The sequence below is a fragment of the Lontra canadensis genome, unplaced genomic scaffold, assembly GCF_010015895.1.
Source record: "Lontra canadensis isolate GAN:19392208 unplaced genomic scaffold, GSC_riverotter_1.0 scaffold58, whole genome shotgun sequence".
NCBI classification, from domain to species: domain Eukaryota; kingdom Metazoa; phylum Chordata; class Mammalia; order Carnivora; family Mustelidae; genus Lontra; species Lontra canadensis.
Genome location: NW_022631052.1, coordinates 8,174,146 through 8,458,627, shown reverse-complemented (window position 1 = coordinate 8,458,627; position 284,482 = coordinate 8,174,146). Strand labels below are relative to the sequence as shown.

The following is a 284,482-nucleotide window of genomic DNA, read 5'->3' as shown; positions in this document are numbered from 1 at the left end:
TCTGCCAACTTTATTAAATATGAGGTTAGCTAACGAAAAGTTTCTTCCCCCACACCCTGCACATTGATTGTGTTCCAACAGTACTCCTTCAGTAAAAGGTCAAATGAGTCTTGCTTTTGCCAAGAATGGGGTGTGGTTATTTGTTTTTCTGCAGCCAAATGCACCGCCGTTCGATCTAGCTCGCTGTTTCCAACCTGTGTAGTTCACAGTTGAATTCAAGTCTGTTACTTTCAAGATAGAATAATTAAGACTTGAGCTAAATAAACTTATAAAGCCTATTTTGCAACTCCTCTGTAAATTAAGATGTTTTTAAAATTGGGAATTTTTTAAACATTTGTGAGTTACTAAAGGCCTAAATACCAAGTTGGGAGATTCCTTCCACTTGTCTGTTCATAGAATTCTTTCTCATCAGGTATGTGACTTCCTGAAGCGCCGCCTGAAAGGAATAAGGAATAACTTGGTTACTGGGGGCCCCTAGAGTAGCCCGTATCAAAATGCTCTTATTCCTTGGTGTGTTTTTCGTGAAAGTTAAAGGATGATTTGGTTACAAGAATGTAGTACTGTTTTTCATCCTTTCCAGTTAATTGGAACTAATATTGTTCCTCATTAGATTTCTATCTCTGTGAATATTAATCTTAGGTACCAGCCACAGTTAAAGGATTTATTACAGGAAATTGCTCTTAGTGTATGACTGGCCTTGTTTTACACCAGAGGAGAAACTAGAATTTCCTGTTTGAACGTAAGGTGATTCTTTTGCTATAGACCAATCTGACTTTCGTTGGCTGCGTGGGCATGCTGGACCCTCCAAGAATTGAAGTGGCCTCTTCTGTGAAGCTGTGCCGGCAAGCAGGCATCCGGGTCATCATGATCACGGGGGACAACAAGGGCACTGCAGTGGCCATCTGTCGGCGCATTGGCATCTTCGGGCAGGACGAGGATGTGACTTCAAAGGCTTTTACGGGTCGGGAGTTTGATGAGCTCAATCCTTCAGCCCAGAGAGATGCCTGTTTGAATGCTCGCTGTTTTGCTCGAGTTGAACCTTCCCACAAGTCAAAAATTGTAGAATTTCTTCAGTCTTTTGATGAGATTACAGCTATGGTGAGTACCTTTGGACTCACACTACGCAGACACAGCAGATTGTAATTTTGACATAAGTTTTTAGTAACAGGTCCCAGATTTAGAATGGATTTTTGTCACGATCAGGCTGTTTCTGTAGAGTTCTGTTGACCTGTAGTTGGCATGCTGTATGTTACCTGAGGGAAGATTCTGGAGTAGTTTAGGTAGTAGAAGTATGCCTTCTGAATCAGTTGTGGGGAAGTATTTGGTGACATCTAGTCTTTATCTTGGTTAAAGTGTACATATTTCTTTGTGTTTTAAGATTTTATTGATTTGAGGGGCACTTGGGTGGCTCAGCGGGTTAAGCCTCTGCCTTCAGCTCGGGTCATGATCTCAGGGTCCTGGGATCGAGCCCCACATCAGGCTCTCTGCTCAGTGGGGAGTCTGCTTTCTTCTCTCTCTCTCTGCCTGCCTCTCTGCCTGCTTGTGATCTCTCTGTCAAATAAATAAATAAAAATCTTTATTAAAAAAAAAAGATTTTATTGATTTCAGAGTGAGTGAGAATGAACCAGAGGGAGAGGGAGAAGCCCACTCCCCACTGAGCAGGGAGCCTGATGCAGGACTCGATCCCAGAACCCTGGGATCATGACCCAAACAGAAGGCAGACATTTAACAACTGAGCCACCCAAGCACCTCAAAAGGATACATGTTTCTATTTCAGGTTTTCTAAAAAGTGATTCAGGGTATAACTCTTTGCTGTTCCATAACCCTACTTGAGGTTAGATGTACTGGTCAGGCATTAAGAACTGCCCATGTGCGAGGCATTTGCAGTATTCTTACCTACTGTGACTCTGCACCCAGACACATTCACCTTGTGTAATGTTTGCTTTCTGTTGATATCTGTAAAACTTGAAGAAAAGAATGTGTTCCTTGAAAGCAGATATTACAGGTATACTACCTTTCCCCTTCCTTCCTCTCCTCCTCTCCTGTGTTCAGGAAAAGTTTAAAAAACACCCAGGGGATGATGGCTGTGTATCTGCAGACAGCATTCAGTCCTTCTGCACGATCGTGCCCTTTGTAAACGGCATGTTACGGTTTCCCTCTTTCTGCATTCTGCACCTGTTCTACTTGAGATTTCTCTGTGTGGATACAAGTGCTGCGTCTTAACTGCCATGTGGGCGGTTTCGGGTTTGGTTTGCTTAAAAAATAATATCATGAATTTTGAAGTCCTTTTTGTTCCACTTCCCTCTGAAGTCTCTTCGGCTCATGTGGCAATTTTACGTTTCCCAGATGAAGTGTGTTTTGTGATGCCACCTTGTAAAAATGAGAATTCTTTGTCTGTGCCCAGAGGGCCACGGCTCCCGTCGTTGCCCGCGCTTCAGGATGGCCGAGCCTTTGTCGGGCATGTGTGTGACGTGGTGGCAGGTGTGCATAAACCAGCGGTCACATTCCCTTTCAGACTGGGGACGGCGTGAATGATGCTCCCGCCCTGAAGAAATCTGAGATCGGCATTGCCATGGGCTCTGGCACGGCAGTGGCTAAAACGGCCTCAGAGATGGTGCTGGCCGACGACAACTTCTCCACCATCGTGGCTGCGGTGGAGGAGGGGCGCGCCATCTACAACAACATGAAGCAGTTCATCCGCTATCTCATCTCCTCGAATGTGGGGGAAGTGGTCTGGTGGGTCCCCGTGAGAGATCACTTGTAGTCCCTTGAGGTCGGGGCGTGGGATGACCAGTTTTCCAGATCTGTTGTTCGTAGGGCAGCAGCTTTGTGAGTCGGGGGGGTGGGGGGAGGGCCGGGCAGGAGGAGGAAGGTGGAGGTTCTTCCAGCCCAGGGGAGGGCTGTCCTATGGCTGCCCTTGTTTGTAAAGGATGCCCTTGAACATAGAAATGAGTTTTACTGGGTGAAGTAACGTAAAATTTTTGGCCTTCTAACCTTGTGCTTGAACTCGAAATAAGGTATAACCAATGTTCTGTGGTGGCCCAAAAGTAATTTCAAGCAGTCATTTTTAACTGTCCATTGATTTTATGGAGGGGAAGAGGGCGCTCATGCTGTGTCAGTCGTGGCCAAAATAATTTGGGGTCTTTCTCTTTCTTCGGGTGGAAACAGTATCTTCCTGACAGCAGCCCTTGGCTTTCCTGAGGCTTTAATTCCTGTCCAGCTGCTCTGGGTCAATCTGGTGACAGACGGCCTGCCTGCCACTGCCCTGGGGTTCAACCCTCCCGACCTGGACATCATGAACAAACCACCCCGGAACCCGAAGGAACCCCTGATCAGTGGATGGCTCTTTTTCCGTTACCTGGCCATTGGCTGTGAGTATAGTTTTTATATCGTTGACTTTTAAACCACATGTTTATGAGGCAAGATTTTTGTAAATTCATTCCTTAAAAGCACATTTCTTTCTATCTGTATTAGGGTAACCAAAAAATGGAGTTTAATAAACTGTATACCCAGTTTACAGGAGAGTTAATCCCTTGTTTTATTTATCCCTGTCATTCCTTGGGCCTTTGTGAATGAGCTTTTCAGATTTATCCTAAGGGCAGAAGGATGCAGGGGTTTGTCAGGGTCAGGCTTTCCATCCCCAAGCTGGGAACTCAGCCCCACTCCCCATGAGCAGAGGAGGGAGCTGTGCTTTCATCCGCAGCGCCTGGGAAACACACAGGAGCCCCGGCCACAGTCCGGTTCCTCATACTTTCTATCTGTGGCCCTCCCGCTTCTGCCTGGCTACCGGTTCTTGTCCTCAATTTAAGAGCTTAAGAAAGTGAGGCCAGAGAGTTAAAATAACTGCCCTGGGGTTCAATACGAAGGTGGTTTTTTGTTTGTTTTTTTTTTAGTATGTTCACATGATTTAAAATTCCAGAAGCACACTGTGGCATAAAGTGGGAAGGTTCTCAGCCAGTCAGTTCTCCTTCAATATTGAATTTCTCTTGTGCCCTCCAGAAATACTCTAGCAAACTGATCTATCCTGTGCATATATTTTCTTAAGTGTTGGTGTGCTGTACACACATGTGTGCTGAAGCCTGTGTTTCTCCCTGTTTTTGGGGAATTGCCATGTCAGTACGCGTGTGGCTGCCTTGTCCCTGTCCACCAGCTGTCTCCTGTTTCCTTGTAACTGCCAGGTTGGAGGGAATGTGCACTTTTATCTTCTGGTAGATGCTGCCACACTGGGACCATCTTCATGGTGTCCCTGTGTTCACTACCCCATTGCTTTGTAATAAACTTGCTCAATTCAGAACCACTTGGTTGGGGGTGTCCGGGGGGAGGTGGGGAGGTGATCCCAGAATCTGCCTTGGGTTTGGCCATGTTGCTTGCATTCTGCACTAACTGCTCTGGTGGTATTTCCACGTTAACGGTTCTGCCAGGTCTTTGATGGAGCAAATAAGTGGGTGACTGGGAGCATCAGTTTTCCTCCGAGTCCTGGGTGGTTGTTACCTGGCGCTCCAGCACAGTGAGGCGCTACGGAGGCACGTACCTGCCGCCGTAAACGTCAGCCGCCGGTTTGAGAGGGTCTTGGCTAGCGTAAGGTCCAGCCAACTCCACTAGGTCCTCTTCCTCACAAACTCGGGAAGAGTTGCTTAGTTTTTCATACTGCACACACCCCTCTCCTTGCAGAAACCCTCTGTCTGGGTGCTTTGGCTGATGGGAGTGAGCAGTTGCTAATGGCTGCACAGGCTCTCCTGTACCATCGTCGTACCCTGTGTCCCCTCTGCTGGGCACTGGCCCACGAGGCAGGACCTGCAGTGAGAGCGGGGGCTGCACATGCCGCGTGTGTCTCTTCCCAGGTTACGTTGGCGCAGCTACCGTGGGTGCCGCCGCGTGGTGGTTCATTGCTGCCGACGGAGGGCCAAGGGTGTCCTTCTACCAGCTGGTATGTGTCTGCCTTTTCTCCTCTCCCTTAGATGCAAAGCGTTAAAAGGCTGTCCTTGAGCATTTTGTGGTTTGGGTGCCTACCAAGCAACCTTAACATTCAGATAATTAGCAGGGGCATCTAAGATGATCCTGAAGGACCCAAGGCTTCTCTGGGAGATGGGGTGAGAAGTTGAGTGGGTCTGTGTCCTGGGCTTCCTGTGGAACGGGGACAAGGACCTTGGAAATGTACTTGATTGATGACAAACTTGACTGGGATTTGTTGCAGAGCCACTTCCTACAGTGTAAAGATGACAACCCAGACTTTGAAGGAGTGGATTGTGCAATCTTTGAGTCCCCATACCCGATGACAATGGCGCTGTCTGTTCTAGTAACCATAGAGATGTGTAACGCCCTCAACAGGTCAGTGAAACCTCGACAGGCTGGGGCAAGAGCTCCACCAGCCAGTGCACTGGGGAACTGGGTGTCGTGGTTGCTGGAGGATTTGCAGGAAAGCTCCTCCCTCCGAGAAAGAACAGGCAGCACCGGTTTGAAAAACTTGAGTCGTCATCACCTCCGGGAAGTAGTGGGAGTGCTTAACCACATGCTCCTTCTGAGACAGCGGGGGCCAAAAATAGGGCCTTTGGTGCCCCTGTATGCCAGTGCCCACAGGCACTCTTGCCCTGGAGCAGCGAGACAAATGGCATCCTCCAGTTATAAGCCAGTGACAAAAATGGAAATTTTGAAACGGTGTCAGTGTCAGGGGCAATTGAGAGCAGCTTTGAGTCCATTGAAATGGAGTCCGCTGTGCCCAAACCTAGATTTAAAATTGGAAGTTTGTCCTACATCTGAACATTCTTCCTTTAATTTTGCCACAGTAGAAACGTCACTAAGTAGAATTAGGTCAGTGGGCAATGCCGTGTTCACCACTGCCTTATTGAAGCATGGTTCGGGACGGTCTTGGTCACTCATTGATAGGGCCTTGGCCTTGTAGGCGGGCAAATTTCACGTACGTCTCGTTGTTGTGCAGCTTGTCCGAAAACCAGTCCCTGCTGAGGATGCCCCCCTGGGAGAACATCTGGCTCGTGGGCTCCATCTGCCTGTCCATGTCGCTCCACTTCCTCATCCTCTACGTGGAACCTTTGCCAGTAAGCGCTGGTGGGACCAGGGCCGAGGCTGGGGCCTCGCTGCCTGTCCTGCGAGGTGTGGGTGCTTGACAGAGCTTTTTTGTGTTTCAGCTTATTTTCCAGATCACACCGCTGAATCTGACCCAGTGGCTGATGGTGCTGAAAATCTCCTTGCCTGTGATTCTGATGGACGAGACACTCAAGTTTGTGGCCCGCAACTACCTGGAACCTGGTAAAGAGTGTGTGCAGCCTGCCACCACGTCCTGCTCGCTCTCGGCATGCACCGACGGGATTTCCTGGCCGTTTGTGCTGCTCATAATGCCCCTGGTGATCTGGGTCTATAGCACAGACACTAACTTTAGTGATATGTTCTGGTCTTGACTGACAGTTTTACATAAAGAAGATGTTTAACTTAATCAATTAATTTTTTTATTGTTTAAAGCAACTGTCTATTTCTGCTGAATTTTCACATGAACATATTGGCTGGTGAAGGAGATTTCATACTCTAGATTTTGTTTTGCTTTTCTGACTCCAGTGGGGCAAGATTTTCCTTTTTTATACACATAATTAAAGTGTCCATTGACATGTACAGAGAACTAACACTATTTTATGCAAATATTTTTTTGTAGATGAAAAAGCATGTACAGTGTTCTGTTTAATACTCATCCTTGTATAAAACAAACAGTTGAGCCAGCGGACATTGTCAGCAAGTTAATTGGCAGCAGATTTTAGGAAATGAATGTGTGTGGGTTTTGTTTTGTTGTTTTTTTTTTTTTTTCTAAAACTAAATAGCATGTATTGTGTCTTTTGCATGATCATCTGGATTTAATCTGAGATCACAGTCTAATTTTTATTCATAAGCCAATTTTTCTGCACTGAGCAGAGTACTGCTACCTCAGTCAGTATTTTTTGGTTTGCCACTTCCCTCACTCCCCCGGCCCCCGTTCACTCCCACCCCCGCTCCTGGCCCCGCTCGGCTGCTTCTCCCGTAGGTTCCGATGGTTCTGTTTACATCAGTCTTAACAAGAGGTATGCCTGTTCTCGCTTGTGCAGAAAACATTGTTCCAGATTCAATCGACTGGGTTCGTGTCCCCCCACGTAGTTTTTAAGGTTATTTATTTAAATGTCTAATGTATTTTATTGTAACAGACATTGTTTTGCCAACATTGCCTATTTCAGTGGCACTTCACAATCTAGTTTAAAAAGGAAAATAAAACATTTTAAATGGACAGAAAAATAACTGTCTTGTTTTTAAGTGGCTTAGCTTGAACTATAACAAATTGTGTCCAATTTTCTCTTAAGTTCTTAGCTCAGAACTTGAGTTTTATTGTGCCCGAGGGGAAGGAGGATGGTGTTCTGCTGCATAGGTAGCTGTAGGAATGAACACATAGGCACCTGTTGTCACCCATGATACTTTTTTGCAAGTTGCTGCTGGCCTGTTTTAGCCTGGTGTAGAGAACATAAGGGGGAGTGTGTGTGTATGTGTGTATGTGTTTTTGTAAAAATCTGTAAATAGCACATGACCAAATGAACATATTGTATAGAACTATTTTTATTTGAATGTGGCACTAACCAACACCATGGTTACTATGATATGTTGCGCATGTTTGATATCAGTCTTACCAACCGTGTGTAAGTCATTAACTGTCCTAACTATGGTGTTTTCCTCCAATGCCTTCCAACATCCATCAACTAACGTGAGTATTCCCTGGAGCCCTGATGCTTTAGCCTAAAGGTGACTGCCACGGAGTGAGCTAGCTGTGACACTTAACGTCATGTACCGCTGTGCTCTGTGACTGTCCCCGAGAGCAGCAAGAGTATGGTGCGGGGTACCTGGGCGCACGCGGGGCGGGCTAGCAGACCTGAGGTGTGGCGGCTGTGGACTCTGTGCACGGCCTTGGGACGGCGACTCGGCCAGATGCTGAGGAGGGCCTGGTGGGAGAGAGACTCGTCAGGAGGGCTTGGCTGTGCCGGCACCCAGCCAGCCTAGTCGTGAGCCAGGGTGAAGGCGGCCTAGGCAGCAGCTCCTTCCCTGAGCCCCGGCCTGTTCTTAGGAAAGTACTGGGGCCAGCCCCGAGATGCGATATAAAGGCTCAGTGTTTGGGGGAAAGTTAATGGACATTAAGCAAGGTGCTGCCAGCTTCCCAGGTCTGAGTATAAGGGGATGGCGGTCCCGGCCTGGCTCACTGAGGTCTCTGAGGAAGGGTGGTTGGTTTGTTTGGCAGAGAACATAGAGGGGGAAGGAGGGTGGGTTTTGCCGATTTTGGCATAAAAATTGGTTGAGTGATCAAATGGAAGGAGCGCACCTTGGCTGCAAGCCAAGACAGGATAGGATGTCTGAGCTTGCTGGTGTGCTGGTCCGGGGAAGCCAGACTTACCAGACAGCTTTCCCTGATCCGGTTCCTTGATAGAGTGGCATTTGCAGAAGAAGTGGAATGTGTTTGCTGCCGTCAGAGACACACGCAGCCCCAGGTGGCCTTAGGCCGGCTCTGGCCTTGGGGTGTCTCAGCTTCAGGCCTGTCCAGCCCATGGAGGTGGTTCAGGCACCCACTTCGCTCAGCCCAGGCTGCTGGGGGTGTCCCCTTTCAGCTGTTGCTTCAGGCTCTGCTGCTGAGAAACGCGCCCGTGGGAGCCCCTCCTCAGCCACAGAGCTGTCGCGGGCACATCCCTGGCCTCGGGCCTCCCGCAGCGCGGGACAGGTGCCCAGACCTGGCTCACCCAGCCCTGGCAGGAAAGCACAGGCGGGCTCTGCTTTTGCCGCCATCAGGGCTAGTCAGGGTAATGTCGTTCTCGAACTCCCCAAAACTTGCCGTGTTCTCCTCCACAGAAAGGTAGGCCAGGTAGGCCTCGCACGGCTTCTTCGACAGGGCTTGGCCGGCAGGGTGGCGACCTCACGTGCCCAGCCGGGATCCCGCTCCGGCAGCTCGTTCTTGGTCTGCACGGAGCAGGGGCACAGGCCGCAGGGTGAGCTGCACAAGCGCCCACACAGGCAGGGCCGGCGCCGGCCTCCCGCACGGGCGGCTGCCACCGCGTCCGCCCGCAGACCGCGCCTCCGCCCCTGAATGTCCTTGCGGTGGCGGACCTCAGGGGTAGGCGACTACAGGCGTTAGCGCGAGGTCTGTACGGCGCCTGCCCGCGGCCGGAGCAGCGCGCAGTGCCCTGAGCTAAGGCCGCCACGTTGTCCGTTGCCTTTTTAACGTAACCACCAGTTTCGTCAAAAACCACCGCACAGCTAGCCGGGACGGTAATCCCCATCCTTCCTCAGAGAGGGGGTAAGGACCGCAGCTCCCCGTCTAGAGCCGCGCAGGACTAGCCCCCTGGGAGGAAGGGTAGGGAACGGGCGGAGCCAGAGGCTTCGCACTCCGCCACGCCACTCGCCCCTGCCGCACCTTCCTTACCATCTGCACTGCTAACCGAGAACCTCCCCTCCCCTCGCCCCTCCCTTCCGCTGCATCTGAAGCGATTCCATGTCTGCCTGGTGGGGTTCTTCTGTGAGCCGGGGCGGCCTCTGCTCTTTAGCTGGAAGACGGGGGTCCGTGTTGCCAAGCCAGTGCTTCCAGCTGCTACCCTACGTAGGCAGCGCCTCAGGGATAGTTAATCAGAAATGCTGGTCTTGAAATCTTAAAAGGTCCAACTGAATATTCCTTCTCGCTATTCCTTGTCACTATTAATCTTAAATAGTTATTCTAACATTTCTTTCCCATATATCATAAAGCTGATTTCCTCTCTCTTTCCTTTTCAGCAATACTGGAGTAACCGCTTCCTAAACCATTTTGCAGAACTATAAGGGTGTTCGGTTGCGTGCATGTGCGTTTTTAGCAACACATCTACCAGCCCTCTGCATGATTGATGTTGGGGGAAAAAGAAAAGTAGAAAAAGTCCCCAACTCATTGTGTGTTATGTGGAGGAAACGTATTACCAACGGGGTTTAGCTTTTAAATCAAAATAGTAATTACAAATGTACAATTTAGCTTAATGAATCAGAAAGCCTCTCCAGAGAACTTTGGTTTCTTTGCTGCAAGAAGAATGAGGTTCTGAAACCTTATCTGAGAACTTAGAAGCCATCAGCCAAGTCTCCATGTTTCTCTGTGCAAAATGTCATAGTTTATATAAATGTACAATACTCAGTTGTAATGCATGCCTTCAGTTCTAAGTAGCCAGATTTCCCTGTGGTGTCATTTAAACCTGCTACTTTTTAATTGGCCCTGTACAGTTTGCTTATTTATAAATCTATTGAAAACACTACAGGTGTTGAAAGGTTAGAATGTAGGCCTCTAGTTCATAACTTGTTACTTTTTTTTGAGTGTGCAAACAGCTCTTTTGCACTGTATTAAATGTAACTTATTTAATGAAATCAGAAACCGTAGACAGATGTTGGTGCAATACGACTCTTGTGATGCATTTATCTTAATAAAATGCTAACCGTCAATTTATCACAAAGCATGTTTGACTTAGACTGTAAATAGAGATCAGCTGTTTCTGTGCTGGTAAACAAGCATTGCACAGACATGGTTTCGGGTAAATAAATCTATTCTATGATAAGTTCACAGTGTGGTGCTGACTGTTCTCCGGCGGGGGGGTGGGGGGGGAGGGGAGGGGCACTGAGGGCCTCCAGCCCCGCACCCCAAAGGGTTTTTACCTTCCGGTGGGGGAAGGTCTTAGACTTGACTTTCCGGGGAGGAGATCTGCTCGTGTGTCACAAACTCAGGTGTGGGGCAAACTGCATGTCTTGTCACTGGGTTTCCAGAGAGAGAGGTTTTTAAAAGTTGTCAGCAGCTTGGAGATGGTGCCAGTGGAGAGAGGCTTCTCATGCTGTTCAGATGGAAAAGGTAAAATCCCGCACCCCTGCTGCGAGCGGGTAAGCTGCAGCGGCTGCAGCAGCGGACTCGTCCGCTTGAGGCTTATTTCGTGCCGCTCTAGCAGGCAATGGGTTTGAGCTGGGGCGTTTCTCTATTTTCTAAATAACCTAAAATGATTCTTTTATCATTTAAAAAAAATAGGCAGCGAGGCAAGGATAAACCTAACAAAAAGCACAAATCCTAGCAACTACAGAGAAGGAAGAAATATTTGATAAAAGTTTGATGAACTAACATCCATTCTTGACGTAAGGAAAAATTCAGTTTCCATAATTCCCATTTCATAACCTACTGAAAATGGAACGAGCAGTCCTGACGCAGCCAGAATCCCACTCCCCCTTGTGCCCGCTACTCGACACTCCGCCCGTCTCTGCGTGGGACGATGCCTGCAAGAGAACAGAAAGCCCCAAGAGTCTTACTACGTCCGTGGTAAGATCCTGTTCTTAGGTAAGTTTAATAATTCAGAGGGAGTTGACATCGTGGTGATATGTAATTCATATATTAATGATAAATGAAGATACCAGCAGACATTTTAGTCACATATGAGAAAAGCTGGTGTGTGAGAGAGTGTGAGGAAGCCAGTAGTTCAGCTCAGTAGATCGGAGCTGGGGCATTTGCTTAGTTGTTGGTCATCTTGAAAAAACAGCTGAATCCCCCTTCTGCCCAGTCAATTGTAAATGAATCAAAAAATTTGAAAAATGAAACAAGGCCGCCAAAAGGAAAATGGCTAAATGACCCAGGCAAAAGAAAACATGAATGGCTTATAAATAAGATGTACAGCCCCACCGGCCAAGTCCCAGTGAGACGGCGTTGGTGCCCATCAGCTGACGAATGGGCCCTGTGCCACCAAGGAGGAGGGGAACCGCCCTCTCCGCTACACTGCGCACAAGCACGGACCTCCCCACCCCGCCCGGCGGGCCCGCTCCTGCCATCTTAGAGAAGCCCTCACCGGTGCTGGAGGAGTCCCGCCGGCACGTTTATCAAAGCATCGGAAAAACCGAAGAGACCAACAGCAGGGAAACAAGTACGTGGCCTCTGAGACAGGTTTAGGTGACTCACCAGCGATGAAAATGAGGGAACCGGAACTGCAGAGATCAGCAGAAATCTCCGTGCACCGTGGAAACCGAGTGTGGTGCACACAAAGTTCCAAAAGCTGCAAAAAAACCCAAAACACTTAAGTGTTACATATGTGGGTGTTCATTATGCCTGTTTGCATGTCTGGGGTTTTTTTTAAGAAAACCATAGGGGCGCCTGGGTGGCTCAGTCGTTAAGCCTCTGCCTTCGGCTCAGGTCATGATGCCAGGGTCTTGGGATCGAGCTCCGCATCGGGCTCCTGCTCCCTGGGAAGCCTGCTTCTCCCTCTTCCACTCCCACTGCTTATGTTCCCTCTCACTGTGTTTCTCTCTGCGATAAATAAAAAAATCTTAAAAAAAAAAAACCACAAAAGTACTAGGAGAGAACATGGAAGATGACCAGCTTTTCTAAACAGGACACCAAATCCCAGGAGAAAAGGGGATAAATTGATTATGTAAAAAGGTTAAAATTTGGAGTGCCTGGGTGGCTCAGTGGGTTAAGCGTCTGCCTTCGGCTCAGGTCACGATCCCAGAGTCCTGGGATCAAGCCCCGCGTCAGGCTCTCTGCTGAGCAGGGAGCCTGTTTCCCTTCCTCTTTCTCTGCCTGCCTCTCTGCCTGCTTGTGAGCTCTGTCAAATAAATAAAATCTTTAAAAAAAAAAAAAAGGTTAAAATTTGGAACAATACTTCCTGAGTTAGGAAAATAGATCTGCTGCGCCTGTGACAAAGTGAATTCCCTTCACGTGATCGGCAGAAGTCAGAGGCTGACGGATGCTGAGCTCTGCCTCGAGGCTGGCGTCAGGAAACCGTATTCGTGCTGAGGGGCAGCACAGCAACTGGCCCAGCCTTTGGAGAGCAACTTGACGCATCATGGAGGTTTTTAAACATCCACACCCTTTGGTCAAGCACTTGAGTGAAATCCTCCCACATGTTCACAAAAGCAACAACATCCTGCTGTAGGGTTATGTAGTAAAAAATCGGAAATAGTCCAGATGCCCATCAAGAGGCAAGGCAAGGTGTTGAATAAACTAAGAACATTGACGCCAGGGAACATTACGCAGCCTTCAAAACACAAGGTAGATCTGTGCGAACCAGCAAGGAATGACAGCCTGCTCCCTGGGAAGCCTGCTTCCCAGGTGATGTCTGCCAATGAAATAATTCAAGTGCAGAACAGCTTACATACTATTCTATCGTTCATTTTTGAAAGATTTTATTTTTTTTTATTTGACAGAGATCACAGGTATGCAGAGAGGTAGGCAGAGAGAGCGGGGGAAGCAGGATCCCCGCTGAGCAGAGAGCCCAATGCGGGGCTCGTTCCCAGGACCCTGAGAGCATGACCTGAGCTGAAGGCAGAGGCTTAACCCACTGAGCCACCCAGGCACCCCACTAACGTTCATTTTTTAAAAACAGGAGGAAGTTAACAGTTTCCAGGAATGATGGTTACTGAGAGGAACTGATAATACTGTGATAGAGATGGCGGATGTTGGAAGCCAGTGTTCTCACTGTGGGAGTGGAGTGGGACGTTAGATAAGGGAAGAAGGCTAGAATGATTCACATGGTAATTAATTACAGTTGGAGATACAATTAGTATTTAATGTTGCTACACGTGATTTTATGTAGACATATTTCTTAGGGCGCCTGGGTGGCTCAGTTAGTTAAGCGTTGGCCTTCCGCTCAGGTCATGATCTCAGGGTCCTGGGATCAAGACCTACATCGGGCTCCTTGCTCAGCGCAGTGTAGGGGGAGGGGACATGCTTCTACCTCTCCCTCTGCCACTCCCCCTGCTTGTGCTATCTCACTGTCTCTCTGTCAAATACATAAAATCTTTTTTAAAAATGAAATACTTCTAGTTAGGTGTATGTGTCCATGCACTTCCTTGCGCCATCAACTGAGAGGGCCAAGCAACGAGGAGGACACTGCAGTAGAAACGAGCACATACTTTAGTTCCAGGTTTCTCATGCCGTTCTCCAGTGAAAGGAATCAAATCTCCTTAGAGACATGGCAGATTCTAGGGCCAAGCCAGGAAAGGTGCGACACGTGCCTGGAGAACACTGCCGTGTCCGGAAGCGCAGCAGCACTAAAACGAACAAAAAGCAATGATCAAAGATGGGGTATACCGGAGGGACAGAGGAGCCAACTGAAAAGGCTTTGGATAGCCGAAACTAGAACAATCTCAGCAACAAAATCATGGCGGACTGGATTATAATCCAAAGTGTGGAAAAAATATCCATGAGTCTATCCTGACATAAACAGGAGAAACTAGAAATCTCCCATGCAGAAAAAATCCAGGTAATTTCTGGAGGTAACCCGGCCCCCAGGGAGCATGAGCGGCGCCCGGTGGCCTCCCCGGGAGCGCGTCAGTGTGGCTGGGAAGTTACCCACCGCGGAGACCCCCGCAGACACTACCTCAGCCCAGTGACCTCATCTTGAGAGCACGTGCCCTTGACAGGAAGTGATGAGAGCGGCATTTTACCTGTGGTCTTCCTCCCCAAAACACGTCATCTCAGTCTAATCAAAGAGAAAACATCTGACGAATCCCGAAGACAAACCTGCCAAATACTCTGCCGGGACTCCTTAAAGCCGCCGAGGTCATCAAGAACAAGGAAAATCTGAGAAACTCTCACAGCCAAGAGGAGCCTCAGGACACATGAGAACGGAACGTAAAATGGGATCCTGGGAGAGAGAGAGGCAAAAACTAAAGCCTGAACGAACTATGAACTGTAGCCAATAATAACATATAAATACCAGTTAATAATAATACATAAGCGTGACGAATGTACCAAATCATTGTGAAATGCTGAAGTTACGGGAAGCTGGGCCCAGGGTATACAGGACCCTTCCACGCCATGTGCTTATTTTTCCATAGGTCTATAAATATTCTAAAATTAAAAGTTTATTTTAAAATGCTGGGATAAATATATATTTTTTAATCTGTATAGAAGTATCAAAGAACTACAAGATAGTACAGAATTTCCAGGCCCAAATCTAAGCAGCAGCAAGGAGAGATCATCAGAGTCTCCAAGGTCACTTTTCCCCTCTCCAAATACGCTCAGCTGCGAAAACAGGAGAGTGGGGGTTTGGGGAGTTCACAGGCTGAAAAAGCAAAGTCAAATCCAGGGCCCACCAAAAGTCTCATAGGACATTCAGCTGTGACCCCAAAAGACTAACAGCTCAGGATAAAGGCAAACCAGAAACAAAGCTGCCCTCCTTCCCCAAAACTCGAAGGTCTGTAAGGCTATAGGCCATGGTGCAGAGCAGAACCAGGAAAATACACACCCACCCTGGAGGGAGTGTAAACACCGGCTCTCCAGGTGCGCAGCCCAAACTGCAGCCTAGGGGTGGCCTCTGAAGCCTCAAGGCATGAATTTAAAGTCACAGGCAGTACGCCTAAGGCCCAGGCAGAAATAAATGTCAATCCTCCCTAGAGGAAAGCACCTTCATTTTATGTCTTAGGAGATCTACACAACTATTTTGCAAAGCAGCCTACAGTAAAAGCGAACTAAGTATGCAAGAAAACAAGGCACTATGAGTGAAAGGCAGCAGTAATAAACATGACAGGTCTATCTAAACTTCACATATTAGAAGCATTAGATAGGGGCGCCTGGGTGGCTCAGTGGGTTAAGCCTCTGCCTTCGGCTCAGGTCATGGTCTCAGGGTCCTGGGATCGAGCCCCACATCGGGCTCTCTGCTTGGTGGGGAGCCTGCTTCCCGCCCCCCCCATCTCTCTGCCTGCCTGTCTGCCTACTTGTGATCTCTCTCTCTCTCTCTCTCTCTGTGTCAATAAATAAATAAATAAATAAGTAAAATTTAAAAGAAGCATTAGATATAGGGGACCTGGGTGGCTCAGTTGGTTAAGCGACTGCCTTTGGCTCAGGTCATGATCCTGGAGTCCCCAGATTGAGTCCCACATCGGGCTCCCTGCTCAGCAGGGAGTCTGCTTCTCCCACTGACCTCTCTCCTCTCATGCTCTCTCTCATCCTTTCTCACAAATAAATAAAATCTTAAAAAAAAAAAAAAGCATTAGATCAAAAACACCCCTGGCTTACTTTGTTTAAAGAAAAATAAACGGGGCGCCGGTGTGGCTCAGTCAGTTGAGCCTGTGCCTGCAACTCAGGTCATGATCTCCAGGTCCTGGGATGGAGCCCCAGGTCAGGCTTCCTGTTCAGCAGGGTGTCTGCTTCTCTCTCTCTCTCTCTCTCCCTCCCTCTGCCCGTCCCCACCATTCATTCTCTCTCTTAAATAAATAAAATCTTACAAAATAAAGAATAAACCTACCTGAAAATCTGCAGGAGACAGGGATTTTTTAATATTTTATTTATTTGACAGAGATCACAAGTAGGCAGAGAGGCAAGCAGAGAGATGGGGGGGCGGGAAGCAGGCTCCCCACCAAGCAGAGAGCCCGATGTGGGGCTCGATCCCAGGACCCTGAGACCATGACCTGAGCCGAAGGCAGAGGCTTAACCCACTGAGCCACCCAGGCGCCCGAAGATGAGGCAGGAAATTATAAGAAGTGAACATACAGAGTAGATAGGAAAGTCAAATAGAATTGTAGAGATGAAAAGCACAATCACCAAAATTAAAAACTGGGTGGATTGATGTGGCATCAGAGTGGACACAGCGAAGTAACAAATGAAGTAGAAGACAGCTAAGAAGTTAACTAGAATGCACCAGAGAAAGAAAAAAAAAAGCTGAAAATACAGAAGAAAGATTAAAGTACCCGGGAGACGAACTGAGAAAGGTGGCAAAGTCAAACGTACATTTCATCGTGGCTTCAGACGACAAGAGTATGAGGAGGTTATTATTTGAAGAGATAATGACCAGGAATTTCCTACAAGTGATAGAAGACAGTAATCCAAGACACAAAAATCTCAACAAATCCCAAACAGGGTAAGTGAAAAGAAATCCAGCTGTAGACGTGGTAGAGTGAACTGCAGAAAACCAAAGACAAAGAGAAAATCTTAAAAGCAGTGGGGCGGGCAGGGAGCCCTTCATTCCCTTTACCTTTCCAGGAGCGACCCCGCTGGCTTCAGAGGATCAATGGAGGCCGGAAAACTGGCACGACAGCTTCACAGGCTGAAAATTACTGGCAACCTGGAATTCTAAACCTGGAAAAGAACATACAGTATTTAAAGGAGCAAAGTAAAATAAAAGTATTTTCAGACAAACAAGAACGGAGAGTTCTTCACCAACAGACCCACACTCAGGGACATTCCAGATGGCACAGAGGGAATTGCTCTAAGTGGCCTGGGGCCTCTGTCATCCAGGAGCACAGTAAAGACCCCAGCCAGCTACACACACAGATACACGCATGCGGCTACTCCTCAGGGAAGCAGAAGACGGGCAACACTAACGAAGCAACAGAAGGAAACAATGAAAGAACAAATGGAGAGGGTAATAGAAGCTGACAGGCAGCCCCAAATACAATTAAGAGTAACACTCCGAGGGCGCCTGGGCGGCTTGGTCGTTAAGTGGCTGCTTTCAGCTCAGGTCACGATCTCAGGGTCCTGGGAATCAGGCCAGTGTTGGGCTCCTAACTTGGCTGGGAGCCTGCTTCTCCGTCTGCCCCTCCACCTGCTTGTGCTTCCCCAACCCCCATTGCTCTGTCAAGTAAACAAATAAAATCCAAAAAAAGAAAGAAAAAGAAAATTAAGAATTTGCTTTTTATTTTTTTAAAAGATTTTATTTATTCCTTTGACAGAGACACAGCAAGAGAGGGAACACAAGCAGGGGGAGTGGGAGAGGGAGAAGCAGGCTTCCTGCTAAGCAGGGAGCCCGATGTGGGGCTCAATCCCAGGACCCTGGGATCATGACCTAGCCGAAGGCAGATGCTTAACCACTGAGCCACCCAGATGCCCCAAGAATTTGCTTTTTATTTTTATTTTTTTAAAAAAGATTTTATTTGACAGAGATCACAAGTAGGCAGAGAGGCAGGCAGAAGGAGAGGGGGAAGCAAACTCCCTGCTGAGCAGAGAGCCCGATGTGGGACTCGATCTTAGGACCCTGGGATCATGACCTGAGCCGAAGGCAGAGGCTTAACCCACTGAGCCACCCAGGCGCCCCAAGAATTTGCTTTTTAAATAAAGTCTGCTGATGAACTCCTGCAGTTGCAAGAAGTGGGGTGGTATGCACACATAGACTTGGGCAACTAGATTCGTTCTAGAAAACTACACAAAAAACTCTTAACTACTGTCATTTCTACAGGAGGGAACTGAGAGAAGAAAGGCAGACTGAGGAAATTTAACCATATGCCCTTTTGAAAATTATGAATCTAGGGCACCTGGGTGGCTTAGTGGGTTAAAGCCTCTGCCTTCAGCTCAGGTCATGATCTCAGGGTCCTGGGATCGAGCCCTGCATCGGGCTCTCTGCTCAGCGGGAAGCCTGCTTCCTCCTCTCTCCCTGCCTGCCTCTCTGCCTATTTGTGATCTCTGTCTATCAAATAAAATCTTTAAAAAGAAATTATGAATCTAACTTAAAAAATATATCTGACCCTGATACTAACAATTTTATGGAGCGACAGAGAGCTAAACATACCCGAAGCACTGTTAAGAATAACAGCAGGGGGTCTTGCTTTTCCTAGTACTGACAATTTTTATAAAGTGGTCGTAATTAAGACAGCACAGTGTAGGTGCTAGGACAGAAAACAGACTGACAATACGGAAGGGAGTGCAGACAGATGTGCTTATCTGGGAACACCTGACTTTGGACAAAGCTGGCTCCAGAAGTCGGTGAGAGAAGCAGTTTTGCAATAATTGGTGGTTATACAGGTTTAAACCTAAATGAAAAACAAATCAATAAACTTACCTGCCTGAGTGGCTCAGTTCATTAAGCGTCTGCCTTCTGCTCTGGTCATGATCCTGGGGTCGTGGGGTGGAGCCCCAAGTCCGGCTCCCTGCTCAGCAGGGAACCTGCTTCTCCCTCTGCCTGCTGCTCCCCCTGCTTGTGCTCTCTGACAAATAAATAAATAAAAATCTTAAAAAAAAAAAAGATCCCTATCTTATACCACACAAATGGGAGAACAGATTTTTGCCCCAAGATACATAATTCCTAAGAAAATACAACTACATGGGGCGCCTGGGTGGCTCAGTGGGTTAAGCCGCTGCCTTCGGCTCAGGTCATGATCTCAGGGTCCTGGGATCGAGTCCCGCATCGGGCTCTCTGCTCAGCGGGGAGCCTGCTTCCCTCTCTCTCTCTCTCTCTCTCTCTCTCTGCCTGCCTCTCTGTCTACTTGTGTCTCTCTCTGTCAAATATATAAATAAAATCTTTAAAAAAAAATAAAAAGAAAGGAAGAAAATACAACTACAGGGTGCCTGGGTGGCTCAGTTGGTTAAGCACCTGACTCTTCGTTTCAGTTCAGGTCATGATCTCAGGGTGTTGAGATCAAGCCCCGCCTCGGGTTCCACGATCACCGTGGAGTCTGCATGAGATTCCCTCTCTCCCTCCCCCTCTCCTCCTCTCCCCACTCATTCTCTCTCTCTAAAATAAATAAATAAATCTTAAAAAAAAAAAAGAAAATACAACTATTTTCTATAAATACTATTTTCTATTTCTATACAACTAAAGAAAAAGATTTATAATTTACATTAAAATTAAGACCTGTGTTAATCAAAAGATACTATAAAGAGAATGAAAAGGCAAACCATAAACTGGAAAATTTTTGCCACTCCTGTTCTGAATTATATCTAGAATATATAAAGAACTTCTGTGAATTAAAAAGAGAAAAATAAACGACCCAATAGAAAAGTGGGGGGGGTGGATTTTATAGAAGAGGAAACACAAATAGTTCCTAACCATATGAAATGGTGTTCAATCTTGTCATAAAACAGAAAAACGTAAACTAAAATCATTGTATCATCATCTCACACCTACTCTGTTGCAAATAATTAAGGATTGATAACATCAAATGATAGCGAGGAAGTGGGACAAAGGTCGGAATTTTTCTTTCTTTAAGATTTTATTTATTTGAGACAGAAGGTGAGCACAAGTGGGTAGGAGGATCAGAAGAGGGAGAAGCAGACTCCCCACTGACCAGGGAGCCCTATGTGAGAACACGGAGATCATGACCTGAGCCAAAGGTAGACACTTAACCAACTGAGCCACCCAGGTGCCCCAAAGGACTGCAGCTGTACCTGTAAACGTATACAACTTCTTTGGAAAACAGTTTGATAGTAACTGGTAAAACTGAACATGTCTATACCCTGTACCCACCAATTCCGCCTCTGGATATATAACCCTACAGAAATGTGTGCTTATGAGATACATACAAGGGACACCTGGGTGGCTCAGTCATTAAGCATCTGCCTTCATCTCAGACTGTGATCCCAGGGTCCTGGGATTGAGCCCCGCATCGGGCTCCCTGCTCAGCAGGAAGCCTGTTTCTCCCTCTCCCACTTCCCCTGCTTATGTTCCCTCTCCTGCTGTGTCTCTGTCAAATACACAAATAAAATCTTTAAAAAAAAAACAACAACAAGACACATACGAAAGTGTATATAGCAGCACTGTTTGAAACAAGGATCAGAAACTGAAATGTCCATCAGTGGAAGAATTAGTAAGGTGTGGGTGTTACAACCAAACATTATACATTAGATTATTATATATTATTACATAGCAATGGAATTATACCATATAGCAATGAAAAATGAATGAGGCATTCTACAAAATTCCTGACCAGTCCTCCTCAAAATCGCCAAGGTCATCAAAAACAAGTCAGAGAAACTTTCACAGCCAAGAGGAGGCTTAGGAGAAATGATAACTACATGTGTTGTACTAACCCGGATGAGATCCTGAAACAGAAAACGGGCACCAGGTAAAAACTAAGAAAATGTAAGTAAACTATGGACTTTATTAACAATAATGCATTGGGGGATGGGGAGGGGGCTTCGGTGGCTCAGTCAGTTAAGCATCCAACTCCTGGTTTTGAGTCAGGTCATGATCTCAGGGTTGTGAGGTTAAGCCCCGTGTGGGGCTCTAAAGTCAGCAAGGAGTCTGCTTGGGGTCCTCTCTTTCCCTTTCCCTCTACCTACCACTCCCACTCGTGCTCTCTCTCAAATAAATAAAATCGGAAAAATGTCTATTAATTAAAACATGAATGAGTTACAGCGTTAACATGGATCAGTTGAAAAAATAGCATTAAGCAAAAGATACCATGGAAAAACAGACCTGACTCCACTTACATTAAGTTCAGGAACAAGCAAATAAATGTGTTGTTTAGGATAAGATATGGTAAAACTCAAATAAATGTGTTGTTTAGGATATGGTAAAACTACAGCTGAGTAATGGTATTATTGCACAGGTAAGGAAAATTAGCTCACCACTTGCCCAAGGTTCATACGACCTTCCAGGGTCAGAATATAAAGGAAGTGTAAAAACAAAATTGAGGGGGCGCCTGGGTGGTTCAGTAGGTTAGGCCTCTGCCTTCGGCTCGGGTTGTGATCCTGGGGTCCTAGGATCGAGTCCCGCATGGGGCTCTCTGCTCGGCGGGGAGCCTGCTCCCCCCCCACTTGTGATCTCTGTCAGATAAAAAAATCTTCAAAAGAAAAAAAATTGAGAATAGTTGTTGCCTCTGGCAAGGGGAGTGGGTGGAGGGTGAAAGGAGGGAGGGAGGGAAAGGTCTGTGGTCAGGTCTAAGCAGGGGCGGGGTGCGGAGGAGGGGGACCTCCGGGATTGTGAAGCATTCCATTTCTTGTCCTGAGTGGAGTGTGCACATGTGTTCGATCTGCGGTTCTTTAAACACTACATGTTTTCATATACTTCTGTATGTATGCTATACTACACAAAGTTATGTTATTAAAAAAGAAAAAAATACTTGTCTGGCCCCTGGCAGGCTGTAGGCCCTGATGCACTGGCAGAAGTATTTTCTACAGGACGCTGCTCTCCTGGATCTCCTTAGGGGTCTCCACCGGGCCCTGACCTCCAAGGTAGCCCCCACGGGGTTCCCCTAAGTTGAGGGAAGCGGTCTTCTGGTCAGTGCATGCCTGGCTTGAGTATATGCTCACCTTTCCAGATGGGGCTGTACACAGGGGTCATCTCTGTCCCTTCCTGTCCTATACTACCAGGCTCAGCAAAGCAACAGCATGGGAGTGGGAAGCAGCCTGGGCCTGCGGGATGCTAGGGGTGAACTGGTTTCAGCCAGTCCAAGATAAGGCTTCTGTCTGGGCACCACCCAGGCTGGAGGGTACAGGCCTCTCTCAGGACAGACGGCTGCTTGCTGCCACTTCCACTCAATTCCTGGACAAAAATCCCCAGGGGCCCAGGAGACCGATAAGAGAGATGGGCCAGTGGGCCGAGTAGGCTGAGGTCGTAGTTGGGAGATGATCTCTGGGCCACAGAGCATGTAAAACTAAATCTGTCACTGAGAGGGGCTCCGGGCAAATCTCTTGATTCAGCACCAAAAGGGGTCCAGCCGCCTGTAAGTCACTGATCCCCAGGTTAGCCCTGGGAGGCTGATCTACTCCCACATGCTCCACGCAAGCCTTGAGCACTGACATCCCTGCCACAAAGCCCCTTCACATCCAACAACAGGGAGACAGAACCAGACTCTCTTGAGTTCTCTTCCAAAGGAACATGGAGGTACAGGGAGCCTGAGAGTTACCCATGACCACACAGCCAGTGACAGGCCATGGACCTGAGGCTTCCACCTAGTGATGGAGAGGCCCTCCGTTTGAGAGGCTCAGCCCTCCTACTGGGGAGAGTGGGATTCCTTCAGTGGGACATTGAAACAACATAGGTACTCAGAACACAAGTAGCCAGCAAACCCCACACACCATAAACCTCATCAAGCAATCTTCCACAGCCCTAGATAGAGCAAACAAGATCTGATCTCAGTCTAGAAAACATTCCCCAAACCAGATCCAGGAAGGGTTGTCCTATGGGGGAAGGGGCCCCAAATCCCAAAGGCCCAAGAAAGCAAAGGCAGATGCCTTGGCAGACATCACCAGAGTCTACCACAAGCTCTCAGCTCCACTGAGGGAAGCAAGTGGGAGTTTCAGAGACTAGGGAGTTCCTGGTTCACCCCTAACCTGAAGCCAGTAAATGGACTGACTCTGGGTAGACTGGGACACCAGAAGAGGCCTCATCAACAGGAGAAAGGGAGGCTGCAGGGCCAGTCTTGGCTTACAGATTCACTGAACAGAGAAAGGACCAGCCAACCAGAACCCTTACACATTCCAAAAACGATTACACACTATCACTCTGAGCCTCCTCCTGGGAATTTGCCCAAAGAAGGAAAAAGCTGTGAGCACAAAGGAGGTCACCAGAGGGTTGTTTATAGACAGACAGTGGAAGATTTAAGTGACAAACGAGAGCTGAGAGCTGCATCGTGATGATGTTGTCCTGGACAGTCTGGCCGGCAAGGTTTAAATGCAGCAGAGCTTAGGACCTTCCTTGGTCCACATTCTCTTTATGGCTCAGGGGTAAATGTTAAGATGTGATAACATAAGCAAAGGGCTTGTGGCCTGGCCCAGATGATCGCTCAAATAGCAGCTCAAGCAAATAAAAATGATGGAATGTTTATCACATTTAGAACGGGTAAGAAAAAAACAACACTTGACCACTGGTTATCAGTGAGAATACAGGAAACAAGCTATTGGAGGGCGATCTGACAGCATCCATCAAAGCCTTAAATGGACATAGTCTGAGACCCAGAAACTACACTACAAAGAACTTGACCTGTGTGTCTTCAGATTATGCCAAAATATGCTCACGACAGTGCAGACTGTAATAATTATATACAAAATTGGAAACAAGTGTCCACCAACAGCACAAGGATTATAGTAACTGTTCCATCCACAGAATGGAATTCTGTGGAACTGTCAAACAAGGAAGAGTAGGCAACCTCAGGCAGGAATTTCTCCGAGTGACAGCATGACTGCTTTACTGTAACTTTCATACACAGATCATTAAGTAAAAGTTCAAAACTATTTTTCTAAAGTTAGAACCAGAACACTTATTTTGAAGAGAGACACTGGGTTTCAGTAGTTTGGGAAGTTAGTAGATTTTTAATCTTATACCTTTCTTTGAATTTTTAACATTGTGTGTACATTTATGTCACACATATATAATTACAAATACATGTGTTAATGGGGCTGTCCGGATGACAGAATTACAGGCCATTTCTTTATTGGTTTTTAGTTCTATACATATATATATGGAAGTGTATATAGTTTGTATATATATGTAATACAAATATGTGTATGGACATATATGTGTGTGTGTGTGTGTGTATACATATATATATAAATCTCTCTACATGTGTAGATATAAAAAAAATTTATCATCTTAGCCATTTTTCAGTTCGGTGGCATTAAACACATCCCTGTTGTTCAACCATCACCACCATCCATCTCCAGAACATTCTAAATGGAAACCTTTCCCTGTTAAACACTTAATTCCCTATCTCTGCTCCCTGCCCCCCACCCCCACCCAACATTCCACTTTCTCTCTCTGGATTTTGGCTTCTCCAGGGATCATGTAAGTGGAAGCAGACAGTATCTCTCCTTTTGTGACTGGCTGTTACTTAGCCTGTCCTCAAGGTTCATCCATGTTGTGCCGTGTGACACGACTTCCTTTTTAAGGCTGGATCGTATTCCATTGTGTGTACACACACACTGCATTTTTTGCTTTTCCATTCACCCAACAATTTAACACTTGGGTTATTTCCACCTTTTCACTCTTGTGAATAATGTTGCTGTGAACAAGGGTGTGCAAGTGTCTGGTGAAGATCTTGCTTCAGTTCTCCTAGCTACGTACCCAGAAGCAGAATTGCTGGACTGTGTGGTAATTGTTTGAACTTTGAAAGAACTGCCAGACTGTCTTCCTCACAACTGCTCTATCATTTTACTTTCCCACCAACAATACATGAGGGTACTCTTATTTTCCAACTGTTTTAATGGCTGCTAAGGAGACCAATTTGTTGGCTTCTGGCTTGTTCCTGGTAATACTGTGTGATTTGTGAAATAAGTGACATGTTCTATGATGTCAACACCTGGCATCTTCCAGTAATCTGGAAAAAACCCACACCCTGTCCCTGTCCAGAGGTGCAGCCTGAGCAGCTCAGAAGCATCTAGACAAGAGCAACCTGCCATTTTGTGTCCCAAGAAGGGAAGTGGTGGCTGGGGCACCCCTGTCCCCATTGCCCCGGGATAGAGAGGCTCCCCATCCACTTCCCCAGGACAGAGAGAAGTAGAAAACCTTAGTGAGGCACTTACCTCAATGGGCCTTCCCAGTGCCAGGGATTCCTGGCTGGCCTGGCCAAGGCCATGGTCCTCGGAGGCCACGGTGAGGTGCTTGTCGAGTCAGGCCTCATTGCCTATAGCCAACGGAGAATGCAGTCACCACACAGTAGGCAGTGCCTGTGGACTCAGGGCTGGCCAAGCAGTTCTGGGCATGGCCTCCAAGGACCTGGTCAGACAGTTGTATAGTGAGGCCCCCAACAGGCCTTCTGAGGTTAAGCCCAATTTCTGGGACCCTCAAATCCCCTCCCTCAGGTCTCTCAATATTTGGACCACAAAATGCCTGCATCAGAATAGGCAATCAAGGTGGGAGTGATTGAAGATGCAGATTCCTGGGCTTGAGCCCTGGATTCAGATTCAGGTTTGATCCTGTGCCTGGTGAGCCGCATCATCTAATTGAGAATGACAGATTTCGGCAAAAGCTGGTCGCATTCTCTGCGGAAGAACTCATTGCAGGAGCATGGCTCCCAAACTAAGGCTAGGAGAGCTCCTGACATCAAACCTGTAGGGGCCATTTCTGCCAGATCCCTGGCACATGGCAAGGGTTCGGAGTGTGAATGCCCAAGACGGAGGCAGGAGCACCATTCCTTAGGACCCTGCCTCCCAGCTTAGCTGAGGGATCTCCAGGAGAAAAAAGACAAAAAGGCTTCAGAGTGGTACCACCAATGCACAATTCCTAAGGGTCTGGCATTTCCCCTGTAATGGTAACGGAATACACAATGGGCACCACACTAAACTCCTTGCGGGCTGATTCTGTCCTCAGCCCAGAAGCTATGAGAGCTCAGGCCATGGAAGCAAACTGCCTGGCCCCTGACCCACAGCTCTGACAGTGGGAGAGCAGGGACTTCTAAAAGAACCTAACCGATTCCAAACTGGGGTTATGAACAAGCTGGAAGCAGCTGGGGAAAAAGGACAGGGTCAGTTAAAACTTCCCCTTCCTTACTGGTGTGTGAACCTCCAGACACAGAGGGTACCCGTGGTGATCAGGCACTTGGGAGCCCATCCCTTATCAAGATCCTTCATCTCCTGGAAGGCGGCTCAATGGGACAGCCAGAGAGCTGGGCTCCCTGCCCTCATGACTTCTTTTTGTGAGACCAAGTGATAGCAATGCCAGGCGAGATCTTCAGCACCCTTTAAGTCACACTCCTCCCATTCTTTGATGTGGACCAAGAATGTCTTCAATCCCACATCAGGTGTGCAGAAAATGCAGCTCCAGTTGCCTCTTCCAGTCCGGTTTTGACCCTAGCCTGGTCAGAATAGAAATGCTGGAGCTGCACGTCGAGGGGTCAGAGGGATCCAGTCCAGGGTATTGCTGGGATGCGGGGCAGGGGAAGACCCAGGGGCTAGCGGCAGAGGTGAGGGCCAGCCCAGGAAAGGGGAGGAACATGCTGGTGCTGACATAAGGTAATACACAGGGCTTGGGCTCCAGGGCACATCCTGACCCCATGGGAATCTTAGGGGTAACAGTAACAAGTCTGGCATGTGGCAACACATAGGCTGGGTGTGTGTGGGCTTCATCCCCAAGCCAGGGAAACGGCAAAGAAGTTTCACCTTTCTTCCCAACGCACTGACTGGTAACAGCTGCTAAGAGGAAGCCGAAGGCCATGAAGCTACATCCAGAGCAAGCACCGAGGCTGATGAGCAGTGTCTCCTCCCCGAAGCAAGCTCACCTGGAACGCCCCCAGCTGCTAGCTGGGATCTTTAAAAACTGCTTGATCAAATGGTGCTGCCCAGGCTTTGAGTCTCATACTGAAAGATACTCGAACAGTAACATTTTTGCCCATTTGAAGTTGTAGTTATCATGTTCTGAGCTCCTAAACTACTGTACACTTCCACTGTTTTTACACTGTAGCACAGAACTTTCCATTTATATCAAAATCACATTTTGTACCACCTTTGACTAATTTTGTTTTAGTGAGCATTTGGGGCTAACTGTACCGTTCTCCCCACCTTCACCTCCAAGTTAAGGGTACAGTGAAAAGCGTGGCATCTTAAGAAAAGGGTAGGTGAACTCTCCCAGCACCAAGCCCAGGGAATGTGTCCCCTGTTGATCCTGTGACCGAATGCCATAAGACCTGTTCAGTGCCCTTGACAGAACTGGGCAGAACCAGCCACAATCAGGCCAAAGACTCTGCCCCAGGAGAATTTAACCAATCAAAAATGCAAATGGGTGAACCAGCTCAGTGTTACCCAAAGTTCCCAATTTTCCTGGCTCCCAACACTCTGGGAAGAAAGGGAGTGTATTTATGGCAAATAATTCTGAGGCTGAATCAAAGCATTGTGAATCAGAGAACCCCACCCCCCAAAAAAAGAAAAATAAGAATCTATAAAGGGCTTCCATTCTGATCAACCCAACACCATTACTGTACAAAAAACAGTTTTATTAGTTAATTACCCCAGGTGTGCCTCTGTTCATGCTCTAGGTCACACCCCTTTCTCAGATCCGGCCCAGGCTCATAGGCAAGTTACCAGATTAGCAAATAGGAAAATTGTTCTGCAAAATAGCAACTGTCAGCTTAAGGCATTACTAACATTGCAGAAGGAAGCAAGGTTACTAGGGAAGTTTGGACAGCTCAGGATGATTTCCGGAACAGGAAACCCTCTCCGAAAGGGCCAGCCCATGCTGCTGTCTGACATGGGAAAGGACACTCTTGCTCTGGGTGATAGGTCACTCCTTTAAACTCACCCACAATGTCACAGACAAAACTGTCTATTCCTCAAGCTTTCAGATTTAGAAATTAGTTATATAAAAAGCACTCTGTCCCAGAAGCCCTGGCACATCTGCAGGCCTCCCAGAGAGCTCACTCGATCCTCCCTGACTGGAGCAGGGGAGGATAGAGATATATGGAAGGCCGGTCAGGCTCAGTTTTTAAAAATGAATTCACTACTAGAAATATGGAGCAAGGGGTAGAAACCCCTGCTGCAATTACATGCGGAATCATTGTCCTCCCAGAGAACGGGCTCCTCCGGGCTCCTTCAGTCCACGGAAGTGCTCAGAGCAGGGCAGGCCAGTGTGGCCACAGAGCTGCCGCCTGCCTCACTGCATGCCGAACCACTGCTCCTGGTCAGCCCACTGGGCCGCCTCACTGTCGCTGCCCTCCAGGTCCCCTTCTTCCCCACTCCCTTCCATGTCGTCCACATCCTCCTCCTGAGTGGCATCCGTGGGACTCTCCTCCTTCTCCATCTTCTGCATCCCCTCTAGAGACTTCTGGTCATTGGGGTCCAAACTAGGGGACAACAAAACAAAGGAGAGGCCTGAATCTCTGCCTTGCTTCTTGCGGGCTGATGCGTCATCTCCCTGGCACGGCAGTGAAATGACCACCCAGTCACAGAGAAACTGCTAACGCCTGGCCTCTCCAAACAACTCTGGTTCCACAGGCGAGATCGAGGGAGTCCACCACTAGAAGTGAAAAAAGGTGTCTTGTCCTAATTTTTAGAAATCTCGGTTTGACTTTTCTCCACGTATTTCTTATAAATTTTCACACTTCTTACCCCAGCATTCTGCTAGAGGAAGATACTAGATAACACAAACGAAAAAGCAGCAAACAACCATTAACAGAAAAATTCAAATGTAATTTCTTAACAGTATCAGATTTTTAAGCTACAAAGTTACAAAAAAATACTTATTTTTCTGTGAGTGAAGTTGTTTCATGTTCTTATGATGTAATTAACCACATCAGCATTTTAGTAGTCAACCAAAATTGTCATGCTTACCATGGAACACATCTGTCAGCTCCTGGGTTAGACCCCAGGACCCAAAGCTACCTCTACTCGGGCACGTGAGTTTAGCAGCTAAGAATCACTACACTTGCCAAAATTCCCAAAGTTCAGAGTCTCCAGAACATTTATTTACTTGGTTTCTAAGCAATTCTTCCTCTAGCCTTTGTGATTATCACCAAGGCCAGGAGGTGTCCAATCGCTAGCAAATTCCACCTCTACTTATATAACTACAGATTGATTTGTAACCTCTTCTCTGAAACCCTTCATACAACTCTCACCCACACCCAGGGCTCTCCACCCTTGGGACTCCCACCTTGCCTTCGAGAGACTACTATGAAAGCACTTAACACGTGACATTGATCAGTCTACATGCCTGCCACTCAGAGTTCCCAGAATCGCAGCATACCCAGTGGTTACTGAGATGCCAGGTGCTCAAGTGCTGAACAAATAAATGGATGTGATCAGACTCGATTAAAGACAGGCCTTCACCATAATCTTACAGACACACAGACACCCCTCAAAAAAATCACTTCTATATTAAACAGTAAGAATACCACTATTTATTTAGTATTTACTATGTACCAGGCACAGCACTAAGAGCTTTACATGGAATAATAATTTAATCCTCATTTAATCACTTAATACCTAATAAGGTAGATATAGACAAATTTGTTAATAACTTGCCCAAGATAACAGGTGAAGGTAATATTCAAACTTCAGAGCTTAAGTTCGTTACTACAGTAAGTAGAAACATGGGGAAGTACTTACAATACTTTGATTTGAAAAAGCAGAATATAAAATATATACTACATATACCCTATAAAAATATGTTTATGTGTGGGCAAAGCCAGGAAGATGATCTATACAAATGAAAACAGATGATATAGTGGTATGGGCTGGTTATGAGTGAAACAGTTCTTTAATGTTGCTTATAATATGCTTTATGAATTTTTTTTTTTTTTTTAGAAGTTATGTACTCACAAATAACTCTTCTACCATTACTGTTAATACTCCGTTTTCAACCATGGGCACAAAAGCGTTTCCAGAACTCCTATCACATAGTTCCCTGCCTCCTCTTCCCCTCATTGACCTTCCCCCCCATGGGAGGCTAAGTGCCTACCTTAGTGCTATACTATATTGGTCCATTGCCTCCTGATACTCATTGACAGCTACAAGGAAATCTCCTAGGATCCGATGCAGGACACAGTCACTCTGATTAGCTAGTGCGTTCCTCAGCAAAGCAATTCCATCTTCATATTTCTGTTCTCTGCCTGAAAAGAAAAAGATCCTCATTTTCCTACTTAACACAACATTCTGAAAATACACTCCCATCTCAAGTCATATAAACAAAAGCACAACAATGATCTAAATCCAATAATCTCTTTGTAGATGTCCTTAAGAGAATAGTGGTATGGCAAGAAATAAGAACAAGTTTATATGACTTCCTATTCCATTAAGAAATGTGGAGCCTGAGATCTGATTTTTTAAATTATACTCTTAAACTAAGTTCAAATAAAAAGCCAAAATGCATTTTATTTACCAAACTAGCCCAAACCCAGGATTTCATCATAAATCAGGACTAAAAAGGAAAGTCATAAGCAAATCCAGATGGGTCGGAAATTGTTCGAGCTGGCTAAAACCAGTTCTATTCAGCCCAAACTAGTTCAGGACAACCAAAACCAGATCAAAGTGAGCTGAACAGGTACCAACCAAGTATAGCTGGTTTGAGCCACTCAAAAAGTGAGTCACTGCCAATCCAAGCCAGTCTAAACCATCTACATTTGGTTGTGCTAAATATAAACCAATTCACATGGGGTCAAACTTGCTACAAAAGGCACACACCTGTCTGGTCATCTGTAACCAGCTGGGACCAGGAAATCCAAATGAAACCAGGCTTTATACATATAACAACAGAAGGGAAGTAAATAAGATACACTTACTAAGTAGTTCTGCTTTTTTCACCACAGCCTTAATGTAATCCGGCCTTTGGGTCAGGGCTTTATCTAATAAAGTTTTGGCTTTCTCCTGCGTCACTGGGTCTTCAAGACAAACAGTGGCTAAAAGGGTAAGGGTCTGTGCATTTGCTCCCAGAGTTTTGTAAACGTTGTTAGCCATTACCATCGCTTCGCGAATGCTGTTGGAAGCCAAGTAACATTCAATGAGACCTGAAAAAATTAAAAAGAAGTTTAACCACACTACCATTCTAAGCAATGCTTCCACGCTGACAGTCTTCCAAATTGCAAAGCTTCAGACAAAGGGGAGGCCAGGGGAAAACTGATGACATTAGAGAGTATGGAGATGGAGTAAGAAGTGCTCCTCCTCAGAGCACTTCAGGGACGTAGAAAAAGGCTGCATGCACTGCAAAGGCACCTTTAGTTAGCAAAGGAAACAAACACGCATACGTAAAATAAAGGAGGCAGGCAGCCCAGCTGAATGTTAGAGGAATATACATGACCTTAATCATTACTTGAAACAGAGATGATGCTGACAACAAAGCACATGGCTCCACTGCCTCTTAATGAGCTATTAATTTCTGGCTGTATTCAGTCACCTCTAGTCCTAGGCTTACGTGGGAGAAATGACAGTTGCAAGTGAGTGTCCAATTCTACAAAACTACTATTTTAGTGTAATTTCTACTAAAGGACCTAGGGAGCAACCTAAGAAGAAAGAACAGGTTTTCATTTGAAACATAAAAGTTATCTCAAAAGACTTTGCTGAGGGTTTCCCTAACCTAGATGGAAAACGCTTATCAGATGGACCAAATACACCGAGACTGGCAGCTTCTGCCTCTTACCGACCCACAACAAGATGCCCAACGGGGACACTTCAAGCAGAGACAACTCTCAACTCTTCTTGCCAAGAACTTGAGAACAGAGGAAGTACTTTTTGACACAAAGCTCTCATCAAGACAGAAAAACAGCTTAAACCCAAACCCACGCCCCCCCAGCGGATTCTGTCTGCGCACTCCTCCGCCCTAGCAGCATTCATGACATCTGTGCACATCTGCCGCACACTACGGTTGCTGAACCAGACATTACCTAACTCTTCGGGCCAATGTGCTGGATTCCGAATATGGTTGTTTAGGGGCACCTGGGTGGCTCAGTGAGTTAAGCCTCTGCTTTCAGCTCAGGTCATGATCTCAGAGCCTTGGGATCGAGCCCTGCATTAGGCTCCTTGCTCATTAGGGGGCAGGCCTCCTCCTCTACTGCCTGCCTCTCTGCCTACTTGTGACTGCTCTCTGTCAAATAAAGAAATAATTTAAAACAACAACAACAACAACAAAAGAATATGGTTGTTTGCAACTACTGAGCAGTTTTATTTCCCTGCTAACGGCCCTCTTGGAGCTTCAGAAGGAAATGGAAGGAATGTTCTTCACTACTCCGATGCCTCCACCAATAAAGGAAGCTTGGCTAGAGGCTGCAAGAAATACCAGAGAGCGTAATCTGGAGAACCTGGAGAAGGTCCTCTGCTCCCAATGACTCTAACCATCACTCTTTCCAAGCATCATGGAGTTCGTTATTTAACTGTACTCCTGGGCTCTTGTGAAACAGGCATGCAGTAGAAAGGAATTCGCATGATAAAAGCAGCTGAAAGACTAAGAAGTTAGTTTTAGGATCAAAAATTTAATCTGGAACCAAAAACATGGTTTGCTGGGGATACTTTAAGAACAAATCCACAATACACATAGTTCTCTATCTAAGCAGATTTCGTTCTTTACCCAACTTTCAAATTTCCTTAAATCTGAACTCCTCTTCCTGTTAAGAGCAAGTCACTTAGACTCCTGGGTTTATTTTTAAATTCTTACAAAAATATGCTTTGGAGGAACTGCATCTTATAAGATCTATTTTAACATCTGTGACTGAGTCACCAAATGTTGCTGAAGCTGGCATAGCTCCTCTGAACTCCTAGGGTCAGTTCACATGAACTTAAAATAGTACGTAACAAAACAAAGTTTGACCGTGATCGTGCCCACTCAGGAGGTCACAATGAACTGACTAGTTCCCACAACCAACACTGTCATATGGATATGAAGTTACCCTTTGAGTAATATTTCTGGCCGAGGTAAAACAACTATTAAAAAAGAATAAAGACATAACCAAGTGATCTAGCACAGTGCCAGCACAGACTCACATTAAAGAGTGGGCCATATTTAAGAAATAAAAATAGGATCAAAAAACCCTAACTACTTCACCAAAAACCAGGAAAAGAGAATGAGAAAAAAAAAAAAAATTCTGAAGGTCCAGTCAAAGTCCTAAATGATTTTTAAAATGCGTAATGCAAACTTGTCCACACATTGGTATTACCTGGGGTCTTCAAAAAAATATCAGTGCCCATCTCCCAACTGCAATATTCTGATTTAGGTAGTACTGGAGTGATGTAGCATGAGGATTTTTATTTTTATTTTATTTTTAATTTTTTTATTTAGAGATCACAAGGAGGCAGAGAGGCAGACAGAGAGAGAGGGGGGAAGCAGGCTCCCCGCTGAGCAGAGAGCCCGATGCGGGGCTCCATCCCAGGACCCTGGGATCATGACCCGAGCCGAAGACAGAGGCTTTAACCCACTGAGCCACCCAGGCGCCCCAGCATGAGGATTTTTAAAATGTACCCTCAGATGGGGCGCCTGGGTAGCTCAGTCGTTAAGCATCTGTCTTTGGCTCAGGTCATGATCCCAGTGTCCTGGGATGGAGCCCCCTGCTCAGTGGGGAGCCTGCATCTACCTCTCCCACTGCCCCTGCTTGTGCTCCCTCTCTCACTCTCTGTGTCAAATAAAAAATAAAATCTTAAAAAAAAAAAAATCTTGATTTTGGCTCAGGTCATAATCTCAGGGTTGTGAGATCAAGCCCCCTTGCTGGGTGTGGAGCATGCTTAAGATTCTCTCTCTCTCTCTCTCTGCCCCTTCCCCTCAGAACTAGTGAATCCATGTGCGCTCTCTCTCAAAAAAACAAAAAATTAAAATCTTCCACCTGAGCGTTAATGCTACACACCTACAGATTCACACCACTCATCTTTTTCATCTTACCTTCGTAACAATCTAAGCGACAAGGTGCAAGCCGTATAGCCTCCCGAAAGTGGATTATGGCTTCTTGGACTCTGCCCATGTTTCTAAGGGCTGCTCCCTTAAGCAGCAAAGCTTGAACACTATTACTGTTCAGCTGAATGGCCTTGGCCCCTAAATAGAGGGCCCGAGAGTAGCGTTTGCTATAAAAGCTGTGACACCTGGAGGAAAAAAAAAAAAAAAAGGCAACATTACCTGAGAGAAAATGGTAAAGAAACTTCATTCAAAACCAAACAGAAGGTCCTCTACATGACCCTTATTACAAAGCACACTTACAGCTTTAACCTGAGATATTAGCAGGCGGGGGAGACAAAACCAAGAAAACCTAAATATTTATTCTGGAGGGGAAATACTGATACGGAAGGGAAAAATTATGGGAAAGAACCTGATATCTGGATATGTTATCAAGTGAGAGATAGTCAAAGAATCTGTAAAGCCATGGTAAATAACAAAGCAGCAGCTTCTGGCCTGTTCGCTGATGGCTTCCAGTGCTGAGCATGATACACACTATTCCACCAGTGGACACCTAACCCATGAAAGTCTGTGAAAAGACTCAGTGAAGTAACTAATGTGTCCCAAGTCGATGTGATCTGAATTCTGATTATCTCTTAAACCTGTGTTTTCAACCTATATGCTATTTGGGAGGAACCACAATTTCCCAAAGAATGTACTGAAAACTGGAGAGAAGAGAGAACGCATAAACATACCCAGAGACCACCCAGGGCTCTGCATGCTGATCAGAAATATTGAAAAGGCGGCAGCCAAGGTTCTCCACGTCCTCTAGCCGCCCTTCTCTTGCCAGGAGGTAGCCATATACATCCATTCCTGGAAAGGAAGAGTCTTTTTTTTTTTAAAAAGCAGGTGTCCTTTATTAAAAGAGCAACAGCATTTATCAGAGCCCCCCCCTCAAGCCCCAGCTCCAGCACGTTCTGAGCCCTTTCCACCAGGATGAGCTCTTCCTACCAGCATTCCCACTTTCCTACAATACGACTATTAGAGGGGCGCCTGAGTGGTTCAGTCAGTTGTGAGTCTGACTCTCGGATTTCGGCTCGCGTCATGGTCTCAGGATGGTGAGATCAAGCCCCACATGAGGCTCTGCGCTCAGCAGGAAGTCTGCTTGAGATTCTCCCTCACCCTCTGCCCCCCACTATGGCTTGTAGGCTCTCTCTCCCTCTCTAAAATACACAGATAAATCTTAAATTTAAAAAAAATGACTTTTTAAACAAGGGGGAGCAGGGGGAGCAGCGGGAGGAAGGATAAGCAGGCTCCCTACTGAGCAAGGAGCCTGATGCAGTACTTGATCCGAGGACGCTGGGATCGTGACCTGAGCCAAAGACAGACGCTTAACCGACTGAGCCACCCAGGTGACCCGAGGGGAAAAAAAAAAAAAAAGAATTAAAAAGACAAAACATATCTAAGAAGTTTAAAAAGCAGAGGAGAAGGATCCACAACTCACAATTTGAAAGCCAATATTTTTGGGAACTGTTTGTCCCTACAGCCTATGACATGATATACAGTTATCCTAACTCATAACCAGAAAGGGCCCAAAAAGGCATCATGTAATTTCTTTTCAAGAAACCTAGATACAGTCCAGGGTGCACACTTAATATGCTGGTTAGTCTCAGAAAAAGTAGCCTATTTCAGAAAAAATAATCTAGTTCTTTTTGGAGTCCAGATGATTTAAGATTACCCCACTCCCTCCTTATTCTTACTCCTGCTCAATAAAAAGGGTCCCATGCTTGCTGTCACCCATCTCTCACCACCATCCCCCTTCATTCCTTGTTATCCCTTCAGACTCTGAGGAAAATGTCTCTCTTGCCAGGATTACTGCAATACTCCCTCTGCTGGGCCTCAAACTTGGGCCTGAGCTTTCAACTCCAAGCTGCCAACTACTGCCAGACTAGTATGTTTAACACACCATTTTCATCATGGGCACAGACAACTCAGAGAAGAGAAATAAGCACTAGGCAGGAGGGTCTCAAAACCTCGGGCAAACAATTTCGTATTTCTGGATCTGTTCTCTCATCTCCCTGCTCTGTAGTTCTCATGGCTTAAGAGTCTCCAGGACTAACAACTGTCACAAGGCCATATTTTTCTGATGGCCTCTTTTGGGACTTCATAAGCAGATTCCAGCCTACCTATCAGACCTTATTTCCCACTACCTGTCACTCACTGCCCGGCACTGGACACTCATCCCTTTGAAGTCCCTATGGCTCACCCCCTTAGCTACAATCTTTGAGATCAATGATTAATTAATGATTAATTACTTCCTTTAGTCACCTCATTACTTTATTATTGCCTGTTCACTTACTCTCTTTTAAGTATACTAAGGACACAGTAAAGCTAAATGCCCTAAAAGGATATTATGGTTTTGGGGATGCCATCCAAAATCTCAGGCACATCATAAATTTATAAATCATAAAGAAGGGCTATTACCCCTCCTAAAAGAAAAAGAGCCAAATAATGATCTGCCTGGAAATGACGCTTGAGTTCAAGCAAAAACAACTGCTCAAAATGGAAGTACTCAAGTGTTAGAGACATGTAGCAGACCTAAAAAAAGGTAAAAGGCTACTAAAAGTTTCACAAAATATTTCTATGAAAAATGGTATCAGAATATTATTCTACATTGTCTGCCCTTTTTTTTGCTGACCTTCCCCTCTGCAGCCACTTCCACCATGCCTCAAAAATTACTTACCTTTTATCAAATAAGGATCCAACATCTGTGCCTGTTCAAACTTGAGGACAGAGTTTTTATTGTCTCCAGCTCTGAAGTACAGATCTGCTAAGCTTCCCAGCAGGTCCACGTTATCACGCAATAAGGACTTTTTCTCTAGTGAACTTCAAAATATTAAACATTGACCCCTAAGATTTATTATGCATCCTCTTAGTTTCTGAATCTGGGTGACAGGCATATAAGCACTATTTTCTTTTGTATATATAGGACATTTTTCATAATAAAAAGCTTTTCAAACAAACGGTATACACTAGATTTTCTTATTCTGAGCTTGATTTAAAGAAAGTTATATACAGTAAGAAAGCCAATATATAGAATGAAGCAGAAATCTCTCTCATTACCTAGAAAGAACCTTCTAGCTGCAAGTTTTCAGAGGACAATATGGTCCTAAATGTAATGTCATTCAAAAGTGACTTTGCATAACACAAAACACAAAGTCCAAGGATTAGGACTTTACCTGACTAGAAAGAAAATCCCAGTCGTAAAGAGGCAACCCAAGTCAGATGCTGCAATCTACGCTTCTGGGACATCCAAAAAGATGTTCTTCCAGGTTCCAGCATGACAACTAAGGCAGCCGGCTGTGCGAGGGTTACCACTTTTGCAAATACAGAGCCGAACTAGGTCAAAGTTTACATTTAACAGGTCCTCAGAACAGATTATTACCCTTAGGACCACTAAGTACATTAAGAGACTAAACCAAGCCAGAGGACAACAGGTTGCAACACCAAGAAATAAGCATCTCATATTTCTATTTTGCTAATTTCTATTTTACACCAGATCTCCATAAAGGAAAGGGCCTCAAGAACACTGAATTAACTTTGTGGCTCTCACCAGATGGTATTGATTGCTCTCGAGTTGTCACCAGTGTGCACAAAAGCATATGCTTTGATCCACACAGAGAGCCAATCCAAGTTAGGCACAGTCTGGATCACATTCATTGTCATCGATGCCACCTCTGCGCCTTTTACAGAAAGGGAAAGCAAACCTAATCCAACAAAAAAACGAGAAATAAGTAAAGCTTAGCATCCCTCTTCCACAATGCAAGAAGCATTAGGCTACTCTTTCCGTTGGCTACAAGGTAACACTTTTCCCTATTCTAAGCAAGATACAGATGACAAAACCACCATAATTTAACATTTCTTGATTTGTGAAAAACACATGACAACAGTAGTCTACTGAATTACTCTCTGGAAGTTACGCATGGAAAAAAAAATTTTTTTTTTAATTTACCTTTTTCGTAATCTCTACACCCAACATGGGGCTTCAACTCATGCCCCAAGATTAAGAGTCACAAGCTCTTCCAACTGAGCCAGCCAGGTGCCCTTGACATGTACAGATTCTAAGGTACAGCTAAGAGTGAGAACTACCATCTCAGAGAGTAAACAATCCATAGAAATAGACTGAGAATGATCTGTACCGAGTATGGCATCGAGGGCTAATGGGCACTGCCTCAGCACTTCCTTATAGCTGGTGACTGAAGGGCGCTCCTGACCAGCCTTCTTGTAGAGGTTTGCCAGCATCATGTTTATCTGTAATAAACAAAAACAAAAGACAGTAAGATAAGCGTATATTGCAGAGAAAATATCTCACCATCAATTAAGTCCTGATTTTTTATTACCAGCTACTATTCTACTTTTTACTGGAAAATCTACCCACAGCCCTGTGGAAATAAACAAAGACCAATCCCATTCTTCAAACCAGAGGAAATCACTACCTTTGCTTTTCCTATGTCCTCCCATTTCTAAGAGGAAAGTCAAATTCCTCTCACTTACCCAACCAAAAGGTCCTGTACTATCTGGACCAAAGATGCTGCCTCTGGAGATGGGAGTAATATTCATTTGAGAAATGTTACACAATTCTAATTACCTTGATTCTTTCGATCTTAAGACAGAAGATGAATTACCCTAGAAGTGCTCAAGTTTACATAATTTAAATGCAATTAATATCAACACATAAGAAAATGAGGAATTCCTAAAGTAGTTTGTTAAGAAAAGTCAGATGAATTTTCCCCAAAAAGAAAATGACAGATACAGAATTAAATACTTGGCTTCTCTCTGACAATTATTCTAGCAGCTAGACTCTAGCCTTTCTAACACTGAAAGCACAGACCCACAGGTACTGATTCATCAAAGTGATGCTACAAAAATCAAACTCTAACTGACCTCTGGAGGTACAATGATCCAGAGATTAGCTACATCATTTAAACCCAGTAAATGCATTTTTAGTGCAATTCAAATTTGTTACTCAGTAGAGCTCTTCTAAAATAACCCTTTCTGAAAACACAAGGAAAATCTAAGAAAACCTAAAAGTTTCAAAGAACGTAGAAGTTACAGGGAAAGTAAATGATCTTCTTAATAGTACAGAGTGAGGAAAAAAAAGAACATTCCAATTTAAAATTAATAGATCTTAAACATAGCAGTGTTTGCCAGATCATTAGCCTAAGGAAGCAATCAACATGAGGACACACAAAAAAAGCTAACCCCCAATCTCTTCGGTTATTTGTAGCCTGGTACGCCAGATTTTTACTCAAAAGAGTGGCTCTGAAGATGAAGAACATCTGCTCTAATTATGACTTACAGTATATAAAACAATCTAGTATGGCATTAATCCATACTGATGATTCAAATAATGAAATAAATGAAATACTAGAAATAAAACTTTATTTGGCCTCAGCTTTTCCATTTCAGGCTATGTTGAAAATGCAAAAGAAAATACTTAAAGGAAAACTCCAGTATTAGTGTCAATACTTGAAAAGAATAAAAGGTTAAATTTAAGATCCTTTCATAACTGCTTGTTATTAACTATGACCAAGAGACCATCTGTCTCAACAAATATTAAAATTCCCTTTAGACTACCTGTCACTTCAAAATGAGTGTTAAATACTACCTATGAGAAAGTCAATTCTTTTTAAAACAGACCCTTACTTGGGAACATCACGAAGCCACATTCCACCAGTTATAAACACAAGCAGTCATCTTTTTCTTAAAAATAAGTGAGAAATGGTATGTTGACATGTTTACTCTTAAAAGTTGGAAGATTTACCAAGATATAATAATCTCACACTGGAATTTTCCTTTAAAATGTGAAGAAATGTGTGGTGGTGTTTACCATACATTAACAGACGTTCATTTAGACGTATTTTGACTCACTTCCTTGTCCTTTACACAGACTGAGAAGCCAGTTAACTCCCTAACGGACAAGAAAGAAAAACTGTAAATATTATAGGTTTATGTTTGAGGCACACATCTTTGTTTGTTCCTGGCTACAACAGCTCTACAGAATGAAGGATATGTACTCCTCACAAATGTGGATTCTGCTAGTTCCTCTTATAAAACACAGCTTTAAACACCAAAGTGCTGGATACCACAAACTGAATTTATTTGCCATTACTCATTTTCAAAAAATGTCCCCACCCTCAAGTCATTGAGGAAACTGTGGTATATTTCCAATAAGATAAGGAAAAGGCATCATTCAAGTTTATAATCAAAACGGCATCTTCCAAAAGGAAGACACTCTACACATACACAAAAAAATAATACTTGGGGTAAAATCTTTCATAGTGTATCAAAAAACAACTTAGTATATAGCATCCAAGTTCATTATGAAACAGGTTGGTCTATAATATGCTTCCAAATGTCCATATTAGCATAAAATAAACTAGGAAATAGCTTAGTTTTTAAAATACTCAAAATAGTAAATAAATTCTCAATATAAGGAGATGCTTAAACACATTCTCGTCAAGTTTGACTGGTCACTTTAAAACTCAGCAACACTTAGGTGAAAAAACACGAATACACCACTGCTTGGGCTCCTTTTAAGGGCAGGAGGAGGTACAGAGACATCTTACATATAAAATTCACTGTTAAGCACAAGTTGCACCGAATGGGTCTTTAATGAAGTGAGGAAGGCAGGCAACATGAGAGCATATGTTAGAGTATTAACTACTGATGTGAATTCAATACTAAGAGCAAGGATTCTCACTGTTTGTCTCAAAACACTGTTTGGACTCAAAACAAACTGTAATCAAAGATACCCAATATGATACTCCTTACAGAATAGTATTTTAAAAAGTACTCTTTCACATATGAACTTATTTATTTTTCCAAAGGTCAGCAGAGACAAGTATTATTAACCTCATTTTATAAATTAAAAAAAAGTAAAAGTTCAGATTGGTAACTTGCCCAAGTTCCCACTACACAGTTCACAGCTTGTATGGCCTAAACTCAGACAAGATACCAGATCTCTTGATTTCAGCAGAAGGTGTTCTATTGATTGTAATATGTTGCCAAATCAAACACAAATATATATCCCACTTCACATAAGTACATAAAGATTTTGTAATCTTGGATTTTAAAACAAAAGGATTGATAAGCTCATTCACATTATCAATTATCATTATCATGCTGTACGTGCATCTGCATATACCTACAGCATGCAAAAGATGAGGTTTTAAAAAAAAAAGAGCCATTGCCACCTGGAAGCATTTGCAAATTATTATTTCCTCTGGTAAGAAATACCGAAGAATGAAGAACACTTGTAGTTTCTCCAGCTATCATTTTCATCAGCTGAATTTTTAGGGTTTCATACGAAAGTAATTCTTCTACCTCTCTGAACCTCATCCACTCCATTAACAGGGGAACAAAGTGAGTCAAGAGTAAAATGTTCAGATGGACTCCCTAGGCATGGAGAAAACATGGAGGAAGTGGGCTGGAAGGACCGGGCAGGAGAATATTATGTAACAAATTGTTAATTCAACTTACTTTGGGAGTCCTTTGTCTTGAGGGGATTCCATCAAGTATAGCAATGGCATCTTTATCTTGTTTTAGCATTGTATAACATTCAGCCATTTTGTATTTCACTTCAATTTCAGATGGAAGACACTAAGAGGCAATGAAAACATCTCTTCAAAATACTACTTCAACAGTATGGCAGTTCTTTAAAATGTTATACATAGAGTTACCATATGACCCAGGAATTCTGCTCCTGCACATATAGCGAAGAGAACTGAAAACCTATGTCTGCACAAAAACCTACACACAAATGTTGGGGCACCTGGGTGGCTCCGTCAGTTAAGCCTCTTACTCTTGATTTCAGCTCAGGTCTTGATCTCAGGGTCATGAGTTCAAGCCCTACATTGGGTTCCATGCATAGCATGGAGACTACTTAAAAAAAAAAAAAAAAAACCTGCACACAAGTGTCCATACCAACATTATAATAACAGACAAAAAGGGGGAAGTAATGTCAATCAACTAAAGAATACCTAAAATATGGGATATCCATACAATGCTGTCTTTTTTTTAAAGATTTATTTATTTGAGATCAAGAGTGAGCACGAATTGGGGGGGGGCAGAGAGAAAGGGAGAAGCAGACTCCCCACTGAGTAGGGAGTCCAACTAAAGGCCTGATCCCTGGACCCTGAGATCACAACCTGAGCCAAAGGCAGATGCTTAGCTGACTAAGCCACCCAGGCATCCCCATACAAATGGAGTATTACCTGGCAATAAAAAGGAAAGAACAAAGAACTGAGTCATGCTATAACATGGATCAAATTTGAAAACATTATACTAAAGTAAAAGAAACCAGACACAAAAGGTCACATATTTATGATTCCATTCATACAAAATGACCAGAACATACAAATCCATAGAGACAGAGGGGCTAGTGATTCCCAGAGGCAAGTTACAGAGGAGGTAACAGGCATGGGAATTTTCCAGGGGGATAAAAATGTTCTGGAATTGTTAATTTTATGACACTGTGTCTTAATTTTTAAAAAAATTCCTTAAAGATTAATTATAGAGAACTGATAATTACTAGAGGGGAGGGAGGGGAGGGAATGGGTTAAATAGGCAATGAGCCTTAAGTCGTGATAAGAACAGGGTGATGTATGCAAGTGTTGAATTACTTACTGTATACCTGAAACTAATATGATACTGTAAAAGGTAACTAACTGGAATTAAAACAAACTCTTAAAAAAAAAATTTAAAAATGTGAGGTCAAAAAAATTCCTTAAAGATTAAATATATTTAATTAACATAAAGGGTTTAGCATGGTGCTTGGCATACTGAAAACTCTAAAGTTAGCTACTTCTATGAATGACCCTATGTGGATAATATACATGACATCCATTCAGTGCCAGAAAACAGAAAATCCTGGGGGGACCTCATTGGCTCAGTCAGTGGAGAATGCAACTCTTCATCTCGAGGTTGTGAGTTTGAGCCCCACATTGGGCATACAGATTACTTTGAAAACATAAAATAGGGGCGCCTAGGTGGCTCAGTCAGCTAAGAGTCTGACTCTTGATCTCGGCTCAGGTCATGACCTCAGGGTCCTGGGAGAGAGTCCAGCACCAGGCTTGCTGCTCAGTGGGAAATCTGCTTGTCTCCCTCTGACTCTCTCTCTCTCAAACAACTAAATTTTAAAAATAAAATAAACAATGGGGCACCTGGGTGGCTCAGTGGGTTAAAGCCTCCGCCTTCCGCTCAGGTCATGATCCCAGCGTCCTGGGATGAAGCCCCGCATCGGGCTCTCTGCTCTGCGGAGAGCCTGCTTCCTCCTCTCTCTGCCTGCCTCCCTGCCTGCTTGTGATCTCTCTCTCTGTCAAATAAATAAAATCTTAAAAAATAAAAATAAAATAAAAATAAATAAACAAAAATAAAATAAATAAAACAGAAAATCCTTGCAATCAACTCTTTAACAATAAAAAACAAAGGTTTACATAAAGAGACAACAAGATGAAAATCTAGAGGCTTTAAAAATAGAGCAACTCGGGGTGCCTGGGTGGCTCAGTGGGTTAAAGCCTCTGCCTTCGGCTCGGGTCGTGATCCCACGGTCCCGGGATTAAGCCCCGCATCAGGCTCTCTGCTCTGCGGGGAGCCTGCTTCCTCCTCTCTCTCTGCCTACTTGTGATCTCTGTCTGTCAAATAAATAAATAAAATCTTTAAAAACAACAACAACAACAAACAAATTGCAAGGTTAAAGTTTCCCTCTCCCTAAATCTTTCCACAGTGAAATTGCTTTCCTTCAAACACACAAAATCTTTCATGTGTATTACCCGTGTGTGTGTGTGTGTGTGTGTGTGTGTGTGTGTGAATTAGGCTTATACCAGGATATATTTATATATCTATGAACTATCCCCTTTAAACAGAAAGTACTGAAACATTTCTTCAAACCTCATTTCCTTACCAATATATGTAGTTCTTTCCAAACCAGCATGTGCACCTTTATCTCATTTTTCATTTAAGTAATAGTTCCATCACATTCCATCTTATGGCTATGCTCTAACTAGACCCCACTGATGAAAACTTTGCTTCTAGTTTCTTATCATTACAAACTGCTGCAAAAAGCAGCATTGGTTATCTCATATACCTTATAAACCTCCCATGAGTCTATTAAGATTAATTACTAGCAACAGGATAATCCTGTCAAATCGGAGAACTCTGTATAATTACAATTTTCCCCTTCATTTACTTAATTATCAAGTTACTGAAACTGTAGAATTCTTAGAATACTTCCCATAAACTTCCCTAAGGACTCACAATCCTAAAAACTGAGTTACATTTTAAAAGTTGTACTGGGGCGCCTGGGTGGCTCAGTCGTTAAGCATTTGCCTCCTGCTCAGGTCATGATCCTAGGGTCCTGTCCTGAGATCAAGCCCTGCATCGGGCTCCCTGCTCAGCGGGAGTGTGCTTCTCCCTCTCCCACTCCCCCTGCTTGTGCTCCCTCTCTGTCTCTCTCTGTCAAATAAATAAATAAAATCTTAAAAATAAAGTTGTACTTTAAATTTTAAAAAGTTTAGATTCTGAAAATTGTTTGTATAAAAGGAACAATGCAGAACTTCAGTGAACCCATATAATTGTTTAACTCCATTTTTAGATTCATCCAGAGTGAATTTCGCATTCTTTCATCTAAGTGATTTTTCATCTTTGTTTCTCCAGCCAGCTCCCCTTTAAAATTACTTATTTTTCTATCTTCTACATCTAATCAGCAGTCTTGTAAATTTTCAGTCTCTCTCATTCTCGAAGGAAAAAAAAATCAGACTTCCAGCTCCATTTACCTGACTTTGTGGAGTAGATGCAGAATTACCAGTTGAAGGTCTCACTTTTGAAGTTTTACTCAGGGCTTTCTTCTGCTGTAACGCCATGGTGTACTTACTCACAGCATTCCGATATTCCTTATCATGAAAGAGAGAATCTGCATGATACACCAAAAGCTGGTACTTCTGAGATGGGGAGAATAACTCACTAGAAAACAAAGAAAATATACCCCCTACATGGGTTATTATGAAATGTTAGAAAGACACCCTCCTTAGTATCTACCCACATAAGTCTAGCATAAACCCTTATGTAATGACAGTTTACAAAAGTCACTGTACCTTAAGTGCTAGTCCCTAAAATGAGAGGCATGAGGGTTGTACTCTATGCTAATGTGGTCAACACATCTAGGCAACTGCTTTAAATTAGTTTTAATACACTTTTCTCCTTTATTTACTGTAAAAGCAAGGATACCTCTAAATCAAATTCAATAATATGCAGATATACAAAGAGAAATATTATTTATCTCCTCCCCTTTAGCCCAAACCCTCTTTACTTTTTTTAAAAAGAGAGAATGCGTGTGTCCTCAGGCGTGTGCGAGCGTACACAAGTGGAGTGGGAAGAAAGAGAGGAAGAGAATCTTAAGCAGGTTCCATGCTTAGTGTGAAGCCTGGTGCAGGGCTCAAACCATGAAGTCATGACCTTGCCGAAACCCAGAGTCGGACACTTAACCAACTGAGCCACCCAAGTGCCCCCATCAAAGTCTTCTTAACTTAATAGTTTGATATATATCCATGTTACCTTATATTGGCACCAATTTTTAGCATAATATAGACAAAGGAGGAAATCACAATGGTTTAACTAATACTACCAAAGAAGGGTTGAAGAACCTGGAAAAGTAAAACCTCACTGTGTTGAAACATTTCTTTTTTTTTTTTTTTTTTTTTTTTTTTTTTTTTAAAGATTTTATTTATTTATTTGACAGAGAGAGATCACAAGTAGACAGAGAGGCAGAGAGAGAGAGAGGGAAGCAGACTCCCTGCCGAGCAGAGAGCCTGATGCGGGACTCGATCCCAGGAAACCGAGATCATGACCTGAGCCGAAGGCAGCGGCTTAACCCACTGAGCCACCCAGGCGCCCTGTTGAAACATTTCTTGGAAAGTGCTGAACAAAAACAGATTTCAAAGGAACTGACAATTTTTTAAATACTGAAAATGGGAATATAAAAAAGAATGAAAACAGAATAGGATACCCCAGGCACCTGGGTGGCTCAGTGGGTTAAGGCCTCTGCCTTTGGCTCAGGTCATGATCCCAGAGTCCTGGGATGAAGCCCCACATCGGGCTCTCTGCTCGGCAGTGAGCCTGCTTCCTCCTCTCTCTCTGCCTGTCTCTCTGCCTATTTGTGATCTCTGTCTATCAAATAAATAAACTCTTAAAAAAAAATAGGATAAGCCAATGGGATAGAATAGGATAGAAAGAGGATTAGCCTTATTTGATTAAAGTTTTTTTAAATTTCATATACAAAAGTAAACTTTATTTAAAAAAAATTTTTTTTAAAGACTTCTTACTTATTTTTTGAGATAGAGAGCACAGAGGCAGAATGAGAGGGAGAAGTAGACTCCCTGCCAAGGAGGGAACCCAAGATGGGCCCCGATCCCAGGATCCTGGGATCACTCTTGACCCAATCCGAAGGCAGATGCCCAACCAAGCAACTGAGCCACCCAGGAGCCCCAAAACTAAACTTTATTAACACTAAAAGAATTTTAATCTCCTTCAGTCTCAGGGGTTTAAGGACAGTGTAAAACAATGTTTCAAAACTTTTTCATTAATGTTGAACACTGCTCATAACCACTATTAACTGCCTCCAAGCTGGCCACCATTATTAATAGTTAACATATATATTTTTAATCTCCAATTCCAGCCCCCTCCCTCAATGAGGAATTTACACGTTTTTCTTTGACAGGTGAAAGCTATAGCCACTTAAAATGAAGTAACAGTCACAGTCAAATATGTAAACAGTTAATTGTCAACAAATGAAGGATACTCAAGAATAGATACCAGAGATTACTGATTTCCAGGGACTGGAGGAAGTGGGATTAGGGGTGCTTACTAACAGATACGGGGTTTCTTTTGAAGATAATGAAAATGTTTGGAATAGATATGGTGATAGTTGTACAACTCTGTGAATATACTCAAAACCACAGAAATGTATTCTTTGAAAGAATGAATCTAATAGTATGTCAATTTTATATTAATTTTTTTAATCTTTAAAAAAAAAGATAACTTGGCTAAACATATGATATAAAATTATGAAGGAAATTCAAGGACTAAAGGTATAGTCCAGATACTTAAGATCTCTTCCACCTCTGATTCTACATATTTACTGAGAAATAAGATTTGACAGAAAATATTACTACACTCAAAGAAAGCATTGAGATATTTATATACTATAACACATGTCTACTTATGCACCTATAAATGATCTTTGGAATAATACAGTTTGTCCTGTATACAGGAGAAACTGTTACTGGTTGTTGCCTCTCGAGAATGGAAATGGTGGGGTGTGGTTCAAGACTCATGGACAGAGAGACATTTATATGCATATCTGTTCTATACTGTTTGAATTTTTCTTACTGTGTATCGTGCTAATTCAATAAGAACATCTAATAATACACGGTAAAGGTCAGAATTTAAACTGACCTCCCTAGAGCTAGGAAAATGCCAAGTTTAACCTAATAGAAAGAAATATGGGCTAAGCCGAGTCAGAGGATTAAACTGCTATTATCCTGGAACATTTTCAAGAACCAAGAGTAATGACTAACTGGTACACAAATTCCCAATGATGGAGTGTGCCTTGACCAATTACTCAAAACCAACTGAAAGGCTCCAGAATAAACAGAGAAGGCTGAAAGAGACCAGGGCTCCTTACTGTCAACACCAGAATGGTGGTGAAATGATGGGTCTCACATAGTGAGGTCCAGAAGTACACGAGTGGAAATAAGAGAGCAGCAGCAGCTGCGTTACAGGCACTTAAGGGGCTTCTCCTTTCTGACCTAGACAGCTTCTAGAGCATGCCAAATCCAAATGGATCCACCCTGAGTAGAAAATTCAATTATGCCACTTAGAAGTAGCAGACTGTGGTGGGTCAGTCTAAAGTTTTCAAAATCAGAAGGACCAAAGCCCAGACATCATGGCTCCTCCACTTACTAAATGTGTAAATTTGGACAGCTTTACCTCCCTAAAGTTGTACATACTTCCTCAGCACGTTCAATAAACCTATGAGTGCTCACTGCAAAAAGGCACTGTGCTGGCCGCCTTAGGCGGTAAAGAGGCATGCAGAATACAGATCTCAAAGTTCTCCACCGCCTAGGTGGCTAAATTGGCTGGGCATCAGACTCTGGATTTCTGCCCTGATCATGATCTCTGGGCTGTGACATCAGCCGATTTGGACACTGGGCTCAGTGCAGCCTGCCTGTCCCTCTCCCTTTGCTCTTTCCCCCGAACTCACTCACTCTCCCACTCTCTCTCTCAAATTAATAAAAATAAAATCTTGGGCGCCTGGGTGGCTCAGTGGGTTAAAGCCTCTGCCTTCGGCTCAGATCATGATCCCAGAGTCCTGGGATCGACCCCCACGTCAGGCTCTCTGCTCAGCAGGGAGCCTGCTTCTTCCCTCTCTCTGCCTGCCTCTCTGCCTGCTTGTGATCTCTGTCAAATAAATAAATAAAATCTTAAAAAAAAATAAAATCTTTAAAAGTTATCACAAGAAAAAAAGTTTAACCATGTGGTGATGGATGTTAACTAGACTTACTGTGATCATTTCAAAATATATTGATACAAGTAACACTCCTGCACACCTGAAAGAGTGATGCAGAATACAGAACAGGGCAAAGGGATGCAATAGCGAGGGTAACAGGGCAATTCTGAGTTACAGAAGCTGTTCCCTAGGAGGGGATCTCTGAGCTGAATCGTGACGGAGGATACAGATCGTTGACAAGGAGGGCTCCAAGACAAACAGCAAACGCAAAGCCCTGAGTTAAGAACGAGACTGGTGGGTTCAAGTAACAGAAGGAACTGCTTGCAAGGCCGAAGTACAGTGAGCCGAGGGCATGAAATGAGGTCAGGGAGAAAAATGTTTGGCCTCCGAGGCCACGGGCAGGAACTTTTAAGTACAATGGAGAAATGTAAGCAAGGGAGCAACGGGCACTCAGGGCTGCAAACAGCCCTGTGCTGCATCCGTCATCAGAGTTAATAAACGGCGGTTCTGAAAACAAGAAAGGGGCCCTGCGTGTCCTTAAAAGGGCGCCACTCCCGCCCATCAAAGGAGTCTCCCGCTTTCAGGGGTTTTGGAGGCCAGAACGTGGACCCTTCTGACACTCAAGGGGAAAAGTCCATCTCAGATGGGGGCGAAGGTACAAGACTGGGTGGGCCTTTTGGGAGCTGCGGCGAGCGAGAAAACGTTCTTCGGGAAAGAGACGGGAAGAGAGGAGTCGGTCCAGAGGAATGACAGTCGCGGTGCCCGGCGACAGGTGCCTCAGGAAACCCTCCGCTCACAACTTTCGGGAAACCCTAGCCAAGCTCGCCCTCATGGCCTCCGCCTTTCATTTCTCGAAGCCGCCGCTCGCCACCTCCCCCTCAGGGAGCTCATCTCAACTTATGGCACAGCACAGAGTAACTCAACTTGCGTTCCTATATCGGCTCCGCCCGACGATGCCGTCTCTGACCCCGAAGCCTCAGCTGAGGCCCGCGGTCGCTCCTTCCCGCCAGTTCCCAGGCCCCCTCACACCCCGCTCCCAAACCGGCGCCGCTTTTCTCCTCAGCCCCAGGCCGCTCCCCGCCTCAACTCACGGGTTATTATTACTCATTGTAAGTAACAAGCTGCTGAGGAGCCGCACGTTAGAGTGCAGTCCCGCGGCCGCCATGTCTCGCACGTGGTCTATCACATTCATCCTGCCCGGCAAGGCCGCGGGCAGCGGCTGCAGCGGCGCGAAAAGCCGGTAGAAGCTCCTTAGGGAAGACTCCAAAATGGCGGCCTCGCCGGGGTCCATGAGGTCCACAAGCGGCACCGCCCCCAGGAAAACAGGCAACTACTGAAGTGCCTGAGGGGAAAAAAATTTAAAAAAACCTCCGTTCCTTCCCCAGGTACCCTATGAAGTGGAGTGATTTTGTTGTGAGGTTTTGTTTTATTTTGTTTTGTTTTAGCTAATGTGATGTCTCTCTAAGCTGTAAACTTTATTGAGGGCTTTCAGTGGGGTGTGGCAAAAGGCACTTCAGTATGAATACATGCTCAATTGAAATAAGATGACTCAGAGAGAAATTTCTGTCTCAAAAATTAATAAAAACGTATGGTCACTTACCATAAATAATTCAATATAGTTGCAGATATTTCCAATTGCTGGAGTTAAATATTTTTAATCAGGCGCTAGGGACAGTCCTAACTGCTTTTACAGTCGGGCTTGCGCACTAGGCTGAAGGCACCACGCCCCCTTCTCTCAGGTGTTCTGTGTTCTGCAAGAATCAGGCTTCACCGTATGCACAGAATCCTTGAGTGCAAAAGGGCATATTTTTACCCTTTAAAATGACTCACGAGCTCAGAGTGAATAAAGGCTAGGTTGCGTCTTAGGCATCCTAATATCTGTGTAGTAGTAACTTACTGTTTTAATTTGCAATTCCTTAATGATGTATGAGGTTGAGCTTCCTATTTGCTATCTATAGATTATATTTGGTGAGATATCTACTCAGGTCTTTAGCCCATTTTTAAAATTTGGGTTGTTAATGGTTTTTTTTTCTATTTAAAAAAAGTTTTATTTAGGTAATCTTTATATCCCACGTGGGGCTCAAACTCACAACCCCAAGATCAAAAAGTTGCATGCTCTTCTAAGTCAGCCAGGTGTCCCTGGGTTGTTCGTTTTCTTACCGTTGAGTCGGGTTTTGTTGTTGTTGTTGTTGTTGTTTTGTTTTTTTCAAGATTTTTTTTTATTTGACAGATCACAAGTAGGCAGAAGCAGGCAGGGAGAGAGGGGGAAGCAGGCTCCCTGTTGAGCAGAGAGCCTGATGTGGTGCTGGATCCCAGGACCCTGACCAGAAGGCAGAGGCTTTAACCCACTGAGTCACCCAGGCGCCCCTCTTATTGTTGAGTTTCAAGGGTTCTTTGCATATCTTCGATAGTAGTTCTTTATCAGATATATGTTTTATAAATATTTGCTCCCAGTCTGTGATTTGTCTTTTCATTCTCTTGACCATCACCTCTGTTAAGACAAAGTACTTTCAGTAATAATCCTGAAATGAAATAATTAGTAATAACCAGAACAGAAACAGAAAATATTATCTTATTAAACTTTTAAACTTCATCTAAATATGGTGCTAGTTTGTGGTCCATTGAAAAAAAAATAAAGATGCCAGTAAATTTTTTAATTAAAAATAAAACCAGTATTACAGTACAAAGGGTAAGAGATGAACACTTTTTAAATTACAAAAAATGTATTTTAAGAACTTTTATCCTACATATTGGATTGGTAAAGAAATGAATGATACAGTTTCTACAAGTTTGTCAATGACTCAAAACTGATCATCTTGGGTGCCTGGGTGGCTCAGTGGGTTAAGCCTCTGCCTTCAACTCAGGTCATGGTCTCAGGGTCCTGGGATCGAGTTCCACATCAGGCTCTCTGCTGGGCGGGGAACCTGCTTCCTCCTCTCTCTCTCTGTGCCTGCCTCTCTGCCTACTTGTGATCTCTGTCAAATAAATAAATAAATTCTTAAAAAAAAACCTGATCATCTTTGCATATTTGTGTTCCATAAGCAGTATAAACAGATTTGTCAATTGCTACAGCACAGCTGTGAAAAGACATGGAGGAAATATAAATTCATACTATTAGGTGGAAGAAGTCTATCTGAAAAGGCTCCATACTGTGATTCCAACTACATGACATTCTGGAAAAGATGAAACTGAGGACAATGAAAAGATCATTGGTTGCCAGAATTTGGGAGGGTGGGAGGAATAGGTGTAGCAGAGGAGATTTTTTAAGGCAGTGAAACTTCTGTATGATACTGTAGTGGCCCATATATCATTACACATTTATCAAAACCCAGAATGTACAACAGTCAGGGAAACCTAACAATAAGCTATGGACTTTGGGTGATAGCGATGTGTCAGTGTAGTTATGTCAGTTGTAACAACGTACCACGGTTGTGTGCGATGTTGACAGTGTGGAGGCTGTGCATGTGTGGGATAGAGGGGAAATGAGAACTCTCTGTATATCCCACTCAATTTTGCTTGGAAACTAAAATTGCTCTAAAAATGAAGTTTAGGGGTGCGTGGGTGGCTCAGTGGGTTAAAGTCTCTGCTTTCTGCTCAGGTCATGATCTTAGGGTCCTGGGATTGAGCCCCACATCAGGCTCTCTGCTCAGCGGGAAGCCTTCTTCCCCCCAACCCTCTCTGCCTGTCTCTCTGCCTACTTGTGATCTCTGTCTGTCAAATAAATAAATAAAATCTTTTTTCAAAAATCTCTAAAAAAAAATAAATAAAGTTTACCCCCCAAAAGAAGAAAGAAATGGAGAGGATGTAAAAATGGACCTGTTCTTGGTGTCAGACATGCTAGATACATCATCATGGTATCTAACACACTTAGAGTAATGGCTAGCACACAGTAAAACCTATACAAATGCCTGCTGTTATACTGTTTAATACATTTGAAATATTTTTAAATTAAAACCACAGCGAGGGGGGCACCTGGGTGGCTCAGTAGGTTAAGCCTCTGCCTTCGACTCAGGTCGTGGTCCCGGGGTCCTGGGATCGAGCCCCGCATCGGGCTCTCTGCTCAGCAGGGAGCCTGCTTCCCTTCCTCGCTCTCTGCCTTCCTCTCTCTCTGCCTGCCTCTCGGCCTACTTGTGATCTCTGTCAAATAAATAAATAAAAATTAAAAAAAAAAACCACACACAGCTAGGTACGCTTGGGTGGCTCAGTCGTTAAGCGTCTGCCTTCAGTTGTTAAGCGTCTGCCTTCAGTTCAGGTCATGATCTCCAGGTCCTGGGTTGGAGCCTCTCACTGGGCTCCTTGCTCAGCAGGGAGTCTGCTTCTCCCTTTGCACCTCACTCTGCTCGTGCTCGCTCTCTCTCTCTCTCACTCTCTCTCTCAAATAAATAAATAAGACAGGTCATGCTCCTGGGGTCCTGGGATCAAGTCCCACATCAGGCTCCCTGCTCAGTGGGGAGTCTGCTTTTCCCTCTCCCTCTGCCTGTCACTCCCCCTGCTTGTGGTTTCTTTCTGTCAAATAAATAAAATCTTTAAAAACAAAACAAAACAAAACAAAACGGGATGCCTGGGTGGCTCAGTCGGTTGGGCCGCTGCCTTCAGCTCAGGTCATGATCCCGGGGTCCTGGGCTCAAGTCCCGCATTGTGCTCCTTGTCCAGCAGAGAGCCTGCCTCTCTCTCTGCCTCTGCCTGCCACTCTGCCTGCATGTGACAAATAAATAAATAAATAAATAAATAAATCTTTAAAAACCAAAACAAAACAAAAGATAACTGGCTTCAGCACACAGTTAACCCTGGGGCATCCTGGCATTAGGTGGTGAGAGAGAAGAGGAAAAACCAGCGAAAGAGACTGAGAAGGAACAGCCAATGAGGTGGAAAGAAAAGTAAACAGTGATATTCTGGAATCCAAATAAAGGCAATGGTTCCAAGAAGGTGAGAATAATCAATTGCGTATTCATAAAGTGCTAGTGAGAGGTTAAGGAAGATGATGAGAAATGGCCATCAGGTTAACAGCATGAAGGTCACTGAGGACCTTGACAGCATTTCAGTAGAGGAGTGGTCAAGAGGGGATGGGAGGAGATAAAGATGAAGACGGTAGAAATAGAGCTTTCCTTTGCTGCAGAGCAGTGGTTCTCAAGTGGGGAGGATTTTGCCTCTGGGGTACAATTTGCTAATGTCTGCAGACCTTTTTTTTGAGGGGAGGGGTACAACTGGCATCTGGGGGTAGAACCAGGATTGTTGCTAAACATCCTGAAATGCACAGGACAGACCCCCACGATAATGTGGAGCAGAAATTTAAATATCAAGTCTAAAATGTCGAAGTTGAGGTTGAGAAGACCTGGTTGTAAAGGGAAGGAGGAAATAGGTGGTAGCGGGTGGGAAAAGTAGAATAAAGAGAGGGTTTTAAGAAAGGAGAACTAACCTGTTTATGTATTGACAGGAATGAGTCAGCACATATCCCTGGCTAAATGGAAGGAGAAAAGTTGATAATTTCTTAAAGAAAGAGTACTAAAATACACCTGTGTAGCTGGCAAACTCACAGAAAGAGTGCACAAAACAAAATATTTATAGAGAGAAAGAAGTAAAGGAGAATCCTCTTTAGAAGTTGTTTTTTTTTTTTTACAATCCTTTTTTTTTTTTTAAGATTTTATTTATTTATTTGACAGAGGGAGAGCAGAGCACAAGTAGGAGGAGCAGCAGGCAGAGAGAGAGGGAGAAGCAGGCTCCTGGCCGAGCCAGAAGCAAGATGTGGGGCTCGATCCCAGGACCCCCGGATCACGACCCAAGTGGAAGGCAGATGTTTAACAGCCACCCATGCACACCTACAATCCTTTTTAAAATGAGCCCAAAGTAAGATAGATTCATGGTCAAGTTCCATTAACCTAATAAAAGTCAGAATATACTGGGGTACCTGGGTGGTGCAGTCAGTTGAGCTCCCAACTCTTGGCTTCGGCTTGGTGATCTTGGGGTTGTGGGACTGGCCCCACATCAGGCTCCACTCTCAGTGAGGAGTCTGCTTGGGATCCTCTCTCCCTCTCGCCCTCCTCATCCCCCGCACTTATGTGGATGCTTTTTTTTTTTCTCTCTCTCTCCCAACTAACTAAATCTTTGAAAAAAGAGTCAGATCACACTGATTTTAATATTATTAAAGAACACATATAATGTTAAACTTACTTGGGACACTCAAGAGATCCAAGGGGACCAGGCCTCCTCTTTCTTATGGAATCATCTTCTAAAATGATAATTTTGGAACTGGAGGGAACTTTAGAAGTCATCTCATTTTTTAAAAATATTTTATTTATTTATTTGACAGAGAGCGATGACAAGTAGGCAGAGAGGCAGGCAGAGAGAGAGGGGGAAGCAGGCTCCCCGCCAAGCAGAGAGCCCAATGTGGGGGTCGATCCCAGAACGCTGAGATCATGATCTGGGCCGAAGGCAGAGGCTTAACCCACTGAGCCACCCAGGTGCCCCTAGTCATCTCACTTTTAATCTCCATTTTTTTGGTGAGGAAACTGAGGCTCCGGGATGCTAGTTGATGTGAACAGTTACACAGCTGACACAGCTTACTTTGAGGTAAGCCATTTAGATGCTGAAAGATGTGGATACCATGAAGAAGGGGAGTGTTGAATCAGATACATTAGAGGGACAATTTATAAATGTTAATGTTCTGCTCCACTTAATTTCATTTCTAAATGTTCAGCCATCCAAGAATGAAAATCTTTCCCAGCTGCATTAGACATTTTTCTTAGATCTGTCTTTTGTACAAGGAGAAAAACACAACACTTGTAAATTGCTCTAAGGGAAACATTACTTAACATCCCTTAAGTGTCTCCTGGCAGTGACAGCCTTCCTTTCAAGTGGAAAAGTAACTTCAGGTCAAAGAATCTGGAGGGAATACATAGCGCACTCTTTCCAAATGATTTTCCTCCTTTTCAGTAAAAGTGCCTGGCAAGGGAATATTCTGGGGTTCTAAGGTATCCACCTTATTTATGAAATGGTCAGAAAAGTAAGGCTGGGGGTGCCTGGGTGGCTCAGTGGGTTAAAGCCTCTGCCTTCGGCTCAGGTCATGATCCCAGGGTCCTGGAATCGAGCCCCGCATCGGGCTCTCTGCTTCGTAGGGAGCCTGCTTCCTCTTCTCCCTCTGCCTGCCTCTCTGCCTACTTGTGATCTCTGTCTGTCAAATAAATAAATAAAATCTTAAAAAAAAAAAGAAAAGTAAGTCTGGAACAACGAACTCATTCAAACACAAATGCAAAATCAAGAGAGCTTGCCCCAGTCAGTGTTCAACTGCCATAAAATAAAGTTTCTTGTCGATTTCAATATTATTGACAACCCCCTCCAAGAACTTCCATTCTCTGACTCCCAAGCTTTATTGATCAACCTTCCATTCTCAGCAACTGTAGACTGATTCCCTGCTGATTCCTTCCATCTTCCTGATTCAAAACTGCTGATTTGTCTTGGAGATCAGGTTCTACTTGCCAATTCCACTAGATGATTTCACTTCTATTTCTGATCTCTCACGTGTATTTGTACTTGCTGCTGGATTTCACCCAGGCCATCAGCTGCCCTCTCAAATTCAGTGGGCTTGGAATTAAACTCATCTCCCACTTCTCTTCCAAAGGACTCCAAGCCCAAGTCCTCAGGACAATCCCAGTTTATGTCCCCCGTCCCAAAAGAATTAACCATAGCAGGCTCTTTTACCACCCAAGTTTGGATGATAAGTTATATAGTCACTCAACCTATTTTCATGAAAGGCACTACTATTTTTCAAGTCAACTAGACTCAAAACCTCAACATAACCTTTAGCTGTTTAAATCCAGTGCAGTAGAATCCTCTTTTAGAATGCCCTTCAAGGGGCACCTGGGTGGCTCAGTGGGTTAAGTCTCTGCCTTTGGCTCAGGTCATATTTCAGGGTCCTGAGATCGGGCCCTGCCTTGGGCTCTCTGCTCGGCAGGGAGCCTGCTCCCCCCCGCCTCTCTGCCTGCCTCTCTGCTTAACTTGTGATCTCTCTCTCCAACAAATAAATAAATAAAATCTTCAAAAAAATAAAAACAACGTCCTTCAAATCTCTCCTTATTCTTGCATTCCCAACTAAAACCTTACATCGGGACCATTAATAAAGCTTCTTACTCCCTGATACCTCTCTCTCCCATCTTCTTACCCTCAATTCATGTAGTATAATGTAATTAACTCAATCTTATACAAATCCTGATTTCATCCTCTCACCACTCTGCTTAAAAATTTAAATGTACGTTATTTACCGTGTGAGAAGCAGTCAGTTTTGGCCCTCAGAAAGCTTCATTCATTCAATATATATTTGAGTGCCTACTGTATGCACCTCACCTCTGTAGGCAATGGAGCACAGTGATGATAGGCATGGCCCATGACCATGTAAAAAAGCTTCAATAGCAATATAAGACAACCAGATAATGGCTTAAAGAGAAGTCTTAAGAGGACATGTGATGAAATGGCAAATGAGTGATTTTTTTTTTAAAGCAACCTAGGAACATCTGGTTGGCTCAGTAGGTTAAGTGGTTGCCTTTGGCACAGGTCATGATCCCAGGGTTCTGGGATCGAGTCCCGTATCGGGCTCCTTGCTCAGCAGGGAGCCTGCTTCTTTCTCTGCCTCTGCCTGCCACTCTGCCTGCTTGTACTCTCTCTCTCTCTGACAAATAAATAAATAAATGAAATCTTTTAAAAAATTAATGTAACATGCTAAAAACCACTGACTTGTATATTTCAAGTGGGTGATTTATATAAAATTTAAATAATATGTTAGTAAAACTATTTTTTTAAAGATTTTATTTATTTATTTGTCAGAGAGAGAGAGAGAGAGAGAGAGCGAGCATAGGCAGACAGAGTGGCAGGCAGAGGCAGAGGGAGAAGCAGGCTCCCCACAGAACAAGGATCCCGATGTGGGACTCGATCCCAGGACGCTGGGATCATGACCTGAGCCAAAGGCAGCTGTTTAACCAACTGAGCCACCCAGGTGTCCCAGTAAAACTATTTTTAAAAAAAGCATTTGGGGCATCTGGGTGGCTCAGTGGGTTGGGTCTCTGCCTTTGGCTCAGGTCATGATCTCAGGGTCCTGGGATCGGGCCCTGACTTGGTCTCTCTGCTTGGCAGGGAGCCTGCCTCCTCCTCTCTCTTTGCCTGCCTCTCTGCTTACTTGTGATCTCTCTCTCCATCAAATAAATACATAAAATCTTAAAAAAAAATAAAAAAACACTTGAAGTTTTTTGATGGTGCAGTCAGTTAAGCATCCAACTCTTTTTGTTTCCACTCTGGTCGTGATCTCAGGGTTGTGAGATCGAGCCCTGCTCCGGGCTTTGGGCTCTGGACTCAGCGCAGAGTCAGCCTGGGACCCTCTCTCCCTCTCCCTTTGCCCCCCCGACCCTGTGCACGTGTGCACATGTGTGCATGCCCGTGTGTGTTCTTTCATAAATTAATTAATTAATTAATCTCTTTTTTAAAAGCCCTTGAGAAGGAATGAGAGTTGAAAACTAAATCAACCTTCTCTCTCAAAAAAGAAAAAAAGACAGAAAGAAAGAAAGAAAAAAAAGCACCTGAGAGTCAAGTGCAGAAACTGTGGAATGATTTGGAAAGGAAACAAGAGCAGGAAAAGTGATGGTTGGTCACACAAATGGTTCTCATGGTGGTAGATTAAAGCAAAATGTGCCCTGGCATGAAGAATCTGTCCTGTTGTCTTCCTAAGAGAATAAAGTTTAAAGGCCTACGCTTGATCCTGGCTCTCAAAAATGTGAAAGATACCTCCTGCTAAGACAGCTGCTTCCCTACCATATTCTTCGCCCTAAGGTTTCCTTCACGGCAGGCTTGGTCATGCCACGTAGCTGGCTCGGGATACGCTTTTCTCATCAGGCCTGCCCAATCTGGCTTACTTGTTCTGAGATCAGGTAAATGCCATCTACATGAAATCTTCTCTAGCGTACCTTAGCTATAACAGCCGGTCCTTTCTCTCAGCTTCTATAGTGCTAGGCAGTCCAGCCAATCTCCCTGTTTCTTGGTTCTATCTTGTTATACACATTTCTCATCAGATGGTTAAGGTCTTGGAGAGCAGAGTTCATATTTACTTTTCTTTCTTTTTTTTTTTTAAAGATTTTATTTATTTATTTGACAGAGAGAGATCACAAGTAGATGGAGAGGCAGGCAGAGAGAGAGAGAGAGAGAGAGAGAAAGAGAGAGAGAGGGAAGCAGGCTCCCTGCTGAGCAGAGAGCCCGATGCGGGACTCGATCCCAGGACCCTGAGATCATGACCTGAGCCGAAGGCAGCAGCTTAACCCACTGAGCCACCCAGGCGCCCATATTTACTTTTCTTGTACCTACTTCCAGTAGCTGGCCCAGCGGAACGAATACAGCAATCTCCCGATCTTGTTGCCGGAATGCATTACTAAAAGTTGCAGTGTAACAAAGAAACTACCTTATAATGACCAAGAGGGACAGACCTCGGTTCAAAAAGACTCAGGTTAACTTGCCAACATTGCCAACTTCCAGGTGTGTGAGTTTGGTCGAGTTATCTAATTTCTTTTTTTTTTTAATAATCTTTTTTTTTTTAAGATTTTATTTATTTATTTGACAGACAGAGATCACAAGTAGGCAGAGAGGCAAGCAGAGAGAGAGGGGGTGGAAGCAGGCTCCCTGCTGAGCAGAGAGCCCGATGTGGGTGGGGCTCGATCCCAGGACCCTGGGATCATAACCTGAGCTGAAGGCAGAGGCTTTAACCCACTGAGCCACCCAGGCACCCCTCTTTTTTTTTTCTTTTTAAATTTTATTTATTTATTTTGACAGAGAGAGATCACAAGTAGGCAGAGAGGCAAGCAGAGAGAGAGGGGGAAGCAGGCTCCCTGTGAGCAGAGAGCCCGATGTGGGGCCCAATCCTGGTACCCTGAGATCATGACCTGAGCCGAAGGCAGAGAGGCTTAACCCACTGAGCCACCCAGGTGCCCCAAGTTATCTAATTTCTGTATGCTTCATCTTCTTCCCCTGGGAAAGGGGGGAGTAGTTATAACTGCCCCCAACAGTTCTTGTAAGGGTTAAACGGGATTTTAAAATGTAAAGTGTTTAGCACACTGCCAGATTACCTGCAATCTGGAGCTGCCATGTAAAAAGCAAAGAGGAAAATCACGACTCATGATTTATCTCAAGATCAACATGGAACAGATGTAGCCCTAAAATTATGCTCTCCTAATGGAATGATCTTCCAAATTTCTATAAACAAAATGAAGGGAGAAACAAACCAAATGGCTTTCGGTATAACAGTATCACATCCCTTTCTGGACACAGCTCTGAACTCATTAAGGTCTTCAGGACTGATAATTTTGGAGAAAAAGAAAATGCAAAATAAAATAATTCTCAAAAAAAGATTATTCTCATAAATCTTCAAGTATTTTCATGTAATCTTTCTACACATCTGATAGTAATTAGTAGCATATTAAAATGATAAATGTAAACAGGATGCTGAAGAAAAGACAAGGTGAGGGGCGCCTGGGTGGCTCAGTGGGTTAAACCTCTGCCTTCGGCTCAGGTCATGATCTCAGGGTCCTGGGATCGAGCCCCGAATCGGGCTCTCTGCTCAGCGGGGAGCCTGCTTCCCCCTCTCTGCCTACTTGTGATCTCTCTCTCTCTCTCTGTCAAATAAATAAATAAAATCTTAAAAAAAAAAAAGACAAGGTGACTGTTGTCCTTAGCCTGTTTTGGCTAATGTTAATTTTTTCTAATATTTCATTTTTTATCAATTTTTAATTGATAAAAGTAGTTTTCCCCTCGCCCTTATGAAGGTAACACATATGTGACTGAATTACAGTACGTATGACTTGAAAGGGATAGGTCTTTGTAATTTTGCTTCCGTCCCAAGATAATTACTGTTAATGGTTTGGTGTATGTGCTCCCATAGTTTTTCCCAGAGTACATACAATTAAATCAATAAAGATGGCATCACACTATAATACTGTCCTCTTTTTTTTTTTTTTGACTCAATGAAGTATATAAAGATATCTTCCCATGACAGGATAGTTAGAATCTTTTATTATTTTTAATGGCTGCATATTTCATTTTATGGAGGTACAACAATTCGTCCCATTCTCTATGAAAAGATGACTCCAGGTGTGTGCGTGTGCGTGTGCGTGTGCGCATTCAACAAAGCTTAAACTTGATTGCTGGATCACAAAGGATGAACATTTAAAACTCTGACACATAGGGGCGCCTGGGTGGCTCAGTGGGTTAAAGCCTCTGCTTTCGGCTCAGGTCATGATCCCAGGGTCCTGGGATCGAGCCCCACATCGGGCTCTCTGCTCAGCAGGGAGCCTGCTTCTCCGTCTCTCTCTGCCTGCCTCTCTGCCTACTTGTGTTCTCTGTCTGTCAAATAAATAAATAAAAATCTTAAAAAAAAAAAAAAAAAAAAAAAACAACTCTGACACAATTTTAAAAAGAAAAAAAATATATAATTATTACAAAACCGCCTTCCCTAAAGAGCCACGCATACCTTGTAACAATCTTCTGTTAATGCTGGCATTACATTTTGATGAAAGCTCTATTTTAAAACTCACTATGCTACCCTTCATGTATAATTTATTCTGGATTCTTTGGAGACTATTTTCTCAGGTGCATTTAAAAAAAAAAAACAAAACAAAACTCCTACTATCATATAGCACCAATGGAAAGGTTTTAGAAGCCAGGTTTTAGCTCGTATTGTCTGCGATTGCCCCGCTGACACTAATGGAACAGGCATCATGGTGAGTGGCTGCTATCACAAAGGTTCCACAATTAAAAAAAAAAAACAAAAAAAAAAAACAAACCCAAACCAAACAAAAACTCTTCTGTTATAAGTAAATTTTGATATGAATAATCTTGATATTGAATCACCATGGCTTTCTTTCTTTCTGACATGTGTCTGAGTTTGTAACAGAAGTTCAAACCCAAATGCCGAATCTGATTTTAATTTAATTTAATTTAATTTAAGATTTTATTCACTTATTTGAGAGAGTGAGTGAGAGAGAGAACACGAGGAGGGACAGAGGGAGAGGGTGAAGCAGACTCCAGGGTTGAGCTAGGGAGCCCAACGAGGGGCTCGATCCTGAGGCAAAGGCAGACACTTAACCACTGAACTTTGCACGTACCCTTGGAATCTGATTTTAGATAACAATTTGAATTATAAAACAAAAACACAACCCAGTAAAAACACTCTTTTGGCTTTCATGTATCTGTGGAGTTTGTTTTTACATACCCATACTCCTGGGTATGTGAAATTCATACTTGGTACATAATTCAGATCTTCAGCAAACAAGATGGCTCAAGTACATTTAACTCATAAATTATAATTACATAATGACCCATAAAACCAAAATGGAAATACAGCTGACCCTTGAACAACATGGGGGTTAGGGGCACTGGCTCCCCCCAACCCCAAGTCTAAAATCTGTTTATAACTTTGACTCCCAAAAAACTTAACTACTAATAGCCTACTGTGGACTGGAAGCCTTACCACTACCACAAACTGTCAATTAAGATATATTTTGTGTATGCATTTTAAACTATATTCTTTTAATAAAGTAAGCTAGGGAAAATAAAATGTTTTAAAGAAAATCATAAGGAAGGGGCCCCTGGGTGGCTCAGTGGATTAAGCCTCTGCCTTCAGCTCAGGTCATGATCCCAGAGTCCTGGGATCGAGCCCCACATCGGGCTCTCTGCTCAGCAGGGAGCCTGCTTCCCCCTCTCTCTCTGCTGCCTCTCTGTCTACTTGTGATCTCTGTCTGTCAAATAAATAAATAAAATCTTTAAAAAAAAAAGAAAATCATAAGGAAGAGAAAATGACATTTACCGTATTGTATTTGTAAAAAATCTGCATATAGGGGCGCCTGGGTGGCTCGGTTGGTTAAACGTCTGCCTTCAGCTCAGGTCATGAGCCCAAGGTCCTGGGATTGAGCCCTGCATTGGGCTCCCTGCTCAGTGGAGAGCCTGCTTCTCCCTCTCTCTCTGCCTTTCGTTCTTCCTGCTTGTGCTCTCACTCTATCAAATAAATAACATTTAAAAAATATTTTTAAAATATCTGCTTGTAAGTGGACCCAAGCAGTTCAAACCCATGTTGTTTCAGGGTCAACTCTATCAAGTAACACCATCAAGTTCCAGTTTTAATACAATCTGAAACTTAGTTCTGCTTCTATATAACCTTCTTTGTCTTCAGCAGCACAACACAAATAATCAGGTAGCAACATGCTCTGCTAAACTTTTTCTTCTTTCCAGACTCCCTTGTAGCTAGACGGAAAGGATACACAGTGCAAGTTGCTGGACAGGATTTCTGAGGGTATATAAGGTGGCACTCAGCTGGTATGCCCGTCAGTCCCCATGCTCTCCCACTTCCTCCTGCCCAGGCCAGAGGTGCAGGAGCATCTAGAGATGCTCGACTGTGGCATGTAAAGAAGGGTAGAGCAAGGAAATTAGAGGAGCCTGCATCTTCAATGCCATCTTTTAATGGCTACCCCATTCAGGGACTGCTTCCAGAAACAAAATAAAAGATAAGATCCCCAAGGCACTGCAAACTGGGGTTTCTGTATTTGGGGCCAAATATAACCCCAATGTAGATACAGAAACAAATGCCTCAAAGTAAGAGACAAACACATATAGGTTTGATAGAGATGGCAGTACAGTAACTTTATATCTAAAGGACTCAAGGAACTTTCTGAATTACCTAATTCGTAACTTCAACATACCAGGAAATACATGGTCCCGTAAGTATTTGGAACAACTCACATAATAGCTGCTTTTGTCAGCCAAATAATGAAAACCTCTTAAATGCTAAGAACTGGCCAAATATAAAAGTGAATGTCACATAAGGACAGACAATAGAGCCTAGAAAGTTTATGGTCACCTGGTTTTTGACAAGGGAGCCAATTCAATTCAAAAGAGAAAGGAGAGTCTTTTCAACAAATGGTACTACAGAAGATGGATAGCTGTGTGTCCAAAAGAATAGAGATGGACCTCTACCTCACATCATCTATAAAAGTTAACTCAAAATGGATCAAAAACCTAAATGTAAGAGCTAAAGGTAGAAAACACTTAGGTGTCCCTTGATGTTTTGGATACATGATGGTTTTTTAGACAGAACTCCAAAAGCACAAATGACCAAAGAAGAAATAGACAAATGATAGTTCACCAAAATTAAAAACCTCTTTGCTGGGGGACCTGGGTGGCTCAGTCAGTTGAGCATCTGCCTTCAGCTCTGATCATGATTTGGGGTCCTGGGATTTGCCCCGAGTCCGGTTCCCTGCTCAGCATGGAGTCTGCTTCTCCATTTCCCTTTCACTGCCCCTCCCCTCCCCTGTGCTCTCTCTCTCAAATAAAGAAATAAGGTCCTTAAAAACAAAACATTGGGGCACCTGAGTGGCTCAGTTGGGGAAGCGTCTGGCTTTGGCTGAGGTCATGATCCCTGGGTCCAAGGATTGAGTCCTGGGTCAGGCTCCCTGCTCAGCAGAGATGGCTTGTCCCTGTCCCTCTGCCCTGCTCGTGCTCTCTCTCAAATAAAATCTTTAAGACAAAACAAAACAAAAACCTCTGTGCTTCAGAGGACATAAGAAAATGAAAAAACCCTACAGAAATGGGGGAAAATTTCTGCAAATCATATATCCGATAAGGGCCTAGTATCCAGAATACATATAAAGAACTGCTACAACTCGACAAAAGATAAATAATTCAAGTAAAAAAAGGGCAAATTTGTATAAACATTTTCCCAAGGAAGATACATAAATGGCCAATAGCCACATGAAAAGATGCTCAACAACCTTAGGAAAGTACAAATTGAAACCACAATGAGATAATTGCTTTGTGACAACTCAGATAGCTATAAAGTAACAACTGTTGGTGAGGACATGGAGAAAGAACCCTTATTACTTGCTGTTAGAAATGTAAAATGGTGAAGCCACTGTGGAAAAAGTTTGCCAGTTCTTCATAAAGTTATATGGGCGCCTGGGAAGCTTAGGTGGTTAAGCATCTGCTTTTGGCTCTGGTCATGATCTCAGGGTCCTGGGACTGAGGGCCGCATCAGGGTCCCTGCTCAACCGGGAGCCAGCTTCTCCCTCTTCCTCTGCCCCTCTCCGTGGTTGTCCTCTCTCTAACAAATTTTTGGAAAAAAAAAAAAAGTTAAACACAATGTTACCATATGATTCAATGATTCCACTGGTAGTTATAGAACCAAGAGAAATGGAAACATATGTCCACACAAAAATTACAGGGATGTCCTGCATGTTATTCATAACAGTCCAAATTTGGAAACCATCCAGATGTCCATAAACTGATGAAAGGATAAACAAAATGGGATATGTAATTATATATATTATATAATATACATAATATTCTATTGCCTATCCAGTGTGTATACTGGAATATTATTCAGCAACAAAAAGGAATGAAGTATTGATACATGCTGAAACATAGATGAATCTTGAAGACATTATGCTAAGTAAAAAAAGCCAGATATGGAAGGACAAATGTTGGATTCCACTTGTATGAGGCGCCATAATAGGCAAATTCAGAGGTTGAAAGTAGAGGTTACCAGGAGTTGGGGGTTACAGTCACCAGTGGTTTAATGTTTAGTGTTTCTGTTTGGGGTACTGAGAAAGTTTTAGAAATGTATAGTGGTGTAGGTTGCACAGCACTGTAAATGTAATTAATGCCAGTGAACTACACACTTAAAAATGGTTAAAATGGGGGCGCCTGGGTGGCTCAGTGGGTTAAAGCCTCTGCCTTCAGCTCAGGTCATGATCCCAGAGTCCTGGGATAGAGACCTGTATCTGGCTCTCTGCTCAGCAGGAAGCCTGCTTCCTCCTCTCTCTCTGCCTTCTTCTCTGCCTACTTGTGATCTCCGTCTGTCAAATAGATAAAATCTTTAAAGAAAATGGTTTAAATGGTAATGTTATGTATGTTTTACCACAATAAAGAAAAAGAAAAAAGGAAAGGAATGGAGAACTATTAGTGTAGTAACATGGATGAACCTTGAAAACATCATTCTAAGTGAAAGAAATGAGACACAAAGACCACATGTTATATGACCCTATTGTGTGAAATGTCCAGAAGAGGCAAATCCATAGAGACAGAAAGTAGATCAGTGGTCGCTGGGGGTTGAAGGAGTGGGGGGTGGCGGTAGTCAGGGGAAGAGGTAAAGAATGGGGGAGGGGTGACTGCCATTGAATTGTACGTATATACGTATGTATATATGTATTGAAGTAGGCTCCACACCCAGCATGGATCCCAATGTGGGGCTTGAACTCATGATGCTGAGATCAAGACTTGAGCTGAGATCAAGAGTCAGACACTTAACTGACTGAGCCACAAAGGCACCTCTGAATTTACACTTTAAAAGGGTGAATAGTATCTCAAAAAAATTTTAAGTGAATGTCAAAGATGAGCAATAAAGTTTTTTGACATGGAATGTTAGAAATTTCTTTATTCTTACTTAATTTTTATTAAGCACCAGCTTAATACTACAGAAAGTTCAAATCACCCTTCAACAACCCATTCTTCCCTCCCCCACCCAAATTCTTGATAAAGAGCTCTTCGAGTGAAGAAACTTCTCTTCACTTTGCTGTCTTCTCTCTTCTGTATAAAATTTTATCAAATAAAGGCAAAGAACTGTGTACATCTTGCTGTAAAATGCTGCTAACGACTGTGGAAAGTGTCTGCCCAGGCTCTTTTCACTGTCCAGGTCCTGAAAGACTCTTGTTCATGAACTGTCTCTTCACAAAGCAAGTCCACCACTAACAGAAGGGGATAAAACAGAATGAACAGTGGTGGTCAAATCACAGTGCAAGTTCAAGGTAAGGTCAGAATAGAAATCTATGTAATAACAACATTTAATCTTGGCCTGTCATCCCTTATGTTATAAACTTCTTGAAAACACATGTAAAAACACATGTCTTTCTGACTCACAAGTCAGTCAAAATTATGATGACAAAAAAATGTTAATATGTTCAAGATATCTCACACAAAAATTCTGCCCTATGGGTTTACAATGCCTTAACATAAGAACATACAACCAAAAATGTTTATTATATGCGATTCATTACGCAGTGTGACTCACTGAATCCCTACCATGTACTAAGCACATACTCGGAGTTAACAATGCAATGCAGAAACTCAAAGTATTCTGGCCATGGAAAGCCTCAGTTTGTTTAATAGTAGCTACATGATAAAAGGTTATTTATCAACTAAATAGATAAAAACGAGGGTCTTACCTTGCTAGGTTTATCATTCTGAGGGTCAAAAACTTTCTCACAAAGTCTCAGTCCAGTCTCTTGTCTCAACTGCTGTAAGTAGGCCCTCATCACCTCTACAATAAGGAGGGGCCAGAACAATAAAGAACATCCTGAGAATGCCTCCCTCCTGGGCTGGTCACTGGTCTGCACAATGACGCTGGCAATACACTTCTACACATTCAAACAGGATTAAGAAATAGAAATGACAGTCCCAATGGTTTTATTACTATTTTGGTTCAAAAGATTCTCTATGGGTTACACTTGTTGCCAAGAATCTTTTGTGAGAGTGACTCATAAAATCATATCCGTGCTAAGGAGTCCGCGCTCGACAATCAAGACAAGGATTGATTGATTGGGTGGGGGGCGGCTAAAAAGTCAAATGAAGGAAATCTTGTGCCATAGAGAGGGAGGTAGAAACCCTGTTCTTACCATCTTCCTGTTTGTTTGCCGGTTTGGCATAAATCGCATTAAGTGGAAAACCAGGCTCTCCAGGAATGGGAAAATTAGTGATTCCCAGCGTATACATTTCCTTTTCACCTTGGCTTTTGGAATTGCACTAAAAAAAAAATTATACACATATACATACTTTAGAGAGAAAAAGATAATAACGTCCAATTTGTAATTTTTTCAGTCTAAGTAGATATATCTGGGATTACTACTGTATTTGGGTGCCCTTCTGAAATCCAGGGAAGCCTGTAGACTCCTCAGAATAATGTTTTGTTTATTTATTTATTATTTATTTATTTAAAAGATTTTATTCATTTATTTGTCAGAGAGAGAGCAAGCACAAGCAGGGGGAGCAGCCGGCAGAGGGAGAAAGAAGCAGGGTCCCTGATGGGTAAAGAGCCTGATGCAGGACTTGATCCCAGGACTCTGGGATCATGACCTGAGCCAAAGGCAGATATTTAACTGACTGAGCCACCCAGATGTCCCCAGAATAATGTTTTAAATGAATGAAAAGAAACAAAATTACAAAAGAAATCAATTATAGTCAAACACAATAATTACAATATTAAAAAGCCAAATTTATGACACACTCATACATGCGCTTCTTTATTAATGCACTAAATGACAAGATCTAGGCCATGGGCCTAATAACTAATATCTGAAATGAGTGAAAATGAAATTTCAAAATATCCTCAACTCTAAATGTAATATGAAAATGCTATAGGGGCAGGGAGCCTACTTCTCCCTCTCCCACTCCCCCTACTTGTGCTTGCTCTCTCTCTGTCAAATAAAAAAATTAAATTAAATTAAAAAAAAAAAGGAAAATGCAGTGACTTCTACTGGAGAAAAAGTGACAGGTATAGCTGATTCTACTGTAGGTTGTTGCCTACATTAATAATTAAATGCTAAATCTCAGTTATAAGTTTAGTGAAAAGAAAGATGTACTTTTTTCTACTCAAGCTCATGAACCCTTGAATTATATCCTAGGCTCAGAGTTCTTAAATTGGGGTTGAGAAAGATATCTTTCTTGGGAAGATACATGCAAAGCCTTAAAACACCAGCCCCTTATGTTCTAATTAGTCAACTAAACTACAAGTTTAGAACCCACATTCAATTTTCCTCTTATGTCCATGCTCTAAGGGGGAGAAGTATGATCTACTTGCCCTTAAACTCTCAATGAGGCCAGATAGCTAGGAGGGTGAACATGTATTAGTACTGTGTTTTTCTGGTAGACAATCATCCAAGTTTACTTACCTTTTGGAGTTTCTTTAGACACTCGGAAATGTAGAGAGTTATATATATCAAGGTTCTATCAGCTTCATTCTGCAGGGAATGGAGAGGAACAAAAGTTAAAAAAGAGTCCTGATCAAAACGTTACCTATCACATGCAAGAAATGAATTTGGGCTTTGTCTTTTGAGGATCAACCGAAAACTGTGCAAGTGTAGTTTCTATAGCGTCAACAGCTCCCATTCACCAAAGGCAGTCTTTCCAAGTCACCTTTCTGTCTGCTCTGGGGGAGGGAGCCACTTCCTGCAAACTGCAGGAGCTGTGGAGCTGCCCTGCCTCTGGGTCGCAGGGAGCTGTGCCGGCAGCCCCTCCCTCAGGGAGGAAGGAGAGTTTAACACTGCCTGGAAAGCCTGAGGTGCACCATATGGCTGGCTAATTTTTAAAACCCTTTCACTTCGGGATCTCTGTCGAGAATAAAAGCATTCCTGACTCTAGAGGAGGAAGCAGATACTTCCTGTGTATCTTGTTCCTGAAGAGCTCCAAGAGCCCACATCTGGATCTAACCAAAATGAAAGTGTGAAGACTAGGTGTTGAGCAAAAGCGGCACATACTTCGGGTCAGATTTTACAGTTAAAAAAGAACACAAACTACACCTGCCCCTATTTTTAAGAGCATACGACATTCAGGAGATAATGATATGTGGCAGAATTACATTTATTTACACCTACTACAAACATCACACTTAGACCAAGCAATAAATACAAAAAAAACACTGTGAATATCATAGGATGTTTAGACTACAACTTGTAGCCTGGAAGCCTACAAAAAAGATTTCACACCCTGTTTGATTCCAAAAGGTCTAAGTTTGGCAAGCAGAGGTTGAAGTTTCATATTCTAGAATATTATCAAGAAAAGTTGTTGACATTCCTGTAACTTGCTCATAGGAAGAACTCAGAAAAGTTCTTTTTTTTCCATTTCCCCCTCTCCTTTTCTGCCACCCTGCTTCTAAACTTCCTTTTGACCTCATTCCTTGAAAGAAGAGCAGAAAGGAAGAAAGGGTAGTTGAGGGAAGGGTCAGGATCACTGAACTTTTCTTTATTTCTCCATCTCAGGTCCAGGACACAAAAGTATATAAAAATAACAGCTACAATGAGGAATTTTTTAGTTCTGGACTGCCACACAGTAGGTGCTTCGTTAATGTTGAATGAATAAAAACATCTAGATCATGGGTTGGCAAACTTCCTCTAGGGAAGAACAGACATTAAATATTTTAGGTTTTGTGGACACAATAGTCTTTGTCACAACTATTCAATCCAGCTGCTGTGGCGTGAAAGCAGCCGTAGATAATATATTAAAAAATGAATGTGGCTGTGTTCCAATAAAACTTTATTTAGAAAAAGAGACGGTGGGCCAGATTTGGCTCGCAGGTTATAGTTTGCTGACCCATGGTATAGACTGTGGAAGAAAAATGAGAAACTAATACTGATACAGAGTCTAATATTAAGTGCTATTCTGGGTGTGTGTGTGTGTGTGTGTGTGTGTGTGTGTTTCCCCCTATTCTGGGTTTTTAAGGTCATACAAACTCATTTAATTTTATTTACTCCTCGGAACAACCCTGATTGCCAGGGAGGTTATTATCCCCATCAGAAAACTAAATTAAATATTAAAAGCTCTGTATTTTACCTTAATCTCATAGTTTTTGAAGAAGACATTGGCCTTGAAGTAATAGATGGCTTCATCCACAATATCTGTATCTTTTGCTAAACAGGACGTAAGGGGAGGAAGGCAGAGAACATTAGCTAAGCGTAAAAATAACACTTGACAAAGCTGTAGAGAAAAAACCCCAGCTCAATGTTCAAAAGTCTTGGAGTTGAGTGAAATAAAACAAAGCCATTGAAACATAAGGTCTTTAGAAACAATTTCTAGAAAAATAAGCCCATAGTTTATTCTGGTAGCTTTACTGTTTTTATAAAAAGTATACTCATTAGAAACAAATTAATCAGTACAGAAAAATATTTTATTGTCACCCTAAATCTCACTACCTAGAAATAACTACTATTAACATTTGGTGAACATCATTCCAGACATCTCTCAATGCATTTATAAAAATAGAGTGAGACAGACTAACTCTGATAAACTGTTGTTTAAAAAGAAGTATTCAATGTAATTTTATATGAATTAACATACTGCAGTTTCAGGGGAAATAAAAGTCTCAATTGTCATTTAGGAACACACGGGGTTCACACATACGTCTTTCTTTTTATGAAAACTGTGACTTAAAATATACTTGTACAAGCTGTTCTAGGTGGCTAGAGACTGAGAAAAGCCAGAAATACTGTTGCGACAGAGACAGATCTCATTATACAATTTCTTGGGCAGTTTTTTGTTTTCCTTTTCTTATTTTAAAAAGGTCAAAATCCCAGGGTCTTGATATCCGGCAGGCGGTTGCAGCAATGCAGAGACAGGTTATATTTATTTATTTTTTTCCCCTCCAGAGAGTTATTTATATTTCTAGTCCATGACTGCTAACCCTCTCATACAGCAGAAACACAAAGTAATCCGGGAGGTTTAGTATTCTGATTCAGCTGTCTTTAACCCTGCTCGTTCCCCTGCTAAAGAATTTCAACAGAATTCTAACTCTAGACTCCTGTTCTTGCAATTTTCTTATCTGAAAAAGGACACTTCCTCAGAGGACTCAGTGTGTACAAAACCAGCTAGTTCTAAACGTAACCATGTGAGGGTGGGGGGTAGGCTACAAGATTTGGAACCTAGAAGGGTGTTTGGCACACAAAGGTGTTAAGAAGGTGTCTGATGAATGTAAATAAATGAATTTAATTAATGTTAACAGTTATTCAGCTCACAGGACAGGCTTGTACTCCTTCATGATTGCAGTTCTGTTCTACTCCCACGCCCTAGGGATTCATTCCGTCTACAGAAACCATTAAAATCTGGTTTCCTGGGGTCCTGTTCTCCCTCAAGGGCCCATGAATTGTTGCAGAGGTGGTAATTAGATCTACCCCATCCTTGGTCAGTTGCACCTTCTGATATGCTACATGGTATTCTGTACAGATCTAAAAGAGTTCTTCTCAAGGAATCCGGACCAATATTGATTTTTTATTCTTTCTTTGCACTATAATTCTTTTTGATTATTATTTTTCTTTTTGGTCTTTTTTTTCCCATCTGTTCCTTTTCCTTCACTTTGGAATCAAGTAAGAACCGTGGTGACGCACCAGATTTATTTAGTTTACTGAGCTTTCGACTGATGTTGAGAAAAAAATTAAAAAGGGGTCACATCAAATAGTCTGGCAGAGGAATGAAGATGGGGTCAATACAAAATTGGCAATGAAAACCATGGTCCTGAAAACCTTGAATGGAACTCAGTGCAGATGCTTTCTGGGTGCAGGGAAACCATGTCTAATATAATACAAATTACACTGTTGGCAGAACATTTAAGAATGTGTCAGAAGAGTCTAAAAAGAACGGGGCTTTCTAAAGCATAAGAAATGGTTCGAGAAAAGAGAAAGTACCAAAAAAGAAAGCAAAGATATAAAATTTTAAAAAGCAAGAGAAAGAATGTGTAATGTTATATAGGACACTTAAGATTTAAGATCGAGGTACTGTGAAAATAAAGATCCTGAAAAATGAATAAAGGAAGTAGGTATAGATGGGGGAAGGTGTTAAAAAAATTTTTTTTCCCTCCAGCTTTATGACAGAATAAGGATGGGGACACGGGGTTCTACGGAAGTAGCAGCATTAAGCACTTTGTAAGAACTGAGAGTGATGATAGAACAGTGTTGAGAATTAAGCACATTTCCTCTTCCCTCTCAACAAAATACCCAGGAGATCTCAGGAGCAATAATATACTTTCTTGCTAGATACAACATATACTCATGCTCTTGAAAAGTCTAGAATGTGTATCTATCAAGCAAACAGAAAATACAAGAGCAGTCGGAGACAGAGGACTGAGCTAAGAATTTGCCTGATTTGATAATGTCAGAGAGTTGTTGGATGTTTCCTACGAAAATCTGAAAATAATGGAAAGAAGTTTCAACTTACTCTCTCTAGGGGCGGGTCCTTTGAACTGACTTCTGATAGGCAACAGTGCCATGTTTCCAATGAGTTTGGTGTCCGGATCCATGAGAGATGAGTGGTAAGCCTGTAGTGGCGAGCCAGGTAAGAATATGGAGACAAAGAGAACAAATGTCAGGGGGGCAGACAAGTAACATTTCTCCAAAGGAAATATGAGGAACCCACCCAAGATTAACTAGGAGAAGAGGAAAAAAGGATGATAGCAGCGATATGCTGGAGCTGGCTCTTACTGGCTCATGAAAAATGGTAAATTTTGAGTAATTTTTAAATTTTTATTTATTTTTAAAGATTTTATTTATTTGAGAGAGAGCAAGAGTGAGAGATTACAAGCAGGGGGGAGCAGCAGTGGGAGAGGGAGAAGTAGGTTCCTTACCAAGCAGGAAGCCCAATGTGGGGCTCAAGCCCAGGACCCTGAGATCATGACTGGAGCCGAAGGCAGACGCCTAACTGACTGAGCCACCCAGGCACCTCTAGAACAATTTTTTTTAAAAGATTTTATTTATTTGAGTGTGAGAGCATGAGAGGGAAGAGGGCAAGAGGGAAAAGCAGACTCCCTGCTGAAGAGGAAGCCCAAAGCGGGACTCAATCCCAGGACTCGAGGATCATGACCAGACGCTGAAGGGAATCACTTAGCCAACTGAGCCACCCAGGTGCCCTTGAGCAATTTTTAGAATATTTTTATTTATTTAAGTAACCTCTACACCCCACGCGGGGCTCAAACTCAATAGCCCTGAGATCAAGAGTTGCATGTTCTTCCACCTGAGCCTGGCAGATGCCCCAAATTTTGAGGAATTTTGACAAATTTTGAGGCAAGCCGGTTGCTAAATGCAACCATTACTAAAAATTAAATTATATAAACTTGCAACTAAGTAGATTATATTAAAAACATGGTAATAAATACCCAAAACCCATTATCTCCTATTTTAAAAAATTATTTCCTATCATTTATGATCTTAAGGTTACTTATCACTTTTGTATCTTTGTGCCAAAAATACTATGTAGGGGTGTGCTACTGTGCATCTTCCAATTTCATGTTCAGTGACATCACATTGGTAACTGGTGGGAGTTATTTATGCTACAAAAATAAGCAGACACCATATTCATCAGGGGTATACCGCCCCCCCTAGCTATTGTTACGCCAGAACCCAAGCACTAGATTTTCAGTTTTGCCACTTCCTGGCTGTGTTTGACCAAGACATCACTTTTCTTCTCTTAGCCTGTTTCCAATTTTATAAAATGAAGAGATATCTATTGCTCTCAGTGGGTAGGTGTGAGTTAAAGGGGCAGGGGAAATCACATTTATGAGAGCAATTTATATGCGGATTCCTAGTTCTGCTTTTTATAAGATGTCTGGCTTTTAGTAACACATGAAGTATATCTGTGCTTCTTTCATATATTCATATACATATATATATTCACATACTCATTCACCCACCAAACAATTAACAAGCACCTTCTCTGAGCAAGGCATGGTGATAGAATGGTATGCAAGACCAGTATGATCACTGCCCTTGAAGAACCTTCAAGCTAATGGAAGAGGCAGGTATTAAACAAGAAATGAGGAATGAGTCCAGGACTTTTTTAAAGTCTAGCTTAAAATCTGGCTTTACTTACCATGAGTTACTGAAACCTTGGGTAAGTTACTATACTTCCCTGAGCCTCAACTTCCTCCTCTGCAAAATGGGAACAATAAGTATCTACTTCACAGGGTCACTGTGAGGATTAAATGGGATAATTCACAGGCAGTGTGTATACAGCTCAGGGCCTGTCTGGCAGACAGCAGGAACTGAACGATACCGACAGGATTCATCAAGTAAGTATCTCTACCTAGGGCTTGTTCCTTTTGGTCACAGGAATGCTTCATCTAAAGCAGCCTCCGCCCACCCCTTCGCCAGCTGTCTTGTTATTCATCTATTTCCTCCATCGCATTTGCCACTATCTGAAACTATCTTCTGGGAGCCTGGGTGGTTCAGACTCTTGATTTCAGCTCAGGTCATGATCCCAGGGTCCTGGGATGGCGGGAGTCCGGCATCAGGCTCCTTGCTCAGCGGGGAGCCTCCTTCTCTCTCCGCCTCTGCCTGCCACTCTGCCTGCTTGTGCTCTCTCTGACAAATAAATAAATAAATCTTAAAAAACAAACAAACAAACCTCTTTCTTTATTTACATTTACATGTTTGTCTCCCCGTTAGAAGGTAAGCTCCTTGAGTATAGGGATGTGTTGGCCTTATTCATTGCTGTAACAGTACTTGGCATGCAGCAGGCGCTCAGTAATGTTTTTTGTGTGTGAGTAATCACGTTATTGAACCTCTTTTCCTCATCTGCAAAATGGAGACCATGATGGCGATAACGACAGCCACCAGACTGGCTGTCAGAAATGAAGGACAACCAGACCCCTACCAATTTTACTCCTACCCTGAGGCACACGAAAACAGAAACACTTGGAAACCAGGAGCGAACCCTGCGTCTGCTGACGGCCCTACACCCGGCAGCTAAGGGTGGCCACCACTGCCGGGGCGACAGAGGAGGAGTCCGGGAAGTGGGGTATGACAGTGAAAAGCAGCGGGAGGGGCCCGCCCCCTAGGGCTGAAGAGGAAGTGGGTCTGCCGGAGGGAGAAAAAGAAGTCGGACCCTAGACTTGAGAAATGAAAATAAAAAGCACAGCCCTACGCTTCTCGGCTTTACTGAATCTTTGGGGATCCTGCCGGAGTCGGGGAGTACATAAAGAGCGAGAGAAGGGGTCGGCACTGGAGCGAAGGGGGCGAGAGGGGCCAAGACAGCCTCCTCTGCACATTCAGGGTCTCTGGCCCACTCTGCCGCGGCCCCGTCCCCCCTGCCCGACACCCCCCCTCCCCCGCCGACTCAATCCTACAGCGACCGGCCCCCTTTTCTCGATTCTTCCCCACTCAAGCCCCGCTTTTTCTTTGCCCTCTTCGGCCCGCTTCTCTCAGCTCATGCACGATTTCTCGCCGCTCTCCCCCCAAGCTCTCGCCATCTTCCCACACCGCGAACTGTTTCCCCTACCGGCATCTTGACGGCGCCCCGGTTTCAAGCTAGACGAGGAGGATGGGGTTCGAGCTCTGCGCTTCCGGTCCGGCGGCCCGGGCGGGGTAAGCGGAAGTTAGCCGGAAGGGGAGGGTGAAGGGAGGACGCTGCACTTCCGGTCTTGCTGTCCCGCCGCAGGCTGCTGCGGCTGTGCGCGGTCGAAGGGACACTAGAGGGCGCCCGAGCATAGGGGCTGGTGAGTGCTGCGCATGCGTAAAGTGTGCGCGAAGTGGTGCTAGATCTTGGGTTCCAGAAGCCTTGGGTTTTTTCTGAGTTCATCTTTTCAGTGAAGCATTCCCTGGATCACAATATTTTAAATTCAACCCATTCCACTCCCCTGTGTCATCCTTATGTCCCTCTTTTTTCCTTATGATTCTTTTATTATTTAGCTTACTTTTGCTATTTGTTTCCCCATTCATGTGAATGTCAAAAAGGCTGGGTTTTTGTCTGGTACACTATTGCATCCCCTGCACCTGTAATAGTGACGTACATAGTAAGCGTCAATAAGTATTTGATAAGTGAATAAATGAACCCAACTGGTTTGTTCTGCATTTAACAATGCATAAAGAGGCGTGCTCTAGAAGGGATTTATGTATTACTCTGTACTCCAATTTTTCTTGTGTAAAAACTGTGAAAGTGGACTCTGGGTTTGAATCCCAGCTCCAACATTTCCTAGCAGTGTAATTCTGGGCAACTTAATTAACCTCTCTGTGCCTCTATTTCCCGAAAATGGAGATACTACTTACCTCATAGATTCCTGAGGATAAAATGAACTACATGTAAAATGCTTAAAACTCACAAGCCTGGAACATCCTAAAAGTGCAGTTTTTTACCTATTGCTAGAAAGCACTTCATGTGTTAGTTTGCAAACTGGCCCCTGTACAGAGGGTAAGGACAGACTGAAGAGGTAGACCAATCTGATGTACAGGTGGTGGTTTTAGTAAGTGAGGGAACTTACTTGTGAGGCTTATTGTTAAAGGATTTTGTGTCCCCTTAGTGCCTGCAGTTCTTGGTCACGCTACTTCAAAGAATGAAGAGGTAGACCAGATGAAGAGTGGTGGGCAGCAAAGCAAAGTTTATTGAGCAAGAGAGTACAAAGCTCCTGGAGAGGGAGGGGGATGCAAGTGGGTTACCCTCAGAGTTTCTAAGTTTAGGGGTTTTTACGAGCTCTTTTGCATCTGCCTATTAGTTGATGTCTACGTGTTGATGGTCTTTTCATTTTTTGCTGACATTTGGGAGCTTATGTCTTACTTGCCCCTTGCCTATGGTATTGACAAATGCTTTTGTGGTTAATTGTCTTATTTTAGGATGCTTTGCATAAGTCATTTCTGCAAAGGCTGCAAAGCAGAATGTCAGTGCGGTCCTGCCTAAGCTGCAAACAGGATGTCAGTGCTGTTTTATTTTAGCTGTCCTGACTGCATCATATTTTCTTGTTAGGGACCCCAGCCCTGACTACCTAACTGGCCAGCTAACTCCTTAACATTATCTCTGGAGAAACAAGAGTAGACCCCTTCACCCACCTACTGCCAGAATGTTGTAAGTCTGTACAGAGGCCTTAACTGGGTTCAGTCATGTCCAATGGTCTCAACACCTTATTCCCTCCAGTCTTTGTCTGTAGAACATCTCTCACAGTGAAGGGTAGGAGGGGTGAAGAATCTCCCATTGTTTGGGCCCAGTTCAAAGGTCAACCAGTGGTCACATCCTCTTGATTATCTTCTTCAACATCACCTTAAGAGCCAAGTTCATTCAGGTTTCTGGGCAAATAGTACCATTCAGGAACCTTCTTTGACAATGAGCTCAAAGAAGTCCCTTAGTCACTATCCATTTCATTACTGTTTTCATTTCTACCCACATTCCTTATCAAGGTTTCCTTGATTATGGTCTCAAGGGCCCCTCATGTCAGCTCCAAAAGAGTAAGGCCTTGTCTGCCCTGAGTGTTCCCATTTTATCCCCAGTGCCTGGCACCCACCAGTAAATTTTTCCACAGAATCACATTAGGCTCTCTGCCAAGACAATGAAATCCTTGAGGACCGAATGGACATACTTGTCTTTGAAACCTGTGTCCAGAGGGGAAGGAAATTCAATCTGGCCCTTCACTTCTTGCCCAGAGGCACACACTAGATTCTCCAAAGCCTGAACCATGAAGAATAGCTCAAGGAGCAGTGAGGGCAAATGAAGTTGCCTTTTCTTTCTTCCATAAAAATAAAATTTCTAAGAATTAGCAACACCAGTACTCGGCCATAGGGAGAAGCCCCAAGCGGGACAGCACATTCTCAAGATGCCCACTCATGTTCTCTCTTGACTGCCCCCATGACAATAGCTCGTACCAATGGACCATGATGCAAACACCTAACTTTTGCCCTTAGCCTAAGCTCCCACAATACAAGTTACCACTAATAGCTATGACTCCTCACACTTGGCACCATGTTTAATTAAAATGCGATCAGTGACACTATAGGTGTACTCCTGCTATCTAGTCCAAGAATGATTAAAAATTTAACCTCAGTTGTGGGTTTTTTAAGGGCTTAATTTGTATTAGCTGGACCATCCAGGGCCAAATGGCCAATGAAGCCGGTCCCATTATTAAATGGAAGAGATTATGTAAAATGTTTCTTAGCATAAGGTCTGGCAGAACTCAGTAAGTTAGATTCTACTTTGCTTTAGCAGGGCCTGGCCATGGCATGCTAGAGAAATATCTGTTGACTTTCCATGCTTTCACACCCAACGCTACTGAACTTATAAACACTGAAAACAAAACACTTCAACCAATGCGCACATTTAAAAGAAAAAAATGTCTTTTGCATTTTTTGTGTGCATCTGTTATTATTCCAGGAAAGTATAAATTTTTAAATGCTCAGAGACTACAAACTGTATTTTTAAAGAAATCATGAACTATGTTTTGAAACTAGGGCAAATTTATTCATTCAAAAACTTGCCCAGGTTGAGTGTTTCAAATTCTGACTGGAAAACAAAAGTATAGTAAAAGGTTAGTGCTACCTTTCTATTTCTTTTATTTATATACATATATATATTTTAAAACATTTACTTTTCATTTTTTAATTACATAAACTATACATTTTCAATGTAGGAAAACTAAGACCTACAGATAAGCAATGGTTTTAACTATATCCTTCCAGATTTTTCCCTTGGGACACAGATGTGTGTATTTTGTTATAGTAATTCCTGCCTCTCCAAAAAAACCTTCAAAAACAATAAAAATCAAATAGTAAAAGTAAAGGTAGACTGGGTCCTAACTGTATCACAAATGCTCATTTATATTATATACAAATCTATGTGCATTCATGTCAATTTCAACATTTAAGATCTAAATTGATGCTGTTAAAATAATACTAAAAGATTCCACTTGAAACACCAGCCATTTCAGAATAACTAGAATTTGATTCAGGCATGCTGCTGAGAAAGAGCCAAGTATTACTTTTTTCATTGACGTAAGTAGCCTTCTGGTATTGCATCCTCTGAAGAGAAGAATGTCTTGCTGATTCAGTCGCAGGTGCTTTACTTATATAGTTACTCATAAATTTTTCACTCATTCTGGTGTCCTTGAAAATATTCATCAAACATAGAAGAAGAGTCATCTTCATGTTCCTGACACAAAGGAAACGCAAAACAGAAAATATTCATTTCCCCTAAGTTAAACCGAGTATTTGCTGACCTATTTTTCAGGTAATGCTCCCCCAGGAGAGAATGCCCAGCTGCAATGTAGGTGTCTCTTAACAGTGGCAAAAGGCATGATTGATAAAATTTTTCCAGCTTCGTGGTAAATTAAAGCACTTATATCTCGTTGGAAGCATTTTTACTTGAGTTTACACTTGCTCTCGGCTAATGTGCTTGAGATAGTCGTGTATGACAGCCACCATCAGGCTTCGCGCAGACAAATGTGAGGGCGGCCCAAGTTCAACGGGCCTTCATCTACTCTGTGCACATACCCCCAAACCTTGAGCACAAAGAAACTGGGTAACAGTGCCTCAATAACAGGTAGAGTAAAACTGATACTACTTGTTGAGGACAGATGTCAATTTCAGACACCCCCTCAAAATGCCCAGGTTACTACTGCTGCTAAGACAAAATCTGAGGAATTGCTGGGATTACGCAGGAGGCCACTGAGTGCTGGTAAACACGGTTACCAAAAGTCAATGATTAAAAATTACCTTTGGTTCTTTGAATTCTAAGTCTTCTCCATACTGAATGGCAAAATCAATATGCTGTAACACAATGTTCATGCTTTCTTCGTCCGACTGATCGTAAGGCAAAAATCGAACCATGCTGTAGTCATCAATCTGCACGTTGGGAATTTCATAAAGGATCATTCTGAAGCTGTACAAAATACTTAATTTTCAACTTACATTTTAGTTTATAACCAGTTGTACTTCTGATTAAAAACATTTGTGTGTGGAAGGAGGAGGGAGGCGGGAGAGAGAACAAAAGCAAGTCATCATTGATTTTCCTGACCTCTAACCTCCCAGTACACTCATTAACTTATTACTTAACTAGACACCTACTCTTTCATAGATATTTATCTGAATTCAACAACCATCGGAAGTTTCAAAAGGGTACAGACAGTTCTGAACTCCCCAAATGGTCTGGAATAATAGACATGTCAGTTAACTTATCAGCTACCAATAATAACCGCTTCTAAATTAAACTACTGACCCGCCAGTCCATAGCCTGCCCCCACCTTCCTCCCCTCTGCAAGGAAATAGGATTGGACTGTGCTTTCCATAATGGTGGCCACTGCCTGGCTATGGGTAAACAGCTGACCAGGCCATTGAAAAAAACTTGAAAAACTTACCAGTCCACATATAGCTTTAGTCAATTTTTTGAATTTTTTGCTTCGTAAGCCACTTGCGGAATCATCTAATAAAGAATACATGTCTGGGTCTAGAAACCTTCGAAAGTGAGAAAGAAGACTGATGAATAAAAGGAAGAATAAATCAGGAAACTAGATTTGTAGACTAATAGATAATAGATAATCACATCTCTGCAATTAAGATTTGATGATAATGGAAGACGTGAACTCACTTTTCAATTTCCTTTTTAGCTTTCTTGCTCAGCAGATCCATTTTTGTCATGATGTTAACTTGTGGAATTTCTAGAGAGATCATAGCACTCAGTGCTGCCAAAATGCCAGAAATAAACTGAAGGAGGGAACAGAAAAGGGAAGAGGAACTGTTGCGAAGAAAATTCGCTGGTCTCCACATAAAAGAGAGGCTTTTGCTCCTCACAGAAACAAAACTGGCCTAAGTAAAAGAAATGCTCATCCTAAAGAAAAGACAGTCTACTAATCAGATGGTTGACCCTTGGCTTCCAAAGGTAGTTATTGAATAAGGAGGGAAGAGGTAGATTTAATTTACAGTAATCATGGGGCACCAGACTGGCTTGGTTGGCAGAGCAAATGACTCTTGATCTCTGGGTTGTAAGTTCGAGCCCCATGTTAGATATAGAGATTACTAAAAAATAAAATCTTTTAAGCAGGGGTAGGGGGGTAGGGGGAATGCCTGGGTGGTTTAGTCATTTAAGTGCCCAACTCTTGATTTCAACTCAGGTCATGATCTCAGGGTTGTGGGATGGAACCCCACATCGGGCTCTGTGCTGGGAATGGGGCTGGTTTAAGATTCTTTCTCTCCTTTTCCCTCTGCTTCTCCCTTCATTCTAAAATAAAAAATTTTACAGTGATCACAGATCTCAATTTAGATGGTATCTTAACCTCTTTTCCACTGAATATTCCTTAAGGGAGATTAATGGGAAATAGAGTTCATAAACTAGACAAAAGGCTCTCAGAGAATTAAAAATACTTATAAAATATGCATCTGCCTCATTTTTCTTGGTAAGTAGTTCCCCCAAATCTATATGATATCATAACATCATTTTTGAGTTAAAAATGTGTCATTATAATAATTGAATAATAAAGGATACGAAATTATTCTGGAATATAGTTTCTGAAATGTCCAGAGTGCTGCAATCACAGAGTCCTTAAAGGAGACCGTCACCAACTTGTACCCACAACTAAAAAAATCAATAAGACTGATCTTCAAACCTTGAATGACTCCACCATGAACTGAGAATCAACGAGAAAAACTCCGCAGACTCGGAACTCCCACTGCTCCAGCTGCTGGACCAGCTGTTTCATCACAGGCAGGTGTGTATACAACTCAATCTGACCTACATGAAGAACATGACAAGACTAATACAAACAGGAAATAGGTAGTCATCAAACTACACGAAAAGAATTTTCCTTTAAGATGGTTAAAAAGGGGAACCAAAAGCGAATGCTACAAAGGTGTTGTGTTTTTTGGGAAAATTCATCAAGCTGTATGCTTAGGATGTATGTGCTTTTCTATGGGTTCAACTAAAATCAAGGGAAAATATTCTCTCTCTCTCTAAAACAAAGGGGGGGCACCGGGTGGTTCAGTCGGTTAAGTGTCCGACTCTTCATTTTGGCTGAGGTCATGATCTCAGGATTGTGAGATCGAGACCCATGTCGGGCTCCAGTGGAGCCTGCTGAAGATTCTCTCTCTCTCTCCCTCTACCTCCCCTAACCCTTGTATTTTCTCTAAAAATAAAAAAAATAAAAAATAAGGTGAAGTGAAATACTAAGTGAGGGAAAATAAAGTGAGAGCCACAAATGATCACAGCTAGGTCAGCCTCAAGTCTAAAACCCACAAGCTGGCTTAAGATGTTGTGTGTGCGAGGGGGCCTGGGTGTCTCAGTGGGTTAAAGCCTCTGCCTTCGGCTCAGGTCATGATCCCAGGGTCCTAGGATCAAGCCCTGCATCGGGCTCTCTGCTTGGTAGGGAGCCTACTTCTCCCCTCTCTCTCTCTGCCTGCCTCTCTGCCTACTTGTGATCTCTGTCAAATAAATAAAATCTTAAAAAAAAAAAAAAAAGTTTTGTGTGTGATTATCTGTCCCCTGCAAACCTCACCGCATGACATTTCCCTGGGTTTCCAGCACTCGGGCCACACTGGCCTTTTTGGGGCCCTAAACCCGCCTTACTCCTTCCTGCGTCAAGGTTTCTGGCACGCCGTGCCTCTGCCTGGACCACGGACTCCTTCACCTTCACCCCACAGCCCAGCTTACAGGCCACGTGATCAGAAGCCTCCTAACCTTGTTGCTATGTGATGCTCTTCCTACTCCTGGGGAGCCCCTGTCACAAATTAATATTAAGTGATAATCTGGGTGATTTTGTTCATTCTGTCTAGCACTCCCACTTGACCGTGAGCTCCGCAAGGGCAAAGACCATGGCTGCTGGGTCTCTGTGGTATTCCCAGCATACAAACTGAGCACTCAGTAAACTCAGTGGAATGAGTGAGAGCCAGTAAATAAGAGCTTTGCATCTCACTGCAGTGTAGTTAAGAGCTACGAAGGCTCAGTCCACTTTCTCTCACTCGGGACAGAATTAGCACAACTTCAAGGAACATGGCACATTCAAATTGCTGACTTACCTGGACAGTCAAAAAGAATATAGTCATCCTCTACGTGGCCAAGACAGCTCTCGAGCCAGTCAAAATTATTGGCAAAGTACTCCATGCAAAATACCAATCCTCCATTGGGACCAAACCGCAGAGAGTCATCCTCCATGACGTCATCCACCTCAATCAGTTCCCGGATATCTGCAAAAGATAGACAGGGCCCAGAATATAAGATTATCCATTCAACCCCAGGGTATATGATTTGTCCCTCATTTTTTAAATAAAGTGAGGTGTGAAGAGGTTAAGTAGCTTCCCTGAGGTCGTGTTAAGAAACAGCAATTGGGGGGCGCCTGTGGCTCAGTGGGTTAAAGCCTCTGCCTTCAGCTCAGGTCATGATCTCAGAGTCCTGGGATCAATCCCCGCGTCGGGCTCTCTGCTTGGTGGGGAGCCTGCTTCCCTTCCTCTCCCTCTGCCTGCCTGTGATCTCTGTCAAATAAACAAATAAATCTTTAAAACAAACAAACAAACAAACAAACAAAAAACAGCAATTGGGGGAATGCCTAGGTATTACCCTTGTTAGTGATAGTTAATAATTATATAAAAACTCACATGTGTAAAACTATTCCTGTATATGATTATTCACTGTAGTAGTGTTTGTTGGAACCAGTTAAATTACTGTACAGCCAGACAATGGAATCCTATGTAACCATTAAAAGGAGAGGCTCTTGGGGCACCTGGGTGGCTCAGTGGGTTAAAGCCTCTGCCTTCGGCTCAGGTCATGATCTCAGGGTCCTGGGATCAAGCCCCACATCGGGCTCTCTGCTCAGTGGAGAGCCTGCTTCCTCCTCTCTCTCTCTCTCTCTGCCTGCCTCTCTGCCTACATGTGATCTCTGTCTGTCAAATAAATAAATAAAATCTTAAAAAAAAAAAAAGGAGAGGCTCTTTTTTTTTTATTTTTTAAAGATTTTATTTATTTATTTGACAGACAGAGATCACAAGTAGGCAGAGAGGCAGGCAGAGAGATAGAGGAGGAAGCAGGCTCCCCGCCGAGCAGACAGCCTGTATGGGGCTCAATCGAGGACCCTGAGATCATGACCTGAGCCAAAGGCAGAGGCTTTAACCCACAGAGCCACCCAGGCGCCCCAAGAAGCTATTTAAATATGGATGTGATAGGGGTGTCTGGGTGGCTCAGTGGGTTAAGCCTGTACCTTCAGCTCAGGTCACGATCCCAGGGTCCAGGGATCGAGCCCCGCATCGGGCTCCCTGCTCAGCAGGGAGCCTGCTTCCCCCCGGTCTCTCTCTGCCTGTCTCTTTGTCTACTTGTGATCTCTCTCTGTCAAACAAATAAATAAAAATCTTTTTTAAAAAAGCCATCACTTGTGTTAACAACAGCAGCAACAACAAAATATATATATAATAAATATATATAATAATATATTATTATATATATATTATATATATCAGATATATAATAATACATATATCTGATTTTATATTCTTAGATTCTCTACGGAAAGACACCCTAGAAACTGGCAACACTGGGTGCCTGCAGGGAGGGGAGCCAGTTACTGGGACATAGACCTGGGAGGGAGACATTTTACTGTATACTTACTCTTCTGTACCTTTTGCATTTTAAACCACATCAATATACACTACCTATTCTAAAATGATTAAAACCAAACCAACCAAGAAAACCAATTGCTGTTTTTTGGTTTGTTTTTTTTTTAGGATTTTATTTGTCAGAGAGAGAGTACAAGCAGGGGGAACAAAAGACCGAGAGACAGAGAGAGAAGCAGACTCCCTGCTGCGCAAGGAGCCAGATGTGGGACTCAATCCCAGGACCCTGGAATCATGACCTAAGCTAAAGGCAGACGCTTAACCCACTGAGTCACCTAGGCATTCCCCCAACTGCTGTTTCTTAACATGACCTCAGGGAAGCTACTTAACCTCTTCACACCTCACTTTATTTATAAAATGAGGGACAAATCATATATCCTGGGGTTGAAGGATGAAGGCTCTATGAGATAACGTAGCTTAATCACCTACAGCAGGGGCTTAAAGATTCAGGTATATGCATAGTTCTCTTCTACTACTAATTTTGGAAATCTGTATTTACAACGTTCTCCCATAGGTTTTTAATGTTTGTGCACAAACCTACAATATCTGTTCACAGAGAACTGCCTCACTCATAGCCACGTTTAGGTGGCTAATACCTTCTTATGCACTTCCTCTCCCTATCTGAGGGGTAAATCTCTGACTCAAGTGGGGACGATGAAACTGGATTTTCTAAAAGGATGACTCAAGGACACAAGTCAGTCATTAAGACATCTGGACCAGAAAGTGATGGCAACCTGAGGTTCCTGGCACCTTGCTGGGGCCCCGGAAGCTGAGAAGGCTGGTCTGTAAGAGGGAGAAAAAGGCAGAGACGGTGAAAGCCAGCTTCAGTTTGTTAGTTGTTTTTTTTTTTATTTTCGTTTATAAAAAAAGATTTTATTTATTTATTTGACAGAGAGAGACACAGCAAGAGAGGGAACACAAGTGGGAGGAGTGGGAGAGGGAGAAGCAGACTTCCCGCTGAGCAGGGAGACTGACATGGGGCTTGATCCCAGGAGCCTGGAATCACGACCGGAGCAGAAGGCAGACACTAAACAATTGAGCCACCAGGTGCCCCAGTTTGTTAGTTTTTGTTTTGGGTTCTAGTTTCTCATTAAGCCTTGCTCTTGGGTTTTGGGAGATCCTTCTTTTTTTTAAAGATTTTATTTATTTATTTAACAGAGAGAGGGAACATAGCAGGGGGAGCAGGACACAAGGCGGGGGCGGGGAATGGGAGAGGGAGAAGCAGACTTCCCACGGAGCAGGGAGCCTGATGGGGGGCTCAATCTCAGGACCCTGGGATCATGACCTGAGCCCAAGGCAGATACTAAATGATTGAGCCACCCGCCCCCCCCTCCCAATTCCTTCTAAAAAAAAAAATCCTCCTTGGGGCGCCTGTGTGGCTCAGTCACTATGCACCTGCCTTCAGCTCAGGTCATGATCCCAGGGTCCTGGGATGGAGTACCACGTTGGGCTTCCTGCTCGGTGGGAAGTGTGCTTCTCCCTCTCCCTCTCCCCTAGCTTGTGTTCCCTCTCTTGCTGTGACTCTCTCTGTCAATTAATAAATAAATTAAATCTTCAATAAATAAATAAAAATCAGTCAATCAATCAATGAATATCCTCACTTTACATAAGCTGGCTTCAGTGCTTTTTGTTGGGTGCGACCAAATGATCCCAAAGAAAAGCAAAGCTTTTTTTTTTTTTTTTTTGAGGGGCAGAGGGTAAGGGAGAGAGAGAATTTTAAGCAGACACTATGCTTGGTGTGGAGCCCAACACAGGGCTCAATTTCCCGGCCCTGAGATCATGACCTGACCCAAAATCAAGAGTTGGATGCTTAACTGACTGAGCCACCCAGGTGCCCCAGCAATCCCTTTCCCTACAGAAGAGGACTCTTTCATACCCCCTCCTCTTCTTTTAGCCGCTGCCTCCCCAACCTCATGTGCACCCACCTCCAGCCACTCTTATGTCCTGATGGCACACGTGTCATTAAGAGAAATCAGAAGCCAACAAAAGTGCATTTACCGTGTTCTCACCAGTATTACAGTATCACACAGTATCTTCCACCCTGCCTTCCCTTTAGTTACAAAAGAAGCATCCCACTCCTGGGGCACCTGGTGGCTCAGTCCGTGGTGCGTGCGACTCTTGATCTCAGAGCTTTGAGTTCAAGCCCCGTGCTGGGTATAGAGATTACTTAAAAATAAAACTTTGAAGAAAAAAAAACAAAAACCACCCTACTCCTAGTGAAGGGAAAACTCCCCACTTGTTTGGGATCTCCCTCCCCTTTCTCACTCTTGAAGTTATTCCCACTCTCTGGCATTTTCAGTTTCTCTTTTTCTACCGGTTCTTTCTGTTCACAAATCAAGCCCGTTCCGGTTAGCATCTCCAATGTTAAAAGGCAACCTCCTTTGACCCTCCTACCCCCTCCAGTTCTCCCTCCACTTCTCTGCTCCTTTCACACCGAAACTTCCCCATCTCCTCCGCGGATGTTGCCATCACTCTTCAAACCACTCCACGGAAACTGCTAGGCAAAGTCGCCTCCATCTCCATGCCCCCACATCTAACAGCCACTTCTCCATCCTCATCTTCCACAACTTCACAGCCATGCCCGACATAACCAAGCACATAAGCCATTTCTTCAGTCTCTCCTCCTGGCTTCTGCAATGCTACATTTTCCTGGCTTTCCTCCGACCTTACTGACTCCACCACCCCCTCCAGACCTCTGATGATTAGATAACTTCAAGCTTGGTTTTGGGTTCTCTTCTCTCAGCACATTTCCTCCTAAAATGATCTCACCCAGTCCTCAAGCGTTATGTCCTGCTTATATGCTGCTGACTCGCAAATTTATACCTCCAAGCCAGATCTTGTCCCAGACTACTGTATCCAAATGGTTCCTTGACATCACCTTTTAGATATCTATCAGATGTCTCAAGCCTAGTCAGTGAAAAGAGAATGGCCCAACCCTGAACAGACTTCTCTTCCTTCCTGATAAATGCTATCACACACTCTCTTTAGCAATTAAAGTCAGATATCTAGTATGACAGTCACAGTCTAGTAAGAGCCACCCTTGGTGTTTCCTCCCTTTCTTACACCCTTCTGGTTCAGTCTCCCACAAAATGCTGCTAATTCTACTTGCAAAGTAGACACTGAATCCATCTGCTTCTATCTCCACCATGACCACACTAATCCAAGCCTCTCGGACGTGTGCAATAGCCAGCCTGCTCGTCCCTGCTTCTACTCTCGACGCCCTAGAGTCCATTTTTCATTGGAGAGCCAGTTAGCTTTATTTTTTTTAAGTAGTTCTTTTTTTATTTTTTTTAATATTTTACTTATTTATTAATGTCAGGTAGGGAGAGTGACAGGCAGAGGGAGAGGGAGAAGCAGGCAAGGAGACCGATCTGGGACTTGATCCCAGGACACTGGGATCATGACCTGAGCCAAAGGCAGATACCTAACCGACTGAGCCACCTAGGTGCCCTGAGAGCCGGTTATCTTTAAAATAATCAGATATCAATCTTCTCCCTGGTTTCAACCCTTCAATGGCATTCTCCTGTTCAATGCTACAGATTGAATGTCTGTGTTCCCTCAAAATTTTGATGTTTAGAACCGAATACCCAAGGTGATACTAATAGGAGGTGGGGCTTTAGGGAGGCAACTGGGTCATGAGGATGGTGCCTCATGAATGGGATTAGTGCTCTAATAAAAGAGGCCCCATAGAGATCCCTTGCCCCCCTCCATCACGTGATGACACAGTGGGGAGTTGGCAGTCTGCCACCTAGAAGAGGACCTTCACCAGAACCTGACTATGTTGGTGCCCTGGTCTTGGGCATCCAACCTCCAGAACCATGAGAAATACATTTCTGTTGTTTATAAGCTGCCCCATCTGTGGTATTTTATTAAGGCAGTTCAAACAGACTAAAAAACAGGACAGAACCCAAAATTCTCCTGTCCTACTAGCACCTACCTGCTTCTTTCCTTCACTCCTGATGCTCCAGCTCATTGACATGTTTGCTTTTTCCAAAACATACCAAACCCCTTCCTATCTCAAGGCCATTTATTGACCTGATGTCCCCTCATCTTGGAAGGCCTCTCCCCAGCTTGGCGAGGACCTTACTATCTTCGGGTCTGGGCCCAAATCTCTCTTCTTAAGATTTCTTCTCAACTATCCTTCCTAAAGCAACCTCCCCAATTACTCCTTCTCATCGGCCAATTTGCAGTCCTTACCACAATCTGTAATGTTTATCCCTTTGCTCATCTCCCTGCTAAAAAAAGTCCATGAAAGCTAGGATAATGACTGCCTTGTTCTCTGCTAGAACCCTGGTGTCTGGCAAAAAGTAGGTGTTCAAAAGACATCTGAATGAATAAATTAAAAGAATTTTATTTGAGGGGCGCCTGAGTGGCTCAGTCAGCTAATTGTCCAACTCTTGAATTTTGGCTCAGGACATGATCTCACAATTGTGAGATCAAGCCCCAAGTTGGGCTCTGCACTGGGCGTGGACCCTGCTTAAGATTCTCTCGCTCTCTCTCCCTCTGCCCCTCTAAAAAAATTAAGTAAATAAAATTCTTTTTTTTAGGGACGCCTGGGTGGCTCAGTTGGTTGAGCGGCTGCCTTCGGCTCAGGTCATGATCCCAGCATCCTGGGATCGAGTCCCACATTGGGCTCCTTGCTCGGCAAGGAGCCTGCTTCTCCCTCTGCCTCTGCCTGCCACTCTGTCTGCCTGTGCTCACTTGCTTTCTCTCTCTCTCTCTGACAAATAAATAAATAAAAAAATCTTTAAAAAAAATTCTTTTTTTAAAAATTTTTTTTATTTTTTTAAAGATTTTTATTTATTTATTTGACAGAGAGATCACAAGTAGACAGTCAGAGACAGACAGAGAGGGGGGAAGCAGGCTCCCCCACAGAGCAGAGAGCCCAATGTGGGGCTCGATCCCAGGACCCTGAGATCATGACCTGAGCCGAAGGCAGAGGCTTTAACCCACTGAGCCACCTAGGTGTCCTTCTTTTTTTTTTTTTTTTTTTAGAGAGAAAGAGCCAGGAGGTGCCCCTAAAAGAATTTTTAAAAACTTGAAAGAGTTAAGCTGCTCACTTATACTACAATTTGCAGTAAACCCGATTCACCACAGCAGGATTAAGCATGGAAGGGGACAGAAGGGAAGTGTGATGAGGGAGGAGGGAGGAGTCTACTCACTTAATTCCTAATCTAAAGACCAAGAAAGGATACTGTCACACATGTCATCATGAGTGGATGTCACCAAATGACATTCTGCCTCATATTGTTCACCATGGAATAGGGCAACAGACTATAATAATTAAGTTTTCAGCTTTTGTGCCAAGCAGCCAGCACTCATGGCCTCTCCAACCCCTTCTCCTGAAGGAGTGGGGAGGCTCTGCTCAGGACTCACCAGCCATCACGGAGTAGTTGAAGTGTTCTGCTGCAGGATCTAGGTTCACAACTTGCACGGACCGATTGAGGGCTTCACAGTGCTGGACCATGGTGGCACAGTAGGTGCTCTGTAACGTCACAAGGCACGAGGGGGTCAAAGCGACAGGCAGTGTAGTGCTACCCCCTGCATCCCCAAAGGGACAGCCTATATCCCTTGGTCAGTGTCCACAAAGGCCAAGACTATGCCTTCACTGACCAAGAAGCTGACTGAAAACAGGAAAGGTACCAGGCTGGGAGTCAGGATACCTAACTGGGCTGCAGATTCCGACGTGGCTGGGACTCATGGGTAACTTTAGCCAAAGTGCTTCTCTACTTTGCCCCTCAGTTACCTCTTCTTTCTTTTTTTTTAAAAAGATTTTATTTTTAAGTAATCTCTACACCCAATGTGGGGCTCACACTTAACCCCAAGATCAAGGATCAGACATGGGATCCACCAAATGAACGAGCCAGGCACTGCACACCCCCCCTCCGCCCCTGCACTTTTCTTGTCTCTAACTGGGATGGCCTCCACGACCACTAAGGTTCCTTGCTGCTCTGACATGCAACACATGGAATTTAAAGGGAAGACTTCTGATCATACCATGCAGCACCTAACACACAATGTCTCCACCAAGATGATTACAGTCCATACAAAGCTTTAAGTAGGATAGTCAGGGATGTTTCAGCGGGTGCAGAGAGAGGGGGGTATGTTTAAGCCAAGAGATGTGAATGTGCTTGCCAAGCAAGGGGAAGTATTTCCAAATGAGACACTGAGGTCAATAAATAGTCTAGAGGTGGGCTATCAGTTTGCAACTTTTGGTTTAACGAATTCCTTATCCCTCATTTAGTCCTTAACATACTATGTTAAAATTTCTAGGCTACTTGTCTGTCTTTCCCACTTTCTGTTTAAAGGCAGGGCTGTCTTTTACTCAGTTTTATAAGCCTAGGACTAGCATGGTACCTGGTACATAATAAATGCTTGATAATTATTTCTAATTCACTTAATATGTTTGGATATAAACTCTACAAGAGCAGAGATTTGTGTGCGTGTGCATGTGTTTTGTTCACTATACGATCCCTAGGGTCCAGAACAGTGACTAGCACAGAGAACACGTCAGTGGTACTTCTAAAAGTAGGCATCTAAGATCTGTAGGAAAGTACTTGCCTAACACAATCAGTCTGAAAATTCATCTGGAATATAGAAAATAACTTCTATCATGGAAGTGACCTTTTTGACATACTATTCTCTCTGCCGAAGAGGAGGCCCTCTCCATGCAATCACATTACGTTTTATTTATTTATTTTTAAGATTTTATTTATTTGACAGAGATCACAAGTAGGCAGAGAGGCAGGCAGAGAGAGAAGAAGGGAAGCAGGCTCCCCACTGAGTAGAGAGCCCGATGCAGGGCTCGATCCCAGGACCCTGGGATCATGACCCGAGCTGAAGGCAGAGGCTTTAACCCACCGAGCCACCCAGGCGCCCCTCACACTATGTTTTAATTGGCAAGGCATCTATCAATCTTCCCAAGTAGACTACAGACTTTGGGTAGGCAAGGGCTACATTACAGTCACATGTGGATCTCCTACACTCAGAATAGGTCAAGCCTTAGAACAATGTGTTCAACACTGAAGCCAGGGGCGTCTGCGTGGCTCAGTGGGTTAAAGCCTCTGCCTTCGGCTCAGGTCATGATCCCAGGGTCCTGGGATCAAGCCCCTCATGGGGCTGTCTGCTCAGCAGAGAGCCTGCTTCCTCCTCCTCTCTCTCTCCGCCTACTTGTGATACCCCTCTCTCTGTCAAATGAATAAAAAAAAAAAAAAAAAGACTGAAGCCAAACAACACCTCCACAGACTCCAGTGCTTCTCACACTCCTGTTATTTGACTAACACCTTCACCCATTTCTATATTTGAATGTCTCTCATATTACTCCACTCATACTTGTTCACAAGAAAAAAATTACACCTCTATTGTAAATAGAATAACCAGTTATAACGTGAAGGTAACCATAAAATCCCTTAAAGCTCTTTCTGTTCAGGCTAAATAAAAATGTCTAAAGCTCTAAAATCTTATCTCTGAAGAGACTTGATTAAAGAAGTATTAAAGGTATACAAGCATCAAACTGACAATTTCACTTCAATGAAAACTGAAAGAGGATTGAAAAGGGAGTAACTTTCTCAATATACGATTCAATGTTCATTAATGTTAGGTCCATGTACCTCCTAAAATCGTATCTATATATCAGAAGTCCATGTGTCAAGCTCTGAGAAACAGTGATTTAATGAGACCTCACTTGAACTTTCTATGAGGGGGACAGGGACGGATTCTGGAATTACACAAAACTGGATGCAAATTCCAGCCATCACTTAGTAGCTCTGGGATCTGGGCAAAGAACTTAACCTTTCTGTGTCTCATTTTCTGTAAAATTCCCATCCGTAAAAATGAAAATAACAGGAGTTCTCTCACAGCGTTGTTGTGAAAATGAATCAGGAGTTTAAAAAGCAGTATCTGGGGCATAAGTAGAATATAAACGTTAGCACCACGGTTAGTTACTCCACTTTCAATACCACAACGACGAGCACTGAAGCTCAGACTGCAGAAGCCAAGAGCCCAAGGGTCCCCAGAGCACGCATCGGTCCCTCGGTCTGGACCAGAACGTCCCTGCTTGATCCCAGGATCCCCTCCCTGCCTCCCACGAGCTCTCCGACTTTTCTCTTCTCCGACCAAATCCTCACCTTCCCGCTGCCGGCCGGGCCCATGACCAGCTGCGCATACCGAGGCATGTCTGCGGTCCCGGTGGCCGGTGCCGCCCGCGGCACAACAGAAGCTGACCGCCCCGCTCCCTTCAGCCTTCGCGCGGCGCTCACTGAGTTCCGGGAACCCCACGTGCGAACCAATCGCAATCCAAAGTCTTTTTGTGCCTTCTGTTCTAGCAAGTCCCTGACTACGGAGCGTCCCGCAGGTCAAATCTCGTGTGAAACGCCTTCTCAGGAAACTTCAGCGCGGGGGCGGAGGGCGAGCGGGGAGGTAGGCAGGGAAGGAGGTGTGCGCGTGCGCAGAAGTAGCTGGCGGAAATTGGCAGTTGGGATGCTAGAGACGCCTGGTTGCCTTGGTGATAACGGATAACGGCTAACATTCTGCATCCCTGCGCTGGGGACTTCGGTCCTTGATTTGCATCCTGGTCTTTGACCTTTATGGTGACACTCAAGATTTGCAAATTTGTAGAGGGTCTGGAATACTGAGAGTCTGGAAGTCACCTCCTGTTTTAGAGGGCATGTACTAATCCCTTCCACAAACCGTGCAAGCGCGCAATCAACTAAAGAACTCCTGCCCCTCCCCCAACTTATTCCAGCGTCGTGCATCTGCCCTCCCCGCTCTCCCGAAGCTATTCGGGCAGTGTCCGAAGTACATCGGAGGGGGCTAGAATACGGCGTCCGCCTCTTCACCCCCAATATCGCCCGGCCTGACGCACGCGTGCTGACTGGGGAGGGGAGAGGGGAAAGCTGCTTCCGCACACCGCTCGAGGTCCGGGCACCGGGGAGGAGATGCCCGGCCAGGGTCCGGTGTCCGACTGGACAGAATGCAGCTCTTCCGCAGAGCCTCCCGCAGTGGCCGGGACCGAGGGTGGCGGCGGCGGGTGAGGCTGAGGGGCCCTGAAGGGTTAGGGAGGACGATGACCGGCTCCGGGTCGTGATCCCCTGTGGAGGAGGGGGTGGGAGCTGGCTGCTCCAAAGGACTCGTCCCCGGTGGACTGAAGTGAGAGGAGGGGACAACCTTTGTTGTGCTCGGGGTAGGACAGATGGAAGCCGACTCACTGTTTAGGGGAAGGGCTTGTGAGGTAGGATTGAGTGTTGGTGCAATGACTAAACGCGGTGACTGCGACAATTGCTTGGGTTCATTTTTCTGCCTCGAGGGGGCGCTGCGAAACCTGCTGGAAAACATGCAATCTCCCACAGGATCTCTATAAAAAAGAGGGGGTTGAGGGCCCAGCAGAAACAGGTTCAACCCAGGGTTTCCAAGTCAATAAATCAGTTCCGTGTGTGCGACATTAGCCACCTTTAGGTCCAGGGAATTCATAATGCTGATGTGACAGATAATTATGAATATTAGAGGCACCTTGATTTGACATTTTCTTCCCCCTGAAGTTTTTCTTCATAAACCCATTTTATTTTGAGCAGGTTTTTTTATATTATTTCCTGGATGCTGATGACAACTAGTCTTCAGGACCTCATAGCTTCCATCAGTTATTCCCTAAGAGTGAAAGCTGCAGGGTGTTTCTCCAAAAGCTCACAGTCATGGCTCCTGCTGCACCCATGACCACTTTATATATATATAGTGGATCGAAGGCTTTCTTAAAAACACTTATTTATTTGGGAGAGAGAGTGTGGAGGCCGCGGGAGGGGTAGGGGTAGAGGAGAGAGAGAATCCTTAAGCGGACTCCCCACTGAGTGAGGACCCCGAGATCATAATCATGACCTGAGCCCCGATCAAGAGTCAGCCGCTTAACTAACTGAGCCACCCAGGGGCCCCTGGAAGGCTGTTAAAGATGGGGTCTTGGCTTTCTTTTCTGTTCATTATTGTGTTTGACTAAGTGCTGGATCCTCATATATCAGGAGATCAATGAACACTTGGTCACTGAATAAATTGAAAGAAGCAGGAAGGATGTGTGTTTTGTCTTAATTTGAAAGAAGAAAAAAGAACTTGTACAAAAATAGAAACATTCCAGACCAATTTATCAATTCCAGTATACCTTAATTACATACAGTAAAGAACAAGATAGTCTTTTCCATATCCAAGTTACTTTATTAAAAATAAAAAGAGCCAGGAAATACCACAGATAACACAGAAGCCCAAATTCTTTATTGAGCTCAATGCAGGAATTAGATTAAAAGGCCTTAAAAGTAAGACCAAATCTGGCTTAAGGTAAATCCTTTCTAGTATAGTAAAAACCTCAGATAACCCACTTTGAAAAAGCCTGGGGCCATTAGGATATAACCAGGGTTACAGGAGAAAATTTGCAAGACATTCCATCTGATAGAAACATGAAAAGTAAAAAGCATATGCAATACTGTCTTTTTTCATTTGAAATACTTTCTTTAATGCTTATAAAGCTGTCAATTATTACATATTATTTAAATCCTTTTTTCCTTCCAACAGATCAGCTGGACATTCTTATTATCAGAATTCCAAAGGTATTGGTAAGTAGAACATATAAAGCAGATAATATCTACCAAAAAACATGGTTCACAGATGCTAATTTTGCTATCACTACAAACATAATGGAGTTTTAAAAATAGACTTTATTAGCATCCTGGTGACCTTAGTCATTAAGATTTTCAAAGAACAATCCAGCAGGTTCTTTCTCTCTTGTTAAGACATTTCACATCAAGCATTTTAAAAAGAGTGCTTCAAAATAGCAATGAATCTGAAAAGAACTGTGTTATAACTGATGTTTGAAAAGCATAGAGTATGGCCTGGGGTTTATAAATTGAAGGAAAAAATTCTAACTTGAACAACTTCAAAGAATATAAAATATTTCTCAACGCTGCTATTTTCCTCTCACTTAAAGGATAAAGCTGATGGAATTAAGAGTAAGACAAACCCCCAAAGGCAGATCACTATTTTTTTTCTTTTGAGGGGGGAGCAATTTCTTTTCTTTTTATTTTTTTTAAAGATTTTATTTATTTATTTGACAGACAGAGATCACAAGTAGGCAGAGAGGCAGGGCGGGGGGTGGGGGAAGCAGGCTTCCTGCTGAGCAGAGAGCCCAATGTGGGGCTCCATCCCAGGGACCCTGAGATCATGACCCAAGCCAAAAGCAGAGGCTTAACCCACTGAGTCACCCAGGTGCCCCAAGGGGGGAGCAATTTCAATTCAATGATCTATAAACCTAGATTCATTCTCTTCCTTGGAAAATGTATAGTCCTTACAGAACCTGAGAAAAACACACAGACACATATCTATGTGTATATACATACCTAAAAATGCATATATATGTATAAATACTGTGGTTTTTAAATGCAATTGTTGGACCATATGGTGATCATTGTTTAATTTTTTGAGGAGCCACCACACTGTTTCCACAGTAGCTGCACCATTTTACATTCTTACCAGCAATGCACACAGTCTGAGTTTCTCCACATGCTAGCTTACACTTGTTTTCATTTTTTTTAAATGATAGTTATCCTTATGAGTATGAAATGGGACTTCATCGTTGTTTTATTTATATTTCCCTAATGAGTTGCGATAGTGAGCATCTTTTCATGTGCTTATTGGCCATTTGTACTTTCTCCCTTGGAGACATCCAAAGTCTATTCAAGTCCTTTGCCCATTTTTCAGTTGGTTGTTTCTCTTTAACTATTTTTTTTAATTTGTTTTTAAATATTTAATTTATTTATTTGACAGAAATCACAAGTAGGCAGAGAGGCAGACAGAGAGAGAGGAGGAAGCAGGCTCCCTGCTGAACAGAGAGTCCGATGTAGGGCTCGATCCCAGAACCCTGGGATCATGCCCCGAGCCGAAGGCAGACGCTTTAATCCACTGAGCCACCCAGGCGCCCCATTAACTATTATTTTTTTAAAAGACTTATTTATTTGAGAGGGGGAGGGGCAGAGGGAAAGAGAATCTCAAGGAGGCCCCCTGCTGCTGCTGGGATGTGGGGCTCACTCTCAAGACCCTGAGATCATGACCTGATCCTAAATCAAGAGTCAGCCGCTTACCTGACTGAACCACCCAGGAGCCCTTAATACTTTTAAATGTTTCATGTTCTGTAAAGAAATGCTATCAAGGTTTTGAGAAGTTGAATTTCAGTCCAGGCTACAATAACGCATCTCAGAAATATTGATTAGCAGGGACACAAAGATAAATTCTTAGATAATTAGTCCACATTTATGACTTGAAAAGGGATTTTTTAAAAAATTTAACTTTTATTATTATAGACTCCAAATTATATCTTAAAGGTTGTAATAACATAATTTCCAGATGATTTTCCATCTGTTGGCAAACGAGTGAGTTAGTCTTCAGTAAAGCACATGTAACCCTTACTTATCTGAATTAACTCTCCCAATTTGTCAAAATCTGGAAGAAATAAATAAAGTTTAATATGTAAAACTGTAGTGACCTTTGTTGTCAGTACTGAAACAAAACCGTGATTATTTAATTTGACTTCCTAAATGCAAGCTTTTTACTTAAAAATCTGTTCTGCCAGCTTTATTTGTACTAGCATAAAACTGGAAACAATCCAGATGTCCATCAACAGGTGGATAGATGATCAAATTGTGATATATTGGAATATAACCCAACAATAAAAAGAAATGAACTATCGTTACATATCACACACTGATTGATTTCAGTATAATTATGTTGAGTGAAAGAAGCCAGACAAACAGAATATATACTGTATGTTTCCACTTATATCAAACTCAAGAAAATGCAAACTGATTTACAGTGATACTAACTATAGTGGTAGAAAGCCGTCTGGAGGGAGGCGAGTATGTGAGAAGAAGGGGAGTGTTATAGTTATTTACTAGTTAAATTTTTCCAGATACTGTTTTTCCCCAAAGTGCTACTGAAGTTTATACCCTAAATTAAGTTCCTGGTTGCAATATCTGAAACGGAAAACTAGTTTCATTCTTCGAGATATGCCTCAACTTTTATTTTTATTAAATGACTGTTCTTTCAATCTACCCACATCAGTATTAAAAACATTGAAATAACTGAAACTGTGTAAAAATAAGTTTTAGTAAAATTCTGCAAAGCCCTTTTAACACTGTCTCATTAAAGATATAAAATTTGTGGGGCGCCTGGGTGGCTCAGTGGGTTAAAGCCTCTGCCTTCGGCTCAGGTCATGGTCCCAGGGTCCTGGGATCGAGCCCCACATCGGGCTCTCTGCTCAGCAGGGATCCTGCCTCCTCCTCTCTCTCTCTGCCTACCTCTCTGCCCACTTGTGATCTCTATCTGTCAAATAAATAAATAAAAAATCTTTAAAAAAAAAGATATAAAATTTGTGTTATTCTATCTTGACTTTAATACTATATGCTCAAGTCGAATGATAAAATATTGCTGTAAATCTTTACAGTGCAACTTCTGCATGTATATTTCTATTTAATGTGGTCTGACATACAGTCAGCTAACAAAAATAAGCTGCCGTCAACAGTTTGCATCTCAGCTGAGCTCAAAATAATGTAGTCTCTATATAATGATATATATGTAGTAAATGTTCATAAATATCTTTAGAGTTTTGTATGCTCTAAAACCAAATGGCCATATCAAACAGTCTCTTCAAATTTAACAGAATGACTCCTACTCCTACTCCAGGATAATCACAGACCCGTGTAAATATATAGATATTAATAATCAGTTTATTGAGCTGATGTTTGTTCATGCAATTCACATATGTCCTTGCCTACAGACAGAATCAAAGATGGACACAAAGTGAACACACACATAGCCAAGCTGCAAGAGTTGTGGAAAACTCCTCAAATTCAAGCAATACACATCCCTAAATCAATGACAGATGCGTCCTTTCTAAAGGTATGCTAACTAAATACCAATATTTTGTTGAAGTACCAAATTCTTTGTATTCAGATATGAACTTATTATTGAAGATGAGCTACTTAGAGGGTAAGGCACTTCAGAAGATAAGGTATACTCAGCTTACATCCAGGAGTCCATAACTATCTGCTGAGTAAACTCATGAAATGAATACAAGGATTTTTATCATTATAGATTCTTTTTTTTTTAAAGATTTTATTTATTTATTTGACAGAGAAAGAGATCACAAGTAGGCAGAGAGGCAGGCAGAGAGAGAGGGGGAAGCGGGCACCCCGCCGAGCAGAAGTCCGATGCGGGGCTCGATCCCAGGACCCTGGGATCATGACCTGAGCCGAAGGCAGAGGCTTTAACCCACCTAGTCGCACCCAGGTGCCCCTAGATTCTTTATCCTAAGAGTTCTTTGAGGGCTTTATGATAAGGAAAGTTACATTCCAGAGATGGAAACCCAGACTCATTTTCATTCAGATTCCACTGAAGGTCTGCAAAATTAGAAGCAAGCAAATAAAGAAAATGGCTGTCAGCATTTTAAGATGGTCGAACCTCTATTACCCATTATTAAAGGTCATAACTACCAGAAGTATCGTTGTGAGCGCAGTGCAAATGAAGATTACAATAGATCTGTGCAAATTGGTCAATTTATCCGACCAACATTTTGACTTTTCCCTGGATTTACCTATTCAGTTCAGTAAATCCTGTGTATACACACATACATATACATTTTTTAAAAAGATTTTATTTATTTACTTGACAGACAGAGATCACAAGTAGGCAGAGAGGCATGCAGAGAGAGAGAGGAGGAAGCAGGCTCCCCGCGGAGCAGAGAGCCCCATGCAGGGCTCGATTCCAGGACCCTGGGACCATGACCCGAGCCGAAGGCAGAGGCTTTAACCTCTGAGCCACCCAGGCGCCCCCATACATATACATTTTAAGTGAGTGTTACCTTCTAAAATCAGCAAGTGAAAATCTTAGTTAAAATTACTTTTACCAAAGACCCATAGACTATCCCTCAGTATGTTCAACACAGATAGTTATTCTTCTGGTGCTAGAAAAGACTGTTTCTTTAGTTAAGACCAAATAGAGTAGTTGAGTCGCTTTCAGATGCCACAGGATACCTCAAAAATTGTATTTGAGGTAGATGCCTACACTCACTGAGGCACACAGGAACTAAGACTCACGGACAGAGCAGCATATCCCTGCTCTCCTTACTCTTCTAGGGCAGTGGTTCTCACCCCTCAGACACATCTGAATCACTTGAGTGGAAACGGCAGGCGGACCCACGTGTGCTGTCTAAATGGCCATTTCTTTCTCTTTTCGGCCAGATTAGCATAGTTGAATTTGAATAAGCAAAATGTACGTTTGGTGCGGCTCTCCTGAACATCCACCCTTTCAGATGAGGAATTTTGCCAACCTCTTGTTCTACAGTGCCTATAAATCTTGTCTTTTAGCATCCAGACCTCACCACAGGCCAGAAGCGTTATCTGTGTAGCATTGCTAAGATCTATAACGCCAACTATCTGCGGACGTTAATGAAGAGGCAGTACATGCACGTGATCCAGCACAGCTCACAAAAGCCAGGCAGGTGCACCTTGTTCGTTTCTCACTAGTTCTCACAAGAAACTAGAGGGTCTTCTAACAGAGGTGATCTGTATGACAGGTATCCTCACTCATCACAGGAGCCGCCTCGGTTCTCGTTACTCACAGAAGCAGCATTACCCCTGCACCACATGGCGACACCAACTGGAGAGAGTGGACTCAGGGCCCCTTGACATGGCTGCTGCACCCGCACCGGAAATGATCCTACAGCATTCCCTTTGGCGACCAGTGAGAAACAAAGAAGGGTCTGTTTCTTGTTGTTTAAAAAGAGGAAAATACACCCCAATTTTATTGGAACGGTAGCTAAATGAGATTAAAGCTTGTTTCCTAGTAGGTCCATTTGGCTAAATTCAGAAGAGGTTAGACGAAAAGCACAAAAGGATCTTATAGTCTCTTTACTTATCTCACTGGGATATGCCACTCTTTTTAGAACACATTTTGTGGAATTGTAAAAATTTCTTGATCAGCTAGAGATAGGCAAGACTGGCCTTTTCAGTAATTCCCACTTAAATTCAAAATAGTACAAACACTTCCAGAAGGAGCATATGGTTGCTTCTGCACAGGAGAAAACTATAAACAAAAAAGGAAATAAGAAAAAAAGAGAAGAAGAAGACTGATTATTCAACCTGCACTAAAATAGTTAGCTTTGTGTTTCAGGGTTAATTACTCCTAGGAGACTGAAAGAGTCTTTTTGGTGATGCTGGCAGCTTAATAAAAAGAATTTGTATGGTCCTCCACATGCATTAGACAGCTGTTGATTTTGCTGATTCCAATTAAGATGCTTCTCTTTCTTATAGTTTAAAAACTGGATATGCATCTAAAACAAGATGTAAGTCACTGAAGATTTTTAGAAAACCAGGCAGACTGTTCATGCAATCAGGTAAATGTGGAATTTTAAAAATATGCATTTTGAAAGATCTTATGCTTAAAAAATATTAAACCCATTAATTTCTATTACAGAAGACATTAAAATTTAGAATGTGATTTGCTTATAATTCTCCAAGTGAGTATGAAATACAGTTTCTGCTTTCATTTAAAAGAACATACTCACCTCAGGGGAGTAAGATTCAAGGTACTTCTAAACAAAGGTATTTACAATATCAAGGTCAGAGACTTTAACAGAATGAATTTGTTAGAACCCAGAGCCATAAACATGACTTTTTCAAGCCATAGCACTTTTATGAGATAGTGCCATTTTTGGATGGGACAAAGCATTTTGTATGGCATCATAGAGGGCTGTATCACCTATATAAATTTTATTTAATATTCAACACACCAGTGGAAGCAAGCCAACCAAGTGGTATCACAATTTTGCAGAGCAACTCAGATAAGTCCAGAGTTGGTAAGAATCAGCATAAAGGAACCTAAAAGTTCATCAGCATTTAAAAAAAAAATTTATTTATTTATTTGACAGAGATCACAAGTAGGCAAAGAGGCAGGTAGGCATAGAGAGAGAAGGGGAAGCAGGCTCCCTGCTGAGCAGAGAGCCCGATGCAGGGCTCAATCCCAGGACCCTGAGATGATGACCTGAGCCAAAGGCAGAGGCTTAACCTACTGAGCCACCCAGGTGCCCAAGGATCCTTCAGGTTCAGAAGACCACAAAATGAAAAGGGCCAAAGGGGAAGAAAGAATGTTCAGAAGGATTCCTCAGAATTGATAAAGTGGGAAGGATGAAGTGGAAGTTAAATAATGTTGTAGTTGTTCCTACAGTGAGTAGGAAGAAAATACAAAGTAGGGAAGTTAGGCCTTCAGAACCCCTATCCCAATGCTGTGTGACAGTCCAAGAAATGAGGGTTATGGCAGGGGAAAAAGTAAGTCTAGGTCCCAAAATAATAGCTGGAGGAAGCCCAGGTAGGGGGAAAGTCCCTATAATCCCTGAGAGAGAAAGGAGTAGGAACTTAATGCTTACAGAGAGAATGCTGAAGCTATGACTTTCCTGTAACCCAAAGATTTTGACAAGTGAAGACAAAATAGGACTTAGTGACAGAAAATGTGCTATACAATAACTTTGCTGAATACAGTACTTACTGGGAAAGTAAGGGATTTGGGGGGAGGAAGTGGTTAAGTTTTGAAAATTGCAGGCCATTTGTTTTTGTGAAAGGGTTACTACTAAGGTCATTTTGAAGGTTGTTCTTATATACAAATCTCCATTTTCAGGAAATACACCTGTATTTCCAAAACAGACATTATAAACTTATTTTTCTTACAGTTTCTACAAATGATTCTGAATCATACATGAATGAAGAAAAAAAGGAAGAAGATTTACTAAATAAATGTATGCAATCGATGTCAATTGAAGAACAAGGAGAACACCTGATGTGAACTTGACAGTCTTGTGAATTGATGAGGTGCCAAGGTGGCGGGGGGAGGGTTGTGAATTGTGTCCTCTTTCTACATTTAGGATAGTATTGTTACTCACCGTGAAGTCATTAAGTAATTTTAGTTTGTTCAGAAATGTTTACAACAGTGTAATTAACTGGTTGATGTAGTTCCATGTACTAATGATATTTGTGTAACAAAAGTTATGTGTAATATATGCTTGTATTTCTAGCTAGATACAATTAAAAATTTTCTTGTCACTTAAAATTGTATTTTTCTTTAAATCTGTCCAATAAATTGCTAAATTCTTTTTCTCCATATAGTAAGTCCTAGAACAAAAACATGAGAATCCCCTATAAGTATTTTCTTTTTTTTTAAATATTTGATTTATTTGACAGACAGAAATCACAAGCAGGCAGACAGGCAGGCAGAAAGAGAGAGAGGGGGAAGCAGTCTCCCCGCTGAGCAGAGCGCCTGATGAGGGGTTCGATCCCAGGACCCTGGGATCATGACCCACACCAAAGGCAGAAGGCAGAAGGTTAACCCACTAAGCCACCCAGGGGCCCCAAGTATTTTCTTGATCTGGCTAAGGAAAGCTCTCAAATAGTCTGATACAAAATAGCACTTGATATTTACTGCTTGAATATAACTTAAAAATGGGAAGTATCAACTTGCCCTATTTTATGAAAATTGCCAAACGCTTGGACTCTCAAACCAGAGTAAGTTGGAAGTAATTGTACCAAGAAGACTCTTTACATTATATATTCACTCTACTGTGCTTCCTTTCTAAACACTGGTTTAAAAATATGTGTGTGTGTGCGTGTGTGTGTATACATACACAATTAAAACTTGAAATAAAGAATAGGGCAATTTAAAGCAGCAGTTTGAGGAATTATTGCTAATATGTCAATAAGTATATTTTTTAGAAAATCAAATCTGAGCCCAAAATATGACCTCTAGAGCATTGTAAGAAATGAGAGAGCCCCAAAAGTCAACCCATCTACCTCATCACTTTAATGCTTAGGCGCAGTTTCATATGGTCTCTCATTTTCATGATTTTTAAAAATTAAAACACAGCTTATCAAGGAAGTATAAATGAAAGGTAACTGTTTATTACTGGAGAGAAAAACGTATACAAGAAAATCTAGATTCATTTTCCTCATGCACTACTTTTGTAATAAAGTTCCAGATAATCAACTTTGAAGATATTTACAAGGATAAATTTTTCTTAACGCATGACCATTTACTGTATGATGGACATTTTTTCATAGAAATCAAATATGGAAACCGAATATATTCTTATAGTTTACAAGAAGCTTAGAACATTGTATTAACAGAAGATGATATATTTTACTGCAAAATATTATAAAAGTGATACAATTTTGTGGCTCATATGTTTAATTACTTGATTTGAACAGGGGAATGAAAAAAAAAAACCCAGCAAGACAGGTCTGGCTTTTTAAGATTTTTTGTATTCAATTCGTTCTACTTTCACATCATCTCCAATTAGCTGATACACATAAGTGACAACTGTAGAAGCCTGGATGTCCATCAACACAAATGAAGGAATAATGTTTCTGGAAAAAAATATAAATAATGTCAGTGTTTTGTACTAAAAAGCACCAGCACTGAAAATTTCAATTTATAACAATTTGGATTCAAGGAGAATTCTAGTTGTTATATATTGAAAATAACCCCCAAAGAAGATTGCCCAAAAGGCTGTAATTATTGAAATAGTTGCATTCCTCCTTCATGAAATGTCACACATGCAATTATTAACTTTACAAAATTCCCGAATTACTACTCACGTTTCCAAGGCATTATATGCTCCAGTGGCAGAACCTGGGTTAATGTAGAATTTATTCTCATGCTCAAATGCTTCAAATTTGTGTGTGTGTCCCGAGATAAGAATGTCCACATCAAACTGCCTCTGCAACAGGGCTAAGCTGGCCATATCTCCCCAAGGAATAACTTGATGCCCATGGATCAAACCAATTTTGAACTGCCCAACAGTCACAACTTTCTGTTCTGGATAATTCAGATTCTAGAATAAGAAACAGACATTATATACATATATACGTATATGTATATACATATATGTTTTAAGAGATACTGATGTTTAAAAACAACTGATTTAGTACTTAACCTGGTTAAGTATTTCATCCCATGTGGATATTTTGATACAGTGCTCCACAACCAACACATTTACTAAATATATGATTACTCCTCAGTCTCTAAGGCTACAACTAGGCTCAAAACATACCTTATTTCAGGGAAACTGGAATTTATCACACAATCCGTGCCTCGTGTTTATCTTTTTTTTTAAAAACAGAATCTGGGTTCTTTAGGGACAGCTGTAGAGAATAATTATTCCCCTAAAGTTGTTAGTTTCCTCTAAGAATCCTAGGTATATGACCTATAAGCTAGGTGTGTTCAAATTATATCCCAGACTTTAATTATTATATAGATGGCTTCAAATAATAATGACACATAACACTCATACAGCACTTAGTATGAAGCAGGCACTAAAGGTTTTATAAATATCAACTTATTTAATACTGACAATCCTAAGAAGTAGGTTCTATTATGACTCCCACTTTATGGATGAGGAAACTGAGGCAAAGAAAGGTTAAAGTAACTTGCCCAAGGTCACACATTAGTAAGTGGTTAAGCTAAATCAGAAGCAAAAAATGTTAATTCTTGCTACCCAACTTGTCTTTAGCATAATATAAACAGAACCCCAAATATGTTTTTAACAAACCAAACCTATATTCTGTTTATTGACAAGAAATCTGCCCTTCCCTTCTCATCTCCCTGTCTTTCGCCCCCAGGTGAAAGGTTATCTGAATTCTTTTTTAAAATCCACTAAAAAAAAAAAGAAAAGAAAAAGACACTATGCTTATTCAGTTTTGTATTAAGGAACACCAATAAACAGCACCAATGAAGTTAAATGATTTGTGAAAAAGCTTATATTCCCAGAAATGCAAAAAAATTCTTCACACATCAGATTTATCATGTTGAATAATATGTTAGTATGGGCTGAGGGTCTTAAAAATCATCTACTCCAATCATATTTACATAAGAGGAAACTGAGGCCAGAAAGATGTAATTTGCCTAAAATCTCATTATTAACTAATGAACAAAGCTGCAATCTCAGAACTTCTAACTGTTCTTTAAAGTCAGGTTTAGGGGCGCCTGGGTGGCTCAGTGGGTTAAAGCCTCTGCCTTCTGCTCAGGTCATGATCCTGAGGTCCTGGGATCGAGCCCCCCATTGGGCTCTCTGCTCAGCGGGGAGCCTGCTTCCCCCCTCTCTCTCTGCCTGCCTCTCTGCCTACTTGTGATCTCTGTCAAATAAATAAATAAAATCTTTAAAAAAAAAATAAAGTCAGGTTTATTGTGGTATAATTCACATATACTAAAATTACTCTTTTTAGTGTATAATTTAAGGGGTTTTGACAAATGCATACAATTATATAAGCTCTGCCACAACCAAGACCCACAACAGTTTTATCACCTTCTCAAACTTCCTCATGCCCTTTCGTAATTAACCCTGGAGTTAGAGACCCACAGCAGGGTTTTCAGCATAGTGGTGATGTGATCTTACTTCACCTAAAAAGGATCACACTGGTTGCTACTTGGAGAACTAACTATGAAGGGAGGAAGGGTAGAATGAGGAAGCTGGAACACAGGAAAGTGATATGGTGGCTTGGAACAGGGTAGTAAAGGCAGTGGTGAAAAGTCTGTAATAAAAACTTTATAAACTAAGTGATAGTACTATAAAAAAGTGACAAAATCACTTTTAGTCCATATCAATCAGTTTAGAACAAGTATGGTAATATGTTTAGTCTAACACGGTGATTTTTAAAGAGTAAGGAAAAAGTAGTGTAAGTAAATTTGTATTGGGGAAGTTAACAATAAAAAGACCATGACAGGTGAGAAACTCAGGTGTAAAGGATAAAGCTTATACATGTAAGTATCAAAAGAAATATTTGTGAATGGAAAGAGAAATACATCACCTCATCGAAGTCTCCTCTCACAATATGAACATCACCGGCCAGCGTCTTGAGATAGTCATAACTCTCTTTAGTGCAAAGGTTTCCAGTACAGAGAATGTGCTGAATCTTTCCTGGCACCAGCAGTTTTTTGAATTTGGCCGGCAAACTGTTGCACCGGTGTGGGATGTGCAGGTCTCCTAATACCAACACCAACTTTAAAGTGTCAAGGTGAGACAAGGGTAATGTCAAACATGACGTCAAAACAAGATGTTCTCCTTAACTTTAACTCCCCTTGTAAATTAAACTAAGCAGACATTCCAGAACCCAAAAGAGTAGAAGTTATCTGTATAGTTATGACCATTTAAACAAAGACACGTATGGTAACATACTGTGTTCTAATCAGCCTTATTCTGGTCATAAACAGTGTGCATACACAATATAGGTCATCATTCTACTTACCAAGAATAAAATCAGGCTTTCTTAAGCAATTCATTTAGAGAACTATAAATGACACTGAATTTTAAAAATTGCAAAATGAAAAATATACTGTGGGGTCCTATGGAATTTGGCATTTTTGAATGATATGGTAATTCTATTTCTGTAGCTATAATGTCAAACATAATGTACTGATTCCAGTGTTCCAGGAACATTAATGAAGAGAATTGTTAAAAATGTAGTGACAGAGAAAAAACTCAATTCTGTAATTTATGTTTACTAGACTGAAACTATTTAGAGGAAAAGCAGCCAAAAGTTACAATATTTGTCACTAAAAACTATTAGCTGTATAGTACAAAGGAATAAAAACAGCCTATGTGGGGTGCCTGGGTGGCTCAGTGGGTTAAGCCTCTGCCTTCGGCTCAGGTCATGGTCTCAGGGTTCCGCGATCGAGCCCCGCATCGGGCTCTCTGCTCAGTAGGGAGCCTGCTTCCCTTCCTCTCTCTCTCTGCCTGCCTCTGTGCCTACTTGTGATCTCTGTCTGTCAAATAAAAAAATAAAATCTTAAAAAAAAAAAAAACAGCCTATGTTTCAAAGAGTTTCAATAGGACAAACATATGCTTTTGAATTATGATCTCTGTTCTCTCTTCTAATTAGAAATCCTCCCTGTCATATTTTTACTGCCTAGGTTAAACGGCCTATGTATCCTCAGTTTGGTTCCCAAATTTATAATAACATTTTAAGTCTTTCGTGTGCATTAGAGCATTAGAGAGAGAGAGAAAGAAATCAGCTAAATAAGTGATGAATTTAGCAGGAGGTGGTTTAGTGTTGCAATACAGTCTCAGATGACAAAAATAAATTTTGTACTTAAGTATAACAGAATAAAAAACTTCAATCCTGTAAAATCTTAATTTTACAATTTCAAAAGTTGACATATTAACATCACTTAATTCAGTCATTTAATGGAATATTGTCAAAGGTCATTTTAAATATTTGTCATCCAAAGGACAATAATCAATTTCTTCCTGTTGATTAGTACAGACACCTTCATTCTGTAACAGGATGTTTTCCCATAAAGACATCCCATCCATAAATGTACATGCCCTTTAACTCCTTTTAAAGAAGGCATGACTATTCCTTAATATCATCCAAGAAAACATTAAATATCTAAAGTAGAATAAAAACAAAATAGTTTTGCCACCATAGACTTTGTGAACTGAAATTAATCAAAAACAAAATGTGTGAAACTATAATTATTACTAAAACAAACTTGACTCATCTTGCAACAAATATCAACATTATTACAAAGGAAAGAAACTGTTATCAGGACACAGAGTAACTGAAGTAACGCAAGATTACAAAATTAGCATACTTTAAAAAGAAATTGTTAAATAAGTTTCTTCTTTTTAAAGAGCAGTTTCAGCTAGTATTTGTTCAGTGACTTAATTATTTCAATCCAGGGGCACCTGGGTGGCTCAGACCTTAAGCACCTGCCTTTCTGCCTTTGGTTCAGGTCATGATGCCAGGGTCCTGGGATGGAGTCCCACATCGGGCTCCCTGCTCCACAAGCAGCCTGCTTCTTCCTCTCCTACTCCCCCTGCTTGTGTTCCCTCTCTCGCTGTGTCTCTTTCTGTCAAATAAATAAGATCTTAAAAAAGAAAAATGGTTTCAATCCAGATCTTCGCGGATAAGACATCTTACTGTAAAACTAAAAACAACTACGAAGTTTCAACTCTCATGGGTAATCAATGCAAAAGTACCTGGAGAGAGAACAGTCTTCATCTTTAGAGGGGGATCCCTTCGGATATGGACTGAAGTACATAGTTAATGTGGGAAGCTGGCATTTGAGAAAAAGGTAAAAAAAATACATTTCTATAGTTTAAAAAAAAAAAAAAGAACTCAAACTCATAAAGGGCGTATGTCTACCGCAGGATGAAAATCTTTGGAACTGATAATGAATGAGCTGTTCAATCTGAATGTGCTCAAAAAGATATTAGTATGACATGATACTTCATAATGATCAATGACCTCAATTCTATCATGTATTCTGGATTATGCCCAAGTGTACCCAGATTATTAGCAGTTTAAAGATATAACTATAGGAATGACCAAACAAAAATTATTTCAAACTAGTAAAGATTCTTACTAAGACTCTTGTTTCATGTAGGTGACTAAATTATAGTGTCACATAACCAATGTCATACTCTGAGGAATTTCCTTGCCCAAACTCCACACTTTGGACAGTTCAGGTTAGACAAAGTTTATAGTCTTTTGAGACAGCAAAAGATCCTGAACTGGCAGTCTTATTAAATTCAAATAAGAACCAACCCAATCAAAGCATAGGAAGTTGGCTACTTCCTATCGGAGAGATTGTAAAAGGGTGAAAATCCCAGTAATCAGCCACCCGACCACCGTTGTTAGTATGAGCTAAGAGAAGAAACTTACTCTGTGCCCAGCCTTAGTGGAATGAAGAAGTTGATTGCAGACAGGGAATGAAAAAAAAGGGTGAAACATGACCAATGTTAAAAGAAAGCAACGAAAAGAAACAAACCAAAAACAGAGCAACAAAAAACTCGTATCAAATGAATACGCAAACAATTGTTAATGATTTCTGGGTGTTATGAGAGAGAATGTTAAAAATTGGCTTTGCTCAAAACATCACCAAAAGAACCATTTGCTGTATTTTTAAACATGACACACACATACACACACTGTAAAAAAAGAAAAAGGGAAACTGCCTTGTCAATTTTTTCTGCTTCTCATCTTATTCTCTATATTGCCTTCCTCCCCTTTCGTTTCCTGTTGTCTAGAATTTTATAAGACAATTTGGAAAATTCATCAGTAACAATGTAAATGAAAGCTAACATTTTGTGGATTCTTAAAGACTAATTATTTCTCAAGTATACTCATTTTAATTCTCTTATGCTCAAAATTCTAGCAGGTGGAAAATTTATGCCACAGCTAGATCCTTGTTTTGTATAGATCTAACACAGCATTTTGAATAAATTATCAGATGGTGAAGTCACCAACTAAAGATGATAAAAGAGCAGAAACATTCCTCCAGCCAAAATTGGACCCTCTCCACACCTGAATTTGCTGCCCATTGACACTGGACATTACTAAGTGTTGAACATTTCTAGTCTACTTTGCCAAGCGAAAGGTTTTTAATCATAAAAGAATCAGCTAATGCTAAATTTTGCCCAATTCTATCTCAGGTGACAAGTTATGTTCCAGTGTAACTACCCTAAAAAAGTGTTCATCTTTCAAAAAAACTTTAGAAACATGAGTATGGAATCATGTCATCTTCTCAAAACTGTCTCAAAATTCCTGTAAACCAGATCACTCTGAACTGGAGTCTGTTTAGAAGCAAAAATCAAAAACGGGATTAACGCCTTTCACGCATACAAAGACACCAAAGAAGCATGTACCATAAATCTTTGGCTGTCACATCTATAAGTCACCTTAAAGTATATGCTTGTCATAGAACCGTGATAATCTTAAAAATACCATGGATGCTTATCAGAAAGAGAAGTCCCTTTAGAGTTACCCTCAGCAACACAAATAGCAAAAATACTGATAATCGGAGCTCTCTTTGAACACGTTCTTAACTTTTTAGGGGGTGAAAGGCACCTCTGAAAATCTGATGACAGTTATGGGCCCTCTTCAGTAGCAGCTCCTGAGTTTTTAGGTAGGACGGTCTTAGGGGCAGAAACCTACTGGAGGCCAGCGCGTGGGGGGCCAGCCCTGAAGCTGGCTGGGCAATCTGATGAACGACTGAGGTAAAACTCCCCAAAGTACCCCCTTGGCGCCAGCACTGGCTCTTTACCTGAAAAAACATACATATTCACAAAATTTTCTAATTTCGGGGAGCTCATAAACCCTTTAGAAAACAACAGTTCCAGCCATTCTAAGGGCCAAATCCAGTCCCCTGGGGACTCACTACCACATTTCAATGGCAGCTGCACTTTATTTCAAGGGCGAAAGGGATAGTTTGTACCCCTTTTCCCCAGATGGCAAATTAAAACGGATAGGGGATTATGCTCGTTACTTCCCGTTTTGCATCCCAGAAGCCAGCTTCCAACACATGCGGTGGCAACCAGCATACCCCAAGCAGCCGGAGGTGCCTTTTGAGGGAAAGGAGTAGGGAAACGTCTGGAAACGGAGGGGATGCTTTGCCTCTCTCTCGGGGACGCTGGAGGCCCAGGCCTAGAGGCCTTTTCCGGATCGGGCGTGCGGGTCTCGTGACTGGACGAGCCGCTGAGACGGGCCCTTTCCCAACCACGGACGTCCTCTGGCCCCCGGGTCGGGGATGCGAGGTCAGAGCCGGCCGCACCCAGAGGCGGCTGCTCCTTATCCTCTCCTGCCCTCCCCCTGGGCCTTCTCCAGGCCTGGCCCTGGGCTGCGCGCCACCAACTCCGAAATGGCCCACGCCCTCGCCTAGAGACTCCCAGTTGCTCCCAACGACGCTAGCACCGCGGCCAAGAGCTAGGCCTCGGTCGCCGCATCTGCCGTCCTCACCATCCTGTCACTGGGCTCCGCTCAGTTACCAGCACCGCCACCGCCTTCTTCCTCGGGCTCCTCGGCGACCCGCCCACTTCGCTCTCAACCAATGACAGATGAAGTCGGCGGAAGCCGGCCTACGGAGGCCCGCAGAGGCCCTTCCCCGCCGTAAAACGTAGCTGCTCCTTGGGAGATGGTGGCGGGGGAGGGGGGAAGTAAGATCTCGAAGCTTCGAAAAGAGCGGGCGACATCCGGGCATCTGGGGGCCGTCGAGCAGAGGCGTGCCTTGAAGCGCGGCTTGTTAGGGCCCGCGGCCATGCTGAAGTGCGGGATGAGCGGCAGTCAGGTGAAAGGTGGAGCGACTTTTCTTGCCTTCCTATGTAGAAAAGGGAAAGAAAAAAAAAGGGCGATTGAGAGAGAGAGAGAGAGAGACTAAGGTTCATGGTGGCGATTTCCCTTTTGCCCGTTATGCGTAGGGGTTGGCGACACAAGGCGTGACCATGAACCGCCGCCACCCACCCAGGATCCTAGTAGCTTCCGAGGGGAGGAAGAGGGCCTGTCTGCTTTGATTAATGCATAGTATTTATTGTCTTCAGTGTCCGTGAAATGAACCTGCACCATTGGAACAGAGATTTGGAATGCGGGCCTCAAACTCAGAATGATAAGGACTGCGTGAGGAGGAGTTGGGGGGTGGGGAAAGGATGTTTGAACAGTTCAAGTATTTTAGTCCCATGAGGAAAGCATCAACCCGGTTATTATTCCGGATTCTACCATTTTTCGATATAGGACCTGGGACAATTCACTGAATCACTGTGGGGCTCCGTTTCCTCGTCTGTAAAAATGAGGATAAGGACAGAATTTTCGTCATAAATTCTGTGTAGGGATGAAACAGAGGCATGTAAAGAGCTCAGTAATAGATGGGACGGCGCAGGAACTGTTCTATGTTATCAATGGCACTCACACATCAGTTACTCCAGAAAGTCTCTGTTTAAGAGAAGACCAGTTTCCTACAGATTGTAACGTGGAAGTGACCGTAGAAGGGCGTCTTGTGTCGTGGTTAGCTTCCTCTGGGTTGAGGCCATCCGTGGAACGGTAGTAATGAACAGAAAAGGGAAGCACAAGCTCCCGGCTGTTACAGGTTCTCAGTGTTCTAGAACTTCTCTAGCAGGGTATAGCTCAGTTCTCAATAAACAAATATTTGTATGATTGTTTTGCTTTTCCTCCTGGACAGGGCTCAAGGCACTGGGAGGGCAGGATCCATTCCTGTCCTGTTCATTGCTCTGCCCGCATGGCGGTTGTTGTACTCGGAACATAGTAGGGGCTCAAAAACTATTCATTGGACGAGTGAAAGGTCTGCATCAGGCAGCTCCAGGAAAAAGTGTCGAATAGGAAGTGGTAAAAAGGGAGAAATGCCTCTAACCTCCCCCCTCCCCCCGGTCTCCCTTCATTCTACCTCAATTTCGGGCTGGCATCCCCAATTCACACGCTTCTGATTCTTAAGCATTATAATTTGATTTTATGTTCTGGAATTTTTTCTTTTTTCTACTGTTCTGTGGATTGATGTGGCCATCCATTTTATCTATTTGGGAGACAGAGAGGCAGGGTTCATGCTGAGCATAGAGCCCAACATGGGGCTTGCATAGTATCCTCTATCTGCCACATTTTGTACTTATTCATAATTGTTAAGAATATTAAAACTGTCATATCAGATTAGATAGATATGTCACCCAACCTAGCCTCTCTTCCTTACACGGCATCTGAGTGTGTTTGGTGGGAAGATCTGGCATCTTGCAGGCTAACCTCAAATATCAGAGATGCATCTTGAATGCCTCTAATTTCTCTAATTTCTCTGTGTTGACCTTGCCACCCGTGAAGTTATTAAATTCCTTCAAATCCCTCCATGCTCTGTTTTCACACTTCTTTTTTGGGAGGGGAGAGGAGGCAGGTAATATATGTATTTAAACCAAGTCTAAAAATACGTTAGTATGGAAATTGGCTTGCCACAGTAGCTCCATGCAAATATACAGAAAGGAAGAGTGTGCAATTTATCATTTTGCACACACTGTAAATTTATTGAGCTCTTACTATATGTCTCACATTTTGTCAAGAGTATTATTATGCATTTAAAACAATTTTTAGCATTGGTCTATAAAACACTGCTCTTTGTGCATTAAAACTTGAGTCCTGTGAATGCTGAAGTAGTCCTATGATTTGTATTTATTGTTTGAAGAAAGAATGTAAGCAGTACCTTTCTTTTTCTCCGTAGTATTTGGAAAAGCAATCCAAGCTCTATCACGAATCAGTGACGAGCTGTGGCTAGACCCATCTGAAAAAGGTGTAAGTAAGATATACCATATATTAAGGCAAAAGAAGATGTTTAAAGATCCCAGTCCAGACTGAATGTTAATTTGGAAACCCAGAAATTGTAATTATTCCTTTCACTGTTCATCTTTATTTTACATATCGGAATACATATTATAAAAATCATGCAGAGAAACACACGAGATTTAAATCAGATCTTGCAAACTGATGGTCAAGAGGCTAGATATGTTTTGTGGGATTGCACTCATTTTTAAAATTTTTTTTTAAGATTTTATTTATTTGTTTGACAGACTGAGATCACAAGTAGGCAGAGAAGCAAGCAGAGAGAGGAGGAAGCAGGCTCCCTGCTGGGCAGAGGAGCCTGATTTGGGGCTCGATCCCAGGACTCTGGGATCATGACCTGAACCATAGGCAGAGGCTTAACCTGCTGAGCCACCCAGGAGCCCCATGCACTCATTTTTTTTTTTTTTAAAGATTTTATTTATTTATTTAACAGAGAGAGAGAGAGAAACAGTGAGAGAGGGAACAAAGCAAGGGGAGTGGGAGAGGGAGAAGCAGGTTTCCCGTTGAACAGGGAGCCCGATGCGGGACTTGATCCCAGGACCCTGAGATCATTACCTGAGCCGAAGGCAGACGCTTAATGACTGAGCCACCCAGGAGCCCCAAATGAAAAAATTTCCTAAGCTTAAAAATTGGGAAGGTCCACATAAAGATCTGAGTTTCTTTCTTCTCTTAAAAACTTAGAAGATCTGACAGTTTGAGGCCAGCATTCCCAGGTGGCAGTAGTTGGCTGGCACTGACTGATGGTTTCTCACTTTAGATGAGGCAAGGGATTGTCATTTTGCTGCCATCTTCTTACGCCCTTTTAAATTGCCTTCTGCCAACTTATATTGCATTAAAGTTAAAGGCATTTACAACTTTACAATTTCAACATGCAAGATTTTAGAGTTAATACTTACATGTTTTCAATATAGATGTGTATCCATGTATGGATATGTATGCGAATTCAATATACAATGATGACACAACCCATTTAATATTTATAATAATTCATATGTATAAGGTAGTCCATATAATGCAGTTACCATCCCACAGCCTTATTTGAACACATTTAATTGCAATCTTAAACAAAATAGAATTTTTAAAATTAATCATTTAAAGAAAGTTTTTTCCTTAATACCTCTTATTTTTCAGCTTGCTCTAAGATCTGTGAATTCTTGTCGGTCAGCATACGGATGTGTCCTCTTCTCTCCTCTGTTTTTTCAACATTATCAATGGTCAACCTCAGTGAAAGTAAATGAGAATGATTCGACAACATCAAATTTAAATTGCAAATTGGGAATGAAGGTAAATCTAAGTGGCCCTGGTTTTCTCTGGTATTGTAGAAATTTTTTATTACACAGGACATAACATCTATTCTGCATTTAATACATGGTTTAAAAGGCATGCAGGACCCCCCCAATGTTTATAGCCGCTATGTCCACAATAGCCCAACTACGGAAAGAGCCCAGATGTCCATTGACAGATGAATTGGTAAAGAAGATGTGGTATATATGTACAATGGAATATTGGAATATTGTTCAGCCATCAAAAAATTAAATCTGGGCTACCTTGGTGGCTCAGTGGGTTAAGCCTCTGCCTTTGGCTCAGGTCATGATCTCAGGGTCCTGGGATCGAGCCCCGCATTGGGCTCTCTGCTCAGCAGGAAGCCTGCTTCCCCCTGTATCTCTGCCTACTCGTGATCTTTCTCTCTGTCAAAGAAATAAATAAAATCTTTAAAAAAAAAAATGAAATCTTGGGGCGCCTGGGTGGCTCAGTGGGTTAAGCCTCTGCCTTCGGCCCAGGTCATGATCTCAGGGTCCTGGGATCGAGCCCCGCATCGGGTTCTCTGCTCAGCAGGGAGCCTGCTTCCCCCCTCTCTCTCTGCCTGCCTCCCTGCCTACTTGTGATCTCTCTCTCTCTCAAATAAATAAATAAAATTAAAAAAAAAAAAAAAGAAATCTTACCATTTGCAATGACATGGATGGGACCAGAGGGTATTATGCTAAGTGAAATAAGTCAACCACAGAAAGACAATTATATGATTTCGCTCATATGTAGAATTTAAGAAATGAAACGGGATCAAAGGGGAAAGAATGAAAAAATAAAATAAGATGAAATCAGGGAGACAAACCATGGGGTGCCTGGGTGGCTCAGTGGGTTAAAGCCTCTGCCTTCAGCTCAGGTCATGATCTCGAGATCGAGCCCCACACTGGGCTCTCTGCTCAGTAGAGAGACTGCTTCCCCCTCTCTCTCTGCCTGCCTCTCTGCCTACTTGTGGTCTCTCTCTGTCAAATAAATAAATAAAATCTTTGAAAAAAAAAAAAGAAGTCCGGGAGACAAACCATAAAGGACACACTCTCTCTCTCTCTCTCTTTTCTTTTAAAGATTTTATTTATTTGAGAGAGAGAGCACGAGCATGAGCAGGGTGAGGGTCAGAGGGAGAAGCAGACTCCTTGCTGAGCAGGGAGCCCAATGCAGGGCTCCACCCCAGGACCCTGGGATCATGACCTGAGGCAAAGGCAGATGCTTAACTGATGGAGCCATCCAGGCGCCCCAGGAGACTCTTAACTATAGGAAACAAACTGAGGGTTGCTGGAGGGGAGGTGGCTGAGAGTTTGTGGTAACTGGGTGATGGGCATTAAGGAGGGCACATGATATAATGAGCACTGGGTGTTACATGTAACTAACTGATGACTCATTAAACTCTACCTCTGGAATTCATATTATACTATGTTAATTAATTGAATTTATTTAAAAATATTTTTGAAAGATTCTATTTATTTATATGACAGACAGAGATCACAAGTAGGCAGAGAGGCAGGCAGAGAGAGGGGGAAGCAGGCTCCCTGCTGAGCAGAGAGCCCAATGAGGGACTCCATCCCAGGACCCTAAGACCATGACCTGAGCCAAAGGCAGAGGCTTTAACCCACTGACCCACCCAAGCGCCCCATAGGCTATTTTATTTTTAAGGTTGACATTACATAGTCACATAGTTCAAAACAGAAATAAAAATTTAAAAATATTTTTTAAAAAAGCATGTAGGCCAAACCTATTCACTTACGAATATACATACTCTTCTTTTGTTAGTTAAACTAACCAAAACTGTATTAAGTGTGTGCTGTTCTATGTTGTATTTGTGTTACAGTCAATTCTGCCCATCTTTAGATGTCTGAATTCCCTCGAAAGAAATGTAGAGAATTGCAGAATTTTCACCAGATCCGATCAGTGCAAAGTTGTCATTCAGTTCTTTTGCAGACATGGTAGGTGTCATTAAAGCTAGTTTAAAGCACTGTGTGTTTTTTGTTAGTATTTTTTATGTTTAGAGTATTCAAACTGCAAATTAAGATTTCTCACTGCATTCCTGCTTAGAATCTGGTTTTGTGGTAGAGCCGTTGTAAGTACTTGAAAAGTATTATCTTACGTCTTCATAGAAGTATTACGAAGTAATTGGTAATAATTTTTTCCTTTTCCGACTTGTCAGTGACACAAGCTTTGCCTGCATACAAACCACTTTTTTTTTTAATGTCTACTTTAATTCAAACAATAGGTGTTTCTAAAATTATCTGGCTGCTTGACGATATTCTGTGAGAGTGCCTTGGTAACAGTGTTCTTTGGTAAGAACAGAAAGGAATAATGGCAGCCTGTATTGGAAGTCAGATAGTCAGATAGTCCTGGATCTGGGAGGCAGATAGTCCCATATCTGGGACCGAAAGAAGTGTGTTAACACCCCCAGGGTCACAGAACTAGTAAGTCGCCAAGCCTGGCTTTGAGTCGAGCCCCACTAATAGGAGCCAAAACCTTTATATATTCTCTCTGTCACACCAAACTGTAAAACACATTTCCTGCCTCATAGCCTTGCCGGGTAGATATTCAAATGTTTTACTCACAAGACATTTACATGCTTGAGTATCTCTAGCATGATGGTTAAGAGCATGAATTCTGGAGGGCCCAAGGTCTGGGGCAGAATCCTGCCCTGTCCTTTACTTGCTGCTACTTTGGGCAGATTATTTAACCTCTGAGTGCCTCATTTGCTCCAGATGTAAAATGGGGATCATGTTAGTCCCAGGATTCTTGGGTTTTTGTAAGGATTCAGTGAGTTACAGGAAGTTAGAGTTCTACAGTGTTTAAAAAAATGCCTGGCACATTCTCTAAGTGTTAGCTCTAGTTACAACTTTTATAACTGCTGCGATTTTATTTGAAGTTAGCAAGTAGAATTAAATGCTTTAAAAAAGCCCATTCCTGGGGCGCCTGGGTGGCTCAGTGGTTTAGGCCTCTGCCTTGGGCTCAGGTCATGATCTCAGGGTCCTGGGATCACGTCCCGCATCGGGCTCTCTGCTCAGCAGGGAGCCTGCTTCCCTTCCTCTCTCTCTGCCTGCCTGTCTGCCTACTTGTGATCTCTGCCTGTCAAATAAATAAATAAAATCTTAAAAAAAAAAAAAAAGCCCATTCCTGGAGCACCTTGCTGGCTCAGTCGTTAAACATCTGCCTTTGGCTCAGGTCATGGTCCCAGGGTCCTGGGATCGAGCCCTGCGTTGGGCTCTCTGCTCAGTGAGAAGTTTGCTTCTCTCTCTCCCATTCCCCCTGCTTGTGTTCCTTCTCTCACTATGTCTCTCTCTGTCAAATAAATAAAATCTTAAAAAAAAAAAGCTCATGCTTGTGATATTATAAGTCCAAATCTTTTTTTGTAGTGGAACCGTCTTCTGGAAGGTTATGATAGTGTCACAATTATCTTATATCTGTTACTTTGCCTGACATTTATCTTAATATTTTAAGCTCAAATTCTATTATATTCTTCAATTTTTTTCCCTGCAAAATATCAATGATTTAACATGATTTCCCCCCTTCTTTGAATTTTAGTTCATGTAATAGCAGAATCACGTAAAGAGCATAATTAAAAGCTCAGCAGGCCTTGACATCACAGACTTGGGTGTCGATTCCTCTATATTTCTTTCTTTTCTTTTTTTAAGATTTTATTTATTTGGGGTGCCTGGGTGGCTCAGTCATTCAGCATCTGCCTTTGGCTCAGGTCATGATCCCAGGGTCCTGGGATAGAGCCCCCCATTGGGCTCCCTGTTTGGTAGGAAGCCTGCTTCTCCCTCTACCATTCCCTTGCTTGTGTTCCCTCTCTCACTATCTCTCTCTCTGTAAAAACAAAAACAAACAAACAAAAAAACAACAAAACCCTTAAAAAAATAAAGATTTTATTTATTTATTTGATAGAGAGAATACAAACAAGGGAGCAGCAAGGGGAGGGAGAAGCAAGCTCCTGAGCAACAAGGAGCCCGATGTGGGGCTTGATCCCAGGAACCTGGGATCATGACCTGAGCTGAAGATAGTTGCTTAACCGACTGAGCCCCCCAGGCGCCCCTCTTCTATATTTCTTATTTGTTTGTGAAACTACATAAGCTTTGTCAAAGCAAATTGAACAAACTTTTTAGGATCTCAGAAAGTAAGAGAGTTTTATTCGAGCCCAAGTTAGGACAACTGCTGAGGAAACACACTTTTCACAGGGAAGAAAGTGCTCCAGAGGATGAACAGTTTCTACAGGCTTATGTACATTTTTACATCTTGTAAAAGCTGAAAAGATGACAGATGAGCATGTAGGCAGGCATCACAAGTTTCATCGTAAAGGAGTGCGGGGAGCAGGAGCATTGATTGAGATGCCGCAGGGACAAGATGGTTTTCCTTGAGGTTACTCACTCACAAAGCAGATGGACTTTGCACATGTGGCGGGCAATACAGCAGGCTTTTGGTTCGAACAAACTTTACATACAGTCATGCGAACTTAGGAAGAAATCTAAGATGGCCTCCCTCATGTATCAGGCCTTTAGAGAATTTTTCTCTCATCATTTCTCTGAACTCACATTTTCTTTTCTGGAAATAGGGATAATCTTACCCGCCCTCACCTTCCGGGGTTGTTGTGAATGCGAAGCAGGATTGTCAGTTCAGAGCAGAGCGTGGTGTCTGGTTCGGAGAGAGGACTACGTCGTCGGTGATTGCTGCTGTTACAGTGACCCTCATCACTTATTTCCAGTTAGATTTTAAACAGCCCATTTTTCAGTTTCTGAAGAGTCTCTCAAGTGCCTTGATTATGTCTAATGTCTGAGATACATATTTGTGATTGGTTGATTTTTAATAGCTTTTGCAGGCAAGCTGTAGGAGTTAGGATGCTTTGAGTTGCAAGTAACAGAAAAAAAAACACACACACAGAAAACCCAACTCAAACTGACTTTAATAATTAGGAGGAATATCGGCTCGTGTAATGAAAAGTTCGAAATTAGGTCATAGACATGGTTTGACCCAGGCTGCCGCAGCTGCTACTGCTTTTCCTCCTTCCTCTCTCTCTCTCTCTCCCCCTCCCTTCCTCCCTCCCTCCCTTCCTCCCTTCCAATATTTTATTTATTTACTTGAGAGAGAGAGAGAGAGATCACAAGCAGGCAGAGAGGCAGGCAGAGAAAGAGAGAGAAGCTGACTCCCCACTGAGCAGAGAGCCCGACGCAGGGCTCGATCCCATGACCCTGGGGTCATGACCTGAGCTGAAGGCAGAGGCTTAACCGACTGAGTCATCCAGCTGCCTCTTTCCTTTTCTTGTAAAAATTCACTCAGTTCTACTTTCCTCCATGTGATTTACCCTGAGGCCAGCTTGTGTTATAAACTTTCAATGCTAAGGCTTTCTGCAGCAGCAGCCAGTGGGAGTGAGAGCCTTACCTCATGTATCCAGTGAACAAAAGCGCTTGGCTTTGCCCTAACTGCACCAACTTACATTAATCCTAGTGGACAGGGCATTCCCATCTCTAATTAAATCTGGTCCAGATTTAATTGCAGGGGGATAAGATTACCCCAATTTGATTTGCACCAATGAGGGCCTATCAGGGATGCTGGAAATAGAGTTAGTCCCCCCCAAAACTCAGGGTTGCTACGAAATGGGGAAGGGTCAGTTCAGGAGGGAAGGGGACCAGAGGACATGGATGCTGGTATGTAATTGGTGTGGTTATAGTTTCCAAAACTGTATGCACACGGCAGATTATGCTTGTGATTTTGTATCTATAACCTGGTGGGGAAACACGGTTCAAATTTAGTTGAGAAAAATCATCTGGGTAGAGAGAGCTCATAAGCTGCTACAAATACATGTTTGGGATTTGGGAAGGAATTAAGGACAGTGATGTAAATTTGGCGCTCTTTACTGATAGAAAACAATTGAAAAAACACGAGCTACTAAAAAAGACTAACGTCTCTAAATCTGACCACGAAAAGTTCCCAGAACAGTGATTTCTTGAATTATTTAGCATCTGTGAATAGGAGACAACGATTGGTATCATCAAGAACCAAGATGCACCTGAAATATTTATTTTACTAATAATTCCACCAATTCTCCATACTTTTTTGCACTGGCCCTAGAGTTGGTACAGATGAGTTCCTGAGCTCCTGAAGAACACTCTCGGATATAACGCCACATGCTAACGTGTCCCATGTCCTGTCCTGGCTCAAGGGGACAGCACCCCCACAGAGGGGCGGCGCTTCTTTAAGAGGAGGAGAGCCCTGGGCTACTGAGTGAAAATAAAACTTTGATTTATATGCTTGTGTTAATGAAGTGATGTCAAGAAGGCTGGCCTCCCACTTCAGTGTTTCAAGTTTTTGTTAAAGGGTCTTCTACAGATGGGCTAATGACTTTAAACTCGCTTAACAGTGAACTTAGAGGGATCGGGTCCTATTTGAATAACTTACAAGATTTTTGAAGGATCACTCACCTCCACAATTCTAAACCCTACAAATGTCACATCTCCAAAATAATGGTTGTTCCTTAGCCGTACCCCTTCAGGTTTGCAAGAGTTCTCTGGACCCATTGAGGGAAGTTCCAAATTGAGCTCATGAAATGGCAAGTTGAATTCTCTCCTAGCATCAGGAGTCCCATGGCCGGGAGCAGATGGCGTGAGACATTACTACTCAGAATGATCCGTGACCTGGCTGCTGGGCCCCAAACTGTTGTTACCAGTCTGTGAGATGATAAGGAGCTTATGCCAGAATTTAAGCCAAACATATGACTAAGCATTTGCTTTAGTTCAGCTGTTGTTGTTTTTATCTTTTTTTCTTCTTCTTCTTTTTTTCTTTTTGAGAGGGAGGGAGGGAGAAAGAGACAATGAACAAGTGGGTAGGAGGGTCAGAGAGAGAGAGAGAGAGAGAGGCAGACTGTTGAACAGGGACTCCGATGTGGAGCTCGATCCCAGGCCCTGAGATCACAGCCTGAGCCAAAGGCAGATGCTTAACCAACTGAGCCACCCAGGCGCCCCTTTTTTTCTTCTTTTTAAAGTGGGCTCCACGCCCAGCATGGAGCCCAGTGTGGGGCTTGAACTCATAACTTTGAAATCAAGATCTGAGCTGAGATCAATTTGGATGCTTAACAGACTGAGCCACCAAGCACCCCAGTTGTTGTTTTTAACAGTAAGATTTTCTCAATAAAAATCATTTCTCATTCTAACGCAAAACTCCTTATCTCATTACTATCCAGTACTTTGCGCAGCACAAGATAAAGTTCATAAATGACCCAGGGAGAAAATAGGACTTCTAAATGTTTACCCCACTTGCAGCCTATCAAGGAAAATTGTTATTAAACTAGAAGACTAGAAAAACCGCAGTGAAGAGGTACATGCTTTAAAAAGACTGTAGTGGGGACACCTGGGTGGCTCAGTGGGTTAAAGCCTCTGTCTTCAGCTCAGGTCATGATTCCAGGGTTCTGGGATCGAGCCCCACATTGGGAATCTCTGCTCAGCAGGGAGCCTGCCTCTCTGCCTATTTGTGATCTCTATCAAATAAATAAATAAAAAAATATTTTTTAAAAAAGTATAGTGGATGGCTTCTGGGGGGCTCAGTCGGTTAAGTGTCTGACTCTTGATCTCAGCTCAGGGTCTTGATCTCAGGGTCATGAGTTCAAGCCCCATGTGGGCTCTGTGGCCAGCGTGGAACCTACTTTAAAAAATAAGATAAAATAAAGAGGGTACAGTGGATGTTCTTTGGACCAGAGATTCAAAGGAGAGAAAGGTGGAGAGGGAAGGCATTGTGGTTAATGGCACCACAACTGGGTGAGTTTCTAGTAAGTGGAAACTCCTGTGAGGAGGGAGCAGGACAGAGCAGTGTGAGCAAAGGTATAGGTTGAAAGTGTTTGGCACTTATCTACAAGGAAAAAGGAGAAGATAGCCAAGTGGCAAGAAAAGGAGCATCAGGAATGACAAAGAAATTAGATATTCTCTGCTTGGACATCTTTGACAATGCCAGTATTCACTTCAGTGAAATATTTTGAGGTATGTTCTAGAGGTATGATCGTGCTGTATATACCAAGGCTGTGTTTGAAGAATACTGGAGAAACTGGTAACAGTGTTTCCCTCTGTGGAGGATACGGGGGTGGCAGGAGTCAGGGGCTGGGGGTGACTTACTTTCCACTGTCTGCTCTTTGGTATCTTTTGAAATTTAGACCACAAGCATCTAATACCCGTTGCTCCAAAAGTAACTTGAAAATAGTTTTTAAAACAGGGTAAGTTGTGCCAACTTTTGAGCTTTGTGTCTTCCCAAAATCGAAATCACAGTAATTCCTCACAGTGCCATGCTCTTTGTAGTATATCCAAAAATTTATGGAGGAGTGCAAAGATGTAATAGGTTGGATTGGTCATTTCAGTGTTCCAAATTCCTGTCCCCACCCTGCAAATCCTCCCCATTTATCCAGGGTAAAAGCCAGAGATCTTACAATGGTCAGTAAGGTCCTACATGGGTTGGAAGCCCTCTGCCTAGCAAGCTTTTTCTGCAGATATCATATTGCTTGCTCCTCCTCCAAGTCTTTACTCAGATGGCTTCGTTTCCATGAGGTCTTCCTTGACCTCCTATTTAAAATTGCTATCTACCGGGGTGCCTGGGTGGTTCAGTTGGTTGAACAACTGCCTTCAGCTCAGGTCATGATCCTGGAGTCCCATGATCGAGTCCTGCATCGAGCTCCCTGCTCGGCAGAGAGCCTCCTTCTCCCTTTGACCCTCTCCCTTCTCATGCTCTCTCTCTCTCATTCTCTCTCTCTCTCAAATAAATAAAATAAATAGATAAATAAGAAATTTAAAAAAAATTGCTATCTACCATGACTGGCACCCCCTAATGCCCTTTCTGCTTTGCTTTTTTCCTGTGGCCTTTATTATGACGTCACCTATCAATTATTATAATTATTTATTTTCTTATTGTCCGTCTCCCCTCCCTAGAAGGTAAGCTCTGTGAGGATAGAGATTTTTGTCTAATTGGTGCTTTGCTAATCCCTAGCTCTTAAAATTATTCCCGTGTAGTAGATTACCAAACAAGTGCTCACAAATTATTTGCTGCTTCAAAAGCCGGAGTCTGTTCCCCCAGCTGGAATCTTGGCTGGCCGTGGGCTTGCTTTATCAGTTAAATAGAAGCGATTTTGTGTGAGTTCCAAGCCTAGGCCTTAAGAGGTCTGGCAGCTTCCCCCGTGAAGGCAGGAGCCTTTCCCTCAGCATGAGAACAAGTGCTGCACAGTAGACTTCTGGAGGATTAAGACCATGTGGTGGGAGGCCTCAGCCTTCCCAGCAGTCTCAGCTGTGCTGGTTGTCCCACTGAGGCCCTAGACATGAAAGTGAAGCCATCCAAGATTTTCAGCCACTGCTAAGTATGCTGAAACCAGAACTACTCAGCTGAATTGTGAGAAATAACAAATATTTGTTATTTCAAGCCACTAAGTTTTGGAGTGGGTTGTTTTCCAGCAAAAGCTAACTAATGCAGCTTTGTGCATAGTAGGTGGTGAGTAAATACTTACAAAATTAATAAATGTTGCCATTATTAATTTTGTGTCAAAAAAAATCCAGGAGTACCTGGGTGGCTCAGCTGCTTAGGCATCCAACTCTTGATTTCAGCTCAGATCATGATCTTGGGGTGGTGGGATTGAGCCTTGGGTTGGGCTCATGCGCTGGGCATGGAGCCTGCTTGGGATTCTCTCTCTCCCCCTCTCCTCTTCCTCCCCAAAAGAAAAAAAAAATCCAAGTTAGATGAGAAATATTTCTAGTGAGTCCTTTTGATTCCCACAACATTAATATGCTGTAGAAAGTTACAGCCCACTTGGATTTTATTACATGGGCTATATATTAAACTTAGACTCACATTCTACCGACCCTTCTTAAAATAGCCTTGTAAAAGTCAGCCTCGCCGAGCTACAGGTTCCTCTTCTGAGACTAAGTGCCTACCCCATGGGGATATTGTGATGACCATAGGTAATGTGTGTAGAGTGCATACTACAGTTGCTGGCACGTAGTGCCGTAGCTGCTCTGACTATGCACTCTTCCCCTCATCCTCTCCTCAGAGGAAAAGAATTCACAGACCAGATGTTTGTTCATCATTACCAGAAATCCAGAAATAGCAGACCTGGATGAAAGCTAGTGAAAGAGAATGATAGCTACATGAACTGTAGTGGGCAATCACTATTTTACATACAGTTTAAGAAATAACCGTATTTCAGAAGAACTTGGGAGCTCTACTGCCCGATTGGTCCGGGGATATGGCATGTTGCATGGTGTCCACTAGGGGGCGATAAACACATTTCATAGAATAGTGCTCCTTCAAGCTACAGGCACCTGCCAGACAGGAAATATTTCTTTAATTTTATTATTTTAACGTGGCTGTGAAACTTAGACTTTTTAAATAGTTCACATCGCACTTAAAATGATTAACGGATTGCTTTATTCTTTTTAAGGTATTAGAAGAACTCATAATGTGTGTTTTCAGGAAAGTCAGCCCTTGCAAGTTATTTTTGAAAAGAATATGTGTTCTAACACACTAGTTATTCAACCAAGGTAATGAATTTTCTGGTGTTTATTCTTCTTTTTCTGAGTATAATGTGGGAGCAGAGTAAATAATTAATGACTTTAGTTAAAATTTGAAGTCAGTTACATTTTTTTAAAAAGCTAACATTAAAAAAAAGCTAACATTTGACTTGGAAATATCTCCTTACAAGGTCAAGAGGAAACCCCAAGAAAGATAATAGTAGATAATGTAATTGATTAGTGGTAGCAATATGATTTAGTGGCAAGAAAGTTCTAAAAATATCCCATTAGTGGCTTTCTACATTAAGTGATACCAAGAGAAAAATATATTACCTAATAATACTTTGCATTTATATATTGCCTTCTGTCTGAGTCATAAAACACACAACACAAGGAAACATTAACATCTTTTATGTAAACTGATTTTATCCCAAGTGTTTGCATTTTTTCTTTAGAGAATGAATTAGGTACATTTGTCAGTAAAAGTGCACCCAATTATTTAGTTAAGCTGTAGCATTAAACATTAATTACTTTGTGAACCAAAGATATTTTATCCTTATTGTGTTTTAAGCTACACAAGCCATACATGCTCCTTGTAATACATCTAGAGTTTATAGAGGGTTGTAAAGATAAAAAATGAAAAGTTTTTCTCCTCTACCTGTCTTCTCTATCCCACTTGGCAGAGGTAACATCAATCAGCAATTTGGTGTATATCCTTGTGGATCTTCTTCTATATAGCCAATTTCTCTGTAACTCACCCTCTCCTATAGCTATGGATAGCTTTCTTTCTCTCTCTTCCTTCTTCTCCCCTCTCACATTTATATTATTTATGAGACACATACTTGTCATTTTTTTCACAGAAAATGTCCTACTATTATTTGGCAACTTGCTTTTTTAAGTTTCTGTGTCAGTTCACTTAAATCAATCTTACTGTTTTTAATGATTGCATAATTTTTCATTGTATGAACCAAAATTTAGTTACCCATTATCCTATTAGTGAAAAAGTAGGTTGTTTCCAGCTTTTTGCCACACACAAAAAGGGTATTAGTTGCCTATTTCTGTGGAACAAATTTCCCCCAAACTCAGAGCTTTAAGATACCAGACATTGATTACTTCATGGTTATATGTATGGCTTAACTGGGTATATCTGGCTCAAGGTGTCTCGTGAAGTTGAAGTCAAGCTGTCAGCCAGGGCTGTGGTCTCATCTGAAGGCTGGACTTGGGGGGGGCGGGATTCGCTCCCACACTCACTGACATGGCTGTGGAGAGGTCTCAGAAGATTAACTTCCAAGCTCACTAGTCAGGTTGGTGGTAGGCCTCAGTTCCTCACCACACAGGCCTCTCTGTGCACTATCTGATTATCATCACAAAATGGCCACTGGATCAGAATTATAGAGAGTTGATTGAGATGACCGATTGAGAGAGAGAATTCACAAATGGAAGCCAAAGTCTTTTTATTTATTTTTAAAGGTTTTATTTATTTATTTGACAGAGAGAGAAATCACAAGTAGGCAGAGAGGAGGCAGGCGGGGGGGGGGGGAAGCAGGCTCCCTGCTGAGCAGAAAGCCCGATGTGGGGCTCGATCCCAGGACCCTGAGATCATGACCTGAGCCGAAGGCAGAGGCTTAACCCACGGAGCCACCCAGGTGCCCCTAAGCCAAAGTCTTTTTATAACCTAATCTCAGAACTGACCTATCATCACTTCTGCCATTTTCACTGTTAGAAGTGACTTGGTAAGTTAAGCCCACACTCAGGGGCAGAGGATTGTAGGAAGGCATGAGTACCAGGAGGTGGGGATCACTGTGGGGCCACCTTATAGGCTTAACACGGAATCCTAGAAATGAAATCACTGGGTCAAAGGCTTACCAAATTTTAAATTTGCATACATACTGACTACCAAATTACTATCTTAAATGTTGTGCCCATTTACATTCCCACCAGAAGTGTAGGGGAGTCCTTTCAAGTAACATACATGATCAGTCTTTAAAATTTCCGTTAACTTGATAGGTAGAAAATTGAATTATTAGATGTCCATTTTGTTGTGTCGATTCCTTGGGAGCTTGAACATCTTTTCGTATATTTATTAGTGATTGTATTTTTCTTCCTTTTTGAATTGCACATTTATGTTGTAATTTTTTTGTATCAGGTTATTTGGTATCTTATAAAACACCGCCCCCGTAACACTGGAAAAGCTCCTAGATGCATCTGGTAGGTGTTCCTGACATTTTGGCCTCAAGAAACACTGCTGAGCTAATGTCTAGCATCAGGTTAATGTCAATATTACATACATTCTAAGAATCTCATTTTTATCTGACAACACTTCAATTTCATAAGTAGCCCAGATCTTGTAATAAAGATAAGCTAATTAAAAATGGGCATGGGGCGCCTGGGTGGCTCAGTTGTTGGGCATCTGCCTTTGGCTCGGGTTGTGATCTCAGGGTCCTGGGATCAAGCCCCGCATCTAGCTCTGCACTCAGCGGGGAGCCTGCTTCTCGCTCTCCCACTCCCTTGTGTTCCCTCTCTCGCTGTGCCTCTCTCTGTCAAATAAATAAAAAATAAAATCTTTTAAAAAACGGGCAAAGGATTTGAATGGATCATTTGCCAAAGAAGATATACAAATGGTTGAAAAGCACGTGAAAATGCGCTCAACTTATTTAGTAGTTAGGGAAATACAAGTTAAAAGAACTTTAAATCTGTGAAGTACAGTATGTGAATTCTTTATCAATACCACTATTTTGAAAAAGGGAGCCCAGGATAAAAGGGCATTCGGGAGGTCAAGACAACCTTGAAAGTAATAGGTAATAATCTAGGGCAAGTGACAAATGGAAAGAAAATATAAGTAGCGGGCTGCTCCTAAACCTCTACCCCTCACCCGCACCTCCAGCATGGTTCCACCCGGTTCTCTCTGAACAGCAATGTTTTCTAGTACCTCCCTCAGGATTATGATTGCAGCCATTACAAATATATATGGGGTATATAAAACCATGGAATTGAAGACATTCCTTCCAGTGTCTGGTTTTATTCCATAGCTTTCACATGTCTTACTAAGAATATATTTTACTATTCTCTTGGCCTTCAAATGAATTTTAAAATATGCTAAAAATATTGCAGCTCACATAGAAAAAAGAAGATAGGTTTTTTGGGGGGTAAATTTTTAAAAAATCTCGGCTGATTAACCTTGTTTATTTCCAGATTAAAGATCCAAGTCCCAATTAATAAGGTTCTTTCTTCTTGTTTTTCAAGCAACATAATACTTTTCATTACGTTTGTAGAGTGCTTGCTGAGGCCGTTGTTCTTTTTACATCAAGTCAAGAAGAAGTTACTCTTGCTGTTACCCCACTCAGTGTTTGCCTTAAGAGTTCCAGTGACGAACCAATGGGTAAGGACTACATCTGTCGTGGCTCTTGGATAGCATGTCACTCCCTGGGTTTCTTGATGACTGACCATACAGTGAACATTGGTGGAATAACATTTATTCTTGTCTAAAGAGCAGTAAAGGGGTGTCTGGGTGGCTCAGTGGGTTAAAGCCTCTGCCTTCGGCTCAGGTCATGATCCCAGGGTCCTGGGATCGAGCCCCACATTGGGCTCTCTGTTCAGTGGGGAGCCTGCTTCCCCCTCTCTCTCTGCCTGCCTCTCTGTCTGCTTGTGATCTCTCTCTCTCTGTGTAAAATAAATAAGTAAAATCTTAAAAAAAAATAAAGAGCAGTAAGATGTAGAAAGATCATTAAAATTTTTAAGAGATCCAGGAAATGGAATATAATCTGTAATTAAAATATTTGGCTTTGAAATTCAGGTTATTTTAAAATTAGGAGAGTCATTACTGAGAAAAGTATATTTTCAGTTAAGATTTTTAAGGTCTGGTTTTCATCTTTCTTTTTTTAAGTTTATGTATTTATATTTCAGTAAGTTCTACACCGACATGGGGCTTGAACTCATGACCCCAAGATCAAGAGTTGCATGCTCTTCCAACTGAGCCAGCCAGACACCCGTTTTTCATCTTTTATCACCCTTTGTTTTTATCATAAAGAAAAATTAAGAGGCCAGCAATCCAATTGGGATTATCTTTAATCACATAAGAAAAAGTAGCTTTGAACTAGAGATGTAAGATATTCCAGATGGCAAATACACATGGCAGAAAATCTGAATACTTCTTAAGTCAGCTCTTCCAAGAGTTACCTAGATTGAGTGGAGATAAGACATGATTAAATTTTTTAACTTTTTAAAAGGAGATTTATTTTGAGAGAGAAGGAGAGAGTGAGCAGGGGGATGGGCAGAAGGAGACGGGGAGAGAGAGAATTTCAGGCAGACTCCCGACTGACTGGGGAGCCTGATGCAGGGCTCGATCCCAGGACCCCAAGATCATGACCCAAACCAAAATCAAGAGTTGACTTTTCAACCAACTGAACTGTCCGGGTGTCCCTCCATGTTTTTTTTTCTAAATGGTTTCCATTTATGAATTCATGTGATCTTTGTAACAACTCTGTGATTTAGGTACTATTATTATGACCATTTTCTGTGTGAGGCACGAAGAGACTCAGTGACTTGTCTGGTGTCACACAGTAAGTGTGGATTATCTGAACATAGGCTCCAAGGCACAGGCTCATTACCACTGTGCCATTATTGCTTCTTTCTAGTCTTATCTAACATTGTTTTTTGACACTCAGAAGTGCATGATCTAGAAAATAGATGCTTGGCTAGTGAAAGGGTCTGTTTTGTGTTCCATAATGCCATCTCTGAATAAAGATGGCCGTTTAGTAACCAGAAGACATTGTCCCTTGTGAGCAGCTTTTTTTTCTTTTTTTAGATTTTATTTATTTGACAGGCAGAGATCACAAGTAGGCAGAAAGGCAGGCAGAGAGAGAAAGGGGAAAGCAGGCTCCCTGCCTAACAGAGAGCTCGATGCAGGGCTTGATCCCAGGACCCTGAGATCATGACCTGAGCTGAAGGCAGAGGCTTAACCCACTGAGCCACCCAGGTGCCCCTGTGAGCAGCTTTCTAATGAGTAGTTATAGTTATGGTTGACTGGGGACCCAATGTTTATTTTTGAAACTTCTCTATGACAGTACACTAGAAGTGACATGAGCCTCCTTGTTTGATAGGAATGATTTCTGGGGTAGTGTTTGGTCCTTAAAAATATATATACTGTTTATCTTTTGTTCTTATACTTACATTAATCCATGTTCATTGAAGAAAATAAAGACACAAAATAAGCACTAATTAAAAAAAAGTCTCCTGAAATCCCACTATCCAGAGGTAAGGTCTTTTAATAGTTTGGGACATCTTCTGTACTTCAGATCTAGTACCAGAAGATTGGTAGAGTAAAGATAATGAAATACTATGAAGCTATTAAAAGTAATTCAATTTTTAAAATGGGCAGATTGGGATGCCTGGGTGGTGCAGTCAGTTAGCATCTAACTCTTGATTTCGGCTCAGGTTGTAATCTCAAGGTCATGGGATTGAGACCATGTCGGGCACTCAGGGCGGAGTCTGCTTAAGATTCTCTTTCCCTCTGATCCTGCCTCCAGCTCTCTCTTTTCTCTCTCTCTCTCTCAAATCAATCAATAAATTTTTTAAAATGGGCAGAGTACTTGAATATTCATTTTTCCAAAGAATGTATACAGATGGGCACAGATGCATGAAAAGATGCTCAGCATCACTCATCAGGAGGGAAATGCAAATCAAAACCACAAGGAAGATGTGAGGGCGATGTGGCTGAAACATCAGTCATCCCATAGACCACCAGGATTGATTCAGCTGATCTGGCTGCTAGGCGGGTGTCCCTCAGTGAGGGGGAACCTCACCACTCCATGTGTGTCCCTCCCAAAGCTGTGCCCTCAGAGGACAACCTTCCCAATAGGGGAGGACTGTTCTTTGGTCAAGGGTATATGAATAGCTGTGCTTCCCTGCTAGGTCTTCAAGCAAACTCTCAAGGTCCATTTGCAGGAGATTATAGGGTAGCCAAGCATCCAAGAATCCAGACATATCCAAGTGAGGTGCTGCATGTGGTAGTCTGCCTTTCTTTAAAACAAACAAACAAACAAAAAAAACCACCACAACGAGATATCATCTTATACCTGTCAGAATGGCTAAGATAAAAAACACAAGAAATAATGAGTGTTGGCGAGAATGTGGAGAAAAAAGGAACCCTTGTGTACTATTGGAGGGAATGTAAATTGGTGTAGCCACTATGGAAAACAGTATAGAGGTTCCTCAAAAAATTAAAAATAGAAATATCTTATGATCCAGTAATTCCATTACTGCGTGTTTACCCAGAGAAAATGAAAACACTGATTTGAAAAGATATATGCACCCCTGTGTTCACTGTAGTATCATTTACAATAGCCAGGATATGGAAGCAACCCAAACCCATCATAGACAAATGGATAAAGAAGATGTGGTATATATATATAATGTAATATTACTCAGTCATAAAAAAGAATGAAACCTTGCCATTTGCAACAACATGGATGGACCTAAAGGACATAATGCTAGGGGCACCTGGGTGGCTCAGTTGGTCTGACTTTGGCTCAGGTCATGATCTCAGGGTCCTGGGATAGAGCCTGCAGCAGTCTCCCCCTGCTCAAGGGGGAGTCAGCTTGTCCTTCTCCCTCTGCCCACCCCCGCTCGTTTGCACATTCCCTCTCTTTCTCTCTCAAATAAATAAATAAAATCTTTTTAAAAAAGAATATAATGCTAAATGCAATAAGTCAATCAGAAAAAGACAGACACCTTATGATTTCACTCATATGTGGAATTTAAGAAACAAAACAAACGAACAAAGAAAAAGACAAGCATTCTCTTAAATACAGAGAACAAACTAGTGGTTGTCAGAGGGGGGATGGATGAAATAGATAAAGGGGATTAAGAGCAATTTATCTTGATGAATACTGAGAAATATAAAGAGTTGTTGAATTTTTATATTAAATACCTGAAACCAATATAACACTGTATGTGAACTACACTTCAATTAGAAAAGAAAGAAAACGAGAAAAAGGAAGAAAAGTTAGTGTGTATGTGTGTGTGTGTGTGTGTGTGTGTGTGTGTTTCTGAGTGTGTATACCAGACATTTTTATAGTGAAGAACTCCAAATAATTTATTCTTATCTCTTATGTTTCTGTGGGTTGATGGGGCTCAGCTAGACAGATTGTACTTGGAGTCTCATACAATTGCAGTTAGATAGTGGCTGGGTCTGGAATCATCTGAATCCATCCATGGCACACTGACATGGCTGATAATTGATGCTGGGAGCACAGTTGGGCTGTTAGCCGGAGTGACTGCACACATATGGCTTCTTCATTAACCTGGCCTTCCTATAGCATGAATTCGGCCTGGTGGCCAAGTTCTAAGGGTGAGTGTTGTAGGATAGAGGAAGTGGATGGAGGATAGAGGAAGTGGAAGTTGCCAGTCTCTTAAGGCCTGGGCTCAGAAACCAGTCCCGGGTCATTTTTAGCACCATATCTTAGCAGTCAAAGAACCCAACTACCCAAATTTAAGGGGAGGGGACACAGACAAAGACCCCATTTCTCAGGGAAGGAGTGTCAAATTTTTTTTTAATCTACCACTTACAGTTATATTTTCATATAAAAATTTAACAAGTACCCCTGGAACTAATTCTGTTCCTTCTTTTCCTATAATGTTGAACAGATTTGACTAATTCTGTGTACAGTGAAATGTTTGTTGGCCCGGAAGAGTTTGACTTCTTTCAAATTGGAGTTGATACTGAAATAACATTCTGCTTCAAAGAATTGAAGGTAAACAAAAATTTGTGTCACACTTTCGCTGGTAGTTTTTTAAATGAAGATTCCAACTATTTTTCTTCTTTTTCTCTTTCAGGGAATGCTGACATTTTCAGAAGCTACACATGCTCCTATAGCCATTCATTTTGATTTTCCTGGGAAGTAAGTCCTTGGGAACTTTTCTGAGTTCCTTCCTTCCTCCCTTCCTTCCTTTTGTTTATATCAATAATAAAACCCTTTGGATCACTTTGAAATTAATTCATACCTCAAGAATTCCTTAACTTTACTAGCAACACTTACCAAATGGAAATTTTGAAGGATGCCACACGTGACATTTTTAAATTGGTAATTGAGAAAGATACATTCTGCAGAGTGAAAACATTTATAAATTTGCCATGGTGCTAAGTTAATTGCCTAATTAGAAAATTAAACATGACTTAAACGAGTCTAATTTTTATGAAACTATGATATTTCATTTCAGAACTAAAATTTCAGAGATTTCGTTAGGATAGATGCACTTTTTGAAATTGGATCTGAGGATGTCTAAGGACCTTTTCGGCTCTTAGGACTATGTTACTTTGTGAAAAGACAAATAGGACTTTAACTTTTACTGTCTCTTTTTACTCCTGAAGTGTCATTTTCTAATTTTCCTAATGTCCCTCAGAAAACGTGTATGATGCTTGCTCTTAACTTTGCCTGTTTTTAGACCTATGGCTTTAAGTATCGATGATATGTTATTGGAAGCTAATTTTATTTTGGCTACATTAGCTGATGAGCCAAGTAGAGCATCTTCTCCACAATCACTGTGTCTTTCACAAAAACAAAAAAGGTAAGGCCAATGTTTTAACATCTTTATTAGAGAAAGCCACTGCAATCCTATTCTGAAAGAGTTCATTGGCATTCATATGGGAAACAATGGAGGAGTAAAATATGAGATCAGAAATAGTGACTGAGTCAGGAAGAGCTGCAGTAGGACCTAACTAGCATAGGAATATCACCAGTCACACACTAGACATTTGCTTTTTCTATTCTGATCAGAATTTGATGGGACTGTCTGGTTTATCTTTGTTATTACCCAAAACTCATTTCCAGTTTTGGCAGTCGTTTTTTAGGAGGGATACAGTGTTAAGCTTCACGGGTAAGTTTCTATTCACTGCCTAGAACTCTTTCTCAGACAAGGGGACAGCCTTTGTTTTTCTTTCTTTTGTCTCGATAACTTCTTTTTTAATAATTTTTTTTTTAAGATTTTATCCATTTACCTGGCAGACAGAGATCACAAGTAGGCAGAGAGGCAGGAAGAGAGAGAGAGAGAGAGAGGAGGAAGCAGGCTCCCTGCGGAGCAGAGAGCCCAATGCGGGGCTCGATCCCAGGACCCTGGGATCATGACCTGAGCCGAAGGCAGAGGCTTTAACCCACTGAGCCACCCAGGCGCCCCTTAAATAATTTTTTAAAAGATTTTACTTATTTATTTGACAGACAGAGATCACAAGTAGGCAGAGAGAGAGGAGGAAGCAGGCTCCCTGCTGAGATGGAGCAGCCTGACTTATGGGCTGTCAGTACAAGAAATATGTGCTAATATGTGCAGGGAGCCTGATACAGGGCTTGATCCCAGGACTCAGGGATCATGACCTGAACTGAAGGCAGAGGCTTTAACCCACTGAGCCACCCAGGCACCACCCCCCTCCTTTTTTTTTTGGTGCAGGGTGCTTCCCTGTAAAAGTACCTTAAAGGTACTATGGGAAATTTGGAAGACAGAGGAAAGTACAAAGAAGATAAATTGCACCACCTGGAGAGAGCCACAGTTAACATTTGGCTCACTGTTTTTTCTTTCAGACTTTTTATTTTGCATAAGGTTTTAAGAAAAGATCAGGATCATATAGGATATGTAGTTTTCTATCCTGTTTGTCTCTCACAAAATATATTGTGAACATGTTCCATTATCACTGATTATGACTTAGAAACACGATTTTCAATAACTGTATAGAATTTTATCATATAGATGTATAATGATTTGACTTTTTTTCCTAACCCAGGCCCTGTTACTATATCACAGGTTTGTCACATGCACACTGGGTTGCTTTACTGAAGAATCTGAATCTGTAGAGAATATTTCTAAGTAATCATATATGTAAATTTTAGCTTTATTTTTAACATTTTTTATTTAAATTCTAGTTAGTAAAAATAGAGTCCAATATTGGTTTCAGGAGTAGAATTCAGTGATTCATCACTTACATATAACACCTACTGCTCATCATATCAAGTGCCCTTCTTAATGCCCATTGCCCATCTAGCCCACACTTCCCCCCACACCTCCCTCCATCAACCCTCAGATTGTTCTCTATTGCTAAGTCTCTTATGGTTTGGGCAGAAGACATAAACAGACATTTCTGCAAAGCAGACATCCATATGGCCAACAGACACATGAAAAAGTGCTCCACATCACTCGGCATCAGGGAAACACAAATCAAAACCACAATGAGATCCCATCTCACACCAGTCAGAATGGCTAAAATTAACAAGTCAGGAAACAACAGATGTTGGCAAGGATGCGGAGAAAGGGGAACCCTCCTACACTGTTGGTGGGAATGCAAGCTGGTGCAGCCACTCTGGAAAACAGTTTGGAGGTTCCTCAAAAAGTTGAAAATAGAGCTACCCTACAACCCAGCAATCACACTACTGGGTATTTACCCTAAAGATACAAATGTAGTGATCCAAAGGGGCACCTGCAGCCCAATGTTTATAGCAGCAATGTCCATGATAGCCAAACTATGTAAAGAGCCCAGATATCCATCAACAGATGAGTGGATAAAGGTCACACACACACACACACACACACACACACACAGGAATATTGTGCAGCTATCAGAAATTGAAATCTTGCCATTTGCAATAACATGGTTGGAACTAGAGGGTATTATGCTAAGTGAAGTAAGTTAGTCAGAGAAAGTTATCATATGATCTCACTGAAACAAGGCAGGGGCTCATAGAGGAAGAGAGGAAAAAATGAAATGAGACAAAACCAGAGAGGGAGACAAACCAGAAGAGACTCTTAGGAAACAAATTGAGGGTTGCTAGAGGGGAGGGGGTTTAGGGGATGGGATGGCTGCATCCCATCCCCTAAACATTGGGGAGGGTATGTGCTATGGTGTGTGTTCTGTATTATGTAAGACTGATGAATCACAGACCTGTACCCCTGAAACAAATAATATATTATATGTTAATAAAAAAGTCTCTTATGGTTTGTTTCCCTCTCTCTCTTTTTTTCCCCCTCCCATATGATCTTCTGTTTTGTTTCTTAAATTTCACATAAGAGTGAAATCATATGGCATTTATCTCTGACTGATGTATTTCGCTTAGCGTAATACACTCTAGTTCTATTTACCTGGTTGCAAATGTGGCAGGATTTCATTCTTCTTGATGGCTGAGTAATATTCCATTATATACACCACATCTTCTTCACTTGATCTTAGCCAAAAGGCCGAGAAGCGATACACCACATTTTCTTTTTCCATTCATCAGTCAATGGACATTGGGCTTTTTTCATGGTTTGGCTATTGTTGATAATGCTGCTATAAACATAGGGGTGCATGTACCCCTTCAAATCTGTATTTTTGTATCCTTGTGTAAATCCCTAGTAGCGTAATTGCTGGATAGTAGGGTAGTTCTATTTTCAACTTTTTTGAGGTAAATTTTAAACTTTCAACAATCAGTTCTGTGTTGTTTCAGTATCTTCTCTAAACTAGTGTTCTCATTGTCATCCCATATTGTTTCATTAGTTACATAAAAATATACATTTCCAGGCAAAAAGTTCATTCATTTAATCCGTTAATACCTCAGGTCAGATCTGATGTGTTCACCAAACAACAATTCAAAGACTGGTAAAAATGTAACCAGCAAGGCCCCGGGATGTATCTTGAGAAAAACAGCACCCAAAAGGCTTTATCCTAACGAGACTCAAACAGATGTCCCTGCGCTGGAAAACTGTGGCAGCCCTATAATAAAAAGAGTGAATGGAGACATTAGTGAAGTGCCAGAAAGCAGCGTCAGCGACACAGAGGAAACGCCAGGCTCTTCATATCTGAGGAAGGTAAAGGGAAAACGTTGAGGCACGACCACGTTTCAGTCAAGAATTATCATCTGTCTCCCTTGGCAGCCTCCCTGCCCAAGCCCACCCCAATGTCCTGAAAATAGTTTCCTTACTTTTTGATAGGTGAAACCAGTCTGAAATGGAACAGCCTGACTTATGGGCTGTCAGTACAAGAGTTTAAATTGCTCTTTGAGCAACAAAGTATATTCAAGTAGATATTTGGGTCATTTGTATTAAAGAATAAATTATGATTGCTTACAGGATAATCTTTGAATACAAATGGTATGCTAAAGTCGTATAATCCACTTTCTAAGATAAGTGTCCTCATTTTATTTTTCAAATTGGGTTGGGAAATCCTTTACTCATTGTAGTACAAATATAAATTTCATCCCAACAAATATTACCAGTTACTTCATAGTGGAGTCCCAGTTAGTAACCTATTCTAATACCAACATTTTACTAGCTGGATGATAAGCTTTACAGAATGCTATTGTGTTAACCCTTATGATATCTATTGAACAGAAGAGAACTATGATTTATTAGAGTCTGAAGTATCTCAAATAATAAGTCCCAATTTAACATGTTTATGTTAATGTTCTATTCAAGCTTGTTTTACTGTTGCTATTATTATTGGTTTTGAAATATGTTTCTTAGAAATTTGAAGGGAGAAATAGTATATCTTGGGGTGTCTGAGTGGCTCAGTTGTTAAGCGTCTGCCTTCGGCTCAGGTCATGATCCTGGGATCCTAAGATCGAGCCCCACATGGGTCTCCCTGCTTGGCAGGAGGCCTGCTTCTCCCTCTGCCCGCCTCTCCCCCTGCTTGTGTTCCCTCTCTCACTGTGTCTCTCTCTGTGAGTCAAATAAATAAATAAAATCTTTAAAAAAAAGTCATTATCTTACACTGTATAAAAGACTTTTAGCCCAGTAAAATTGGGTAGTAAACGCCATTCGTTATTCAGTTTGATGCTGTTTATTGAATACCTATTATATGCCTAGCAGTTACAGCAATTTTCTCTTGTGTATTACTAGCTTGGTCATAAGGTGAAAACTGAAATTTGTCTTTCATTATACAGAAGCATTTTTCTCCTCCTGTGCTTTTGGTCACACATAATGTGCTTACTTTTTCAAAGGTAACAACACAAAAACATTTTCTGACCATTTCGCTTCCCTGAAGTTCACTAAGATTTCCATTTCCTCGCTAGGGAAAGTGACATTTATAAAGAACTGGAAGCTCCATGAGCACCATTGTAGGACTCTTCTTCAACTTTCCCATCATGCCACTTCAATCCTTAAAAACAAAGCTCTATATTTAAAAAGGATTTTATTTATTTATTAGAGAGAGAGAGCACAAGCAGGGGGAGCAGCAGGCAGAGGGAGAAGGAGAAGCAGGTTCCCCACTCTGTGCTGAGCAAGGAGCCTGGTACGGGACTCGATTCCAGGACCCTCGGATCATGATCTGAGCCGAAGGTAGACACTTGATAGACTGAGCCACCCAGGCGCCCCAACACAGTTCTATTTTAAAGGGTATTATTTACTTTAATGTGGCAAACTCCTGCAAAACCGAAATTACAATATGGTTGTTATTTAGACCCTTATCATCTTCCACCCAAACTATTGGGAGCCTTCCCATCGCCTCCGTGCCTCCGTTCCCCATTTTGTCCAAATTATATTTACAGTGAAGTACAGAGGTTTAGTACAGAGAGGGTAGCAAAGACTATTTACCCTAATAGCAAATTCAGGGCAATTTTCAAAAACCAAAGAAAATGTAAGCTTTCTAGTCTACTATATTGCACCATAAACATTATGAAGAGCTATGTGCATGTGATATACACCAAACGGACACAGGTGCTATCTTTAGGTCATTTCCAGCCTTAGAATCTTGACCTTGGTCCAAGCTAAATTCTTTTTTTTTTTTTTTAAGATTTTATTTATTTTTAGACAGAGATCACAGGTAGGCAGAGAGGCAGGCAGAGAAAGAGGAGGAAGCAGGCTCCTCGCTGAGCAGAGAGCCCAACTAGATCCCAAGACCCTGAGATCATGACCTGAGCTGAAGACAGAGGCTTTAACCCACTGAGCCACCCAGGTACCCCCAGGCTAATTCTTTAGAGGCAAATGAGACTATGCCTCTAGTTAAAATCAAAGCCAATACTGCATTAATTTCCTATTACTGCTAGAACAAATAACCACAAATTTAGAGCCTTAAAACAACCAGTTTATTGTCTTAAGGATCTGAAGGTCAGAAGTCCAAAAATGGGTCTTTATTGGGTTAAAATCTAGGTGTTGACAGGGGTATGTTCCTTTCTGGAGCCTCTAGGGAACAATGTTTTCTTGCCTTTCCTACTTTCTTGAGGTCACCTGCATTCTTTGGTTTGTGGTTTTCTTCCATCTTCAAAACCAGCAGTGGGGGCACCTGGGGGCTCAGTTGGTTAAGCATCTGCCTTTGGCTCAGGTCATGATCCCAGAGTCCTATAAATGAGCTCCGTGTTGGGCTTTCTGCTCAGCGGGGAGCCTGCTTCTTCCCCTCTACCCCTCTCCCCTGCTCATGTTCTCTCAAATAAATAAAATCTTTTTAAAAAGTTTAATAAAATTATGAAATGTGCTCATAAAATTAAAAAAACAAAACAAAACAAATAAACCCACAGGCAATGGCTGGTCAAGTCTTTTTCACATCACTTTACCATGACCTTTATTCTTCCTCTCCCTCCTTCACCTTAAGGATCCTTGTAATCCCATTGGGCCCACTTGGATAGTCCAAGTCTGCCGATTAGCAACTTAAATTTCATCTACTATCTTTAATCTCCCTCTTCCACATGACATAACATATTCATAAATTCTTGGGATTAAGATGTACACATCATTGGGTGGACATTCTATCTATCACAGCTAATTTGGGGTGTTCCATCTGAAGTAGAATTCCACAACTGCTGTCAGACTGCCACTCTGCAGAGAGCATCTTCACTCTCTGATATGTGAGAATGAGCCAGAACAGGGGTCAATCGTTTATTTATTCATCCAACTACCATGGAATTCCCATAAGTATCTGTTAAGGGTTATGTGTCTTAGATGTGGGGAATACAATGGAGAGCAAAATAAACAAGAATTCCTAAACTTGATTATAGGCTAGGGGGGAGATACACATTAAAGAAATAGTCATATGACTAAATATGTGCTAATTTAAAAAATTGTGATGAGTTCAATAAAGGAAAAGTTCAGGATGTTTTGAGAGGATTTAAGATGTGACTGACCGAATTTAGGTCAGAAAGCCTTCTCCCTGAAACTGGTGTTTGGGCTGAGCTAGAAAGATTAAAGTAGTGGAATTGGGTGCATGTATGGCATGTGCAAAGGCCCTGTGCTGAAGGAAGTGTGGTGGTTTTAAGGAAGTGAAGGCTGGCTGAGCAGAGAGCGGAGAGCCAAGGGGAAACAATGGCACAGGGTGAAGTTAGAGCAGTTGTTGAGGACCAGATCATGCCTCATGAGTCCTGGAAGCCACATAAATGGCCATTTAAGTACCTTGGCATTTAAAGTTTTTGAAGAACTTTAACAGGGAGGGCTGACAAAGTTGGATTTTTATTTTTTAAAACAAATTTTTAAAGATTTTATTTATTTATTTGACAGAGAGAGGGTACAAGTAGGGGGAGTGGTGGGCAGAGAAAGAGGGAGAAGCAGACTCCCCACTGAGCAAGGGGGATGCAGGCCTTGATGCCAGGCCCCTGGGATCATGACCTGAGCTGATGGCAGATGCTTAACTGACTGAGCCACCCAGGTGCCTTATTTTATTTAAATTAAAAAATTTTTTTTTAGTGTCTGTTAAATACTATATTTTAGCCTTAGTTTTAGTTTTGCAGTGAGGTTTTCCCTTCTGCCTCTGACTTTTTTTTTTTTTTAGGTTTTAATTCCAGTTTGTCTACAGTGTTATATTAGCTTTAGGTGTACAATAATGATTCAGCACTTCCATATATCACCCTGTCTGTGGTCATCACTAAGTGTGCTCCTTAATCCCATCACCCACTTCACTTACCCCCCGGTCCCCTTCCCTTCTGGTAACCATCAGTGTGTTCTTTGTAATTAAGAGTCTGTTTTTTTTTGTTGTTGTTGTTGTTGTTTGTTTGTTTTTTGTTTTTATAGATTTGAGAGAGACAGAGAAAGAATGAGTGGGGCAAAGAGAAGCAGAGGCAGAGGGAGAAGCAGACTCCCCACTGAGCAGGGAGCCCAATGTGGGGCTCGATCCCAGGACTCTGGTATCATGACCTCAGCCAAAGGCAGACGCTTAACCAACTGAGCCACTCAGACACCCTCAGTCTATTTTTTGTTTCTCTCTCTCCCTTATTTTTCTCCTGTTTTGTTTCTTAAATTCCACATGAGTGAAATCATTTGGAATTTGTCTTTCTCTGACTTACTTCCCTAAGCTTTATACTCTCTACATGTATCCATGTTGTTGCAAGTAGCAAGACTTCATTCTTTGTTATGGTCAAATAATACTCCATTGTACATATATATATACATCTTCTTACTCCATTTATCAATTGATGGATACATGGGCTGCTTCTGTATTTTGACTATTGTAAATAATGCTGCTGTAAACATAGAGGTGCATGTATCACTTTGAATTCGTGTTCTTACATTCTTTGAGTAAATACCCAGTAGTGCCATTGCTGATCATGAGGTAATTCTATTTTAACTTTTTGGGGAAGTGGTGCACTAGTGGTTGCACTAGTTTGCATTTCCACCAACAGTGCACAAGGGTTCCTTTTTCTCCACATCCTCACCAACACCTGTTGTTTCTTGTGTGGTTGATTTTAGCCATCCTGACAGGTGTGAAGTAATATTGTAGTTTTGATTTACAATTTCCTGATGATAAATGATGATGAGCATCTTCATGTGTCTGTTGGCCATCTGTAAGTCTTCTTTGGAGAAATATCTCTTCAGGTCTTCTATTTTTTTTTTTTAAGATTTTATTTCTTTCAGAGAGAGAGAGAGAGAGAGAGAGAGTGCCCACACAGGGGGGAGGAGCAGGGGAAGAGGGACAAGCAGACTCTGCACAGAGCCTGACTTGGGGCTTGCTCTCACGACCCCGAGATCATGATCTGAGCTGAAATCAAGAGTGGGATGCTTTACTAACTGAGCTACCCAGGTGCCCTTTTCATTCATTTTTAAAATTGGTTTCTTTTTTGGGTGTTGGGTTCTATAAGTTCTTTATGTATGTTGGATACTAACCCTTTAATGGCTCTGTCATTTGCAAATATCTTCTCCCATTCTGTAGGTTGCCTTTCAGTTTGTTGATTGCTCCCCTTGCCGTAGAACAGGTTTTTTTTTGGGGGGGGGGGCGGGATGTAGTCCCAATAGTTTATTTTTGCTTTTGTTTCCTTTGCCTCAGGAGACATACCAAGAAAGAAGTTGCTATAGCCAGTGTTGAAGAAGTTACTGCCTGTGTTTTCTTCTAGGATTTTTATGGTTTCAGGTCTCACATTTAGGACTTTAATCCATTTTTAATCTATTTTTGTGTATGGTGTAAAAAGTGGTCCAGTTTCATTCTTCTGCATGTTGTCGTCCAGTCTTCCCAACTCCATTTGTTGAAGAGACATTCTTTTTCTCATTGGCAGTCTTCCTTGTTTTGTTAAAGATTAACTGACCATATAATTGTGGGTTATTTCTGGATTTTCTATTCGGTTCCATTGATCTTTGTGTCTGTTTTTGTGCTAGTACCATACTGTCTTCATCACTACAGCTTTGTAATATAACTTAAAGTCTGAAATTGTGATGCCTCCAGCCTTTGCTTTTCTTTTTCAAGATGGCTTTGGCTATTTGGGTTCTTTTGTGGTTCCAGATAAAATTTAGGATTGTTTTTTCTAGTTCTGCCAAAATGCTGTTGGTATTTTGATAGAGTTTGCATTAAGTGTGTAGATTGCTTTGGTGGTAAAGATATTTTAACAATATTTGTTCTTCCAGTCCATGAGTATGGAATGTCTTTCCATTTCTTTGTGTCATCTTCAATTTCTTTCATCTTTTTTATATAGTTTTCAGAGAACAGGTCTTTCACCTCTTTAGTTAGGTTTATTCCTAGGTATCTTCTTATTTTGGGTGCACTGTACAGAGTTGGATTTTTAAAAGGTAACTGTAGAACAAAGCAGCTACCATGTGAAGAATGGGATACAGTGACACAAGAGTGGAAGCTCAGTTGTAGCATCTGAGATGGTGATCCCTTAGAGTAGAGATGGAGGGGCGTGGCCAAAGATGACAACCAACTGTGGAGGTAAAAGTAACAGGATTTGGTTATGGTTCTAGAGGTTAAAGGAAAAAGAGGTTTCAGAAAGACTTAGGTTTGGAGAAACAGGTTCACCACTCACTTAGATCACAAAGTCAGTTTTGGATATGTTAAGTTGCAGAAATCAAGTAAGTAGCAGGATATATGGATTGAAGTTCAAATTCTAACTTTGAGACTCCCTGGCATATGTAGGTGGTAATTTCAGCCAGGGGTATGAATGGAATCTCCTAGGGAGAGAGTACAGAAGAGAGGACTACCATCACAGAAAGCAGTGGTTCTTAACCTGGGGCAATTATGCTCCCCAGGGGGTACTGACTAATGTCTGGACACATTTTTGGATGGTGCAGTTTGCGAAGGGGGGTGATACTTGACGTCCAGTGAGTAGAGGCCAGGGACGCTGCTCAGGGACCCTCTGCTGGGCAGCACAGCCCCTGCAACAAAGACTCATCAGACCCAAAATGTCAGTAGTGCTGGGATGGAGAAACCTTAATTCAAAGGGTGGGCAGAAGAGGGCCAGCCAGGTGAGAAGTCTAAAAGCAACGAGGAGAGTGTGGCTTGAGGAAGGGACAAGAAGAAAGTATCTGAGCATCAACTGGGATGAAGACTGAAAATGGGGGCACCTCGGTGGCTCAGTTGTTAAGTGTCTGCCTTTGGCTCTGGTCATGATCCCAGGGTCCTGGAATTGAGTCCCTCGTCTGGCTCCCTGCTCAGCAGAGAGCCTGCTTCTCCCTCTGCCTTAGCCTCTCTCTCTCTCTCTCTCTCATGAATAAATAAATAAAATCTTAAGAAAAAAAAAGACAGAAAATGGTCATTGCCTTAAGGATGTGGTGATTTTGGGTGACCATAAGAACAGTTTGTGAAGTGGTATTTCTTGTATCAGCAAGAAACAGGACTAAGGAATCAGAGAATGAGAAAATGGAGACATTCAAGTAGACAGCTTGACAGCAGAGGTAAAGCAATAGTTGAGGCAGGGGGCGGGATGGGATAAGGCTTTTTGTATTTTATTTTTTTAAAGATTTTATTTATTTATTTGACAGAGATAACAAGTAGGCAGAGAGGCAGGCGGGGCGGGGGCAGGCTCCCTGCTGAGCAGAGAGCCAGATGTGGGGCTCGATCCCAGGACCCTGGGATCATGACCAGAGCCAAAGGCAGACACTTAACAACTGAGCCACCTAGGTGCCCCCATTTTCAGTCTTCATCCCAGTTGATGCTCAGATACTTTCTTCTTGTCCCTTCCTCAAGCCACACTCTCCTCGTTGCTTTTAGACTTCTCACCTGGCTGGCCCTCTTCTGCCCACCCTTTGAATTAAGGTTTCTCCATCCCAGCACTACTGACATTTTGGGTCTGATGAGTCATGACATGAGCCAAAGGCAGGGGCTTTAATCCACTGAGCCACCCAGGCGCCCCAAGGCTATTTGTATTTTAAAGATGAGAGACACTTAATTGCTGATATTCCTTTTTTTTTTTTTTTTTAATTTTATTTATTTGACAGAGACACAGCAAGAGAGGGAACACAAGCAGGGGGAGTGGGAGAGGGAGAAGCAGGGCTTCCAGGCTCGGGACCCCAGGACCATGACCTGAGCCAAAGACAGATGCCCAATGACTGAGCCACCCAGGCACCCTAAGTGCTAGTATTCCTATTCAACAGAGAAGCAGTCTGGGAGGGCCTGAGAGGCAGAGATGGGGAGGGAAGGATTGGCTGTAGCTGGGAGTGGTAGCTTCAGCTGCAGTAGGAGGGAAAGGGGAGAAGATGGATTAGTCAAGTAGGATTGCCTGCAGAGGGTCCCTCTGTCTATCATTCCCTTGGTGTGAGTTTTAATGGCTCCAGCAGAGGAGTCAGAAGATCACTGATCCCAAACTGTTCCTTTTAGGCAGGGAAGGGTTTTGTTTTAGGATGTGCTGTACCAGTCATGAAGGTTTGGTTCCATGAACCATGACCATCAAAGTTAGGGAGACCACATGGGCCAAGTTTCTGAAAAGGGGCTTTTACCTGGAGCATCTAATGAGCACTGACTTTCACTCAAATGAACAGTGGAGTTACTTTTTTCCCTCCAGTTTTCTTGCATGTTCTTTGGAGCAGTTTCTTCTGACCAGCAAGAACACTTCAACCACCGTTTTGACAGTCTGGCAACAGCAAGTGACACTGAAGAGGACATGAATAATGGCAGATCTTCCACATTCTAACACTTAATGATAGCTGAATTGGCCCCCAGCCCATTTGTTAGTTCACTCGTACCTCAAACATGTTTTCACATTTAGTCTATAGAGATGCTGTCTTGGACTTCCTTGAAATGGGAGGATGGGCTTCTGCTTTGCTAAACATCATCATCTTGTGTAACAGCCATATCTAGAAATAGCTGCTTGTTAAGTGTACATATTTGCTTAAAGCCCATTATGCTGCTTGGAGGCAGAAGTCTTCTGTGCAAGGAAAAAGCTCATTAGAATTCTTCAATTCAACGCACATTCACACTAGAGCTTTTAGCGTTTTCTTTGCCAGTTTTATAAAGGTATTTAGACTTTTTTCAGCGCCATTTAGAGTGCGTCAATATGGCTTATAGTTCTGTGACTCGTAGGTAGCTTTTGTATTTGATTGCAAACATTTGAGTTTTGGTGCTTTGAGAAATATTTAAAAGCTATGCAGTCTTTTCCCATGTAATGCCATGACTTTTTGTCTGTCGCTTTTTATATTTTGTTAAGATTTTAAGTAAAAATAATCCCTGAAAAAAAAGGTCAAGAATAAAAATATATAGCTACCCCCCTCACTTTGGAGTCTTTTAATAAATTGTGAAATTTTATTTTACAGGCTTAAATCGTTCTGATTTTCACATGGGATATATACATTTTGCAGTGGGATGCAGAAGATAATTTAATGGAACTGCTGCTTAAATTATTTCTGTATTATCTGACATAGAGCAGCAACCTCCACTGTAAAAGCCTAGGTTTGGAGTAAAATGAGGTAGATGATGAATGTCTCTGTCCTTTGCCCCTTTAAGAATTAGCTTCTTACCTGAACAAACAGACTAAAGAAATCTGGCACAAACCCATTATTACATAATATGATGCATGCCTCTCCCTCCCCCGAACCTGTTTACAGTCAGTTATAACCTGACAAACTCTTGACTTCCGCAATGTCTTACTGTGAAGTCTTTGTGAAACCAACAAATCACAAGGAAATGTTAACTGGCAAGCAGTTGTACTTTACATTTTGTGAGGAATTCATACACAAAGGTGGCTGAGTGAATTAGTCAACTTTAGAACTGTGAACACAGTTCTAACTAAAACCAGAATGAATTTGGCTCTTGTAGCTTAGTAATGAGTCAGAGCTACCCACAGTAACCTAATAAAAACTCAAGTTTGTCCCAAAATGTTCCTCAATGAATGAAAATGGCTTTCACCAAGCTTTTTGTCGAAATTGGCAATGCCCACATAATTTCAAGTCCTTTGAAATTTTTTTTTTTTGTAGGCTAAAGATTTACATATCTTATGCTTACAGTGATGATTAACACTGAATTTCACATATTCCTGACAGATGCAGATGACGACAAAGAGAGCATTTATACTCGAGTAACTATAGAGCTTGCAGAGGGTGAAGTTTCTGGTTCACTCACCGAAATAGGCCGAGGGTTATAGGCTGTGAGGGCACCGTCATCAGTAATTGCCTGGGTGCAGCACCAGTCTGGAAAAGATAGTTACGCTATTAAACTATCTATAATTTGGGTTTTAGAATTTGCATACAGAATGTTAAGTTTAAATGACACCAGATTTTTTTGTGGCTTCATTCCACACCATTTGGAAGATGCAAAAGGCTTCTCAATTGGGAAAACATCTATATTTTCATTCAATTATCAGTCCATTTTGATGGGAATTTTTTTTTTTTTACTTGACAGAGAGAGATCACAAGTAGACAGAGAGGCAGGCAGAGAGAGAGAGAGAGGGAAGCAGGCTCCCCGCCGAGCAGAGGGCCCGACGTGGGACTCGATCCCAGGACCCTGAGATCATGACCCGAGCCGAAGGCAGCGGCTTAACCCACTGAGCCACCCAGGCGCCCCTTGATGGGAATTTTTGAGGCAGCTAAACTGATGTAGTAAACCAGCTGGTGAAAAAGAGCTCAGGGGGATAAACTAGTAAAAGAGAGAAAATGACAGATACAAATTAAGGAGTTCCTGCTAGAATGACTAAGAGGCTTGGAAATGAGGACTTGATATAGAAACCAACAAAATGCCAAGGACTGGTGTCTTACTCTGTAACAGTTCAAATTAAGAGGAGTTACACAGATTAGTATAAATACTATATTTATTAAATATCTTTACAGTTTATTTAAATGTATTTACAGAACTATTCCTGCATAAGTTATATTTCAGACATCCAATTCAGGTCATTGCCTCTTGGGTAAGACAAATAATGATAGTCTCAACAGAAAAAAGCAGCTCATTAGTATACACAAATTCAAATTTGTTTCAGCATTTAGCCATCTTTGCCACAAACTACCTGCTAACAGTTAAAATTTTGACATGGACACTGTCGCTTTTTAGTTGAGAAATTCAATTTTGCAAAGAATTTCTTTTAATGAATAGAATCCAAATGCTTTTCTGCTTCATATTTTCAATTTTATAAGCAGATTTGGGGGAATTTTTTTTTTTTTGATCTTGTGAAATTTGTTAACTGCAAAAATGTGATAGTTTCTAGGGAAATTGGATGCTGTAGCTTCTAACAAAGATAGCTGGTATAAGGTGACAAGGAACCATGAACTTATTCAAAAGTACAAACGTTTACAGTTCTAGCCAATCTTGTTTACAATCTCCAAAATGCTCAAAACTGACTCTGTGAATTCCCATAATTCTGCCTTGTTGCTCAATGTGGTAGGTTGGTGGTACTAAAGGTGGTCCTGAAGGTGACTGTTCTATCTGGAACAAATGCAGCTGATAGAAGAGGACACTCTCCTATCATGCAAAGCTTGAAATCTAGTTTCTACTCTAGACACAGCCCACCCCCCAGACATGCATACCTGGAATGGATTCTTTTGTGATTTAGTACCTATCAACCATGTCAAGCCAGTACAGTAATTCAGGACAAATAACTTGTTTCCCCCACCCCCATTTCTTCTTTCAGTTTTTAAGAGCCTAATGGACTCTACTGCATTATCCATTCAGTGAATTTTTTTTGTGCGCAGGCAGCTTAAGTTCACAGGAAGAAATAAGGTTCTGATATGTTTAGAGTGCACATTTTAAAACAGAATAAAATAAAAATTTCAAGCATGTGATAAAAATATTGATTTTTATAATACAGTATTGCTTTATAAATATAGATGGAAAAGCTATAAACTTTACTGGTCTTTGGTGCATCCAGAGAGGGATAAATAATTTGCCATTTGTAAATTAGAAATCCAAATTCTCTTTGTTATAAAAGTCCATTACATGAGGCAAATGTGTGTGTTTTATTCTGCTTGATTTTAAAATGCAGTTAACACACATCAAGTTCAGAATCAGACCCACCAACTGGTATATCGCAGTCGCACCCCACAGAGACTTGGGTTCTGTGACCTGGAAAATTCCAGTATGGGTCCAGCAGAGCCTCTAACTACTGGGAGTGGAAGGAGTGTTACTTGTTAAGCAGCACTCCAACTGATCACCCCCCCATCACTCCCTGGCAGTCATAAAATTAATTGTGTCACACACAAAGGACAGGGCAAAAAGAAAAGAGAGAAAATATTCTGTGTCACTAATCTATAGGCCAGGTCTAAAGTCAGCTCCATTGTGAAACTCAAATTCTTTTCCAACTATTTTCATATCACTGACACCAACATTGTCGATTTCTAATGGTCATTTCTCAAAAAAGACGAAGTTGATTAAATGAGTCATGTAAAACATCACCAATCTAGCTTTAAAGAGATTGTGTTTGATGGGTTAAATGAGAGCAGAGAAAAGCCAGTGACTTAACCAGCACCGCTCTTACAAGGAATTAAATGTAGGCATTGGAAAATTAATGCAAAATATATCCAGATCATAAGGCGACATACCTCTGACCAGAAAGAATTAAAAACCCAAACAAAAGAACCGAAATTGTCAGCCCAAATGTAAATGTATTCCTTCTAACAAAACCCTTCTGGATGCAACTTTCTTTACTTTTTAAATACACAGAGACTGCAAACAGTTTGTGCAAAATAAATACCCGCCACTTGCCGCTCACGCTTCCATGTTTTATCGCAGCAGGACGGGTACTCTGTATTTAAACAGAATGTAACTCCACCCACCCCTCCCTGCCCAGTCCCCTATCTCTTCTACCAAAGAATTTTGTTTCGTCAAGTTAGGGTAGTTAAGGCATTCTGACATGTAATTAAAGGTGATTCAAAATAGAGATCTAACATTATGCCAATTTAGGAATAGTAGATAAATTACTGAACGGCTTACAAATGAATAACTCATTCTTATTATAAATGAAATGCCTGTTACAAGCATGATGCATTGAAATATAGTAATGACATGTACATGGTACATGTTAAACAATTTTAAATAAAACAAAAGCTTGACAGTTACTCAAATATACAGTACAAATTCACAAAACAAAATCTTTTAAAACAAGTTGAGGTAACCTCAAACGTAAGTTTTAATGCAATAAACCAGGGAATAAGTATCTCCTTTAGAGAAAGACACTTTCCGTATTCTCCTCCAGCAGATCCTCATCAGGTTTAATTGCATTCTCATCTATACACCAATGTTACCTGACTTATATATAAAACATGGCTTTAATTTAAGGATTTCTAAGTATATATATTTTTCTACCACCAAGTTAATGAAGGAAAAAAAACTGACCCAAAAATATAGATCTTTACAGCAGTTGACTTGTACACAAACCTTAAAAATAAGTTTGAACTTGCAGATAAAGGGAAAACTGAATGCAGGGTAGTTTTATAAGGAAACTATACACTGCAAGATGGCTATTCGGAAACTGTAAACATTAAGCTTGATTCGGACCCCTTAATTTCTGTGTAGGGCAAATGCAAATGTCAGATCATCACCGGGAGTTTTCCTCGTGGGCTCTTGTGCTGCTGCCACTGCCCACAGTGCTCTTTTCACATGGACTCCCTGAATTTGGTGCATGCTCTACGGAAAGCAAGGCCAGTAATGAAAGGTCTGAGAGGGAGACTAGGAGTAGCATGAACATCAAAACCCAACCAGATTCAAAGTTACAGCTGTCCACTCTCAACTTATTAGGCCTGTGGGCCTAGAGCTCCCACATAGGGATCTCCTATCAGAAAGCTAGGAGGAATTTCAGCCATAACATTAAAATTCCTAGGCTTTGAGGAGTTTTATAATCTTGGGTAATATTTCCATTGAAAAAATCTGGTAGGGAGTCTCCCCAAGGCCTCCTGCACATCAGGCCACAAGTCTATAATTTGGACTAATCAATGAACTGCCGGAACTCTCCTCAAAGGAGCACAATTAAGCATCTTTTAAAAACCAGAAAAACATTTGCATCCATAGAACTAAACTAAAATTTTCTTCTAATTTTTAACGAAAAAGCTCCTGGGAAGATGATTTCATAATCCAGAGCAATGTTTTAGAGCAGAATTCTAAGCCCCTGAAAAATAGAGGAGTTTATAATGAAAACATAAAGCCACACCAATCATCATAACAAAGACTGTATAATACACGTGTAACATTTCTTTTGATGACAATGTATGTTTCTAGTAGATGTACCATAACATACAATTTGTGTTAGACTTTTAAAATCCCTTTTACACATTGTAATTTTGAATTCACTTCACTAACATCACTCATTTTCAATACTTAAACCATTTTTAAAACATAATAGCCATTCTGGCATTGAAAACCTTCATTCCATCATAGAAAGGACAGTAAGAAGTGAAGGTCAATCTTCAAATCTTGATTCTCTTCAAAGTTGCTGGCAGATACGAGCTAGTGAACGACAGTAGTGGTTCTCCACAAAGATCTCAACCAGATCTCAAAAAGACTGGCAAAGGCTTACATCACTGGCCATCAAGATCAGTGGCAAAGAAACAGTCCTGCCAGCAGGATCAGCACACATGGCAGGGGAGAATTTGGGAAGATGAAAGGAAAGGCCAGAGTTGACACCTAGGCGAGTCAGTCTGTATACTCAGCCACTATTGAAAGAAGGACGGTGATGTCATCAGGCTTTCCACCTAAAATGAAAATGAAAATGTCTTCATAGATCTTAAAAGGAAAAGTCAATTAGAAATATAAGCCTAAGAAAGTACTAAGAGACAAATCCTTGCAATTCAGGCAGGTTTGGTTGTGTTCTAGCAAAAAAAGAAGACACTTGATAAAGAGAATTGTTTTTAAAAAATTACATGTAACTTAACTGAAGTTTTTGTTTTGTTTTTTTAAAAAACAAAAACCTTCACTGCCTCTTTACAACAGGCGCTCTATTAAAATGGCCACCACATCCTCTGTTTATAGCAATCACAGTAAAGACAAAATCTGGTTAAGATAAATTCTGCCTGACGAGAAAGTTACATGCTTCTACTCACAATCCTAATTTGGACAAACATATCTAATGTTTTGAAACTAGGAATAGTCTTGTATTCTAATCTGCCAAACAGCTATGGCATGTGCTTTTTTCTATTTTAATACTTCCTGGAGGGCTAAGAAATGCTTTACATGTCATAATATTGTATCAGCAAGAAACTGACCAAATCCATGAGTTCTGATATAGCAGCACCAACATGTCATCCCAGCCCTAAGACTGAGCTACTGGCCTGTTCCCAAAGTTACATATTGTTCAGTAGATAGAAGGACTCTTTAGGCAAGGACAGTTTAACATTGCTTCCCTCTTCAAAATCTGCTGTGGTAATTTGGCAGGCAAATATTGTCAACGAGTCCCACAAAGCCAGAGGGAAGGAAGAAGTGAAATGTCAGACCCGTGAAGGGCAGAATGTTAAACTGTTAGGAATGTCCAGGGCCTCTAGGCGGACTTGGAGGCCTTCTGGGCTCAGGTCCAAGCAGTGCTGTGGTGGCAATAAAGGGCTTCAGGTTCTGCCTGCCTCTAGAGCCAACGAAGTGCAGTTCTGGAGGATAGCCTCGGTGGGGAAGACATGATGACATGCACTTGCTCTTGACCTCCAGTGTTAGGGCCTGCTGACCTTGCTCAAAGCCATGGGCTCACAGCTGTCCAGTCTCACCCCACTGCTCTAGTTTACCTCACCCCACAGCCAAGAATGCTCCCATCCCACTATGTCCCCAGTCAGTCCCTATGACCTTCCTAAAGAATGCTTACCTCTCACATTCAATCCGTTGTCACATGCAAACTGTGCAAAAGGTGACATATAATTTGGGTCATAGGCCAGCTCATGGGCTTGCTCAGCAATGCTTCTTGCCGTCTGCTGTATACTTTCATAATTTGAATTCTAAGATGAAAGGATGATGGAGTTATTTTTACCATAATGCCTCCTCACATGATTTCAGCATGCAAGTGTACTACTTGCAAATATCACTTTTTGAGACAGTAACATTTATCTAACCACAGTTTACACCATTTAAGTTTTATCACAGTTAGAGAAGACTTTACAACATTACATCTTCAGTAAATGAACAGGACCACTAGTGAATCTGCACAAATGTCAATCAGATGTCACCCTTTGCTAGGGTGGCCTTGGGCTCTAAGTCTGGATTTTCATTTTTGCGGTTTTTCTCATTTGGAATTCTTAAGGTATTCTTGCTAAAATTGGATGGGACTAAAAAGGCAGATTTTGATAGCACTTTAGGTTGACCTCAAAAGACTCCTTGCTTAGGAATGCAACCCTGGCCAACCACGGTTTGCTCTCCCAGTAAGAGCTGCCAGTTGTCCTACTGAAAATACCTTTAGAATTTTATATCATGATGAAAGATTCTTGTTTAGCTGTGTAATCTTGAGTCATACCCTTATCCTTGCTGCTTCAACTTCCTCATCTGTAAAACGGGGATGGGAAACAAGGTCCATTTTAGCTCGACCATTCTAAGATTTGGAATAGTTTCAGTATAAATAATAAAAGGCCTCTGCTTCAATGTCCCCTCCTCAAAGAGGCCTTCTCTGACCAATCTTTCCAAAAGAGTAGCCCTCTTTATTCTCTATTCCTTTACCCCGCTTTATTTTTCTACTTATCTACCACCATTTATCATGTATTTCTTTCTTTGTATTATCTGTCTTCCTCCACTAGAAATATAAGCTCCATATGGGGAGGGAATGTGACGTTTCTGCTACTCCCCCCTCACCACACAGAGCACAGTGCTAGCACCATCTAAGCACCTGACCTTTACTGCACCCCACAGATGGGGCATGGCACTAAGGATTTTGTACACATGGTCTTAGGTAATCCTCACAACTCTATAAAATAGGACCTTTGGTACCCCACTTTAAAGGTGAGGAAAATACTGCTAAAAAAGTTTAGAAACTTACTCACAGTCAATACTGCTTAGTGTTAAGAACATAGGAAAAGACTAATTTCCCCCAGAGTTAGTGCTTTTTCAAAGCCAGAAAATATGGAAAAACTGGTTTTCACTTCCTTCCACTTTCTGTATGGGCCAAATCTGAACTGTTTCATTACTGGTGACAGCTCAGGTCATATTAAGGCCCCTAGCTGCCTGCTGCCCTCATCTGGCTCTAGTATGGCGATTTCCTGTCTTTCCCAACTTTAACACCTGCTGGGTTTGTTAAAAGAATAAGAGGATTAAGGCAGCCAGGAGCTAACACCATTAAAAATACAAGAAATTTCTCATCTGGGCTTTCCAGCCTTTACCACTTTACTAAAGGTGTGGATGAGAAACTTCTTTTTTCCTCAAGTTCTCCAATTGTGAAAATTCCCCTTACAATTGCTTGAAAGACCAGAACCATTGTCTTCCTAAATTTTCAATATAGCTTTTTCCAAAAACTACAAAAAGAGATAATACAATTGGACCAGTAAAACTTAGCTGCCCAGAGAGGGCCAGTGTTTCCATCAACCAACCTTTGAGTTAATTACCTTTAATTTTTTTAGCTCCTGAAGAATCATATAATCAGGCATGTTGTCAAAAAGTCCATCTGTTGCCGTCAGAATAATGTCTCCTAACTGGACATCAAAAGATGTGCTATCAGCAGCATCCGGGCTGTGACAAGGACAGGGTAGGGGCAAAGTTAGGAGAGGCCTTCAGAGATAAGGTTCAAAGTTTTCAAGAGGCACTATGTTACAATGCAATGAGCCTTTAGGAAAAACTAACTTATAATAACAGAATCGATAATAAAAACCATTTTGAAATTCCTAACCTTGAAAAAAATTAATTGAAAAATCTGATACAACTATTTCAAAAGCTTAACTGACTCTACCAAGTAAAACTGAGTTTGATGATTAGTCACAGATGGTTTAAAAGAAAGGGTTCTTTTCTGAGTCAGAACTAACATGCAAAATCCTAGTAGAAATGAGTCTTTATTTCCTAAATCTTTATAGCCAAATTCCATCCTCTCTTACTCATTTTCTACTCATCAGTTCCCTGCAGGCTTGACTCTGGTTCTCAGGAGGCTGCCGTACAGTGGAACAACAGAGCACTATGGATAAGAACGTGCAAATCCCGTAAGAATTAATTCACACGAAATACCTACAATGGTATTTCTTACTACAATGGTATTCCATACATGCTAGCAAGCTGTCCATACTAGTATGGACTACTATGGACTAGTAAGGCAGAGTAAGAACTGTGTGTCTCTCAGGGCTTAAAGAGTGCTCACCATAGTAAGTATTTAATTATTAATGTGTCTGGCACATAGCAGGTCTTCAAGAAATATCTAATAAATGAAGAAACAAAGTAACTTACCCTCCAAATGGGGGAGGGGTGGGGTGGGTGGGATCTCCTTAATATATTGCTAATGAAGGAAGGAACATACAGACAGTGGTGCGTTTGGCGGGGAGGGGTGGGCAGGGGGAAGACCCATAGATACAGATGCTTCTATATGCAGAGAATAAATCTGGAAGGACGCAAAGAAACAGGTAATAGTGGTTGTCTCTGAGGAGAGAAACTGTGTTGGGATGGGATAGGAGGTAGATTTTTCGCTACATCTTTTTATATAAAACTTTACAAAGGATAGAAGGAAGGCTTTTTTCCTGATTAACACCTGATGAAAACACACAAGAACTGGGTGTAGGGGATATACACCCAGTGGGGAGAAAAGATCGTACAGTCAAAGAATTAATGGCCCTCTCAAAGGCTGGTTCGCAGCCATTTCCAGAGGCCAGCTTCACTGAATCCAAGCCTCCAAGGTGAGGGAATGGTGAAATGCCTAATAGTCTGCCTTAACCTGTAATTAGGGAACAAGTGCAAAGAAAAAATTTACACACTGACCCAGAAAGGAGGAGCCAGAACCAAAGCACCCTAAGCTTGACAGAAAGACCCCAAAACTGTGTCACTGATGTGTTATAAAATATGTAAAATATGTGAAGAGAAAACATAAAAACAAACAGCCCACCAATGCCTGCTGGGGATTTACACAAAGTACACTGAGAAAATTTCAGGTTCATCCTCTCCTGACTGAGCAAAGAAGGGGCACGTTTAACAGTGCTGTAATGGGCTTTGGCCAGGAACTTCCACTTACACATTTACACCACAAACACTTTATATAAAAGGCTACTAAAGGAAAACCTGTAAATTAAGGTTAAAATTCTATTTTATAGATAAGAGGAACTAAGTGAAAAAGAAAGTAAATACTTTCATGCAGCAGGGGAAAAAAGACTAAAACTGGTGGAAACCAGGTCGATTCCCTCTGTGGAATAAAGAAAAACAATACAAGACACTTCACAGTTGCTCAGACTTTGGAAACAAATCAGATTCTAGAAGTTTAGATTAATGACCAGGTTGGCAGCAAAGCTCTATTTTATGCTGAGGTTTTTCTTCCTCAGGAGTGTCCTTTGCTATCCTGCCTGTGCGAGACTCACTACCATTGGACGGTTTGTCCTCTTCTCCCAACACTCCCACCCATGAGCTTGGTGTTCCGCCAGCTGCAGTTTTGCCCATTTTGATTGAACATACTGTGCCGCTGGAAACTTTTGACTGCACTGAAACACGAGCTGAAGTCACATGCTAGCAAGCTGTCTGTGGGCTCCAGGGGAAGCAACCTCTACCTCGCTGGCAGGCCAGGCAGAGTGCTGCCCTAACCACACAGTCCCAAAGATAGGGTGTGAGATATGGCAGAGCAGCTCTAGCACTTAGACGCCAAAACAAGAATCAAATAAAAGAAAATTAAAACACCGTTCTCTACAACTGTTAGCTGAGCTTGCTATCTACCAAGCCCTTGGGGTTTTGCTTTCTCCTCACTCCAATGTAGCTAATATGGATAGATATATATTACAGCCAACTGGAGAAGGGCCTATAATGAAATACTGTTCCAATTATGGTAACATACCTAATCTGACAGTAAAAAATGCTTCCCTCTAGCTAAGAGTCAGCAATAGAATTTAGACGGACAATCCTGAATAACTAATTATATAATATACTTATTTCAGTTTAAAAATGGCAGTAATAATCATTTTATCTTAGTTTGTACTCAAGATCTGGCTTAATGAGAACTATTAAGTAGAGACAATAGACACTTGCAAGACTACTTCTATTTTTACAAAAGGTTCATTACCCATTTAACAACATTTATGAATCACCAGCAGTGTTTGTGCCAGGTCCTATAAAATTGTTACAGGCAGAGGAATCTGAAACTGCTTAGCCTCACTCTGTATTTTCATCTTAGAAAAAATAAACTGTAAAAGTTGATTAAAAAAAAGTAGTTATCATCTTGGAAAGGTCTTGACAATTTAAAAGTTCTATTTGATGCATCTAATAGAAGGCCCCGAGAATCAGGAAGTTATTCTGATAAATAAAGCAGATGTCTGTTTGAACTTTTCCCTAACATATGCAAAATCTTGTACAGGCGGTGGCATGCATGGATAATGACTCATTTCTGCAGCACAATTTAACAACTATAACCATATGTATCATGTTGGTCTTGGTATGAAAAACTGATATTCTATAAGCTTGAAGAGTGTTTTCAGTCTTGTCAAATTATTGGGTGTTTATCTGAATTGAACTTGGCTGCAAGAGCCAGCAAAATATCTTCTGAAGTCAAACTAAGAGGTCCTTTTGATGAGAATATTCTCTTTGGACCTTCTTATTGTACATGACAACTGAAAATGCCTATCTTTACTGTAGTTAAAGGGGACAGAAGGAGGAGCAGCCATGCCCTGCTCACTCATAATGGCCAAGAGGGGAGATTACCTGTCACTCAGGACGACTCCTTCGGCTTCCGGTGGTGCAATTGAGAGCTGGAATGGAGTGTTGAAGTAATGCTGCTGCTCATCTGATCGGTGCACAACCTCACCACCCCTGACAACCAGAAAGCCTGAATCACCCAGGTTTGCTGTGTGTAAGCGGTGGCTAGTTCTGTCCAGCACCACGATGCAGGCAGTACTGCTACCTAGAACCAAAAATGATCTCCATTTATTTTTTCTTCCAAGACTATCTTTGCATCCACATTTTTTATCCCATCACTTCAAAAAGCCACATCGGAATCTCCTTTGCTTATCTTAGTCATGCTGGTACCTCTAACAACTAGCAATAGTAACCTGATCAGGGTCAACATGATGGGGAAAGAAAAAGGGATTTATATTACATATAGGAAGCAGGCCCCTGAAATCTGAATTCTTCCGTTTGCAGAGATAGAAAACAATAAAAATGGCTGGTATTTAATCACACTATTTCATTTCAGTAGTACTATAATCTACGCCAAATGCTCAAAAGCAGGTTGTTGAGATATTAAGTTTTAATACTTAAATGCCAGAATAAGAATGTTATGTTTTCCTGACATTTCTCATTAGTCATTGGCAGGAAGCCTTCTCCATGAAATTCACTAAAATTTAAGACAGGGCACATAACTACAATTTTTAACCAGATTTCTATCTGTTGAGGTCATGAAGAACCTTCACTGGAGACTGAGTCACTATGAATTGACAAAACCAATTTTCCCTGGTAGCCTGTGCAATCATCCTGTTCAATTTATAGAGACTATTAATGTTCAGAGGGAAGAGACCACATTCCACGCAGAGAGCAAAAAGCTTCTGTGTACCTTTGCAGCCCACAGCTCACGTGACCTTCCTGAGACTGAAAAGCTGATGTACAACCTGTAACACTACTTTCAAGTACTAAAATTTAAACCTATACCTACAGAGAAATAAAAAAAGGCAAAATAGAAAAATAAACAGTTCACCACGAAGTAAATGTAAACAATCTGTAAATATATGAAAAAATCATCATCGCACTAGTAGCCATTTTGCCCCTTCGTTTAACAAGAGTCAAAAAAAGATACCGCATGGTATTGGCAAGAATGCAGGGAACGTGGTCATTCTTATTCCATGGTGACAACATAGTAAAACTACGCAACTTTTTTTCTTTTCTTTTTTTTAAAGATTTTATTTATTTATTTGACACAGAGAGAGAGATCACAAGTAGACAGAGAGGCTGGCAGAGAGAGTGGGTGAAGCAGGCTCCCTGCTGAGCAGAGAGCCCGATGTGGGGCTCAATCCCAGGACCCTGGGATCATGACCTGAGCTGAAGGCAGAGGCTTAAATCACTGGGCCACCCAGGCGCCCCACTACACAACTTTCTAAAGGGCAACATAACCTTAAAAAATGTGCTTACCCTTTGATTTAGCAATTCCTAAGAAACAACTAGAGATGTAAACAAAATAAGTACAGAAACATTGTTTAAGATCAAAAGATCAAGAACTAGAAACAACCTCACTCCTAAAATTAAGGAATCAGCTAAATAAATTACAGAACATCCATACAGTAGAAAGCTACACGTTGTCAAAAAATAAATAAATTTGTCAACAAATAAAAACAATAAATAAATACTTAGGAGTACAGACCTCTGCAGTCAGCCTCCCTGCCTCTGAATGCTGGCTCTGTTACTTACTAGCTGTGTGACCTGGGCAAATTACTTAACCTCTTTGGACCTGTTTCCTCATTTACAAAATAGGGAGACCATAACTACCTCTTAGTGTTGTGAGGATAAAATTAGTTAAATCATATCAAACACTTATATCACATAGTAAGTGTTAGCTATTTGGTGGCCACTAAGATTATTAGAGAAATATATTTGAAAATGAAAGATAAGTGAAACAAGTAGATTTCAAGCTAGTATTTAAGTTTTTAAGTATTTAAGTCTCCTTCAATAAAAAATGTTATCAAACTTAAATTATACATCAAAAAAAGTGAAATTTAATGTAATTAAAAAATAAACCAGTAGTACACAAAAAAGCTAAACTGTTAAGATGACGGTTAAAAGCAAAACAAAAGAAACAGGCTGTGGAGCCAGCTGTGTTAAATCCCAGGGTCCCATTGTTTTGTAGCTGTGTGACTGTGGGAAAGTCACTTATTCTCTCTATGCCACAGTTTTTTCCTAGCAAAATAGGAAATAAAAGCAAAAGAACCTACCCCATGGGGTGGCTGTAAGCACACAGTATATTCACAATTCCTATTACCATTATTCTACACACAAACATACATAAAAAAAAATCAGGGCACACAATCACTAAAATAATAATAGTTTTCTGGGTGGGATTATGGATAATTTAATTTCTGATATTTTTCCTTGATGAAGGATGTATGATGAAAATATATAACTTAATATAAAAAACCTGAAATTTAAGCATTTATCTCATCATAATGTTCAGAAATTCCATTTCCTTGTTATCTAACCTGACGCCCTAACGCTAAGCTATCTAGTCTCCACCCATCAAACATCAGAGGAAAAAGGCGCTGTAACTAACTGGCAGTTCTGCCAGATAACCTACCGCACAGCTTATGGTACAGTTAAGATCACCAATTACCCTTCCTCCTTAACTCAGTGCACACTTCAATAGAATCACCACACAAAAGATCTTCTGAAAGCTGATGGGATTAATCTGAGAAGGAAAAAAGACAGATGAGTAGTAGAGCCTTGAAAATCCTGGGGCAGGAAGGACTCGTGTTGACTCATTATTACTCACTGACAGACCCAGGCTATCATTTTGCTACCCCGGTGGCTGTCACCCTCTGTGTTAGAGTCAAAATGGTCCTTGTGAGTGACAGAGCTTTAATATGCAAAGCAGCACCAACGAAGACAAGCCCAGCCTTACAAAATCATGTAGGCTTGGAGTGTATACTCCTCCTCTGCCTCTTCATATAACTGATGTGTGCACATGGCTCAGGCCCTGAGAACCTAATACTGGGAGAAGAGCTCATTATTCGTATGAATTTGGAGAGGAACAAGCAGGAAAAGAAGAAAAGAAGTGCTGAGAACAACAGCATCCGATGTTCAGACCACCGACAAACCCAGACAGGCACCCAAACAAATCATTCATGCTAAAACGGAAATATTTTTATCCTAATAATATATATCCCCTAATTTTGTAAACTACTATGAAACATTTTGTGCAGCAAAGAAAGAACATTTTTAGGACTGATCCCTAATATATATATTTTTTTAATTTGTTTATTTGACAGATGAAGATTACAAATAGGCAGAGAGGCAGGCAGAGAAAGAGGGGGAAGCAGACTCCCCGCTGAGCAGAGAGCCCGATATGGGGCTTGATCCCAGGACCCTGAGATCATGACCCAAGCCGAAGGCAGAGGCTTAACCCACTGAGCCACCAAGGCGCCGCACTGACCCCTCAAATTCTTAAGATATGCTGGCTCCCTAAGACTTAACTCCACTTAAGAGTTTCTGAGGAAATACATATTAACAATTAGCCTGTGATGTCAACCCAGATCTAAAAGCAGCTAGAAATTCTCAAGAAATAGGTGTTTGACCTTTATACTGGATTGTGTTATAGGCTTTTTAGCAATTACTGGATTAAAAAAGAAAAAGGATTGGGATGCCTGGGTGGCTCAGTTTTTAAAGTGTCTGCCTTCACCTCAGGTCATGATTCCAGGGTCCGGGGGTCAAGCCCCGCATCAGACTCCCTGCTCAGTGGAAGTCTGCTTCTCCCTCTCCCACTCCCCCTGCTTGTGTTCCCTCTCTTGCTGTCTCTCTCTCTGTCAAATAAATAAAATCTTAAAAAAAAAAAAAAAAAGATTACCTAATCGTGTAAAGTTATCATTATTTGCAATTATATCTGAGGTTCAGTAAAATTCAGTAGGCTATCTTTGCCAAAAAATGCTGGAGCTTAGTTACAAAAGCTTAGAGGTATGTATGTAGATTAGGTGAGAGAAATGTCTATGTGTCAAACATAGTAATGAAGGATTATTTCAACGTCTTTTATGAGAAAAGTGATTATAATATTCAGTGTAAGAAAACTTCTAAGAAGTCCTTAAATTTATTTTAAGATCTTCAAATTGTATGACAGTAAACAGGAAAGGAAGGAGGGATAAGGAAGAAACACAGCAAAAAACCCCGAAGCTTTCAAAGTACAAAATCAGGGCAGGTGTTTTCCAAATGCTTATTCTAAGTCATAGTAAATGGATAGGGGGATGTTGGCAGAGGACTCACGGGAACAGGCAGGAGATGGGACCTGGAATCTCTATCTATAGGCTCTTTGTTAGATGTCAGACTATCAGATAGTATTCTGCAATGTCCCCTTTCCCTCAACATGTTTCTGAGTATTGCATGAAGCTTTGAGCCGTTCCTTTTCACAAAAAAAGATCTCTCCATTTAACAAACGAAGCAAGAGGGTCAGAGGTTGAGTAGTTTGCCCAAAGTCATATGGCAAGTTGACAGAGAGGTGCTAGAAACAGAATCTAGGATGTTTCACTGTGCCAGGCAAGCTCCAGATTGCATGTCCAAAATAGCGGATTAAGACAAAGCGGTATATTGAAACCTCAAGACAAGGTTTCTCTTCAGTTAGAAGGAAAACAAGCTGATTAGTCACAGCACAAAGACAGAAGATGGCAGCGTGATGAAAAGAACCCCTTCTTATAAAAGATTTAAATTGAAGGCAAAATTTTACAATGTGGAAAACTCCGTAACAGAGGCTGATTTTTAATATGGACAGTGACTTGGGGGGAGGCTACTTCTACTAACCAGAAAGATCCTGGCAACTAGCAGAAACTTAATAACACCCTTCTGAGAGCTTGCTCAGAAGGCTGGGTAAGTTGTTGGGTAAGTTCCCAGGAAACCATTTAACAAACAAATGTAGAAGCTTGGTCAAAAGATGCTCCATTAGCATATCAGATAAACACACACTAGGTATTTGTTTTCTTTTTTTTTTTTTTTAAGATTTTATTTATTTATTTGACAGAGACAGCAAGAGAGGGAACACAGGAGTGGGAGAGGAAGAAGCAGGCCTTCTGCTGAACAAGGAGCCCGGTGTGGGACTCAATCCCAGGACTCTGGGATCACGACCTGAGCCGAAGGCAGACGCTTAACAACTGAGCCACCCAGGCGCCCTGGAAGTTTTCTAGTACAAGATTAATGGGGATTTATTTTGTGCCATGCTATTTCACAGACTAATCAGCTACCTGCTAGTAGTCTGGGGGTGCCGATCTGCGACTTGAACTCCCCAACTTAATTTTACATACCAGATCCCATTCCCTTTCTTCCACCCCTGAAGAGAACCACTATCCTGAATTATACAATCACTTACTTTTCTTTCTTCTTTTATCCTATTTTGGAGTCCCTGAACAAAATGGTTTTACTTTTTTATGTTTTTGAATTTGAAATATGGAATCAGACTGTTAGGTGGTATTCTGCAATGTTCTATTTTCCCTCAACAACATGTTCCTGAGTATTGAATGCAGCTTTAAGTTGTTCCTTTTCTTTCTGTATTTGAGAGAGAGAGAAAGAACACAAGCTGCGGGGAGGAGCAGAAGGAGAGAAGCAGACTCTCCACCAAACAGGAAGCCCGACACAGGGCTCAATCCCAGGACCCCGAGATCATGAACTGAGCAGAAGACAGATGCTTAACTGACTGAGCCACTAGCACCCCAAGCTGTTCCTTTTTAACATGCATTTTTCTACAATAAGGGGACTTTTAGGTCGTTCTCAGTTTTCTGCTATTATAAGCAATGTTACCATGAACATTCTTATACCCATCTCTTAATACACCGATGTGAAAGAGTTTCTCTAATCTAAGGTGTAGACCCAGAAGTGGAATTGCTAGGGCATACTACCTTTTTACATTTAACTTTATTCCATAATTCCAAACTGTTTTCCAAAATGGCCATACCTATTTATATTCCCTCGGAGCAGTAGTATATATTCTGGTGAGCTCATAGCTTCTCTATCAAACTCCGCTGAGTAAAGAACTTCAGAAAAAAAGCTGGGCTGCTAAGTGGTTTTCTTAGTTTTGTTGTTAACCATCTGATGTGCTTCTTTACTGAGGAAAACACAGTATATCTACTTACCAAGCAAAGGTACTTTATTTTGCAGCAACTCACAGTAGCTTGTGGTGAGGATTCCGATGGGATTACTTGGGACGAACCGTCCTTCTTTTACTAACCGTTCACACGTCCGCATTAAAGTCCCTGAGAACTGGGATGGATCAACTCCATAGTCTCTCCACCCTCCTACACCATCTGCAACCCCTAAAAACAAAACAGATAAAAAATTACATTGAAAGAATATTCTTACCAACTTCTAAAATTCTTATCCCTGTCTCCTCTTAACAGTTCATTTTATTACATACTAGTACATACATCTACCCTGAAATTCAGAATGAAGAGTGTTGAAATTTAACTACACACTAATAATCTTATTCCCCATTTTCTTCTTTGAATCTGATCTTTCATATATTGATAAATAAATACGTGAGCTACCACAGGGTGGCATTGCCTACTAGCCAAGAGTTCAATTTCAGCAGGATTATCATCTTCGTGTGGAAGTGTTTATATTATTCATCTTTGTTCTAGAAGAATGAAAATTGTTTTTTTTAAAATGTGCTGAAACTAGTGACAATAAAACGGAGCCAGAGCTGGCAATCATTCAGAATATCAAAAACAGCAAACTCTAACTTCAAATTTTGGTCAGTAACTATGAAATAAAGAAAGAAAATTAAGAATATACATCATCCTCTTTCCTCCTCCCTCAGAGACAACCACTATCCTTTCTGTACAGGCCTGTACTGTCTAATACAACAGCCACTACCAAACTTGACGACTGAGCCTTTGAAATGGTGCTGATTCAAATTGAGAAGTCCTCAAAGAGTAAAATACACACTGGATTTTGAAAACTTAGTACAAAATATTTTGGATGTAATGTGCTAAAGATTAAAATTAATTTTACCTAACTAATGCGAATACTAGGAAATTTAAAATGACATGTGTGGTTCATATTATATTTCTATTGGACAGCAATGATATAGAGATTTTCATGGGTCCCTAGAGCTGTTGATGAGTTCAGAGTCCCTACAAGACTCCTTCATCAAGAGGAAACTAGTGTTCAAGAAAGTCAGTAAGAGGGGCACCTTGGTGGCTCAGTGGTTAGACCTCTGCCTTCGGCTCAGGTCATGATCTCAGGGTCCTGGGATAGAGCCCTGCATTGGGCTCTCTGCTCAGTGGGGACCCTGCTTCCCCCACTCCTGGCTTGCCTCTCTGTCCACTTGTGATCTCTGTCAAATAAATAAATAAAATCTAAAAAAAAAAAAAAGTCAACAAGACATCAAAGTCAAAATCATACTATATCCTATTCAACTCCTTGCAAAACACTAATTGTTCAACATTAAAATCAATTTCTGTCTACCAAATTCTAACAAACTGAGGGAAGGACTCCTGGGTGGCTCAGTCAGTTGGGCAGCTGCCTTCGGCTCAGGTCATGATCCCAGAGTCCTGGGATCGAGTCCCACATCAGGCTCCCTGCTCCATGGGGAGCCTACTCCTCCCTCTCCCTCTGCCTGCTGCTCTGCCTGCTTGTAGGCTCTCTCTCTTTCAAATAAACAAAATCTTTAAAAAAAAAAACTTAGGGAACTAAAAGATCATATATATATATATATGTAATATTAAGGATTTAAGTGACTATATATGAGCCTTTCTGGAAGGATCTGTAAGAAGTATTAATGGTAGTTTTAGAAATAAGAGACTGCAAGTGATCAGTGGACAAACAGGGAGATTTTAGCTTTTTCCCTCATACTGTTCTATAGTTTGAAATCTAAATTTATAATGATCATGTATTGATTTCATAATAAAAATATTTAGGAATTTTATCATTTTTAAGGCTTGCTGAGCATTAAACATCCTCCCTACATACATATTTGCATTTTTTATATGTTCAACTTTCATACACATTTTATTAAATTTTTTTTCACACACATTTTAAAGAACATATATGGTACAAAAGTAGGAGAATGCCTATATAATGCATCCCAGAAAAACATGAAAGGAACACATGAAACATGTTTTCTGGTGATGGCATTTCTCAGCAGAAATAGAATATATTCTGAAAAACATGAGAGAACATAATTGGCAAAAAGTATAAAGAAGGTGACAGACAACATCACTGTTGGGGCAGCAACTTTCCCTACCTTTTGTGACCAACCAGTAAGTAAAATTTCATTATGGGGCAGTTCCAAATCAGTTGATTAAATGATAGGATGTTTGGGGACACGTGGGTGGCACAGTTGGTTAAGCACCCCATTCTCGGTTTCAGCTCTGGTTATGATCTGAGGGTCGTGAAATTGAGCCCTGAGTGGGGCTCTGTGCTCAACATGAAGTTTGTTTTAAACTTGTTCTCCCTCTCCCTTTGCAAGAACCCCCTCACGGGGCACTTGCACTTCGCTCTAAAATAAGTAAATCTAGGGGCGCCTGGGTGGCTCAGTGGGGTAAAGCCTCTGCCTTCAACTCAGGTCATGATCCCAGAGTCCTGGGATCAAGCCCCCCTCGGGTTTTCTCTCTGCTCGGTGGGGAGCCGGCTTCCCTTCCTCTCTCTCTGCCTGCCTCTCTGCCTACTTGTGATCTCTCTGCCAAATAAATAAATAAAATCTTTAAAAATAAATAAATAAAAATAAAATAAATAAATCTTTTTAAAAAATGATACGATGCCTGGGATTTATTGCAAAATAGGGGGGAGGAGTGATGGAGGAGTGGATAAAACAAGATTGGCCATGAATGGAACTGAAGTGGAATGAGAAGTGCTACATATTTGAAATTTGCCATTACACAAAGTTTAAACAGAACTAATAATAATAAGAAAGAAAAAAGATTCTTCTGCTGGCTGTGTGGAGAGCAAGAGCAGAAAAAGCGGACGAGTCAGGAGTCTATCTTAGTAGCTTGGTCATGAAATGGTGGCAGTACAGTCAGAGTGCAGGGATTTGAGATCCAGTGAAACAGAAGGACTTACTGGTATACTGGACAGGGATGTAGCAGTGGTAGGGGAGAGAAGTATAAGGAATGACTAAGGTCTACCCTACCAGGAAGAAGCATTACTTTTTTCTGTTTTTCAAGCAGTTTTGAGGATATCTGGAAATTCTTAAGAGAATTTAAGGTAGTTTAATAGGAGGTTCTTTACCCCTTTCATCAGGGGTAAGAGCTCACCATTATTTATTTTATTTTTTAAAAGATTTAATTTTTAAGTAATTTCTACACCCAATGTGGGGCTTGAACTCACAGTCAAGAGCCTCATGCTCCACCAACTGAGCCAGCCAAGCAACTTGTCCTCACCATTATTTTAAATGCAACAATTTGTGTTAAAATACAGAATGCAATTATAAACCTTGCAATTCCATCTGATGAATCATTCATTCTTTCCAAATTACTGCCTGCTTGAGAAAAGAATTTCTCTTTAACCAGCATCTGATCTAAGAGCCACAATTAATTTTAAATACAAAGTGGTTTCACCTACAAATGCCCTTCACAAGAAAACCATTAAAATCTGAGATAACGTTGAGAGTTGATCCTGGCACTCACTAAATAATCTGTCAGCAGGTTATAGAGTTTGACCTGACACAGTCCTTCAACATTAATCAGATTTCTCCCAGAATAGAGTGCAACCTTTCAAGCACCTGTTTGCTTTTCTATGGGAAAAAGATACCTTGCAAAGCTCCACTGGTGAAATCTCTTTAGGGAAAAAAGGAGATTCAAAAAGCACATAAAGTGTTCAATAAAGCTGTGGGGTAAAAAGGCCTTAGTATACATAAATAATTTACTTACAAAGAACAAGTTATGTAAGAGGAAGAGTCATATTTGGGATTAGAATCGGGCTAAAACCAGAATAACCTACCACAGGTACATTTGAAACCTAGTTTAATTCATATTAGTTGGTTATTTCTACAAGGAAATGAGTATTTCCTCTCATGAGCAAGCAAAAACTTCCATCCACAAAGGGAGAACACCTTTTAAACAGTGGAATTAATCCAGATACAAAGAGAAATTTCACTCAGAATACATTTCAAAGGGAAAGAAAACTGTTAAAGGAGAGATTGCTTAAGATACCAAAGATACGAAATAGCAAAGAATAGGAACATCTCTAAGAGCAAATGGAGGGTAGAGTAAATATTAGGAAATAGAGAACTGAGGGAGACATATCCTGCCTATGAGAAGCTCGCCTTCTACTGGGCAGCGACTACTCACTCGCACAGAACTAGACAAACAGCTCCCAGAAATGCTGCTATGGGGGATGGGGGGTTAAGAGCAAATGGTTAATGCTCATGGGGCACTGTGGGAATGGAGCAAGCCTTTGCTTAGGAAATAGCATTCACATTAGGCCCTGCAAGATAAGTCAGATTTCCACAGGCAAGGGAGAATAGTAACAGGAAACAAATGGAGGGCAATCAGGTGTGCCTGGGGGTTTGGGTTAAGTGCTGAGAAGCTGAAAAATGCAGGGCAGGAGCTGAAGCTGTGGAGGGCCAAGAATTGTTATCCAAGAACTTAATTTTTTTTTTTTAGATTTTATTTATTTATTTGACAGAGAACACAAGTAGGCAGAGAGGCAGGCAGAGAGAGAGAGGAGGAAGCAGGCTCCCCACTGAGCAGAGAGCCTGATGTAGGGCTCGATCCCAGGACCCTGAGATCATGACCTGAGCCGAAGGCAGAGGCTTTAACCCACTGAGCCACCCAGGCGCCCCCAAGAACTTAATTTTTTAAAAAAAGATTTACTTATTTTAGAGAAAGAGAGCATGAACAGGGGGAGGGGCAGAGGGGGAAGGAAATCCTCAAACCGACTCCCTGCTGAGCACGTGAGCCCAATTGTGGGGGGCTCCATCCCAGGACCCTGAGATCATGACCTGAGCCAAAATCAAGAGTCTGAAGCTCAACTGACTGAGCCACCCAGGCGCCCCTACAATCTGTACCTTGGAAAAATAATCCTGATAGCAATGGAGAGAATGGTTTGGGAAGACGTTGGAGGTCAGGCATCAGCTGCAAGATTTTAGGTTAGAGGTAAGAAGAAAAATAAAATAATCACCGGAAATACAAAGGAATGAATACATAAAGAGACCTGGACTCGATATCAATGTATTTTATATCAGTAGATTTCTGGACTTAGGAACGAGTATTGATTAGATGATTCCCCAGTTGGGAAAGGGGTGGAAATGCCTTTGGAAGACATTTAATTCTGTCTCACGGTATGCGGAGTTTTAGGTGCCAGGAGGACATTTTTAGGGAAATGTTCTGTATGAAGTCAGGAACTATGAGTCTGCAACTGGGAAGGCAATCAGGGCCACCAAATCTTTGACAAAGATCGGGAACTGAAACCACTGGGGTAGATGACATGGTCAAAGAAAGCATAGACAGTAATAAATTCAAGTGGGGATCTTAGGAATGAGAATTCCTGGCCAAAGAGCTCACTTGTGAATTGCACCTTACTCTAGACATCAAATTACAATCACAAATATGATAGCTGATTAAGTTCGAGAAAGTATCCAGTTTGGCAGAATGACAGAATTTCTTTAGAGATGAAAAGAGGTGAAGCTGAAAAGGTAGGCTGAGTTTATAACTGGGAAGTCTTTGAACGCCAAGAGTTTATACTGAATATAGAAGTTATTTCCTTTAACTCCCTGTAATCATCTTATGTCTCCATTAATGACATTCTGTCAGCATACCTTTAGCTTGTGTTTCCTTTGACCCAAAAATCCAATTAAAACCATTATTAGATTAAGATAATGGTTACATATCTGAAATAGCCAAGCAGAAGGCTGAGAGGAGACTATAGAATGCAGATAATTCCTTTAGGTACTATTTGCATGGAAATATCAGTTTTGTGAAGTCAGAGATAATCAATTAGAAAATATATATAATTACAATTTTTCACAGAATATTTTGGTTAAGCTTCCCAGAGACTTTTTTTCTAAAGTGAAGACTTAAGAGAAAAGGAGAAAGGGTAATTCTGGTGTGTTTCCCATCATTTAAGTCTATCTTTTTATTTTTTAATAAAATAAAAAAAAATTCTTAAAGGAGGGGCGCCTGGGTGGCTCAGTGGGTTAAGCCGCTGCCTTCGGCTCAGGTCATGATCTCAGGGTCCTGGGATCAAGTCCTGCATCAGGCTCTCTGCTCAGCAGGGAGCCTACTTCTCTCTCTCTCTCTCTCTCTCTCTCTGCCTGCCTCTCTGTCTACTTGTGATCTCTGTCAAATAAATAAATCTTTAAAAAAAATTCTTAAAGGAATACCAATTTTCATTTTTCTAACCCATTTTTGTCTTTGCTTTAGTTATAAACATCTAAAAACAAAATTTTACTGTACTTTAAAAATCATTCAACTTTTTATTAAACTGAGAATTTTAATTAATACCTTTGTTCTATGCCAAAAAGTGAAGGAAAATAGATTCGGTAAGCTGAAATTGTAGAACCTTAAAAATCCCAATTTTCGGGGTGCCTGGGTGGCTCAGTGGGTTAAAGCCTCTGCCTTCGGCTCAGGTCATGATCTCAGGGTCCTGGGATCGAGCCCCGCATCGGGCTCTCTGCTCAGCAGGAAGTCTGCTTCCTCCTCTCTCTCTCTGTCTGCCTCTCTGTCTACTTGTGATTTCTGTCTGTCAAATAAATAAATAAAATCTTAAAAAAAAAAAAAAATCCCAATTTTCCAATTACTTATGGTCTAACTTAACTGTGTAGCTGCAAAAGGCTCACCCTGAAAAAGACTTTGAACTAAGCCCGTTTCTCTCTAGCACTGTCCTCCATTATTAGCCATGGGCATGAGGTTGCTATTCTTCTTAAGCCCTTCTACTACAATCATCTTCAGACTGAAATGCAATTAGTTACAAAGCAAACATTTTCCACAAGATAGTGATGCCTAGAGAATAAATACTAAATTTCAATTTTAATGTAGGTATCAGTGAAAAAAAAATGGCAATTTTATTTTATCCAAAAAAAGACTGGCAGAATTTCAAATATTAAATAGTACCCAAAGGTAAGAGCTTTATTTCTTGCATCTTTGATGATCTCGAGGCATTTAACATTGAGCTTCACACTCTAATAAAGTAAGACAGTTCTACAGGGATTGTTTTTCCATTAGCAAAACATCTCCTATCTACTAGGATGGGTACTTGATAGTGAACTGAAATTCCAGAAGAGAAACTGAGTAAGAATCTGGCTCGATCACAAGAGTTGAATAAGGAGGGATAATGATATCTGGTTTTACATTTTCTGCAGCAAGTAGTCATCTAATGAGGCACTGGTGAGGTGGTATTTATTGCAGTACTATAGCCAGCTTCTTTTCAGATGAAGAGGTTCTTCTTCAAATACTATAATCTAGTATTCTCAGAGCCAAACTTCTTTGTCTAGAGACATCACAACATGAAGCATTATAACTAAAGAAAAATGAGATCAGAGTATAAGCTTAATATCTATCAAATAGAACAGATCATATTTGTATCAACATTGCTGAAGCCTCAACTATTTGGGCATTAAGAACACTCCCCTGTGATTCAGGACTGTGAAATGTTGTATCTGCAAATAATTATCCCAAAGGGAACAAAAAGGATTACTGGGAAAAAAAATTCAACAGTTGAGTTATTCAGAAAAGTACAATTTGCTTTGACTAACAGTCCTTTCAGTTCTCTAGAGGTGAAATTATATAGATTATGATGTTCTTCCTGCTTTAACAAGCAAGTGATATATTCCCATTGCAAAAAGTTTCCCCAAAGCAACCACTCTGCATTAATCACAACGAAACCTGCTTCTTCTGATTCTCCAGAGACCAAGTCTACGTCAAGAACTCAAGATCTCTAAGCAGAAGAGATAACTCAAAAGCTAAGGCAACGAAGCTGAAAGAATGAAAAGGAAGAAAGGTGCAATCCCATAATAAAACGTGCTAAAGTGGAACCTATAAGCAAAACTCAAATTCTGCTAAAGAAATGAAACTGTCTGAGGCAGTTAACAGGACTCCAATAAGGACCCCAACGCAGGAATAAATGGTCCATTTTATGTTTTAGAATTCCAAACAAAATAGCTATTCCTTTCCAGTTTATTAAACACAAAATTACTTCATAATTAATCAAATTAAAATGTACACACACACACATATTCATACCTACTGCCCAGAATACTTCATTATCTAGAGAAAGTAACTTCCAGACTATTCTGGGCAGCTACCTTGCCTTAAAAAAGCAGTGAAAAATGCTGGAAAGAAGTTAAGGAAATGACAGTGTGAAGGCAAAGAAACTCAAGAAACTCAGTCAAACTTCTTTTTTTTTTTTTTTTTTTTAAGATTTTATTTTAGAGAGAGGAGTATTTTAGAGCAGGGGGAGGAGTAGAGTGGGGGAGGGGGAGGGGGAAGGAATCCCAAGCAGATTCCAAGCTAAGCACTGAGCCCAATGCAGGGCTCAAACTCACGACCCCAAGGTCATGACCTAAACCAAAACCAAGAGTCAGATGCTTAACTGACTGAGCCACCCAGGTGCCCCTAAAGCCAACCTTTTTAAAATAAAATGTTCTTCCTTTAACTTTAGCTCTTCTGTTTAAATACCAAATACTTAATGTGGAATATTTGGCTCCATGTGGCCTGGGGACCTTGGGTATCTTACAGACTTGGGTAGGAATCACTACCTTCTCACCACACAAACTGAAGAGTTAAAGGTGAAGTCACAGAAAAGGTAATTGCACTCCTTTATGAGCTGCAACATATGTTTCCCAAAAGCTAAATGCTGTTAGCAATACTTTCGGAATAGAAAAAAGCAACAGGCAAATCACAGGCTCACACTTAGAGTGAACTATGGACAGTATGGGCAGGGCTCTTACTGTGTTATTGAATTAAGGGCTTCTATTAAAGCTGAGACTCCTGTTAGTTTCTAGATATTAGAAAATGTTATATAACACCTAATAATTTGACATTTAAATAAGAAAATAGCAGCAATTAAAGTCTAGCTATTTGATGTGTGCCTACTTGTACTGGCCTGTGAGGCTAAGAATTTTTCCTTCTGTTTATAATTTATAAGATCAGATCTAGAATTCTGGTCTTAGAGGTTAACCTAATGTTTATGACAATTAAGCTATATATCCTTGACCTAACCCCAAAGAGGTTACTATTTACCTCCCTGGTTTTCTCACCCCTCTGTAAAAGTAAGAGCTGGCCTTTACTGAAATACTACCCTCTGGGAGAGGTCAAGAGTCACATGTAGCTCTGGCACAAACACTCTTTTATAAAAAAAATGAGAACATAATTCCTGTGAATAACCCTGCTAAGTGGAGAACTGTCCCTTAATTTCTAAACACTAATTCATTTTTTTTTTCTTACATGCTGTTTAATTAAGTAATGATCTTTTGGGTGATAGGACCAGTAATTGTTTTTCTTCTTTTTTATTTTCCACATTTTCCAATAATGAGTATGTATATTACCGGGGATGGGAGGGATTAAGAAAACTATATAAATCCAGTTAGAGCTACATTTTACACTTACACACAATATTAAAGTTCCTCAACACTTTTTTACTGAAAAATTTTGTTTAAAAAATTTTTATTGAAAGGTTTATTGAACTTTTTCTACATACATGACACTGTACTGAAAAACAGCTAAAGGAATTTACATATAACAAAAGATTTCCTCCCCACGGAGCTTAAAATCAAATGGTAGTGACTATGGCAGGGGAGAGGGGTTTGGAGAGGTTTATGGTAAATGGTTCTAACAAAATAAACATGCACCAATAAAAACTAAAGCAAGAACCAGATTACACCTAGCTAAAGGAATCAGGAAAAATATTAATGGAGAAAAGAAGTGGCTGATCCGAGCCCTGAAGGATGAAACCATGAGTCATGAGGGAGGAAGCTGAGGATAGAGGCAATTTGGTCAGTTCCTGAAGATTCTGACTAATACGGATAAAGTGCAGTAATAAAGGTGAGGTTAGAGCTCTAAGAGCAGAGAAACCTGACCTCCAGGTAAATGCCTATTACATTCCTCCAGGAACCTCTGACCAGCAATCAGCCCAAAACGACATATACTTACTGCAGGAATTCAGGCATAAAGGAGGTGCCCAGAAAGAAAGGGCTAGCCTAAAGCCACCCAAGTCCCCGTGGTCCACTGAACTAGTTCAACTGAGGCCTTTATTTGCTTTAATGAAGGGGCTTTGCTCAACTGTTAGCCTAGGAATAGCTAATATCAAAGTACTATTCAGACTCAGTAAAGATCACTTCAGTAAAACAAAGTTTTAAATGATCATTTGACTTGAAAAGCAGTGTATACACACTAAGCAAGGGCACAGGCTTTGGAGTCAGATTTGAGTTCCAACTGCAGCTCCAGGACTAGAGTTAAGTGTAACAAAGGTGACCTTTGGTAGCTCTCTGAGGCTTAGTATCTTCACCTGTAAATGGGTATAATAATGGAAATCACAAGGCTGATGTGAGGAACAGGGATAATGTGTTAAAGAAAACCTGCCACATTGGGGCGCCTGGGTGGCTCAGTGGGTTAAAGCCTCTGCCTTCGGCTCAGGTCATGATCTCAGGGTCCTGGGATCAAGCCCCACCTCGGGCTCTCTGCTCAGCAGGGAGCCTGCTTCCCTCTCTCTCTGCCTGCCTCTCTGCCTACTTGTGATCTCTGTCTGTCAAATAAATAAATAAAATCTTAAAAAAAAAAAAAGAAAACCTTCCACAATGCTCAGTTCCCAGTCAACACGCAATAAAAGAGTTATGCCTCTCTTTAAGATTAAATAACAGCATAGAGAATAGTCTGGCCTGTAGTAATCAGAAAAAACAATCTTTGATTAGGTGTTTGTAGTCTACAAACACTGTTCTGTGGTCACAACCAAAAGATAATTCCCACTCACAGATAATGTATAAAAGATGAGTGGTCCATTCAGTTTTTCCCATCAGACATCCACCACCATTCAATATCTCATTAAACATTTAACAGTAAGTAAGAAACAAACTTATGTCTAAAAAATACACAAGGAAAAACAGATCCACCTGCAGTTTGAAGAAATTAGTTTTCTTTTTTCCAGAAATGGCTCTGAAATAATCTTATTTAACAAATCTCTCTTTTTTTTTTAACAAATCTCTTTTTTTAAAAAAACAATTATTTCTTAATTGCCTGCTGCCTGCTAGGTGCCAGGGTTCTGACTTAGATATTCTTATTTTAAATGGAAAATCTTGTAACAACTAGTGATACATAAATTAGCCTAAACCACTTCCTTAGATAATTACAATAATTACAGAACCTCTATCACAACTTTCCTATATCCTTTCCCCTTCTCTATATTGTGACTCCTCTTCAGGGCTGAGTCTCTTCCCATTGCTAACCAACCATCTTTTTCATCTCTGGAGGCTGGCCTAGTACATGGTACCAAAGTTCTCAATTCTTGCACACAGAGATTACCCAAGCACCACCTCCTGAGTCAGTTTGTCCAGGATGGGCCTGGACCTTCTAGCAAAGGATCAAAACCAAATTGCACAGGTGATCCTAATGAGAATCACTGCAGAACTCAGTAAAGACCAGCTGGACTTAAGCATTACATGAGCCAGATGATTCCATCTCCCAAATGCCTCTTCCACGAAGCAATCCTGTTTTTCCATTCCCAAATTTGATCCTTCTCTTGCATATCCTAACCTGATTAATGGCAGCCAACCCATCTACAGCCGTAGGCTAGAAACTTAAGGAGGCTTCCAGATGCAAAACCTCAAAAACCAACTTCAATTTCTCTTTTCTCTTTCACCCTCTTTGTCTAATTATCACTAAGTCCTATTGATTCTGCAATATTTCTGAAGCCTGACTACTCTGAACTGCCCTAGTTAAAGCCTTTTCTAGCTCAGACTATTTCAGTAGCTTCCTAACTGGTCTTTTGCTTTCCTCTTCTCCCATTACACTCTGTATCATTTTCTTTTCTTTCTTTCTTTTTTGCTTTTTATAAGATTACTATGTCCCTATTACTCTTGTCAAATACCTTCCACGTATATACACTTTTCTACTTTTATATGTAAAAACATCCTCAGTGGGGAGAGGGGGAGCGGGGCACACCAGAGTGGCTCAGTTGGTTAAACATCTGCCTTCGGCTCAAGTCATGATCCTAGCGTCCTGGGATCAAGCCCCACATTGGCCTTCTGCTCAGCAGGAAGCCTGCTTCGCTCTCTCTCCCTCTGCCTGCTGCTCCCTGTGCTTGTACTCTCTGTCAAATAAATAAAATCTTTAAAAAAAATTCTCTGGAAGGATACACAAGAAACTGATAACATTAGTTCCTTCCGGAAGAGGAACCTGCAGCTAGAAGTCAAGAGTGAGAGACTTCACTCAGCACCCTTTTAAATTCAGAATATACCTTTTGAATTTTGTACCATTTCAATGTGGTGCCTCTTCCAAAGCCACCAAAGCAAACCCAAAACAAAGGCAAAAACATCTTCTATAGCTTCCTAACAAAAAAGACAAAAAAACAAAAAAATGAAACCTAGTTATTTAACATGGCAATTGTGACCTTCAACAGCTTGGTCTCAACCTATTTTCTAACAATTCTCAACCGTCCTCCCAAAGCCACTTGGTCAGCCCAAACTACTCTCTAGCCATAAAGCAGCTGTAGTTTGAAGAATCTTAATCTTCCGTATCTGCTGATCCCTCAACCTGGAAAGCTTGACCATTCTTCTCACTTGCCTCAATTACTGAAAAGCCTATCTATTAAGACCTGACTCCATGCTTCCACAACACCTGATATGTGTGTATTCTTCGTACTGTTCCTGTGGCCTTCCCTGCCAGACTTCAGAGCTGAAGTCTCTCTTATTCTTGGTCTTCTTCATAGCACCCATCAGGGACTTACAGGAAACAACCAGTAAACAATGAATTCAGTTGACTGTACTGAAAAGTTAGAATACCAACACTCTGATGTACAAACTTTCATCTGAGAACTCCAAAACGAGAATGTATCCAGTATTTCAACCTAGAGTTGCACGAGATGGTGTGCCCTGGGTTGGAGCTAGCTACAGGATGCTCCTCTCACAGAACATGTAAGAAAGTTTGATGGAAAGAACCCTGAAAAAGAGTCCGGGGATGACACCACTCCCAGCTTACTTTGCCACAAACTGGTTGTAGGACACTGGCCAAATGACTTCTCCAAGCTTTAGTTTTGTCACCTGTGAACTAAGGGGCAGGAGGACAAATTCTCCCAAGAGTTCCTTTTTCTAAGATCTAAGATTCTGGGATTCTAAGTCATATGGCAAGAAAAGGGAACCTGTTTTAGAAACTATAAAATAAAGGTTAACATATAGCTATATTTTATCTTTCATACACAAATTACATTTATTACATGACTTAGTTTTAAAGGAAAGACTCCATTTTAGCCTTCCCAAATTTTCCTTTCTCCTTATTACACCAACACATGTATGTTTTCAGAGAAGTTTCAATAATGATTCAGAGAGTAAAAATACTGCCCCATATCCTTCTACTTTGGTTCTAACCACCTAAAAAGTTGGAGAATATGCTTCTTCTTTAAGCCTAACTAACTAAAGTCTAATAAACTAAGCCTAACTAACAAAAAGTCCAGCCAACCATTTTTCAATTTGAAATTCTGATAAAAGAATAAAAGATGGTTATGGATTAGCATTAATTTACTTCACTGAATTCAGGTGATCTGTAAATAAATATGCATACATGGAACGTATTCACAAAACACACTTTGTTATCCAAAGACCACTGACTGTTCAGTGAATTTAGTGTACAAGAACAAAAAAAGCAACGATAAGATCAAGGTTGTTGCTCAAGAACCAAGAGAAGTGAATTCCTTTTTTTATTTTTTTTTTGGTTTGAAGATTTATTTATTTGACAGAGAGAGAGAGAGAGAGAAATCACAAGTAGTCAGGGGGGCTGGCAGAGAGAGATGGAAGCAGGCCCCTTGCTGAGCAGAGCCCGATGCCGGACTTCGCACCCCGAGAAGTGAATTCTTAAAAAACAGTGTGTGCATGGGTGCCTGGGTGGCTCAGTTGGTCAAGCATCTGCCTTCAGCTCAGGTCATGATCCCAGGGTCCTAGGATTGAGCCCCTCATCAATCAGGCTCCTTGTTCAGTGGGGAGCCTGCTTCTCCCTCTGCCTGCCACTCCCCCTGCTTGTGCTGTCAAATAAATACATAAAATCTTTTTAAAAAATGTATGCATAAGACATCCTTGTCTAGACTTCATTTCATAGCAACATTGATGACCATATTACCAATCAGTGGTTAACTTAGAGGCCATGAACAGTTTTCTACCTCTTATGAAAATAGCTCACATCTATTTTCTTATCCAAAAGTGCTATATCCAAACACTGATGTGAAAACAGAAGCACTTTTTGTTTCATTCAGCACAGCTAATCTTTTTCATCTACATCAAATGACAGCAGAGACTAATTCTGATAAGCCAAAAATCTTTCTGGATGATAGCATCCTTGAAAGGTCAAAATGTACAGTCAAAGCAGCACACATACACACACACAAAGAAATTCCCTTTCTTTTCAAAATAGTCTGTTAATGAGTAAAAGAAAAACCGGTACAAAAATGTGTTGGAATTGGCCTGAGTCAAAATAATACTGGGTCTTTTCAACAGAAAGCACTCTTTGTAGTAAGTCACTTTTGTAGTCTCTGGCAAAGTTTTTGCAGTCATTTTGTAGTCCGTGGGATTCATACCAACAATCCAATCAATTCTAGAACTATTCACCAAACTTATTCACGACAAAAACAACTATTTAAGAACCTGGTAAATTTATAAAATTGTTAAATGTGACAGACTCAAGATCAACAATAAGCTTTTGATGACAGCGATTTCATAACAACTGGAAGGTATAAATTAGCATAATCTTTCTGGAGAGATCCATGCTAATAGTCAAATCAGAAGCCTTGCAAATGTTCACAGCCTTTGACTCAAGAACTCTTCGAGGAATTTATTCTAAGGAAGTAATCAGGTGCAGATACTCATTCACTCTAATGTTACTCAAAACAAAAAAACTGGAAATTGGGGCGCCTGGCTGGCCCAGTAGGTAAAGCATGTGTTTGTTTGTTTTTTAAGATTTTATTTATTTACTTGAGAGAGAGAGAGAGAGAGACAGAGAGAGAGCATAAGAGGGTAGAAGGTCAGAGATAGAAGCAGACTCCCTGCTGAGCTGGGAGCCTGATGCAGGAACTGATCCCGGGACTCCAGGATGATGACCCCAGCGAAGGCAGCTGTTTACCCAGCTGAGCCATCCAGGTGCCCAAGCATGCAGTTCTTGATCTTGGGGTTGTGAGTTCAAGCTCCACACTGGGTGTAGAGATTAGTTAAATAAGCAAGACTTCAAAAAAATAAAGGGACGCCTGGGTGGCTCAGTCAGTTAAGCCGCTGCCTTCAGTTCAGGTCATGCTCCTGGGGTCCTGGGATTGAGCGCCACATCGGGCTCCTTGCTCAGCAGGGAGTCTGCTTTTCTCTCTGCCTCTGCCTGCCACACTGCCTGGTTGTGTGTGTTCTCTCTCTCTCACAAATAAATAAATAAATAAAATCTTTTAAATAAATAAATCTTAAAAAGAAAAAGAAAACTGGAAATAATCTAAATAACTAAAAACAGAGAACTGGTTATTAAACAAATCATGGGTTATATGTGCAGAAAAATACTATTATGCAGTTATGTATGGAAATATGCTCAGTTTACATTAAATAAAAATAACACTACAGAGAATATATATATTAACTCAACTTTATTTAATAGTATGTATACATGCAATTCTATATACACAAAAGCTGAAGGAAACCACACTGACTATAGCTCAGTTATGAGTAACAGGTGTTTTATACTGCGCTTTTCTGAACATGTGTTATTTTTACAACCAAAAAACAAAAGCATTTACTTAAAACACTAGACACACAAGCAGGAAACTCAGGTCCAAGTTCCAGCTATGATACTAGCTATACTGACTTTCTTGATGAGTCAACTTTATACATAAGGAAACAGATGCAAATTAAGTGGAGATAAGTAAGCAGCTATTCATAATTAAAAGATTAAACAATGTAAAACACAAAACACACTGTTAAATCTAAATCACTATATATAAAGCACTGATAAGATGAATCATATTTTAGCTCAAGATGCTGAATAAATGCTCAGGAAAAAGAGTGAAGCACTTTCACTCTTTAAGGAAAAGTTTTATACACCCACCTCTCAATCCACCCAAAATTATATTCAGGATCTTATTCAAAAGAACTGAGCATCTTTTTTTCCTCAAAATTTTAAACTAAATTGAAAGAGCTATGCCACTCGCCAAATCAAGTTTAGATGATTAAGTATGTGTTTTCAGTCCAATGCCCTCTGCAGTGAGTCAGTTTTTGCAAAAAGTCTTGATTTATGATGCAATTCTATGAAATTGTGTGTATTGTTTAATAGGAAACAAATGATTTTAGCTCCCAAGGAGATTGAAAACTACTGTATTTTGAAAATATTTGACAACTCCCAAACAGATCACTAAATTTTATTACTAATGACAAAAATTAGGATTCATTACTTTGTTATTATTTTACTATTTTATTATTTATTATTTTACTATTATTTATTATTTATTTACTTGAGAGAGAGAGAGACAGAGAGACAGAGAGAGCACCACTTCTTAAAATGAGACCAAGAATTAACACTAATTTTGAAAGACAAACTCACAAGGTACACTGTTTTCAATTAACTAGAACTTCTTGTTTGAAAAGTCAAATTTCTTCAGGAAGGAAATACTAATGTTAACTTACTTTTCTAAAGCATTTTTCTGAAAATTCTGAACCTGAAGTCCCAAGTAAGGCCTCCCTAAAAGGCATGGGGACCTACATAAAATGCATTTGACATTTAGCTTGAACTTGACATAAGCGTCTACTCAAAGAACACGGTTATAAGTCAAATACTGTGGCCTGAATATAATGCTTCTTGAGTCACACGAGTACAAACTCCATTTGGATACTGTTGGGCTATTCAAGTTTTGGTACTGTCCAGTTTCATAAAGCGATGCTAAAGTTCAGGGAAGAGCTTCCTCTGATCCAGTCCCTCCCCGCCCCCCAATAAAACCCCACTACAACCAACTAAAGCGTGTCTCTTACCTCCTGCTACAATTTAAAACCTTTTAACAAAAAAGTATTTTCGAAAAAGTATAAACAGTCATGCTTTCAAAGTTCAATTCCTTGCTCTACAAAAAATTCATTCAAAATTCTTTAAAAAGATTAAGAGAAGCTGAAGATTAGGGAAATTTAAAACTAAGCTTGAGAATTTCTAAAGACTAAAAAAAGGAAAACAAGTTTTGACAGTTTAACAAATGAGGAAATGACTTTAAAAATATTGTGTCTTATAAGAACCTCTGAAAAGTACAATATATCTGTATAGCAAAATGAGAAAAATATCAGGGAGCAAGAATTCAAAAATCAAACAGCAAAATTCCTCTAACCATCAACCTTGTAATCTTATTTATTACACAATGACAGAACACTCAGAAAAGTCAGACAGCAGCTAGTCAAATTTGTGGCTTTTTCTTTCTTTTTTTGGGGGGGTGGGTTAGTGGCTTCTTAAGCTTTGCTGTTTCTATGAGACCTAGAAAGCTCTTTCACTGAACCCACAACCCTCCATTTCCTTTAATAGTCCACAATTTTCTCTTGAAAGCACATAGATTATAAAATCAGGCATAGTTAAAGTACTGAATAGGGACACCTGGGTGGCTCAGTACGTTAAATGTCTGCCTTCAGCTCAGGTCATGATCCCATGGTCCGTGGATGAGTCAAGCATCAAGACCCTCGCTCAGTGGGGAGGCTGCTTCTCCTCCTCCCTCTGCCTGCTACTCCCATTGCTTGTGCTTGCTCACTAATGGTGCTGTCTCTTTCTCTGACAAATAAAATCTTTAGAAAGTAAAAAAAAAAATTTAAAAAAAAAATTAAGTACTGGGCGCCTGGGTGGCTCAGTTGTTAAACGTCTGCCTTCCACTCCGGTCATGATCCAGCGTCCGAGCCCCATATCGCGTTCCCTGCTCCGCGGGAAGCCTGCTTCTCCCTCTGCTGCTACCCCTGCTTGTATTCCCTCTCTGTCTCTCTCTGTCAAATAAATAAAATCTTTAAAAAAAAATAACAAAGTACTGATTAATCTTAGAACTTACATTTGTTACCTTTAAAAAAGTATTTTCCTTGCTCGATTATAAGTATATAAAAATAATTATATAAAAACCAGCTATATTCCTCATAAAGTTATAGTAAGACCCAACAATTCCATTTTTGGGTATATATCCAAGAGAATGAAAAATATATGTTCCACCAAAGGCTGTACATGGATATGTCATAACAGCACTATTCCAACAGCTAAGAGTACCTGCGGAAACAACCCAATGTCCGTTCATAGATGAATGGATAAAAAACATGGTATATCCATACAATTGGAATATTATTCAGCCACAAAAAGGAACAAAGCACTGAGATAAACTACAATGTGGGTCGACCTTAAAATATATTAAGTGAAAAAAGCCAGATACAAAAGACCACATTTTATATGATTCCATTTATATGAAATGTCTGTAATAGGCAAATCTCTAGTCAGCCTATACTTTCTCTTGCCAGGGGTTGAGGGAGGGAAGACTGAGAGTGACTGCTAGTGCATAGGGGTTTCTTCTGAGGTGGTGAATATGTTCTGGAATTAGTCAGTAGTGGTGGTTGGACAACCCTGTGAACATACTAAATGCCACCATTTTTTTTTTTTTTTTAACTTTAAAAGCTAAATGTTCTGACAGATGAATTCTGTATCTCATTTTTTTTTTCCCCCTGTATCTCAATTTTTAAAAATTCAACCAGGGTCATGTCTGCTGTCAAGAGGTAAACGTGGCTAAAATTTGACTTTCAGAAAATTATTACTATATAAAAATGAAACTAGTTTCCTGACACAGTTTAAAATCTAGCTGAGGGAAATTCCAAAGATGACTTTTTCAAAGGCTTAAATTAGGACACATAAACACTCTCCCAATGTGACTACTTTGTTATTAAAAGGATAATTCACTTTCAGCTACTGAGGTTCTACCAAATATATTAAAATTATCATGACTGTTGGAAAACATAAAATTCTAACTGATCTACTCACTTCCTAAATAAACTTTTAATCCTTATATTGTTCACATAATTCTTATACCTTAAGACAACTACTTTTAAGACTAGCATTACTCACAAAAACACTTCAAAAATCCTGGCCACAATCAAAATCATATCCAAAGGCTAGAATATGAAATTGTTTTCATTTCTTTTTAAGGTTTCAAGTTAAATCAAGCTTCAATAAACACCGGCAGTTTTCTAAGAATTACTTTACAACTCTATTCCGAGGTTAGATTTTACATGGCATAGATCATGCTGCCATTTCTTAAAGAAGTGGTTTCAGTAAACTGTGGTTTAGCATGCGGAGGAACTTTTGTTGCATTTTAATTATGAGTCATTGTGTGAACACAGAAGTTGTAAATATATACACACACACCCTCAAGCAGGAAAAGCAGTAGAAGGACAAACTGTACCTGAAAAGACTAGTTTTGAATTCACCCATGTTATCAGGAAAACCTAACTAGTGATGCTACAGAAAGTGGACTGTACGTAATGGGCACTCTTGGTGCTGGTCCTAGTTCGGCCATACTAGTGGAATAACCTTAGCAAAATCATTTGACCCTCTGTAGGCCTCCATTTCCTCACTGGCGTCCAGGGTTTCTAAGTCTTACAATTCTCACCAGTCTTTGATTCTGCTGTTAAGCAGCTTAGAGCTGTGGGAGGCCTAGCAGTTACACACCAGGCAGCTCTCATATTTTTGTGTACTTAGGCATCCATGCCATATAGAGTAATGAGAGAACTCGGGGTTAGCCACAATGAAGAAGAAAAAAAGAAAAGTGCACATAGCTCCTGATGGTATTGGTTTACTCCAGTTGGACCTAATAAAGAGAAAGCACCTTTGCCAGTTTCCCAGGGGATAGGAGTGGTGCCTATGTCTCACCACACCCACTATAGTAGGTTTTTCCTAAAAGAAATCCAGTGGGGATGCTACAAAAATGCTGTAAAGCACCAAGTACTTTTAGTCACTGCATACTAATAGAACAGATCAATTCTAAATTAAAGAAATAAAACAGCTTTCTCTTTCTCAGAAAAAAGCAATAAACAGCTTTTGTTCCAAACATTCAAGGAACTGCAGATGAGCACAGTGAGTTGTACATATATTTAGCAACAAACACAGTGTTAACCCAAAGAAAATGAATTATCTGTAGAACTAGGAGGTTCAAAGCACTGAAGTTCAACATAACATTATTCAACATAGTCCTTTAATGCTTTTCAGTTTACAACTCCAGCTTCCGGAGGAAAAGCTTCACTAAGGACTCGCTGAGATGCTTCACCTCTTGCATAGCAAGAAATAATCAGATCTCCTGTGATGGGGTAGTGTCAATAAAACAGAAGTCGCGACCACACAAACTGGTTTATAGAAGCCAAAGTTCAAATGAGGCCTACTCAAAAGTTGTTTCAGGAGGACCCCAAGATGACTTTCTGGAAGAGCTCCTCCAAACCAGGGCAGTCCTAGAGAACCTGTCTCCCCTGATTTGTACATCAAACACACACATACACACATTCTCCCTTTCTCTCTCTCAAAATGGATCTTTGTCAAATATAGCCAAAGACCAACCCTAGGTCACCTAAGCAATACCTGTCTGGTTACGTCTGGCAGTAATCCTTTTGGAGGGGTTACAGAGCTGTGGCTCCTAATCTGGTCCCTGTGGAGGGACCACTAAGCGGTACACAGATGGACTTTGTTGCGGGGGGGGGGGGTCAGTGAAGTTCCTGAATGCCTATGCAAAATTTTGTCTCCGTGCACATTTTTCTGGGGAGAGAGCCCTTGGGCAGTCAAAACTCCTGGGGCTGTGAACCAAGGAAAGTTAAGAACCACTGGTTTGGCGCCAAATATAAAAGAGGAGAAATAGAAGGTACCCATGTGAATACAACAGGAAGTAATGCCTGCTATTTGAGGTGCAAAATAACAAAGGGTGAGGTTTTTTCAAAACACAAAGAAAATATGATATGATGGTCAGAAGTCCCTAAGGGTCAGTCCACTCCCTCCATCCTCTAGTCTAGATGAGGAAAATGAGCTGAGAGGCTCTTGCCCAAAACCACGTATCATAGAGACAGGTTGACAAAGCTGAGAACCAGGTTTGGCAGGGATTCTGCCAAGATGGTAAGTTTATACTTTTTTCAAAATGGGTTTGACCAAAATTCCCCATATCCTTCTAAATATCCTACTTTATTAAGAAGGTAGCCTTCAGGGGCGCCTGGGTGGCTCAGAGGGTTAAAGCCTCTGCCTTCGGCTCAGGTCATGATCCCAGGGTCCTGGGATCGAGCCCCACATCGGGCTCTTTCCTTGGTGGGGAGCCTGCTTCCTCCTCTCTCTCTCTGCCTGCCTCTCTGCCTACTTGTGATCTCTCTCTGTCCAATAAATAAATAAAAATCTTAAAAAAAAAAAAAAAGGTAGCCTTCAGAAAATTTAAAATCAAGCTTAAGCATAGGGATTTGATTCATTAAAATGTCCCCAAATCATTAATCAAATTGCAAATCTTTCACAAAAGCCAGCACACAGATTTGTAAGGGGGAACGTTAGTGGCTCATTATCACCTATTCTGTTGCACTGACTCCCAATTTTGAAAAAGCAGCACAGGTCCCAAGCTCATTAAATGAAGCTTCTAAATGTAATGGGAAAAGACAGCTATTGACAGCCTCTTAAAAAAGAGACTAAGTCAGGGTCAAGCTGACTTCAAAGTGAATTTGTATGATTTCTATGTACAAGCTCCTTCTGAATCCTACTGAATCCTACCCTTTTAAAGTTAACATCAAGAGTGTTGCCTCGGGTGCCTGGGTGGCTCAGTGGATTAAAGCCTCTGCCTTCGGCTCAGGTCATGGTCCCGGGGTCCTGGGATCGAGCCCCACATCAGGCTCTTGGCTCAGCCTGGTTCTCCCTCTCTCTCTGCCTGCCTCTGCTTACTTGTGATCTCTGTCTGTCAAATAAATAAATAAATAAAATCTTTAAAAAAAAAAAAAAGTGTTGCCTCAACACTAAATGATTTTTTTCAACACAGCTAATGGGGTCATTCATAAACTGAGAACAACATTTCCAGTAACCATGTTCACAAACACTACATGTAGTAGAAACAAAGATAATAGGCAGTTATTCTGAAATCAAATTAAAAAATAATTATTGTCATAAAAAGTTACAGGACCATTTGTTCCAATGCCAAACTGTGCCTCAGCATATGAAATTTAAAGTAGTCAAAAACTCAACCTCACCTGAGAAGTGCAACCAAAGTGACATTTGAACCCAAGTTCAATGACAGCATGCCCTTCAATTTCAAAGGAAGTGCTTTACTCATTAAAAGAGATTTAATGGCATATGCTTCTAAGGCATACACACAGTCTCCACAAAGACATGCATTATGATAAACTTTCTGACTGCTTGTGAATTATATTTAGCCCTTTCTATAAGCTCATAAGCAAGTCTCCCAGCCAAAGGTGTAACTGGCATAGGCCTCTGGAAGCACCTGTAGCCTGAAAACGCCTTTTTTTTTTTTTTTTAAAAAAGCTTTTATTTATTTATTTGACAGAGAGAGATCACAATAGGCAGAGAGGCAGGCAGAGAGAGAGAGAGAGGGAAGCAGACTCCCCACCAAGCAGAGAGCCCGATGCAGGGCTCGATCCCAGGACCCTGAGATCATGACCTGAGCCAAAGGCAGAGGCTTAACCCACTGAGCCACCCAGGTGTCCCGGCCTGAAAACGCTTTTCAAGGTTTTCTTTGCGGCAGTTTGAAGAAGGTTCGACCATTCTATTTTGGGTCAAGGAGACTCCCTTCCACCCCAAGTGACCTCAAGTGGGCCAGAGCAGTTTGGGAGAATGCACTGCGAGTGCTTTTTCACCAGGCCACCGCCTGCGAGACTCCGAAAAGGATGGAGATCTGGTCACCATCGAAGCGGCGAAAGAATGCGGCTGGGCCGTCTGGGGCTCACGACAGTCAGTCCGCTCTGGATCCCGCAGCCTGTGGTCAGGCTGTGGCGTCAGGAGCACGCGAAGAATCAGATCTCCGGGGCACGCAGAGGGAGGAGGCGGGGAGGGAACAAGTGCGAGGTTAGGTGTCTGCAGGTGTCTCCGGGGAGAGGGACGAGGTCGTCGGGACCGGCACAGCCGAGTGACTAACAGTGCGGTTTTGGACTCGGACAAACTGGTCACATTGTCAGGGTGAGTGACCTTGAGCACAAAGCTCGACCGCTCTGCGGCTCAGTTTCCTCATCTCTAAAATGGGGGTTGCTGCAACGGAAAACGCACCTTGGAGCGCTTGGCACGGCGCCTGGCACATAGTAAGCGCTCCCTCCCTACAGCTACTACTGGCTCTCGGGCTCCTCTCACCGCCCGGAGAAACTGGGGAAAAACTGGGGAAGCCCCGAGCAGGGGAGTCCCCAGGAGGCGGATCCGGGGCTGGGGCGGGGGGACCCGGGCCGGGGACTCACCGAGCACGTCTGCCGAGCGGTGCCGGGCCACGAAGCACGCGTCGTCCCCGTAGCACGCGCCCTTCTTGAGAAGGCCCTTGCGGAAGTCTTTGCCGAAGCCGCAGCCGGCCGTCACCAGCCCGTAGTCACCGCCACCGCCGCCACCGGCCCTGGGGTCGGTCTGCGAGAGGCCGCCGAGCACGGCGCGGGCCACCAGCCGCCCGTACGAGAGGACCGAGAACATCGCCGCCGCCGCCCCCCCGAGGAGGCGGGGGGCCCGGGGAGCAGGAGGACGCGGAGGCCCGGAGCCGGCTCTCTCCTCAGCCGCAGCAGCGCCGCCGCCGGGGCGCTCCTCAGGGCGGCGCAGAGTCGCCGCCGCCGCCCTTGCCCGACGCGCGGGGCCTCGCACACGCTCCGCCGCGCGCACCGGAGCCAGAGCGAGGTCAGAGCCGGCGGCTCCTCCACCTCAGCCCAAGTGGGATCCCGGCTGCAGCCACCGCTGCCGCCGCCATCTTCCGCTCCACTAGCGTGTTCCGGGCCGCGCCGGCAGCGCCGCCCCCTCCATGGCCACGCCTGTGGCCCCGCCCACAGTTCGCGGCTCAGTCCCAAGCCACGCCCCCTCAGGCTCGTGCCTTATATAGCCTCCAAGGTCGAGCGTGCGCAGAGGGTGTGGACGCAATTTCGCCTGGGAGTTGTAGTCTCTTTACTTCACGGCTTAGCATCCAGAACCTGGGAGGATTCCCCGCATACGGAACCTAAATTAAGTTATTGAAAATCACAGATGGGCTGTTTGAAAGTTTCCTCCCAGTTTTAGCCATATATTTTAAAGGCTATTTTTTAAATAACCCCGCCATCCCTTCAAAGAAAAACCCAAAAGAAACCAGGGTCAGGTCATGTAGTATTACTCCGCAGTACATACCTTGAGAAACTGAAGTACACAACTTTAGAGACATCTCCAGAATTTATATACTGGAAGGGTTTAGAGGCGGCAATCTGGAAAGAAGAGCCATTTTACATAATATTTAGGAAAATTTGAGGAACTATTACTGTCCGTATTAGACTGGGGGGTGAACAGGCAGATAGTGATGGAGATAAAGAAATGGCCACTATAGATATATCATGTAGAAGTGTTTCAGACTTTGCAAATGATTCTGACAATCTGGGGATAAACAATTCCAGAACCCAAATTTCTTTGCCCTAAATCTTAAATTTCCTGAGGGTCCACCTGTCTAAGCAGGTTTTCTGACTTCCGGCTTGAGTGCCCAGACAGGTCATGCAGTGGCACAGACTTGCAAAGATGAGGCCCCTGGTTCTCTCCTTCCACAGCTGACACCTCTTCTCTTCAGAAGGACAGCCGCTGACAAGAAAGGCAGTTCCTTTGCTTTTTTTGTTCAGCTCTCATCCCACCCCTAACAAAGACATCACAATAGCCTTCTCCAGATTTTGATTGTTATTAACACACTTTCTCTGAAATTATTTAGGTTAAATAGCTAAATTTAACAAGGACTTTGTTATTCTAATGGAAAGATTAGTTCACCAAATATGTGTAATATGTTTGTATGTGTGTATGAATGTACAGATTACATACCATCCCTGATGGGGCTTTACATAATCTAGCCCCTGCATACCTCTCCATCTCATCTGGTGCCATGTCCTTTCACTAACTGGGCTCCAGCCATGTTCACAGATGCTTCAGGGCCTATCCTCTCACTCTTCCTTCTACTCACTAGAAAGTAATTTTGTTACCTCAGGGTCCTATGTTCTTTGTTGCTGTATCCCCAGAACGCATGGGCACACAGTAAAAACTTTACTAAATGAATGAAAGAATGAATGAATAGTTCACTAGATCCTAAACTCCCTAAGGGCAAAACATCATTTGCCATTGTATTATTAGAATCCAGTGTACTATCTGGCACATGGTAAGGGAGTTAGTAAGTGCATGTTGAATAAAAGAAGGAATAACTGAAAAAAAAAAATAAAAAAAAAATAAAAGAAGGAATAACTGAATAAGAACAATAAATAATATAAAAAATCACATTTGTTGGATAAAAGAATGATTGGATGAAGAGTAGTTACAAATAAAAGAAAACTGAGATTTGAGACAAGTGATCCAATTTGGAATAATTTTTAGTTTTTTTTAAAACAAATATTTATAACCCAGATGTGTTGGTCCTTTTCCAGTTCACTTTCTTTTTAAAGATTTTATTTAGTTGTTTAAGCAAGAGAGGGAGAGATAGAGAGAGAGAGCTAAAGAGCACGAGATGGGGGAGGGTTAGAGCAGGGTGCCTGATACGGGGCTCCATCCCAGGAGTCCGGAATCATGACCTGAGTCAAAGGCAGTTGCTTAACCAACTGAGCCACCCAGGAGCCCTCCAGTTCACTTTTGACATTAGTGTAGCTACTCTGGGGATTCCCATTTCATTCTTCAAATGATTCTTTTTTATACCTTTCTTAATATATCAGAAGTCCTGCCAAACATTCACTCAAAGTGCATTGTTCCATTATCCTAATTACTATCATCATCAAACACTTCTGTGTTTCACAGTGTGCCAAGTGCTCTATATGTTTCTATCCTTAAGGATTTTCATAAAAATTGGATGGAATAAATCACTTTGCATAGTGAGCGGCATTTTGTCAAGTATGTGGACTAAGAAAAAGTTCATTTATGGTTGATTCCAAGATCGCAGTCACACCTTGCTATTTTTTATGACCCACAAGAATTGGGAGCACGCCCAGAAGAGGGGGCGGAGGCTTGCGGATCCTCTGCTCGGCATTTATGTCTACGCCAGCTGTGCTAAAGGTTGTTCTTTTAAGCACACACACCACTACCAAATCCCAGCCAGGACGTCAGGTAATTCTACCCCAAGGACAAACTTTTTAAAATAGCACGTCAACCCCTATTCCTTGCCTTGTCAAACTTCTTCAGACTGCTCCTACCTTTCATTTTCAGGGCATATATTATTTAATTTCCATGTCATTCATAAGAACCGGTCGGATGAGACGAGCAGGAACCTAAGATGTGACTCTGAAGTTGGTAACCTCTGCTCTAATGGGGCTGCTGTTTCCAGTTAAATGACACCGGTGCCTTGAGTTTCCTGCAAATGAGTTGTTCACCCACAGCACAATGTGAACAGAATCCTTTCTTAAAGCTCCTTTGCAGTTTTTGGAAAGAAGAGGAGACAGGGCCTCAGGTTCTCTTGAATCATTTATTCCAGAGACAGATCTGAAAAGTTTCACCATCGTGGGGAAGTAAGAAGAGGGTACTTTGGAAAAAAAAAAAAAAAAAGGCACCTTCTCCTGCCCTCCCCCAGAAGCACAAATCCCTTTTGACATTTGGATAGATTTAAAAAGCCCCAAGAGTTTTCTTCCTTAACAGAATTACATTCCTAGCACTTCAAAGATTCCTGGGAGGTCAGTTGTCACTCTCAAAGGCGAACAAGTGGTGAAAATACCATCTGTGCTCCCAGGGCACCTCTGTGGCATTAGGAAAGAGCTTTGCACTGGAGTCACCCCCAGCTCCTAAAAAAAGAAGAAAAAAAAATTCCCTAATATGATTTTCTGCCAGAGTGGTACACTGATCTCTCCTAATTTCTTTTTGCTAACCTATTCAAAAGGAGCACTAATTAGTTTATGGCAATGTTTCTCAACCTTGGCACTATTGACATTTGAGGCCAGATAATTTTTTATCATAAAGCCCTGTTCTGTGTGTTGGAGGGGGCTTAGCCAGTTTCTCTGGCTTCTACCTACTAGATGCCAGTAGCACACCTCACCCCCTAGTTAGGACAACCAAAAATGTCTCCAGATATTGCTAAATGGCCCCTGGGGAACAAAACTGCCCCCCCCCCTTTAGAACTACTGGGTAGATGGGATGCCTGGGTGGCTCAATTGGTTAAGCGTTTGCCTTTGGCTAAAGTCATGATGGATTGAGGCCCGCATTGGGCTCCCTGCTCAGCAGGAAGCCTGCTTCTCCCTCTCCCTCTGTCTGCAGCTTCCCCCTTGTGATCTCTCTGTCTCTTTGTCTCTCTGACAAAACAAAAAACAAACAAACAAAAAAACCCCCCAAACCCCCCAAATACCACTGACTGGGTGATAACAATGCAATGCAAGTTAGCAAATACTTGAAGAGCACTTTGTGATGTCTGAGGCTGTGGGATAAGGACAAGAGACATTGGTACCTTCATGCCAATCACAGTGGAGCAGGAGGGTTAAAGTTAAGTAAATATATAGAAAAAATAAGCATCATCGGTTGAAATAAAAAAGGAGCATGAGGAGGAGAAATGGGACCCGTTGGGGTGGGAGAAGTACTAAGGGTACTTTACAAAGAGGTGACATTTAGAAGAGACCTGAATGCACAGATAGAGGTCTGAGGCAGGGGGACAAGGGGATGGCCAGTGTGAGAGGAAGATATAGAAACTAAACAAACGCAGAGTGTGACCGGAGAAGAACAAGGATGTACTGTTCCATATTAGAGTCTGAATGAAGAATAATGAGGGACAGGGCTAGGAAGGTAGTCTAGGAGCTATTTGGCCATAAAAAGGAGTGAAGCAGTGACATATGCCTCAACATGGATGACCCTCGAAAACGTGATGTTCAATTAAAGAAACCAGTCCCCAAAGACCACATGTTGTATGCTTCTATTTATATAAAGTGTCTGGAATAGGCAAACCCATAGAGACGGAAAGCAGATTAGGGGTTGCCAGAAGCTGGGTGTGGGGGGATGGGAAGTGACTCTTAGTGGGTGTGGAGTTTCTTCTTGGGGTAATAAAAACGTTCTGGAATTAGATAGTGGAGAGGGTTGCACAACCTTATACAAAAAATATTAAGCTGTCCACTTTAAAGGGCAAATGTTATAGTGCATGAATTGCATCTAAGGTTAAAAAATAGTTGAAGGGGCGCCTGGGTGACTCAGTGGGTTAAAGCCTCTGCCTTCTGCTCAGGTCATGATCCCAGGGTCTCAGGATGGAGCCCCGCATCTGGCTCTCTGTTCAGCAGGGAGCCTGCTTCCCCCACCCTCTCTCTGCCTGCCTCTCGGCCTGCTTGTGATCTCTGTCTGTCAAATAAATAAATAAATAATCTTTTAATAAAATAAATAAATAAAAAATAGTTGAGGACCTACTGCAGAGATCATTATTTGCTAAGCTTACCTGCATTAAGCTGGAAACACGAAGGGGTCACCAAATGCTTTTAATATGCCAGTGACAAAAATAAAGTAATAAGTTTTAATACAATTATAATAAAGTAATAAACAATAGCAATGAGAAGAAGAATGAGAGTGAGAACGATGGACACCATAGACTGGACACCTGCCACCTGCTTTACCTGTACCATCCGCTCTGACCACCAAATCATGTCCCACCTGCTGTTTCCTTCACAGCCTGTAAGACTCATCTATTTTGTCAATTGTTTGGCTCCTCCCTGGCTAAAACTTAAGTTCTACGAGAGCAGGGAATTTTTGTCTATTTTATTCGCTACTTTATCTCAAGTCTCCAGAACACTGCATGGCAAGTCCAGGCGCTGGATAAATCTAGGACATGAGTGCTGTTGAACAAAAGAACTTTAGAGATCACACAGAACAAGTAATTTATTCTACAGCTGAAGAAACATGTTCATCCCCTAAAAAGTTCATGGGTGGAGCTGGGCTGAACTGGAGAGGTCTCTAGGAAGCTCCTGGTGCCTGCCCGGCCAATCCCTTTTCAAGGAACTAGCCACAGGTTGTTCTTTTCATCCAACTTACCTTGCTTTGCATTGTATGTGATGGTCACGTATTTTCCCACCTAGCATCCATTTCCCCCCATTGTCTGATAATAGTATTTTGATTTTCCTTGCAGGTGTAATCCAACACCCGAGGTGGACACATGGCCCTGGTCTGACCAATCAGAGCACGGCATTCTCTTCGTCACCGTGATTGGTCCAGAGTGAAGGCACGTGACCCAAGGTAGGCCAGTGAAACTCCACCATGCAATTTGCTAAAAGTATTAAGAATTTCTTCTCACCAAGGTTTGTAAGCTGGAGGACTACAAGCCTGCAGCTGCTGATGGCAGTTTTTGCCAGTACTCGGGAAGAGCTGGCCTGAGAATAAAGGCAATACAAAGAGAAGCAGAGCCTTACAGAGGGTAAGAAAGAGAGGCCTGGTGACACTGAGCACACGCCCGAAACCAACTTTACCTGCAAAAGGAACAGTCCCTGAACGTCTATTATTTCCCTTTTTTGCTCAAGTCTGTTTGAGTTTGGCTTGCAATACTGTGAATCCTGACAAACACGTCATGTGACCCAGGTACCATGGTTACATTTATTGAACCAAGAATAAGTCCCCAAACCAAAGGCAGCTGTGAGGAGGGAAATTATCTTCTGCTTATTCACATAGGGGAGGAGGAGCTCCCAATCCTCATTAGAAAAACGAGTGAAGGCAAACTTCTGGTCTCTTCCTTTTGTACCTCCATGAGATGAGGAGTGCTTTGTCTGATTCGTGGGTTTGGGACAAGATTCCGATGTTGCCCAGTCCCTTTCTCTTTTTTTTTTTTTTCCTCGCTGTGGTCTGACCTTGGGGTACTCATGTTTCCTCCTCCAACTTGGGGAGCCTGTCCCTATGGAGGACGCTTGCAGTAATCCAGCCGACATGAGGATCTCTGTAATCCAGAAAGGGGAACTGAGAGCACACAGAAGCCATGATCTCCAAGCAGCCTTATCCATAAAGCTGATACTTTTGAGCCCCGGCTGCCCGATTCATACATCAACTTCTCTCTTTTTTTTTTTTTTTTTAAGATTTTATTTATTTATTTGACAGATAGAGATCACAAGTAGGCAGAAAGGCAGGCAGAGAGAGAGGAGGAAGCAGGCTCCCTGCCGAGCAGAGAGCCCGATATGGGGCTCGATCCCAGGACTCTGGGATCATGACCTGAGCCGAAGGCAGAGGCTTTAACCCACTGAGCCACCCAGGCGCCCCATACATCAACTTCTCAGTGGGTTTAGAATTTGGAAAGACTGAGGAGGGTGTAATTAATGATCACCCCATACGTTTACCCCCGACGTGTTCATTTTCTCTTCAGAAAGCTTTGAGAAGCAGGCAGGAGGACTGACATTTGGGGGCTAAAATAGCACAGGGAGATCCAGTTTCTGGTGCAGTCAGGGCCCTAGGCTCAAAGGTAATTGTGGGTCAAGTGGGTTTTGACCTGCGTATTTTGTTACAGCTACAGTTGTTTGGCGGGATTTGAACTGGCAGTGGCCTGAGTACAAGGGCCTCTTGGGCAGGCCTTGACCTTACCTCTGTGAGCACAGCTTTGACCTCAACAGGTGGTGGGGACAGGGATTAGGTTATTGGGGAAAAAAAATCTTTTTGTCCCAGAAAAGGCTTACTCTAAAGAGGGCAGAATTTTAGTCTCCAAATATTTAGGCTCTGGAGGACAGGTTTTTTGCTTCTTGTAGAATGTCTTTCAGCAAAACTTTAGGCTAGACTTTAAAACACCCACGGCAGCTAAATTATACAGGGTCTGCAGAGCTCTTTGTGATTGTAGCCTCTTTGCAGCAGGAACGCAGAGTGTAGGTGGATGCCACAAAGTTAACAACCTCAAATCCGTTCTTCTGTGGGCTATACTGAGCTTCCTTTGGGGCCGTGAGCCAGACCCATGGAGGGGCTGATTTCTTAACATTTATTTGGTCTGTCACATGCTGGCAAGGCTCATTTCACCACTGCGATCCCAGGATGGCTTTGTTCTGCTAACTGAGTAAACCTTGATCATGGCTTTGGATTTAGGGAGCTCAGACTCTGACTTTACTCACAGAATGAGGTCTATTTTATTAATGAAAACAAAGGAAAAGAATAGAACCCTTATTATACAGGAGGCAGTGTTTCTTTATGAGTTGAGGTAGGGAAATCTAAGAGGGCAGTTGATGATGCTTATACCCAGAAGACTTTGTCTCTGGAAAACACGTTTGCTTAGGAAATCAGAGATGGATGAAGATTTTTTTATTTTTTATTTTTATTTACTTTTTTAAAGATTTTATTTATTTATTTGACAGATGGAGATCATAGAGAAGCAGGCAGAGAGAGAGGAGGAAGCAGGCTCCCCGCTGAGTGGAGAGCCCGATGCAGGGCTCGATCCCATGACCCTGGGACCATGACCTGAGCTGAAGGCAGAGGCTTTAACCCACTGAGCCACCCAGACGCCCCTATTTTTTATTTTTAAAATACGTTTCTGCCATGCTACAGAACAGAACCAGCGGAAAGATGGAAGACAAAGAAGGGACTGGCTTACTAAACTGGAGGGGAGAAGGCAGGGTTTTTTTTTTTGTTTGTTTGTTTTTTTTTAAAAGCTAGAACTGTGATATTAGTAGACCAACCAGACAGATAGGACAAGGGAAATAAATGAGTTTCTGAAGGCTCAGCTAGGCAGATATTAAGAGGGAGAAGAGACACATGCATCTATGGAAACTTGAGAGGAATCCAAGGTCATATTACACATTAATGGAAACAATTATTATTATTTATTATTTTTTAAAGATTTATTCATTCAGAGTACAAGCAGGAGAGGAGCAGAGGGAGAGGGAGAGAATCCCGAGACGACTCTGAGCTGAGTGTGGAGTCCGACACAAGACCACTACCTGAGCTGAAACCAAGAGTTGGATGCTCAACCAACTAAGACATCCAGGTGCCCCTATTATTATTATTTTTAAAGATTGTATTTTTAAGTAATCTTTTAAGTAATTTTAAGTAATCAGCATGGGTCTCAAACCCACAACCCCAAGATCAAGAGTTGCATGCTCCTCCTACCTAGCCAGCCAGTCACCCTGGGGAAAAAATTATTTTTGAATGGTGTGAGGACATTGGTTATCCCTCTGGAGAAAAACCTAAACTGGACCCCTAACTCACACAATATACAAGAGTACATTCCAGGGGTCAAAAACATATTGGGAAGAGAAATGATGGCTTCAATAATAAAAGAGTACATGTTGTTAAGAATAATTTTGATCTTGGGGTGCCTGGGTGGCTCAGTGGGTTAAAGCCTCTGCCTTCGGCTCAGGTCATGATCTCAGGGTCCTGGGAGCAAGCCCCACATTGGGCTCTCTGCTCAGCGGGGAGTCTGCTTCCCCCTCTCTCTCTCTGCCTGCTTCTCTGCCTACTTGTGATCTCTCACTCTCTGTCCAATAAATAAATAAAATCTTTTTTCAAAAAAGAATCATTTTGATCAATTTGATTACATTTAAAGCTCCTCAAAATAAATCAAAGGTCTGCATATGAGAGCTAAAACTATAAACCTCTTAGAAGAAAATACAGAGAAGAAGCTTCATGACATAGGATTTGGCAATAATTTTTGGTCATGACTGCAAAAACACATGCAACAGAAGAAAAAAATAGATAAATCAGACTAAATCAAAATTTAAAACTTCTGGGGACGCCTGGGTGGCTCAGTTGGTTAAGCAGCTGCCTTCGGCTCAGGTCATGATCCCAGCGTCCTGGGATCGAGTCCCGCATCGGGCTCCTTGCTCAGTGGGGAGCCTGCTTCTCCCTCTGACTCTGCCTGCCACTCTGTCTGCCTGTGCTCGCTCTCGCTCTAACAAATAAATAAATAAAATCTTTAAAAAAATAAAAAAATTTAAAACTTCTGTTCATCAAAGATTATAATCAACAGAGTGAAAAGGCAATCATGGAATGGGAGAAAATGTATGGAAATGATATATCTGATATGGAGTTAATATCAGAATATGTTAAAAAAAAACCCTCACAACTCAACAACAGGAAAAAAAAAAGGATAAAAAATAAGCAAAGGACTTGAATAGAAATTTCAAAGAAGATACACAAATGGCCAATAAGCACGGGCAAAGATGCTCAACATCACTAATCATTAGGGATATGAAAATCAAAACCACACAGATGGCACCTCACATACATTAGGATGGTTACTGTATAATATAATAAGTATCATTTTTATTGTAGTAATAATAATGATAAACCAGAAAACAACAAATGTTACCAAGGATGTGGAGAATTTGGAACACTTGTGCACTGTTGGTGGGACTGTAAACTGGTGGAGCTGCTGTGGAAATCGGTATGATGGTTCCTCCAAAATTAAACATATGATCCAGCAATTCCACTTCTGGGCATACACCCAAAAGAACTGAAAGCTGGAACTTGAACAGTTATTTGTTCATGACGGTATTAGTCACAATGGCCAAAAGAAGGAAGCAACACCAGTGTTCAGCTATGGGTGAATAGATGCATAAAATGTGGGATCTACTATCCATGCAATAAAAATATTAGCCTTAGAAAGGAAGGATATTCTGATGCCTCCTTAAACATGGATGAATTTTTTTTTAAAGATTTTATTTGTTTATTTGACAGACAGAGATCACAAGTAGACAGAGAGGCAGGCAGAGAGAGGGAGAGAGAGAGGAAGGGAAGCAGGCTCCCTGCTGAGCAGAGAGTCCGATATGGAACTCGATCCCAGGACCCTGAGATCATGACCTGAGCCGAAGGCAGCGGCTTAACCCACTGAGCCACCCAGGTGCCTCATGGATGAATTTTGAAGATATTATGCTAAATGAAATAAGCCAGACACAAAAAGGTAAATACTATAGGATTCCACTTGTATGAGGTACGTAGAGTAGTCACCTTTATAGAGACAGAAAGCAGAATGGTGGTTACTGTGGACTGAAGGGTAGAGGGAATGCAGAGTTATTTTTTTCATGTGTATGGAGTTTCAGTTTTGGAAGACAAAAAGAGTTCTAGAGATGGACGGGGTGATGGCTGTAGAGCAATGTGAATGTACTTAATGCCACTGAACTGGGGAGTCTGGGTGGCTCAATCCTTAAGCATCTGCCTTCTGCTCAGGTCATGATCCCAGGGTCCTGGGATAGAGCCCCGTGTCAGGCTCCTTGCTCGGCAGGAAGCCTGCTTTCTCCCGCTCCTACTCCCCCTGCTTGTGTTCCCTCTCTCGTTATGTCTCTTTGTCAAATAAATAAATGAAATCTTTTTTTTAAATGCCGCTGAACTAAAAAATGGCATCTTAAATTTTATGTTATGCATATTTTACCACAGGTAACATTTTTAAAAGCTTCTGCACAACAAAAGGCATCATAAAAATAGTTTTTTTAAAAAAGATAATCTATAGACCAAGAGAAGATATTTATAATGCATAAAGTCAAAAAGGATTAGTATCCAGAGTACATAAAGAACTTCTTCACAATAGTAAAGAAAATGAACTCAATAGAAAAGTAGAAAAATATGACAAATGACCAACAGGGTATTAAATTAATTATACATAGAGGCTGTTAGAGTGAGGTGGCTTAGTGCCCTAACAGCCTACATAAGCAAACCCAAAGATAAGCCTGTAGGTGCCTCAAGGTTATGAAATTCAAACCCAAGGACAACCCGTCACAAAGAGCCAACCGGGCTCTCTCACATAAGGCAATCATGGCTCTCTCACATAAGGCAATCACTTACCGTAGAGCTGATCAAGTGATTTCCTTGCTTTGCCTCCTGGTCTTCCTGGAAGTCTTGCTCTTAGTTCCTGTTGGTGCTCCTAACCACTTCTGGTTTGGCACTACCTCAAATGATTTGTGCTCAAGGAAACTCCTAAAATTTTTAATATGCCTCAGTTTAGCTTTTAATGAGGGCATTTCTGAAGAGAAACCCAGTTGTCCAACAGACATGTGAAGAGATAGGTAATCTCACTAGTGATCAGGTACATGACTACAGTGGGGAGGCTCCATTAGGGTAAGCAGAGATGGACTCTGAAAGATGTAATTTGATCTGAAACCTAAATGAAAAGTTGAGAAAAAAACACTAGCCATTTATAGTTCTGGAAGAAGGGCATTCCACACACAGGGAACAGCCAGTGCAAATGTCCTGGGGTGGGAATAGGTTTGGCCTTGTCTTAGCTTGGGTTGTCATAACAAAATACCATAACTGGGTGGCTTAAACAACAGAAATTTATTTTCTCATAGTTCTGGAAGTCTGAGATCAGGGTGTCAGTGTGGCTGGGTTCTTCTGAGGCCTCTCTTTCTGGCTTGCCTATTACCTCATCCATAATCCCCTTCCTTATGATCTCATTTAACTTTAATTATCTCCTAAAAGTCCTGTCTCCAATTATGGTCACTGAGAATTAGGGCTTTGACATATGAATTTTGAGGAATGTCAACATTTAGTTTATAACACTTTGGTGAGGTGCTTATTTTAAAAAAGTGGATTTAAGGAGGCCAGGATTTGGGGACTAAAATGTGGAAGTGAGAGCCCAGAGAGTGCCTGAGACTGGATAAGACAAATGACTCCTCCTGTAGTGTATTGTTTAGAAATATAAAGAATTGTACCTTATTCGTGCCAAGGGACTTGTGGGAGAAATGATATGGGCTTTAAAAAAAAATTCCTTGCCAAAAGCACAAAATCTCTGTTCCTACTACAGGGAGTTTCTGTCCTCTAAGTTTGACAACAGATTGGAATGCAATTTCTAAGTTCTTTTTTTTGCTACCTCCATGGTAACACAGGGCTCGAAGGTAATGGGTTTTACTAATTACTGGGAAACAATAAAAGTATAACAAACAATGTCAAAAGTTACAACATGACTCATTCAAACAGAGGATAAACGTGAAAAATTTATTCCACTTGTTAAAAAGGAAACAGCTGGGTCAGAGAGCATTTTGAGAAATAGGAAACTTAAATAAAAAACTGATTAATCTCCACAGGGTAATAAAGACTATACATTTCAGGGTTCTCCCCCCCACCACCACCACTGGACAGGAATGATTTGAAACTCTCTCAGACAAAAAACCTGAGCTTTTAACCAATAGTAGATAACTTGGCAAACAAAGGTACATTCCTTGGCTTATATCTACACCAGGGGGCCAAATCTGGCCCTGATGCTTACATTTGTAATAAAGTTTTATTGGAACACAGTCACAGCCATTTGTTTACATGTTGTCTAAGGCTGTGTTTGCTCTACAACAAGAGAAAGTGCTAAGACAACAGAGTTGAATAGTTGAGCATATAGCCTGAGAGCCTGAAATATTTTGCTATATGGACCTTTACAGGAAAAGTTTCCAGACCCCTGCCAGAGAATTCATCCTTAGGTGGGCTTGTTCAACAATGTCTTAGATAACATTGAAAGAACTATGCTGCCCTCTCTTGGTATTATTTCCAAATTCTGGATAAGTTTTCTTCAAAAGGAGATGTATGGCTTAAAAATTGGGGGGACATTTGAGAATTGTTATCTATGGCCTGTAATTCCTAAATCCTCCCATTCACCCACTCCAACACCCCAATGCCCCTTTCTATGTTGGTAACTATCTCAATGGCCCTTAGCCTCCCAACCCTTTCCTTGGAGGGTGGGGCTTATGAAAATCTTTAAGTACCAGTAGGCCTGAAAAATTATTGGTGATAAGTAATGTCCTTTATAGCATCATTTTCGTTCAAGAGGGCCTTCTGTTTCTTAGTAGGACTCCAGTTAGGGCTTGTGCCTCATACTTGCACAGTCACATGGAAGGTTTTTTTGGGGAGAGGAATGTGGGAGAAGGGTCCTTTCAGCTTCTTTGAATTGAATTCCACAGCTGTTGCAAACACTTAAGTTCTGAGAAGGCAGCGGTGGTATGTACTTGACCACCGTTGTTTCCGTGGTTCCTGGCACACAGTAGGTACTCAGTAAATACTGAGTAAATGATTAAACCAAAGGAGGAATGAAGATAGAGGGTATGTTTTTCCCCTCAGGGTCAGCGCTGGCTGAGAACAATGTTTTGGTGACAAAGGTTGCCACCTGCAGGACAAATATGAAACTGCAAGATTCACAGCTGCTAAACCTGGAGAATACAGTCAACTTGAGGACAAGATGATCAGAGAATCAAGTGTTCTTCCTTAGCTTTTGGCAGAGTAAATCAGTATCACTTTGTCCTCTCCTTTTTTTTTTTTTAAGATTTTATTTATTTATTTGACAGAGAGAGATCACAAGCAGGCAGAGAGAGAGGAGGAAGCAGGCTCCCTGCGGAGCAGAGAGCCCGATGTAGGGCTCGATCCCACGACCCTGGGATCATGACCCCAGCCGAAGGCAGAGGCTTAACCCACTGAGCCACCCAGGTGCCCCCCCCTTTTTTAAAGTAAGCTGTACATCAAACGTGGGGCTTTTCATGACCTAGAGATTCATAAATTCATGACCTAGAGATCAGGAGTTGCGTGTGACCTAGGAAAGAATGTTAGGGTTTGAAGCCAACAGCCAAGAGAGCATTCTTGAGACATCTTTGGTGCAAAAAGGTGGTTTTATTAAAGCATGGGGACAAGACCTGTGGGCAGAAAGAGTTGCACTGGGGTCAAGAGGAGTGACCCATTATATCCTTTCAAGTTGGGAGGGGGTTAGGGATAGCATAAGTCTCTAAGGAATTTTGGAAGCAAGGTTTCCAGGACCTTGAGGGGGCTAGCTATTGTTGAGGGAAGGTCATTTATTACCGGCTAATAAAATCTGAGTCATGAGACCGTTCAGATGCATATCGGTGAGTGATATGCTTGGGGAGATGATTACCAACACGGATCTTGGGGATTTAGAGATAAAGGAAATTCCTAAAGGAATTTTTATATGTTAAAGTAGACTTACAGGATCCTGGGTGGGGGGTGGTGCGGGGTGGTGGCTAGGATTGCCTTTTGCCCTTAGCAAACGGTCAACATTGAGGCAGTTGAGTCCCTAGAAGAATGTCACTCTGTTTCAAAGACTTGTCGGAGGGCTCTAGGTAGTAAGGAAATTTAATAATTTTTCTTCTGCTTTTGTTTCCCACATCGTATGCTTTACTGACTGAGCCCACTAGGCACTCCATTTTGTCCTTTCCAGTTAAGGAACCCTACACCCTTTCTTTAATAACATTTTTAAACCTTCAGAGCGCTTAATAAGTGTCCAGTACCATGTCACACACTCACACAATTTTGTGACCAGTCCCGCTATTATTCCCATTTTATATATGAGGAATGTGAGCACAGGACACATGCCCAAGATTACATAGCTTGCAAGCAGCAGAACCAGGGATCTGGATCCAAACACCGTGGGTGTACTTTTCATCATTCAGTCTGCTACCTCTGTACTCCTGATACGGAACACATTTACGTGAAACAGAGAAACATGGTGGATAAGACCCGTCCACTTATCTCTGCACTCTCCCAAAACACTACTAACATGATGGAAGAGGGAGCAAAAAGGTCCAAACCCACATGGAACGGGAGAGATGATGACTGCTCCTGAGAGTTGTCAAATCCTTTTTGGAGGCTAGAAAGTGGATGGATGATTTGGGTGAATGGAGAAGCCCTAGGTCTTGCAGAAGGAGTTGCCAAGGAGAAGCAAGCCGATTGCAGCTGCAGAGTCCCAGAAGGGCTCAGGGATTGAAGGTCTCAGGTACCACTATTCAGGGGGTGGGGTGGGGTGCAGAGATGGGGAAAGGTGAGAGTCAAAGCAGACCATTAATTGTACCAGTAACATATCCTAGGACTCCAATGCATAATCTCAGACTCTCCTCCTGTGACACCCTCCCTTGATCCTTGCAGAAGATTAGCTGTTTATTCTCTGGAGAACATTAAACAGAACAGCTCTAAGTTCAGAGATAGCATTCAGAGAAAAGAGTGGAGGCAACAAGATAAAAACAGAGGAATTAAATGAAAGCGTGCAGCTACAAAGAAGTCTCTCATTTCTTTCTTTCTTTTTTTTTTTTTAAGATTTTATTTATTTATTTGACTGAGAGAGAGGAACACAAGCACAGGGAGTGGGAGAGGGAGAAGCAGGCTTCTCAGGATCGACCCAGGACCCCTGGGGTCATGACCTGAGCCAGAGGCAGATGCTTAACCACTGAGCCACCCAGGCGTCCCTCCTGTCTTTTCAATACCCATGTGTTTGGTGATAGTGATGACATTGTTATTCTGAGACTTAGCCCTGTGCTAAATGTGTATTTTGGGATAAATCAAGTAATAAATTATGTTGGCGTTATCGAGAACTGAACTTTATGGTGTGGGAGAAAAGAAATACATATATAAAATCAATATGTTTAAGTAAAACCCCTCTAGTCTTGGGGCACTTGGGTGGCTCAGTCATTAAGCCTCTGCCTTGGGCTCAGGTCATGATCTCAGGGTCTTGGGAATGAGTCCCACATTGGGCTCCCTGCTTCGGTCGTAATCTCAGGGTCCTTGGATGGAGCCCCACATCGGGCTCCCTGCTTGTGCTCTTTCTGTCTCAAATAAATAAAATCTTTTTTAAAAAACCCTCTAGTCTTGATTTTATTTATTTTTATTTTTTAAGTAGATTTTATTTTTAAGTAATCTCTACACTCAACATGGGGCTCGAACTCACAACATGGCCACTGATTGAGCCAGCTGGGTGCCCCATAGTCTTGATTTTAATTGGAACTGTCAGTATGGTAGATCTCATCAGAAAAGTTAAGTACCTAGTTAATAAGAGATGGAACTAGATTAACTGAGACTGGCCTTGCTCTGAAATTTGTGAGACTCTGCCTCTTTGGTAGTTCAGGGCCGGAGGGCCTCCTGGAGGAGGTGAAATCTGGAGGATAAATAGGAGCAATAAATGGACAATTCTTCTCCTGATGATCTCTGGAAGATCTGCTTATCATGGCCCAGTAATGCTGAGCTAATCTGGAAAGATCTGGTTTCTGAAATGTCAGAATGGAGAGCCACCCTGCAAATCATGATGACCAGTGACCGACAGAATGTATGTGGGGCAGCCAAATGGTCTCCCTTTGTGCTGTCCTTAAAACAAATTTTAAGAGTGACATATATTTTTGATAATTCCTGAAAGTAAACATTTCTTATGGTACAATCACAGAAGCCTACAGTATTTGTTTAAGTCTAATTTTTTTTAGACTTATAAAATGTTCACAACCTTTAAAATTTGTTTTCAAGTGTACTTTAAGCAGTAGACATTGGGCAAAGCTGGGAGGAAGGAAGGATTTTTGCCCTATTTTCTAATTGTTCTCCCTAATGGAATATAAGAATGATGATTAAGAGGAGAAGCATAGGGGTGCCTGGGTGGCTCAGTCAATTAAACATCTGCTTTTGGCTCAGGTCATGATCCTGGGGTCCTGGGATCAAGCCTGTATCAGGCTCCCTGCGGAGTGGGGAGTCTGATTCTCCCTCCACCCTCCACCATCCTCAAATAAATAAAATCTTAAAAAAAAAAGTCGAGGGGTGCCTGGGTGGCTCAGTGGGTTAAAGCCTCTGCCTTCGGCTCAGGTCATGATCCCAGGGTCCTGGGATCGAGCCCTGCATGTCATGATCCCAGGGTCCTGGGATCAAACCCTGCATCAGGCTCTCTGCTCAGCAGGGAGCCTGCTTCCCTTCCTCTCTCTGCCTGCCTCTCAGCCTACTTGTGATCTCTGTCTGTCAAATAAATAAAATCTTAAAAAAAAAAAAAAGTCGAGGAACATATGTCTTAAAAATTTATTTTGTTTTCACGTTCACTTAAATTAAACCAAATTTATTTTTTAAGTAAGCTCTATGCCCAACATGGGGCTTGAAATCAACCCTGAGGGGCACCTGGATAGCTCAGTAGTTAAGTGTCTGCCTTTGGCTCAGGTCATGGTCCCAGGGTCCTGGGATCAAGCCCTTCACCAGGCTTTCTGTTTGATGGGAAGCCTGCTTCTCCCTCTCCCACACCCTGTGCTTGTGTTCTCTCTCTTGCGTGCTCTCTGTCAAATAAATAAACAAAATTTTTTAAAAAAAGAAAGAAATCAACCCTGAGATCAGGAGTCACATGCTTCACAGACTGAGCCAACCAGGTACCTCAAGAAAAATCAATTTGATTTTAAATGAAAAATAATACAGGCACAATGGATTGAAGAGTGACTCACCTTCCTTCCTTCTCCCCAGAAACTATTAAAATTACCAGCTTTTTAAAAAATATTTTATTTATTTGACAGAGAGAAATCACAACTAGGCAGAGGCAGGCAAAGAGGGAGGAGGAAGCAGGCTCCCTGCTGAGCAGAGAGACCGATGTGGGGCTCAATCCCAGGACCCTGGGATCATGACCAGAGCCAAAGGCAGAGGCTTTAATCCAGTGAGCTACCCAGGTGCCCCAAAATTACCAGCTTCTTAGGTCTTGAAGAGAACATTTTAAAAGGAAACTTTTAGGCCTGTTCATGATTCTTGTTGGAGGGGATAGAAGTTAAAATATGACTGATATTTTATTATCCCATGGAGTAAGAAGCTGTCTTTGAGGGAGAATTTATAGCTAGATTCAGATCGGAAGGCCATTCATTCTTTCTTTTAAGGAATTAACAAATGATCTAGATAAAAAAGAGATATCAGTTTGCATGTTTGTCCAAAGAGACCTAGATAAAAACAAAATCTTTTCTCATCAGACCATTTTCCCCCCTAATAAATTAACAATAATGTAGAGATGGGGATTCTGGAGTTTGGAATTAGTGTTGATTCCATCCAGATTTTTTTTTTTTTTTAAGAGAGAGAGCACGGGGCGCCTGGGTGGCTCAGTGGGTTAAAGCCTCTGCCTTTGGCTCAGGTCACGGTCTCAGGGTCCTGGGATCGAGCCCTGCATCAGGCTCTCTGCTCAGCGGGGAGCCTACTTTCCCCTCTATCTCTCTGCCTGCCTCTCTGCCTACTTGTGATCTCTGCCTGTCAAATAAATAAATAAAAAGTCTTAAAAAAAGAGAAAGAGAGAGAAAGAGCATACCAGTGGAGGGGAGAGGCAGGGGGAGAGGGAGAAGCAGGTTCCTCTAGGGAGCCCTATACAGGGCTCGATCCTGGGGATCTGGGATCAGGACCTGAGCCGAAGGCAGATGCCCAACCGACTGAGTCACCCAGGCACCCTTCCATCCAGATTTTTTATAACCATGGCCATGATAGCTCTGAAGTTTCCAGGACATTCCAACTTTTTCACTGTCGTCACAATGATATGCAGACTTGTCAGATCATGGGTCCTGGTTTTGGGTCAGGAAAGCATACTTCAAAAGTGTGAGTCTGAGGCTTTTGACACAGGCTTACCCAACCTTGTGTTTGCTCACTTTGGTCTCCACATTCTTTCCAACGAATTTAGGTTAACAAAAGGTACCTGCTTTGAAACAAGCTGTAATAGAAATGACTGACCCCATGACAGGGCAAAATGAAGCAGGTTCAGGCCTCAGGAAGAATTCACTAACAGGCTTCCAGTCAAGGGTGAATAAAAGCAGAACTACAAGCAGGTCCTGAGGACAATGATGAAAACATGTTTACCACAGAGTAATAGAAATAGAAGTGGGGGAGGGGAGAGCAGGGCCCTTCAGGGGCACGGAGAGGAAAACTCACCAGGGCCCTTCAGGGGCACGGAGAGGAAAACTCACTTCCATTTTCTTTTGGAGGCTCTTTGTCTATAGAAAAACGAAGAATTCGTTTCTTCATTTGATATTTAACAAATGCTTTTGGCACCCCAAGATTAAAATGCAGTGTAAGAGTGCTGTCACAAGATCACAGAATTTATTAAAAGCCCACTAATAAAGCCACAACGAGACACCGCCACACACTTATTAGAATAGCTAAAATGAAAATGAAAACAAAACTGACCATACCAAGTTTTTATGAGCATGTGAAGCAACTAGAAATCTCTTACCTTGTTGGTGGGAATGCAAAATGTACAGTCACTTTGGAAAAAAGTTGGGCAGTTTCTTGTAAAATTAAACAGACACCCGCCATACAACACAGAAATCTTACTCCTAGGTGTACAGTCCCAAGAGAAATGAAGATGGATGTTCATACAAAATCTGTATATGAATGTTTATAGGGATTTATTTGTAATTGTCCAAAACTAGAAAGACCCAAATGCCTTCAACTGGTGAATGAAGAACCTGGCGTATATCCATCATGGAAAACTTGTCAGCAAGAAAAAGGAGTGGAGGGACGCCTGGGTGGCTCAGTGGGTTAAGCCTCTGCCTTCGGCTCAGGTCATGGTCTTGAGGTCCTGGGATCGAGCCCTGCATCAGGCTCCCTGCTCAGCGTGGAGGCTGCTTCCTCTTTCTCTCTGCCTGCCTCTCTGCCTATTGTGATCTCTCTCTCTCTGTCAAATAAATAAAATCTTAAAAAAAGAAAAAGAAAAAGGAGTGGACTGAAATAAACTCTTGCATATATAGCCAAATGCTTTTCAACAAGGGTGCCAAGGCTACACAATATAATAGTGTTACATGGTGACAGATGGGAGCTACACTTGTGGGGCATGTAGCATCATATATACACTTAGGGAAACACTATGATGTACACCTGAAACCAATGTAACATTGTGTCAACTACACTCAGATGAATTTTTTTTTGGATTATTATATATTGGTCTATCATTTTTTTTATTTTTTATAAACATATATTTTTTTTCCCCAGGGGTACAGGTCTGTGAATCGCCAGGTTTACACACTTCCCCGCACTCTCAGATGAATTTTTTAAAAAGTTTTATATATATGTGTGTGTGTGTGTGTCTGTTTATACACACACACACACACATATATATGAAATATTATGCAGCCTTTTTTTTTTTTTTTAAAGATTTTATTTATTGATTTGACAGAGAGAGATCACAAGTAGACAGAGAGGCAGGCAGAGAGATAGAGAGAGAGAGAGGGAAGCAGGCTCCCCGCCGAGCAGAGAGCCCGACGCGGGACTCGATCCCAGGACCCTGAGATCATGACCCGAGCCGAAGGCAGCGGCTTAACCCACTGAGCCACCCAGGCGCCCTATTATGCAGCCTTAAAGAGAAGGAAATCCTGTCACATGCCGTACCTGCATGAACCTCAAAGATCTTACAGAGTGTAATAAGACAGTCACAAAAGGAACCACTGGGGGCGCCTGGGTGTCTCAGTCCTTAAGTGGCTGCCTTAGCTTCAGTCATGATCTCAGGGTCTTAGGATCAAGCCCGGCATAGGGCTTCCTGCTCAATGGGAACTGCTCAACTCCCCCTGCTTGTGTCCCCTCTCTCGCTGTCTCTCTCTGTCAAATAAATACATAAAATCATAAAAACGAAAACAAAAGGAACCACTGGATGGTCCCACCTGGATAAATCTCAAAGGCATCAGGCTAAGTGAAAAGCCAGGCTCAAATAGCTACACACTGTATGATTCCATTGATGTGACAGTCTGGAGAATGGAAAATCTTAGGGACAGAAAATAGATCACTGCCCTAAAGAGCGGGACCAGGGGGAAGGGTCTGGGTGTGGTAAAATTATTCTGTATCTTGACTATAATTGTAGTTACATGATCGTATGTGTTTGTTAACTGTACACAAAGAAATTTATACTGTATATATATTATCCCTCATGAAAATGACTAAAAAGAAATATGGAGTTAATATGGCAAAATGTCAAATCTGGTCACAGTGCAGTGTATAGTGGTATTTTTTGTAACTCTGATTGTGATTGTGTTTCAGTATGCAAATAACAAAACCAAAAATGATTCTTTTTTTTTTTAAAGATTTTATTTATTTATTTGACAGAGATCACAAGTAAGCAGAGAGGCAGGCAGAGAGAGAGAGAGAGGAGGAAGCAGGCTCCCTGCTGAGCAGAGAGCCCGACGTGGGGCTTGATCCCAGGACTCTGGGATCATGACCTGAGCTGAAGGCAGAGGCTTTAACCCACTGAGCCACCCAGGCGCCCCCCAAAAATGATTCTTAAAAACCCAACTAGTTTATTCAAACTGCAGTGTAGCCCATTAATAGGATGCAGTTTTAAAGTTATCTGGTAAGCAAGAAATTCTTATTTCATTCCTGTGAGTATATGTCTGTGACCATATTTCTTACCTCATTTTCAGGAAAGGTCAAACTTGTAAATTTGGCAACTTCCAAGAATGTGAAGTCTGCTCAGTCTTCCTGTCCCCATAATGTTTTAGAACAAGAACGATGCCTGGTGGTTGATTTGGCACATGAAGAATGGGAGGAGGAGAGAAGCTGGGGATTATTTTCTTCGGGGTGTTGATTTAGAAATCAATTACTGGACTGCTCACTTCAACCAAAGTGGTAGAGTCAATCCTTTGTCCTCAGACAGCCTTGATCTTCTTGTAGTGCGAAGCAATTCTTTTATAAAGCTTGATGGTTCTGCCTCTCTATCTGTAAAATATTTGGCTAAGTCGAATGAAGATAGGAAAAACTGGATACCTAATTTTAGATAGGTTAGAAACCAGTTCACCCCAAACCATGCCAAAGATCAAGTCAGAATAGTTAATGCTGCGTTAAAGTCAGCCTTAGCTGTTTTTCCACCTAGCCACTCCTGTCTTTGGTTTTTCAGGCTCCTCATATAAGGCAGCTTCCAAATGCAGAATTCCGAAAAGCTGAATTGTCTCGATTCCTCCCAATGTTGGCACAGACTATAAGGAATTGAGAACGCCAATAATCCTAGAGAAACAGATGGACATTTTAAATCACAAACATTTATGCACAACCCAAATGATGCAGTTTTGGATAAAATACAGAAATTGATCTTGGTCTTCCTTGTGCCCTTCCATCCTCATGAGGGAACTCGCCAAGGACAGGAGAAAAGGAAGGGAGGAAGGATCCTCTGGGTTGAAAGATGAAAAAAGCCTGGCAGAAATGGGTCACCTGTGAAAGGAAAAGTCTCAGTGTTCCCAAGATTTGCAAAATGGATCTGAGCTGATGTAGCCCTCATTTCAACCTTGCAAGATGTCATAAAATTACCTCTGGGCAACCTACCAAGTATTTGAGATTGGACAAAAGGGGTTTTGAGATGATTTCCCGAACCATAAAATGAAAATGTTATGGCCAAAGGACTCTTCATCAAAGTTTAATCTAGCAACCTACAACTTTAAAACAGAAAACAAGACAAAGTGATTCACAGATATTAAGGAATAGAAAAGAAAGTAGTACCTGGAGGTAAAGAGAAGTTTAAAAAAAAAAAACAAAATAGAAACAAGTCCTGGGTTTAGAAGTTATGAAATAAAGGTTGGGAAAATACAGTTTTGTTTTGTTTTGTTTTGTTTTGTTTTAAAGGGAAGCATTACATCAGTTGTTAAAAATGGCCCAGAATTTCAGTCAGATGTTAAAGCAATCCTTTGTGGGGGGTGGGGGGGGAGGAAATATCTGCAGTACACCTTTGATCCAATTATATTTTTCTACACTTTCTGTGGTATGCCAGAGAAAGGTGCTCAAGGCGCCTCTTTGATGATTAGCTTTGTTATATAAACTTAATAAACCGCGTATATGTACTGTTTGGGCATATGTACTGTTTTTTCCCTGAATTGGTAAATGTGTTTGAGTAAATACCATGACATTTTAATTTGACATTTACTTCTGAATGGTAGGAAAATTAAGTGTCAACCATATAGCCAACATCCCTGGGCTGGGGTATCTTTATAAATAAGTCAGTTGATTGGAGGGGCCTTCTGAAGTAAGTCTTGTGGTCTCCATGCCATGTTGTAGAGTTTTTTCAATTTGTTTTTGCTTGTTTCGTTTAAAACTAACACATCATTCTACTTAATTTTGTCAATTTTTTTTTGTTTGTAAAAAGTTAAGTGCTCATTTGCCCCCCCCCCCCCTTATTACAACAAGGGTGAAGGGAAGTTACTTGGCGACCTCCTTAGATCCGGCCATCTAAAACAAAACTCACGAAGCTAATGTCACGGTGTGTGACAGAGAAAATTCAAGGACGATGAAGTGGTCACTGTGCTCCTTCGTTATTTAGTAGCTTTGGGAGATAGGATCCCAAATTTCCGTCCCCTCACTGGTTACGTCAGGACCTTTGTTAAAAATACTGATTCCTGGACACTGCCCTAGACTTACTGAGTCTGAATCCAGAGTCAGACCTTGGAAATACGCATTTTTTTCAACAAGAGCCGCAGTCCGCTTGGAAACCACCGCGGCAATTCTCAAGCCCTCTGCCCGCACTAGCCTCACACAGCCCCGCGTCCGATCGTTTCCCTGGTCCCGCCCTCTTTCCGTCCCCGTCCCCGCCCCTCCGTGGCAGGCCTTGTCCAGGCCCCGCCCTCCGCCCCCGCGGTCTCGCGCAGCCTCGCGGGACCCTTCCCGTAATGCCCCGCGCCAAGCCGCCGCGGTTGCCAGGCAACGCGCGGTCCCTGCAGTGGTTGGCGCGGCGTTCAGCCTGGCCATGGGGCCGCAGGGCGTCTGGCCGCTCCTGCTTCTGCTTCTGGATTGCTGGGCCTCCGTGAGCGCCCAGACCAGGGCTACTCCGCCTGTGCCGACGGAGGGCCTCAACTCTACGGAGGCAGCCCGGACGACTCCCCGACCCGCCTTGTCTCCTAGGCCCTCTGGAACTCCCAAGGCCCCCGTCCCCACCTCCGGCCCCAGGCCCACCCCGGTCACGGACGGTGGGTACTAAGTGGTAGTTCCTGGGGATCTAGAGTGATCCAACCTGGAGCGGGTAGCCCGGATGAGGCTGTCCTAATGATAGTGAACGTTTATTGAACACTTGCTGTGTACAGGCATTGCCGAGTATTTCATAGGCGTTAATTGTCTCAGGAACCTGTAGGGTAGATCTCATTGTCCTTGGAAGAGGAAACCGAGACTCATCGTAAGTGGGACAGTCTAAACTCTTTGAAATTACTTGCAGTTGTCTTGGACAACATTAACGCTAAAGGTAGTGAGGAACGAGTCGTTGCACCTTAGCAGCAGAGATGAAATTACGTAAATCCGAAGTTTCTGGGCAGTTGTGGAAACTGAATGCATAGGATGTGTTGGAACTTTTCATTTATGAAAAAGAAACGCCAGAAGTCTAGTTTACTAAATGTGACTACGCCCCTGTCTGAGGACTTGAATTATGAAACCCCAGAATTCCTCCTGTGTTAAGAGATCCCGAGAGGGAAGAGAGGCAGAGGGGGGAGCAGGCTCCCTGCTGAGCAGAGAGCCGGATGTGGGGCTTGATCCCAGGAACCTGGGATCATGACCTGAGCCAAAGGCAGAGACTTTAACCCACTGAGCCACCCAGGCGCCCCTAAAGCTTTTTTTAAAAATAAAGCTTTTATATTAAAACTGTTGATTTACCGAATTAGTAGGGAAGGTAAATAAGTGATAGATGGGGACAGACTGCAGCATAGTGTTCAATATCCAAAATTCTCTACGGTTTTTGGACTGGGTTTTCTTTTATCCATCTAAGTATTCCATCTGTTTATGTGATTTCTCCCCAGAATGAAGCTCTTCTTGAACCATCATTATTAGGGCATGTGTTCAGGGCTGTTTTCCAGCATGGGGGGGATGAATTTGCACTTCCGTCTTCTTAAAGGGCCCAGCTTTAGACCTGGAAAGTAATAATAGATGACAGCTGGCATTTATTCACTGCTTACGGTGTAGCAGGCCCTGTGCTAAGCCTTTTGTCTGTAATGTATCTCATTTAATCCCCTGTGATGTGTGTCATCCCCATTTTTCAGGTATATTTAGGTAATACCACTGACAGGAGCAGGGGCTGACTGTGAGTGAAAACTGGACACCATGTGTGGGGTAGATTACAGGTGGAAGAGAAAAGTGATAACTTTCATCTTGATCTGAGCTCTGTTCCTTAGTATCTTGCTCTAGAGCCAGGCATGTCGCTGTTAAGAGGTGTAGAAGAGCAGCTGAGAGCTACTCAGACCTTGGGAGTGCTCAGCGGATACTTGTTAGCTGATTAAGGACACTCACATCCTGGATAGAGACCTTCCCCCCTCCCAGTGGAGTTATTAAACACTATTGCTCTGTCCTTACTAGTCTTAGTCTTACTAGAGCTACTTAAAAGTGCTTTGAGTTCTGGAAAATCAAGATTGTAATTTTAAACACATAAGGCAGGGAGCCTAAACACTATATTTTATATTAGCATGCGTGAATTGCATTTTCATTTTACTAAGCACATGGAAGAGTGGTTGGCTGGAGGGGAGTATATGAACTTACAGGGGAAGACTTCTGTGTCTCAGATTAAGAAAGGATTGTGTATTTATTGGCAAAACCTTCCTCTTCTTAGTCATATACTTCTTTCCAGAGTATGTTATTTTACCCTTTTGGAGCTATATTTCTCTAAAGCTCATTTTTGTTGTGAAATAGTTCATACATGCAAGTCAAAATGTTGTGTGGACTCTCTACCGCCATTTCCTTGAGATCCTTGTTTGTTTTGAATGAGATTTTTTTGAAAAAATGAAATACTACAGGTAAGACAAGCGCGATCTTACTCTCCCCTTCCCAGCATTAATTACTACCATGAATTCAGTGTTTTTCATTCTTATGCTCTGCCATCTTTAAACAGGTGTTTTTCTCCCCTGTTTGACAGAATAAAATAGGGAATTAAAAATCCAGAGAGTCATTATTATTAAAAATGTTGTGGGGGTGCCTGGGTGGCTTAGTCTGTTAAGCTTCCAGGTCTAGGTTTGGGCTTAGGTCATGATCTCGGGGTTGTGAGATCGAGCCTTTCATGGGGGCTCCTCAGTGGGTGTGGATTCTCACTCACCCTGAGTCTCTTTCTCCCCACTCCTCCTCATGTGCTGTCTCAAAAAAGAAAAATGTTCTGAAGTGGGGAGATTTCTATCCCCCTCATGCTTTATTGTTTAAATTACCAAAGACAGGAGTGCCTCGGTGGCTCAGTTGGTTAAGTGTCTGCCTTTGGCTCTGGTCATGGTCCTGGAGTCCCAGGATCAAGCCTCACATCGGGCTCCCTGCTTAACGGGGAGTCTGCTTCTCCCTCTGCCCCTCACCTCGCTTAAGTTCTCTCTCTCTCTCTCTCTCAAATAAAATCTTAAAAACAAATTACCGAAGATATTTCCAGAACCCCAAGTACAAAGCACCCGAATCAGCTTGATTCTTCATCAATAGTTTGTGAATGCGGGCTCAGCTTCAAAGCCACAGGTGACATATGGAGAGAGATAAAAGTTTGAGAACCTTGATTCCTGGTGGCCTTCTTTGGGCTCCTCCTCTGAATCAGAATCTCCAGAGAAGGGGCAGGGGAATCTGTACTATTATACCAGTGGTACTTATGGTCCGGCAAGTGATTTAGCATGCTGGTTCTTAAATTATCTGCATCATCTGGAAAGTTTTTGAAAAACATGTCTGGGTTTCCTAGCTGACCAAATGGTGTTTCTGAAGGGCAGAGAAGTGATTTAGCATGCCAATTCTTAAACCTATTTTAATTATCAGCATTACCCGGATAATTTTTGAAAAACACAAATGCCTGGGTTTCATAGTCAGCTTACCAAATCAGAGTCTTTGTAGGTGGAGCACAAACAGCATTTTCCAAGTGAGTCAGATGATTAGCTAGCTACTTGGGGGAAACCTCAGATTGAGAAGCATTCAAACTGACTAATTTTCACTTCACAGATCGCCCCCGAAGTACAATAGGAAAAATAAAATGGACCTTTTGTATGAAATGGACTTTCAACACTTCGCAGTGGCAGGGGGCAGTCACTCCCCGCTGGTGGTGAAGTTCTGAGGCCCACCTCTTTTGTTTCCGTAGTTGCTGCTCTGTGCGTCTGTGACCTGACTCCTGCGCAATGTGACGTCAACTGCTGCTGTGATCCTGATTGCAGCTCCACAGATGTCAGTGTCTTTTCTGCCTGTTCAGTTCCAGTTGTCATGTAAGTTGGTGTCCCATGCAGTTTTGATGACATTGGTCCAAGATTATAAAATCTGGGGACAGAAAGTGAAAAATCTTCTAGGTGGAAACACCCAAACTTGGGTTTCTTGACTTTTGCATCATTCAGAAGCCGTGCTATCCAGACCATTCTGCAGAAGAGTATCTCTCCCTGATTTGCATCCCGCCGGATGATAGGGCAGGCAAAAGACAGAGCCTACTTCGTTAAGAGTATAAGGAAGTCTTTGTATTCAGAGATTGAATTACATTTCACTCTGATTTGTAAACAGATAATGCGTACAGCTTTGTATAAGTGAATTTGTCTCACGTAAGTGGCCTAGGGTGGAAAGTGCAGTTGAATTTACAGCTTTTGTTGTGGACATAGTACTTGTAACCAAAAATTAGACGGGAAAGCTTTGTTCGTACTTTTCTGATACGTAAATCTACCAGGAATTCTCACAATTCACATTGTATAGAAGAACAATGGAAAATTATATTCCCAGTCGATTACAAGGTAAAGAAACAATCTCCTCTGAATGATTTGTTTCTTGTAATTCAGACTTAAAAGGTCTTTGAAAAATACAGCACTTAAAAGAGGTTAATTTATTCAGGATGGGACCAATTATTATTCAGAGATAGTTAAATTTAATCTTGTAGCAATTGATACTTGATAGATTGAATGCTTTTGGAAATACAATGTGTTTTTCCCATGAAAAACTGTCTTTTTTTAAAAAAGATTTTAATTAGGCGCCTGGGTGGCTCAGTCATTAGGCATCTGCCTTCAGCTCAGGTCGTAATCCCAGGGTCCTGGGATCGAGCCCCACATCAGGCTACCTGCTCAATGGGGAGCCTGCTTCTCCCATTCCCCTTGCTTGTGTTCCCTCTCTTGCTGTCTCTCTCTCTGTCAAATAAATAAATAAAATCTTTAAAAAAATTTAAAAAAAATCAGATTTTTTTTTTTAATTAAACACTTTATTTATTTGACAGAGCTCACAAGTAGCAGAGAGGCAGGCAGAGAGAGAGAGCAGGGAAGCAGGCTCTCTGCTCAGAGCCTGATGGCGGGGATCGATCCCAGGACCCTGAGATCATGACCTGAGCCGAAGGCAGAGGCTTAACCCACTGAGCCACCCAGGTGCCCCCCAAAAATATAAGATTTTTTTTAAAAAAGATTTTATTTATTTATTTGACTGACAGAGATCACAGATAGGCAGAGGCAGGCAGAGAGAGGAAGGGAAGCAGGCTCCTTGCTGAGCAGAGAGCCTGATGCGGGGCTCGATCCCAGAACCCTGGGATCAGGACCTGAGCCAAAGGCAGAGGCTTTAACCCACTGAGCCACCCAGACGCCCCAAAATAGAGGATTTTAATCAATTTGAGAGAGAGTGTACACATGGCACAAGGGGGAACAGAGGCAGAGGGAGAGAGAATCTCAAGCAGACTCCATGGCAGCCCTGTGGCTCCATCTCACGACCCATGAGATCATGACCTGAGCCTAAATCAAGAGTCAGACACTTAACCAACTAAGCCACCCAGGTGCCCCTCATGAGAAAGTATATTACTGACCAATGGGAAGTTGAATCTGCTTCTAATGTTCTAAAAGTGTTTGGAGAATGGTATGTTGTTGTAGTCAGATTATTTTTCTGGGTATCTTGTTCAGACTTTTTTAGAAATCATTCTGCTTTTCTGCCTTAATAAGTACCAAAAGCCTGAGAGTGAGATTTTGGCTCTATTAATTTAGATGACATTTTTTCTTTCATTAGGCAATACTGAATTTTAGATATAGACTATTTAGTACGTGGGTTAGCAAGCTTTTTCTGTAAAAGGGCACATTGTAAATATTTTAAGCTTCAGAGGCCAGTGGTCTCTGTTGCAACTTCCTCACCTCTACCACTGATGAGCAGAAGCCGCCATGTAAATGAATGGGCATGACGATGTTTCAGTAAAACATCATTTATAACATTAGGTATGGTTTGTGGACCCCTGGTATAGAAGTTAGAGCTGAATCCATAGTGCCCTCAGGAAAGGACCTCAGAATTTTTTTGAGTTAGTTTTGCTTATGACCTTCTCCTAAATAAGAAGTGTAGAAATAATGAAATAAAATTGATAATCCCAACTAATTGATTATCTTCATTATGTAGGTTCTGACTCATAAAAGGTTTGTTTACATCTGCTAAACAGTTAACAGCTAATCCTATCATCTAATGATTTATAAATTTATTGTTAAGGTTATTGGATTAATATCTGTTTTCCTCGCTAGATGTAAACTTCACTTGAGATCAAGAATACTATCCCTTATGCCACTAGTGCCTAGCACAACTCCGGCCACGTAGTTGGCCCTCGTGAGAAGTGAGTTGAATCAGTGAATGAATTTCTCCCCTCTACCCCTAACACACCCTCTAGTATTCTCTTGACTTCTCTACCATTGTTCTCTTAGGCAGACACCTAAGCCAGAGTCAGGCCTACCCTGACTCCTGCCTCCCCTTCGCCTTCTCACATCTGGCCTCCTTTCACACCATGCCGTACCTTTCATGAACACCGGGGATGTAGGGTGAGCTGGATGCGGCCTTGCCCTCCTGGAGCCCACTGAGTGGAGAGATAAAGGAGTGGGTGGCAGTTCTGCCCCAGGCACTGAGATAACTCAGAAGAGTAGGATCTAACCTAGGCTACTGGACTAGTTAACGCTTTCTAGAAAAGATAGTCTGAGCTGGGTTCTGAAGGACGAGTGGAAACTGGTCAGCATGGAATCAGTGGAAGGCGTTCTAGGTCAAGGGAGCCATGTGGCGGAGTCTTGGGGGTGAAGGAGAATGGCTGTTGCCTTAACTGCAGTTAGCTCAGTGTGGCTGGAGAAGGGGGCTGAGAAGAGTGTGCCACAATGACAGGGGTCCGATCTCGAGGGGTCTTGTGTGTATGCTGAGGGAACTGGATTTTTGTCCTGAATTCTGCAGGGCTGCAGGGAGTGAGGGGATTGGATTCCCATCTTAAGCAGTTCTCCCGCAGCGTGGATGATGGGTCACAGGGACTAAGCCTGGTGGCAGGGAACTGAAGAAGAAACTGTTGCATATATGAATGAATAGGTACCCTCCCCGCCATGCTGAAGGTCATGACTAGAGAAATAGGCAGAACCGAAACGGATCCACTCTGTGAGACTAGAAGGGGGAGAGTAAGGAGTTCCATTCTGCTGTGTTCCTTCACACTAGCCCTTGTGTCTGTCCCTTCCTCCTCCCTCTGTGTAAGCTCACACCTCATCTTGTCATTCAGTTGCCAAAAGCCTTCAGAAGCTCTCATTCCCTACAGACTCCTTAGCCTGGATTTAGATCCATTCCCAAACTCTTTCAGATCCTGTTTCCTACTAACCCCATCTTGAATCCTCCGTGCCACCTAACTTTGGTACTCAGACTTTTCTAGACCACACCAGTACATTACCATCCTTGGCAATGCCCCTCTTACCCTTGGATTAGCCATTTCTTCTCTGTCCGACTCCTGCTCATCCTTTAAGACCCAGTAGGCCTTGTAAATTTTTCAGTGCTAGATGTTGTCTCATATATACTACTTATATTTTTTTCAAAAATATTCTTTATGTCCACAGCTGAGATACCATTAGAACTGTACAAAGCTTTTGGAAAAGTGGCCACTTATAAAATGATAGCTTCCTTATACTTCAGCAGTAACCATCAAAAAATATAATGGAAATGGATCCTATTCGTAACACCCAATAGAAATGTCATATGAGGGGCGCCTGGGTGGCTCAGCGGGTTAAAGCCTCTGCCTTCGGCTCAGGTCATGATCTCAGGGTCCTGGGATCGAGCCCTGCATTGAGCTCTCTGCTCCACGGGGTGCCTGCTTCCTCCTCTCTCTCTGCCTGCCTCTCTGCCTACTTGGGGTCTCTGTCAAACAAATAAATAAAATCTTAAAAAAAAAAGTCATATAAGAAAAAAAAAACTTAAGGGACACCTGGGTAGCCCAGTTGGTTAAGTGTCTGCCTTCAGCTGAGGTCATGATCCCAGGGTCCTGGGATCAAGTCCCACATTGGGCTCCTTGCTCAGCGGGGAGCCTGCTTCTCCCTCTGTCTGCTGCTCCCCCCGCCTTGTGCTCTCTAGCTGACAAACAAATAAAATTAAAGAAAAAAAAAAAAAAGAAAAAACTTAAGTACTCAGAATTTTTGTGAAGAAAACTTGAAATATAGTGACAGAACATTTGACTAAATGGAGAAATAGTTTATGTAGTGGGATTGGAAGAATCATTATGTAAACGTGTAGACTAACTTATAAAAACTTAATTTATAAGTGTAATTCCAGTCAGATGGGGGAAGGATAATGCATCAAAATGATTCGGGGCACCTGAGTGGCTCAGTCGTTAAGTGTCTGCCTTCGCTCAGGTCATGATCCCAGGGTTCTGGGATCGAGCCCCGCATTAGGCTCCCTCCTCAGCGGGAAGACTGCTTCTTCCTCTCCCACTCCCCCTGTTTGTGTTCCCTTTCTCGCTGTCTCTCCATCAAATAAATAAATAAAATTATAAAAAAAAAAAAAGAATGATTCTATATAACAAAAAATACTGTAAAATTGAAAGGTCACAAACAGGGAAAGAATATTTACAACACATGATAGAAGAGATTCTTAAAGATATGGATTCTCACAAACCAATGAGAAGATATTCCTTTTTTTTTTTTTTTTTGAGAAGACAAACATTGTAATAAAAATGGTCAAGAGATATGAAGAAGCACCATACTGAAGAAGAGATACCAATGAGCAATAACCATATGGAAAAATGTTTAAGCTCCCTAGTAAATGAGAAAATTCAAATTAAAATGAGGTAACAGATTTTTGCCCATGAAATTGGCAAGGGGGAGAAACTGGATAGTATCTATTATTGGCAAGAGCACAGGGACCTACGCACTCTTACTGTGGTATTGGTGAGTGAGCATCTTCCCTTTCTGGAGGGAGATCTGGCTGTATGTCTCAGAAGCCTTGAACAACACACGTAGCTTTTGATCCAGCAATTCTACTTCAGGGAGAATAGCCCAAGAAAATAGCTGGAGACATTCATAAGATATATGTGCAAGGATGATGTTATAGTATTATATTAATCTGGGAAAACTAGAAATAGCCCAAATTGACAGCAGAGATTTGGCTAAAAAAATTGGAGTATCTTAGTAAGTTGGTATACAGTGAAGCCATTTCGTATAATATTGCAAAAACTTATCAATGACATGGGAAATATTGGGGCAATACATATTGAGAAAAGGCTTTAAAGCAGTGGGTAAATTAGGATCCTTTTTTGTTGCATCTCTATCTCCACACCATATCTGTATCAAATTGGTTAGAGTTTCTCAAGTCTGGGACTGGTTGAAGTCTTGACTGTACCCTAACTTCTAAGGCCCCAGACTTCCAGAAGACTTCATATTTTCTGATTTTCACAGTCCTTTAAAGATCACTTTATTCTAAAGACAAGGAATTTTGAATCCATTTTTGGTACTAACAAACAATCTGAAGTTGTATAAAATTTTATGTGATTGATTGTGTCAGAGTTTACAGGATTCCTTTACATCAAAATTATACCCTGATCTGTATTCCATACTTGACAAGGTTTCCTTCAAGGTTATTCTACCTGTCTTAATATTTTCCCTGTTAGAGGAAAAAATTTCAAATGCAAGACCCTTTAACACTCAAAAAACTAAATAAAAGTGGATTTAGTTCTAACATCATGCTTTCATGAATATCTTCCATGGAGTTGTTAACACAGTACGGTACAGGTATCCAACAGTTTTAAAATAATCTAGCTAAGGTTGTGTGCGTATGCCTTAACATTTTGTATTATTATTTTTTTAATTTTCAGGGGCGATAGTCAGTTTTGTAGTCAAAAAGCAGCCATCTATTCATTGAATTTTACAGCAAATCCACCTCAAAGGATATTTAAACTTGTTGACCAGATTAATCCATCTATTTTCTGCGTTCATATTACAAACTGTAAGTATTTGATGGTGACATGCTTTAAGAAGCCCTGAAAGTTTTTTCTTTAAAAGGTTGTTTTATGGAGGGGCACCTGGGTGGCTCAGTGGGTTAAAGCCTCTGCCTTGGGCTCAGGTCATGATCCCAGGGTCCTGGGATGGAGCCCCGAGTTGGGCTCTCTGCTCAGCAGGAAGCCTGCTTCTCTCTCTCTCTCTACCCGCCTCTCTCCCTACTTGTGTTCACTCTCTATCTCTCTGTCAAATAAATAAATAAAATCTGAAAAGTGCTTTTATGGAAATATGTCTCATTCAGTTAGATTTAAAGAAATAATTTTATGGTTTGGCTAAGGTGCATCTTCTGAGACTGTTTCACAGGCCACTGCAAGTAACTTTTTTTTTTTTTTAAGATTTTATTTTATTTGACAGACAGAGATTACAAGTAGGCAGAGAAGCAGGCAGAGAGAGAGGAGGAAGCAGGCTCCCCGCTGAGCAGAGAGTCCGAGGTGGGGCTCCATCCCAGGACCCTGGGATCATGACCTGAGCCCAAGGCAAAGGCTTTAACCCACTGAGCCACCCAGGTGCCCCTGCAAGTAACTTTATAGACCTTTGGGCATGAGCATTTTCTTTAAAACTAATGTGCTTATGTAGTGGTCTTTTGAAATCTCATACTTTATTTCACTGGTGTTTATAATATGTGGACACGTATAGGAATCTAGGTTAATTTAGGTTATGTGTGTGTATTTTTTTTTTAATTTCCTCATGGTTTAATGTTTGAAAATCAGGTTCAGCTTTGGTTTCAATTTCCTTTTTTCTCTTTTATTTTTACTAAGAATATTTGCATGAAAACAGGATCTTTATTTTTATCTGAGCATTTAGCTCAAATAGGTGTTTAGATCCAAAGTACATGTAAGTTTAAAATGTTAACAAGATGTCTAAGATCAGAGATGTATTTGCAGTTTTATCAATTAAGCTTCATCATCTTTTCAGAACATCTTTATATTTTGAATTTGTTCCCTTGCAGTTTAAAACTAGGCGAATGCTCTGTGATTTTTTTTTTCTTTTTTTTTTTAGAGAAGGGAAGAGAAAGGAGGGGGAGGGGCAGAAGGGGAGAGAGAGAGAGAGAGAATCTTAAGCAGGTTCCACCCCAGGATGGACACAGAGCTCAAGCTCACAATCCGGAGATCATGACCTGAGATGAAATTAACAGTCGGACACTTAACCAACTGAGCCACCCAGAGCCACCCAGTGTTCTGGGATTTGTAATCTAAAGTAATGACTGCTCAGTCGTTGTCAGATTCTGTGACATAACACCACACAAGTGAACATACCAGCCCATTTCCTCCTTCTCCCAAGATATCCTATACACAGCACATTATTCTCCTGGGCTTTGGTTTGGAGGTAGCTGTGTGAGGGTAGGAAAAAATCATTTGTCCCTTGGCCATCTGCAGAGAGCTTTGCCTTAGAGGTAAATGCAGCAGGCTCCTCAGTCCATGGGCTGGAGAAAGATTGGTTATTATTGGCTTCAGTTGTGCTGTTTGCCTGCAGGCTTTAGAAACCGTTACTTACACACAATTAGAGAAGCAGGCTGAGTCTGAAGATCCTGTTTATTTAATAAGACTCAAGAAATTCTGGGTAAAGTAAATATGGAAAGAGAGGCTACTTTTTACACATCAACCTTAATGCAACTAAAAACTGTCTCCAAAATACTATGTTATATATATCATGTACATATTGTATGCTGATTTAGAATATGTTTTCTAAAAACAGATAAACCTGCGTTATCCTTTATTAATCCAGAAGTGCCTGATGAAAATAATTTTGATAAATTGATGAAAACATCTGGTGGTTTTTCCTTCAATTCCGAAGCAGAGATTTCTTTCTCAACCCAGTCAGACACTCCAGCTCCTGCTAAGTATAAGGTGAGCCACGAGCTGGAGCAAGGCCGCTCATCTTCTTGCAAATATCCCATCCTTGTTGGTTAATTTTTCAGTATGTTCTTAGCAAAATTGGCTTCCTCAAGACAGAATTCACATTATAGAGGTAAAGACGTAATGTTCATGCCTAGAAATCAAAGATCACAAAAATTAAAAATGAATAGTTGAGTTTTAACATAGGGTTTAAAGTTATTTATTCATTAGTAAGCCTGCATTTGTCTCTGCAGAAATCTTTGTACTTCTCCATCTTAAAAGACGCAGCAGAGTTCTTGAGTCATATTGCTAGGGGCACGGAGTGGATTGGTTGGGTGCCTTGGTCCTCTTCTCAAAGCTCTATTTAGTTTTGCAGACTTTAGGAAGATATGTGTTATTTTTTATCCATTCATTAGTAAACCTTTAAATGCTGTATATATTAACTTTGAATAAGTTTCAGATTTTTTGGAAGCATCTTTATTTTTTTTTTAAAGATTTTGTTTATTTGTTTGACAGAGATCACAAGTAGGCAGAGAGGCAGGCAGAGAGAAAGGGGGAAGCAGGCTCCCCGCTGAGCAGAGAGCCCGATGCGGGGCTCGATCCCAGGACCCCAAGATCATGACCCAAGCTGAAGGCAGAGGCTTAACCCACTGAGCCACCCAGGCGCCCCTGGAAGCATCTTTAAAGAGAAATACAGAAGCATCATGTGCTAGTTCTAAAAGTTAAAAATATGGAGGTACCTGGGATGGAAAGGCCCCTGTGTCCACTAAAATGCACATTGCAAATCAGTGTTTACAGATTGGTTTATATTCTGATTGAAATGTACCTATAAAAATATATGTATAGTAGTGTACAGAAGTAAGATTTATAGTTATCTACATTGTTCTGTAAGCATGCTTTCTTTTTTTAAAAGATTTTATTTATTTATGACCTGAGCCGAAGGCAGTTGCTTAACCAACTAAGCCACACAGGCGCCCTGTAAGCTTGCTTTTTTATTCAGTAATAAATCTTATGCAGATTCTCATATCAGTGTAAAAGTTAACATTTCTTGCAGAGCTTTCCAGATATTAATTCACACAACCCTGAAAGGGATATGTCATTGTTCCATTTAACTGATAAGAAAAACTTCTATATAGGAAAGTAACTTGGTAGTGCCACTGTTGAAGCTACATGTATTAATGATCAAAAGTATCCCTTCTTTGTATGTATCAGATTTTATTATTGACCCATTAACAGACATTTGTTTCCAGTTTTTCTGTTATAAATAATCCAGAATGAACATTCTTATAGATACTTATGTCTTTGATTTAATCCTTAGGATACCTTCCTATAACTGGATCAACTTAGTCAAAATGAATGGAAATTTAAAATCCATGTCAGATTGCCTTCTAGAAAGATTACAGGAGTTTAAACTTCCAGGTCCAGTGAAGGAGAGGATTTGTTTCCCCATATCCTTGTTGGTGCCAAAGCATTTGGATACTTTTAAATTCAAGAAAATTGGTTGTATGCACAATAGCTGTAAATTTTGTTCTGAATATTGGGGAAAGGTTTTATGTGGTTTGTTTTGGGGAAGGAAGGCTCATCAGTGTTATGATTTTAATGTGTACTATGTCTATTATTTAAATAATTACTGCTAGTAGAAAATAATTACCTTGGGGCACCTGGGTGGCTGCTCAGTCTGTTGGGCATCTGGCTTTAGCTCAGGTCATGATCCCAGGGTCCTGGTGTCGAGCCCCATGTTGGGCTCACTGCTCAGTGCAGACCTGCTTCTCCCTCTCACTCTGCACCTCCCCCTGCTTGTAAACTCTCTGTCAAGTAAATAAATAAAATAAAATAAAAAAACTACCTCTCTCACCCCTGTTCCTGGCCACTCAGTTCCTGTCTGCAGAGGCAGACACTATGTCAGTTTCTTATATACCTTTCTAGAGGAATTCTGTAACAAAAAAGCCTGCAGGGGAGCCTGGGTGGCTCAGTCGGTTAAGCATCTGACTCTTGATTTCAGCTCAGATCATGATCTCAGGGTTGTGAGATGGAGCCTGATACAGGGTTCCGCGCTCTGCCTGGGAGTCTGCTTGAGATTACATCTCCCTCTGTCCCCTCCCTGCTTGCGTATGCACCCTTGCGTGTGTGTGTGTACACACGCGTGCACATGCGTGCACACACACACGCTCTCATTCTAAAATAAATAAATGAATCTTAAAAAAAGAAAGCCTGCAAATAAAATAACATGCACATACACAGAAACACATATCCTTGAAAGAAAGGGGTGAAGCAGCCGGGTGTAAGCTCCACGTAGGCAAAGACCGCATCTGGTTTTTTGCTCATGACTGTGTTCCTGATGCCCGTAACGCTGCCTGGCACAAGGTAGGTGTCCGGTGTGTATTGCATGAATGCTTTCATAGCGCCGTAACACCTACTGGTTGGTCTTTTTGCAGTATGGGACTCCTCTGCAGACTTCAGATTCATTCTTGAGATTTCCCTCTCCCCTTACGTCATCTCTGTGCACTGATAATAACCCTGCAGGTAAGACACTGGGTATTTTTCATTCTCTCTCTAAATAGTTTGCTCTAAGCTTAAATTTATAGTAGTCATAATTAAACAGGCTTCAAAACTGGAACAGTCTTAGAGTTGAAAGAGGCCTCAAAGGTTATGCAGGTCAGATTTCCAACCATATCTTTCAGTCACTGCTTGAGCACTTGTAGTGATGGGGAACTCACTACCTGAAGCCAGCCTGCTCAGTTGTTTAACCCTTCTAGTTTTTGGAGAGTTCTTTCTCCACTGGAGCTAAAGTTTGTCAGTAACTAGTCTTTATTAAGCACTTACTGTGTGCTTGCATGTGTTTTCCCATTTGACTGCCACAGTAATCCCTGAAGGTCGGGCTATTCATTTTTTAGACGAGGAAACTGAGAAACATTCAGTCTCTTGTTCAGGCTCACTTAGGCAGTGGTGGAGCAGGGATACAGCCCACGCAGCTGCCTCCCACAGGACATGCTTGTTCTTTCAGGAGTCTCATAGAATCTCTTGGCAGTGGGAGGCCGCAGGTGTGGCTCTCCAATCCTTAAGGCAGCACCCCTGCGAAGAAGCTAGCTAAGTAGCGTATGGTGGCATGTGGCCCTAATGAAACATCATTTCGTATAGGAACAGAAATGGATTCTGTTGAAAAGACACTCAACCTTGCTCACGATAGGAACAGTGTAATTTAAAACCAAACTGAGGTACCATTTCCATGTAATGGCCTGGCAAAGCTCAAGAAATTTAAGGCTCTGGAGAAGTAGGCACTTATCTACACTGCTGGCAGGACTGCAAATTGTTACAATCTCTGTGAAGAGCAATTTAGCAATATGTGTCAAAATTGCAAATGAATATGCCCTTTGACCCATTGTTCTGCTTCTAGGAGTTGGTCCTACAGAATCTGGCCCGCTTACAAAATAGTACATTGCAGCATTGTTTGTGATGGCAAAGCTAGAGACAACTTAAGTGTCTGTTAATGCGGAACTTGGTGAATAAATTATGACATATATATTATAGAATACTAATTATCCCTTAAAAAAAAAAAAAAAAAGAGGAGGAGGAAGCTCTTCATATTCTAAGATAGCCTGAACTCCAAGATACATTGTTCAGTAAAAAAAGCAAAGGGTAGAATATATAGCATTTGTTTTTTACCAAAAGGGGAAAGAAATACTAAAAATATATGTATACACACACACTTTTATTTGCATAGAATATTTCCAGAAAGATACACAATAAACTTGATGCTGATTGTCTCTGGGGACAAGCAGTTGTCTCTGGTGGTGGCTGGGGGGGGGGGTGGGAGGGGACAAGCATTAGAGGGACAGTCTCTCAGTATCTTTTTGTGCCCTTTGAATTTTGAATCGTGTGAGAGCATTACCTATTAAAAATATTTTTTTTTAAAGATTTTATTCATTTATTTGACAGAGAGAGATCACAAGCAGGCAGAGAGGCAGGCAGAGAGAGAGGAGGAAGCAGGCTCCCTGCTGAGCAGAGAGCCCGATGCGGGGCTCGATCCCAGGACCCTGAGATCATGACCCGAGCCGAAGGCAGCGGCTCAACCCACTGAGCCACCCAGGCGTCCCTAAAAATATAATTTTTAAAAAAGATTTTATTTATTTATTTGACACAGAGAGAGAGAGACAGCAAGAGAGGGAACACAGCAGGAGAAGTGGGAGACGGAGAAGCAGGTCTCCCAGTAAGCAGGGAGCCCAGTCCAGGGCTCAATCTCAGAACCCTGGGATCATGACCTGAGTGGAAGGCAGATGCTCAATGACTGAGCCACCCAGGCACCCCTAAAAATATAATTTTTAAGCCCTTTTAAGCATGTTGTATATCTCTGTTATAACTTATTTTATGGTTTTACTTAGACTACAATTTTTTAGTTACCATTGAACAGTTGAAAAATTTATTCTCTCTTTTATTTTCCCTTGGGAATATTATGATTTCTAGCATTTCTGGTGAACCAAGCTGTTAAGTGCACCAGAAGAATAAATTTGGAACAGTGTGAAGAAATTGAAGCCCTGGGCATGGCTTATTACAGCAGTCCTAAAATTCTGAGGGTAAGAATTATTTTGAAGTGAAACTTATTCGTCAGATTTGTTTTCTGTTCTTTTCACCCTTTTGAAGTATGACAAGTATAGAATAATTGCAGTACATGATTGACAACTCAAGTTTAAATTTTTCTTCTCTAGTTCTTTGGTATGCTGATACCAAAGATACTGAAATAATCACTTAAATGATTTTTATTTTTATATAGTTCATATTTTGCTTTTGTTCATTGTTTTGTTTTTGGCTTTCAATCATTTTGATGGTAACCAATAATTCTTTCTCCTAAATAAAAAAAAAGACTTTATTTAATAACACAAAACTTCAGAAATTATAAAAACATCTTAATGTCTGTGACAGAAATGATCACATTAGCACCAAGAAGATACCTGAGAGGCCAGAAAAGATAGAAAATCCACTTTCTGTTGGCAGATGAGATCAGCAGAAAAGAACAGGCAGGAAATAGGATTGCTGGCAAAGAAGAGGTCATGGGAGGTCAAGGCAGTATAGAGGCCCTTTCTTTCTGGTTGTAGTGACTGAAGCCTAGAGGGATAGGAGAGGCCACTGGGCCTCTTATTTGGTGCATGCCATGGAGGGTTGTAAGAGGTGAAGATTTTGTTCAGTGATGAAAAAAAATCATATGATTATTGTGAATTTCCACCACCTGATTTCCTTATTTTGGAGGGAACGGGAAAGGAAGTAGGGTGGTCCATGACATCAATATTCATCTGGACTGCAGTCTTCAGAATTGAGTTGAAGATTTTCTTCTCCTTTCCCATTCCGTCTTCCCCTCTTCTCGTAAGTCAGCTACGTAGGCCTGTGAATTCTTCCAGTTATATGCCTTCTCCTGGTGGTCCTGGCAGTAGCCTGTCAGGTGTGCAGGCACAACCCTCTCAGCACAGGCCTCCCCAAACTTGTCTACTCTGCCCCCTCCTTTGACCCTGTAGGGTGTCTTGTGATGAGAAGTGGCGGGGGCGGGGCTGGGAAGTGAAGAGAGTACTCCTTTAGAAGTACTCCTTTAGAAGGAGTCCTTGGCTCTGTTGGGGAGGGAGGAGCTCACTGTTGAGGGGCTTGGGCTGTAGGTGCGAAGAGCAGTTAGGAGGCATTGGAAATTGTCTGGGCCAGCGATGGTGGCCTTTTGGTGTGGACAGGCACAGCAGGGTGACCAGATGGCTAGGAGCCACATCTTCCCCACAGCGCTGTGTCACTGGTGACCATGTGGAAAGTACCAAATGATTACGCTGAAGCAGGGAGACTTCCTGAGACCAGCTTGTGGGGCTGCTGTATTCTATTAAGCTTCCAATACGAAGGAAATGAATATAGAAGGAAGATAAAGCTACCTCTTTGATTATGACCTAGATATGAAAGAAAATATGTGGGTTGTAAGTCTTGATTAAGGAAATTCTGTTTTCCTCCTTATGAAGTCTTTCATAAGGTGATTATGCCCTTTAACCGGTAGTCTGAAAAAGCAATAAAAATGCTTTTCGTTGTACTTAACAAAATTTGTTGTTTCTTTTTGTGTAGGTGCCTGGTTTAAGAACAGAGGCAGAGGTAAGAGTATTTCTTGATGGAAAGTAAGCTAGTTTATAATACGTTGTCTTATTTCTAAGCCTTTTGAAATGAATACACTTAGTATTACAAGGATATCTTACTGCCAGTAACTACGATGTTTGCCAAAAGAATGAAATGAGGAAGCTCTGTAGTGGCCCAACCTTTCGTAATTACAAAAGGGGGAGGTTTCCAAATTCCCTGTTTTTGCAGTTAGCACTTTTTCACATTTAAATGGCATGACTGTGTTCACAGACAATGGGTGTGATCGGCTTCTCTGCTTTCCTGGCCTCCCTTGAGATCTTGGTCTCTTGTCCAGAGAGCTGGCTAGCTCCCAAGACACTGTCTGTCTCTGGTAGAAGATGGAAACCTCTTGCCTGTGTATGTCTACACCTGTGTAGGGGTGGAACACTCCTGGGGTAGCTTCAGGGGTCGAGGTGTGGGTGTAGGTTCTATTGGACCCCAGCTCAGGGGTTCTGTCAGGCTGTGATCAGGTGGTCAGGATCCTTCTGTGGATATGTCAGAGCAAAGGAACATGGATCTAACACCCCTTGTTTTTGGGTCTGTGAGTACAGTCCCCAAGGAGGCCTGGGGCGTTGGCCTTGTTATGGTCTCCCAGAGCTTGTGGGATTGGCTGGCCTTGGTTCAAAATTCAGCTTTGCCATCGTTTTCTCCTGTGACATGTGCCTCATTCCCCCCAGTTGTCCAGCAGATGGTAAGTGTCCGCCCCTGAGGCTGACGTGATGTCCCAGTGGGGGAGTGCACGTGATAGGCTCTGTGCAGCGTCTGGCACCCAGGCGGCACTTGGGACAGTGATACCTGTTGTAACTGATTTCATTAAGTCTCGAGATACAGACGTGTTTGAGGTAGACACTTGGAAGGAAATAGTCTTGTGACTTTGGACTTCACACCTCTATGTGTGGGCCTGGATTTCCTCATCTGTGAAGGTGTTTTTCAAACTTGTTTTAGTTACAAAGTTTTTTCAAATGTGATCTCAAGCAGAACTCTCCCAGTGTGTAACTTGGATTGAATCCAAAGCCCCTGGTTGGAGCAGGGGTGGGGGCCAGAGCCCTCCACCTGCCCAGTCTCCCCGTCTCTCTTCTTTTTGGTCCTTCTGAGGAATCTTTTGTTTTGTTTTGTTTGTTTTTTCTATTTTTTTTTTTTTTTTCCTTCTGAGGAACCTTGTGGCTTCCAGGAACACAGGGTGAAAACCATGTAATAGACTAGCTCTCAAATACCTCCAGCCTCTAGAAAGTGCTTTGATTCTACCATTCAGACCTTGAACTGTCTATGGGGGCAGCAAGTCCATCAGCCTTGTTCATGACATATCTGTAGTGCTAAGGCGGGGCCTAGTATGTATTGGGCACTCAGTGGGTTATGTGTCCATTGAGTAAATGCCTAGGAGATCGATTCAATTAAGCAGGGAAGACCTACTGTGAGGATGATGGGATGTTACGGGAAGGCACGTACTGTGTGCCATATTCTGTTCTAAGTCCTGTGCGTGTTTGAAGTCTGTTAGTTGTCTCAGCAAGCCTAGGAGGCAGGTCCTGTTCTTGTCCCTCCCTGGCACAGGAGTTACAGAGCAGGGGATTAGCTTGCTCAAGGCTGTGAGGAAGTGGCCGACCTGGAACAGGAATCCCCAAAGACCTTACTCTCAACCGCGACCCTGGACGAGCTGTACTGTGTGCCAGGCCCCAAGTTACAAGCTTCACGCATATTCTTTCTGCGCACCCCATAGCCATGCAGTCTGGAAGTGGCGGATGGGGGCTTATAACTCAGATCTGTGTGATACCAGAGCTTTAACGGACAAACATGTCAACTCATATCAGAGATTTGCTTGAAGTTCTTTTTAAAAGGCAACTTCCAAGATTTGTTAGGTGATGAATATAAATATTGGATCCAGGCTTCTCATTAAATGCAGCCTGTTAGGATTGCCTGGAATAGTTAATATCTATTGAATCTACCTATTGAATATCTATTAAACCATGACAGATGAAGTTATGGCTCTATAATTTCATCATTTAGTATCCGTTATGGGGCGCCTGGGTGGCTCAGTGGGTTAAAGCCTCTGCCTTCGGCTCAGGTCATGATCCCAGGGTCCTGGGATCGAGCCCCACATCGGGCTCTCTGCTCAGCAGGGAGCCTGCTTCCCTTCTTCTCTCTCTCTCTGCCTGCTTGTGATCTCTGTCTGTCAAATAAATAAATAAATAAATAATCTTAAAAAAAAAAAAAAAGTATCCATTAGTCCTTTGCCACAGGGTAGTGTGGGAATGGGATACGGCCAAATAGGACATTCAGGAAACCAGAGTAGCTCTACCATTTTCATTCTGTGACCGTTCCAGTGGCTCTTGATAGACCAGGGCAGCTCTTGCCATCTACACTCGTCCCTCCGTCTTTCCAAAGCTTGTCTAACTCAGACCCTTTGGTTTCTGCCAACCGCGCCCACATACCACTGGAACGGCTCTGTCGAGGCGAGGCTGGTGTGGAAGGGTGTGCATTTTCTTGGAAGCCTGCATTATTGCGGAACCAGGGGTCAGTAGGTTCAGATAAAGGACTCCAGGGTTGTCTTTCGAGGACATAAGCTGAAGAGCTCATGACCTCGTAGCAAGGGACTGCCTCCATAGCTCTCACACTCATCCACAGGGCTTGTTGCACAGATGGTGTTGTGGGGATTGGTGTTGCCCTTGGCCACCCTTGTCACATGCAGCTTGTCTTTGCCTCTGAACCATGTGACGTTCTTAGAGGTTTGACTTACAAGGACAGTCACAGGTCTTCTTGGTCATGGGAGCAGACAGCTGAGGACTATTTATTTATCTATAAAATGACAGCTTAAATACTTAGTGATTTTGAATTATAAACAGAATGGTACACAATCGAGGGCACAGTTCAAAGCAATGTAAATGACTAGATACAAGGTAGATTCCTTCCCGAGCAGTGGTTTCTAGGTGCTGACATTTAGTACAGACGTCAGATTTGTCACACAGTGTGAAGAGGCCCAACTCCTTAGAGGGCTGAGCCATATAAAGGATTGCTTGCTGCTTGTCACTCTGCTGCCAGTGGCCATAAATGAAAGATGTCCTTTAATAGCATTGGGTTATTCAGGACTTCCTGATTCTGCTTCAAAGATTTCTCTTCCCATGATCCCACCACCCAGTATGTACATGTAAGGGTGTGTGTAGAGGTTGTGCATGAATTGGGTCAAGCCTGTGTATAGGGAGGGTATGGGGATTAGGGGGATGTGTCCTGGGACTGTGGAGCACGTGCACGTGTGTGTACAGAGCGACTGCGCTGACTTGTAGTTGCTGTGCTGTGATGGGGAGCACATGCACGCGTTGGGTGGTGTGATGGAGCTGTGAGTGTGTGTGAATGAGCTATAATTTCATTTTTAAGTGTACAATTCAGTGGTTTTTCGTGCATTCACAAGGTTGTGCAACCATCACTACCACCTACTTCCAGAACATTTTCATCACCTCAGAAAGAATGCCTGTGCTCATTAGCCGGCTCTCCTCATTCTCCACTCCTCTCCCTCAGCCCCTGGGCAGCCACTAATCTACTTTCTGTCTCTACGAGTTTGCCTGTTCTAGACATTTCCTATAAATGGGCTCATGTAATATGTGACCTTTTGTGTCTGGCTTCTTTCACTTAGCATGTTTCCAAGATTCATCTATGTGGTGGAATGAATCAGCCCTTTATTCTATTTTATGGATATACGATATTTTATTTTTCCATTTATCAGTTGATGGACATTTGCATTGTTTTCGGTTTCTGGCTGTATGACTGCTGCTGAGAACAATTGTGTACAAGTTTTTGTGTGAACGTAGGTTTTCGGAGAGAACCACTTTTCAAGTTTGGGTTATATTCTCTAGTATTTCCTATGTACAGGCATGTACGTGTAAACATCTGCATTTTTGCGAGTGTACAGTTGGAGTATGCGTGTTGTGCTGTTGCGTGTTTTTCCCTGCTCGGCAGTGTGTTCGCGGAGGTTTATCTTCAGGCTCTTGTCACTGTGACCCATTCATCTCTGTGGGGCAGTGTCCTCCGTGAGCCAGCTCTCCTTCACTTCACAGATCCCTGTCACTGTTCAGTCCGTCCTCGTGCAGTCTTTGAATAAAACACTGAGCCGCCTGGAGGACACGGTCCGATTGAACCAGACTCTGGTCGAGGCTGGGGATGTTAAAATCTGCACTAACGTCATTCTCGAGGTAGGTGCCCGATTTGGCGCGGAAAGCTGAGTCTGTGTGTGGCAGACTCAAGCCGCATGGTCCTGAGGGGTCACTGGACGCCCTCCGCAGAAGGTTCTGGCTCATCCTGGGATATTGGTTCTTGACTTGCCCTCCTGCCTGCCGGCCCACTGTACCATTAGAGGATGCTTCTTTAGGTAAGGGCTCTGAAACAGTCACGTGTGATTTTTCTCCACAAACCTAGGGACTTTCAAGAATATGTCAGAATGTGTTTTCTTTTTTTTTTTTTTAAAGATTTTATTTATTTCTTTGACAGATCACAAGTAGCAGAGAGGCAGGTCGAGAGAGAGAGAGAGAGAGAGGGAAGCAGGCTCCCCGCTGAGCAGAGAATCCAATGCAGGATTCGATCCCAGGACCCTGAGATCATGACCTGAGCCGAAGGCAGAGGCCTAACCCACTGAGCCACCCAGGCACCCGAGAACACAAGAATGTGTTCTTGTTGCTGTTGTTTTAACACATTTCCCCTGCGGAGATCGATCACGTTTTGTTCAAACCTGCTGATTGGGAATTCCTGTAACTAGGTAGAGAGAGGCTCAAATGGCCCTGGCAGCGGGGGGTGGTGCTGAGGCGTTACCTCCCGAAAGCTGAGGGGACAGGAGAGACAAGCTTCGAGTGGAGAAATGGGAAAGGACTTGCCCGCTCTATGTACTTTGAGGTCCCGATGCAGCTACTGAAACGCAGCGGGCACAGGTGTGTGTGGTTCCCTCTTGTTTTCAGGTGAAGTACAGCATCACGTACACAGACGCAGGGGAGGTAGCCCAGGCTGGCCTTGCTCTCCTCCTGGGGACGGTGAGCCGGGCAGTGGTCGCGCTCGAGCAGAAGTTTGAAATTTATTTCATTCAGGTGAGTTTGATCAATGTTGTACATGTATTTAATTGCAAGTCAAAAAATCATAACTTCTTAGTGAAAAAAAAAAATCTGTTGAGAAGTCTTACCGTCTTTCCACTTGTACTAAACAAAGGGCTTTATGTAGCCTGTGTTTGTAACAAAATCAGGCAGAGTCCTTGTATCTTTTTCCTTTCCTGGAATAAGATTCTCTTCCACGGGAGCTCCTTCTTTTATAGAACGATGCACTCCTACACTCAGCAGATATATTTATAGGTCTGAGTAGGGGGAGAAATTCTTTTATTGGTTAGAAATCCCAGATTTGACTGTGAGAAGTGTTTTTATTTTCACCCTATTTCCTTATTAAAATGAGAATTATGGGGGGGCATTTCTCCATTGTCTTTCAGCAAAATACAAAGCCAGTTCCTCTCAGCGGAAACCCTGGTTATGTTGTGGGGCTCCCATTAGCTGCTGGATTTCGGCCTCAGAAGGGATATCCTTTTTGGTTCTGTGGAGAAGGCTGATTTCCCGGTCTATGTGTGTGTGGTGCTCTTCCCTTTATCGCTGAGGGTCCTGGGGGCTGGAGGTTAGTTTTGGCCTGGACTCCTTGGAGGGGGGTGCTCTAGGGGTGGTGGGTCTGCTGCACAGCAGACAGGGCCATGTGGACACTGGTGGTTGGGGGTGGAACAGCATGGCCCAGGGAAATGTGTTTTATAATGAAAATCTTAGGACAGAAAAGTTGACAGACTTTTAGATATATTTAATTACACACGCAAGCAGAAACTCTTAAATTTAGTCATTTGGAAAACTTGGAATGATTTTGGAGGAACAGTTTCTGAGGATTTTTCTTCTGAGAATCTACTCAAGAAAAATAGAACTGTTTTTTGCTCTGCCCTGGGAAATAACTGTCAAGATCACAGAGGCCCAGAGAAGGGATATTTGGGTTTCAGTCATGTCTCATGTCACACACCTGTCACCATGGTCTGAGAATCAGACTGCTTTAGTCCTGGGTGATAGTCCCTTAACTTTCTGTGAATATCTGGGATTATTCAGACCATGAACAGATTCGGACAACTTACTATTCTTCGTAGCCTAGCCGAGCAAGATTGCTTCGCAGTGGAGGGGATCCGGGCCCCCGTATTATTTGGTTACGACATGCAGTCTGGCTGTAAACTAAGGTAAGAGAAGAACTTGCTGCTTTTGGAACTTGTCTGAGTTGATCAAATCTCCGTATCAGCCAGCGAGCACCTGTGAAAGCCGCAGTGTGACCCGTTAGCACTAGTGACTGTACTTGTGTTTTCTAATTGTAAATTTCACAACCATAAACCATTTGTCATGATTCAGAGGAAAACTGTTGCAGTCATTTTTCCGGTCACATGTGGCAGGGTACAAATCCCAAGGCTTTTGTAGGTTTTAAGGTTGCACAGCACTTGAGGTCACAGTAAGAATACTTTGCTTGGAAGTCCTTCCAGTATTTCTGAATCTTAATATATGTATTGCAACAAACCCAAGGAGAAGCAGCCTGAATGTGACCTCTGTTTTTATCTTTTTACTATCAAACGTATATATAGTGTCAAATGTCAAACAGCCCTGCATGGCTTATAAAGATGCCAGCTCCTACCCTCATTTCTCCCACTCTGCAGGCAATCACTTGCAGCTCTTATAGCTGATTTTTTGGAAATTTACTGCCAAATCTGTCGATAACCTATATGTAATACTACTTCCTGACACTTTGGTTTTATGAATTGTTGAGTTCCCACTATGGAAGACAAGGATTTGTCTCTTTCCCCTTTCTTCCCCTACCCTACAACGCAGTCACTTAACCATCCCTACGTCCCCCTAAGGCAATTACATCATTGTTTTGTTAGACTAACAGACACCATTTACATTATTCGTTCTGATCTGTTTAGACCAGTATTTCTCAGAAGGTGTTCCTTGGATTACATTTCCAAAGAGTCAGTAGGGATATGTCTGTGGTCCAGTTAATGTGTTTGAGGAACACCAGATTGAAGTTAAAAACAACAATTCCTTACTATAAGGACTTCTCAGAGCCTTTAATATGGTGAGCCTTTAATATAAGAGCCTTTAATATGGTGTGCTCCAGGAGGGACATAGGAATGCAATATTTCCCAAACTTTTGGCCACAGACCTCTCCTTGTACAGAGCCTCTCAATGGAACGCAGTTTGGGAAACACTGTTTTGTTTCTCCCTGGCCAACCAGGATTTCTGAGTTAGAGATTTGGCTTCTGTCAAATAATCCGTTTGGAGAGAGAGAATAAGGCAACTGGTGAGGGCATGCGTGCTGTTGAGGCCTGTGAGAGCTGTTGGAATGAGCAACAGCCCCATTCCACTGACCTCTTTTTCCTTCCCAAGACTGCCCAAAGCCATGGCGTGCCGGCTCGCGGCGCGGAGAGTGAAGAGCCTCCTGCAGAGCCAAGGCTTCCCGGACTATGTGGCCCCTTTTGGAAATTCCCGGGCCCAGGATGTGCTGGACTGGGTACCGGTCCACTTCATCACCCAGGCGTCCCACATGAAGGTAAAGGGGAAGTTGAAGGCCACCTGTGACTTGCGTCTCCTCCTCCCACTGCTCCTCGGCCCCCCGGGTTGGGGGGGGGGGCGGGTAGAGGCAGCTGGGAGAGCCACCTGTTGAGGCAGCCGGTGGCTCTGGGCAGGAACCCCGGCTTTGTTATCAGCTGGGCCTGGGTCTTGAAAACTGATTTTGCCCTTTGTTAGCTCTCTTGCCTTTGAGGCTTCGAGCTGTTTCTTCGTCTGTGAAATAGGGAGTGAGATCTATAGTATCAGCCTCATGTGGTTGTTGAGTTCAATGAGGTAACATGTGTGGGGCCTCGGGGTCGCTCCAAACATAGGGATTCACCACCGTCCTGACTGCTCCTGTGATCATTGGTGTGACATGAGGCATCGTCATGAGACAGAGGAGTGTGAGGACTGTGGCAAGAAGTGAGACTCCTGTGGGCATCGCTGTCCCAGCCATTGTTCCCTGGTCTATGAAGGCAGCCCACACGTGAGAGCTTTCCATTCCAAAGTTCCCCGAAGAGTTTAATGGAAGTCGACATCCTACAGAGAGGTTCCTGATCACACGTGATTCCTCTGCCCACCTTTCTCTTTTGTCTCAGCCGTCAGAGTGTGGGCGGCTGCTCTCCGGCTTATCCTTCAGTCGCCCAGCTTTTGCTGGTGGCGGCTTCTCAGGCCTCTCATTATCTGCTTAGCATATTTATAGCCGGGGGACAATGGGGCGAGCACTCGCTCTCCAGCTCCGAGCCGGCCCTCCTCCTGAGCCCCCAGCAGAGCCCGCTGATGACTCCGTCCCTGCTGTTCAGCGGCTCAGTCTTGGCTCAGTTTTGCGGCCTCAGTGAAGCAGGCGCCTGGCTTCTGGCTTCTCAGAGATGGGTGAAGACATTGTTGCTGCCCCCTCAGAAGGGAAAACAGGTTGGGAGGAGAGGCAGCGCAGACATGCGCACTGTCGGGGTCTGTGCTGTGCAGGGAGCTCAGAGGCCTGGAACGGCTTTTGCACCTACGTTGCAGGAAACTCAGGGGGCAGTGGCCCCCGAGCCTGCGCCAGGCCCGCGTCTGCTGGCTGCGTGTTGCCTCTTCTAATAACAGATCCTCACAGACTTTTCCAGCCTGCAACCTTCCTAAAAGGCAGTTCCCAGCTAAGGAGTTCCATCCGTGCCTTTTTGGCAGGAACCAAATTTAGCAGGCTTGCTAGCTTTTCATGCCCTGAAGAGGCATATTTTAAAAAGCTTGTTTTTGTGGGAAAATTTAAAACATACACAGAAGTAGAATATTACAGTAGAATTCCTTCTACCTGTCATGCAGCTTCAGTGGTTATCACATTTGCCAACAAACACGATGTAAAGGCCCGGGACAAGGTTGGGAAGGCCCTGGCCCCCATGGCCACTCTTCCCGGGGCAGAGGCCTCAGGCCTGCTCCCACATCTCCAACCTGCTTGGGTCACACGGAGAATTCAGAGTTCGTATCTTTTACAGCTCATGGACTCCACTGTGTCATCCCCCCCCCCACCCCGTGTAACAGCTTAATTGCCAAGTGATGAGGTTAAATAAAGGAAAGCATTTATATTTCTTCTGGATAGCAATTGGGTTTAAATTCTGTGACTAATGCCATCCTCACCCTCCTCCCCACCCAATGCCAGCTTCTCTCCTCAGGAATCTCTGAGTCGGATGAGGTCGGGCCGTTAATGCCCAAGGTTCCATGGTTTGGTGTTGGGAGCTCCACAACTTCCAAGTAATACCGGCTTCTTCCGAAACAGGAGAGGATGGAAAATGATGCTTTAGGTGTTAAAATATTTTTGGAGCATTGAGTACTTGAAAATATGTGCTCTCAGCTGTTTTTAACTGAACTTCGAGTCTCTTCACTCTCTTGTTCAGAACATTTTGTAATATGTGAAACGTTTTATAATTAAAACTCTGAACTGCAGATTAAGTTTGACATGAGGTTGTGTAATGTTCAGATTGATTAATGGCATTTTGTTGTGTAGGACTCTTGCCAGCTCCCTGTGGCTTTGGTGATAGAAGTGAAGTGGACTAAATACGGGTCCTTACTAAACCCACAAGCTAAAATAGTAAATGTGACTGCAAGTCTCCTCTCATCCTCCTTTCCTGAGGTAGGTCTAACTTGGGTTTCAAGGTCTGGGTAAAGATGTGAGTCCAGACAAAACTCAAGTGTGATAATGAAATTTATTTCGTGAGAGAATTATTGAACTTTAATCTGAATTCTTAAAACAATTCAGCAATCATTTTATTAGAGAAAAAAATCCCACTGACAACAGTTGACACTAGCATTCTTGTTCAGATTTGATCTTTAACGTTCTTTGAAAATGGAGTTGTGACCGACACTGGTGGGTTAGGACAACCTAGGGAAAAACTCTCTCACCCAAGTGAGCAGCCAAGGAGCCCTCCGCATGCCTTGGAGAGGCACCGACCCTGCTGGGCCAAAGAGAATGCAGCCTGTCCCGGCTTTGTTATCCTGAGCACGTGAGCGCACGCCGGAAGGCAGGGCTTGTAACACTCTTTTCATTACAGACCAACTCAGGAAATGAGAGGACGGTTCTCATTTCCACTGCGGTTACTTTTGTGGATGCATCTGCACCTGCCGAGGCAGGCTTCAGAGCTCGGCCAACCATCAACGCCAAGCTGCCGTTTAATTTCTTCTTTCCATTTGTTTGACGTAAGTTGCTAATTGCCTCTAGAATCGCGTGCTGTAGGGCCTGGACTCCTTGGAGACATCCTGGTATTCTACCTCTGACCCATGGGGTTACCCTCCGACCACACACTACCCCTCTGTCCTCACTCCACTCTTTTTGGAAGTTTTATTCTCCTCGGTTGGACCTTAGAACGGGGCACCGTCTGGTCTTGGTGATTTCCAGTCCCATCAGCCCGTAGGTCACGTGCAGAAACCAAACTGCACCTTTGGGAAGATGGTAAAGGGCACAGACCCGGAAGTAGAGGAGGTGTCGAGGGTTTGTCCAGCTTACGCATCCTCTGCTTCAGTGTGAGTTATTTTTAAAATACTCATTGTTTGTAGTTCAGGTTTTCTTTTCAGGTCCCACGGAAATGAGTACAAAAATAGCAAAATATTGTATATAAAATCATGCAAGTAGCAGACTCGGCCTCATGAGGGGCTCTTCCCCCCAGTGTCTTCATTCTGTGGAGTCTTAGGTCTAATTGCGGTTTCAGTGGCAGGCACCGGAGCGCTCCATGTGGAGGGCTGCATGGGATGCCACAGAGCAGTTCCAAGCAGTGGATGCTGGAAAGGATAGAGTAGGAGGGCCCAAGGGAAGGAGTTTCTTTTATATGTTAATTGTACAGTAATTGAGAAAAATGTTGTCGGGAGGCAGGACAAGGTAGAGCCAGTTAGAAGATGGAGGCTGCCGAGGAGGGGGCTGGGTACCTGAGAACAGCTCTCTGGCGGAATCTGCGCGGAGAGGAGCTGTTTAGAACAGCTTAAGATGGTAAGACTTTTCTAGATCGGGCTGGTAGCTAAGGTAGCTTCCTTTTCTCTTTCAGAATGCTCATAGGAAAGGATGCCTTGGTTCCTCATACATGTGAAATGTGAAAAAGTATATTTGATGAGATTAAATTTTATATACAACTTCGTACTTTTCCAGCTTTGTCGTTCATTTTCAAGCAACAGTCCAGAGTTCAACGTGGGAAGATATAGTTTGTGGTACATTGTGATATGGGGTGAGAATGGGATGGGAAGCTCTTGGTCATGCCAAGACAGAGCAAGCCTTCCCACAGACTTTCCCTCCCAGCCCCCAAAACCCGAGCTGGGTGGGGTGAGGCAAAAGCATCAAACCAAACCTCTCCCTGAAATGGCCCCAGGAGGGGCAGCTGTCTTTGTCATCAGAGGTACACGCCCGTGAGGCAGGGGTCTTCTCTTTGGGACGGAGCAGGCACACGTCTAGTTGACCTCAGGAAGGAGTCCGTTCTGTCTCAATAGCTTGCTCAGTCTTTCAATTTCTCGTTCCTATCATTACAAAAGCAGATACATAACTCAGTTTACCTGCCGCGCCTCACCAGGGATGTGGCAACCATTCAGTGGGCCCCAAGGACACAAAACTGAATGAATGCTACGCTCCTGGTGGGGTCTGCCAGCGGACCTGCCACAGTCAGCTGGGGTCCACTGGGGAACAGCAGTGACAAGAGGTCCTCAGGGAGGGGCACCTGGCACAGCTCTGGGGAAGGAGGCGATGCCTAATCTGAAAGGACAAGGAAGACTGAGCCAAGGGCAGTGTCCGAGCAACGACCTGGCAGGGAGAAGCACCGTGCTAAACGGAGACAGATGGCATTTTCCCAAAAGTATCTTCTTACCTTTTCAGAGCAACTGAATTCAAGGTGTTGGATCTTGGCGGCCAACTGTATATTTATCTGTTTTAACCTCAGCAGCTGCCGTTCTGAACGTGTCTTAACTGAGATAATTATTCCTGTAAAATAATTGAGGGTTTCAGTGATACAGGTTTGTGATTTAACCACTTGAAAAGAAACCTCCGTCTTCCGAGTGTGTACAGTTGGGCAGACAAAACAGTCCGTCGCTTAAAGGCATTAGAACCTGGAAGGTCAGATTTTTCATTTCTGAGCTCCTCACTAACCAGTAGGGAAATATTTCCCTCCAGCTCACACGGGCCAAGAAATCCTTTATTGGTCACTTGGCCAGATGAGTGTTAAACTCCCTCACACAGAGCTTGTTGACGACAGTGCTGGTGCCCAGCCATTAGACTGCCACTTTTGGTTTCCCGCCTCCCACAGGCACAGCCAGTTGAGTTTAGCTGTCAGATGAACAACTAAGGCTTGGCCAACAGAGGGGACATCAGCCTTGTCTGATGGCTCCCACATGCCCACGTCACAGTGGGAACGTGGCCTCAAAAGGATGTGTAGCAACTGGGGATGCTCCGTGCCTTCCAAGTGAGAGCGACCATGTCTGGACTTGGTGGGTGTGAGGCCCGCAAGCACTGGCCCCTTGTCGCTGGCATTCTTGGTTGTCTGAGTCCAACTGAAGCCTGTGTTGCTTTTTTAGACCTCTCATGTCCTGCCACAAAATTTGATGGCAGTGCAACTGTGGGCATTAGGCAGTCCTGTGGCCTGCCGCCATCCAGACCAAGAAAATGAACAAATCTCAGGGATTTGGTTTTATCTGCAAAAGCAAATCTCACCATGGTGGGATACGAGAGTAAAGGGTAGTAACTGTGTTCATGAGTCGTTCACCGTAATGGTTTATCTACCTCCGTGGTATAGAACCTTTGCACAGAGCATTTTTCTATTAAATGAGTAATCAATTAACATAAGCATGTTCAATAGTAAGTGAAAAACTTCCTTTATTTCCCTTGACAGAGCCCAAATGAATATTCTTAATGGGCTTTCATGAGTAGATCTACACTGGCTCCTAAAGCCAGGGGGAGCCCCCGGTGCCCACGGGAGAGCCCCTCACCCAGTCCTGTGTCGGAGATGTGACACTCCTGCCAGCAGGCGAGGCTGGGACAGGACCCACTGCGCTGCCCAGTGAAGGAGCGCCGTGTCAGAGGACAGGCCTGCCTCACTCGCTCCCTGGCGATGACTGAGCCTGTCATGCTGAGCCCTCGTCTAGGGACTCCCCAAGCCAGCTGGACACCCAAATCACCAGGTAGCGCTTCAAAAATAGACACTCTGTGAACGGTCTACACCAGACTTCCAGAAGCACTGGAGGTGACTCTCATGGGGTGGGGTCACAGCATTTGGGCACCTCTGACTAGGGTTTGTTCCCCAAGAGCTGAGCAGTTAACGGCAGGAACATGGCTTTTCAGACACGGAGCCTCCCCGCAGCACGAGGGTGTGTGTGAGGAACAGGACCTCCACCATTTCCCCAAGAGTGTTCCCTACAGCCAAAGTCTACGACAGGCTAACAGGTGTTACTTCCCCGGAAGTGTCTACTTGGTCAATTTGGGGAACTCGGCGTTCTGTCTTCCTCATGCCCACAAGTGCTCCGACTTCCTCGAAAGAGCAGAATCTAGTGTCCAGCATTTCTCAGCTTACTTCACCCTTTCTGGATGGTGCCCTTCCGAGGCAGATGGGATTCGGTAGAACATTCTTTAGGAAACACCAAATTAAAAACAAAGGTGTTCTCAGAATCAAGCTGGAGGGACTTAATCAAAGCTTAGTCTGACCCTTTCTACAAATACCTCCTAATAATCATGAAAACGAGGCCTAATGGAGAAAAGTGCTTCCTCTTAAAGCATCTGTAACTTGATATAAATTTGTAGCCACAGAGGCAGTGGTGGGAACCGAATCAGACCACTTCATTTTTCTCTAGAAAACACTGGCCAGGAAGAGGAGGAACCATGACCTCTGGGTCCAGTCCCAGGCTCCGCCCAGCCAGCTGTCCCTCTGTGGCCTGGGAGGACAGGGGACATACCGTTGATGATCCGGGCCACCCGCCACAACCGGAGTAGAATCAGCAGGCCAAGAGCCTCAAACTGGTGCTTCTGGAACAGGAGGATAAAGTCGAGGATGAAGGAAACCACCACCACAATGGCGTCCAGGATTTCAAACTTGTGGTGAAAGAACTCCATGCGGAAGACAAATAATTTAAAAAAAATCTCCATCATAAAGAAGGTCAGGATGGCAAAGCTCATGTAGTGGAAGACCTGGAGAGGACAGAAGAGGCACAGTGAGAACAGATCCAGGGCTAACCACAGGCCGGGGCAGGGCACACACACGCGCTGGGCTGCAGAGCACCTGCCGGGGCACCACAGAGCAAATGCACTTGACCCATCCCAAACTCCCCAGGGGCTGTTCTCCGACTGGGGCCACGGCTGGGACACCACAGACAAGGGCAGTTGGGCAATGGCAGGTTTGAAAACCACCATGCCCTTCGGCCCAGTAATTCCAAGTGCTAGTATTTCATCCCATAGCTCTGCTCACATGGGCACAAAGGCATGTTGTAGGGATCTTTGCTGTAGCATCAATTGCAGACATAAGATTTTCTACCTTGTTCATAGAATAGAAATTCTATTGGAGGGCACTTGTCAAATGCATTATAGTCCCTCCATATGGAGCACTATGCAATTGTTAAAGACCAAGGCTGACTCCTAGGTATTGACTAAAAATGATTACTTAGGTAGATGGTAATTGAGGAGGGTTCCTGGATCTTGATTTAGAAATACTAGCTCTTGGGACACCTGGGTGGCTCAGTGGGTTAAGCCTCTGCCTTCAGCTCGGGTCGTGATCTCAGGGTCCTGGGATCGAGCCTCACAACGCGCGCTCTGCTCGGCAGGGAGCCTGCTTCCCCCCTCTCTCTCTGCCTGCCTCTCTGCCTACTTGTGTTCTCTCTCTGTCAAATAAATAAAATCTTTATAAAAAAAGAAATACTAGCTCTCAGTAAAGTAACCATTTCCATTCTAGGACAGGGAAAGTACAAAGGCATCTGGGACATTATTTGGGGCCAGAAAGCAAGAAAATGCTCAAAGACTACATAGTCATCTTAAAAGGATAGAGCAGTTAGTCTGAAGAGACAGTGACAAAATTTAGTAGGACAATTTGGACCCTGAACAGAATGACTATGTTGTAATACAATGAATAAAAAAAAAATTCATGAGTCCTTGGTGATACATACACATACAGGAAAAAAGGAAAGCTCTTCTATATATGTATAAAACCAACAAAACCACCCACCTACCAGATGTAGAATGAATGCCAGAAATCTCAGTTCGCATCCCCCAGTGTACTCACCGACTTGGACAGTGACCGTCGGGTGGATGCGAACTGGGGAAGAGGATCTTTGCACAGCAAATTCTAACTGCAAAGGGAAAGTGGCCCTGGACAGTGGAAGAGCTCACACTTTCTGCCTTTGGTGATGCCAGCGAGTATCCCTGTAGTGACATGCCATGCTGTAAAGGAAACAGCCCACTAGCTAAACGCTCTTGCTTACGGAGCCTCTGGATCCAACCTCTGGTGCGCAGGGATTAAGGGAACAAGCTGAAGGACCTCTGGGGAAACAGACAAATCCAGAACGTGGGACACACTACGAGATGACTGGCTGGACTCGGGGCGGAAAGAAGGTGGGAGAGTGATGCCTGGGTCAGTGGGTTAAGCATCTGCCCTTGGCTCAGGTCCATGATCCCAGGCTCCTGGGGATCGAATCCCACATCAGGCTCCTTGCTCAGCAGGGAGCCCACCCGCCTCTCCCTCTGCGGGCTGCTCCCCCGTTTGTGTTCTTTCTCTCTCTGACAAATAAATAAAACCATAAAAGAAAAAAAAAGAAGAAAAAGTTGGGAGGACTCTTCTAAATTAAAAGAGCCTGAGGAGATATAACCAAGTATCATATTAGAAGTCTGGATTCTAGTTTGGGGAAAAAAAAAAAGCATTATAACATATTTTTGGGACAAATGAGGAAATTTGAATATAAGCTGCTCATTATGGAATTACTGATAATTTTTTAGGGGTGATAATTTTTTAGGGGCAATTATGGTTCTGTAGGAGAAAGACCTTATTCTTAGGCATTTCGAAGTATTTGTGTCCTGATGTCTAACTTACCTTCAAATGGTTGAAAATACATGGGTGTGTTTATGGATATACAGAGGATAAAATAAATGTAGCGAAAAGTATATTTGTTATTTTTCATAATAAAAAGTTGAGGAAAAAGGCACAAGACAGCCACCTGAGTAGCTCAGTTGGTTAAATGTCTGCCTTTGGCTCATGATCCTGGGCTGTGGGGGGGTGGGGAGGATCCCTGCTCAGCAGGGAGCCTGCTTCTCCCTCTGCCCCTCCCCTCTGCTTGTGCTCTCTCTCTCTCTCTCTCAAAAAAAAAAAAAATCTTAAAAGACAGTACAGCAGGTATGTCACTGATCATGTTAAAAGTAGAGGGAGAGGAAAAATATTCACCCATCCGTGGAAGGCCTCGGGCCGGCCACAGAAGAAGAGCCAGCAGCTACCTTGGGAAGCCTGCGCAAATGTCTGGGATGGGCTCAGGCAGAAGCTGTGAATTGGGGAATAAACAGCGGACAGATCTCCAGCACAGGGACCACGTCAGAATGTTGACAGGCTGAGAAATAGCTCATCTGCCACTAAAGATGGGACAGTATCCCTTTCCTGGTCAGACCCTCCCTCTAGAAGCAGTGACAATGCCTCAGCTCAGCGGTCTAGCACCACTCGAGATTTGAGCCTTCGAGTGAAATGAGGTTTCCTGCTTATAGTAAATGCTTGTCTATAAGAAGACATTTTCTGTGCTCTTTGGTTAGAAGCACCCAATCAACTCTGTTAAGGACTTGGTACTCCCAGAAGGGTGCTCTCTGCCCCCCTCTGCCCACCTCTGGAAAGACACAAGTGAATGGTATTTTTTTTTTTTTTTAAGATTTTATTTATTTATTTGACAGACAGAGATCACAAGTAGGCAGAGAGGCAGGCAGAGAGAGAGGAAGGGAGGCAGGCTCCCTGCTGAGCAGAGAGCCCGATGTGGGGCTTGATCCCAGGATCCTGGGACCATGACCTGAGCCAAAGGCAGAGGCTTAACCCACTGAGCCACCCAGGCGCCCATAAGTGAATGGTATTAACGGGCCGCTGGCCCCCTACCTTGGCAGCGTAGTCATTCTTGTCAAGCTCGATGATCTTCAGGTCCAGAATGAGCTCAGCAAGGACCAGGAGGGCATCCAGAATGACCAGGCAGATGATGATAACCTGTAGACCAAGGGAAGGAGCGAGAAACCGTGAGACCTAAAAAGGGACCCTCCTTCCATCTTTAAGGGCCAGAAACATCTAGGGAAAACCACTGGGTGAAGATGCCAGGGATGGGAGGCCGCTGCCCACAGCTGCGCACCTTCCAGGCCTGTGGGCCCCCCGGGGCAGTGCCTGTCCTCCCAGATCTGCTCTGCCTGGCTGAGTGACAGTCACCACTGGTCCTCCGTATTCATTCATTGTTTCTCAGCATCTCTCAAGCCAAACTGCTAATTCCTAGATGGCAAAAAAAATTTTTTTTTTAAGTTTTAATTTTCCTATTTCTGGAGGTTTTCTTGCCAGGGTACACCCAGAACAGATGCTCAATAGATAATTAAAAAGATCCGCCTCAGAGATCTGAGTCATGGAAGTCGCTCCAGGGACTGCCGTCCTTGAGGCAGTTGGATTAAGTGACATCCACCGTCCACGTAACAGGCTCGTCGGTGGGGGGGGTGTGGGGGGGATGGGCAGATGGTGGGGACAGGGTGCCGGGAGTGTGCGCTCTCACTGACAGTGGGGAACCCAGCATGACAGGTGGTGAAGACACTGCTGGGGGCCCTAATGGCAGGGTGGTGGAAACAGCAATGGGAGGAACCCCAACAGACAGTGTGTGACCCCTCCCTTCCCTTGGGAATTCTGGACCCCCCCCCCCCCACTGCCTCCCTCGGGACCCTGCTTCCTCCATCTGACACGCTCAGGTGGATTCAATGGGATCATCTGCCGTTTTCTTGCCAGTGCCGGCACCTTCAGGTGAACCGAACAGGCCTTGGCAAAAATGGACTAGTAAACCTCCTGACCACTTCAGCCCCTAGCTAATCACTTCAGTAATTAAAGCATTTGAGCACGTGGTTTACTGTGAAAACTGCACAGCAAAGTAATGACGTTTTCACACATATCCAAATTCCGTAGCTCAATAAAGATTCAAGCCTCTGGCGGGTGGTTTTTCCTTTTTCTTTCTTCCTTCATCCTTGGTTTTATTTTAGAGCTAACAGGACATGAGAGGTCATCTGGTCTAAAACCAAGGCACAGAGACATCAAAAACAGAGTGAATTTTTAGCCATAAAAAGGAAGGAGCCCTGGGGTGCCTGGGTGGCTCAGTGGGTTAAGCCTCTGCCTTTGGCTCAGGTCATGATCTCAGGGTCCTGGGATCGAGCCCCGCATTGGGCTCTCTGCTCAGTGGGGAGCCTGCCTACCCCCCATCCTGCCTGCCTCTCTACTTGTTATCTCTGTCAAATAAATAAATAAAATCTTAAAAAAAAAAAAAATAAAAGGAGCCCCTGCCACACACCACCGTGGGAGTGTGCAGCAAAGCCACAAGGCTGAGAGCAGCAGCTAGACCCAGAGCAGGCCAATCCGTACCCGCAGCAGATCAGCGGTGTCTGGGGTCTACTGTTTGATGGGTACCGGATCTCCTTTTGGGATGATGGAAACATGATGGAAAAGACAGTGGTGCTGGCTGCACGGCATGTGGAAGTGCCACATAAATGCCACTGAATTACTGACTACAACAACCAACTTTATGTGAGCTCCTCAGTTAAGAAGAGCCAGACTGACCCAAGGTCACAAAACTACAATGCCTGGGTCCCGGTCCTGGCCTCTGTTAACTAATCCCCAGACCCTGAATGGGCCACTTCACAAGGCAGTGCTGTTTCGGAGGGGAATCACGTCACAAAGAGAAACGCCAAGAATTCAGGGAAGCTGGTTAATTCTGCATCCAGAAGGGGCGAAGGGGGCCAGGCCCAGCAGGAGCAGGCAGTGGTGTGGCGCGCTGGCCCTGGGCCTGCTCCCGTGTTAGCCTCCCCCGACCCTGGCCCACCTCTCAAGGCCGATGAGCCTCCCATGGGAATGCTAAGTTTCAATGTCCTCTTGGAGAAAATGGGGCTGACCACATTTTCCTCCCTCGAATGACAGCAGGAGTATGACCTAATAAGGTAACATGTGATGGGTGCTTAGTACAGGGCCCCGCAGTAGTGAGCAGGTAATGAAGTGAAGCTCCTTGAGCTTCACGACTGTCCTCCCCTGGCTCAGCTACGCTGTCCACCCACGGATTCCACAGAGGCCCAACACACCCCGTATTCCCTCCCGTGCTTGTACCATCCTGTGGGAGAAGTGACAGCAATTAACTGTACACCAGCCCACCTAGGCTGCTTCGAACCATGGGAACAGGTAGAGAGAATGTATCCCAGAAAGGGATTCCAGAATCCTCTCGTGTGCCGATTCTACTGGCTGAGATCAAAGCCCTGAACTGGTGTCCCCACTCCATGCTGGTCTCCCTGAGCCCCTCCACAAATCCAGTCTTGTCACTCCCTCCATCCACACACTTAGACTTTCCATGGCCGCCCAGTGCCCACAGAAGACCTTCTAGCACCTCCTCTCTTACCAAGTTCTCCCTCTACTCGCTACACGTAAGCCATATGGACCCTTCTCGATTCTAGGAGTGCGGCAGATCCTTTCCTATCTTGGGCCCTTTGCAAACACAGTCTCTCTACCTGGAAAGTTCCTCCCTTCACCATTCACAGGGCTAGAGGTGTCAGATGAAATGTCGCCTCCTCCACCACATGTCCTCTGACACCCAGTCCTAGGTCACGTGTTCCTCTCAGGATCTCTCAGAGCCTCCTTCTGTCTCCCTACAGAGGGCTTTTCTTCGCTTGCAACCAGCATCAGTCCGGGTGATGGTTCCTGGAGTGCCTGCCTCTCCACAGACCATCCGTCCTCTGAGAGTAAGGATAGGGGTGTACCCCATGCTTGCTGCTCTGTGCTCCACCGCCTACCCCCTGCAAAAGTGTTCAAGAAGGAACTGTCCAGTGAATGACTAAGCATCTCTGCTTATGTTTCAACGGTCAGGCTGCTGCTTCTCTAGTAGGACTGTCCTTCGAGGTCCTGGCTCAGCAGGCAGCCCTGTGGCCCAGTCAGGAGCCGAAGGACCTTCCAGAGCAGGGAGACCCAGGGTTCCCCTTGCAGCTGGAAGGAAACTGGCTCCTTCTGCTTCTGAAATTGAGGGTTTGGGATTTCAACCCCAACAACTTAATATGTTTCCTCTCCTGTCACAGCCACAGAGGAACGCACTGAGCTGTGAGGCCTGCTGGGGAGTTTGGCCTGTTTCATTTCTCTAAGCTACACGAAAGCGAGAAAAAGACCAAAATAAAAAAAAAAATTTTTTTTTTTTTTTTTCCTATTTTACCCTGGAACAAAGGCAGCCATGGGAGAGGCAAGGGCTGTTTCTGTTTCCAGAGGGGAAGTCAGCTCTAGGGAGGGACTAGTTTATTTCGGTTTAGGACACCTGCCACAGGGTCCCCAGAATGGCTCCATTACGGGACCTGGGCTGACAAGGCGCCACGTGCTTCCCTAGTGTCCTGGGCCTCCTGTCTTCTCCTGGGGCCCTCAGAACAGGCTTCCAGACACCTGCCTGCCCACTTCAGGGCTGGGGTCTGAGACAGGACCCACCAGACTCAGCCTGCGTTTGTCCTTCAAAGTCAGAAGATGCTGACAGACGCTGAACCCTTTGCTGTTCTTTGAAGTCCGTGTGTCCCTCCCGTGTTCTCCCCTCAGCGCACCTGGAGGTCAGCGGTGGGCTACACCAGGCAGATCACTCCACAAAATAGGAGACCGAAGCCCCCATGGTGATAAGTCTGGGAGGCGCAGGACCCTCTTGGCTTTGTTAAACTCAGGGCGGACACTCAGTATTGGCCGAATGAACGCAGGAACGTTTTCTCTGCCTCCAATGTCTACCTTTTCATTGACTTTTTTTTTTTTAAGATTTTATTTTATTTATTTGACAGACAGAGATCACAAGTAGGCAGAGAGGCAGGCAGGAGAGAGAGGAGGAAGCAGGCTCCCCGCTGAGCAGAGAGTCTGACGTGGGGCTCGATCCCAGAATCCCGGGATCATGACCTGAGCTGAAGGCAGAGGCTTTAACCCACTGAGCCACCCAGGTGCCCCCTTTTCATTGACTTTTTGTGTAGATAGTAAAACCTGCATAACCTAAAGCTACCGTGACAAAATGTGAACCATTCTGAAGTTGGCATATGGTTCAAGGGCACCAAGCACCCTCACAAGGTCTGCAAGCATCACCATTACATCGTTCTGGAATGTCTCGATGACCCCACGCAGAAACCTGTATCCATTAAGCAGGCCCTTGCCATTCTGCCCTCCCTCCGACTTGGAACCCCCAGTCTGCCGTCTGTCTCTGTGGGTTTGCCTGTGGTGGACATTTCGCATCAACGAACTCAGACAACAGGTGGTCCTGTGTGTCTGGCTTCTCTGAGTGTCCCCTTGTCAACGCTCATCCCCTCATGGCAGGTGTCACTGCCTCCTTCCTCCTCACGGCCGAGTATGGACAGCCTACATTTTGTTCCTTCACTTGTCAGGGGACAGAGCTCGCACTGACTCTGGACCATGACTTTACCCCTGACGGCACGGGGTCTGCCCAGCGCTGGACGGGGCGCCTGACCCAGGGTTAGGGCTCAGGAGACCGACGTCACATGAACAGGGCGTTGGCAGAGACAGGCCCCCACCCCGGCCTTGTGACTCTTGGCTGGCGGCTCTGCCCCACCCCAGGCATCCTGGGCCTCTGCCCGCCTACCTGAAACCTGTGCGAGCTGAAGAGCTTCCTCAATGTGGCCCTGAAGTCGAGGGGGGGCCGGGGCGCGGGGCCGGGGGCCGCTGCTGGGTCGGGGGCTCTGCCCTCCTCCCCGGAGGCGGTTGCCTGTGGCGTTTGCTCCTCGTCCTCCTCGTCCTCCTCATTCTCCCACTTCTTGTAGTTGATGTTCCAGGCGTGGTAGTCGTCCCCGACAACGGTGAAGTGCTTCAAGAACTTGCTCATCCTCTGGGCCGGGGCTGCTCTGGCCCTGCGGGAGCTGGCCTGTGGGAAGGGGAAACAGAGGCAGTGCTGAGGCGCGGAGGCCTCTGAGCCCGTCCACACCGCTCAGACCTCACGCTGCTCTGGCGGGGAGCAGGGCCCAGGCTGGGCCAGGCCGCAGAGGGGAAGAGAGCCCTGTGGCCCTCGGAGCACCAGGCAAGCGGGGACTGTGAGGTCACGGTGGTTTCTCGTGCATTTATTTTTGGAATCCAGGGTCCCAGTGCCAGTGAGGCAACAGGAAACCCCAGAACCCATCAGGCCTGTCACTATGGTCGGGTTGGCAATAACCAATGAAATTGGTACCACAACCCGGTCACAAAATACCCACCACGTGTAAATACCGGAAGAGCGGCCCCATGGTTCAGAGACATCACAACCTGAAAAACCGGAGGTGAGAGTTGGCGGGGCAGGGGTGTGGAAAGCCAAAAGTAAAAGTACTCAGTTTCACAGAAAAGGGAGGGCCGCCCCCTTCATGCCACAGATCAGTTCTTGAAATGTGAGCGGCAAATACATTTTCCTAAGTGCAACCACTGCAGTTTGAAGTGCGTGATGGACAGAGGTTTAAAGACAAGTGCCTTCAAAGCAGAAAGCAAATAATCTTCCCTTTGCCCAACTGACCCTACCGGATATCAAATTTCCTATAAAGTTCAATAATTAAAACTTTGGGGTAAGGGTCCAAGAATGGGGACTATGGTCAGCGGAACAGGAAAAAAGAGCCCAATCAGACCCATACCCCAATAGGGCACTGGGTGTGATGGAGGTGGCGTACAGATCAGTGGGAAAAGGCTAGAGAGGCCAGGACACCTGACCTTCATGATAGGAAACAAAAAAACAAAAAAAAACATGAAAGAGCCCTACCTCACACCCTACACAGAATAAATTTCAGATGCATTAACTGTAACATATAAATTTTTTTTATAAATTAAAAAAAATTTAGAAGTCTTAGAACAAAATATAAGCAAGTACCATCATGACCTTCAAATAGGGAAAGGTTGCTTAAATAAGACACAAAACAAATGGACAGACTTAATTCATCAAAACTAAAAGCTTTTATATTTCTCTCTTTCTCTCTCTCTCTCTCACATCCACATACACAAATACCATACACAACCCTAGAAAGACATACCATAGCATGGGTGAGACACACACATATTTGCAATGTACTTACTAGGCATTGTTTAGTTCCGTGTCCAGAATATATAAAGAAATCATACAAATTAAAAAAAAAAAAAAAAAGACAACTCCTTTAAAAACTAGGCAACTGTATTGATAGGTCACCTACAAGGAAACCCAAATGGCAGAGACACAACCTCACTAGGACTCAGGAAAATGTGAATGGTAAGAATTCTAAAGTCTGCGATAGCAAATACTGGCAAAGATGTGACACAGTGGGGGCTCTTGAACACTGAACATAGGAACTGACTCTGGCACCACCATTTTGGGAAACAACCTGGCACTGCTTTGTCAAGTCGAAGCTGTGCATCTCTCTCTTCATAATCTAGTGATTCCATCCCTAGAAAGGCGCCAGAGAGAAACACCCCCACATGTGCTCGAATCAGTGGTTTGTTCAAGAATGATCACTGCAAATGTTCACCGGAATGGTGGGAGATGGAGGAAGGAGGGACTGCTACAGAGCCGCTAAAATGAATGAACTGCATTACTAAACGTCACCGATGACATCCACAGCTACCCACTTAGCAGCACTGAACACAGCAGGTCCCTCCTGCCTTTGCTGGCTTCTAGGATCCCTTACTCTCCTGGTTTTCCTCCCACCCCGACGGTTACTTCTTACCAGTACCTTTTGCTGGATTCCCTAAGAGGAAGACCTTACATTTAAGTATCAACATACCGGGGCCTCAGGTGTCTCTTCTCCATACTCCGTTCTGGTGGCTTCCCATTCAGAAGCATAGCTTTAAAAGCCATCTGTACATGGATTATACAGAAACACTATCTCCAATCCCAGTCTCAACTAAGGACATGCACCCTTAGTTATCTAAAAGGTATCTTATACCTAGCATGCATGTTCAAAGCAAAATTATTCATTTGACACCCAAAACATCCCCATCTCAGTTTAGGGCACTTCCTTTGTCTAGTTCCTTAGGCCAATAACTTTGGCATCATTCTTTAAATGTCTCTCTCTTCATTCAGTACTGACCTAGCAGGGGTGCTTGGGTGGCTCAGTGGGTTAAAGCCTCTGCCTTTGGCTCAGGTTGTGATCCCGGGGTCCTGGGATCGAGCCCTGCATCCGGCTCTCTGCTCAGTGGAAAGCCTGCTTCCTCCTCTCTCTCTGCCTGCTTCTCTGCCTACTTGTGATCTCTGTCCATCAAATAAATAAATAAAATCTTTTAAAAAAATTCTGATCTAGCAGTAAATTTTGTTGGCCCTGCCTGTTAACTCCTTTCCAACTAAGACCACTTCTCCCCATTATTTCCTGCTGCCTCTTGCCTGAATTACTACAGGAGACTCCCACCTCCTCCCAATATCCATTCTCCATCTGGCAACTTGAAAGAACTTTCTCAAATAGAAATGAGATCATGTCATGCCCTTCCTTAAAACTTTCACATGTGGTGTTTTTTTTTTCCTTCCCCAGCATACTCAGGCCTTCCTCCCGGAAATGTTTCCCCTCCCCAGACAACTGCACGGTTCACACCTTCACTTGGATCAGGCTTCTGCTCAAATATCACCTCCGCTGAAACCTGGTCTGGTCGCGCTTCCCCACACCATACCCACTTACCCTGCTTCACTTTTTTTTTTTTTTTAAAGATTTTATTTTTAAGTAATCTCTACATCCAACATGGGGCTTGAACTCACAACCCTGAGATCAAGAGTCTCATGCTCTAAGCCAGCCAGGCGCACCTCATTTTTCTTTATTGCATTTATTGGTGACATTACATATGAACTTATTTATCTGTTTATTATCTGCCTACACCCCCTCCCCCCAAGACTCTAAGCTCCATGAGAGAACTTTTTCCATCTTGGGCAAATGGCCTATCCAGTGTCTGGCACTTAATACACACTCAAAAACACCCAAATATTTAAGTGACTAAATGAATACATAAATGTGGATACGTCTTTACAAATACGTTGAGGGGCACCTGGCTTGCTCAGTCAGTGAGTGTCCGACTCTTGGTTTCAGGTCAGGTCATGATCTCATGGGTCATGAGATTGAGCCTCGCGTCTGGCTTTTCACTTAGCAGGGAGTCTACTTAAAGATTCTATCCCTCTGCCCCCTCCTGCACATGGGCACACATGTTCTCTCTTTCTCGTTCTCTCTCAAATAAATAAATCTTTTTCTTTATTGCACTTATTAGTGACAGTATATAAGAAAATATATTTGAAAAATATTTTAAAAATATATATTATATAATATTATTAGACTATTAGACTATACATTAGAAAAATACTTTTCTAATATTTCTAAATTAGAAAAGTTAAAAATATGTTGAGTTTAGAGGCACCTGGGTGGCTCAGTTAGTTAAGTGTCTGACTTGATTTTGGCTCAGGTCGTGATCTTAGGGTTGTGAGGCTGAGCCCCATCTCGGGATCTGTGCTAAGTGTGGGGCTTGCTTAATATTCTCTCTCTCTTCCTCTCCCTCTGCCCATCACCCCCCAAAAAACATATATGTTGAATTGAAAAGGAAGATATAGAAGAATATGAACATAATACCACTTACGTAAAAATTTAAAAATACATGCAAAGTATTACTATATGCTGTTTTGGGAATGTATAAAATGGAAGTGTAAACATACAAAAGAAGGGGATTTCTGCTTCTGGTCATGATAGAGTAACTGGTAGCAGATTAAGGCTCTTGCCATAAAAAAACTATAGAAGTGGATACAATGAATGAAATTTAAAGTGGTCTCTGAGAAAAGAGAAACAGACAAGGTGAACCCCCACACTCACCCTGACTTTCTGCCTAGAGGTACTTTCTGGACTATGGCAGCAAGACTATTGAGCCTTCCTCCCTCAAGAATGTGCATGGCAAAGTACCTGAGAGTAGGAAGCTCTACAGAGAAGGAAATCCAAAAAAATCCAACTTTGGCTGAATTCTAAACAGCTGAGAAACTGCCAGAGATGACACAAGGCTGGGTTGGGAGATGTGTGAGTTCCAAACATCCAGAGTAGAGATATCGTGTTGAACACCCTGAGAATTTAGTTGAAATTCCAGAAAGGTCATGCCTTATTAGTATGCATAATCTAGCCCTATAATAAGAATTACCTTAGACCTGTCCCAAATATACTTAAAAAGAAGCCTTGAAAAGATCAAGCAGATCCCCAGGTAAATTGACTTCCTGTTGGAACAAAATTCAAATTCTACTAGGGAGGACAACAAAATATACTCAACAGTGTAGCACTTATAAATGTATAGCATACAATAAAAAATCACTAGACAGGGGCATCTGGGTGGCTCAGTTGTTGAGCGTCTGCCTTTGACTCAGGCCATGATCCCAGGGTCTGAAATCAAGCCCCACATCAGGCTCCCTGCTCCACAGGAAGCCTGTTCTCCCTCTTCCACTCCCCTTGCTTGTTCCCTCTCTTGCTGTGTCTCTGTCAAAAAAATAAAATCTTTAAAAAAAAATTACTAGACAAGTGAGGCAGAAAACCACAGCCCATAATGAGAAGAAACACTAGCTTACCAAAATGGACGGATAATAGAATTGGCCAACAAAGACTTGTAAATAGCTATTATAATATGTTCAATGATTTCAAAGAAAATATGAGCTTAATGAAGGAACATATAGAGAATCTAAAAAGAGAAAATGGAAACTGTAAAAAAAAAAAAAAAATCCAAAGGGGCTCAAAGCTGATTAGATACTGTAAAAGAAAAGATCAGGGAACTTAATGACAGAGCAATAGAAAGTATCAAGTGGAAACATGGTGAGAAAAAAAGGTAGGGGAAAAAAACCCAGAGCCTTAGGGATAACATCAAGTGGTCTAATATACATATACCCAGGGTATCAAAAGATGAGAGAGACTGGGGCAGAAAAAATTTGGAGAAATAATGGGCTGAAAACATTTTGAAATCTGATGGAAAAATATAAATATGTAGATCCAAGAAGCACGATGAACACCAGGGAGGACGAACATAAAAACGAATGGACTGAAAGGAGACACCAAATACAAGATGGTGTTTGCCCTTAGGGAGGGGCAAGGGCTCAGAACCAAAGGAGTCAAACAGTACTTAAATGCTAGGGCGCCTGGGTGGCTCAGTCATTGGGCATCTGCCTTCAGCTCAGGTCATGATCCCAGGGTCTTGGGACTGAGCCCCGCATTGGGCTCCCTGCTCAGTGGGGAGTCTGTTTCTCCCTCTCTCACTCCCCCTGCTTGAGCTCCCTCTCACTGAGTCTCTCTGTGTCAAATAAATTAATAAAATCTTAAAAAAAAAAGGACTTGAATGCTAGACAAACTTTTTTTTTTTTAAAAGATTTTATTTATTTGACAGATGGAGATTACAAGTAGGCAGAGAAGCAGGCAGAGAGTGAGGAGAAAGCAGGCTCCCCGCTGAGCACAGAGCCCGACTCGGGGCTCGATCCCAGGACCCTGGGATCATGACCTGAGCTGAAGGCAGAGGCTTTAACCCACTGAGCCACCCAGGCGCCCCAACAAACATCTTTTTAAATCACACAAAGATTTGAGGAAAATAGGACAAAATGTTAATAGTTGTTAATTTAGGGTGGTGATTATATAAGTACTTCTTTATATCTGTATTTTTTTTTCCTAAAAGATTGTATTTACTTATTTGAGAAAGAGAGAGCACGAGAAAGGGGGGTTCAGAGGGAGGGAGAGGAGAGGGAGAAGCAGACTCCCACTGAGCCATGAGCCAGACTCAGGGCTTGACCCAGGGATCATGACCTGAGCCAAAGGCAGATGTTCAACTGACTGAACCACCCAGGTGCCCAGTATTTGTTTTTTTTTTTTTTTTACACCTTCCAAAGTAAAATAAAATTATCTCTCTCCAACAGAACGCCTTTGATGCATACTCAGATTTTTTTCCTAATAGGTTTCATGAGCTCAGGAAAGGTTAGAGTCCAAATAGATGACCTGGTCTGATCTCCCCACTTTCAGAGATGGGAACACTTCTGAGACCGGCACCCCGGGCTTGCTCAAGGTCTCAGTGCACTTGGGAGTCCAGAACTCAAACTCTTTTGCCCTCAGTCCACTGTCCTTTCATCTACTCTATGATGCTTGGACATTTCCAAGCTCCCAGTTTGGACAAAGGATACCACCTCTCTCAGAAGCTTCCCTGAGCCCCAGCATTTTCTTGTTAAGTGCCCTGGGGAAGTCCACACTCCAAAGACTGCAGGGCGAGGCTGGAGGTGATGAGTTTGGAGAAGGTGGTGCCCGAAATGCTCCATTTAGGAATCCCACAGTATGGATTCTAGATGGCCTCCTCTGCCCTGTCTTCTGTAGAGTTCAAGTGCATTAGGAGCTCCTGATTTGAGGCTTCCTCAGATTCTAAGAGGTCCAAGGAGAACTTATGACCACTGCATAACCTCCTGAGTGTGAACCTTCTGGTTCCTTCTGCATCCATGATCCTGGAACACGTCTGGCTTTCCTCTCCCCACATATGCTATTCATTTCTTCCTCTTCTACCACCCCAGCCCAAGCCTTCATCCTGTCACCCTGTAGACTGCAATGGCCTCGGGGCGCCTGGGTGGCTCAGTCAGTTAAGCATCTGCCTTTGGCTCAGGTCCGGATCCCAAGGTCCTGGGATCGAGCCCTGCATCAGGCTCCCCGGTCAGCGGGGAGCCTACTTCTCCGTCTCCCCGTACTTGTGCGTGTGCTCTCTCTGTCAAATAGATAAATGCAATCTTTATTTTTAAAAAAGAAAAGACTGCAAAAGCTTCCTTGTGGATTTCTCTCCCTGGACCCAGTTCTTCCAGTGTGTTCTCCAACCAGTAGCCCAAGCAGGCCTAATAAAACCTCACCCCTGATCTCAGCACCTGATCATATCACACTGCCCCCTGATTTTTAGATAAAAATCTAAGATTCTTCCTATGATGTGCATGGCCCTGTGGGATCTGGCCTTATCTCCTTCCATGACCTGCTCACCACACTCCAGCCACGCTGCTTGTCCTCTGTCCCTCCAAGCTCTGCATTCTCCCCAGGCTCTGCCCTCAGCCCTCTTCTTCCAACTCTGAGCGTGGCTCACTTTTACTCATGCCTGAACGCTCAGCTGACATGGCCCTTCTTCAGAGAGGCCCTCCTTGACCCCTAAAATCTAAATCAGAACGCTTCTCAATTTTATAACCTCTCTCTGTATTTTTTACAGTTTCCAATCAGAAGTTTTTGGTGTATGTGGCCATTTGTTTATGACTCCTCTTTCCACACTAGCAGTTAAGCTCCAAGAAAACAAGGCCTGTGTCCCCAGAGTCTCATGGGACACCTGACCTAGAGCAGAAGCCCATCAAGCATCCGTTGGCTGAGGGCAGTGGTCCGCTGTCTCCCATACTGGGTGACCCCTTGTCTCGGGTTGGACCCCCCCTGCTAGGGTCCCACGGGTGACCAAGAGCCAGGTCTGCAGCTATCCTGAAGCCCTCTGAGCAGCTCCTGGCCATAATTTCCCCCCTAAAACACTTTGCCTGTCAGATGGAAACTTCCGGTGCTAGTTCTCAGCATGGTAGCAGCCTTGGGGTGCTTTGCAAAAACCACATTTATATTTTACAGGAGAGGAAAATTTTCTTTCTGAAACCGTGCGACTAGTAAAAAGCAACTTTCAGTAATTTGGGATGAAAATATTTATGGCACCCAGCAGAGCAGAAAACAACTCTGGTTTTAAGTCAAAAATGTGACATACCAAGAGCAGAGAAGTTTCAGAAAAGGTCAAAGATATAACTGCTCATGAAAATGTCGTGGGCCTCCACAACCTCACCACCCACTTTGGGCTCTCGGGTTCCTCCCGGGAGTCCTTCCACCTGCCTGGGCGGGTGGAAGGACTGACTCAGTGAACGACACAGAGAGAGCACCGCCCTCTGGGCCTGGCCTGGACCAGCCCCCCATGGGTGCCCACCGTTCTTCTCCAGCAACACAAACTCTCATTCCCAGTCCTCCAGCTTCATCGCCGTCCAGGGATATCCCACTCCTCTGCTTACCGTCCGGCCGCCTGCTTCCGCAGCACCCCCCACCGCCCCCGGCTCCTCAGTCTCAGGAACTGAGAGTCCCTTTGTGGCTTACGCCAGACCAAACTGTTTCTGTCACTTGCCACCCCAAGAATCAAGGCCAGTACATTCCCTGGCACTGGACAGCTCCCATCTCCATGTCCCCCGCATTAACCCTCGTTACCCCACTACAACCTGACACCACTCTCTCCAGGATCAGGCTTCCGTATCAAAGTCCACAATGGGGCTCCCACCCTGACTGTCCCGCTTCCTCTCAGTGTTAACTTGGTTCTGTTTGACCATCTTCCTCTTGATTTCTCTCTTGTCTCCATGTCCTTGTGCCCACACCCCTGGAAGTCCCCTAGACCCCAATCCTGACCCTGTGCTCATGCTGGGCAACTCTCCCCTTTTGGTGGTCGCAGCACACCTGTGTTCTCAACCCTGAGAACATGTGCAAATCAGTCTCATGTGCAAATCAGTCTCCAGCCTGATGTCTGGTATCCTTCCAGTTCATTAGTTCGGCTAGGACCAAAACTGAATCAATTTCTTATCTTTCCCCCATACCCACTCTTTTTCTTTTCCTTCCTTTATTTCTTTAAGATTTATTTGTCAGAGAAGCAGTATCCCCGCTGAGCAAGGAGTCTGGTGGGGGATTCGAACCCAGGAACCTGGGATCATGACTTGAGCCGAAGGCGGACGCTTAACTGACGAAGCCACCCACGCGCCCCTCCCTGTATCCCCTCTTCCTTCCGTGTTTCCCTAGGGCACAGCATCACCTTCACCCTGCTGCCCAAGCCAGGAGCCAAAGCTCATCTCAGGCTCCTCTGTCTCCCTCTAGGCTTGTCAGTCTAACCTCCTAGACATGGCCCCTCACGCCCGCCTTCTCCTCACTCTCGTACCCTCTCCTGCTGCCAGCGCTGCTTGCCTGGACGCCTGCACTGGCCTCCTTCCTTACCTGGCCTCCTGCCTGGTCCTTTATCCACACGAGAAAGGGGGACCAGGGTCCCCCTTCTGCAGGGACAACGGGGCTGTGTCCCTGCTCTCTCACCTGCCCCCTCCCCCAGGACCTTTGGTCTCCCACCCTGCCCCCTGCCAACCACTGCCTTCAGGACAAAGCAAAGCTCTCTTGGTCTCTCCAGCCCCTGGGCGCCTCCCCAGGCCCCCTGCCTCTGCCACACCCCAGGTGCACCCAGTGCCTCCCTCCCTCTTGCTCTAGAACTCGGCACACCTGTGCCTACTGGCTGCTGAATCTTTTGCCTTTTGCACACTCTTGCTCTTTCAGATCTTACAGACCTCGAGATTCTACCTCCCCGGGGAGGCCTTCCCTAGTGGCCACCTGCTGCGTGAGCCTCCTTCCTCTATTTCCCTGCTTGCTACTGACTAACGAGTGCTGTGGCATCTCAGTGCTGTCTGTCTCCTGCCCTGGTCTGCAAACTCTGGGGGGGGGGCAGGGGCCCCTCCCCCCTCAGTCACAGGCAGGGGTTCGGTAACTATTTAACAAGTGAATTAACAGCAAACCACAAGAGTTACCCCTGGAAGGTAAATGGATCACCTACTTCTCTTTTACACACGACAAGTATCATCCCAGAAAGACTACTACCTGGGAGAGAGGGGGGTAGAAATGAGAAAAACAGATGTAGAAGAGAGACAAAAAATGTTCTTATGAATGTCTGTTTTTACGGGCTTGGTCAGAAGCTGTCCCTTTTGTTCTTATGAATGTCTGTTTTTACGGGCTTGGTCAGAAGCTGTCCCCTGTAGGAGGGGGAAAGTCCCTATTTTGTGGTCATCCAACAATCACCGAAAAAGGTATTTTTAAAGAAATTGGGCAGACTCTTGATGTCCCTTAAGTCCCCATGTCCCTGCTCCCTCCCAGAGCCTACTTCTGGGGACCTGATTTGCTTATCATTCAGCATCTCCTGCCCCAAAACTCCAGGAAGCCGCAAGAGGCAAGAGCCGTGACCTCTACTATTCCTCATTGTTCGTTCCGTTATTTGTTTCAGTATATTAACATACCACTAAAATTCCTTAAATGCATGATTTAATTTTGTCCCTAACAAACCCCTGAGGTTGAGGCCATCATTTTGGGTCTCGGTGAGGCTGGTGGCTTGTCCCAAGTCATGCGCTTGGAAAATGGCAGATCCAGGATCTGCTCCTGGGCTGCTATGACTGGGAGCCCATGTTTTAGAGCACAGGGCTGTGGGGCCAGGGACAGGGATCTGCCTTCTAGGGCCGTATCGTGGGTTGAACGTGGCTGCCCCCAAATTCATGGAATTCCACCTGGAACCTGAGAACATGACCTTACTTGGAACATGGGTCTTTGCAGGTGTAACTAGTTAAAAGGTCTTGAGATGAAATCATCCTGAATATAGGGTGGGCTGTTAAGTCCAAAGACGGATGTCCTTACGAGGAGGGGACCATGTGCAGATGGAGGCAGAGACTAGGGTGCTGCGTCTGCAAGCCAAAGGTGCCAAAGCTTGCCAGCAACCACCAGAAGCTGGGAGAGAGGGATAGAACAGATGCTCCTGCAAAGCCTCCAGAAGGAACCAACCCTTCCAAAACCTTGATTTTAGACTTCAAGGCTTCAGAACTGACAGAATACATTTCTGTTGTTTTAAGCCACCTGGTTTGTGGTTATTTGTTATAGAAGCTCCAGGAAATTAAGGCAAAGAGTACGCACCCAAGTCAGCCTATGATGGGTGGCCGCTCCCTCCCGTGGGCCACACGTCCATCCTGGGCTCCGAGGAGGAAGCAGCCTCCTTCAGAGGTTGCAAAACCACTGGGAAAGGCCTGTTCCTGCCACCCATCCTTGCAGCAACTTCTTCCTTTTGGTCACAGCTTACCGGCCACCTCCGCCAGCCTCTACTCTCACTTGATGCTTCTAACAATCCTGAGAGGTAGACAGGGCAGGCTCTCCACTCCAGAGGGGGAACTGAGGTGCAGAGAGGAGAGACCCACTGCCCAGAGTCACATGGTATGGCAGGATGACAGAGGTTAGGGAAGGGGTACTCGACTTAGGAGGGCAATGGGACAGTTTCTTTCATTTTTGAAAAGATATTTGGGGGCACCTGGATGGCTCAGTCAGTTAAGTGTCTGCCTTTGGGGCTCAGGTCATGATCCCAGGGTCCTGGGATTAAGCCCCACATTGGACTCTCTGCTCAGCGAGGAGCCTGTTTCTCCCTCTCCTTCTGTCTGGGGCTCTCCCTGTTTGTGCACACACTGTCAAATAAATAAATAAAATCTTAAAAAAAAAAAAAACAAAAACAAAAAAGGAGTCTCTCCAATGAGCCAGGCATGGGAGCAAAGAAGGAGTTCGGCCTTAACCAGTTTCTATCAAAATCTAAAATGTCCCTATCATTTGGCCTGACAAGGGACTCACACGTAAGCACGTGGATGGTCCCTAGAGAGCTGCTACGACAGCCCAAACCTGGAAATGACCTCGGAGTCCATCATTACACGCGCCGCGGCAGACCTGCGCTAGAGAACCCCAGGCAGCTGTTCAGAGGACAGCCAGGGGTGTACCCGTAGGCACGGACACAGAGAGGCATCCTTGATCTAAACAGACTCTAAGTGAGCCCCAGCACGTCGTGGACCAGACTGCATCATATGCCATCTTTGTCAACAACAGACAAAATCAGGGCGGCCAGGTGGCTCAGTGAGTTAGGCATCTGACTTTGGTTTCAGCTCAGGTCATGATCTCAGGGTCCTAGGATTGAGCCCTGTATCAGGCTCTGCTGGAGAATCTCTCTCTCTCTCAGCTCCTCCCCCTGTTCTCTCTCTAAAATAAATAAAATCTAAAAAAATAAAACAAAACAAAACCAAAAATAGACAAAATCGATGACCCAAATCAAACAGTTCCCTCTGAGAAGGGCATGAGGTTGGGTTGGAGGATGAAGAAAAACTTTCAGATTTTATTCTATCAAATTTAAGCCTAAGAAATAGCCATTTTTGGAGGGAGATCCCGCCTACAGAGAACTGAATGGTGAATGAAGTATTTGGGGGTCAGGCAGGAAGGAGAATGAATCAATACATCCATTGCTGGAATCCCTGGGTAAGAAAACCAAAACAATGGAACAGAGCAAACACCTAAAAACAAAGAAACATAAGTGGTAAAGTCAGCCAATATGAACTCAAGTCTACCAGCTTTGTTCTTGCTAAAATGCTCTGCCAATGAGGGGAAAATACCAGATACCAGAAAAGCTGATTTTTTGAGGCCACAGAAGAGGATTTTGTGAGACATAGAATCAAGGTTCTGAGGTGCGATCTTCCCTCCCCTAACAGATGGGGAAACTGAGGCCCTATAAGACAGCAAATGCCTCCAGTCAGCAGACAGTCCTGGACATGTGCCTGGGTCTCTTGTCTTCCAGTCCAGGGCACTTAAAACACACTCAGAGAAGCTGTCCCCCTGCGCTCATGTTCCTTCCCCTCCCCCCCCCCAGCCTATTCATCATGAAGCCTGGGGCCACCTGCTTCTCCCACCCTCTGTCACCACCCAGCCTCACCCCCACCTCTCATATGGAGGACCAAGCAGCTCCATCAGCAGCCAGAGAGCACGTCTCAAGACATAATCCCATCACTCCCGGGGCAGACCAGGCTTGAGGCTTCTGTCCTTTGAAAGGCCTGCTTGGCCCTCGGCTAGTATCTGGAGGGTTCCGTCGCTCACGGATATGAACAGCTCACAGGGCCTAGACTGTGTATGCAACGGGGCTTACTGGGAACACTTGCTTTCCTTTGGGGAGTCTGCAAGGGCTGGACAGAAGGTACCCCTGTGACCGGCCCCCCGCAGAAACTGTGGGCACCGCGTCTCTCACAAGCTTCCCAGGAGACACCTGACCCACAGAGTCCCCACCGGCTCCTGGAGGAACGAAGTGAGTCCTGTGTTTGGGACTGTCCCCTACCATCAGGGCCCGTCCTGCAGGTTCCTGCTGAACAGAGCCCGGATGGTGGAACGAATCCCCCCACCTCCCCAGCAAACTCCCCTTTGTGGGGAGGCAGGACGACCTCCAGGAGCAAGGTGACCTGCCCCAGGGCTGCTGCCCCCACCCCCAGCCCCCTGGGAATTTGTGTTCTGAGGAACGCCTATTTTTAACATCAGGGAAGTCTTTAAATAAGCGAGGCAGCTTTTCCTTCTCTAGGGCGGGGAGGAAGTCTGAGGTTGACAAAAACCACCGCCACTGGTGGCTGACCAGCTTGTGGGGGCTGCTGCTTACGGGCTAAGGCACCCAACCGAGGCCCAGGTACCCCCGGGGATGCTGCAACATTTCTCTCCTCTTCCCGCTGGGTCAGGGTCCCTCCCATCTTGAAAGAGTCATCTGCCAGCCTTGGAAGGCAAGAGGATGGCGAGGCCAGAGGTGAGGGTGGGGTGGGGGGTGGGAGGGGGAGATGATGGGGGAAAGAACATTCCGTAATAGCAGGAGCCTGGCGGTTAACCACCCTCCTTACCCCCTACCCCAGAGCTCCTGCTCCCCGCCCTCCCGCCCAGAACACACTGCAACAACCCCAGGAGGAGGGGACGGAAACACTTCTGTTAGGGGGAAGCCAAACAATCTGCCCCAGGGCCCACAGCCAGTGAGAGAAAATTCGGAGGGAAGCTGCCTGGCCCAAAGCCCCCTCTTCTTGCAACGACCTCTTTGAACACCACCCTGGGCGGACCTGGCTGGACGCTGGGCAGGGAGCTCAGCCCAGTGTTACTCAATGAGAAAAACAAATTTTAATCCTGCCTTTTAATACACACTGACACAAATGTGTTCTACGACCAAGTTTCTCTGTGCGAGCACTCTGGTGGTTTCCATTTTATTCTATTCCGTTGCTTAAATGACAGATAGCAGCCCGTTAAAGGACTCGGGGAGTCACCAATGAGCTGAGTTTGAAAGGGACACAAGTATTCGGAGGACAGGCCTGGTCTATTTCCCTGGGGTCGGGAAGGGATTGCCAGAGAGGAGACAGCCCTGCTCAAAGTATGTGATATCAGCCATGTTAATTGGGAAGCGTAAGTCATGTTATTTTATTATGAAAGCATAAAGAAAATGAAAACATACCAAGAAAAAAACAGTTATTCAGACAGAAACGAAGACCTATCACCATTTTGACCGAGTCATCCGGGCAACTCCCAACCCCAGCGTCTCAGCAATGCTTTGGCCGGGAAAAGATGGGAAGAACCGAATTCAGGACGCCCCTCTCCCCTGCCTCACTGCAAAGCAGCCCACGGAGAGAGGTCCTCCCCAGCCACAGTCTAACCAGTGCCTCTCAGCCCTGGCTACACTTTGGAACCACCTGCAAGCTTTTAAAAAACCCAAGGCCAGGGTCCCAGGCCCCAAGATCATGATTCAGTTGGTCTGGGGGTGGCCTGGGTGCTGGGACCTCCCATGTGCAGCCGCAGGTGAGCACCAGCACTGCAAGTAAACCCTGAGCCTCACAAGAAATGAGCAAAGGGCTACCGCGATGGCTAAGCACACTGGCTGCCAGGTTCCCCAGATGTGGCTGGTAACACGCGTCATCTAAGAGGAGGATGAGGCGAGCTGATGGCCAAGAACCCAGAGAACAACCTTGTACGTTGTTCCAGGTGGCAACTTTACTTTAGCCCGGACCTGGTTCAGTGAGCAGCTCTGATCGCCACAATCTGAGAAGGAGTATCAGTGTTCCCATTTCACAGAAGAGGAACTCTGAGGCACAAGGAGATGGGCTCTGCAGAGCTGCCTACGGGTGAGACAGGTCTGAAAAACCCCACCAGTTCTTCCTACGACACCATCATTTTCCCCTCAGACACCAGGGCAGCTGGACAATTCAAAAGCTCCTAAAAGCAATTGATTAAAACAATTTTTTTAAAAACACAATTAACTCCAGAAGGGTAAATTACTAAAAGGAACTTGTCCTTTGACTCAATAGAAGTTCAACTGCTACAGGTGGTCCTGGCCCAATATTCCCCAGCTCTTGCCAGCTCCTGGTACTGGCAGGCCTCTGTGCCCCTCCCCTGTCCAGGGAGTTATTCCCCCTCCACCTCTCCTTGGCTCTGCACCCCCATTCTGTGAGTCTGCTGTTTCTGTGCCTTCAACCCCTCCCCTCACCCCACCAGCTCCCTGGCTTCAGTCAGACCCCCTGTACAGCCCCCATCCCCAGCTTGTCATTCATCCCAGTGAATAGACCTTTACCCTAGATCTATTTCTTTCAGCTTTGTGAAAACGTGAGCAAAAGCAAAGGAATTCACGATAATCCCAATATACCAGACTTCTTATTCACCTAAGGTCTCTTTCTAATTATAATCAAAGACGGCAGACAATTCTGTATTTTATTTCTCCTGCTAGTTATGTGCATAGACTTATGCCTTTTTTAATGGCCAAGAAACTGCACCAAGAAGTTAATGCTCTCACTACGGAATCTGATTTCTCTTCATTTTTAGCACGTTTATCACCAATTTCAAGACCACATTTCTCCATAGGACAAAATAATGGCACATCTCCTATCAATGGCGCCTGACGGGCTATGGAATAGGGTGCTAGCAATTAGTCTCCTTTTTATGGGTCATTTCCTTTTAAGAGATATGACCAGGTTTGATGAGGAACACTGTCATGATTCTGGACACACAGTATTGAATTTTTGTCCAGAACAACTGTAGGGGTGATCCTGCCCCTCACTAGGTATGAGCTGGTTTCACCACAGAATAACCAGCACCACAGAATAACCACCACAGAATAACCAGCACAGAATAACCAATGTTTTGGCTTTTTTGGTTTGCCTGCTTTCACAGGGAACTACAAATGACAGAAAGCAGGAATTGTGTTTCCATTGGCCTTTGATGAATGACAATCGCTGGAACTCCTGGAGTTCCTCACTCCGCGGTGGCAGGCACTGTACATCCAATACCCAAGTACACGGGGAGGACTGTTGACCCCACTCATGGCCAAGCACAAGGAGGCTCAGGGAGGTTCAGAAACTGGTCTGAGGTCACGCAGCCCACCATGGGCGGAGGCAGGATTGGAATCCAGGCTGTCCACCCACTGGAGCCACAGAGCAGCAGGTGGTCTACTAGTGTCTCCCAGATTGGCAGAGAGTCCGCTCTGGCACTAGGGTTCTCCCTCCTCCATCACCGCCCTTACCCATCCCGCTCTGCTCTGTGGAGCTCTACAGGAGAGCCTGCTTCCTGGTGTTTGTCTATCCTGTTCCTGCCGCTAGAAATGCCCTTTCCTTGGATTCCATGAGTTCAAATCCCAAGACCCCAGCTGAAAGGCTGCCTCTTCTGCAGAACTTTCCGTGACCCTCCAAAGGAAAGCGGACTTTCTCCTCTGAACATCAGTCCCCCATTCTGCATACACTCCAGGGCCATTGTCGCCCCAGGTTCTGGGCACTTCACTCACAAATCCCTCCCACCCTGTTGGTCCCTGCCAGTTTCCTGCCATGCCCCTAACTCCCTTCCCACCTTGCCCTGCTCCCGGCTCCCTTCTGGCCTCTGCATGGGCCACTTCTTCGCTACAACACCCTCTCGGTCATCCCTCAGCACCTGGTTACCTACTCCAGCCCTCCAGGTGTCAGACAGAGAGGCCTGTGATCTGATGAGGTCTGGAGGCCCTTCTGATCTCAGTGGTCCCAGGGAGGGATCCACATGAACCATGGCCACTCCTTAATGGCTCTGCAAGCATGCCCCTTCACACACACTGTTTTGTGACTTGACAGGGATCTTCCACTCAGCGGGAGAGGAAGCCACAGGCAGGCAGGGACCAGAGTCTGCTGTACTGCTGGTACAGCCTGCCGGCTGGGGTTGGTGCCAGGACACAGCTGGCATTGATAAACATTTGTCAGGTGAAGGAATGGCTGAGGGGAGGAATCTGCCCCAGAGAGCCCTTGTTGCCCCTGCAATCCTTCTCTGCTCCCTTCCTGCCAGGAGCTCCTTGCCCGGGAGACCTAGCCTATCTTTGGGATAGACTGTGTCTGAAAAGCATACAGGGCACCATCACTAGTCCGTACTTAGGGCGTGGAAGGCAGGCAGCATGGGTCTGGGCCTCTGGCCAGCTGTGTGACCTTGGGCAAATCGATAACCCTTGCTGTGCTTCGATCTCCCTGTCTGTAAGAGTGGGAAAGAAGTAACAGCACTTAATGCACTGGGTTGTGGAGAGGCTTAAACAACCAAACATACAGAAAGCGCTGAGCACATACCTGGCACGGAGTGGGTGCTCAGCGGGTGTTCTTGCTACGATTGCTAATGCTTCTCCTGCTATATTTCATTGAATTCCAAGAGGAACATTTCCCCCAGATTCCAACTTTTCTGAAATCAGAATTGGCAGCACACAGCATGGGCCGCTTCCCCTGCCACACTCTAAACAGCCTTAAAATCCAAATGATTCTTACCACTAAAAGGGCATCACTATCAACCCATGACCCTGCTTCTTGGACACTCCCTGATCACCCTGCTGCTACCCTAAGCCCCCAGCTCTACCTGCTAGGCCCCCCGGAACCTCCCAGGGAACAACTAAAATGGAAGCCACATTTCCTTTCTACCTTGTCCTCACCCTTCATAACAGATGTCCCCCCAAACCCAACAACCCTGCACCCCAGAGTTTAATAGTTCTGCTTGGGATGATCACATGATACAGGAGGCAAAGCCAGGGTGAAATCCTATTTCTGCCACTTCCTACCTGTGTGATCTTGAGCAAGTGGCTTTACTTCTCTGTGCCCAAGTGTCCTTCTCTGTAAAATGGGCAGGAGGGAAAAGCCACTTAGGGCCTCGGTATCAGCCTAGCATTTTGAGATCACGGTCTCCTCAACTCTTCCCGACAAGCCTTCGGGAACAAGGGTAATTTTCTCTCCCTTTTCCAGATAAGGAGACAGAGGTCTCAGCGAGGTGAAGGTCCGGGTCTCATGACACAGGGTTATTATCAAAATGCAGAGGTGGGATTTGAAGGATCTGATTCAGATTACTGGGGTATCTTGAGGTTTGTGAATTCCTGCTATAGTTTTCACTTTTGTGACTGAATGCTTCGGGATAGCAAAAGCATCCCAAACAGGTATTTTCCCTTTATCCTGTTTGAAACACCAAACAGAATGGTCTTCAAGCCTGGGGAGGTCCTTTAACACCGCTGGGCCATCAGAAATAATTTACCTTTTCATCCCAGGCAGCCATCTTCCTGTCCTCTCCGGATCTGGAAAATAAGAAAACGTTTGTCTAGATCTGATATCCTGCTATCATTTATCTTAGTGTGTGCTTTGCGACACTCTGTTACAAATTATTTTTTAACTCGCTTACATTAACAGTGTCTGAAAATAGCATAAAGCTCAAAGTTTATGTAGAAGGATGCACATCCTTGGTATATATCCAAAAGAAGTGAAAACAGCCACTCAAACAAATGCATATACAAAAATACTCTTAGCCAAAAGGTGGAAGTAACCCAGGTGTCCATTAGGGGATGAATGGATGAATGAAAGATGTTGCATCCACACAATGGCATGTTACCCAGTCTTAAAAAGAAATGAAGTCCTGACCCATGCTATAGCATGAGTGAACCCCTAGAACAGGACACTGAATCAAAGGAGCCACACACAAAACTTCACATATGACATGATTCCACTGATATGTAACACCCAGAATATGCAAAGCCACAGAGACAGAAAGCAGACTGGTGGGTGCTAGGGACTAGGAGGTGGTGGGGGGGATGGTGATTGACTGCTTAACAGAGGCAGGGTTTCCTTTTGGTTTGATGAAAATGTTCTGAAACTGGATAGAGGTTGTCGTTACGTGACATCAGGAACGCACTAAATGCCACTGAACTGTTCAGAGTTGTAAAATGGTTAATTTCATATTATGTGAATTTCACTCCAGTTTAAACTTTAAAAAAAAAAAGACCCATAGACATACATTAAAGTGTATATGTAGGGGCGCCTGGGTGGCTCAGTGGGTTAAAGCCTCTGCCTTCAGCTCAGGTCATGATCCCAGGGTCCTGGGATCAAGCCCTGCATCAGGCTCTCTGCTCAGTGGGGAGCCTGCTTCCCCCTCTCTCTCTGCCTGCCTCTCTGCCTACTTGTGATCTCTCTCTCTGTCAAAAAAAAAAAAAAATGTATATGTAAATATATATTACAGCATAATATATACAGTATGACCCAATCTGTGAAAAATTACATATGCATTTTTAAAAATAAGTCCGTAAAGATATAGCCAAACTGTTTACAGTGGTTATTGTTGGACAAAAAGGGAGAGGTTGAGGGGACCGATTTTTGTAGGTATTTTCCTTCACTTCCTGGAAGGTCTGACCCTTTACAATGAGTATGTATTAGTTCTTAAAATTTATTTTTAATGTAGGTGACACAGGTATGTACCAAAAAACTGAAACAATTCAAAAAGATACACTGTGACTAGTAAGCTTCCTTTCTACCCATTCTTCCCAGAAAGAGCCACTCTTAGCAGTTTCCTGTGCGGTCTTTAGGGGTATTCTATGCCTTTGCAAGCACATCCATATCTACTCCTTTTCTCTTCTTTAAACTTCAACAAATGTGGGACGCCTGGGTGGCTCAGTTGGTTGAGCAGCTGTCTTTGGCTCAGGTCATGATCCCAGCGTTCTGGGATAGAGTCCCACATTGGGCTCCTTGCTCGGCGGGGAGCCTGCTTCTCCCTCTGCCTCTGCTGCCACTCAGCCTGCCTGTGCTCGTTCTCGCTCGCTCTCTCTCTCTCACTCACTCTCTCTGGCAAATAAATAAAATCTTAAAAATAAATAAATAAATAAACTTCAACAAATGTGAGCCGACACACACACTGCTCCAAACCTTGCTTACTTCCCTTTAGGGTGTGGCAAGCTCCATAATGAACCCCCTCCCTCCAAAGGTGTACCTGTCCTACTCCCCAGAACCCGTGAATATGTCACTGTACATGGCAAAGGGGACTTTGCAGATGCGATTCAATTAAGGCTCCCAAGATGGGGATTAGCCAGGTGGCCCCAATGTCATCAGAAGGCTCTTTTTGAATAGAGCAGGAGCATCAGAGACAGAAGGACATGTGAGTGCAGGAGCAGAAACTGGAGTCCGAGATTTGAAGATGTTACTCAAATATGCTACTGGCTTGAAGACCAAGGGAAGGGACTGCAATCCAAGGAATGTGGACAGCCTCCAAAAGTTGGAAAGGAAACAGGTTCTCCCTTCGAGTGTCCAAAAGAAATGCAGCTTGGGGGCGCCTGGGTGGCTCAGTGGGTTAAGCCTCTGCCTTTGGCTCAGGTCATGATCTCAGGGTCCTGGGATCGAGTCCCTCATGGGGCTCTCTGCTCAACAGAGAGCCTGCTTTCCCCTCTCTCTCTGCCTACTTGTGATTTCTCTGTGTGTCAAATAAATAAATAAAATTTAAAAAAAAAAAAGAAAGAAAGAAAGAAATGCAGCCTGGCCACACAACACCTCGATGTTGGCCCACTGAGACAGAGTGTGGACGTCAGATCCCCAGCATTGTAAGGTAATACATTTATGTTGCTTTATGCCATCCAATTTGTGGTAATTTGTTATAGTGGCTATTGGAGACTAATACAGTATTTCCAATTGTTCTAGATCAGTACGCGCTAGACTGAATGCACTCCTTGGAATGACTCCACAAGGTTTCCCTGGAGGAATGTGTGTAGTAGTCCCACTAGTGATCAGAATTTGGATTACTTCCCAATCCTTTGCTGCCCCAATGTTCTAATGAATAACCGTGCACACCGTGTGCTTTGATAATTTAAGAAAAAATTATCAATTGGAAAAAATGTTCATAAAGACTTAAACAAAAAAATGAAGTTCTTTCTCTCCTCAGTAGCATGGGTTGCAGGCACAAGGGCCTCTCAGAGGGTTTCTTGCTGGTCGACTGGCAGGATGGCTTCTGCAACCAGCAGAGTTCAGCTAGCTCAGTATGTTCCTGTTCTAGCCCCTGGGGGCCCTCACCCTGCTCTCATGAGACGGGCTCAAGTGGAACCTTTAGCACAGGCAAAGGTGAAGGGAGCTGTTAAGGTGCCCTAGAGATTTCCTTCCTTTACAAGACAGGAAATAGAAAGAGCACATTTATAGAAAAACAACCAGCTTCACTAATTCAAGCAACAGAAAATTTAAAGATACATACATGACCTCTCCATTAAACTAGACAAAACAAAAGTGATAAAACTCAGTGCTTGTGGGGCTGTAGGGAAACTTGCACACACTGCCAGGCATTGTTTTTCCCTAACAGCCCTCTGGTGATAAGTGGCAAGTGCCTTCAAAATAATCATACTCTTGACTTGAACACATCAGTTTGGGAGCTATTATTTCAAATCATTGGGTACCAAAACACAGGTGCAGTGTGGACAAGCTACTTTGGATATGACAGCTAGAACCTGGAAAGACCCCACAAGCCCCACTTTAGAGAACAGCTGAGAAAGGCAGTGGGCTATTAGAAGGAATAACAATTCTGAGGTCTATGTAGAAATACAGAAAGAAGTCTGTTAAGCAATGACAAGTAGAGCTCTGATGGTTGCGCACATGACTGGCAATTGTACAACAAAATTGGAACATTTACTACATGCCAGGCACTGTGCTGGGTTCTGGGTGGGAATCCGAAGTGATGAAGAAAAAGGTCAGGGCACTGGGAGAGAGATACTTTAGCTGGGTAGACAAACAGGGAACCAGGGAAACACGTAAGCAAGGTAAGATCCCCTGAGGCTAAGCATGGGAAGAAAGAGAAGGAGTAATGGTAATGCAGGAAGAGAGCAGGCGAGTGGGGCTCCTGCAGATGCAGTGGTCAGGGAAGACGTGAGAAGGCGAGAAGACGACTTGGACAGCAGTCACTGAGTTGCAAAGAGGTAAGTCACAAGAAGATGGCAGGGAAGAATATTCCCTGGAGAAGGAAGACCGTGTGCACAGGCCCCAAGGGGACAAAAACAAAGAAACAAAACCCCGGCAAGTCCAAGGAAGAAAGAGGAGGTCAGTGGGTCTGCAGGGAACATGAGGTGGGAGGACCCAGACAGGACACAAGACTCTGACCTTGCAGAGGGCTTGGGAGGCAATGCTGAGGATCTAGGGGTCAAGAGTGGTGGCTGGGAGGCCAAGAGGAGGCAAAAGATGATGCAGAGGGATGGCCAGATTCAGAACATGCCGAGGAGCAGAACCTGCTGCAGGCTCAGATGTGGGGGGAGGAGATGAGGAGCAGGTTTGGGGCAACAAGAGTCTGGGCTTCCTCCTTCTCTCTAAACCTGTGATCACAGAGGGCTTGGGGACCTCGGAGTGGTTCTGGAATTGTGCAAGCGTCAGCCCAAAGATTTTCAAAATGCTGCCCCTACTAGTCTTTCCCCCAGGGACTCAAGAGTTTGAGAAGTTGCCTCTGGCAGCCTTGGCTTACTCAAGAAGCTGTCCGGAAATAGTGCAGATCTCGAAGAGCCCTGACTGACCCGAGGTTAAAGGTGTCAGGCACAGAGGTGTGCTTTCAGAGGGACAGGGAAGAAGCTGGAGGGCGTGGGGGGAGGGGCGGTGGGCATAGCTCTGTGGTAGCCTTGAGCAAGGTGCTGGACTAAGCCTTTATACCAAGTGTCTCACTTCATCTCAGCAGTGCTGTGCGGTAAGTACCATGCTTAGCCCCGGGGACAGTCAAGGGAATGGAGTGATGGAGAGATGAAGCCCCACGGCTGCAGCTGTAAGGGCCCCTGCCCCAGCAGAGGTGGTGGGGAGAGGTCTGTAAGTTCCGGGGGGGGGGGGCAGCACCTCTGCGTCCCGGAGTTTAACCTGTCTCCAACCCACCATTCTCTTTCCTCAGCACACCTTGCCCCAAGACAGGAGTGGTTAAAAGTATTCCCAGGTGGGGCGCCTGGGAGGCTTAGTCAGTTAAGCAGCTGCCTTCTGCTCAGGTCCTGATCTCCAGGTCCTGGGATGGAGCCTCACGTCGGGCTCCCTGCTCAGCGGGGAGACTGCTTCTCCCTCGGCCTCTCGCCCTGCTCATGCTCTCTCTCTCAAATGAATAAATAAAATCTTGGGCGGAAAAAAAAAAAAAGTATTCCCAGGTGAAGGGCTTGCGGCCCTGGCGGTTGTCTCATCTCAGCCTCCTCCTGGGATACCCAGGACTACCTTCATCCTCATTTCTCCCCCGAAGTCTTCCTGGGTGGGGTGGGGCAGGGAGGGGCAGGGATGGTGAATAAAAGGATTTAGGGGTTCACACAGACCTGGGTGTAAGTTCTGACTCTGCCTGCTTCGGCCAGGTGATCCAAGGCAAGTGGCTTGGCCCGAGATTCCGCGTCTTCACCTGTAAGACGGAGACAAGCATGGTACTCACCGCACCTGTTGCTGCCCTCAGCGGGTGATGAAGGCACCTGTCTCCAGGGTAAGCCCGGGACGAAAGGGTAGTTCTTACCAATGCTCCCGTTTTCAAGGGGAGGTAACTGAGGCCAAGAGGGGCTTCCCTCCCAGGTCCCGTGGCACCAGGCCTCCTGCCCTGTTCCTCCGGCTGACTCTAGTACTCCCTGAACAGGGCAGGGGGTCCCCGGGGGAGTGTCAGTTCGCCCGCGCCGGCCGGCGCTGTTAGACGCTGGAACAGAGGGCAACTGGGGGCGGGGTCCCAGGCAGGCTGGAGGGGGCCGAGGTGGGGGTGAGGGTCCGCTCCTCGGAGGGCTCTGGCTGGGAGGGCTTGGGAGAGCGCCTACAGCCGGCGCGGCCCCGTCCCAGCCGCGGGGCACTTACCCTGCGCCCCTCCCGACGGCGGCCACCGCAGCAACTGCGAGCTCGGCGCCCGCGGAGCCGCCCGGCCCCTCCCTCCTTCCCTTCTCGCCCCTCCTCCTGACCCCCTCCCCTCCCCCCAGCCCGCCTTCCACCCCTGCGCCGCCACGGTCCGGGGCTCTTGCCTGTGTCTCAGGGCCCTTGCCCTGGCCCGTCTGTCTCACCGTTGGTCTCCGGCTCGCCCCCCTCCCCCGCCTCCTCCCGCTCCGTAGGCCCGGGCGTGGCGGGGCCTCCTGCGCTCCTGCAGATGGACAAAGGTCCCGCCCGTGGGAGCCAATCGCGAATCACGAGAATCCGGTCCCAGGCTAGCCAGAGGGAAGGGGTGGGAGGAGGGAGCCACTTCCTTCCTCCTTCGGGATGGAGTGGGGGCGGGTCCACTCCCCTCCCCACCACACACACTCCCGGAGGCTGGGCCTGATGTCCAGTGGCACCCCTGTCCTGTTTACTTAGGGGAGGCTCTGCGTGGCTTTGCTTGTCCCCTGCACTGTATCTGCCATGCAGAGGTTGGAGAGTGGGCACAATGTCCTGAAGGCATGGCCAACCTTGAAGCCAGCAGGCCCGGCCACTCCTGAATGGGGGAAGGAGGTCTCCGTGCCAGAGGAAGGTGCCTTCCTGCCTGGAGGCTGAGCCCCCTTGCTCAGGCTGACTCCTCCTTACCTTCCGGGCCCAGCTTCAATGTCCCTCTCCTCCCGAGGTGCCCCAGCACTCTGCTCGCACTTCATTCCTGGCACTGTCCTGGAATCAGTTTCCATTAATTTCTGTCTTCCTAAAAAGACCATTTGTCCCAAACCTCAGGGTGGAGGAGGCCCTCTCCTTCACATCTCCCTGCTTCTGGTTTAGTTGGGGGCGGAAGGAGTCTCAGTCCTGGGAGCTGTATTAGTTTCCCATTGCTGCTGTGACAGGTTACCACAAACCCAGTGGCTTAAAACACAGATTTGTTATCTTAGGGCTCTGGAGGTCAGTAGTGCGAATGGTCTTAATAGAGCTAAAATCAAAGGTGATGGCAGGGCTATGTTCCTTCTGGAGGCTCTAGGGGGGGATTCTTGCCTTTTGGAGCTGCCAGAGCTGGCCTGCATTCCTCAGCTGCTGGCGGCTGCTCTCTGACCTCTGCTATCATCCGTCCTCCTCCACTAGATCTGACCCTTCTCCCTCCCTCCTGAAAGGACCTTGTGACGACATTGGGCCCACTTGGATAATCCAGGCTCCTCTCCCCTTCACTACATCCTTGATTAATCACACCTGCAAAGTCCCTTCCACCAGGTGTGGTAGCGCATTCACGGGTCCTGGGGAGTGGGATGGAGACATCTCTGGGGGGGCCTGTCTGTCGTCTGCCTATCGGGGTGGTATTGTTTCCATTGACTTCCATGGAGTCTGCTTTTCCCAATCCTGTCCCCCCCGACCTGTAGGGCAGTAGGCTCTCTTAAAAACATCTCCGTCTGGGGGAGCCTGGGTGGCTCAGTTGATTGTGTGTCGGACTCTTGATTTTTGGCTCAGGTCATGATCTCAGGCTCCTGGGATTAAGCCCCGAGTCAGGCTCCGCACGCAGTGGGGAGTCTGCTTGAGGATTCTCTCTCTCTCTCTCCCTCCCTCTCTGCCTCTCCCCCATCCTCCCCCCACCCACGCTCTCTCCCCTCTTAAAAACAAAAACAACTCAGTCTCATCTGACTTCTCGGTCACATTTTCTTATTGCAACATTCCTATTCCAGTCCTTAACCCCAGTCTGGCCCATTTTATTTTTTAAAATATTTATCTGGGGGGCGGGAGGGCCAGAGTCTCAAGCAGACTCTGGATCTCACAACCCTGAGATCATGACCCGAGCCGAAACCAAGAGTCGGATGCTTATCCGACTTTGCCACGCAGGAGCCCCCTATTCTGGTCCATTTTACACATCAATCTTGTTTTTAATTAACAATGTCCCTCCCCTACCAGTGCCCGCTGGACAGAGTGGAGGGTGTGTGCACTGGCCTGGTCTCTGCATTCACTCCCTCAGGACTGGGAAGAGGTGGAGAGAACAGGTATCAGGTATCTTCTCACCTAACTGCCCACCCCAGGGCTGCATCCCTCTTTCCATTGGCTCTAACAATTGCTTCTGCCTGCAGTTACAAGCTTAGTGCAGACAGCTGGTGGCCTCAACCGTGCCCCTGGCTTGATCTCTCATCATCCTTCCTATGTGCTGCCTCCCTGCCCGCTCTGCTGTGGTCCTGGGGAAGCCCACAGCTGCCAGCCTTAGCTGTGCCCTGAGCCTGCAACCACCAGCAGGGACTTATTTCCGTATTCTTGAGGAATCAGGCTCCTAAGAGAGCAGGTTATTTCCGTCCACAGAATGCCTCAGTCTCCTCAGTGGGACAGGAAAAGATCTCAATTTTGTCACATCGGGCACATGGTAAGTGCTTTACATCTCTACGGCATGAATTAATACATGAATATTGAGGATAAGGCTGCCCAGTGTCACTGCTTCTATTCAACATCATATGGAAGACCCCAGCTAATGCAGTGAGACAAGAAAGGAGGCGAGAAAAGAGGGACTCTCCCATCTGTGATCTATGTGATTATCTGCCTAGAAGATCCAAGAGGCTCAACAGAGCCATGTTGGATGCCTGCCGTGTGGTAGGCAGGCCCTTTCCAGACACTTAATATAAGATAAGCAGCTCCGTCCTCAGAGAGCTCCCATGTGAGTTGGGGAGGCAAGGCTCGGGCACGTTCCTCTATGGTCCAGAGAGTCTAAGAGGCTGGTCATTTAGGATAGGAAAAAATTACTTTACTTTCATCAGCTGAAATTGAACATTTCCTGCCATGATGAATGCAGGTAACAGCCCACACTTGTATTAGCAGTACCCACGGCTTTGTCGTCAATGAGATCACAGATGTCTTCAAATCACAAGACGGTTATTGCAGATATCCTAAAATCTAGGTTATATTCACCACTGCTTCAAAATTCCTATAGTTACTAAATCAGCTGTCAGTTCTCATATATTTATCACAATTTAAAAAATAATTCAGGGGCACCTGGGTGGCTCAGTGGGTTAAAGCTTCTTTCTGCCTTCAGCTCAGGTGGTGATCTCAGGGTCCTGGAATCGAGCCCTGCATTGGACTCTCTGCTCAGCAGGGAGGCTCCTTCCCCCTCTCTCTCTGCCTGCCTCTCTGCCTCCTTGTGATCTCTGTCTGTCAAATAAATAAATAAAATCTAAAAAAAAAATAATTCAATAACAGCATTTCAAGATAATGGGTTGTTTGTAATGCAAGGCATTCTATATTACATAGTTAAAAACATTACCCTGGACAAGAGGACCCATGTTGCAAAAAAGGATTAGGAACTCCCGCTTTAGAGGAAGGACTTGTCCTCTGGTTTGAGCAATGCCAATGCAGTCCTCTTGCACAAGGGAGTCCCTGCCCCCCACTGCACATTTCTTATCAAGCAGTAAGCCCAGCTTGCTCAAGGACGAGTCTGTCACTGTCCCAGGAGCTTTCTGGGAGCCCGCCTTTTGATGTTCGGGGAACATTCTGAGGAAGGTCAGAGCATGGGCCCTAGGTCTGGCCTGCTTATGCCCCAGGAGAGCTGGGCCAGGGCATGGGCTCATTCTGGCTTGACACAGTGGGAGAAAGGGCTGCCTCTGCTGGTTTTGTTTCCTCTGGGCCAGTGTTTTCAGCTGCTGCAGTTGACTACTTCCCTTTCTAGGGCAAAACCCTGGTCCTGGCTCTAGGAGAATTCGAGGAAGGAGAAAGGAGGAGAGAGAAGTCCGTGAGACCTCAGCCGGGGCCCTGTTTAGAATTTTCCAGAGTTACATCTGCTGTCTGGGTCCAGAGGCTGCTTTGCCAGCAAGTGTGATTCATCTAGAGCAGGTGACAGCCACACAAGCCTGGTGTACCTGTACATGATCACGTCGCTACATTAAAGGGTCATGGCTAACTCTGACCCCCTCCTCTGATACTTGGTTCAAGCTTCTGCTTTATACATAGTTCAGAATCACATGGAGGAGTAGAAAGGAGTCGTCATCAAAGAGATCTGGCTTTAAATCCTGCCTCTATCCCTTCCCTTGCTAGCTGATGTTCTTTCCTTAATTGAGCAAGTAGCGTCCGAGTGCCAACTATGAGCTAAGCACTGAGAACACAGAGGTGAATGAGACAGAGCCCACTTCCTCTCAAGGAATTTACTCTCTGTAGGGAGGCACACAAAGACCCAGTGGTGGTATTATGAAAGAAATGACCAGGGGGTTATAGCAGAGAATTACAGTGCTGGGGAGAGAGAGGGGGTCCCATTGAGGTAGGAGGGTTGGGGAAGGCCTCTCTGTGGCATTTAAATTAACACTGAAAACTGAGGGAGAGCTGATCATGAAGGGAGAGGAAAGCCTTCTACCTAGTGGGAATAGTATGTGCAAAGGCCCTGAGGTGGGAAAGAGCCTGGCTTGGTGAAAAACCAAAAGGAAGCCAGAATTATGCCAACACAGTGGGAGGGGCAGAGAGTGGGGAGAAGTAGGTCAGAGAGGAGAGCAGGGGACGACAGGAAGAACTGGAGTTCATGCGAAGTGCAAGAAGCCATGGGAATTTTAAGCAGGGGAGGGACAAGATAAGATAAATTATTATTGTGGTGAAATACACATAACATAAAGTTTACTACTTGAACCGTTATATACGGTCAGTACATGCATAATACGGGACAGCGCTCATCACTACTCCGTCCCAGAACTTCTCTGTTATCTCAAAAGGACACCTGGTACCCATTCAGGAGCTGGTCTGCATTCCCACTCCCCTCCAGCCCAAGCACCCACTGACCTGCTTCCTGTCTCTGTGGATTTGTCTGTTCTGGACATTTCCATCACACAGAGTCCTACAATATGTGGCCTTTTGCGACTGGCTTCTTCCACACAGCATGTTTTCGAGATTCCTTCATGCACCTCATTCCTGCTGTGGCTGAATATTCCCTTGTGTGGCTGTGCCATGGTCTGCTTATTTTTTCATCCACTGAACAGTTTGCTTTTCCTGAGGTAACTCTGGTGGCTGGCTAGGGAGCTGATCTCAGGGAAGGCACAAGTGGGAGAGCAGGCCAGGTAGTGGCTGGGAGTAGGAACAGAAAAATGGGCATGGATTCGGGAGGTAGAACGGATACAAGACCAGACGGCATGTGGACCAGACATGGAGGGGGAAGGCGAGGAAGAGCGCCCAAGTGTGGCGTGGTGCCACCCCTGGGACAGAAAAGCCCGGGAGGGGACATCCCAGTTGTTGGTGACTATATCTGAATTATCGAAGTGGAGGGGTCACATGTGCAGTAGGATTTGAGTCTGGAACTTGGGAGAGGGGTTCGGGGTGTGATGTTGTGATAGAAGAAATAGATATTTTGGTCTTTGCCCGTGGCTCCTGACCAGAGCGCCTAAAACCCTTATAATTTCCTAAGTGATAAGAGTACTAGGAGCATATTATAATACTTGTTTTTTGCCCCCAGCTCTTGAAAAGGCTCCAGAAGTGATAAAGATAAAAGGAGCATCTGCTGTTATTCATAACAAGTCCCTTTCCAACACACCTGAATGTATGTGAATGAGGTCACTTTTGGAAAACCCTGAAGGATGGGGGGAGCTGGTTGTCAGGGGCAGGAACTTTCAGTCCCACCTCTACTCCCCTTCCTCCCACTCACTCCCCAGCCTCTGGGGGAGGGGAGGGGACTGGAGGCTGCTGTGAGTGCACCATGGAGTCTCCCATCAAAACTCTAAGTGGAAGAGTTGAGAGACTTTCCTGGCTGGTAAGCAGGTGGAGGGAGGTAACATGCCTGGAGAGGGCCCCAGGGTATTGGGCCCAAAACCTTGCCTCATGCATGGCTCCCATCTGGCTGTTTATGCCTTGTGTCCTAGAATAAATCCTTAATTATAAGTAAACCATTTTCCTGAGTCCTGTGAGCCATCCTAGCAAGTTATCGAACCCGCGGAGGGATCATGGGAACGTCTAGTTTATGAAAGAGGCACAGGTGACGACCTGGACTTTCAAATGGCGTCTGAAGTAGCGGGGGGCAGGGTGCGGGGTCTCATGGGACAGCACTTAACCTGTGGGGTCTGCGCTAACTCCAGGCCCTTAGTGTCGGAACTCCTGGGTGTGGAAAACCCACACATTTGTTGAAACAAAAGTACAGGACGTGGAGAAACACATGGGGTTTTTCTCTGAGGGGGTCATCGGCACAGAGCTGGTATCGAAAACCCTGAAGCAGGCTGAGAGCCTCCTCCCGGGGTGTGGACAAAGGGCCCAGCGCTGAGCTAGAGGCTGAGCAGGGAAGAGAGCCTGCAGAGGGGCCACAGAGGGTAACCGGAGGTAGAAGGAAAAGCCAAAGGTGTGTGGGTCCTGGAGGCCAGGGGCCCAGTGGTCCAGGAAGACAGAAGTGTGTGTCAGAAGCTGAGGCGAGTGGGCTGACAGGGAGGGACGGTGCAGAGAAGGAGGGACACAGAGAAGAGACTCAGGAACCACCCGGAGCAGTGGCCGCTCACAAAACCAAGCCGAGAGAGGGGACAACAGAGGGAGGACTGGCAGGGCCCACGCAGAGCCCCCAGCCTAGATGGTCCCTAGAATAGAAGAATGTCGGGCAAATGTGTGCTGAGTATTTGTCCCCACTTTCATGCAGAAAACAGAGACTCTGAAAGTTAGGTACAAGGCCACACAGCAGGTCAGCAGCAGAGCCGGGGCGGGATGCGTGCTCCGAGTTGGGGTTCTCAACGGACTCCTTACCTGTCTGCGACAGGAGCAGCGGGTGCTAATGCTTGGGAGCCGGATTCTCCAGTTCTCTGGAATCTTTCCTGCGTATTTACATGGGTGAGGCTTAACGTTGGGGCGATGAGGGCAGAAGACCCTGGAAGTATCTTCGGATTCATGTTGATGAGCAGGACCTCGAACTTGAGGACTGGGCCGCACTGCCTGGTTCCACCTGCTGGTTACTCATGGAAAATACTCAACCGTGTGGTTCAGCCTTCCTGGCCAGCTGGAGAAGTTTCCACCACATGCGTCCCTCATCTGCCTAGAAGTGGACCTGGGATTAACCCCTCAACTTTCTTCCACTCAGGAGATTAGTCCAAACCCGTTTTGGTGATTCCATCTGTCCTTGCCGTTATGCTTCCAGAAAGGGCTTCCCAGGAGTGGCACAGGAGGGGCCTTCCTCTCTTCTTCCTCCTCAGGTCTGGAGCTCCTGCAGGCATCCGTTTTTGAGAGGTGATGGAGTTCACTCTTGTGTGAGTTGGAGTCTTTGTTGCTCACTTCCAGGAGCACCCAGACCCCATCCATACTTGGGACATTCGCTGCTCAGTGACCATTTCACTTCCCTTTTGGGGGATGAACTTACTCCTGTTGGGTCTGGTTTGGTGGAAGTGTTCACCAAGGTGTCCCCTCTTCTGGACGGGGCCTGGGGGAGAGATGCAAGGAGACCCCGCACCGTGGGCATCTGCTCATATCTGGGCGGGATCAGCAGTGTGGCAGCCCAGCAGCGGTGACATCTGTCCGTGCCAAGCCTGGGTCTCGGCCTCCCCTGCTATCCTGTGGGGGCCTCGCGGTCTTCCGATAGTTGGCCGGAGTTGGTTTCTCTCGTTGGCATCCAAGGAACCAGGCAAGAACTGAGGGAGAGAGAAGACAGAGACACCAGCATGAAGGTGCTCGCCCCAGTGCGGGAGGTGGCCGGCCAACAGCCCGCTTGTGTACAATGAGGCCCATGGAGCGGAGGGCTAGGGTAACTGGGAGCGGAGAACAGCCACCCGCCCAAGGGAGCGCCCACTGAGCACTGGGCCCCGGGCCAGGCATCTTGACCACATCTTCTCTAATCTGCACCACCAACCCCGGGATGCAGGGGCTCTGAGTTCGGGTGATGTTCTGCTGCAGCAGAGGGCCCCAAATTATCATGGCTTCAGCAAACCCGAAGTTACTTCTCCTGCCAAAGGTGGGAGGCCTGACTTGCAGAGCAGGTAAGGTGGCTCCGTTCTAGGGAGCGGCTTCTGGATCGCTGCTCTGCCACTCCTGGGGCCTCCCTCCTGGTCAAAGGTGGCAGCGCATGCATCTCAGGGAGCAAGACTGAGGGTGTGAGCCAGCAAGAGACAACAGATGCATGCCAGCCATCCCTTCAGACCAGGCTCCGATGCTGCTGCTCCCACCCCATGGGGAGCCCTCAGTCCCGGGACACCTCGCTCCAAGGGACCACGAGAAGTATGCCTTTATTCAGAGCATCGTGCACACAGCTAGAACTCGATGATGGCTGAGGAGGGGCAGGGAGAACTTCGGGAAATGGCCAGGTACTAGATGGATGAGAGAAACAGGGCTCAGAGAATGAAGGCCCTTGTCCAAGGTCACCCAGCTATGAAGGGGCAGGGCGGGACTCGAGCCCACTCTGCCTCTGGGAGTACGGTTACAGTCACACAGAAGGCAAAGCCACAGGGTGGCTGGGGCAGGAGGCTTCTTGGGGAAAGTGATAGTGAAGTTGGGTCTCCTGGGTTAGGAAAAGGCAGAGGAAGGACATTCTAGGAGCTGAGGTCTAGAGGCTGAAGAAGTATTTGCAAGAAAACATCCTTTCTTGGGGCAGCACCTTACAAAGTGCTCTCTGGCAGGGTGCCTGGGCGGCTCCATGGGTTAAAGCCTCTGCCTTCGGCTCAGGTCGTAATCTCAGGGTCCTGGGATCGAGCCCCACATTGCGCTCTCTGCTTAGCGGGGAGCCTGCTTCCCCCTCTCTCTCTGCCTGCCTCTCTGCCTACTTGTGATCTCTGTCTGTCAAATAAATAGATAAAATCTTTAAAACAAAAGAAAACAAAATGCTCTCTGGCTACAGCCTGGCCATCTCTGGCGACTGGGGGCTCACGCCTGCCAGAGCTCACTGTTTGCAGGGATAGGTCTCATCGGAGCTCTCCTTTGGAGTGTGGTGGCCATCTTCAGTTTTTTCCTGCTCGGCATCTGTCCCCCTTCTCCTGGTAACATCAGCTGCCCCCTAGTTTCAGCTCAAGTGTTGGAGAGTGGCTGACCCCACGAGGCCAGGGGGGTTCCACGGGAGCCTCTGGCTGGGACCCTTCGCTGACAGCTCCTCTGCTGGGACTGCCATTTGCAAGGATGGCTGCACCTGGGCCTGGGGGGCAGCATGTGGAGAAGGCTTGCCCGGGGGTCAGGCCAACACAGGGGCAGAGGCATCTCATGGCTAGAGGGAGGCTATACCGTGCGGTGCTCACAGCTGCCTTGTTCACGTGAGTTAAACTGGCCAACGAATTCCCTTTCTGCTGTGGCAGGTTTGATTGGTGTTGCTGTCACTGCCCCCCGAAGAGTGACCAACAGAGGCAGAGAGGTCAGGCCTCTTTTCACCACCACCTGGGCAGTGGTGGTAGGGGGGAGGTGGGGGAGTGTCAGTGTGTCTTATTATAGTAGGGTCTGGAGCAGGGTCTCTATGAGTGTGGTCTGTGGACACCAGGATCTGCATCACTCTGGGACGGAACTCAATGAAACCACAAGTTCCCAGGCCCCAACTTCCCAATCAGACTCTCTGGAGGTGAGGCCAGATCACTGTATTTCTGTCAAGCACCGCAGGGGAGTCCCATGGCACCTAATCTGAGAACGAGTGGATGAACCTGGTGACCTGGGATCCAAACCAGATCCTGCCGCCAACTCGGATGTTAAAAAATCTAGATTTTGGGGCGCCTGGGTGGCTCAGTGGGTTAAGCCTCTGCCTTTGGCTCAGGTCATGATCTCAGGGTCCTGGGATCGAGCCCTGCATTTGGCTCTCTCTGCTTGGCGGGGAGCCTGCTTCCTCCCCTACCCCTGGCCTGCCTCT

General features: G+C 43.5%; 10 protein-coding genes across 25 annotated transcripts in view; 4 read left to right on the top strand and 6 right to left on the bottom strand.

Annotated features, from left to right (window-relative positions):
• The window catches only part of ATP2A2 (ATPase sarcoplasmic/endoplasmic reticulum Ca2+ transporting 2), a 59,160-nt gene extending 48,583 nt beyond the window's left edge, over window positions 1-10,577 (top strand). Inside the window, exons 13-21 of one of the 3 annotated variants that reach the window (XR_004384860.1) lie at window positions 1-24; window positions 763-1,098; window positions 2,516-2,736; window positions 3,169-3,371; window positions 4,842-4,927; window positions 5,195-5,328; window positions 5,936-6,053; window positions 6,144-7,729; window positions 9,775-10,577. The exon at window positions 1-24 is cut by the window's left edge and continues 195 nt beyond it. Coding sequence is in view for 2 of the 3 variants with exons in the window: in XM_032876320.1 (XP_032732211.1) it covers window positions 1-24; window positions 763-1,098; window positions 2,516-2,736; window positions 3,169-3,371; window positions 4,842-4,927; window positions 5,195-5,328; window positions 5,936-6,053; window positions 6,144-6,413 (1,392 nt within the window). In the remaining variant the exon portion in view is untranslated. Of the gene's footprint in view, window positions 25-762; window positions 1,099-2,515; window positions 2,737-3,168; window positions 3,372-4,841; window positions 4,928-5,194; window positions 5,329-5,935; window positions 6,054-6,143; window positions 7,730-9,774 lie in introns of those variants that run through there. The other 2 variants (XM_032876319.1, XM_032876320.1) reach the window with 2 other exon arrangements.
• Window positions 10,578-27,546: 16,969 nt separating this feature from the next.
• ANAPC7 (anaphase promoting complex subunit 7) lies at window positions 27,547-49,771 on the bottom strand. 2 transcript variants are annotated; one of them, XM_032876321.1, is made up of 11 exons: window positions 49,572-49,771; window positions 44,750-44,936; window positions 41,457-41,576; window positions 38,114-38,225; window positions 37,528-37,681; window positions 36,658-36,800; window positions 34,670-34,787; window positions 33,927-34,123; window positions 30,847-31,071; window positions 30,027-30,177; window positions 27,547-28,413 (listed from the first exon to the last, which is right to left on the bottom strand). In XM_032876321.1, the coding sequence occupies exons 1-11, from the start codon at window positions 49,769-49,771 to the stop codon at window positions 28,224-28,226; spliced, it is 1,797 nt and encodes a 598-aa protein (XP_032732212.1). In that variant the 3' UTR covers window positions 27,547-28,223. The 2 variants fall into 2 exon arrangements, with proteins under 2 accessions (XP_032732212.1, XP_032732213.1); XM_032876322.1 differs by having other exon boundaries at window positions 34,670-34,802; window positions 44,750-44,961; window positions 49,572-49,673.
• A 16,125-nt stretch (window positions 49,772-65,896) lies between these two features.
• ARPC3 (actin related protein 2/3 complex subunit 3) lies at window positions 65,897-75,640 on the bottom strand. The gene is made up of 7 exons (XM_032876318.1): window positions 75,520-75,640; window positions 72,466-72,565; window positions 70,093-70,169; window positions 68,436-68,504; window positions 67,164-67,290; window positions 66,714-66,808; window positions 65,897-66,236 (listed from the first exon to the last, which is right to left on the bottom strand). Exons 1-7 carry the CDS (start codon window positions 75,523-75,525, stop codon window positions 66,174-66,176), a joined length of 537 nt encoding a protein of 178 aa, XP_032732209.1. The 5' UTR covers window positions 75,526-75,640; the 3' UTR covers window positions 65,897-66,173.
• Window positions 75,641-78,592: 2,952 nt separating this feature from the next.
• GPN3 (GPN-loop GTPase 3) lies at window positions 78,593-92,942 on the bottom strand. The gene is made up of 8 exons (XM_032876315.1): window positions 92,711-92,942; window positions 89,961-90,069; window positions 83,001-83,168; window positions 81,596-81,720; window positions 80,581-80,696; window positions 80,351-80,447; window positions 79,710-79,838; window positions 78,593-79,146 (listed from the first exon to the last, which is right to left on the bottom strand). The coding sequence occupies exons 1-8, from the start codon at window positions 92,756-92,758 to the stop codon at window positions 79,084-79,086; spliced, it is 855 nt and encodes a 284-aa protein (XP_032732206.1). The 5' UTR covers window positions 92,759-92,942; the 3' UTR covers window positions 78,593-79,083.
• A 137-nt stretch (window positions 92,943-93,079) lies between these two features.
• FAM216A (family with sequence similarity 216 member A) lies at window positions 93,080-102,707 on the top strand. Of its 2 annotated transcripts, XM_032876317.1 has the most exons (8): window positions 93,080-93,612; window positions 95,133-95,173; window positions 98,386-98,507; window positions 99,974-100,103; window positions 100,183-100,366; window positions 100,919-101,001; window positions 101,403-101,463; window positions 102,331-102,419. In XM_032876317.1, exons 1-7 carry the CDS (start codon window positions 93,521-93,523, stop codon window positions 101,450-101,452), a joined length of 702 nt encoding a protein of 233 aa, XP_032732208.1. In that variant the 5' UTR covers window positions 93,080-93,520; the 3' UTR covers window positions 101,453-101,463; window positions 102,331-102,419. The 2 variants fall into 2 exon arrangements, with proteins under 2 accessions (XP_032732208.1, XP_032732207.1); XM_032876316.1 differs by lacking the exon at window positions 101,403-101,463 and having other exon boundaries at window positions 93,082-93,612; window positions 102,331-102,707.
• An 823-nt stretch (window positions 102,708-103,530) lies between these two features.
• Window positions 103,531-111,490, bottom strand: VPS29 (VPS29 retromer complex component). 3 transcript variants are annotated; one of them, XM_032876312.1, is made up of 5 exons: window positions 111,389-111,479; window positions 109,316-109,327; window positions 106,457-106,648; window positions 104,249-104,484; window positions 103,531-104,017 (listed from the first exon to the last, which is right to left on the bottom strand). In XM_032876312.1, the coding sequence occupies exons 1-5, from the start codon at window positions 111,389-111,391 to the stop codon at window positions 103,900-103,902; spliced, it is 561 nt and encodes a 186-aa protein (XP_032732203.1). In that variant the 5' UTR covers window positions 111,392-111,479; the 3' UTR covers window positions 103,531-103,899. The 3 variants fall into 3 exon arrangements, with proteins under 3 accessions (XP_032732203.1, XP_032732204.1, XP_032732205.1); XM_032876313.1 differs by lacking the exon at window positions 109,316-109,327 and having other exon boundaries at window positions 111,389-111,490; XM_032876314.1 differs by lacking the exons at window positions 109,316-109,327; window positions 111,389-111,479 and adding an exon at window positions 106,895-106,912.
• Window positions 111,491-111,540: 50 nt separating this feature from the next.
• RAD9B (RAD9 checkpoint clamp component B) lies at window positions 111,541-146,288 on the top strand. Of its 3 annotated transcripts, XM_032876309.1 has the most exons (11): window positions 111,541-111,723; window positions 113,637-113,707; window positions 114,887-115,039; window positions 116,880-116,994; window positions 125,466-125,565; window positions 128,808-128,914; window positions 133,180-133,286; window positions 133,369-133,433; window positions 133,978-134,100; window positions 137,109-137,358; window positions 145,677-146,288. In XM_032876309.1, the coding sequence occupies exons 1-11, from the start codon at window positions 111,564-111,566 to the stop codon at window positions 145,803-145,805; spliced, it is 1,380 nt and encodes a 459-aa protein (XP_032732200.1). In that variant the 5' UTR covers window positions 111,541-111,563; the 3' UTR covers window positions 145,806-146,288. The 3 variants fall into 3 exon arrangements, with proteins under 3 accessions (XP_032732200.1, XP_032732201.1, XP_032732202.1); XM_032876310.1 differs by lacking the exon at window positions 113,637-113,707 and having other exon boundaries at window positions 111,645-111,723; XM_032876311.1 differs by lacking the exons at window positions 111,541-111,723; window positions 113,637-113,707; window positions 116,880-116,994 and having other exon boundaries at window positions 114,962-115,039.
• A 1,608-nt stretch (window positions 146,289-147,896) lies between these two features.
• On the bottom strand, window positions 147,897-187,918 carry PPTC7 (protein phosphatase targeting COQ7). 3 transcript variants are annotated; one of them, XM_032876306.1, is made up of 6 exons: window positions 187,398-187,914; window positions 163,969-164,148; window positions 157,865-158,063; window positions 154,597-154,720; window positions 152,877-153,006; window positions 147,897-151,782 (listed from the first exon to the last, which is right to left on the bottom strand). In XM_032876306.1, exons 1-6 carry the CDS (start codon window positions 187,618-187,620, stop codon window positions 151,724-151,726), a joined length of 915 nt encoding a protein of 304 aa, XP_032732197.1. In that variant the 5' UTR covers window positions 187,621-187,914; the 3' UTR covers window positions 147,897-151,723. The 3 variants fall into 3 exon arrangements, 2 of the variants coding, with proteins under 2 accessions (XP_032732197.1, XP_032732199.1); XR_004384859.1 differs by lacking the exon at window positions 147,897-151,782 and adding an exon at window positions 153,459-153,547 and having other exon boundaries at window positions 152,919-153,006; window positions 187,398-187,918; XM_032876308.1 differs by lacking the exon at window positions 152,877-153,006 and having other exon boundaries at window positions 187,398-187,918.
• Window positions 187,919-211,379: 23,461 nt separating this feature from the next.
• On the top strand, window positions 211,380-240,008 carry TCTN1 (tectonic family member 1). Of its 5 annotated transcripts, XM_032876299.1 has the most exons (15): window positions 211,381-211,640; window positions 214,739-214,859; window positions 220,685-220,815; window positions 222,564-222,715; window positions 225,139-225,226; window positions 227,165-227,274; window positions 228,785-228,811; window positions 232,876-233,010; window positions 233,767-233,892; window positions 234,282-234,367; window positions 234,912-235,052; window positions 236,248-236,410; window positions 238,391-238,516; window positions 238,935-239,079; window positions 239,919-240,008. In XM_032876299.1, exons 1-14 carry the CDS (start codon window positions 211,421-211,423, stop codon window positions 239,076-239,078), a joined length of 1,770 nt encoding a protein of 589 aa, XP_032732190.1. In that variant the 5' UTR covers window positions 211,381-211,420; the 3' UTR covers window position 239,079; window positions 239,919-240,008. The 5 variants fall into 5 exon arrangements, with proteins under 5 accessions (XP_032732191.1, XP_032732190.1, XP_032732189.1 ...); XM_032876298.1 differs by lacking the exon at window positions 239,919-240,008 and having other exon boundaries at window positions 238,935-239,564; XM_032876302.1 differs by lacking the exon at window positions 239,919-240,008 and having other exon boundaries at window positions 211,482-211,644; window positions 238,935-239,565.
• Window positions 240,009-240,011: 3 nt separating this feature from the next.
• Window positions 240,012-274,249, bottom strand: HVCN1 (hydrogen voltage gated channel 1). Of its 2 annotated transcripts, XM_032876304.1 has the most exons (8): window positions 274,170-274,249; window positions 269,141-269,180; window positions 251,282-251,330; window positions 250,678-250,956; window positions 245,955-246,059; window positions 242,800-243,031; window positions 240,726-240,838; window positions 240,012-240,381 (listed from the first exon to the last, which is right to left on the bottom strand). In XM_032876304.1, exons 3-8 carry the CDS (start codon window positions 251,309-251,311, stop codon window positions 240,316-240,318), a joined length of 825 nt encoding a protein of 274 aa, XP_032732195.1. In that variant the 5' UTR covers window positions 251,312-251,330; window positions 269,141-269,180; window positions 274,170-274,249; the 3' UTR covers window positions 240,012-240,315. The 2 variants fall into 2 exon arrangements, with proteins under 2 accessions (XP_032732195.1, XP_032732196.1); XM_032876305.1 differs by lacking the exon at window positions 251,282-251,330.
• Window positions 274,250-284,482: the final 10,233 nt, after the last annotated feature.

What these genes read in the sequence shown, in the direction of transcription:
- ANAPC7 (XM_032876321.1), bottom strand. Translation starts at nt 49,771, where the DNA reads ATGGACCCCGGCGAGGCCGCCATTTTGGAGTCTTCCCTAAGGAGCTTC. An exon ending in ACAATGAGTAATAATAACCC is followed by an intron (nt 44,937 to 49,571) that starts GTGAGTTGAGGC and finishes TTTGTTTTCTAG; the next exon opens with TGAGTTATTCTCCCCATCTC. An exon ending in CATCTACTCCACAAAGTCAG is followed by an intron (nt 41,577 to 44,749) that starts GTAAATGGAGCT and finishes ATTGCCTCTTAG; the next exon opens with TGTCTTCCATCTGAAATTGA.
- ARPC3 (XM_032876318.1), bottom strand. An exon ending in TCAAAAACTATGAGATTAAG is followed by an intron (nt 68,505 to 70,092) that starts GTAAAATACAGA and finishes CATTCCCTGCAG; the next exon opens with AATGAAGCTGATAGAACCTT. An exon ending in GTCTAAAGAAACTCCAAAAG is followed by an intron (nt 67,291 to 68,435) that starts GTAAGTAAACTT and finishes TTTTTTTTTTAG; the next exon opens with TGCAATTCCAAAAGCCAAGG.
- GPN3 (XM_032876315.1), bottom strand. Translation starts at nt 92,758, where the DNA reads ATGCCTCGGTATGCGCAGCTGGTCATGGGCCCGGCCGGCAGCGGGAAG. An exon ending in CTAAAGCTATATGTGGACTG is followed by an intron (nt 79,839 to 80,350) that starts GTAAGTTTTTCA and finishes CCCAACGTGCAG; the next exon opens with ATTGATGACTACAGCATGGT. An exon ending in TAGAATTCAAAGAACCAAAG is followed by an intron (nt 79,147 to 79,709) that starts GTAATTTTTAAT and finishes CCTTTGTGTCAG; the next exon opens with GAACATGAAGATGACTCTTC.
- FAM216A (XM_032876316.1), top strand. Translation starts at nt 93,521, where the DNA reads ATGCCCGGCCAGGGTCCGGTGTCCGACTGGACAGAATGCAGCTCTTCC. An exon ending in ACCGAGGGTGGCGGCGGCGG is followed by an intron (nt 93,613 to 95,132) that starts GTGAGGCTGAGG and finishes TCCTTCCAACAG; the next exon opens with ATCAGCTGGACATTCTTATT. An exon ending in TCAGAATTCCAAAGGTATTG is followed by an intron (nt 95,174 to 98,385) that starts GTAAGTAGAACA and finishes CCTTGCCTACAG; the next exon opens with ACAGAATCAAAGATGGACAC.
- VPS29 (XM_032876312.1), bottom strand. An exon ending in TGAGAGGAGACTTCGATGAG is followed by an intron (nt 104,485 to 106,456) that starts GTGATGTATTTC and finishes TTCTTATTCTAG; the next exon opens with AATCTGAATTATCCAGAACA. An exon ending in GCATATAATGCCTTGGAAAC is followed by an intron (nt 104,018 to 104,248) that starts GTGAGTAGTAAT and finishes ATTTTTTTCCAG; the next exon opens with AAACATTATTCCTTCATTTG.
- RAD9B (XM_032876309.1), top strand. Translation starts at nt 111,564, where the DNA reads ATGGTGGCGGGGGAGGGGGGAAGTAAGATCTCGAAGCTTCGAAAAGAG. An exon ending in TAGACCCATCTGAAAAAGGT is followed by an intron (nt 113,708 to 114,886) that starts GTAAGTAAGATA and finishes CTTATTTTTCAG; the next exon opens with CTTGCTCTAAGATCTGTGAA. An exon ending in GCTCTTCATATCTGAGGAAG is followed by an intron (nt 137,359 to 145,676) that starts GTAAAGGGAAAA and finishes TTTTCCCTCCAG; the next exon opens with TTTTCTTGCATGTTCTTTGG.
- PPTC7 (XM_032876306.1), bottom strand. Translation starts at nt 187,620, where the DNA reads ATGTTCTCGGTCCTCTCGTACGGGCGGCTGGTGGCCCGCGCCGTGCTC. An exon ending in AAATAAAGTACCTTTGCTTG is followed by an intron (nt 158,064 to 163,968) that starts GTAAGTAGATAT and finishes TTTTGGTTCTAG; the next exon opens with GTAGCAGTACTGCCTGCATC. An exon ending in AGGAGCTAAAAAAATTAAAG is followed by an intron (nt 153,007 to 154,596) that starts GTAATTAACTCA and finishes CTTTCATCTTAG; the next exon opens with AATTCAAATTATGAAAGTAT.
- TCTN1 (XM_032876299.1), top strand. Translation starts at nt 211,421, where the DNA reads ATGGGGCCGCAGGGCGTCTGGCCGCTCCTGCTTCTGCTTCTGGATTGC. An exon ending in TGTTCAGTTCCAGTTGTCAT is followed by an intron (nt 214,860 to 220,684) that starts GTAAGTTGGTGT and finishes TTTAATTTTCAG; the next exon opens with GGGCGATAGTCAGTTTTGTA. An exon ending in GCAGTCCTAAAATTCTGAGG is followed by an intron (nt 227,275 to 228,784) that starts GTAAGAATTATT and finishes CTTTTTGTGTAG; the next exon opens with GTGCCTGGTTTAAGAACAGA.
- HVCN1 (XM_032876304.1), bottom strand. Translation starts at nt 251,311, where the DNA reads ATGGGGCCGCTCTTCCGGTATTTACACGTG. An exon ending in TCTTCCGGTATTTACACGTG is followed by an intron (nt 250,957 to 251,281) that starts GTGGGTATTTTG and finishes CCCTTCCCACAG; the next exon opens with GCCAGCTCCCGCAGGGCCAG. An exon ending in GGTGGCCCGGATCATCAACG is followed by an intron (nt 240,839 to 242,799) that starts GTATGTCCCCTG and finishes ATTATTTTACAG; the next exon opens with GAATAATTATCTCAGTTAAG.